This window comes from Geotrypetes seraphini, chromosome 2 (assembly GCF_902459505.1).
Source record: "Geotrypetes seraphini chromosome 2, aGeoSer1.1, whole genome shotgun sequence".
Taxonomy (NCBI): Eukaryota; Metazoa; Chordata; class Amphibia; order Gymnophiona; family Dermophiidae; genus Geotrypetes; species Geotrypetes seraphini.
This window is the reverse complement of record NC_047085.1, coordinates 62,835,845-63,080,151: the sequence shown is the minus strand read 5'-3', so window position 1 is coordinate 63,080,151 and position 244,307 is coordinate 62,835,845. Positions and strand designations below refer to the sequence as shown.

The 244,307-nt window shown below is 43.3% G+C and overlaps 2 protein-coding genes across 2 annotated transcripts; one reads left to right on the top strand and one right to left on the bottom strand.

Moving 5' to 3' along the window:
• Positions 1-11,286: 11,286 nt before the first annotated feature.
• On the bottom strand, positions 11,287-83,584 carry SLC25A32 (solute carrier family 25 member 32). The gene is made up of 7 exons (XM_033933399.1): positions 83,215-83,584; positions 71,108-71,258; positions 62,864-62,949; positions 51,738-51,898; positions 42,835-42,948; positions 32,648-32,793; positions 11,287-12,179 (listed from the first exon to the last, which is right to left on the bottom strand). Exons 1-7 carry the CDS (start codon positions 83,420-83,422, stop codon positions 12,044-12,046), a joined length of 1,002 nt encoding a protein of 333 aa, XP_033789290.1. The 5' UTR covers positions 83,423-83,584; the 3' UTR covers positions 11,287-12,043.
• A 93-nt stretch (positions 83,585-83,677) lies between these two features.
• On the top strand, positions 83,678-232,055 carry DCAF13 (DDB1 and CUL4 associated factor 13). The gene is made up of 11 exons (XM_033933398.1): positions 83,678-83,959; positions 86,763-86,962; positions 90,922-91,029; positions 92,333-92,422; positions 105,707-105,862; positions 116,134-116,211; positions 116,364-116,446; positions 139,621-139,785; positions 189,293-189,428; positions 217,947-218,110; positions 230,464-232,055. Exons 1-11 carry the CDS (start codon positions 83,890-83,892, stop codon positions 230,549-230,551), a joined length of 1,338 nt encoding a protein of 445 aa, XP_033789289.1. The 5' UTR covers positions 83,678-83,889; the 3' UTR covers positions 230,552-232,055.
• Positions 232,056-244,307: the final 12,252 nt, after the last annotated feature.

Below are 244,307 nucleotides of genomic sequence, written 5' to 3'. Positions count from 1 at the left end.
GGGCTGGAGGAGCTGCCGTACAGCGAAAGATCAGAGAAACTGGGCCTCTTCTCTCTCGAACAGAGGAGATTGAGAGGGGACATGATTGAAACATTCAAGGTACTGAAGGGGATAGACTTAGTAGATAAGGACAGGTTGTTCACCCTCTCCAAGATAGGGAGAACAAGAGGGCACTCTCTAAAGTTGAAAGGGGATAGATTCCGTACAAACGTAAGGAAGTTCTTCTTCACCCAGAGAGTGGTAGAAAGCTGGAACGCCCTTCCAGAGGATGTTATAGGGGAAAACACCCTCCAAGGATTCAAGACAAAGTTAGACAAGTTTCTGTTGAACAAGAACATGCGCTGGTAGGGCTAGTCTCAGTTAGGGTGCTGGTCTTAGACCAGAGGGCCGCCGCATGAGCGGGCTGCTGGGCATGATGGACCACTGGTCTGACTCAGCAGTGGCAATTCTTATGTTCTGACATTAGTAATTTCGTAAGAAGCTGCCCAGTTTTAGGCAGAAAGAATGCACGTAAATGGTGGTATTTTAATCACGAAAACAACAACGGAGACCAGATGGTGCTCAATTTTTTAATTATAAAACAGACTCGACACGATCGTGTTTCAGTCAAAGTCCAAAATACTGGCTGGCAGCAAATGCAGCGTAAACCGCATAAAAATGAAACTAAAGACCTTGCTACCATTTATTGTAGATATGGGCATTTACACTAGTCCTAGGCTGGTATACAATGATCACAACTTACTTCAAGGTGTGTCTGTGGCCACTTACATATGGATTTTTTAAAGAAAAATAGTTATCTACATTTTTTTATAAAACAGGTGCATTTTGTCTGCCTTAAAGTAGGTGCCCAGTATAAAATTATTCTCTAAAATAAAAGTAAGTAAAATAAAAGTAAGTGCTTGAGCACCCCAAATGTTGAACAAACTCCTTGCCTATGTCCAGGTAGGAGGTAAATTACATTGGGTGTAGCACTTCCAATAATTTGAAAAGTTGGCTCCTACGAGTCAGATTTACCATATGACACCCTAACTTGTTATAGCAATAGATTATTCTTTATACCCTTAAGGACATCCAGACTTTCTGATTGAGACAGTAGGCAGGCACAGGAAATAACCAACAGGGCTAGGCTCCAGAATGACACACCTATCTACTAGAAAAGATATTAGCAAGGTAAGAACCTAATCTCTTTTTCTAGTGCAATAGGTGTGTCATTCTAGAAGGAGAGGATGTACAAAAGCAATCCCAAAAATCTAGGGCAGGGCCACTGCACCAGCTCATAACACAAGACCCAAAGATGGAGTTCTCCTTTGCTGATACATCCACTCTGTAAAACTTGGAAAATATATGTAGAGTGGACCAAGTCGCTGCCCTACAAATCTCCTCAGAGAACAGCGCCCAAGCTTCTGCCTACAAAGAAACGCCTTTACAGAGATTGGTGACTGATTTCCACAGGCAATATATGCTGACAAAATTGTCTGGTGCGTCATGTCTAGCCTGACTAGTGAGCATAAAAAGATGGACAGAGAGTCTGAACTCGTTAGCCTCAAGATAGTGTAAAAGTACTCTTCTCACAACCAACTTTTTCAGAATCCAGTCCTCCTCCTTAGAATCTGTGAACTCAAATGCTGGCAATCTAACCTCTTGACATGGAAAGCCGAAACAACCTTCAGCAAAAAGGACAGAACAGTGCACAAAGAAACTCCAGCCTCTGTGAACTTGAGGAAAGGCTGTCTGCAAGAAAAAGTCCGTAGCTAAGAGTTTCTTCTTGTTGAGGAAATAGCCACAAGAAAAACCATCTTGAGTGTCAGATCCATCAAGGATGTTTCCTTCAGCGGTTTGTATGGAGCCTGACTGAGGTCTTGCAAAACCATGATAAGGTTACATGATGGAAAAGGATGTTTTACCAGGGGCCTGAGCCATAGCACCCCCTTTAGGAATCTGGCTAAGTCCAGATGAGATGCTATCGAAGTCTTACACTCTTGAGCCCTGAAACAAGAGAATCCTGCCACTTGGACTCTGAGGGATGCCACTGTAAGACCCTTGTTAATGTCAGCCTGCAGGAAAGCTAACACCACCGAGATCGGAGCAAAGAACAGCTCCTCGATCTTAATGCATCAAAGCTGAAAACTTTCCCATGCCTTAGCATAAGCAGAGACCGTCATAGGCGTTTTTGGCTCTGAGCAGAGTAGCAATGACTACCTCTGAGTATCCCTTGTGCACTTACACTGCACACTCAAGAGCCATGCTGTAAGAGCAAAGTGATCTGGATCTTCTATAAGCACTAGTCTCTGTGACAGGTTCACCTGAACACGCAGTCTGAGACTTTCACCCCCACTGAAGACACACTAGATCTTCATACCACGGTCTGCATGGCCAATCTCGAACCACGAGAATGACTTCTCCCTGATGGCTTGCAATCCTGTAGTGTCTGACCTATCATGGGCCGCAGAGGAAAAATGTACAAGAGCTTGTTCTTTGGCCTTGGCTGGACCAGAGTGTCCAGATCTGTGCTTCTGGGCTCAGCTTCAACTGAAGAATAGATCTGCCTTCTTGTTTCTTGCTGTCACCCATCAGATCATATATTGGGTGACCCCAGTGACAAACAATGGAATTGGTCTGGTGTAGACAGCGTTCATTCTACCATAGCCAATGTGTCTGCTGAGGAAATCGGCCTGAACATTGTCCACTCTTACTACATGCATCGTTCAAAGAGCCTGAAGATGAAACTCTGCCCACCTGAACAGTAAGCAGGTCTCCAGACTCAGCTGCGCACTCTTGGTGCCTCCTTAGCAATTGACATACGCCACCGCAGTAGCATTATCAAGAAGACTTGGACCGCTTATCCCTCCATACTCTTCTCCAACATCTGTAATGCCCATTGAATGGCTCTAAGCTCCAATCCGTTGGTTGACCACATCCTTTGGGAGGCTGACCAACACCCCTGGATTGGCTATCTGTTGCAGTAAGTCCCTCAGTCGAACAGGCTGGCATCCATTGTCAAAATTATTCATGAAGCTATTCTGCAAGGCATGCCACTTGATGCCTGTGGGCGGAGCCAGCAGCCCATATTGGCCCAGGCTTCTGGAGTCCATGATAGAGACGTCTGCAGGGAGTCAGACTGAGGTAACCACTGTGATAGCAATGCGTTCTAGAGAGAATGCATTTGAGCCTTTGCCCATGGGACCACTTCTATCATGGCTGCCAGGAGCCTAACACTTAAAGGTAGTGCCATGTGGACAGAGTTGATTAGGCCAACAAGCTCATCTGCATGCCTCTGGAAAATAGGCATGACCTATCATGTTGAAGAAGACTCCCAGGTATTGGGATGGTACCAGTTGGTTCTTTCAGAAATTCACTATCCAACCAAGGCTCTGCAGGACCCAGACCATGCGAGCCACCACTTATTCTCCTGGGAACAACAGAACACTAATCAGCCAGTCGTCCAGGTATGGATAGAAACATAGAAAGATGATGGCAGAAAAGGGCTATAGCCCATCAAGTCTGCCCACCCTACTGACCCACCCCTTTAGTCTATGCCCTAATAACCCAATTCCTTAACTTAACCTTCGTAGGGATCCGACATAGGCATCCCATTTGTTCTTAAAGTTTGATACGCTGCTTGCCTCGATCACCTGCACTGGAAGCTTGTTCCAATGATCCACCACTCTCTCCGTGAAAAAATACTTTCTGGAGTCGCCATGAAATTTCCCGCCCTTGAGTTTGAGCTGATGTCCTCTTGTGGCTGAGGGTCCTTTGAGAAAGAAAATGTCATCTTCTACCTCGACACGTCCTGTGATGTTCTTAAATGTCTCAATCATGTCTCCCCTCTCCCTACGTTCTTTGAGAGTGTAGAGTTGTAATTTGTTCAGCCTCTCTTCGTACGAGAGACCCTTGAGGCCTGTAATCATCCTGGTGGCCATCCGCTGAACCAATTCAATTCTGCGCACATCCTTACGGTAATGTGGCCTCCAGAATTGTACACTGTATTCCAGATGAGGTCTCACCATGGCCCTGTACAATGGCATTATGACTTCAGGCTTCCGGCTGATGAATCTTCTATTAATACAACCCATTATCCGCCTTGCCTTGGATGAAGCCTTCTCCACTTGATTGGCAGTTTTCATGTCTGCACTGATGATTACTCCTAAATCTCGTTCTGCTAAAGTCCTAGTTAAAGTTTCTCCATTCAAGGAGTACGTACTGCATGGATTACCGCTTCCGAGGTGCATGACCTTGCACTTCTTAGTGTTGAAGCCTAGTTTCCAGGTTGAGGACCAACTTTCCAAAGTAAGCAGGTCCTGCTCCATATTATTTTTTAAATTGCAATCACCCACTATATTACCTAGTTTGGCGTCGTCAGCGAATAATGTTATTTTACCTCGAAGCCCAAGTGATCTGCACGAGTCCTGGCGCTTTCCTCTGCCTCTGCCTCCCCGCTTGCCTCTCTCTCCTGCTGCCTGATCAGCTTCCTCCTCTTTCCTGCAGCCGAACAGCGCTGCGCCCGTTGGCTTGCCTCCTTTAATGGAGGAGCCCGGTCGTGAGTCGCTGACGTGGTGGGGTGGGCGAAGCTTCTCTCTCGCCGCTGCCCCGAAGTGATCCGCACGAGTCCTGGCACTCCTAGCGCTTTCCTCTGCCTCTGCCTCCCCGCTTGCCTCTCTCTCCTGCTGCCTGATCAGCTTCCTCCTCTCTCCTGCAGCCGAACAGCAACCTGCAAACCCGTCTTACACAGATAGGCAGCTACCACCATATGGTAAATGTGCAAGGTACTATTGCCAGCCCAAAGAGAAGAGATGAGAACTGGGAATGGTTTTCCAGGACATGAAATCTCAGGACTTTTCTGTGTTCTGGAAAGATGGGAATGTGTAGGTAAGCCTCCGTCAAATCCAGAGGGGCCAGAAATTCCCCCGGTGCCACAGTTGCTATGACTGATCATAGTCTCCATGCAAAAACAAGGAACTTTCAGTGCTGCACTGATGTACGTAAGATCCAGAATGGGTATCGAAGTATATGGAGTATCTGTCCAAGCCTTCGGGCTACACAGACTCTATGGCTTGAATATCTAACAGCCTCTGAACTGTAGCCATGACCTTGCTTGCTTTCTGTGGTCACCCAGCTGGGGAGTCCACAAGCCAGTTCATTAAGGGCTGGGTCAATGTGAGCTTGTAACCACTCTGAACAATCTCCAGCACCCATACTCCCCTATCTTGAGGGGAACTGCTCCAGACCTGGCATCATTGTACTTTCTTGGAGGTTGTAGCAGAACAAAAAATGGAGGCCTGGCTCCACCTGGGACCTGAGAATCTCTATCTAATTCCTGGAAGGATATCTGAGAGGTGGCTCCTCCTCCTGAGTACTGCTGAAAGTACCTGGAGCCATGAAAATAGGACCACCCAGAGCCTCTAGAGGTTCGCAGTCTATTGTGAGGTAGAGATTTCGGCTGACAATCTGCCACACTGGTCATGAGATTGTCCAGTCCCTTTCTGAACATTTGCCCCTTGAAAGGAAGCCTTTGAGTTGGAATTTCCCTCCCACTGCCTGATCCAGAACATTCTGAGGCGGAGATTGAATAAGCCAAAATTTTGCTCATGACTCTGATGTCATTGAGAACATTGGCTACATAATCCACTCCAACTAATAATTGCTGGGGCAAAGGCTCGCCCTCCACCAGCTCAAGCCCTCATAACCTGGTATGACAGGCATGGGTCACAAAGGAAACTGCTGCAGCTGCTTTGATTCTCAAGGCCAGTGCTTTGAATTGTCTTAAGAATCACATCCAGTCTGTGATCCTGTATTTAATACCACGCCTCTCTTACTTAGTAGGGACGTACGTTTGGTTACCTGCACTACCAAGGAATTTACCTTGGGCTAAGTGAACAGCTGCTGATACTCCTGTGCCATCAGATACAGCCAAGTCATTGCCTTGGCTACTTTAAGCGACTTTTCATGAGCATATAATTTTCTGTGATTAATACACTGATATCAGGATGCCAGGGAAACAAGACTGGGCTCTCACTCTGCTCATTTTAAAGCAGGGAGCAGAGGGGAACTGATGGAAATCCATGGAAATCCAAGTTTAATCCCCACAGAGTCAGTAATAAGCTGAGGATCTGAACAGCCAGTAGAAAGGGAGGTCATCCCCTTGATTGAGGGCCACAATGTATCTTGCACACTCGCATGTGACTGTTGCTCTGTGACAGCAAAGGCATACAAATAGACCCCTCATCCCCTGAATCTCCCTCAGAATGGCCCACTGGATCCTGGCCAGCCTCTGACACTTAGGCAGATGTGCCCTGGGATCCCAAGCCCCCTTGCATAGCTCCTGGTGCACTGCTAGAATTCCCCTGGGGATCTCATCCATCCAGATTAAGCTCTCCACTTCAGATTGACAAATTCCCGAAAAAATGCTATATTAGGCAATGCACAGTCTCCTTTAGATGACTCCAGCTTGTGCCACTTGGGCTCTGTGGCATCCACGCTTATGTACTTAGGATGACTGCCATTCTGGGACTCTGGAAGGGATTTATTCACAACCAATAGACCCCTCTCGACTATTCTTCAGCCCTAGAGAGCAAAAGGAAGGCTAAGCTGAGCGCTCCCGCCTCCCCTTCATGCGCCTATCCAGCACAAACCTGGCATGAATTAAGGATAAAGAAGCTTGAGGACTCTATCCCTGCCAGTTTTGAGGCAAAACAAAGTGATTTGAAGGTTCTGGAGAACTTAAAAAAAAAATTAGGAAATCCAAAATGGCTGCAGCAGCATTTAGGTACCAAAAATGGCTCTAAAACACCTTAACTATAATTAAAAGAGCAAAAAGGGGATTTGTAAGGTGGGGGAAACATAAGAGCAGGTTTTAAATACTATCCCCCTAATTTTCCTCATAGGCTGTAACAGCCTTACTCATTGTGACCTGTGCTGGATATGTGCTGCAGTCTGACTCAGCTCCTAAAGTAGTTAGTTTTGGGAGAAGACTGCCTCAGATGGACCACTCCTCCAATGCTGAATCTTTGGGCTGCCAGTCGGATTGGAGTCTGATTGAGCCTTGAACCCCCGTGGACCCACACATGTGAAAAGGGGGGGGGGGCAAATGCAGCCGGCACCCTGTAGAGCCCCACTGAGCCCCCTACAGATGCCTGACAGCCTGTGCTCAACCCTCTGTGACCCAGTAGATGGCAATGCTACAAGGGAAACAGACCCCAAGCTCCAGAAAAGTTTCTGCAGGCTGGCCAACAGGTACCAAAGAGAGATTGGCCTGTCAGTTGTAGACCTTAGTCTGCTTCTCCTCGATGCAGGCAGAGCTGGACCCTTAATGAGAGGCACTCTTAGCATTGCAAGCCATCAAAAAGACTGAAAAAATAAAGAAATATATAGAGCAGATCAGAAAGACTCCTGGCTCACATACAAAAGGAAAAACTGAAGTGGGCAGCAAAACTCTCTAGTGAAGGAGGAGGGATTCAAAAGCTGGAGTAGATTCCTTCTGCATGGCTTATGTGCATGGGGATATTACCCATCTGTCCAGAATGACACACCTACTGCACTAGAAAATATACTGTATTTTTCACACTATAAGACACACCTAGGTTTAGAGGAGGAAAACCAAGAAAAAAACCTAGTCTGAACCAAATTGTGTACTAATATATTTAATAAAATATACCAGGCTCTGCACCCAGCCCCCCTCACTCCCTGCCAGGCTCTGCACCCAACCCCATACTCCTTGCCAGGCTCTGCATCCTGTCCCCCCTTCCTGGCAGGCTCTTCACCTTGTCTCCCCCTTCCCTATCAAGCTCTGCACCCAGCCCCCTTTCCTCCATGCCCTACCAGGCTATGCAGCCAGCCCCTCTCCCTGCCAGGCTCTGAACCTGTCCCTCCCTCCATGCCATGCTCTGTACCCTGTCCCCCCTCTGGTGGTCTAGTGGTAGGCTGGGACAGGAGGGATCTGTCCCAGCCAACTATTAATTGTTTACCCCGGTACTATAGTTTTTGCTCCATAAGACACACTTTTTTCCCCATAAAAGTGAGTGGAAATATATTTGCTCTATAAGACGCACAGACAACAATTTTTTATCTCCCCCGGTACCTTTTTAAATGATGTTGGCCCAGCGGTGTATCGGCAGGAGCGAGCTTTGTGTGCTCCTGCCCCTCCTTCGCTGGATAGCTGCCTCATCATATCTTGTGGCCATCTTTTGAGTTCTTTTAATACCCTGGGAAAAACTGAAAGGAGCGATTGTAAGGCGACAAACCTTTTTGTGAGGCAAGTAAGTAAAAGTAAGAGGAAAAGAAGGCCACTTTGGTTCTCAAAAGTAGTAGCTGAGAAGGTAAGGAATAAGAGGTTAGCTTTCATAAACTACAAAAGATCGCAGAAAGAGAAAGACAGGCAAAAATATCTGGAAAAGTTAAGAGTGGCTGGTCGTGTAGTCAGGAAAGCAAAGATGCAAATGGATGAAAAAATAGCTGACACAGTAAAACAGGGAGACATGACATTTTTTAGATATATTAGTGATAGGAAGAAGTGCAAAAGTGGCATTGTGAGACTCAAAGGTGAAGGGGAGGAATATGTATTAGCTGATAAAAAAAGGCCGAATTGCTTAACAAATATTTCTGTTCTGTGTTCACAGCTGAAGCACCAGGAGCAGGACCGCAGAAGACAAACGTGAATAGGGATGGATCAATTTTCAGAGGGCTGTATTCCTGAGGAGCTAGCTAGAATAAAGGTAGACAAAGCAATGGGGCCGGATGGTGTACATCTGAGGGTGCTGAAGGAACTTAGGGAAGTTCTAGCAGCTCCGCTGACTGACCTTTTCAATGAGTCTCTAGAGTCGGGAGTGGTACCGGAGGACTGGAGAAGGGCAGATGTAGTCCCTCTCAAAAGTGGAAGTACGGAAGAAGTAGGGAATTACAGGCTGGTAAGTCTGACTTTTGTGGTAAGCAAATTAATGGAAACACTTTTAAAACAGAGAATGGTCAAGTTTCTGGAATCCTGTGGATTACAGGACTGGAGGCAACATGGATTCACTAGAGGTAGGTCTTGTCAGACAAATCTGATCAATTTCTTTGACTGGGTAACCAGAGAAATTGATAGAGGATGCGCGCTAGATGTGGTGTATTTAGATTTTAGTAAAGCCATTGATAGTGTTCCATACAGATGTCTGATAAATAAACTGAATGCCCTTGGGATGGGTCCCAAAGTGACGGGCTGGGTCAGGAACTGGTTAAGTAGAAGGCACAGAGGGTAGTAATCAATAGAGATCGCTCTGAAGAAAGGGATGTTACCAGTGGTGTGCCTCAAGGTTCTGTTCTTTGGCCTGTTCTTTTTAACATTTTTATAAATGATATTGCTGAAGGGTTGTCGGGTAAAATTTGCCTCTTTACGGATGATACCAAAATCTGCAATAGAGTAGACATGCTGGATGGTATGAATAACATGAAGAAAGACCTGGCGAAGCTTGAATGGTCTGAAATTTGGCAGCTAAATGCAAGGTCATGCATTTGGGTTGTAAAAACCAGTTTAGGGGGTGAAGAACTTATGTGCACAATGGAAGAGCGAAAGCTAGAAGGATGCTAGGTTGTATAGGGAGAGGAATGGCTAGTAGGAAAAAGGAGGTATTGATGCCTCTGTATAAGACTCTGGTGAGACCTCATTTAGAATATTGTGTACAATTCTGGAGGCTGCACCTTCAAAAAGATATAAAAAGGATGCAGCCGGTCCAGAGGAAGGCTACTAAAATGGTGTGTGGTCTTCATGATAAGGCATATGGGAACAGACTTAAAGATCTCAATCTGTATACTTTGGAGGAAAGGCGGGAGAGGTGAGATACGAGAGAGACATTTAAATACCTACGTAATAACAATGTGCATGAGTCAAGTCTATTTCATTTGAAAGGAAACTACAATGAGGGAATAGGATGAAGTTAAGAGGTGATATGCTCCGGAGTAATCCGAGGAAATGCTTTTTTACGGAAAGGGTGGTAGATTTGTGGAACAGTCTCCCGGAAGAGGTGATGAAGACAGAGACTATGTCTGAATTCAAGAGGGCCTGGAATAGGCACGTGGGATCTCTCAGAGAGAGAAAGAGATAATGGTTACTGTGGAAGGGCAGACTAGATGGGCCATTTGGCCTTTATCTGTTGTCATGTTTCTATGATAGGCAATCTGTCTCTTGGCGAAAATGGCAAGTCCTGTGATTATGGGACCTATCGGTTTTTATTGATGCAAATAGAAGATGATGGAAAACCTTTACTGACTTGAGCCAGGAATATCATTTACAGTACTCTCAATTCTTTGCTTGGTTACAATTGAGGTCTGCCATTCGTAAAAGTAAAAACATAGGGCTCCTTTTACTAAGGTGTGTTAAGGCCTTAACACGCGCTAAATTGCTGCGCATGCTAGACCTTAATGCCAGCATTGAGCTGGCGTTATTCTAGAAGCGTACCGCGTGGTATAGCAAGCAGTAATTTAGTGCGTGCGCTTAAAACGCTAGCACACCTTAGTAAAAGGAGCCCATAGTCCCCTGTGCAACTCTACATACTGAACCTGACATTCTTTCACTTAGTAACAAATTCATAGCTTCAGGTCATGTTGCGTCCCAGGTATATAAAATTTTTTTAAAGTAACAATCAATCTGTATTAAGGGGTTTGTGTAGTTCTTAGGAGGATCTGAATTTGTCTTTGTGGATGACTGGAAATGCCTCTAGTCGTCCCTTCATAAATCTTCCTGATCGTCTTCCATGGTGTAGTCTTTGTATTTCCTAATGTACAGGGCTTACTGGATGCTACTTAAATCCCATAGAATTGACTGTAAACTCCCAAGAGTGTTAGTCATGTAAAACATCTATTGGAAATATTAAACATCTTCTTTTTGATTGTACTTATTCACAGAAATTTTGGTTAGGAATTTGGGTAACTATTAGTGATATTCTGCAGTTAACATCTCTCTCACATATAAAATTATTTTAATGAAAAGTATATGTTTTCAGGATAGTTCATCTACACAAGATTGTCAATTACTCGATTTGTTGTTGGCTGTTGCCTTGAAAGTTATTTGTTCCTCATGGAAAGACTTATCTCAATTAACCTATAAGTGGTGGGACTTAGTTTGTTTAACTTATAGATATGTATGTTATTTACCTAAAAAAGAAAACAAGATTCGACCATATGTTAACAAATGGTCTGCTTTGAAAGAAAACTTATCTTAATGTTTTTGCCTTTTCATAGTACTGTATATAGTATTTTTGTTTTTTTGTTATTGTTACATTTTATTATAATAAACGAAGACAAACATTTTTTAAACAAATTTATTTAACATTTGCCATTATATATAAACCATTAGCTAAAACAGAGAAATTATTATTATTATTTTTTTTTTTTAACATTTCCCACAATACCAGTGCTTTTATTAAAGCCAAACTGTAACATCCAGTTGCTTCTGGCACAATGCTATTCCCATACCAAACAAAAATATAAAATTGAAAGAAATGCTTGGGACACCCAGCATATGTGCACAGAAATTCAAGTAAACAACATAAAATGGAAGGAATTTGTTTTATACTTATAATTTTATCACTTATTATAGATTCCTCATATTTCCTTGTCGACAGTAAAATTTGTGCTCAATTCCTGCACCACAAAATCTTGGCTGTGTTTCTGGATCAGTGAGCCCTCCCTTGATTTGCATTAATAAATACAAGCCAGTAGTCTATAGTAGTGAAGTAACTGTTCAAATACCCACAGCCACATCACAATTTTATTAACAAAAAAAAAAGGGTAAAGAAAGAGAGAAAGATTAATGTACATGGATATGCACCTTGATACAAAATAGTTCTGTTTCAGCTGTCACCTAGCTTTTCTGTAGGATCATGGCAAAATGGTATCCATTTTCCAGTAGGTATAAAATCTAGTAGTAGTCTAATGTTTTTCCCCTTAAAGCAGAGATGTCCATACACCATCAACATTCTTGATTGCTGACATATCTATGTGCAAAGCAGATGACTACAGCAGCACAGAATCTTTCCTGACAATTTCTCCGTGCAGTCCTATATAAAACTTTGGCTCAGTTCCCTTCTTTCCCAAAACCAAGCAGGAAGTGTGATACATTCTCATACACCACAAAGGTAATGCAGCAAGCAGGAGTCACTTTCAGTACGTTAGGGATTATTCCTTTGAAAAATCCAGAAAGACCTTCTTTCCTTTTAAGAACAAACAAAATGCAGCTAATTAATAACACAAAATTTAAATTATATTAGAATTATATGTGTGTTAAAAATTAACTAAATAAGTTGAATAATGTGAATATTATCTTGAAAATCCTGTGGATAAAGTCAGTTTTATCCAGTCACAGTTCACATTCTCCAAAATCTTCACTTTACCAATAATCTTCACTCAAAAAATCTTCACTTCACCCATAATACTTATGTTTGAGTATACATTTATGTATATCAATACAGGCAAATTATAAAATGATTAACTGTAGGAACCTTCCGATTAGTTGACTCCACAGTTTCTAAGTGTGTTAATCTACAGAACAGGTAAGTTGCACAGGGCTCCATTTACTAAACTGCGGTAAAAAGGGGTCTTAGTGCACCCTTGTGTGGGGTTTTCCCATGCACTAAGGCCATTTTTACTGCAACAGTAAAATGGCAGATTTTCTAATTTTTGTATTAATGGCCATGTGTTATTGCCATTAGGATGCAGCTATTAAAAATATTAGTCTGTTACATATTGTATAAGTATTGATTTTATGATAGATAAGGGTGGAGAGGGTGGGAGATAAGAGAATATTATATGTATCATTGTTGATTATTAAGTGATATTTATGGTTATTTGTATGGATATGTTATCACACTTATAAGTTTAAAAATGAATAAAGATTAAAAAATATATATATATTAGTCTGTGGGCACTTAGGGCCAGATTCTCAAAATGGCACCGTTCACAATGGCTGCCTAAAGTAGCGCCAATCACTTATCATGTAACAGTGCTGATTCAAGAATCGCGGCAAATCAAAGATAGGCGCTGGAAATGTAGGCCAGGGTTTCAAAGGCTTACATTTCTGGCGCCTATCTTTGCTGTGAATCGCCTAAGGTCACTTCTGGCGTTAACCACACCTTCTGTGATCTTAAGCGTCTTTAGGAACCTCTGTAGTCGGAAGAAAGGCGCTCTTGCTGGAGGAACTTTCATTTTTTAAAAATGAGAAAACAATTGATTTTAAACAACAAGGTCAATCATCATACTGATTACAATCAAGCCAATTATCCCCCCTTTTTTATAAAACCATAGCGTGATTTTTAGTGCCGGCCGCGATGGTAACAGCTCTGACGCTCATAGGAATTATATGAGTATCGGAACTGTTACTGCCACGGGTGGTGCTCAAAGCCACGCTACATTTTGTAGAAGGGGGGATAGGTTAGGCAGTGGTAGGGCACCTACCAGCGCCTTAGTGTACCATTTGTAGAATCCAGGCCTTACTGCCATCTATTCCCTGGTCTGGTATCTCTCCCTTCCTTTAGTCATGTCCCCCCACTCCCCAGTATAACATTTCTTTCTCCTTTCTGCCCCTGCAGTCCATCTCCCTTCATGTGCTAATCCTGCACTAACCTGTTAGCATGTATGGCAATGTAGTGCATTCTGCACCTCCTGTATTGTGTCGAAACCCTGTTTTTATATTTGTAAATCGCATTGGATCACAATATTGTGATCAAATCAAATTTTAAAGAAACTTGATACATCCCTCCATCAAAAATGAAAAAAATTTTTTTTAGTGCATGCCGATTTGGAACTTACAGTAAGGTGCCTAAGCATGTCTCACAGTAAGTTATTTTATGCTGCAATAAGCACGCATTTGCAGTTTAGTAAAAAAAAGGTCCCTAACTTACTACATGAGTCAATATCCATCGGTTTATAATCTGAAAACCATTGCCACCAATCAAAATTACCAGAACCTGCTCACAGAATTTTCAGTCTTCATTCAGTAGTCAGTTTGGTAAGTTAGGGCAAGGAAGACTCACTTAATGTTTTCATTAGGTATTTCACAGATCACCTCTATCAGATTTGGAAAATTGGAATAGCAGCTGGAATTTCCATTTTATTCCAGTTCCAGAGTATTTTCATCATGCAACACCACACTGTCTTTAAGCAATGAACTTAGTCAGTACTGGTCACACATGCAAATAATTTATATCACTGAAAATGCAATGTCCTAAGACATATTTATGTAAATAATGAGTCCAGATGCATAGTCCCTTAAAAACAGTTTCAGTGTTGGAAATCCTAAGTTCTATAAAGTACACATTAAATTCATTTTTCTTGTAAAGCATTAGCTCCTGAAACATCCGTTCATCCTCCTCTGAAGGGAGCTGATAATGAGGCTTAAAGCTTCCTTGGATAATAGCTTTATTGAAATGTATCTAAATTTTAATGCATCTATATAATAAAACCGTAGGCGGCGCATGCGCAGTCTTATCGGCGTGCTTCCATGATCCGTATGTCCGTGGCCGCCAAGACTGCAGCATGCCCCGCGCTTACTACGGCCCCATGCGCAGCTCAGTTCGGCACGGCGGTTTCCCCAGATAGGGGAAGTCGAAAAACTCACTCCCGACGCGCAGCTGAGTTCGGAACGGCGATTTCCCCGGTTTCCCCAGATAGGGGAAGCCGAACTGCTCACTCCCGTCTCAGCGGCCTGCACATCGACGATTCAACCCCCTCCCCCCCCCCCCGGGGCTGCCTAAAGAAACAAAGTTTCACGGTGCTTGACCCGCCAAACAATTCCTGCTGTTGCCGAAATTTGCCCCACCGTTCCTTCCCTTCCTCCATCAGGTCAGTTCAACTCCGCCTATGTTAAAATTTTCTTTATTTAAAAGGAGCCACGTCGAAATTGGAGCCCTGCCGCCACCGTAACACGTTCCTCTCTGCCAAGGCAGAGGGGAAAGTGCTACGGCAGTGGCAGGCCTCCGATTTCGACGTGGCTCCTTTTAACATTGGTGGATTCACTGCACCTGATGGAGGGAGGGAAGGAAAGGTGGTTGTGCGGCGCGGGAAGGGGGCGGCAAGGGACTAAGTTGGCCGGTAGTGCTGTTTTTCCATGAAGGAGGAACACGTGAAAAGAAAACAAAATAAAGAAAACGTTGGCCCCCGCCGAAGAAGTGGAATGTGGAGGAGGGGCGCGAGGAGCCGGAGAGCTGTATGTAAGTGTGTGCGCGCGCGTATGTATAGCCAAGGAGGAAGTGCAGCAGGAGCAAGGAGGTGGGGAGAGTGGATTTCCCCTACTTGGATGTCAGTAAAAGCTTTGGTCCTGTGATCCTCACTCTTTTCCTGGGGCTACTGCTGGACAGAGGGGGAGCAGGACATAAAGGAGAAGAGCTACTGCTGGACAGGGGGAGGAGGGAATGGGAGGGGTGCTGCTGGACAGGGGGAGATAAAAGGAGAAGGGCTACTGCTATATGGGGGGAGCAGGGAAAGGGGGAGAGGTGTTGCTGGACAGGGAGGAGGTAAAAATAAGGGAGAAGGGCTGCTAGCACCCGTTAATGTAACGGGCTAAACAACTAGTATCTAATAACATCTTCATTCTATGCTTGAAAATATTTTTCATCCTACTCTTAATGCTATTTGTAAAATTACCCAATTATTCTTGAATGCCAGAGCAACATGTTTAGTACAATTTTTTAAAGATATTTAAATTAAATAAGCAAGTATACAATACCATCAAAGAAAATAACCCCAAAATAGTGCAAATTAATGAGCTATATAAATTACTCATTAACTCCTGTGTTTAGATAAGGTAATCTTTTATTAAATTTATCAAGTCAAATTGATGAATCAAATATAACCCTTGAGGCAATATGTCCCGATTGAAATAAATGGTATCTGGGTAGCATTTCAAAACCTTTTACAATTACGATTCACTTTTTTTTTTTTTAAGAATATAAATAAAACATTTTTATCTGTAAAGTTTTATAACTGTCTCTACAAATTAAGGAGTCTAGACACTGAAACCCAATTTCATAGGTTTCACCATCTTCGGACTGGGAAGGGGGCCAGAAAGGAGAAAGATATGATATACTGGGGGGGGGGGGACATGACTAAAGGAAGGGAGAGTTACTAGACCAGGGAATTGAAGAGAAGGAGGGGAGTCTGGTAGCGCTTTAGAAATGACAATAGTAGTAGTAGAGAGATGCCAGATTATGGGAAGGAGAGGAGAGAGATGCCAGACTGGAAGGGGGGAAAGAAGAAGAGAGATGTTGGACTACTGGGGGGGGGGGGAAGGAAGGAATGAGAAAGAGATAGGAAGGGAAGGTAAGATATGGAAAAGTAGATTTTGAGAAGAAAGCAGAAAAACTGAATGTTAAGTTAATGTGAAAGATCGGTGCAAGGCAGAAAGTGAAGACAGAGAGAAAAATAGTCAGTGGACAAGAAGGCACTGGAAATATAGTTAAAAGCACTGAAAAATAAAGTCACCAGACAACAAAGCTAGGGAAAATGATTTTATTTTCAATTTAGTGATTGAAATGTGTCAGTTTTGAGAATTTATATCTGCTGTGTATATTGTGTGTATATGTGAAAAATGAATGGAAAAAATTGCATTACAATTAGTAAAGGAGGCCAGATCTGGGGAAGAGCTAGGGTGGGTCTAGGGTGGAGCCTGGGGAGGTCTGTGGTTGGGGGTACTTAGTTGATATTTGTTAGACTTCCCTGATGGTATGCCCTACTGGCATTTCAGTATCTGTCTGGAGGGCCTCTACACATGCGTAATGTCGATTTGATGTCATGCATGCACGTGATGTCATCACGGCAACATCTGCGCACTTCCGGGTACCTCAAGCCGTGGCCACTATCTTTAGTGTGTCCCGGCTCGAGAAAGTTTAAGAGACACTGCATTATGGTATAGTAAGCTACTTACAGATGTCAATAAAATACTCATTAAAACACCTTAACAGATATCATAGGATGTAAGTGGAACATATAGACACAAGATAGAGTACTAAATGTTAGAGAGAAAATAACTGAAGGAAAAAATGCAGTGTCAGAAAATGTACGTGAAAATAATATCAACTAGAATGAGTGTGGAGAAGATAACTACGGCAAGTCTATGTGCAGCTAGTGTTAGTCTTTGTGTGTGACTAGCTTGTTAGTTACTTCGATTAAAGGTTTGGAAGAGAGCCAAGCTTTCACTTGCTTCTTGAAATAGAGATACCTGTAGATTTCTCTCAATGCAGAACTTTCTAGAAGTGGTTTCCAGAATGTGGGAGCTATTCCTGAGAAGGCTCAATGGTGGGTGTCACATACAATTTCCTTCCCATGAGATAGGGTTTCAGCTACTACTACTACCAGACATTTCATGAACACTCTTGGTGCTGACACTAGTCCGAAGGGCAAAACTCTGTACTGGAAGTATTGAGAACCTATTTGGAAGCGAAAGTATTTCCTATGGGCAGGTAAGACTGAAATTTGAGTATACACTCCTCCCCCTGTATTCGCAGTTTCAGTATCTGCAGATTCGGTTATTCGTGGTTTTGGCCCGGGACTCCCTCCCCCTAGTGAATTGCACCGTCCCCGACCTCCCTAGACCTTACCTAGTGGTCTAGCGTTGACGTGGGGTGGGAGCGATCTTCCTACACACCTGCCTCGTGCAGAGCTGTCATCAAAAATGGCTGCTGTGAGTTCCCGTGGTCTCACGAGACCACAACGGGAACTCACAACAGCCATTTTTTATGATGGCTCTGCACGGGGCAGGAGTGTAGGAAGATCGCTCCTGCCCCACGTCACCGCTAGACCACCAGGTAAGGTCTGGGATGCAGGAGGGAGACGGGGGTGGGTCAGAGTCAGCACAAAAGTTATTCACAAATTTTTCATATTTGCGGGCTGGCTCTGCCCCTAACCCTCGCGAATACGGAGGAAGGAGTGTAAGCTTCTTTGAGGTCTAGAGAAAGCAAAGTTGCTTACCTGTAACAAGTGTTCTCTGTAGACAGCAAGGGAATGCAGCCACACTTGCTGGTGAAGTCCTCTGACTGAGACTGCGTGCTGGTGCTCTCCCCTAGTAGTTTGTTTTTTTTAAACTACTGAGCATGTGCGGACCACTTGCCTCCTGAGCTCCACCCCAAGGCTATTCAGTTATGTTATTAGCTTAGGTAACCAATGTTCTTGAGGGGATGGAAGTTGGGCAAGTGTGGCTGCATTACCCTGCTGTCTACAGAGAACACCTGTTACAGGTAAGCAACTTAGCTTTTTCCGGAAACAAGCAGGGGAAACGCAGGCACACTTGCTGGTGAGTCCCTAGCTTGAATTAGAAAAGGGAGAAGGAAATAATTTATAGTGCAAATAAACTGTGGAGGACTGATTGTCCAAATTGAACATCTTGCGCTGAACTCTGGTCTTAACAATAATGCTTAGTGAATGTATGAACTGAGGACCCAAGTCACTGCTTTGTAGATATCCTGAAGTGGAACTGATCTCAAGTTGCAACTGATGAAGCTGTTGCTAATACTTGATGTGCTCCAATTTGTCCAAGAGGAGATAGGGAAGCTCTGTTATAACAAAAAGAGATGCCCCGAGCAATCCACGAGGAGACAGTACATTTAGAAATTGTGTTTCCTTGAGTAGATGAATTGAAGGAAACAGTGTTGATTAGTAGTGCGGTTAGCCACAGTCCTGTACAGGTAGAAAAAGTAATATCCTTCTGAAGTCTAATATGTGTAGAGTTTGCTCCACTGAAGAAATCATGTGGGGGAGGAAAAACTGATGGTAATGTTATGGCCTGATTAATGTAAAAATTCATAATGACTTTTGGAAGAAACTTTGGATGAGTATGAAGAAGTACTTTATTGGAAAAAAATTGAAGATATGGAACATAGATGACTAGCGCTCGCAATTCACTAACTCTTCTTGCTGAAGTAAGGGCTAATTAAAAGGCTATCTTCTAATTAAGAACTGCAATGTAGCAGATCCCAAAGGTTCAAAAGGATCTTTCATCAACTCGTCCAAAACAATGTTGATGTCCCAGGCTAAAGGTGGAGTATAAAGTGGAGTTCTGAGATTGTTGAGGCATCGTAAAAATTGAGAAACCAGAGGATTTTGTGAAATTGACTTCCCATCTAGTAAGTGATGGTAGGTAGAAATGGCTGAAAGATGAAAACATAGAGAATTGTCTTAAGACCTGAATCTGATAAGTGCAGCAAATAGGCTAAAATGTGACTAATTGGGCAGCGGAATGGATCTTGAACTTGAGAGCATGCCGATATGGAAAAGCGTTTCCATTTCAATTGATAAGATTTTCTTATAGATGGTTTCCTTGCTGCTAGCAGTATCGTTTCTACTAATGAAAAGACTGGGATATCAGTGACGATTGACCGCTCACTTTCCATGCTGTGAGATTGAGGCTGCGCAGGTTGGGATGTAACAGGTGACTGTTGCATTGGAATAGAAGAGATTGATGATCCCCTAATGGGATTGGGGGAGCAACTAGAAGATCCATGAGAATGGGATACCAGATCTGTCTGGGCCAGTTAGGCGCTATGAGAATCAGTTGAGCTCTGTCTCTAATGGTCTTTTATACAGATTTGTATGCGGAAGCAAAGGGATGAGAGATAAAGAGAGAGAGAAAAAGAAAGAGATAAAAAGAATCCATAGACTATGAGCTTCTCTGCGAAGGGGTAAGGATCCTGAGCCCCCTTGTTTGTTTAGGTAGAATATCACTACTTGGCTGTCTATTTGTGTTGCAAATCCAAGGGCTGAATGCTCGAAGCACAATTGCTTGAAGTTCTAGCAGATTGAACTTTGTATTGGTAATGTTTCTTGAGGCGCATGAATCTGAGGAATTTCCAGAGGGTATGAAGAATAGGGATGCGAGTATATGTGTCTTTGAGGTCCAAGACTGTTAAACAATCATTTTGCCTGGGAGAATTGTTTAAGGGATGGAGATCGAGGAATGACCGAAGACCTTGTGTCTTCTTGGGGATGAGAAAGAACCTGGAATAGAATCCGTGGAATTGTTGTTTAGGAACTTCCTCGATCACATTGTTCTGAAGTAACAGGGAGATTTCTTTTATCAGTTGAGGAATATGATGATGAAGTTGGACGGTGGGGGAAGAGAAGAGTGGCGATGATGATGAAGAAGTAGCCCTGAGAAATAATGGCTAGAACCCAGTTGCCTGTGGTGATTGCTTGCCATACTGAGAAAAAATGGGTTAGCCACCACACTACTGGCAATGGGTCAAAATCTAGGAGTAGGTTTAAGTTAAGAGGTGATAGAAAGGGTGGTAGATGCATGGAACTGTCTCCCAGAAGAGGTGGTGAAGACAGAGACTGTGTCTGAATTCAAAAAAGCCTGGGATAGGCACGCAGGATCTCTCAGAGAGAGAAAGAAAGAGATAATGGTTATTGCAGATGGGCAGACTAGATGGGCCATTTGGCTTTTATCTGTAGATATCCAAAAGTTTGGAAAGGAAGAGGAAGTGCTGCTGTTGGGTGATTTCAATCTGCCGGATGTGGACAGGAATGTTCCATCTGCGGAATCAGATAGAAGCAGGGAGATTTTGGATGCTTTTCAAATGTTGATGGAACCCACGAGGGAAAAAGTGATACTAGATCCTATCCTCACAAATGGGGAGAGTTTCTCTAATGTTCGAGTGGGTGCCCACCTGGGAAATAGCTGTCATCAAATGGTTTGGTTTGTTATAACAGCTAAAGTGGAGGGCGGCCATACAAAACTTAAAGTCCTAGATTTCAAACATATGGACTTTAGTAAAATGGGAGCTTACGTGAAGAAAGAGCCGTTAGGATGGGACGACATAAGGGAAGTGGAAAAACAGCGATCAAAGCTGAAAGGAGCAATAAAAATTGCTACTGACCTTAATGTGAGGAAAATAAATAAAAACAAGAGAAAAAGGAAACCGAAATGGTTCTCTAAACTTGTTGTAGAGAAAATAAAGGCAAAAGAGTGGCGTTTGTGAAATATAAAAATACCGGTGTCAGGTCAAAAGCGCGCCAGGACAAAGGCGCGTCCAGACAATTGAGCGCAGCACGTACCGCCGTGCCGCTCTAAATTACAGTTTTTAGGGGCTCCGACGGGGGGTTTTGTTGGGGAACCCCACCAGTTTACTTAATAGACATCGCGCTGCGTTGTGGGGGCGTTGTGGGGGGTGTGGGGGGTTCTAACCCCCCACATTTTATTGAAAACTTCACTTTTTCCCTGTTTTTAGGGAAAAAGTTCAGTTTACAGTAAAATGTGGAGGGTTACAACCCCCCAAACCCCCCATAACGCCGGCGCGATGTCTATTAAGTAAACTGGTGGGGTTCCCCAACAAAACCCCCTGTCGGAGCCCCTAAAAACTGTAATTTAGAGCGGTGCGGCGGTACGTGCTGCGCTTTTGTCTTTCGCGCCGTTGTCTATGAACCAAAATACCCAAGAAGAGGAGTACAGAAAGGACCACCAGGTAAAACTGAAAGAAGTCAAGAGAGATACGTCTGGCGAAAGCGCAAGAGGAAGAGCAAATGTAAAAAAGGGAGACAAAAATCTTTTCAGACATATTAGTGAAATTTATTAAGAATCCTTAGGTAAAAATGTAAATAAAATTACATGGAGCACTAAACCTCCCCCTCTCCACTCCCAAATTCAACCCTACTTATTGACAAAGGAATTATTTCACCACTTTGAATTTTTTGGATTACATTTTCTACATTTCCAAGAATATTTTTTCTATTGTTTGAGAGTGTTTTGGGCCTAGTAAATTCACTTTTACAGCTGTTTACTCATAAAATGTACATATCAGTAAACCACAGAAATATCAGTTTTCTCCCTAGAGCCTTTTAGCCGGGCGCTCCGCCCAGCTAATTTAGGTGACCGCCCAGCTGTCATCTAAGTCGCAAATCCTGCTACTCCCGCTCAAACATTTAAAAAAAAAAACAACAAAAAAAACCCCTTCTCACCGGTTTGGGGATTTCCCGGGCTGACTTGGCACAGCCTGAAGAGTCGTCAGAAGTTCAATGTTTGACTCCTGCCTCAGCCTGACTTTTTTAATATTGCAGAGCAGTGCACAGTGGCTTCGATCCCACAGCTGACTCCTTACACATGGGCACTTTCAGCGCGCAGGCCACCACACCATTGCACTCATCGGCGGGACCACTGCATGCATCGGAGACCCCAGAGGACAGATAGGCTTACGTGAGCCACTTTCACTTCAGCAACTGGTGAACGTGTGCGGGCGGCGTGAGATTTTGCAGCGTGTATGCGCCAACGGGGAGCTTTTGTGTGGGGGAAAGTCTGAGTATCCTGAACAACTCCGCCTGGTATGAGGAACGTAGAGCCATGGAGTTTCTGGTCTCGGTGGGTTGCCATTTTTGCATGGGCACGCTGCTAAGCCGGCATAGTGTGCAGTCTCGCCTATACAGAGCTCCGAGGGCAGGAGCCTAAGGCGGGAGATAGGGATGTGAGGAGGGAAGCTTACAACTTGCTGCTTTTACTTGCTTCGGGCCTTCCTCGCTGCCGGGTCCTGCCTACTTTCTGTTTCCGCGAAGGCAGGACCCGGCAGCGAGGAAGGCCCGAAGCAAGCAAGAGCAACTAGTTGTAAGCTTCCCTCCTCACTTCTCTATCTCCCGCCTTATGCTGCGCTGCGGGGGAGGGGGGGGAGGAGGAGAAATGCTGCACTCAGTGCACTGTGGCCAATTGGAGGGGGGAGAGAAAGAGAAATGATGCTGCTGGCTCTGCAGGGGGGAAAGAAATGCTGGCACTATGGGGGAGGGGGGAAGAAATGCTGGAGTGTGGCCAAGTGGAGGGGGGAGAGAAATGCTGCAGCAGCACCCAATGGAGGGAAGAGAGGGAAAGAGGGAGGGATGGAGAAGGAAGACCAGGGAAGGGAGAGGAGAGGAAAGAGAGATTCCAAGACCATGGGAGGGAAAGGAAAGGAGATACCAGACCATGGAGGGAAGGGAGAGATGTCAGGGCATATAAGGGGGAGGGGGGAAGAAACAGATGCCAGACCAGGGGGAAGGATGGAAGGAGAGGAGAGAGATGTCAGGGCATGGAGGGAGGGAAGGGAAACTAAGGAGACAAATGCCAGACCACAGGGAAAGGAAGGAAAGGAGGTGTCAGAGAAAAGAGAGAGATGCCAGGGCTTGGGGGGAGGGAAAGGAATGAGATAGAGATGCCAGACCATGGGGTGGAGTGGGAAGTAAGGAAAGGAGAAGAGATATGCCAGAGCATAGTGGAGGGGGTGGAGACAGAAAAATGGAGATGGGGTGAAGCTGAATCATGTACAAAGGAGAAAGGGCACAGGATATAGTTTATTGAAGGACATAAAAAGAGGGAACATGCCGTATGGAAGAGAGAGAGGGTGGACAGTAGATGGAAGGGGTGGGTAGAGAGAGGGCAGAGGCTGGGTGGAAGGGGCAAAGAGAGAGGGCAGATAGATGTTGCATGGAAGGGATAAAGGACAAACGCTGTATAGAAAGAAGAGAGTGAAGAAGATGAAGCAGAAACGACAAAAGGTAAAAATATTTTTTGTTGCTTTACGTATTGATAAAAGTTTATAAGTAGGAAATGGAAATAAAGCAATTTTTATGGGGACTAAACCCCCTTTCCTCAGGTCAGGACAGGATACCATAATAACAGTATACTGTACTGTCTTGAAGAAAGATTTGGCCTCTGAAAGCTAATTAAAAAATGGATTAGTCCAATAAAATGGTATTTTCTTATTTCTCATTATTTGTTTTACTTCTATTTGTTAATTTGTAAAGTGGTGATTATGTATCAGGTTTTTTTTTTTTCAAATTTACATCTACTGTCTATATTTTACATAGTATTAGGGGACATGTGTCACTGTTTCTGTGGTGTTGCATTGTATGCAGAGTCTGATTTCTTGGCGTTTTCAGTTTAACTTTTGTCTACATATTTCTATTTTTAGTTTGTGATTATTCCATATTGGGCGAGTGTGTTTCTGTGTTCTTTGTGTATGAAAAGGACATGGTTTTCTGTTAGCATTGACTGTACAAAATCAATTGCCTGTGCATGATTAGGCTTATTTAGATTTACAATTCGTGTGGTGTTCTAGTGCTCACTGCAGTGTTTAAGATGCTGCCATTTCCTAGGTGCACCCTTGGATTATTACAAAAAATAACTTTTTTTTAATATAAAGGAGGGGGTTGTTAAAAAATAATCAGCACTGGCTGTCATATATACTAGGTACGCCACTGGATTTAATGATCCTATTCTAACCACCAAATTTCCCTGTCCCGCCCCACCCCACCCTGCTACTTTATCATGCCACCCATGGAGAGAGATGTGGTGGGGGCAATTGGGAAGAGAAAGGGAGAGAAGTTGGATCTGGGGATGGAAGGGAGGTAGGGAGAAATTTTAGGCCTGTGGATGGAAGGCAGAGAGATGCAGCATCTCTCTTTTTTTTCTCTCCATCTCATTGTTCAGCATCAAAGGGGGAGGGAAGAAGAAAAACAGAAAAGAGAGGGAGCAAAATGTTGGACCATGGGGATAGAGGAGAAGAGATGGACCCATGGGAGGGCAGGAGGGATGAGATCTGGGATAAGAAAGGGGATGGAAAGAAAGGGACAGGAAGTTATAGCCTGACCAGTGGGGAGAGGGATGGGATTCTGAAAGTGGTGAGCCATGTGGATGAGGTCAAAACGGAGATGACAAGATGAGAGAGAGCAGTGAGTGGTAGAAATGTGATAATGGGGAGTAGAAAGAAAGAAATAGGAGGCTGGGAAAGGAGTGAGATGGGAAATGGGAGAGCTAGGGACTGAGAGAAGATGGAGAATTGAGAGGTAGCTGATCATTTAAAATCAAGAAAGGCGAGAAAGAAGGCAAGATTTGCGTGGACAGAGGCAGAAAAGAAAAAGTTAAGAAAGCTGAAAAGAAAAAATCAATACGTTGGAGACAGGCATAAGAAGGAAAGCGAAGTTACTTACCTGTAACGGGAGTTCTCCGTGGACAGCAGGATAAGTCAGCCACACTTTTGGTGACGTCATCTACGTCCCCAATTCGGATTTGCTCTCCTAGAGCTCAGGTGAGGCTTTGGGAGCCTCATCTGAGCATGTGCGGGTAGCCCTATATATACCTGTGCTGTCCCTCATTTAATCCAGTGATTTCCATAGCTTGAGTCTTATCGCAGTGTCACCCCTTAGGGGAGGAGGGAGGGTCAGTGTGGCTGACTTATCCTGCTGTCCACGGAGAACTCCCGTTACAGGTAAGTAACTTCGCTTTCTCCATGGACAAGCAGTATAAGTCAGCCCCACTTTTGGTGACTCTCCAGCTGCGGGGGGCAGAGGGTGTAAGAGGACGGGGTCCCCATCAGGGGATGGTCCCCTCTGCATCTCCGCTACCTTGCTGCGGTAGGGTGAGGCTGCATAACAGTCAGGTGAGGGACAGAGATAAAACCCCAATTACTGAGACCAGTCAGAGGTTATGTGTTGTAAACAATAGGAACTTTATTTTGGTCCTCAGAACTGGACCAACACTTTCTTTCTTACCAACATGGTAGAGTATGTATCACAATAACAGATGCGATTATAACAAGTAACTGTGCAAATTTGTGCTAACATGTGCAAACAGTGCGACTTGTGCTAACATGTGCCAATAGTGCAAGTTGTGCTAACCTGTGCAAACAGTGCAAATTGTGCCAACATGGCAGAAAGTAATCTGCTGACAGTTTGTTCTATCTGATTTGGCTAATAGTCCTGATCGGCTAGTTCAGGTGTTGGTGCCCTTTGCTGTGTCTGTTTTGGTCACCAATCGTAATATGTTCAGGCCAAAGTCATTGGAGGTCTGCATTGGGCGATCCAGACAATAGTGTCTGGTGAAGGTGTGTGGGGTAGACCATGTGGCTGCTCTGCAAATGTCCTGGAGTGGCGTGTTGCTGAGGTTTGCCAATGTGGCGGCCATGGCTCTTAGTTGGTGTGCTGTGGCCTTTTCTTCAAGGGATGCTCCCTCCTGCTCGTAGCAGAAGGCGATGCAGTTTGAGATCCAGTTGGAAATAGTGCGTTTTCCCACTGGTGATCCCGGTTTGTTGGGATCAAAGGAGACGAATAGTTGTGCTGCTTTCCGCCAGGGTAGTGTTTGTTGAATGTATAGGCGGAGTGCACGGGTACAGTCCAAAGTGTGTAGGAGTTGTTCTGTGCTGTTGTTATGTGGTCCCGGGTAGAAGGAGGGAAGTACTATTGCTTGGTTTATGTGGAAAGGTGAGACTACCTTTGGTAGGAACTTTGGGTGAGTTCTCAGTACTGCATGATCATGAAGGATCTGTGTGTATGGTGGGTATGTCACCAGTGCCTGTAGCTCGCTAATGCGTCTTGCTGATGTGATGGCGATGAGGAAAACTACTTTCCAGGTGAGGAATTTGATTGGCGCCTCCTCCAAAGGCTCGAAGGGGTGCCCTGTTAGTCTGTGTAGGATGATGCCCAGGTCCCACGCGGGTGGCGGGCAGCGGACCGGGGGGTGCAGGTTTGTAAGCCCTTTCATGAACTTGGACACTAGCGGGTGTGTGGCTAGGGTCCTGTCCTCAATGCGGCTGTGGAACGCTGATATAGCGCTCAGGTGGACCCGTATGGAGGATGTTCTGAGGCCCTTCTTGGATAGGTTAAGTAGGTGTTGGAGTACAGTTGGGACCTGGCAGTTCAGTGGGTCTTCTCCTTTCGAAATACACCATATGTGGAATCTTTTCCACTTGAGCCTGTATGATTTTCTAGTGGACGGGCGTCTGGCTGCTAGTAGTACCTCAGTCACCCCTGTTGACATGTGGAAAGGGTCCAGGATTAGCCTTTCAACATCCATGCTGTAAGTGCTAGAGTTTTCAGACTGGGATGCAGTGTTTGTCCCTGGTCCTGGGTGATCAGGTCCGGTCGCAGTGGTAGGCTGATCGGCGGCTGTGTCGACAGCCGATGTAGGAAGGGGAACCACACTTGTCTCGGCCAGTAGGGCGCGATGAAGATCACTGAGGCTTCCTCTTGTCTGATCTTCTGGAGCGCTCTGTGGATAAGTGGTATGGGGGGAAAAGCGTAGAGTAGGTGTTTTCCCCAATGTATGGCAAAAGCGTCCCTGGTTTGGCTGTATTGTGCTGGTCTTTTGGAGCAGAATTGTGGGCACTTTTTGTTGTCCTCCGTTGCAAAGAGGTCTCTTGTTGGGAGGCCCCACTTGTGGAAGAGTTCCTGGATTACTTCCGGGTGGAGGGACCATTCGTGGGGGTCCAGCTTTCTGCTGAGGCTGTCCGCCAGGGCGTTGTTCTGGCCCGGGAGGTAGGTGGCCTGGATGAGGGTGTTGATTGCTAAAGCGAATGTCCAGATTTTGTGGGCCTCTCTGCAGAGGGTGAGTGAGCCCGTGCCTCCCTGCTTGTTGATATAGAACATTGCCACCTGGTTGTCTGTCTGAATCAGTAAGGTCTTGTTGGAGATCCAGGGGGCAAAGGCTTGTAGGGCATTCCCAATTGCCCTGAGTTCTAGCAGGTTGATGTGTTGTTTTTTCTCGGATGGGGACCAGGGGCCCTTGGTTCTCAGGTGGAGGAGATGGGCTCCCCACCCCTGCTTTGAGGCATCTGTGGTGAGTGTCAATTGGTGTTGTGGCTGCTGGAAGAGTCTGCCCTTGAACAAATTCTGCTGCTGTGTCCACCACTCGAGGCCGTTGCAGATTTTCTGGTCCATTATGACTCTGTGTGACAGAGGTTGTGTGTGTTGGTTCCAATTTTTTCTGAGGAACCATTGCAGGGGTCGCATGTGGAGCTTGGCAAGAGGGACGACGTGTATGGTGGCAGCTTGATGGCCCAGGAGACGTAGTATCGTTCTGGCTGTGACTGTACGTGTCTCCGACATATTCTGAGTTAGTTTTCGTATTGCTGTTCCCCTTGAGTGGGGTAGGAAGGCTGCGTTCTGGGGTGTGCAAATTCTTGCCCCTATAAACTCTATTGATTGTGTTGGTTGTATTATGGATTTTTTGATGTTTACGAGGAAGCCCAGGGATTGCAGGAGTGACATCGTTGTTTTTACCGCTGTTGCTGTTGCCTGGGCCGATGGACCCGCCAGTAGCCAGTCGTCCAGGTAGGGGAACATGCATATGGCGCTCTTGCGGAGGTGGGCCGCTGCTACGGCGACACATTTTGTAAAGACTCTCGGTGCAGATGAGAGTCCGAAGGGCAGGACCCGGTATTGGAAGTGTTGGTTTAGGGTTCTGAATCGTAGAAATTTTCTTTGGGAGTGATGCATGGGGATGTGGGAATATGCATCTTGAAGGTCCAGAGAGGCCAGCCAGTCGTCTTTTTGAATTAGTGGTAGGATTGTCCCTAGGGAGTGCATCCGAAATTTTTCTCTGACTACGTGCTCGTTCAGGCCTCGTAGGTCTAGGATGGGTCTGAACCCTCCCGTCTTCTTGGGGATGAGAAAATAACGGGAATAGAATCCCTGGTTGTGCTGTGACCTGGGTACTGGCTCTATTGCTCTCGCTTGGAGGAGAGCTTTTATTTCTCTGGAGATGAGTTCTGGCTGCGGTTCCCTGTAGTTTCTTTTTGGTGGGTTGGGTGGTGGGTGGGTGCGGAATCTGATGCGGTATCCCTTTTTTATGATTCGTAGCACCCATTTGTCTGTGGTTATTCTCTCCCAGGCCTTGTGGAAAAGGGAGAGGCGGCCCCCTACTGGGGTGGGGGGCGATGTTGATGAGTCAAAAACTGGGCCCCGCTTTCGTGCCGGTGGAAGTGGCTGGCTTGTGTTGTTTTCGTTCCCTCTGGCGCTGCCTTTGCTGGTAAGGGGCGCTGGGTTGATGTGCTTTCTGTCTGTGTGGTGGCCATCTGGTCTGGCTGTCATACCGCCTTCCATTGGTGTTCTGTCGGCGATACTGGTTGATGTGCCGTCTTATTGTTGCGGCTTTTACCAGGCCATCTGAGGAGAGGGTTTGGAGAGTAGTGCAATGTTCCTTCATTTTGTCCACTGCTTCCGTCACTTTGTCTCCGAATAAGTTCTCCCCTGAGCATGGCGCGTCTGCAATACGCTCATGGGTGTCCTCTCTGAGTCCCGAGGCTCGTAGCCATGCCAGGCGTCTGGCTGCTATGGCTACCCCAGCTGTGCGGGTCGAGGTTTCGAATGCGTCGAAGGTCGCTCTTATCATATGTTTACCGCATTCTTCCATGTCCTGCAGTATGGGAGCTATGCAGGCTTTTTCCTCCGGGTGTAGAGTGTCCAGGGTTTCCTCTACTCTCCTCCGGAGGGCATTGTTATACAGGGTCAGGTGGAATAAGTGGGTATCAATTTTTGCATTGAGCATGGAGCCATGGTAGACCTTTTTAGCAGTGGAATCCAGGGTCCTGTGTTCCTTGCCCGGGGGATCGTTGGCATGAGGGCGGTTGCTTTTCGCTTTTTTGAGTGCAGATTCTACTATGATCGAATGATGAGGGAGCTGTGGTTTGTCAAAGCCTGGTGCCTCACTGATCTGGTATTTTTGGTCCAGTTTCTTGGACACAGCGGTGCCTGACATTGGGGTCTTCCAGATCTCGTCCCGGCGATCTAGTAGCAACTTGTGGGCTGGTAGTATCGCTGTGGTCTTTTGCACTTGCAGGTATTTTAGCAGTCCCGGCACTTCGTTTGTCGCCTCTCGCTCCGGTGTTGGAGCAAGTGCTAGGCGCGTGGCCACCTTCTGGAGGAACTTGGGGTAGGTGAGGTCTTCTGCGGGAGTGTCTGATTGTGCTGTCCCATTTGCAGGCTCAGTGTCTGGAGTCTCCCCCAATGCTGATGCATGTGGGCTGCTTTTTGTTGAGGCGTAGCTTGGCTGGTAGCGCTCACTCTGGTCCGAGGCGTAGCCGCCTGTGGTCGGTGAGTGAGATGCCGCTGTCTGTGCTCCATGCCTCCCTGCCGGTGATGGTTGCCGCACCTGGTCTGCATTTTGTGAGATGAATCTGCTGAGTAGATTAAGTAGTTGTTGGTGGTCCATGGTGGCGGCTGGTTGGTCGGGGGCACTGGCGCTGTATTGGCGGGACCTGCCCCTGCTCCTGGCTCCGTGGTGGTGTCTGTGCCGCCTCGGCGGGACTGAAGAGGCAGAGGAGGGGGAGGTGGAGGAAGAAGATGAAGTTGTCCTGTGTCGCTTCCTTCTTTTTCACTGTTTGCAGCTGGTTTGCTGGGCAGAGTCAGTGTTCATGCTTGAAAAAGCACTGTCTTTAGGCTGTGCAGCTTTTAGGAGTAGCTGTGCCTTTAAGGGGGCGGATCCCGACGTGCTGACATCATCGGGATCTGGAATCGGAGCAGAGAGTGATTCTGGGCTGGAGGCAACATGGCGCCGTGCTGTATCGAAGCATGGCACTGTCGGCGCACTGGGGCAAGCAGGCGGAGGGGATAGGAGACCCTCGGCCGTTTTTGCCATTGTTTGTGCCTCTGCATTCGACCCGGGCCCTGGAGCAGCCGACGGGGAATGTCTCATGAGGCCAGAGAGTTTCAAAAGCAGCCTGCTCTGCTGTCCCTGTGTTTCTTTAGTTAGCAGGTAAGCAGGGTTTTCTGTAGCTGCCGATTGGGCTCCCCGGGGGGCTTTTTCAGCGTCGGGTGTGCCGATGGTGTCTTCCCTGCTGCTGGTGGGGATTTTTTTCCCTTTCTGCTTGTCTTCCCCCGGGTTCTGAAGCGTGTGCAGGCGATTTTTGCGGGCTCTCGGGGACATCTTGAGGCACTGAGGGCAGGCGGCCATGAGGTGAGCCTCTCCTAGGCATCGGACACACACCTCGTGGGGGTCTGTGGAGCTCATTTTCCTCTTGCAGGTCGGGCACTTCTTGAATCCCGGTTTTGCATTTTTTCCTGATTCCATTCCGTTTCTTCTGGTTTCTTTGTTCTGTTTTTCGTGTTTTTTTTTTTTTTTTTTTTTGGAGAGCTGTGATCCGGCCGTTGGAGGGCGGATGAACTAAACTGGATTAAATGAGGGACAGCACAGGTATATATAGGGCTACCCGCACATGCTCAGATGAGGCTCCCAAAGCCTCACCTGAGCTCTAGGAGAGCAAATCCGAATTGGGGACGTAGATGACGTCACCAAAAGTGGGGCTGACTTATACTGCTTGTCCATGGAGAAATGGAACGAGAGGAGAAAATAATAGACAGCAGACACTGGAAAGAGAATTAGTTGAAGATAGACAAAAAGCAGAAAGAAAAACTGGGACCAAGAGGATGGAAAAACAAAATATCCAGACAACAAGGTAGAAAAAATTGTTTTATTTTGAATTTATTAACTGGTATATGTTAGCTATGGGATATGTGCATCACAATTATTTTTATATTCAGTGGCGTAGTCATATACTGTACAGCTGATTTGGGGGAAGGACTGGAGCCCAAAATTAGTAAATTTGCACCAAAGTTTCTCCCTGCCTGAGTGCAATTTACAAATACTAGAGCTATTGGGGATCCCCAAGCCCTGCCACCTGAAGACATCTTCCTCCAGTCTGACAACCCAAAATCTCCAAGCTTTGCAGCCAATGGCAATATCCTAAAAGCTGTCACTGCTTTCAAGCATGCATGAAAGCCAAGGTGTGTGTGGGGGGGGGAAGGGAGGAGGGAAGGCAGCAGCTCTGCAATATTGCTGCCACCTGCAGAACTTGGGAAGTTGGAGGGGGAGGAGGTGGCCGTCAGTTGGTGAGGTTTGAGGATCCCTACTAGCTACAGCAGGGGAGATGTTCATTTTGAGGGAGCCTAAGCTCAAAGTGGGAGGCCCAAAAAGCAATAATATTTACCCTGATTGAACGATCTTCCACGTGCATCGATGACAGATGATGCAGCATCCCCACTCTGATGAGGCTCACCTCTGAAGAGGCTCACAGTAGCTGTAATAGAAGTGAATGGGAAAACCAGAAGTGCGCATCCCTGCTCATCAGAGTGGAGATGCGGAAGCCTGTGGCTGCTTCCACTGTCAGCGGTGTACGTGGAGGATCACTCAGTCAGGGTAAGTATTACTGCTTTTTGGGGTTCCTCTCCACAGTGTTCCTTTAATGAAGGTTTATTATTAGATACGTACATCTTCTATATTAGCGATTGCAAATTTGGGACTTGCTCGGCCTTTTTTTTTTTTTTTGCTCATCAGCTAGTGTTAGTATTTGTGTGGCCCCAGAAAATTTTTTTTCGTCCAATGTGGCCCAGGGAAGCCAAAAGGTTGGACACCCCTGCCCTACTCCTTCACTGTGAGCAGGGAGGGGTAATTTGCATAGCACCATATTTGCACCACCAAATTTCCCCATCCTGCCCCACCCGGCTACTTTTTCATGCCACCCGGCTGGAAAAAATTTCTAGGGAGAATACTGAATATGACAAATTAAAAGGTTGATCTGATGGCCCAGTCGCAACAAGTGAGATTGTTATACGAGTGGACATGTGGATCACAGTTACATTCATTCTCTTAATTAGTGTGGATGAAGGAGTGCTGCTGTCTAGACAGAGTTTATAAATATTACTTCAGATCAAATGTTAGTCTATTTGTTCTCATTAGCAAACCTCTTCTGCATGTCTAGGACATTCATTTGATATAAGACCACTACTGAAACAGTACACAGGTGCACTGTCCAGGAACTACCTGTATTTGCACTGTCTGGCCACCATTCTGAGTAAACAATTCAATTAAACAATAATATATGGGTTTACTTCTTTCTTTTTTTGTTTTGAGGGTTATGGTTTAACTTTACAATTTATGTCAGCATTATAAGTACTATAAGCCTACCTCCATGTCCGGGCAATGACATCGAATACTCCTGAGTATTTGTTGTGCTGATCTTGGAGACGTGCTCGTACTACTTGATAAGGATATGTTAATGTTGCGGCAAATATCTTGGACAGTGCAGCCATAGTTATATACTCCATTGTATTCTAGAGAGAAAAACCTGGACATTACCAGCAATATTCACAATATCCAGAGCAAACATTCACGCAGAAAAAAATGCAGTGGATTAAAAAATTAAGTTTAGTTTCTTTTTGGTTTTTCCAGGAGAAGAACTGAAAAGTATCTTCCAAACAGTCTGTATATTTCTGAACTTATATTGATTATGAAGTATGGTAATGAAGGCAAGGCAGAAAAGAGCCTGATTCATAAATGTATTTTTCCATACAAAGAGACCCCCCAGATTGTACATATGGCAACTAAATCTGTGTACATTGATAACATTGGGGATTTGAGCGCATAACTTAATTGGTTAACAAGCCAATAGGTGCTGGTAATTGTCACTTAACAAGCAATTGTCAGAACCAATTGGCACTAATTAGCATTTATGCACATAACTTACTAAGTGTATTCTATAATGTTATGTGTATAAACTTATCATGCCTATCCGAAAAGGGAGCATAGGCAGATTGTAGGCATTTCTATAAGTTATGAATACTATAACTATTACAGAATATGCCTGATCCTTGCCTAAGTTAAGCAGGGGCATTTACACCAAGTTTTATTTGGTATACATGGCAAAGCCTAAATTTTAGAAACATAGTACAGAGAAATATGAAGGCAGATAAAGAATATATGGCCTATCTAGTTTCTGGTGTCAACAAGGGAGAAGAAATCCAACAAGCCTGTGGGCAGGAGGGTGGGTTTTAAAGATGCAGGGGTGGTGGGGGGTTAAAAATATGCGGTGGCTTAAAAATATGTGGCAGCGGCAGGAGTTAAAAATATATGGCGGAAGCAGCGGGCTTAACAAATTTGTATCTTTGCTTCATAAGACGACACTTACATGGGGTGGAAAAAGTGCGTCTTATGAAGCAAAAAATACGGTACTTCCTTTCACCTTCATCATATGCCCCCTCATTCCAGAGAGTTTCCTTTCAGTTGAAAGAAACTCACCTCATGCACATTTATGCCACATAGGTTATCTCTCACCTCTCCTGCCTTTCTTCTAAAGTATACATATTGAGATTTTAAGTCTATCCCTGTGCGCCTTATGATGAACACCACCAACCATTTTAGTAGGCTTCCTCTGGACCGACTCCATCCTATTTATATCTTTTTGAAGGTGAAATTTCCCGACTAGTACACAATATTCTAAATGAGGTCTCACTTCACTACTGGCCATTCCTTTCCCTATCTACCCAAGCATCCTTCTTGCTTTCACTGTCACCTTTACTACTTGTTTGGACACCTTAAGATCATCTTGGTTAACATTCTTTTGAAGCTGTAATAAGAGAGGTCCTGATGTAAGTATAGAGGTAGTCTATTCTAGATTCTGAGGCCCAGGGATTCGAAGGTGGACTCCAATAGGTTTTTCTTCGTTGAACTACACCACCATGGAATGTGTTACTTCCTGATTCAGCAACATGCCAGAAAAAAAAAAAAATCTATATGTACAGTACTTGGTATTTAGCAGCCTTTAGCCTTCATGTGGTCTCCCTCAACATACTGGCATACACATTTTCATAGCTTTTAAAAAAGTTTTTCATACAGGATTCTCATATTTAAAGTTAGATGTATATTGGTCATGGGCCTGTATGTAAAACTTTAAGGAGACAAATGTACACAGATGAAAAAAAAAGGAAAAAGCTTTTGTATACATGAGAGAGGGAGGATAAATTTTCTAACAGGACACCTATGTAAAGTCCCAAAAAGAAGCCCATATAAAAAATTAAACACATAGGGCTTATATCCAGTTTCATATCACTCCCTATGCTTGGATACATAGGAAGAAGATTGGCAAGCAGGAAAAGGAGGTACTGATGCCCCTATATAAGACTCTGATGAGACATCATTTAGACCAGGGGTGCCCAACGCATCGATCGCGATCGACCAGTAGCTCAGGAAGGCAACTCGAGTCGATCGCACTCGTGTTGCCGTCCTGATCTACGGGCCGATCAGCCTTCCTCTCCAGTGTTCTCCCTAGGGCCTTTTAGCTGGGCGGTCCGCCCAGCTGTCATCTGCCGCTGCTGAACATTAAAAAAAAAAACCCCAAAAAACGGCTTGGAGATTTCAGCCCCTAGCGAACTTATGCTCCGGGCTCTAACGTGTACGTGCAGGCTTCTCTTCTCTTCCCTCCGAAACCGGAAGTTATGTCCGGGGAGGGGGGGGGGGGAGAAGGGAAGCCTGCACGCACATGTTGAGAGCCCTGAAGCAAGCGTTCGCTACGGGCTAATGCGGGAGACAGGTTAGTGAAGCATTTGTTCTTGTTCCTGTCGGGTCCTGCCTACTTTCTGTTTCCGCGAAGGCAGGACCCGGCAGCATTTCCCCCAATAGGTTGATCACGATCTTGGGCTGATCAGCCTTCCTCTTCCCGACGGCAGAATTGACGTCGGGGAGAGGAATGCTGGTTGGCCGAAGCAGGGAGAGCTTGGGGCCTGTTATTGGTGGCGTTTGGGTCCTGGTCCCCGATGGTAATGGCAGTGGCAGTGGCTTGGGGAAGGGCAGGGAGAAAGAAAGAAAAAGGGCAGGCAGGGATACAGAAGGAAAGAAGAGAAACAGAAAAAAATGAAAGGGAGGCAGAGAGAAAGAAAGGGCAGGGAAGAGGAAGGAAAAGTTGGGGGGAAGGAATGAGGTCTGGAGGAGAAGAAGCATACAGGCTAAAAGAAGGGAAGAAAGATTGTATGCACAGTCAGAAGAAGAAAGTGCAGCCAGAGACTCATGAAATCACCAGACAAGGTAGGGAAAATAATTTTATTTTAAATTTAGTGATCAAAATGTGTCTGAATTTATATCTGCTGTCTATATTTTACACTAAGGTCCCCTTTTACTAAACCGCAATAGAGGTTTTTAGTGCAGGGAGCCTATGAGTGTCGAGAGCAGCGCTGGGCATTCAGCGCAGCTCCATGCGCTTAAAAACTGCTATCGTGGTTTAATAAAAAGGGAGGGGGTATATTTGTCTATTTTTGTATGGTTGTTACTGAGGTGATAGTGCTTAGAGTCATCTGCTTTGACCTCTTTGAAAAACCCTGGAATAGGAATGATGATTAACATTTTCTATGCATACAGTGTGCTTTGTGGTTTTTTTTTTATTTTATTGTTGGTAGATCATTTTGACTTGGTCATTTAAAAAGTAGCTCGCAAGCCCAAAAAGTGTGGGCACCCCTGATTTAGACTATTGTGTACAATTCTGGAGACTGCACCTTCAAAAAGATATAAACAGGATGGAGTTGGTCCAGAGGAAGGCTACTAAAATGGTTGGTGGTCTTCGTCATGTAGAAACCAGTGTAATGACTTTTTGTTGTGCAGGGGTAAAATAGTGAAACTCACTTGTAGGGTAAATACGGAAATGTGGTAATAGAGGTACATTCAGGAAACTATTTAAAAACACAATTGTTTGTAAATGCCTTTTTTTAGGCATTGATTTTTCCCGATTGCTGATTTTCTAAGGATCTGATTATTAACATTTGTCTGTCTTATTTTTAAAATAAATATATAAATATTGTGTACAATTCTGGAGGCCCCACCTTCAAAAAGAACTAAAAAGGGTGGAGCCGGTCCAGAGGAAGGCTACTAAAATGGTGTGTGGTCTTCGTCATAAGGCATATGGGAACAGACTTAAAGATCTCAATAGGTATACTTTGGAGGAAAGGCGGGAGAGGGGAGATATAATAGAGGAGGGCGATGAAAATGATAGGAGGTTTGCGCCAAAAGACGTAAGAGGAGAGACCAGAAGCCCTGAAAATGTATACCATAGAGCAAACATGTCAAACTCTGGCCCGCGGGTGTAGTAAAATTTGGCCCGCCAGACAATTAAATAGTTTAACTTAAGTTGGCCCACCGGCAGACAAAGTGCAATTCGGGAAGTGCTGCAGTGCCTCTCGCTCTTACCTCCCACTAATTTCGGCAGCCTGCAGAAAGGATCGCCGTAGCTATCCTTGCAGGTTGCCGTTGTCCTGAGAACCACGTTCCCTCTGCCGCGATCCTGCCCCTGACATCAGAGGAGGGGTGGGATTGTGGCAGAGGGAACGTGGTGCACAGGATGATGGCCGACTGCAAGGATCGCTACAGCTACGGCGATCCTCTCTGCAGGCTGCTGAAATTATCTGAAGGTAAGACCTTGCTTTAAGGAATCAACGGTAGTATATTTTCCCTGCAAATTAGTTGTACAGGAAAAATTTTCATATACTTGACTATCCACCAGCGAGCTTTCATTCCCCTTTTCTACCTCTTGAACTGCGTTTCTTTCCTCTGTTAACTGAAAAAAACACACCAAAATGTTTTTTGTTATATCTTCCACAGAACTCAGCTGATACTTATGAAATTTAATGTGTCGAGTCCTGAATGAAATTGATGTAAAATGTAAATATTTCTCTCCGCACCACAACACTACCTTGTGAAAATGAATTGTGAACTGAATAAAAACACATCAAAAAGTTTTATGGTGCATTTTGCACCATGTTTCAATTAAGCAGCTATTCGAAGTGTACTCCCTTTGCAAGAAGGCATGCCCTTGGCCTTGGCCACCACTTATCTATGGACTTGTCGATGACGCTCTACTTCAGTTCAGCCCAAACAGCCACGATCATCCTGTGTTTTAAATCGGCGGAATTACTATAAATATCTCCATCAGATGAAGCCGATGCTTTGCTCCGGGTACTTGGTCAAAAGTTGCTTGCACCATTTCAGACATGTGTCTTTGTTGTGTAAAGTTAAAAAGTGTCATGCCCAACAGTTAAGATAATTTAATTTCAGATTGTCATGAATTATCCTAATTAAAGTTGTCTGGTTTATTCCTGTTTCTCTTGCTATTCGGTGAGTTGTTTGATGTGTTTGCAGTGCATCTTCCTGATTCAGTACAAGATCACATACAACGTTAATGTGCTCTTGTGCGCAAATCGAGCATGGTCATCTACTGCCAGGCTTACGATCCACAATGCCTATTGCTCGGATCATGTGTAACAATACATCAAGGCTGTTTTTGTTCCAAACCAACAACCAGGTTTCTATGCCACAACTTAAAAGTTGTGTCGATGTTGAGAGGAAAGGTCTCAGATATCCTGCTTCTTTCAATGAATGAACATTGGATTAACACCTGCAGGGTGGATTATCGTTCATCGACCAAAACCTCTCACTCATTCATTTAAAGCTTATATGAATCTATCGTACTCAATAAATATCATGCTCAGTAAGAATCAGCAAAAAGTGCACTTATCTCAAAATGTCTTCAAAAGTGCTTTAGTGCAAAGTGCGTTATGTGATAAAATATTCACCCGACGGGGCCAGTTTCACCAATCAGTAATGGCTTCCTCGTGGGATTTTTTCAGGAAAATGTTGACAGCTAAGTCATTCACTTCCAGAAAATGGCGCCGGTCTTATGTTGACTTCAGAAAACCATTGAAGACTTGTCTGTTTGACAAGTTTTAAATCTTAAATCATGTCTCTGTCTTAACGTTTATGAATTCCTACAGCTGTCCATACTCTTAATTATGCCACTGTTTTAACTTTATTAAATTTTAACTGATCTATTTTATTGATTTTATTGTATTTCAGACTGATTGTTTTATTGTGTATCTTAAAACATTGACTGTATGCATTTTATGTTGTGAACCGCTTTGAACTTCTGGTATATCGGTATATAAGAAATAAATTATTATTATTATTATTAATCCAAATTACTCTTAACGCAATTGCTCACAAAACAATGAAAACAAACTTACAGTGCGATATGCTGGCAATAGGAATTCTGTCCCTTACAGTTCTGAGCTTAGCCCCTCTCACAGAGAGAAAGGACTAGCACTGGCTAGTAATGTACAAATACTTATGGATAAAACACACCTTGGATTACTGAGGGCCTGAGAGTAGAAGCAGCAAGCTTGCTACCTCAGCATAGAGCTTACAAACTTCTTAACATGCTGGCTCTCTGACCACACCGTCTTTTCTCTATAATTCGTTCAAAACCTAATTTTAGCCATGCAGGCCAGAGGTGTAGCAATACCTCAAATTTTGGGTGGGATACTGGACAAACTTGTGGTGGGATACTGGACAAACATGTGGTCTTCACATTCCTTCCACCCCCACCCCAGACCAATTTAAAGCATTAAATACCTGAGCTGGTAGATATGCCCAAGCCCCACTAGCTGCAAGGGTCCTCTGGTGACAAGAGCTGCCCCCTCTCCTGCTTTCTCCAGTCCAAGGTTCTGTCCATGTGCTACTGCTGTCCTGCTCTCCCTGTGCATGTTCAGTTTTTGCATATGCGCAAAACTGAGAATATGCAGCAGAAGGAGGCCAGTGCAATGTCAGTGCCTGGACATTGCTGCGGGGAAGTGGGAGAAGGAACAGTTCAATTTCTTTGACTGGGTGACTAGAGAATTGGATAGAGGTTGTGCGCTAGATGTAGTGTATTTAGATTTTAGCAAAGCCTTTTACAGTGTTCCACACAGATGTCTAATAAATAAACTGAGTGCCCTCAGGATGGGTCCCAAAGTGATGGGCTGGGTCAAGAACTGGTTGAGTGGAAGGCGATGGAGGCAATAGAGGATAGTGATCAATGGAGATTGCTCTGAGGAAAGGGATGTTACTAGTGGTGTGCCTCAAGGTTCTTTGCTTGGGCCTATTCTTTTTAACACTTTAAAAAATGATATTGCTGAAGGGTTGTCGGGTAAAATTTGCCTCTTTGCAGATGATACCAAAATCTGCAATAGAGTAGACACGCTGGATGGTGTGAATAACATGAAGAAAGACCCGGTGAAGCTTGAAGAATGGGCTGAAATTTGGCAGCTAAAATTTAATGCTAAGAAATGCAAGGTCATGCATTTGGGCTGCAAAAACCCGAGGGAACGGTACAGTTTAGGGGGTGAAGAATTTATGTGCATGACAGAAAAGCGGGACTTGGTATGATTGTATGTGATGATCTTAAGGTGGCCAAACAGGTTGAAAAGGTGACAGCAAAAGCTACAAGGATGCTAGGTTGCATAGGGAGAGGTATGCCCCAGTATAAGACTTTGGTGAGGCCTCATTTAGAATATTGTGTACAATTCTGGAGGCTGCATCTTCAAAAAGATAAAAAAAGGATGCAGCCGGTCCAGAGGAAGGCTACTAAAATGGTGGTCTTTGTCATAAGGCATATGGGGACAGACAAAGATTCCAATCTGTACACTTTGGAGGAAAGGCAGGAGGGGAGATATGATAGGAGACATTTAAATACCTACGTAATGTAAATACGCATGAGTCAAGTCTCTCTCATTTGAAAGAAAACTCTGCAATGAGACGGCATAGGATAAAGTTAAGAGGTGATAGGTTCCAGAGTAATCTAAGGAAATACTTTTTTATTGAAAGGGTGGTAGATGCTTAGAACAGCCTCCCAGAAGAGTTGGTGGAGACAGAGACTGTGTCTGAATTCAAAAGGGCCTGAGATAAGCATGTGGGATCTCGTGGAGAAAGAAAGAGATAATAGTTACTGTGGATTGGCAGACTAGCTGGGCCATTTGGCTTTTATCTGCCATCATGTTTTTATGTTTCTATGGTGGGGCTTGGGAATCCCCGCCATCCATAACAAGGGCATGAGAATTTGGTGGGCCTAGGCCCACCTATTACCGTATTTTCGCGGATATAACGCGCGCGTTATACGTGATTTTACGTACCGCGCATAACCCTCGCGCGTTATATGCCTGAGCGCGGTATACAAAAGTTTTTAAACATAGTTCCCACCCCGCCCGATTCACCCCCCCAGCAGGACCGCTCGCACCCCCACCCCGAACGACCGCTCGCACGCGCTCCCACCCGCACCCGCATCCACGATCGGAGCAAGAGGGAGCCCAAGCCCTCTTGCCCGGCCGACTCCCCGACGTCCGATACATCCCCCCCCCGGCAGGACCACTCGCACCCTCACCCCGAAGGACCGCCGACTCCCCAACAATATCGGGCCAGGAGGGAGCCCAAACCCTCCTGGCCACGGCGACCCCCTAACCCCACCCCGCACTACATTACGGGCAGGAGGGATCCCAGGCCCTCCTGCCCTCGACGCAAACCCCCCCCCCCCAACGACCGCCCCCCCCCCCAAGAACCTCCGCCCGTCCCCCAGCCGACCCGCGACCCCCCTGGCCGACCCCCACGACACCCCCACCCGCCTTCCCCGTACTTTGTGTAGTTGGGCCAGAAGGGAGCCCAGACCCTCCTGGCCACGGCGACCCCCTAACCCCACCCCGCACTACATTACGGGCAGGAGGGATCCCAGGCCCTCCTGCCCTCGACGCAAACCCCCCTCCCTCCAACGCCCGCCCCCCCCCAAGAACCTCCGACCGCCCCCCCAGCCGACCCGCGACCCCCCTGGCTGACCCCCACGACCCCCCCACCCCCCTTCCCCGTACCTTTGGAAGTTGGCCGGACAGACGGGAGCCAAACCCGCCTGTCCGGCAGGCAGCCAACGAAGGAATGAGGCCGGATTGGCCCATCCGTCCTAAAGCTCCGCCTACTGGTGGGGCCTAAGGCGCGTGGGCCAATCAGAATAGGCCCTGGAGCCTTAGGTCCCACCTGAGGGCGCGGCCTGAGGCACATGGGCCAAACCCGACCATGTGTCTCAGGCCGCGCCCCCAGGTGGGACCTAAGGCTCCAGGGCCTATTCTGATTGGCCCACGCGCCTTAGGCCCCACCAGTAGGCGGAGCTTTAGGACGGATGGGCCAATCCGGCCTCATTCCTTCGTTGGCTGCCTGCCGGACAGGCGGGTTTGGCTCCCGTCTGTCCGGCCAACTTCCAAAGGTACGGGGAAGGGGGGTGGGGGGGTCGTGGGGGTCGGCCAGGGGGGAGGGGGGTTTGCGTCGAGGGCAGGAGGGCCTGGGATCCCTCCTGCCCGTAATGTAGTGCGGGGTGGGGTTAGGGGGTCGCCGTGGCCAGGAGGATTTGGGCTCCCTCCTGGCCCAATATTGTCGGGGAGTCGGCGGTCCTTCGGGTGGGGGTGCGAGTGGTCCTGCCGAGGGGGGAGAAGAATCGGACGTCGAGGGGGGGCATCAGGCTTTCAGGATGGGGACAGGACTTCAAGGGGGGACAGGCAGATCTTCAAGGGGGACAGGCAGACCTTCAAGGGGGGACAGGCAGACCTTCAAGGGGGGACAGGACTTCAAGGGGGACAGGCACGGAGAGGCGGGGCAGTGCACCGAAAGTCAGGGCGGGTGAACGGTGAGTCGGGGCAACCAGAGGAGAGTCAGGGCAGTGCACCGAAAGTCAGGGTGAGTCGGGGCAACCAGATGAGAGTCGGGGAGGGCGAAAGGAGAGTCGGGGTGGCCAGAGGAGAGTCGGGGAGAGCGAAAGGAGAGTCGGGGTGGCCAGAGGAGAGTCGGGCAGCATGCGCGTTATATGCCTGAGCGCGGTATAGAAAAGTTTTTGTACATATCATCGTGATTTCTGCGCGCTATACCCCTGTGCGCGTTTTACAATGGTGCGCGTTATATCCGCGAAAATACGGTAATAAGCCACTGATGAAGGCATTTGGTTAGAGAGAAGAACCTGTTCTTCCCAGCATGCATAGGGCAGCCAAGCTAACAAAAAGGATCCCACAAGGTGCTAACAAGAGCTCAGGTGCTTAGAAAGGGCCAGTCACCTGAAGACTACCAAACTACAAGGACATGCAGTTCATTATGCACAGCTTAATACATGTACACATAATGCAATCTGTTACCCACAGACAGCAAAATCAGTTCTGATACTGAATGAAACACAAATACTGAATGAAAGTTATAGGCAGAGGCTGGATTATGTGATCTGCCTCTATGAAATCCATCCAATGTTCTAAAATGAAAAGTTAAGACATCCCTAGCCAAAGTCAGGGCTGGTTACCAAATCCTGTTAAGGATTCTACTGTTATGAGAAAATGAATTTAGTTTTTAACACACATTATGGCTTTTACTTCTTTTAATCTAATTTTAAAGTGCTAACTCAGTAGCAAGATTCAGCAGACCTCTCTGCCAGTGCCCTTGAATCTAGCTGAAATACGTTTTTGCAAAAATTAGAAATAAGTGGAAAATATTTGTAGACCTACCAATTTTGTATCATATGATTTGTTTCTGTACTTGTTATATTCCACTTTCAGCTCCTCATATGCCATAAATTGGAGAGCTCCATGGGAAGTGCCAAATAGACCAGGAAGAAAGCCCTAAAAATGACACACAAAACCAACATTTCCTGAAAGTTCTACTTCAAAATAATAGTATTGTAAAGTAAAGTCTACTTATCCTCAAATACTGCACAAGAATAATAAACATGATTTAAATTATTTTATTTCTTTTCTAGAGACAGCACCTAGTCTACCTTAGACTTTAAACTGTACTTTAACAATAAGTAATTTTCTCGTGATCAAGTTTAGACCATAACCTTTTCTTGAGCAAAGACCCTGTAAACCTTAAAAAAGTATCTTCTATAGCAGTGTATCGCAAACTGTGTGCCTCCTGAGATTTCAGATGTGCCGCGATACACTGGGAAAGAGGAGATACAGGCGCCAGCTGACTGTCTACATGACATGCCTCTCACAAAGAGAAGCACGTTCTATAAGCAATCTCCTGACCCTTCTCTCCAGCTCTTCTCGCAGGCTCTTCTTGCCTTCTCTCTGCAGGCCCTTCTCTCCTCTTGGCGCAAGGCCCATTTGAAGGGCCTTTGCTTGACATCATCACGTCAACACCAGCACACTTCCGGGTGTCTCGAGCCGGGGACACTAGGTTTAGTGTGCCCCGGCTCAAAAAAGTTTGTGAGACACTGTTCTATAGGTATACTATGAACAAAATTATCTTTCTACGATATACCTATTAATTGGTTGGGGGGCGGCTTCCTTTCCTTCCTCTGTGTCTCCCTGGGGTAGTTTCTTTCAGCGCATGCATTCCTTTTGTGGGGGAGGGCCCCATTGGGGGGGGGGGGTGATCCCTCTGCCACCCGCCCTGCCCAATGACTCCTTGCTGGCTCTTCCCCTGGTGCCTGTGGATGCCCGGTTGCAGGAGTTTTACCAGGGGTGGGCCGAGATCACAATGGATCAGGGGCCTGAAGATGATTCGGGATGGATATGCTCTGGAGTTTTCCTGACCCTTGCCAGATCACTTTCTCGCTTCTCCTTGTCAGGCTGCATGGAAGAAGCGGGCCTTTTGGCAGACGCTTCAAAGGTTGCTAGATCTCAAAGCAGTAATTCCAGTGCCTCCTCAGAAGTTTTGCACTGGCCAGCATTCCATTTACTTCGTGGTGCCCAAGAAAGAGGGACTTTTCGGCCCATCTTGGATCTTGCATTTCCTAGCATAAATCTTAGCTGTGAAATTTCAGACCATTCTTCAAACTTCGCTAAGTCCGTCTTCATGTTATTCACACTAACAGGGATGACTACTTTATTGCAGATATCATCTGCAAAGTGGTTCTGCTCCTGGCGCTTCAGTTGTGAACACAGAACAGAACTATTTGTTAAGCAATTCAGCCTTGTCTTTATCAGCTTCTACATATTTCTCTCCTTCATCTTTGAGTCTCACAATGTCACTTTTGCACTTCTTTCTATTACTAATAGACCTAAAAAAATGTCTTGTTCCCCCATTTTAACGTGTTGGCTATTTCTTTCTTCCATTTGATCTTTGCTTTCCTGACTACTTCACCAGCCTCTCTTAACTTTTCCAGATATTTTAGCCTGTCTTCCTTTCTGTGATCTTCTGTAGTTTATGAAAGCTAACCTCTTTTCTTTACTTTTTCAGCTACTACTTTTGAGAATCAAAGCAGCTTTCTCCTGTTAGTTTTACTTACTTTCCTTACAAAATGGTTTGTTGCCCTTACAATATTTCCTTTCGGTTTTATCCACTGCTTTCCTTCTTCCAGATGTTCCCATCCAGACAATTCCTTGATGTAATCCCCTATCCGAAAAAGGTTAGGTTTTTAAAAGTCTAGAGTCTTTACTTCTGAATGACCCCTCTCTATACCTATTTTATTATTAAACCACACCATGCTGTGATCACCCACTGCAACATCGGAAACACTCTCCCTGTTTGTAAGTACTAAGGGCTAGATTCACTAAGCGAACCGATCATGTACCGATCAGTTTACGAGCCCTTTGCGAGCCGATTTCCCTCCGATCCAATTTATTAACCCGTGTAGCAATCCAATCCCGATCCTCCATGCAAATTAGTAAAACCCCTTGCAAAATAGCCAAGTCATTGATTCACTAACAATTGCTTGGCTATTTTGAATCAGATTTTACTATTATCAAACCCGACTGCTACAGACCTAACTGAGTTACTGACAGGTCTGCAGGTTTTTTGACAGGCCTGTCTTTTTTATTAATTTTTTTTCCAAGGCACAGATATTTTGCGTGTGTTACACAGGCAAAATATCTACCCCATTAAAAAAAAATAAAAAAAATAGACAGGCAGGCCTGTCAAAAAATGGCTGAAATGAAAAAAGAAAGGTCTACCCTAGAAAGAGCACACGACACCCTAGCCGCTCCACCTGAAGCTGCCTGCATGAATATGACTGGAGGAATGCCAACTCCCTCCTGCCACCAAACGAATGCAACCAGCCCGGCCCGACACCTCCCCTGTACCTAAATGTTGGGAGCGGGAGGGGGTGCTCAGTCCCTTCTGCTCCTTAATTTTCCAGTGCTGTCTTCGGGAGCAGGAGGAATCACAAAGTCCTCCTGCTCTTCCTCCTCCATGACGCACTGCTAATGTGGGTCTTAGGCCCTGCCCCGTTACATGTGATGCACGGGGAGGAGCGTAAGGCCCTGATTGGCTCAGGCAGCTCAGGCTCCTCCCCTGGGAGGGGTCTGGGGCACCTGAGCCAATCAGGGACTTCCTTAGGGCTGAGCCTAAGGAAGTCCCTGATTGGCTACTGCTTTGACCAATTAAGGGACTTTCTTAGGCTCAGCCCTAAGGAACTCCCTGACTGGCTCAGGCACCCCAGGTCCCTCCCAAGGGAGGATCCTGAGCCAATCAGGGCTTTAGACTCCTCCCCATGCATCACATGATGCACCAGGGTGGGGCCTAAGGTCCACATTTGCGGTACGTCATGGAGGAGGATTTTGCAGTTTCTCCTGCTCCCGAAGTCAGCGCTAGAGGCCTAACAAGCAGGAGGGACTAAACACCCCTCCTGCTCCCAACTTTTAGGTACAGGGGAGGTATCGGGCCGTGTCGGGCCAGGCCCGCCCAGGGGTGGGCCTGGCTGGTTGGGGTGAGGTGGACCGGGCGGTTGCATTCATTTGATGGTAGGAGGAAGTTGGAATCCCTCCTGTCATATTCACGTGGGCAGCATCGGGTGGAGCGGCTGGGGTGTTGGGGGCACTTTGTAGGGGAGGTTTTTTTAAAAATAAACCTGATGTTTTGCGGCCCATTAAAAAAATGGAAAAAAAAAAAGCCGGCAGAAGTCTTGACAGAAGTGACAGGAGGCAGCTTCTCCTGTCACTACTATCAGGGGCTGCACATGCTCAAGGATCACTCTCTTAACGTTCTGTGCAGTGTGTGTGGGGCGTGTCAACGATTTGCATGCAGGTCTTTTGTGAATTTTCCAGCCTGTATGCAATCGGGACCGGATTGGAAACGAAATCAGGGGTTAGTGAATCTAGCCCTTAATCCAGTATGGCTCCATCCTGTGTGGGTTCCATTACCAACTGCTGGAACAGTTCTTCTTGTAGAGAACCCAAGATCTCTGTACATCTAAAAGACCCTGCAACAGGGATACCCCAACCAACATCTGGCATGATAAAATCATCTATTAGTAATACTTCCCCTTTTACAGCTATATTCTGGGTGTCAGGTCAAAAGCGCGCTGGGACAAAGGTGCGAGCAGACAATTGAACGCAGCGCGGAGGCATGCACTGAAGAAAATTACTGTTTTTAGGGCTCCGATGGGGGGGCGTGGGGGGGAACCCCCCCACTTTACTTAATACAGATCGCGCCGCGTTGTGGGGGGTTTGGGGGGTTGTAACCCCCCACATTTTACTGAAAACTTTACTTTTTCCCTGTTTTTAGGGAAAAAGTTAAGTTTACAGTAAAATGTGGGGGGTTACAACCCCCCAAACCCCCCACAACACCGGCGCGATTTGTATTAAGTAAACTGGGGGTGCTCCCCAACAAAACCCCTCATCGGAGCCCCTAAAAACAGTAATTTTCTTCGGCGCACGCCTCCGTCTTGCGCTCAGTTGCCGGTGCGCGCCTTTGTCTTCCGCGTTGTTGTCTATGAACCATATTCTGAATGTCTACTATTTCAATCTCTGTCTACTTCTTCTATCTGTGAAGGAGGTCTCTTTCCAGATTGACCCACAGTGCCTCTTCCTTTTGCTGTTGATCCTGCAATTGTGTGGCCTTAACATGATCTTAACGTATAATGCTTCTCACCTCCCTTTTCTTCCTACCTTGTCTTTCCTGAACAGAATGGAAAAATTATGTTCTTACCTGTTAATTTTCTTTCCTTTAAACGCAGCAGATGAATCCCTAGACCAATGGGATAGCACACATCTACCAGCAGGTGGAGATAGAGAAACAGGTGGTCCTATTGGCTGGCACTCCTCCTGTATCTTCAGTATAGCTCCTTGCCCAAGCATCTGTAACCATCAATAGACCTAGCATGTAAAAAACTTCTTTCCCATAACAAATCTCAAAAGGTAATAATACCGGATACAACCATCAATAATAACAAACTTTGAAAGTTGCAAAAGATAAAAACGACAGACAATATCCAGAAAGGGTGGGGCTCTGGATTCATCTGCTGCGTCTAAAGTAAAGAAAATTAACAGGTAAGAAGTTGGAACATAATTTTCCTTCCTTAGCAACAGCAGCAGATGAATCCAGAGACCAATGGGATGTAGCAAAGCAATCCTCAATCTGGGTGGGAAGCAAATGCCGCCTCCGCAACAACCGAAGCACTAAACGCATCCACCACATGCGCCCCCACATCCAACCGGTAATGCTGAGATAAAGCACTCTCGGAAGACCAAGTAGCCGCGAGACAAAAACTCCTCCAAGGAAAAAACCTCTGGACCGAATCCAAGAAGTAGCCATCGCTCTGGCGGAATGGTCATGAAGTTCTTTTGCTAACAGCTTCCCTGCCATCAAGCAAGCGTAAAGAATGTCCTCCGGGACCCATTGAGCGATGGAGGCTTTGGACGCCGCAATAAGTTTGAGGCATCCCATGAAGAATACAAAAAGGTGATCTAAACAACTAAAAGTCGTTAGAAACCTAGCTCGCACTGAATAAAAAGCACGTCTCCCCATTTCTCCTCCTAGGAAGAAGGAAGGAAAAGTGAGCATGTCATAAAAGAAAGGATGACACCTCCTTAGAAAGAAATTGTGGTACTGTCCGAACTGATACTCCAGATTTTGTAAATCAGAAATAGGAATCCCCGCCGAACAAGGCTTGCAACTCAGAAAACTGCCAAGCTGAAGCCATGGCCACAAGAAACCCCGTGTTCAATGGCACAGCCCTTTAGAGTCTCAAAAGACAAGGATGAAATGAAGCCTTCGGTAAACTGCGAAGAAGTACCTTAAGACTGTACTCCGGACAGGGCTTTCTAAGAGGTGTACGAATATACCGTACTCCGTTTAGGAACTGAACTACATGAAACTGAGAAGTAAGTGAAGAGCAATATACCTAGCCCTTGTAACAAGCTAAGAATGGCACTTGAAGCTGAAGGGAATTGAACGCTAAGCCCTTGGCAATACACTTGTGCCAAAAAAGAACTTTGGAAGGGTGCAAATGTTGAGAAGTACCCAAGAAAGGAAAAACCTCCAAAAGGAAGCAGAAGCCACAGGTGAAGACGTCTTTATCGCTTCGATAAGAGAAGAAACAACCTGCTTCGCATAACCCTTACACGTCAGCCATGCTTTTCAAAAGATAGGTCGTAATACCAAAGTAGTACGAATATCCATGTTGATCTGACCCTAGGTGAGCAAATCCGGAGATACCAGGAAACTTAACAGTCCGGCTGTCGAAAGACTCATCAGATCCGCATAGCGTCTTCTCCCTCATGAGAAAGCCTGAAGAGTCATTGGAAGAAGTCAAGATCCCTCAGAATGAAGTGCAGAAGGTCAGGGAATGGCAGGATGAGAACTGTAGGATCTGTAAGAAGAAAGAAATTCTCCTAGGAAAAATCAAGTTTCGCAACGTAAAGAGGAGTATACTGGAACCATGAAAACAGTATTAACTCCATGGAACATGAGCAAAATATGTATGTCCTTTAAAGTGAATATGTACTAGACGCAATCAAGATGCTGCATCTACCGCCCTGTGGAAAACAACAGCATCCTAACAGGTATCAGACAAAGCTCAAATCGCTAAAGAGAGCTTCAGGGATGAGGCTAACAGCCACATAGTGCGTACTCCTCCACGGGTTTGATAGAATAGATAACTGACTCCTGGTTAAAAGGAACTGTACAGCCCTTCCTGTCTAGTCGGGGGATCCATTTAGCATGTGCCATGAGAAAATGCCGACAGAAGAAACCAGCGTGATAAGCATGGAAATCTGAAGTCCAGGCTTCCTCAGAAATAGAGAAAGAGAGTCCTGGCCGCAGGAAGATGCGAAGTGTCATTATGCCCTTAGAGACAGCCCGAACTTGGAAACTGTTTGTACTACCTTTAGGCATGTGTATCCTATACCACTACTAGATACATGCAGCGCAGCACAGAGGCCCAAATAAGAAGGACAGTTATCAACAGACTAAGGCTCAATCTGCAGGGACCTCAAGAGAGACAATGAGATAACCATGTGAAATACAGGGCACTATCCTTCTGCTGATCTCACTGTGCCGTGACCCAGTCCGGAGACAAACCAAGACTGGGGACCTAGCACAAACCAGAGTCTCTCTGGTAATCCCCTTGAGTACTAACCCCAGAGTCCGATTAAACTAGCAGCTTCCTTCAAGTGAATATAGCAGGAACATAGACATAGACATATAAATCTACCCAAGCTTGTCCCAAAGCTGGTGAAACACGTACAACTTGTCTGAACCGGAAAGGAGAGAAGCCGCAGCACACCCTAACCAAAGTCAGCTGGAAATAAACTACCAGAACGCTGCAGCTCTCTCGCCATCGCTGGAGACCCAAGAGTGCGCCTGATTCTCGCCGACACGTGGCCGTTGCATCAACGCTCCTAGAAACATAGTCGGATTCAAGCCCCGCAAAATTTACCCTGCTGCGGCCTGCATAGAAAGAAAATCAGACTTGGGAATACCTAGAACGATGCGGTGCTTTCCACAGCGCCGGAAAAAACATGTCCCATCTCATGCGCGCTGCTATAAACCGGCACCTGCACAATCAGCTACACATGGCCGCGACAAACACCGAGAAAGAGAGCCTCGGAAAAAACAGGACTTCTGCTGCACTGAAACCCCTAGAAGGAGAACAAGTGCGAGCATGAAATCGCACCGCTACTGCCGCGCTGTAACCAACAAGGAAACCAAGCACGTGCATGCAAAGGGCGTGGAAAGTCCCAGCTCCCTCAATGGATTTCTAGTCATAAAACCTAGCCTCAATAAAATATCCATTCCTTAAATGTACATTGACCGAACCCACAGTACTAAGACTCCCAAACAGAACCTGAAGAGTGGTAGAAAGCTGAAACGTTCTTCCAGAGGCTGATATAGGGGAAAACACCCTCCAAGGATCCAAGACAAAGTTAGACAAGTTTCTGCTGAACAGGAACGTGCGCTGGTGGGGCTAGTCTCAGTTAGGGTGCTGGTCTTGGACCAGAGGGCCGCCGCGTGAGCGGACCGCTGGGCATGATGGACCACTGGTCTGACTCAGCAGTGGCAATTCTTATGTTCTTACAGTAAAAAACACATGCATACTCACAAGCTTGTTGTTAGGGCCGGTTGAAGCCAGTAAGAGCTGGTTGTGCAGCACTAACAGGGCAGAATGTAGCAACTGTGGACTCCCTTTTTTTTCTGTTTAAACAGAGAAGGGAAAGAAGAAAAAAATGGAGACCCAGTCAGACCCTCTAGCAATGGAGGGAGGATGAGGCTGGGACCTGGGGGGGCCCAGGTGTAACCCCTAAAGCTAGCACCGTTCAGCCGGACACCCCTGTCTTATTGAAGAGAAACCTCAACAGGAGAAATAAAATTGCCATCTCACTGAAGAGAAACCTCAACAGGAGAAATAGAATGGCAGTCTCACTGAAGACAAACCTCAACAGGAGAAAATAATTTTCCAGTCACAGCCAGAATTCAGGAGCTAGTTGAATAGCAACCATTTCCTGCTGGGAGATAAGAGAATACTGAAGATACAAGAGGAATGCCAGCCAATAGGTCCAACTGTTAATCAGTTTCTCTATCTCCGCCTGCTAGTAGATGTGTGCTATCCCATTGGTCTCTGGATTCTTCTGCTGCTGTTGCTAAGGAAATAGCACAGTATAACTAAATCCCAGTCATGATTCTCCGTGAACCAAATCTCTGTGATCGCCACTAAATCCAACTCAGCCTCTTCCATCACAGCCTCTCGATGCAGAACCTTGTTTTCTATACTTCGAGCATTAGTAAGATCTTTATAAAATAAAAAAAAGTGTGGAAACTTTTTGAGCACTATTTATTAAAATAGCATACATCACTACCTGCAAGGTGAGCTGGCTTGCCTGACTAGTTACAGGACATTCTATGGCACGCCCTCTTACCACTTCTCCCGCTTCAACCATTTCCTGTGACAATATGAAAGTGCAGAAACTTTTTTAAGAAGCCTCATATATACTCCTTTTCAGACATTGCCCCTCTTTGCCCATTTGTTTAGAGGTATTTAATGGTATTTAGTGATTCACTTTTCTGAGGGCTTATACTCGGGAGCTTTGATCACCCAGCCCTGATGATTCTAGTTTATAGCCCTCTTCAATCAGTCTGCTGCTGAAGATACTTATTCCCTTTTTTGATAGATAAACACCATCCCTGCTCAGCAGCCCTTGTCAACAATAATCATCACTATAACCGATAGCCTGAAAAGAGCACTTACCTTGTACAATCCAGGAATACCCTCATACTTGTATATCTTTATAAGTGCATCAAACATGCCTTTGTATTGTCGTTTTGATGCGTCAACACCAGCATCATACTGTAGAACAAGCCGAGTCTTTGTTACCCAGATAGGGTTTGTGATGCAAAGGGTCAAGGCACCTAAAAAAAAGTCAATAAGAAAACCAAAAATAAACTTCAACTAAACACTGGTTTCTATAAGACTAACTATAAAATTTGTCATATACTGTAAAACAAAATGCATACTGAACAGAAACCAAAACTAGAACCAGTATATCAGCGATATCTGAATTAAATTTTTCATTGTGTGATAAACTCTAATTATACCCATCCAAAACTAAACAGCTATGAATGAATTCATAATTTTCACTTTGAAGTATATCATAAAAACTGCTCAGTATAACTGGAGTTGCCGGGGTAGAATATAGAGAGAGACAAGAGTGGAGGGATACTGAGGTGCTGCAGAATGAATATACTTGCAGGCAGTACAAGGAGTTTGAACTGTATGTAGAAATGAACAGCAAGCCAGTGAAATGACTTGAGGAAAGAGAGATAAATGTGAGCATAATGGCACTGGCAGAATACAAGGCATACAGCAGAATTGGCTGGAGCGTAGGAAACAAGAGAGTGGAGGTAAATGGACAATACTCGGATTGGAAGAGCGTCACCAGTGGGGTGCCGCAGGGCTTGGTGCTTGGACCTGTGCTCTTCAACATCTTTATAAACGATCTGGACATTGGTACGACAAGTGAGATGATTAAATTTGTGGACGATATGAAGTTATTCAGAGTAGTGAAGACACAGGGGGATTGCGAAGATCTGCAATGTGACATAATCAGGCTCGAGGAATGGGCATCAACATGGCAGATGAGGTTCAACGTGGATAAGTGTAAAGTGATGCATGTAGGTAACAAAAATCTCATGCACGAATACAGGATGTCCGGGGCGGTACTTGGAGAGACCTCCCAGGAGAAAGACTTGGGAGTTATGATCAACAAGTCGATGAAGCTGTCCACGTAGTGTGCGGCGGCGGCAGCGAAAAGGGCAAACAGAATGCTAGGAATGATTAAGAAGGAGATCATGAACAGATCAGAGAAGGTTATCTTGCCGCTGTACTGGGCCATGGTGCGCCCTCACCTGGAGTACTGTGTCCAGCACCGGTCGCCATACATGAAGAAGGACACGGTACTACTCGAAAGGTTCCAGAGAAGAGCGACTAAGAAGGTTAAGGGGCTGGAGGAGTTGCCGTACAGCGAAAGATTAGAGAAACTGGGCCTATTCTCCCTCGAACAGAGGAAATTGAGAGGGGGCATGATCGAAACATTCAAAATATAGACTTAGCAGATAAAGAAAGATTGTTCACCCTTTCCAAAGTAAGGAGAATGAGAGGGCACTCTCTAAAGTTGAAAGGGGATAGATTCCATAAAAAACGTAAGGAAGATTCATCGAGGAGGCCTATAGGAAGGTGGAGGAACGGGACCAGCAGCTGCACAGACGGATGTCGGCAGATGAGACCCAGGATCCACAAGGCGACACCGGGGAAGGACCTAGCGGAAGAACCACGAAAGAGGAGGAGACCGCGACTCACCAGGACCCCGAGGGAGAGACACCGCACTACACCAAGGACACGGACCTGAGGCAGAGGAGGTTGCTGAGGAAAGGGAAGTCTGCTATTGTGGTGGGAGACTCGATCTTGAGAGAGGTAGACAGTCACGTAGTTGGAGGAAGGGAGGACCGGCTAGTGACTTGTCTCCCAGGGGCCAAGACACGAGACATCACTGATAGGATCGAGAGGATCCTGGACGGAGCAGAGACAGAGGAGACTGCAGTAATAATCCACGTCGGAACGAATGATGTGAGCCGGAGGAAATTCAGCATGGCCACACTGACTGACCAGTTCAGGGTCCTGGGACGAAAGCTGAAGCGGAGCACACGGAGGATAGCATTCTCGGAGATCCTGCCTGTACCGAGAGCAGATGCAAAGAGGCAGGCAGACCTCCAGGCTGTGAATGCATGGTTGAGGAGATAGTGCCAGGAGGAGGGCTTCCACTTTGTGAGGAACTGGACATCCTTCTGGGGAAAGAGCAAGCTCTACCGGCGGGATGGCCTGCACCTGAGCACAGCGGGAACTAGACTACTGGCAGCCAATGTGAGGAAGGAGATCGAGAGGGCTTTAAACTGAGGAGAGGGGGAAAGCCGACAGCTGATCTGATGTTGACGCTTCGGACAACAGTATCCAGAACAGATGCTGAACGGGCTGACTGCAGGGAGGAAGCAGAGGGACCGGAGGATCTTATGATCAGACAGCGAGGGAAACATCAGGTAAAGGGAGCTTGCTGGAGAAGACTAAGGGGCATGGAGACACAGGGGGACTGGGTGGCATGAGGGCGAAAGCTGAGGGCAATATAGAGGTACCACAAGGCGAGGGGGATCAAACAGAGGCTCAAGGGATGATAGCCCAGGAGGGGGCCGGTAGGGCTAGAAAACCCAGAGGAAAAGCGGGGAAGTGGGGTGGCGGGAATGTGGGGAAGCTGAAAGCTAAGAGGGTAAAGGCTGAGGGCAAAGCAGAAGCACAGGGAACGGGAGAACTGCCGAAATCCAAGAGCAGGCGGCCCAGGTAAATGCAGAGGTGGAGGAAAAATGCAAGAAGCAAATGCAAGAAGCCTCATGGCCAAGATGGGTGAACTAGAAGTCGTGGCCAAGGGGGAGGACCTAGATATAATTGGAATAGCAGAAACCTGGTGGACAGAGGAAAATCAATGGGATGTGGCGCTGCCGGGGTACAAGCTCTACAGTAGGGACAGGACCCACAAGAAGGGGGGAGGCATAGCACTATATATAAAGGACTCTATCCACTCGGTCGGGATGGATATGGCAACGAAGGCAGAGGGGCTGGAATCGCTATGGGTCAAATTGCCGGGAAACAAGGGTGCAGGCCAGTGTTCCCTCTAAGCGGGCGGGTGTTGTGAGCAAACTTTTTTCACCGTGAGCCAAAAATATCGGGCGCCAGCAAGTTATGAGCCAACTCGCCCGATTCTCCTCTCGCCGCCCTGCCATCTGCCGTACGCCTCTTCCGATCGTGCGCTGTGACGAGAAACGTGTGCGCTGCGATGTAATATTTTGTGCGCCAGCGCACGCCAGCGCAGCTTAGCGGGAACACTGGTTCAAATGGTTTTATTTATTTCCCCAAATTTATTTTTGTTATACGCATTGAAAATATTTGATATTGCGTTTAAATCAAAATCTCAATAAACTTGAAACGAGTGCCCGTGAGATTGTGGGAGGGTTAAATACTCAAAACTTAGAAGTTTTTGCTACGCCAGCTTTCTGGTATCTTTACATACAGTGGCGTACCTAGCATATGTAACATCCGGGGCCCATCATTTTTTGGCACCCCCCCCCCATCTGTAAGAAAAACATGATTTTTAGTAACAAACCACACGTCACACACGAGTACCTAGGAAAAGGCAGCATCTTACATATTGCAGTGAGCAGTACATCAATACACCCATTGTAAAACTAAACAAGCCAGACCAGCACAGATCAATCCTACACCGTCAATCCTAACAGAAAACCATGTCTTTCGAACACACAGAACACAGAAAACACCTTCGCCTAGTAAGGAATATGTAATCACAAACTAACCCCTCCCTCTTTTACAAAACTGTAGTGTGGATTTTAGCTACGGAGGTAACAGCTCTGATGCTCATAAAATTCTGAGCATCAGAGCTGCTACCACCAAGGCTGGTGCTAAAAACGCTTCACAGTTTTGTAAAAGGGGGGATAAAATAAAAATACATAGACAAAGGTTAAATTGAACCAGCAAGAAGCTGGACTCTGCATACAATGCTTCACAGAAACAGTGACACATGTCTCCTAAAGCAATAAATAAATAGAAATTTTTTTCTACCTTTGTCTTCTGTGGTTTCTCCTTTCCTCATCTTCTTGTAACTCTCTTCCTTCCATCCACTGTCTGCCGTCTCTCTTCCCCTATATGGCATCTTCTCTCCTTCTATGCCCCTTCCAGAAACTGTATGCCTCCCCCTTCCATCTCTCCTTTCACCCCATTGGTCTGGCATCTCTCTCCTCGCCTTCCCTCTCCCACACCTCTCCTCATAGTCTGGTATCTCCCCTTCCCTGATTCTCTGGCATCTCTCTCCTTTCCTTTTCTTCCATCTTTCGCTCCCCCTCCATGCTCTCACATCTCCCCCTTCCTTTTCCCTTAGACTGGCATACCTTCCTCCTACGCTCCAAGCCCTGGCATCTCCTTTAATTCCCTCCCTCATCTTCCTTCTCCCTCCAGCTGGGTACCGCAACACTCTTCCCTGCAGCTCTGCACTTCCCCACAATTGCCATGCTTCGGTTCCTCTTCTTCCTTCCTTCCTCCCCCCCCCCCCCCGCGGGACCCTGCGGCACCATCAACTCTTACTCCCTCTAATGTCGGCCCTGCAGCTCCAGACTTCCTCGCACCTTCTCCCCTCCCCCTTTGGATCGCTATTATTTTAAATGTTATAGCCGCGGAGCTGTATCCATCAGTGGAGATGTCTAACCTCGGCCTGCCCCGGAACTCTTACTGCAGCAGACGCCCGTCTAGGCAGGAACAGGAAGTCACTGTTGCAGTAAGAGTTCCGGGGCAGGCCGAGGTTAGACATCTCCACTGATGGATACAGCTCCGCGGCTATAACATTTAAAATAATAGCGATCCAAAGGGGGAGGGGAGAAGGTGCGAGGAAGTCTGGAGCTGCAGGGCCGACATTAGAGGGAGGAAGAGTTGATGGTGCCGCAGGGTCCCGCGGGGGGGGGGGGGGGGAGGAAGGAAGGAAGAAGAGGAACCGAAGCATGGCAATTGTGGGGAAGTGCAATCCCCCCAATGCGTCCCCTTACCTTACCGACGCGTGTGTGCGCTGTGAAGAGAAACTTTGCGCTGCAATGTAATATTTTGTGCGCGAGCGCAGGCCAGCGCAGCTTAGCGGGAACACTGGTGCAGGCATAAAACTGGGGCTGTACTATCGCCCACCTGGTACGCCAGAAGGAGTCGGACACGACTTGGAAGCGGAATTGAGACAGGAATGCAGGACTGGAAGTGTAACAGTGATGGGGGACTTCAACTACCCGGGAATAGACTGGAGTACTGGTCACTCCAACTGCACTAGGGAAACAGGATTTGTAGAAGCTGTGAGGGACTGCTTCATGGAGCAACTAGTCAAAGAACCGACGCGAGGGGGTGCTACTCTTGACCTCATCCTAAACGGATTAGGGGGGCCTGCAAGAGGGGTAGAAGTGGGAGGACCACTAGGCAACAGTGATCACAACGCGATCAGATTCACATTAGAAAGGGGGACACCCATAGTAAGGAGGACCGCAACAACTGCGCTCAACTTCAAGAAAGGGAACTATGTTGCTATGAGGGAAATGGTGGGGAGGAAGCTCAGAAACATCTTTAGGATGGAGACTGTGGGAAGCGCCTGGACCCTATTCAGGGACACCCTGCAGGAAGCACAAAGAATGTACGTCCCCAGTTTCAGGAAAGGCTGCAAGAACAAGCGATCAAAGGACCCGGTTTGGATGTCAACTGAAGTAAAGAGGGCAATAAATGACAAAAAAGTATCCTTCCGGAGATGGAAAAAGGACCCAACGGAGGAAAATCACCAGGCGCACAGGAAATGCCAAAAGGAATGCCACCAAGAGGTTAGAAAAGCGAAAGGGGAATACGAAGAGGGGCTGGCCAGGGAGGCGAAAAACTTCAAGGCATTCTTCAGTTACGTAAAGGGGAAGCGACCAGCGAGAGAGGAGGTGGGGCCGTTGGACGATGGGGATAGGAAGGGAGTGATTAAGGAGGATAAAGAGGTAGCTGAGAGGTTGAACACGTTCTTCTCGTCGGTTTTCACGAGCGAAGACACATCTAATATACCGGACTCAGAGGAGCTCATGAGTGGGGAACAGGCCGAAAAATTGGAGCACATAGAGGTAAGTAAGGAGGATGTCCTCAAACAGATAGACAGGTTAAAATGCGGTAAATCACCGGGCCCGGACGGGATCCACCCAAGGGTTCTGAAGGAACTAAGACAAGAAATAGCGGGCACAATCCAGCATGTTTGCAACCTATCCTTGAAAACTGGTGAGGTACCAGAGGACTGGAAATTGGCGAATGTCACACCTATCTTCAAGAAGGGATCGAGGGGTGACCCCGGGAACTACAGGCCAGTGAGCCTGACTTCAATTATAGGGAAGATGGTGGAAGCTATGATCAAGGACAGCATTTGCGAGCACATCGAGAGGAATGGCCTACTGAGAACAAGCCAGCACGGATTCTGTAAGGGAAGGTTGTGCCTAACGAACCTTCTGTACTTCTTTGAGGGAATAAGCAATCGGGTGGACAATGGGGAACCCATAGACATCATTTACCTCGATTTTCAAAAGGCTTTCGACAAGGTGCCACATGAAAGGCTGCTTAGGAAGCTGTGGAACCATGGGGTGGGAGGGGATGTGCACAGATGGATCAAGCACTGGTTGTCGGGTAGACTGCAGAGGGTCGGAGTGAAGGGCCAATATTCTGACTGGCGGGGAGTCACGAGCGGTGTGCCACAGGGATCGGTGCTGGGGCCGTTACTCTTCAACATATTTATCAATGACCTGGAAAAGGAGGCAAAGTGCGAGGTTATAAAATTTGCAGACGATACCAAACTGTGCGATAGAGTTAGGTCCAGGGAGGAGTGTGAGGACCTGCAAAGGGACCTGGACAAGCTGGAAGACTGGGCAAACAAATGGTAAATGCGCTTTAACGTGGAAAAATGCAAGGTCATGCATATAGGGAAAAAGAACCCGTTGTTCAACTACAAATTGGGGGGGGCATTGTTGGGAGACAGCAGACTTGAGAGAGACTTGGGTGTGCTGGTGGATGCATCACTGAAGCCATCTGCACAGTGCGCAGCAGCCTCGAAAAAAGCCAACAGGATGCTGGGCATCATAAAGAGGGGCATAACAACCAGGACGCGGGAAGTCATCATGCCATTGTATCGAGCGATGGTGCGTCCACATCTGGAATACTGCGTTCAGTATTGGTCGCCACACCTCAAGAAGGACATGGCGGTACTTGAGAGAGTCCAAAGGAGAGCAACGAAACTGGTAAAAGGGCTGGAACACTGCCCATATGCCGAGAGGTTGGATAGGCTGGGGCTCTTCTCTCTGGAAAAAAGGAGGCTCAGGGGAGATATGATAGAGACCTTCAAGATCATGAGGGGCATAGAGAGGGTGGATAGGGACAGATTCTTCAGACTGAAGGGGACAACAAGTACGAGGGGGCATTCGGAGAAACTGAAGGGAGATAGGTTCAAAACAAATGCAAGGAAGTTTTTTTTCACCCAAAGGGTCGTGGACACTTGGAATGCGCTACCGGAGGAAGTGATCAGGCAGAGTACGGTACAGGGATTCAAACAGGGATTGGACGGATTCCTGAGGGATAAAGGGATCGTGGGATACTGAGAGAGGTGCTGGGATGTAACACAGGTATAGAAAGCTAACCAGGTAATAAGTATAGAAACCCAACAGGTCGTGCATGTGCAAGACCGGAGGGTTAGGTACGATGGGAAGATAGGATTTCAATGAGAAACCAAGGTGGCAAGGGAGCCCCTTCTGGTGATTCAGACAGGTCGTGACCTGTTTGGGCCGCCGCGGGAGCGGACTGCCGGGCAGGATGGACCTATGGTCTGACCCGGTGGAGGCACTGCTTATGTTCTTAAGTTCTTCTTCACCCAGAGAATGGTAGAAAACTGGAACGCTCTTCCGGAGTCTGTTATAGGGGAAAACACTCTCCAGGGATTCAAGACAAAGTTGGACAAGTTCCTGCTAAACTGGAACGTATACAGATGAGGCTGGACTCATTTAGAGCACTAGTCTTTGACCTGGGGGCCACTACGTGAGCGGATTGCTGGGCATGATGGACCACTGGTCTGACCCAGCAGCGGCAATTCTTTTTTTTTTATATTTATTTTTTATTGATTTCAATATAATATCAAGTATAACTTGTACAGAAAGCAAATTTAACCAAAGCAAATTACAGTCATTAAACAATAAATCCATACTTAACAAAAGTTAATCAAAATTACAAGAAAAATTATTATGGTGAAATTAGCTCAAGTCCTCTTTAGATCCAAGAAATTATACTGGTGAGCTAAGAATAAATAATGTAAATTAATACAACAAAGTAATGTTCGTATATATCGGGAACGGAGCTGCTATTAAAACAACAAGGAAATCCAACGATGTCTGCAATTCAAGAACAGCAAGCAAAAAAACAAGAGAGAAAACTGCAGACAGTATGTACAAGATGCAGGCTGTGTTTATTAAACCAAATATTAAACGCGGTAACTATTGTCACCTTTTTTTTTTACAAACCTTGGGACCCAAAATAAAACACGAGCGGAAAAAGAGAGTAGCTCTTTACTGCCACACTTGTAGGAAAGCAACTGGAGTCCCAAGGACAGTCCTGATATAAGAGAGGAGGGTCTGAAAAAAATTATGTAAGCGAGGCTTCCTACAAGCAGTCTTGTGACATGGGATGCATAACCCCCTTGTCCAGGATTAGAGAGTGGATTGTACAAGAAAGGTGCTTTTAATGAAAAAGCCCTTTCTGCCTTTTTGGTGGCCAGGCTCACATGATTAAAGTGATTTCCAGGTAAAGAATGCAAGCCAGAGTATTTGAATTTGTCTATCAAATATCTGTTAAAAATTATGGCTTGGGGTTGCATGACAGGAAGTGGTAGTGGGATGTCTATAAATCGTCAGTGGAATAGTAAAAGCAAAGGAACACATTAAGACACAACAGAAGTGCATGATTTCAACAAACATTTTACAGGTGATGCATATTCCAAGGAGTACAGTGTCCCTTGTCATTGAGCAAAAGCAGTTGTTGACTGGAAGAAATCCAAAATCTCTACCCAATTGAGAACTTCTGGCATTAAACATAACCAGAACAGAGGTCACCAAATTTCAGAGTTCAGCTTAAATGCAAAACTCACCCCCACCCCCTTGGGCTTATCTTAAAAAGGCCTGGTGGACTACTAGTCTTTGGAAGCAGTAAAGAACTCCAATCATTTCTGCCTTATGTCGCCTCTCCATTTGCAATGGCTAATGAGACTTTCCTGCAGGAGGTCCTAGCAGTCATTTTTTAACTGGAAACAGAATGGGCAGGAGACTCACTCCTGTCCATGCTGGTTCAGATCACAAGATGACTGCTGGGATCTCCTGCAGCAATCCAAGGTCATTTTCTTGCTATATTTTTTTTAAAACTACCTTTATTTTAATTACATCATATCACAACATCTGACAAATAGCTGAGCCACACCAAAATTGTAATGTATCGATCTCGTATGTTTTACACTTTCACTTATCTAACATGCATTTATGACTGAAACAGCATTACAGAGCCATTGTGCAAGAAGCCACAAAGAACACTAAATACCATATATACTCAAATATAACCAAGACCCCCATTTTTGGCTTTTTTTAAACCAGAAATATATTCAGATCTCTCTCTAGTCACCTGATGAATGGCATTTCTTCTTCAATCTCACTTTGCCCTTCTACAGTAACCTTCATTTCTCGCCGTTGCCTTCACCCCCACCCCACTATGATTGGCTTTTCTTTCTTAACACCTCACTCCCACAGCAACTCCAAATTTTCTGCCTCTGCTTCCACTCCTCCCATGACCAGCATTTCTTCCTTATACCCAAGCCCCCTCCCCCATCGCAGCAACCAACATTTCCTGCTTCCCCCACCTAATAACAGGATTTTGCTCTTACTTGCTTCTCTGGCAGATGCTGACAAAGTTATGCACTGACTTGGCCAGTGCAGGGCCTTGAGCATCTGTGCATGCTCAAATGCTCAAGGCCTGCTGGCTCAAAAACCTATGAACCCCCATGTTTAACAATGCCTACTGAAATAACAATCAATTACAGGAGAAAGGGGGGGGGGTTCATACCATTAAAAAAAAATCCATTAGCTTCCATTAAGAGGTTAGATATGATAAGAGACATTAAAATACATCTGTGGCATAAATGCATAGGAGAGGAGTCTCTTTCATTTGAAAGGGAGCTCTAGAATGAGGGGTCATGGGATGAAGGTGAAAGAGGACAGAAAATACTTCATGGAAATACTTCATGGAAAGTGTGGTGAATTCATGAACCGGCCTTCTGGTGGAGGTGAAGACTGTATCTGAATTCAAGAAAGCTTGGGACACATACATTGGAACTCCAAGAGAGAGGAAAGGATAGTACATGGCATAGATAGGCGAGCGGGAAGATCGAAAAATTTTCTTCAACGGCCGTTGAGGAAACGCGTCTTCTTAGCTCCGCGGAAACTAAGAAACTGGGGACCGCGCGCCTCTGTCGGGCGGGAAGGCACTCGCGCGTGCGCGGTGCGGCCTACTAGAACTTTCCAAGTTCTTAGAGTGCAATCACTCTAAAATTGTCCGTACCGGGGCTCCGTCGGTGCCGTCACCCATCAGTCAAGAATATGCTGCCTGCTTGTCCTGGGATAAAGGCCATATGGTCTCTTTTTGTCTTTAATTTTTCTACATATGTATATATGTTCAGATACTCTAGGAAAGACAGCAAGTGTCCCCATGCTAACCCCCCCCCCCCGACTTAGCATACACTTCTCCCTCCGAATCCGCAGTTTCAGTATCCGCGGATGGTTCTTCGAGAATTTTTTGGGAGGGGGAAAAGAAACGCTGCATCCCAGACCTCCCCGGAACTTACCTGGTGGTCTAGCGGGCTTTCAGAGCAAGAGAGATCTTCGTACACTCCTGCCCCGTGCAGATCACTTATACAAAATGGCTGCGGGGAGTTCCCGTCGCAGTCTCGAGAGACTACAGGAACTCACGGCAGCCATTTTGTATGAATGATCTGCACGAGGCAGGAGCTTAGGAAGATCGTTCCTGCCCCAAAAGTCCGCTAGACCACCAGGTAAGGTCCGGGATGCCGGGGAGAAGGCGGTGGTGGGTCAGAGCTGGCCCAAAAGTTACTTGCAAATTTTCAATATTCACGACCCAGCTCTGTCCCTAACCCCCACGAATATTGAGGGAGAAGTGTAATTCATTTTACTTACCAGCCTCAGCAGCAGACAACAGGTGCTCTGTTGCACAAAGACTTTCTGCTCTTCCTTCCTTCTTATAGCCTTTGATAGCATTATAACTGAAAGATAAAAAGCACAGATATTGAGACTATTGTACAGAAATATCCAAAATATATTTTCGCAATAATCCACATTAGTTATATATCTGGTAATATTCATAGTCAACACAAACAGCATATTGTCTTATATGAATACCTTTTCTTACTCATTCTGTGTTTTTCTTATAAAACAGCATAAAAATATCAACACATTAAAAGTATTCCAAAAAGGGATATGGTAAAAAAAGCAAAAGTTCAAAACCAAAACATATTTAAAACCAATTTTTTTTTTATTAATAAGAATAAATTAAAGACGATCTCAAAAAATTGACTACTGGATAAATATTTCCAAAAGGAAATGGTTCATAAATCTATCCTGCTGGAGTACTGCGAGCGATATATGGAAAATTTTTAAATTTGGCCACAAAACAAAGACTTAGGGGATCTTTTACTTGCACTGAAGCCCATTCAATTCCTATGGGCTTTGGTACATCTCGTAGTACGGCAGCATTGCTACTGTGGATTTGTAAAAGGGGCACTTAAAAAAAGGAAAAATAATATTCTTGCCCGATAATTTTCTTTCCTTTAGTCACAGCAGATGAATCCAGAGATGAGTGGGCTAAGATCATCCACCAGCAAGCAGAGATAAACACCAAACTGAGCTCTGTCATATACAGGATGGTAAGCTCACTGGTAGCCAGTATTCCTTGTAACAAAGTAGCAGGATCAATGTGAAAGACAATCGGCATAAAACTCCCTCTTCAAAGTGCCATGACATTGCCAACAACCAATCCAAACTCAGTCAGCAGGGCAAATTTCTAGAGAACAAAGAAGAAATATAAAGGACCCTAGATTCATCTGCTGTGACTAAAGGAAAGAAAATTATCAGGTAAGAACATAACTTTTATTTCCCTGTCATCACCAACAGATTAATCCAAGGACAAGTGGGATGTAGCAAAGCAGTCCTCAGAAGGGAGGGATAGAGAGCAAAACATGGAAAGAAAAAGACCCCAAGTGGTCTGCGGCCCCCTAAGACACTGAGAAAAGGGCTACAAAACAATTGTATTTTTCAAAAAACAATCAACCAAAGAACTGCCTCAAAACAGGGGCTGTACACTACTGGAACAAACCATTTCCTCCGAAGGGAAATTGGAAAATCATGTCAGGTTTTCCAGGAGTGAGACCTGCTCCACCCATTGCAAAAAATGAAACAGTCAGGCTGAGACCGTCAAAAAAGTGGAGCCTACACTCCAAACCCTTGCAGCCAGAAAACCTGGGAAGACAGAGGCACAAGGATCCACATTCAACAGCCAGGGAAGTGTCTTCACTGGCAGATGAAAAGACATATGCATCTGAGAAAAGGGCTGTATACAACCATCAGCAAAAGGAAGGCGCCCCATGCTGGAATGGAGCACTGCAGGGGCCACATCATGACTATGCTTAATAATCAGGGAAGGAGCAATAAGGAAACTAGAGAATGATACGAGACCTCAATTTTCCCATCCTTGTCCCATTCCTGTAAGCTCTGCCTTAACCACATAAGCCTTAAACAATTATGATTTTAAAGTGTTTGAGGTTTGTGCAGATGATGCAGCTTGCAGGAATGGGCAGGGACAGGAAAAGAACTCGCCAGGACGGGACGGGAAAATGAGTTCCCAAAGGGAAGGGGAAAAATTTGTCCCCATGTCATTCTCTAAAGGAAAAACATACTCAACACACAGACATGGACCGCCAGAGAAGAGGCTGTGCTGTCCAGCCAGAAGACAGGCAGCTGGAGCCATGCTCCACACGAGATGGAACAAACACGAACCAGCAGCTGAAGCTGCTTTGTACAGCTAAAAACAGAGTCCCACCGCACCGGGAGGTGGAATGTGCTTCACAACCAGAGATGGAACCATGCCAAACCAGCAGAAACAGCACCAAGCTGAACAGGCAGGTGAATCCACACTCAACATCCAGAAAAATAATTCCCTCCCACTATTTATAAGATCAGAACAAAGTTTGGATAAGTTTCAAGATCAGTTTAAAATGTTTTTTTGTTTTAAAGATGCCTATGAATGAATTTTCCAATCCTTCAGTTTTTTTTTAATTTTGAAGCCAACTCCCACTTCTTCTTATCCCACTGTGTTAGCCTTTTATGTTTACTTTACTTAAAAATTGTATTTCTTCCTTCTTTTCCTCTTGTTTACAATCGCCCTTCCCTAATCAAGTATGTCTAAATGTATGAAGATTTTGTCTACTACTTGTAGTTTGTTCCCCCTTTTTATATTTTAACTTTTTTTAATGTACAATGATTGGAATGTTATGTTAAGCGTTTAATCAAATTTTTAATAAACAATGAAACATGTTGAAAGATAAGGAATTCAATGCTTAATGTCTAGAGAAGGAGGCATGCGGAGTGAAGTTGAGGCCATATGAAATAGCCAGGTGAAGCCACTCAATCATTCACAACAGCTATGCGGATCAGCAGGGGAAAGCTGCATTGTACATCCAGGGACACAGCATGCACCACCACTAGAGGAAGAGGTGCTCCACATCCAGGGATGGAACCATGATGCACTGCCATGAATCACCATGCTCAACAGCCAGAGATGGAGCCATGTCGGACTGCCATGCAGTTTCTATGTGCCCCTTAACAACACTCAGTGTTTTATGTGAGGTTGCTCCTAGATATACGAGTGCTGGATAAGACATGGCTAGAGAAATTTATGTTTTATATGCTGGTCTGTTTTGCAGAAGCACTGTGATTAGAAAAAACAAACAAACCTGGGTTGAGGATGTAAGGTTTTTTTTGCTTATACCAGGAGGTTTTTTTTGTGTATGGCAACTGAAGAACAATTAAATAAACAGGGAATGCTAGGGGACGTGTCCAGGGTTAAACTTACATTGTAATGACAATATTTTTGAGTACTATCTTAAAATTGTTATTTTTTTCTCTTATCACTGCTGAAAGTTAGACAAATGAAGTTTCCCAGCTGAAAGGGGGTGTGTCATGAATGTATGGTTTGCTTGCTTTGCTAAACTGCTTTGCTCCTTTGAAAGAATATGACCTATTTTAAAAGTCGCTACACCAATTTTAGGTTTTTATGAACTGATATCCGACAGGATTGTATGTCAGAATTTAGAATTGTACCAGTGTATGTGTATGAGGTATTTTTAGTTTTAAGCAGTATGTGTTTCTTGAATCTACTCGAGAGGAAGTGAGCGTCTGAGTGTATTGTGCTTAAGAATTCTGGGAGATGTAGCGCCATTTTTCTTTAACAGTAACGCATGTGAAGGTGCATTCTTTTTCTCTCATTATCTAAGTCTTAATAATTAAATAATCTGCAAACTACTGCAACTAATTTGAAGGTTCAAAAGTGTTCCCTTATTAACCTTTACTGGTACTTTGGGACACACTGCTTGGAGTTGGGCACCACCTTTTTGAAGTTGAAAGTATCTTTTTGAAGATGAGGGTGCAAGAGGCAGGAGCAATTAGGCATTGGTTCTGCTTTCTGACCACAAGGTCATGGCGGTAGTAGTGGTAGTTAAGAGAGGGCATGGGACTACTTGGACCACCAAGGAGATCTTCCAAAAAGGGCCATCTGAGGTAAAAGTGCCCCACTTAAACTCAAAATGACCCTTTGCTCCTATGCTGCATCTCTACCTCAAGCCCTGAGCTGGAGTACCATATATACTCGCATATAAATCAATCCAAATATAAACAGAGGTAACTGTTTCCCCCCCAAAAAGAGGAGTAAAAAATGTTGACTCAAATATAAACTGAGGTTAGAAATTTGGGTATGTGAGTGTCATTTGTCAGGGATCTTGCCATAAGTAATTACTAATTTTTCTGTTGGGGCCGTTTTGAGTCCAAAAAAGGTGAAGAAGATGTCCCCTTATCTTCAGGGGACTCAATCCGGACACGGTGTCATTGTGCTTTTGTGAAGGTTGGACGAAACTGGAAGTTTGGCTCCACCTGAGAATCTCTGCCTGGATCCATGGCTCTAAGAGATGGTTGCTGCGCAGCACTGCCGAAAAGTGCCTAGAACCATGAAAATTACACCGCCCAGAGCCACGAGAGGTTTGCAGTCTGCCAACAATCTGCCAAGCTGGTCATGTGATCATTCAGTCCCATTCAGAGCAACATTTGACCCTTGAAAAGAAGTCTGTGGAGGGTAGCCTTGGAGGACGAATCTCCAACCCATTGCCTGACCTAGCATTTTGCAGGGTGAGATCAAAGAAACCGAAACTAGGCTCATGACTCAGATGATGTCATAGAGAGCATCGGATACATAATTCACTCCATCTATTCAGAGCTGGGACAAAGACTGGCCCTTCACTGGATCAAGACTCCGCAACCTAGTATGACGGGCGTGCGACACAAAAGAAGCTGCTGCTGCAGCAGCTGCACTGATTCTTGTCCAATAAGAATCGCATCCACTTTGCAGTCTACATAACCTGTAAAACCCTGTCTCATGCACTTGTTAGGGATATGCATCTGTACCTATGGGTGAGAATCTGGCCACTGATAATGATTTAAAAAATCTTACTGCAGTATTAGAGAATTCATCTTCAGATATTATTAAAAGAGCTACTTTAATTGTTAATTTTATATTTGAGCAAGATCTAAATTCTATCATGAGACTGTTCATTAAAAAGCCAGGAATATTCTTTTGTGGTCAACATATAAGGTTGTACCATGATGTAACCAAAGCAACTCAGGAAAGACGGAAGTTATTCTTCGGAATGAGAGAGGAGACAAGGAGGCTGGGAGCTACATTTATGTTAAGTTTCAAGGCCTCAAATAAGTCTTCTTTATCCCAGACCATCTACGAGCCTTTTTAGACCTTAAGGGGTTAACCAGTAGTAGGGAAGTAGCTCAAAAATGAAAAAAGCCAGGCAATGACGTTTAAGTCTGTTCTCTTTAAGATATAATGTTAAAAAAAAAAAAAAAAAAGTTTTCTCCCTTTAATTTTCCTTTTTTCTCTCTCCAAAGCAATTAGTGGTCTAAGGAACAGTTAAGTTCCATTTATTGCTTGTCTTTTTGTTTTGCAATGTTGTATATTGATGGCATTTTGTTGGAATATACTCTATTTCTTGTGCAGTTTGTAAAGTTTGCTAAATCAATAAAAATAAAATAAAAAAAGGGATGTGCATCTGATAACCTTCACTACCAAGGAATCCACCTGGTCCACGGTGTGAATCGATGCGGCGTTGTCTTCAGGCCGGCTTCCATTCCTCAGTGCTGCAATGCACAAAGCTGTGGGCAGAGGCTCCTACGCGCATCCTGTGCCTGAACCGGAAACCTTCTCTCTGACGTCGCAACATCAGAGGGAAGGCTTTCAGATGAGGAGCGGGACACGCAAGGAGCTGCTGCCCACGGCTTTGTGTACTGCAGCACTGAGGAAGAAGGAGCTAGCCCAAAGATAACACCGGGGATGAGGGGGGTGAGGAGGCAGGCCAGAAGGCAAGGCACAGCATGGAGGGAGGGAGACAACAACGGTAGGGGGGAATGATTTTATTTTTTAATTTAGTGACTGATTTACATCTGCTGTCTGTTCAGGAACACAAGAATTGCCGCAGCTGGGTCAGACCAGTGGTCCATCATGCCCAGCAGTCCACTCATGCGGCAGCCCTCTGGTCAAAGACCAGTACCATAACTGAGACTAGCCCTACCTGCGTAGGTTCTAGTTCAGCAGGAACTTGTCTAACTTTGTCTTAAATCCCTGGAGGGTGTTTTCTCCTATGACAGACTCCGGAAGAAAGTTCCAGTTTTCTACCACTCTCTGGATGAAGAAGAACTTCTTTATGTTCGTACGGAATCTATCTCCTTTCAACTTTAGAGAGTGCCCTCTCGTTCTCCCTGCCTTTGAGAGGGTGAACAACCTGTCCTTATCTACTAAGTCTATTCCCTTCAGCATCTTAAATGTTTCGATCAAGTCCCCTCTCAATCTCCTTTGTTCGAGGGAGAAGAGGCCCAGTTTCTCTAATCTTTTGCTGTACAGCAACTCCTCCAGCCCCTTAACTATCTTAGTTGCTCTTCTCTGGACCCTTTCGAGTAGTACTGTGTCCTTCTTCATGTATGGCGACCAGTGCTAGACGCAGTACTCCAGGTGAGGGCGCATCATGGCCTGGTATAGCGGCATGATAACCTTCTCTGATCTGTTCATGATCCCCTTCTTAATCATTCCTAGAATTCTGTTTGCCCTTTTCGCTGCCGCCGCCGCCGCACATTGTGTGGATGGCTTCATCGACTTGTTGATCATAACTCCCAAGTCTTTTTCCTGGGAGGTCTCTCCAAGTACCGCCCCGGACATCCTGTATTCGTGCATGAGATTTTTGTTACCTACATGCATCACTTTACACTTATCCACGTTGAACCTCATCTGCCATGATGATGCCCATTCTTCGAGCATGATTATGTCACAGTGCAGATCTTCGCAATCCCCCTGGGTCTTCACTACTCTGAATAACTTTGTATCGCCCGCAAATTTAATTACCTCACTCATCGTACCAATGTTCAGATCATTTATAAAGATGTTGAAGAGCACGGGTCCAAGCACTGAAGAGCACTGTCAGGGGCCTAATGCACGTGCCGGCCCTATGGGCCGTCAGAAAATTTCTGCGGACCGGCATCAGTCCACGGACCAGCTGTTGAAGAACACTGCTTTAGATGACTCCAGCTAGCATCTCTTGGGCTCCACGGTCTCTGCGTTTTATGATGACCACCATTTCAGGCCTTTTGAAGGAATTTAACCCCAGCCAACGGACTGCCCAACCACTTCTCGGCCCCATAGAGCAAAGGGGAGGCTAAACTGACTGCTCCTGTCTCCCTTCATGTGCTGCATGGCATGTGGCACAAGGGCATATTTTGGGCATCCATCCAGTGCAAATCTGGTATGAATTAGGATTAAAAACCCAAGGACTCCATCTCTGCCAGTTTTGAGGCAAAATGAGGTGATTTGAAACTTACAGAGAATGTTAAAAAAAAAACCCACCCCAAAAACAGAAAACACAACGAGTAATCCAAGATGGACACAGTGGCAGTGTTTTAAATACTTAAACAAAAAGAAAAAAAACCTAACAATTTTAGGTTTAGAGTGGGGGGAAAGGAACAAGCAGAACCTTTAAAAATAAGATTTACAGACCTCCCCCCCCATTTCCTTCATAGTCTATAACAGCCTTACTCATTGTGATCAGCTAGCAATGTGCTGCAGCCTGCCTCAGCTCCAAAGGTAGCTGGATCTGGGAGAAGAAATTATTGCCTCAAAATGGAATGCATTTCCAGCGCTGAATCTTCGGGTTGCCAGTCTGACTGGTGTCTGAGCCTCTAACCCAGGGCTGCCCAAGTCCGATCCTCGAGATCTACTAGTAGGCCAGGTTTTCTGGATATCCACAATGAACATGCATGAGAGAGATTTGCATACCAAGAAGGCAGTGCAGGCAAATCTCTCTCATGCATTTTCATTGCGGATATCCAGAAAACCTGGCCTGCCAGCAGATCTCTAGGATCGGACTTGGGCAGCCATGCTCTAACTCCTGTGGACTTGTGGACACACAAAAGTGGGGAGGTGAAACACAGCAGGCATCCTGTGAGACTGTGCTGAGCCCCCTACAGACGCTAACCAGCCCGCACGCAAGCCCCTGCAATACAGCAGGCATACAATGCTACAAGGGGAATGGACCCTGTGCTTCAAAAAGGCTTCTCCTCCATGCAGGTAGAGCTTGGGGAGCTCCTAGGACCGACATCAAGCAAACCCATCCCCAAAACATGAAAAAGACCAAACAGACCAACAAAAATAAAAATTAGAAAGACTCTTTCTGGCTCGCTTGAAAAAAAAACTGAGGGGGGTACCAAAGCTCTCTAGTAAAGGAGGAGAGATTCAAAAACTGAGCTCATGAGATTCAAAAACAGGGCTCATGAGCACTAGAATATTACCCATCATCCAGAATGACATACCTATTGCACTAGAAAAGTAAATAGGATGTATGATACTCAAGTGGGAGGGAAACAGATGAATTAAAAATGGGCCAATTTTCTTATTCACACTTTTTCATGTATTTCTGTACATGAAGTAATTCAGAATCCCTGCATTCGATTTAGAAGATGAATTAAAATCGTTGCTTATTCTGTCCTTTTTGGATTATTACAAACCAGCACTATCTGGACAGTTCTGAATAAGAAGTTGATACTTACAAGAAAAAATAGAGCCCCCAGGATGCACCTGCACCCCACATGTTTGGAGTTACTCCCTGGTAAAGTCCCCGCAAGCCTTCACGCTTCCAGATAGTGCTGAAACAGTGTACAATCCCATTGTACTTCGGCCTTAACTCCAGTCCATCACTCACTGCAAACGTCACAAATGTTAAGAAATTAATTCACAAAAAGCCAACACCATATAACAGAGTATCCCGTTGACTAAAATAAGGGGCTCTTTACTAAGCTGAGATAATTCCTAATGCTTATTTATTACAGGGTGTATTCAGGCATCCTGTTGCACAATGAGATTAGCATGTGTTTAGTTCAGGAGCCCTTACTGCCTACAAAATAGGTGTCGGTAAGGACTTCCGCACTAATGGCCATATGCTAATTGGGAAATTAGTGCACGGCCATTAATAGGGGAAATAGGAAATGAGCCATTTTACAGCTGTGCTAAAAGTGGCCTCAGTACGGGTCACTTTTTAGCACAGTTTTGTATTTTATTTAGGAGCTCTTTTACTAAGTCTAACATAATCTGAAGAACGATTTACTATATTTTGTGGTAATTTCTATGTGAAGTCTTGCTTAATAGAAATAATTACCTAAATAAATTACCTAATAAAAATTATTCAGAAGACCAATATTCCTCAATGTGTACACAACCTTCTTACTTGGTCCAGGAAGATTAAAAGACTCTGGTCAGTTTTTCTGGCCTTTGGAGAGTAAAATATCTAGGGATATTTGAATTCTGCCAAATAGCAGCGGTTGGAAAACAATAGGCTACATGAGATATGCAAAGCATTCAGAAAACATTTGGCATGTATCAAAGATAGTAAGCACATGCAGGAAGCAACTATACATAGACCAGTGGTCTCAAACTCAAACCCTGTGCAGGGCCACATTTTGGATTTGTAGGTACTTGGAGGGCCTCAGAAAAAAAAAAAAAGTTAATGTCTTATTAAAGAAATGACAATTTTGCATGAGGTAAAACTCTTTATTTTATTTAATTCAATTTCTATCCCATCCTCCCAGTAGCTCAGAATGGGTTACAAGGTTTATAGTTTATAAATCTTTCCTTTTGGCTAAGTCCTAATAATAATATTGTAATTTATAGCTAGAGACGTAGGATCAAGAAACTTTTATTTTGCTTTTGTGATTATGATAAAGATACTGAGGGCCTCAAAATAGTACCTGGCGGGCCGTATGTGGTGCCCGGGCCGCGAGTTTGAGACCACTGATATAGACCATTAATAACCCCCACACTCACATTAAACTATTTACTCATACATACTTACTTATACCCTATCAGTCTGGCACATCTATGTGCTGTTAGTGTTAATTAATAGATTTCTAGTTTTAAAGCTGGGGAGATGTTGGTCTCTTTTTCTATGGAGGGGTTGGAGGCTGGAACCTCTGTTTCGATGAGCTTGTATTTAAAAATAACCCTTTCAGTCAGCTCTGTTTCTCTCCAGCTCCCACTGAAAGAGCATGAGTCCATTTTCACCTACTGGAGTTGTTAATCTCTATTTTAGCTTTGAAAATAATACTATGTTTCCCCCAAAATAAGACCTACCCTGAAAATAATCTCTAGCATGATTTTTGGGGTAGGTCTTAATATAAGCCCTACCGCCGAAAATAAGCCTTAGTCGGTGGCAGCAGCGCTTCCCCTGCCCCTCCCCTCCGCTGACCCTTCCATCTCTCCCCCGTCAACCGCGAGACTGAAATACCTTGTAACAAACGGCAACGTCAGCAGCAATTTAGACAGGCATGCTGCCTTCTCTCGCCGGGGCATTCCATATGCCGTGTTACTGATGACATCATCAGTGATGTGGCAGAACGACGCCCGGGCAGAAGGCAGCGAAGCAGCCTGTCTAGATTGCTGCTGACGTTGCCGTTTGTTACAAGGTATTTTGGTCTCGTGGTTGGCAGGGGAGAGATGGAAGGGTCAGCGGAGGGGTGTGCGGCAGGGAGATGGGAGGGAGGGCTAGAAGCTGCAAGGGTTCTGCTGCACAAGGGATGAGAGGGAGGGAGGGCTAGAAGCTGCAAGGGTTCTTCTGCACAAGGGATGGGAGGGATAGAAAGATACTGCACAAGGGAATGGGTGAGAGGGGAGGAAAGATGCTGCACATACGGGGGAGAGAAAGGAAATAGGAAGAATTGGGGTGGAGGAGAGGAAGGGAGAGATGATCATTGTACATGAAAAAATAAGACCTACCCTGAAAATAAGACCTAGTGCAGGGGTGCCCAAATGATCGATCGTGATCGACCAGTAGATCGCAAAGGCAACACGAGTCGATCGTGTTGCCTTTGTGATCTTGTTCTTCCTGACTCCCTGAGTCAGGCCTGGCGTGTACAAGTGCTGAACCCACAAGCCTTCACCTCCGACATCAATTCTGATGTTGGAGAGGAAGTTCTGGGCCAGCCAATCCCTGCCTGGGTGGCCTGGAACTTCCTCTCCGATGTTAGAATTGACGTCGGAGGTGAAGGCTTGTGGGCCCAGCGCTTGTATGCGCCAGGCCTGGCTCAGGGAAGCAGGGAGAAATTGGCATGGTGGCTTGGTGAGGGGCAAGGAGAGACAAAGAATTGGGGAAATGGAGAAATCCACTAGCTTGCTTGGGGGGGGGAGGCAGGAGCGGAGAAAAAGAAAGAGAGACAGAAAGAAAAGGGGAGGGGGCAGAAAGAAAGAAATATTGGATTTCCAGAAGAAGGAAGTGCAACCAGAGATTCATGAAATCACCAGACAAAACGTTTTTGAGAATTTATATCTGCTGTCTATATTTTGCACTATGGCCCCCTTTTACTAAACCGGGATAGTGTTTTTTAGTGTAGGGAGCCTATGAGCGTTGGGAGCTGCGAGGGGCATTCAGTGCAGCTCCCTTTGCTAAAAACGCTGTCGCAGTTTAGTAAAAGGGGAGGGGTATATTTGTCTATTTTTGTATAGTTGTTACTGAGGTGACATTGCATATTTTAAAGTCATCTGCCTTGACCTCTGAAAAAATCCCCGAATACAAATAATAATAATTTATTTCTTATATACCGCTATACCGTGAAGTTTGAAGCGGTTTAATGATAATTAACATTTTCTCTGTGTACAGTGTGCTTTTTAAAATTTTCTTGTTGGTAGATCATTTTGACTTGGTCATTTTAAAAGTAGCTTGCAAGCCAAAAAAGTGTGGGCACCCCTGACCTAGTGCCTTTTTTGGGCCCAAAATTAATATAAGACAATGAATTATGACAGTAGTGTACAGTCCAACCTGGAATTTAAACATAAAACAATATCCTATGTTTTTGTAATTAATTACTTTTCTCTTAGGGCTCCTTTTACTAGCTGCGATAGCGGTTTTAGCGCGCGTGTTAGACCTTAACACCGGCATTGAGCTGGTGTTAGTTCTAGCCACATAGCACAGGTTTAGCATGCGCTAAAATCCTGCGTGCGCTAAAAATGCTATCGCAGCTTACTAAAAGGAGCCCTTAGATTTACTATATATGATAGGAGTCAAAGTTAGACAGTAGAAAAATAGAGGAGTTGGAGTTGAAGGTTTGATGTACTGACTCCATAACCCAGTCCTACTATATCTCCTGTTTTTCTGATGGAATATAGGCTTTGACTCCCCTGCTCACTACTGAAATTTAATCAAATTATATATGTCTTAACATGTAAGAATGATATAGAGTAACATAAAATCGAGTTTCTAGACTGCATAACCTTAAAGTTCAATGCGGTTTACAAAAAGTTAAATAATAAAGCAAGGAAACCATGAAGATTTAATCAACCAAATATTTTGAAAAAAAGATAAGCTTTCAACTGTTTTCTAAAATGTACATAAGAATGAGATGTAAATAATAAGTGCCAGAAATCCTTATCATAGAAAGCTGCCTGAAATGAGAGTAGGATCATGATATTTCTTACTTTTGAAGGAGAAGGGGAAAGCCGACAGTCGACGATTCGGAAGAAGGTATCCCGAGAGGATACTGAGTGGGAAAAATATTGGGAAGACACAACGGACAAAAAACAAGAGTTGACAGATCAAGAAGAGGATGATAGGAAGATCGTAGGCACAGGAAAATAAAATGTAGGCAAAAAAATACCAGGACTTAAATTGCATGTATACTAATGCAAGGAGCCTAAGGAACAAAATGGGAGAACTAGAAGTCATGGCCAAAAAAGAGAACCTAGACATCATTGGGGTCTCTGAAACATGGTGGAATGAAGAAAACAAATGGGACATAGCACTACCAGGGGTACAAACTCTATCACTAAAACATATCAGGTCAGAAAGGAGGAGGAATAGCTCTATACATAAAGGATAACATACACTCGACCAGAGTGGACACAACAGCAACGACCAACAAATTGGAATCACTGTGGGTTAAAATACCGGGAAGGAATGGGCCTGAGATAAAGATGGGCCTGTACTATTGTCCACCTGGGACAATCAAAGTTGAGATGAAGCGAGAATGCAAAAGCGGTAACACGATTGTTATGGGAGACTTCAACTATCCCGGGATAGACTGGAGTCTTGGAAACTGAAAATGCGCTAGAGAGACCGGATTCCTGGAGGCTATACAGGACTGCTTCATGGAGCAGCTTGTCAGAGAACCGACGAGAGGGAATGCCACTTTGGATCTAATCCTCAATGGGCTAAGAGGACCTGCAAAAGAAGTGGAAGTAGTGGGGCCGTTGGGAAACAGCGATCACAATATGATCAAGTTCAAAGTTGAAGTAGGAATATCAAAGGGGAAGAGAACCACAGCGACAACTTTTAACTTCAAGAAAGGAAACTACCAAGTGATGAGAGTAATGGTAAGGAAGAAACTTAGGAACAGCTCAAAGAAATTGCAGACTGTAGAGCAAGCCTGGTCTTTATTCAAGGACACGGTGAGCGAGGTGCAAAATCTGTATATCCCCAGATTTAGAAAAGGATGCAAAAAGAGCCGAACAAAAGACCCGGCGTGGATAACTAAAGAAGTAAAGAAAGCAATAGGAGATAATAAGAATTGATTCCGGAAATGGAAAAAGGACAAAACCGAAGAAAACTGGAAAGAGCACAGGAAGCATCAAAAAGAATGTCACCTCGTGGTTAGAAGAGCAAAATGAGAATATGAAGAGAGGCTAGCCAGGGAAGCACGAAATTTCAAACCATTCTTCAGATATGTTAAAGGGAAGCAGCCGGCTAGGGAGGAGGTGGGACCGCTGGATGACGGAGATAGGAAAGGAGTGGTGAAGGAGGAAAATGAAGTGGCGGATAGACTAAACATGTTCTTTTTGTCAGTATTTACAAAAGAGGACACATCCAACATGCCGGAACCTGAAAAAAATCTTCAAAGGAGATCAAGCAAAAAAATTAACATCCATGAAGGTAAGCCTTGAAGACATACGCAAGCAGATAGATAGATTAAAAACTGACAAATCTCCGGGCCTGGACGGAATCCACCCTAGGGTATTGAAAGAACTAAAGGAAGAAATAGCGGAACTACTACAGCAGGTTTGTAATCTATCCCTGAAAACAGGCATGATCCCGGAGGATTGGAAGATAGCTAATGTTATGCCCATCTTTAAAAAAGGATCAAGAGGTGACCCGGGGAACTACAGACCGGTGAGTTTGACTTCGGTTCCGGGGAAGATGGCGGAAGCGCTGATAAAAGACAGCATCAACGAGCATCTAGAAAGGAATAAACTGATGAAAACAAGCCAACATAGCTTCTGCAAGGGAAGATCGTGCCTAACAAACTTATTGTACTTCTTCGAAGGAATTAACAAAGGGATGGACAAAGGGGACCCCATAGACATCGTATACTTAGATTTCCAAAAAGCCTTTGACAAGGTACCCCATGAACGCCTACTACGGAAACTGAAGAACCATGGGGTGGAAGGAGATATACATAGATAGATCAAAAATTGGTTGGCGGGTAGAAAGAAAAGGGTAGGAGTGAAGGGCCACTACTCGGACTGGAGGAGGGTCACGAGTGGTGTTCCGCAGGGGTCGGTACTCGGACCGCTGCTGTTCAATGTATTTATAAATAATCTAGAAACAGGGACGAAGTGCGAAGTAATAAAATATGCAGACAAACACCAAATTATTTAGTGGAGTTGGGACTAAAGAGGACTGTGAAGATTTACAAAGGGACCTGAACAAATTAGAAGAGTGGGCGATGAGATGACAGATGAAGTTTAATGTAGAGAAAAGTAAAGTCTTGCATGTAGGAAACAGAAACCCGAAGTACTGCTATATGATGGAAGGGCTGGCAATTGGGGGGTAATAGTGGACAACACAATGAAGCCGTTGGCACAGTGCGCAGTGGCCTCTAAGAAGGCAAATAGAATGCTGGGTACTATCAAAAAGGTATTACAACCAGAACGAAAGAAGATATGCTGCCGTTGTATTGGGCGATGGTGCGCCCGCATCTGGAGTACTGTGTCCAATATTGGTCACCGTACCTTAAGAAGGATATGGCGATACTCGAGAGGGTTCAGAAAAGAGCGACATGATTGATAAAAGGTATGGAAAACCTTTCATATGCTGAAAGATTAGAGAAACTGGAGCTCTTTTCTCTGGAGAAGCGGAGATTTAGAGGGAACATGATAGAGACTTACAAGATCATGAAGGGCATGGAGAAAGTGGAGAGGGACAGAATCTTCAAACGTTTGAAAACTACAAGAACGAGAGGGCATTCGGAAAAATTAAGAGGGGACAGATTCATAACCAATGCTAGGAAGTTCTTCTTCACCCAAAGGGTGGTGGACACCTGGAATGCGCTTCCAGAGGGTGTGATAGGACAGAGTACAGTTTTGGGTTTCAAGAAGGGATTAGATAATTTCCTGAAGGAAAAGGGGATAGAAGAGTATAGATAGAGGATTACTATACAGATCCTGGACCTGATGGGCCGCCGCATGAGCGGACTGCTGGGCGTGATGGACCCCTGGTCTGACTTAGCAGAGGTACTGGTTATGTTCTTATGAAATATGAAAAGGGCATGAGATCTTCTATTGTTCCTTTGAGAAACTAATGAAAATCTATCAACTCATCCAAACCACCTCTACCAGGCATAGAAAAACACACACCCCCCAATCAAAGAAGTAAAACGGAAAAAAATATACAACGGACTACTGGCCACTCAGGCAGCGAAGATAGACAACCAAGTCTCCAACCTATTGACAACAACCCCAGACTACAAGATGTTCAGAAAGGAAATAAAAACTATACTCTTCAAGAAATCCCTTAATAAAGCTTAATACCATGATAAAGCTTAACCCCCCTCTTACCATCCCCTCCCTAACTCTAGATCCTACTTTTCCCTCTCTTGGAAACCTTCTCTGATCTAACATTGTAACCCTTCTTCCATAACTCTTTTTGTAATCCGCTTTGAACCGAAAGGTAATGGCGGAATAGAAATCTGTAATGTAATGTAATGTAACTAAGTAAAGTGGGGCATGACCAAATGCAATCTTATAATAAATATAGCCCAATTTAAAGATTATATGAGCTTAAACAGAATGGACAATAAATAAAGAAAAGCTTTCTAAAGTTTCAAGTTAAAAGCAAAAAAAAAAAAAAAAAATCTGTCATAAATAAAAGAATAAATACCCTGGGAAGGATCAGAGAAATAGCTATGAAACACTAGTCAGATCAGATTCCCCTACTGCAATCTCCTACTGCATCCAGCGCTCTAGACTGAAGAGGTAATTCAGTTTAGAGTACAATTATGTAGGCTTAAGGGACATATCTTTCCTCACACTCGGATCTGAAAGAGTACACACATCACCGAGAGTTAAAGATTTGTAAGTCAGAAACATATCCCAAAAATGATGCCTAAGGATTTGATTCAAGAAGACTATCTACTGATTTCATTTTGACACTGATAGAAATTGTGTTGGGAAAGAGTTTGAGGAGCAGTTTTATTTTACAAACCGATGGTATAGTGATAGTAGAAACCATAAGCACCTTCTGTGCCTACTCAATGTGTGGGGGTGTTTGATGAGACACATTTCTACCCCTTCTGGCTGGTTTCAAAACATTACAGCTGGGTAACAGTTCATGGATGAGGCAGAATCCAGAGCATAACTGGATTTATTCATATTATGGCTGCTAAATTCTAGATCATTTGATAAGTATCTTTAGATCCATACTCGGATTGTCTATTCCTTACAGGATATTTTATTCTATTTCAGATTTTGATATCATCTGCAAATGACATCTAAAATAAAGATAGGCACCTATCATATGTCAATCATGCACAAGCACCTTTTACAGAATCGCGTCTACTGGCACCCAACTTAAAACTTAGGCACCTGTAATATAGGCTAGGGTTTAAAGGCCTACATTATAGGTACCTCAGTCCTATAGAGCAGTGTTTCTCAGTTCAGTCCTGGAATACTCCCTTGCCAGTCAGGTTTTCAGGATATCCACAATGAATTTGCATAAACTTGATTTGAATGCACTGCCTCCTTTATATGCAAATTTCTTTCATGCTTATTCATTGTGGATATCCTGAAAACCTGACTGGCAAGGGAGTACTCCAGGACCAAGTTGAGAAACACTGTTATAGAGAATCGCACCTAGCGGTGCCTAATTTCTTCTCCACCCCTAAACATGCCTACTTTGGCATTAGACAGCTATCTTTTCTAGAATTGTGCCTAAAAAGGATAATCTATTGCTGTAGTACATTGGGGTATACTTGAGCATCGTAAATGTTTCTGTTTGGCACAATTGTTTCACTGTTTTAATTGTTCAATGACAATGTTTAACATGTTTATTATGATTTCAGAATAGAGTTGTGGTTCGGGGAGTCTCCCTGCATCCCTCCTTCAGAAGTGTTTCTATATGGGGCTGGTACAAACTGAAGAGGGTAGCAGAGCCGTCTAGTGAAGGAGGAAGTTTTCAAAGCTGGAGTGGATTTGCATGGCTTGTGAGCATGTGGATATTCCTTATCTGTCAAAAATGACACACCTATCTACTAGAAAAGGTAAGAACCTAACCTACCTTTTTTGTGCACTAATCAGTTAGCAGGTCTGCATTATTGTATTAGGCCCTACGTCGTTAATTGTATTCCTATTCCTGGAAATGTCCAGTTATCTTTTTGTTGTAATCCGCTTAGAACTGCAAGGTACAGGCGGAATAGAAGTCATTAATGTAATGTAATGTAATGTATTGCCCACTAATTAGCACAGGATTAATGTAAGAAGCCTTCCTGCCTACAAATTTGGTATCACTAAGGGCTCCTTTTACAAAGGTGCGCTAAGTGTTTTAGCACTTGCTAAATGCTAACACTTGCATGCTAGTCTATGGACGCGTTAGCGGTTAGTGCGCACATATATTTAGCGAGTGCTACAACGCATAACGCACCTTAGTAAAACAGGGGGTAAGTGTTCATAAGCTAATTATTGCATGGTAATGGCAACATTAGTGCAGGACCATTAATTTGGATAATGGAAAATTGGTCATTTTCTAGCTGTGTTAAAAATGGCCTTGGTGCATGAGAAAGACCAGTGTAAGCTAAGGCCACTTTTTATTACAGTAAAAGGATTCCTTATATTGTTAACTCTCCAAGGACAAGGAAATACCTCCTGTATCTGAATAGAACTCATCTTGAGCCCAAGTACTTATGTGAAGTAGATTTAGTACACTTCTCCCTCTGTATTCGCTGTGATAGGAGATTAACAGACCCGCAAATACAGAAAAAAGGTGAATAACTTTTTCATATTCGCTGTTTTCTATTAAAAACCATTGTGAATATGGTGAAACCGCAAATAACATGGTGGGAGACTGGCCTGTTCCTGAAGGAGAGGCAAAACACAGTAAAGAAAGTGCTGGGAATCAGCGATTTCTCTATGCAAGCTGATGTAATTGGGGCGAGGAGCCAGCAAGCTAAAAACCGCAAATAATCAAAACCGCAAATGCTGCAACAGTGAATATGGAGGGAGAAGTGCTAAAAAAAAAAAAAAACCCACCCCAAATACAACTGAGGAGGTGAAAGAGACACAGCCACAAAGACTGAATACTGGCCAAGAGTGAGAGAGGTTACCAAGCCTGTCTAAAGGGTTGGAATAAAGTTAAATGAAACTGACTCTTAATTTCTGAACAGCATTAATTGAAAAACCTAGGGCTAGGCTCGGGAAATGCTGACGATGTTGATAATACATGCTTTCTGGATACGTAAAGGGTATGGGAGAGATACTGTAGAGCAGTGGTTCCCAACCCTGTCCTGGAGGAACACCAGGCCAATTGGGTTTTCAGGCTAGCCCTAATGAATATGCATGAAGCAAATTTGCATGCCTATCACTTCCATCATATGCAAATCTCTCTCATGCATATTCATTAGGGCTAGCCTGAAAACCCGATTGGCCTGGTGTTCCTCCAGGACAGGGTTGGGAATCACTGCTGTAGAGCACTGTTCTTCAACCGCTGGTCCGGGCAGGGCCGGCAAGATTAAAATGACCATAGGTCCGTTTTCAGACCTCCTGTCCCATTGTCCCCACACACAGCTTCGGGATAGCGTCCCGAAGCTGTGCTCGGGGACAACAGGATAGGCGATCATTTCCTGTTCCTCCCTCCTTCCTTTCCCTGGGTCCCCTTCTCTTACCGCCCTGCCGCTACTGCTAAAGTCAACAGGAAGTCTTCTTTCCGACGTCAATTCTGACGTCGGAGAGAACGTTCTGGGCCAGCCAATCGCTGCCTGTCTGAAAGAAGACTTCCTGTCGGCTTTAGCAGCAGCGGCAGGGCAGTAAGAGCAGGGGAAAGGAAGGAGGGAGGCTTTTTTTTTTTTGCGGGGCAGGGAGGGAAGGTGGTAGGCAGGCAAGCAGGCTGGCTTTGGCCAGGGAGGGAGGGAGAGAGGTAGACAGGCAGGCAGGCTGGCTTCGGGGGTGGGACAAAGTGTGGAAGGCAGTGAGAGGGACATGGGAAGGATGCACTGGGGGCACTAAAGACAGGAAGGGGCACTAAGGACATAGGAAGGAGGCAGCGGGGGGCACTAAGGACATGGGAAGGAGGCACGGGGGGCACTAAAGACATGGGAAGGAGGCACCGGGGGGGCACTAAAGACATGGGAAGGAGGCACCGGGGGGGCACTAAAGACATGGGAAGGAGGCACCGGGGGGGCACTAAAGACATGGGAAGGAGGCACCGGGAGGCACTAAAGACATGGGAAGGAGGCACCGGGGGGCACTAAAGACATAGGAAGGAAAGAGGGAGGGAATAGAAAGGGACAATTCTTGGGCCTGAGTGCAGAAAGAAAGAAATGAAAGAAAGGATACACAGACAGAAGGAAACGCAACCAGAGACGGTGTCAGGTCAAAAGCGCGCCGGGACAAAGGCGCGCCCAGACAACTGAGCGCAGCGCGCGCCGCCGCACCGCTCAAATTACTGTTTTTAGCGCTCCGACGGGGGGGGGGCGTGGGGGGGGACATCGCGCTGCATTGTGGGGGCATTGTGGGGGGTGTGGGGGTTGTAACCCCCCACATTTTACTGAAAACTTCACTTTTTCCCTGTTTTTAGGGAAAAAGTTCAGTTTACAGTAAAATATGGATGGTTACAACCCCCCAAACCCCCTATAACGCCGGCGCGATGTCTATTAAGTAAACTGGGGGGTTCCCCAACAAAAACCCCCGTCAGAGCCCCTAAAAACTGTAATTTAGAGCGGCGCGGCGGCGTGCGCTGCGCTCAATTGTCGGCGCGCACTTTTGTCTTTCGCGCCATTGTCTATGAACCACCAGAGACTCATGAAATCACCAGACAGAAAAGGTAGGAAAAATGATTTTATTTTCAATTTAGTGATCAAAACGTGTCAGTTTTGAGAATTTATTTCTGCTGTTTATATTTTGCACTATATTTGTCTATTTTTCTATAGTTACTTAGGTGACCGAGCTCGCGGAGATGGGGCGGAAACGGGGTTTTAAAATTTTAGTCCTAGTAGTTTGCCGGTCCACAAAATAATTCTTTTATTTCTGCCGATCCACGGGTGTAAAAAGGTTGAAAAACACTGCTGTAGAGGACAGGTAAACGAAAGAGAGACAAGGAAATAATGCGGTTTATGGGGAGAGAAAAATTGGATATACGGCTAGAGAACGTCTAAGGTTAATAGAACGGAAACCTACAGAAGGTGCTTACCTGCGAAGCGGATTTTTACCAGGTCCAGGGGATGCAGGACCAGAGTAGACACCAGTCCCCCACTTAAACCAGCCAGCAAGTTCTCATAACGGAAGAGCTGTACGACAGCTGGCAGGACGGATTCAGACGGGGTCGTCGCGGGCCCCGGTCCTGGACCGAGGAGGGGGGCGCACGGAGGAGAAGGTGCTTCAACGACAGCGCGAGACATCGAGCACGCAAGAGCCTCACTAGAAAATCAATAGCAGCACGCGAAAGACAACCAGAAGTCCCGCGCTCCCCATACAGCAGAGCTTGCAACCGGGCAACCCACGTTGCGTCAGAAAACCCCCCACCCACCTGCCCTTCAAACTTTGACCCCTTACGCTTTCACTTCCTCTTTCTTGCCTGCCCATGTGCCCCCATATGTATATTATATGAAACGGAGAAAAATCGTGCTCTACCAGAGTCGGAAGTGTTGTATTTATGAAAGGAGAAGAACGCTATATGTTAGACATATTAACTATGAGATTATTTGCAATAGTTACTATTCAGCACGCTTTGCCCGTAACCATCATGGCGACTGTGGCGACAGGGCGGAGCGTCATGGTTGCCCTCTGACCCTTGGCTCTTGGACGAAGAAAGCTGAACGCGTGCTAGCATAACGTAGGATGTGGTTATAGTGAGCGCTTGTTGAACATGAAGGTGAAGGTTCTGTGCAGGAATCCTGACGATTACGTTAGAGAAACTAAGAAGGACATTCAGAGAGGTGAGGCGTGGTCCTTAAGAGCCCGGTAGTAGTTTCCTTCTCTTTCGCATCTTGGACTTTTGGTTTCTATAGGGTTACCTGTTATCATATGGCTCCAGAAAAAGGAGGACGGATTGCTACATTCGGGTTTTACTTCCATTGCTTTCAATGGAAGTAAAACCAAGATACAGTATCTCAATCTGTCCTCTCTTTTTCTGGAGCCATATGGTAACCCTAGCACTTCTGTCTTGCTGGTTCGGATTAAAGATGCATTGTTAACTCTTTGAGCAGGGAGTGTTTTCTTTGTGGCTCTGTACTGCACTGTGTAGGTCTGGTAGCGCTATACAAATAATTAATAGTAGTATCCTACGTATTGATCCACAAGATCCGGTTTTTTTAACCTTTTTCTACAAAGCCTCTTCAAAATTCTCCATTGTCAGACTTAAGATAAAAATGTCGTCTGCATAGGATAATACAAATATTCCTAAATTAGTCAACCGTTCATCCAAAGGCCTCATATACAAATTGAAAAGTAAAGGCAAAACAGGTGAACCTTGTGGAACCCCACAGTTTGCCTTCCAAAAAGAAGAATTTAAATTAACACCTTTTACACAATATCTTCTTTTAGTCAAAAAATCAGTAAACCAACTTGGCACCTTCTCCTCCACTCCCACAGTAGTCTATTCAATATTAGCTATTGAATCAAAAGCCACAAATATATCAAATTGAAGCAGCAATGTACATTTTCCAGAACTAATAATCTTTCTAATTTCAAAAACCAAAATTAATAAAAAGACTTTCTGTACTGTGGAGTGGGCAGAAATCATGCTGAGTGGTATGTAAACAGCCCTTGCAAAATATATAATCAGAAAATTGTTGGTATACTACAAATTTCAATAATTTAGCTTGCCATGGAATGCTTGCTACTGGACGATAATATTCAACTTTACTTAGCTAAGATCCACATTAGATGCATTTGGTATTGGTGTAAATATAATATCAAGAAGCTGACTGGGCTAAAAGCCTTCTAATACAACCAAATTAATGAACATACGCTCCCATTTACTAAGCCATGATAGAGGTTTCTACTGCGATCTGGAGTGCTAAATGCTCCGATGCTGATAGGATAGTGGTAAATGGAGTTTGCTCAGAGGAAAAGGATGTTGTTAGTGATGTGCCACAGGGATATGTCCTTGGGCAAGCTCTATTTAGTATCTGTGGATGATACCAAGCTCTGTAATAGGGTAGACACTGGATAATAATAATAACTTTATTCTTCTATACCGCCACAATCTTGCGACTTCTAGGCGGTTTACAATCAAGATAGCTGGACATTCAGCGAAATACAATAAGCAGATATTCAGAGGAAATACAATACAATAATCATGAGAGCTGGACATTCAGCGAAATACAATAAGCAGATATTCAAAGGAAATACAATAATCATGAGAACATGAAGCGGGATCTGGTAAACCTTGAAGAATAGTCAGGCAATTGGCAATTAAGATTTAATGCTTAAAAAATGCAGCGTCATACACTTGGGCTTCAAAAATCCAGGAGAATGGTATAGTATAGGAGGTGAAGAACTTCTGTGCATGGAAAAAAGTGGGACTTGGAGGTGATTTGTGTGTGATGATCTCAGGGTGGTAAAACAGGTAGAAACCTTAGATGATGGTCAAAGCTAGGAAGATGCTTGGGTGCATAAGGAGAGAAATGGCCAGAAGGAAAAAGGAGGTGATAATGCCGTTGTATATGTCTTTGACACCCTATTTGGAATATTATGTGCAGTTTTGGAGACCACACCTTCAAAAAGATATAAATAAATAAGATGGAGTCTGTCCAGTGGGCTGCTACAAAATTGGTTAGGGGCCTTTGTCATAAATTATATGGGGACAGACTTGGAGAAATTAATATGTATACTTTGGAAGAAAGATGGGAGAGAGGGGATATGATAAGAGATGTTTAAATATCTCCATGGCATTAATTAATTAATGTACAGGAGGTGGATCTTTTTTAAATGAAGGAAAACTCTGGGACATGGGAAGAAGTTAAGAGATGCTAGGCTCAGGAGTAATGTAAGATAATACTTCTTTACAGAAAGGGTGGTAGATATAGAAACATGATGGCAGATAAAGGCCAAATGGCCCATCTAGTCTGCCCTTCAATACTATCCACTATCTCCTCTTTTCCCTAAGATCCCACATGCCTGTCCCACGCTATCTTGAATTCAAATACAGTCTTCCATCTCCACCACCTCCCCTGGAAGACTATTCCATGTATGAAGCCTACCCTTGTCACCTCCTTTGAACACCTGAGCTTTTTCTATATTATGTGGTCTTACACTAAATTTTAATTTTTTTGTTGTTTTAATGTTAGAGTGGGGCTAATCCATGCAAATACCAGATTCTGTGACAAGTAATAATTTTTTCATCTTTAGGAAACTAGATTATTGGTAAAATTTATCTCATATTGTGAAGAACTGTCAAACCACAAAAGGTATTTGTTACTTTTGTTGTACAGACCTTTGTTAGTATCTTGATAGTTTTCCTTTAGGGGGCCAACAGCTGTCGGTTTTATTTTCAGAATTAAAATATGTCCATATATAGCCAACTTAACAGAGGGAGTGCTGAATCCAAGTAGGAGAAAGCAAGACCTACTGTGCCAAAAAAATAATTCATATAAACATATATGGGGGCGGGGGGAAGTGAATAGATCCTTATTTTAGAAAATCTAAGGGTAGTATTTGTTTTCTTGTAATATTATTTGTTAAGAGGATTGCCTATTATGCCAATGGATCTTAATCATATGCTCTGTTTTATTACAGTTCCAAGAAATTATGACCCAACATTGCATCCTTTTGAAGTACCAAGAGAATATACAAGAGCCCTAAATGCAATAAAGCTAGAACGCGTCTTTGCTAAGCCATTTCTGGCATCATTAGATGGTCACAGAGATGGAGTTAACTGTATGGCCAAGCATCCCAAAAGCTTAGCTACAATACTGTCTGGGGCCTGTGATGGGGAGGTAAGCAGGGTGGATTTGATTTAAATCACTAGTCAGAAAGATTTGATTTAAAATAAATCATGGTTTTCTTCAGACTCAACATTCTTTCTGGTATAATCTTAATATTTACAACCCGATGTCATCAGAATAGGCCAGTTCTTTTGCAGAAGGTGTCATCTTCTGCACTTAAAGATTCTCATTTAATTCATTCTAAACTTGAAGTCATGGAAAATTTGTCTCCTTCAAAGAATGCATTTTGTAAATTTCCCAATAACCCATTTATTATCTCCTGAGATATTGCTTCGGAAATATTTTAAGGAGATATTAGGTTTACCAAACACGGATTCATTATCTATTTCTAATCTTTACTATATTCCACAAAAGAAAAAAATTTCTACAGAACAAGGAGTGGATCAAATGGCTCCAATTGAATTTGACATAACTGGGTTTCTTGAAGATTCTCAAGATGTGGTGCCAGCAAGATTCACTCTTTTGATGACTTGTTTTACATATGGAAATTGATAAAAAATTAATTATGAAGGCTTACTTTAAGAACAAGCAAACAAAATTTTGTGGTGATTTAGTACAGATTTTTCCAGATGTAGCTAAAGCCACTCAAGTTAGAAGGAAGACTTCTCATCAATTGAAACCTCGAGTATTGGCTTTAGAAGCTACTTTCTCTTGTAAGTGTATTATAAAACTTCAAGAGAGAAAGAGTTTATTTTTTGGGACCCTATACAATTAGAGCAATTTTTGGATTTACAGGAGAAACAAAAGAAGTAACTACTGACTTCGATTAGGAGTTGAACAGATTGATACCACACTTAGGGGTTCTTTTACTAAGGCGCGTTAGTGCGTCTTAGCATGCGCTAAATGCTAACGCATACTAACGCGTCCATAGGATATAATGGACGCGTTGGCATTTAGCGTGCACTAAGACGCACTAGCACGCCTTGGTAAAAGGATCTCTTAGTGGTTCTGTTTGGTTAAATTTATTTCTTTATTCTTTATTATAATGAAGATAAAAACAAATAGATCTTAAACTTTTCTTTAGTAAATAATTATATATGATTTAGGTATATCCTCTCGTTACATGGACTAGATGAAACGTATTGTTTTTTTCTGATGTAATGTTAAGGTACTTATTGTATGGTGATTCCATTCCTTATTTTCTTTGTGAAAATTATTGGAAAATCTTATTTATATATATATATATATATATATATATATATATAAATAAAAGAATAGGCCAGTTCTTGATATACTTGTCAAAACAGTCCACTACAGAGTTCTATCTAACATCTTGTGGGAGCATTAGCTTGGTTCCACCCATTCTTTTCAGAGCTGTAGCAGCAAAATGATTGTTACAGAAGCATTTAGCAGTTTCAACGACATTTGTCTTTATTTCTGGGACACTGAAACCTTTGGCTAGGAGATGCAGCAAATGAGCACTGCAGCCATATGTTATTAGCTTGGTATTCTCTTCATGCTCTTCTAAATTTCTTCTCATCTTAGTTACATTTGCACAGGGTGGATTTGATTTAAATCAGTAGTCAGCCTTGATTTGAATCATGGTTTTCTACAGAGAGAGACTCATTCTTGCTGTTATTAATATTTAGAACCAAATTATGCTTTCATTTTTTTGAAATATAACTTTTCAGATTAATTATTGAATTGGTTATATTATTAGAACTACTACCACTATCCATTCAGTCATATCTGACCCTTGGATACTCAGTAGGCCAGAGAAATAATGAAATAAGGTAAACTATGCTATGAATGAATTTTTTGGCATATTTTCTAGCTTTGAACCTGTTGAACATTACTTGACTTTTATCACATCAAAATCATTTTCAGTAGTGTAGATAATCGGACTTGTGCTTATCCTGTTCCATCCCCTCCCTAGTTTGTACCTAATCGGTTGTGTTCTCTAGAAAACTTATCTATCGTGCTTCCAGACAGATCAGCATATAGAATCGCTGTTATGGTGCTTTCAATTCTGGTTGAAAAATATTAAAAAGAAAACATATAGGGCTGGACAGTGAGGGTGTGGAAGGGGGCAGCTAAAAAATTGTTGGGGAGAGAGTGGGGGCTTTATTTTCACCCTATACTATATGCCTCAGATTTTGTACCAGGCAGGGAGGGGGAGAATTTTAAGAGACAGGAAAGTAGGAGTCTGTGGTACTTTGGACAATTTATGGATTGGGAGGGAGTAATAGCTATCTGGGATCTTTAAGCACAGTACCAGCTTGACGCAGGATGATCTCTTCCTTTATTTATAGGTGAAAAATTATATCTTGACAACTAGGGCTGCGGAGCCAGTGATATTGAGTAGGTCGGGGTTTGAGAGGGGTTGGGCAGCTCAGTGACCAGAGGGTGTATTTCCTGGCTTTATACCATGCTGCATTCGGAGAGGGGGGAAGACTTCTTATATGAGGGCCTGGGAGCAGGATCTTGGGAAGGAGTTGACTGTGGAAGAATGGGGGGTTCTAGTGCTGCGTCTTTATCACATAGCGAGAGCTCCTATTTTAGTGGAAAATGCTCTTAAGCTATTGGTGCGCTGGTATGCTACACCTGTCCTAATAAGTAAGATGGACCTCGGGGATTGGGTATGACTGTTGGAGGGGATACACTGATAGAGGTACCTTTTACCATATGTTGGGAGTGCCTGGTCCTTCGGGGGTATTGGGAACAAGTATTTCACTATATGAGTAGAATCATCCAGATCCCTGTGGCTATGCCAGCAGAAAGGGCGCTACTGGGAGGGGGACTAGAGCGAATGACATCCTTTCAGGATAGGTTTATGAGCTTGGCATTTATCGCTGCTAGGCTGGTAGTGGCTCAACAGTGACGTAGGCCTAGTGCTCCTACTCTGGGGGATATGTGGGAAAGATTGGGGGTGGTGTGTGATAAATATAGGCCTTCGGCCTTACTGACACGCCAATGGTCACAAATCGGGGAGCTTTTGCTTGACTTGTCATGCTAAATTTTAACTTCACTTATCTTATTATGCGTGACCTGGGACGGAATGACCCGACATGTTTCGCCCCTATAAATTCCCTCCCGGGTTATTAAATGATATTTATGGAATCTATTACAAATTATTAAATTTATTTAAATTAGAGTACAAGCAATAAGTGCTGGGGCCAGTGATGAAGAGCCACGTAATTCTTCCGGCTTGAAGTTTTTGCTAGGCGGTGGAGTGGTGGGTCTGAGGCCTGTGTGCTAAATAAGTATTGATATCCAGCATGGGGTTTGGCATTGGCATATATGTGCTGGATATATTCTGGCTTTAACATCAAGTTTTTTAGGGCTGTAGAAAGGCATCCAGTCTTGATGCTTATTTGGCACCTACAGAATTTTCCTTTAACTAGATTTCCGCCACTTTGTGAACTCAAATTGTCTTGGTATTTTGAACCATATGGGAATATGATATCTTGTATAACCTCCTGCTTATTAATGGATTATAACTAATTTCATGTTTTGATAGAATTACATAGCTGTTAGTCCAGTTTTTTAATCCAACTTTGAATTTAGCATACTTTCTATAAGACTAAGGGCTCCTTTTACGAAGGCGCGTTAGGGCCTTAACGCGCGGAATAGCGTGTGCTAAATTGACTGCGTGCGCTAGCCGCTACTGCTTCCTTTTGAGCAGGCATTTGATTTTTGGCTAGCGCGTGCGCTAAAACGCTTAGCGCACCTTCGTAAAAGGAGCCCTAAGACATATGACAAGAGTAGCAAATAAAAGACTGCAATCTATGGGCTCCTTTTACTAAGCTGCGATAGCGTTTTTAGCGCACGCTAAACCCACGCTATGCGGCTAGAACTAATGCCAGCTCAATGCTGGCGTTAGCATCTAGCGCGCACGGCAATTTAGCGCACGCTAAAACCACTATGGCAGCTTAGTAAAAGGAGCCTTATGTCTTATGTCTATAACGATAAAATCTGTAAAGATTCAATTGTTTCTGCTTCTTCAACAGGTAAAGATTTGGAACCTCACTAAACGGCAATGCACACGCACTTTACAAGCACATGAAGGATTTGTGCGAGGGCTCTGTGTTCGTTTCTGTGGAACGTCATTTTATACTGTAAGTACTTGTGGAAAGAACTCTTCCCTCCCCTCCAACCCCCCTGCAAAATTCCACTAGAATGTTTTGAGTTTCAGCAATGTGCAGTAATTTGGGGGCCCTTTTTCAAAGCTGCGGTAGAAAGTGGCCTTAGTATACTCTTATTTGAGTTTTCCTGTGCACCAAGGCCATTTCTACCACAGCCTGAAAATGACCGATTGTTCTGTTTTCTGACTTAAAGGCCATGTACTAATGTTGACGTTATCACTTGTCAATTAACAAAAATTATTGTGTGAGCCCTTACCAATATCTATTTTGGAGGTGGAAAGGACTTGCGTGCTAATCAGCGCACAGCAGTGTCGACCCACTCTCTGCCCCCAGATATGCCTCCCTGGGCCCCCAAACTGCCTTGGTTGTACTAGAGAAAATCAGTATATCGAATCCATGATCCTTTATCCCTTTACATATTTAAAATGCAGCTATAGACAACATTTATAAAAATGAAGTTAAAGATAAATGAGCTTAAAACCTGATAAGTGTTCAGTTTTGGAGACCGTATTTGGCGAAAGACGTAAGAAGACTTGAGGCGGTCCAGAGGAGGGCGACGAAAATGATAGGAGGCTTGCGCCAGAAGACGTATGAGGAGAGACTGGAAGCCCTGAATATGTATACCCTATAGGAAAGGAGAGACAGGGGAGATATGATTCAGACGTTCAAATACTTGAAGGATATTAACGTAGAACAAAATCTTTTTCAGAGAAAGGAAAATGGTAAAACCAGAGGACATAATTTGAAGTTGAGGGGTGTTAGATTTAAAGGCAATGTTAGGAAATTCTACTTTACGGAGAGGGTGGTGGATGCCTGGAATGTGCTCCCGAGAGAGGTGGTGGAGAGTAAAACTGTGACTGAGTTCAAAGAAGCGTGGGATGAACACAGAAGATTTAGAATCAGAAAATAATATTAAATATTGAACTAGGCCAGTACTGGGCAGACTTGCACGGTCTGTGTCTGTATATGGCCGTTTGGTGGAGGATGGGCTGGGGAGGGCTTCAATGGCTGGGAGGGTGTAGATGGGCTGGAGTAAGTCTTAACAGAGATTTCGGCAGTTGGAACCCAAGCACAGTACCAGGTAAAGCTTTGGATTCTTGCCCAGAAATAGCTAAGAAGAAGAAAAAAAAAAAAAAAAAAATTTAAATTGAATCAGGTTGGGCAGACTGGATGGACCATTCGGGTCTTTATCTGCCGTCATCTACTATGTTACTATGTATGATAAGGTTGACTGTCCTGAATGATCATAGCAGGAATTTCTAATTATTTTTTTTAGGTTGGGGATGATAAAACAGTGAAGCACTGGAGCATGGAAAGTCCTGGATCTGAAGAACAGGAAGAGCCTTTGCATACAATACTTGGAAAGGTACCATGAAGTAGCAAAGCCTAAGTGTTTTTACATTTAGAGATTACCTAAATAAGTTTCAGAAGATATGTTGAAAAAGAGAAATTTTGATATTTGAGGGCTCATAGGTTCTGTAGTCGTATCACTTTTGTGTTGATTTTAGTTTAATAGTGAGATTGTCAGATAAATGGGGAGATATTTATTCTGTGACCTCAAACTTGGGTTGCAGTAACTACTACTACTTACCATTTCTATAGCACTATGCAGTGCTGTACATTAAACATGTGGCAATCCCTGCTCGATAGAACTTACAATCTAATCAAAACAAATTTGTGTTTTACTTTATTTTAATGTCTTTGGTATTTGTAATGTTGTAATTTGTGATCTGTATGTCTTTACTTATTTTTGATGTTTTATTGGAATCCGCATAGAATTGCAGGATATGCAGAATATAAAATTTGAAAATAGATAAATAAAGGGGACAAATAGGGGTTAGGGAATTTCTCACAGGGGGAATGATAAAACAGACATTAGTAAGAGTTAGGAGTTAAAAGCAGTCTCAAAAGTAGACCGTTAGCCTAGATTTGAACACTGCCTGAGAAGGAGCTTGACGTACTGGCTCAGGTAATCTGTTCCAGGCATATAGTGCAGCAGGATAGAAGGAACAGAGTCGAGAGTTGACAGTCGAGAAGAAGGATACAGATAAGAGACACTTGCCCGATGAACGGAGTTCTGGGGAAGAGTATAGGGAAAGATACTGAAGAGCTGCAGAGCAAATGTAAGTCAATAAGAGGAGTTTGAACTGTATGCGGAAATGGATAGGGAGACAATGAAGTAACTTGAGGAGAGGAGTAATGTTAGCATAGCAACACTGGCAGAATGTCGTGCAACAGCAGGAAAGATTGATGAAAAAGTTTTAGCAATATACTGTCAGGCAAAGTTGTATGGATAGAAACTCGGACTTTGAACAATGCATTTCCCATATTGGGCAGTTTGTACAACATTTGATTATGCTGCATCCTTCAAACAACATTAAAATTTCTCCATATTCTCCATAAGGACTCTGCTATGTGTGTTGAAAGCTATGTGTTAAAGTGAAAATTTAAAAAATTAGACAGTAAAGGCAGTTCCCGGTTTAAGAATTCCCAACTTACTTCGGACTTGTACTTATGAACCAATTCTTGCTTCTCCCTTCATATGCCAACGCGACCCTCTTCCTCCCTTTCATGTCCCAATGTGCCCCATGTCCTCCTTCTCTCTTGCCTCCCTCCCTTGGGTGTTACCTCCTCTGGCTGGCTCCCTCCTCCCCGCCATACTTCTCTTCTCAAACCTGTGGCTGCGGTTCTTACACATGGCCCGCAGCTGACTCAGAAGCCTTCCCTTCCTGTCCCAATGTGCCCCTCGTCCTCCTCACTTGTCTCCCTCCCATTGGTGTTGCCATACTTCTCTTCTTAAAGCCGCAGCTGCAGGTCCTACACACGGCCTAAAGCTAACCCGGAAGCCTTCTCTCTCTACTGGGAAGGCTTCTGGACCAGCTGCGGGCCACGTGCAGCATCTGCAGTTGCAGCTTTTTTTTTTTTGCTTTTTAATTCTTTATTCATTTTCAAATCAAAACAACAAGTGCACAAAAATACATCATACAAGTACTTCCAATATAGCACTATAATATCTAACACATAAAATCTAATAGCGTAATAACCCCACCCACCCATCCACCCTTCATCACATTTTCAACTAAAATAGAATATACACATGTTATATACCATATTATAACATATCTTTTTTTTTTTATAATTCTTTATTCACTTTCATATTTTACATGAAGTGTACAAAATATTGAGTTACAACTAATGAATACACAATATCACTTTTATATCTATTACATAATATTCTGAACAAATTTTTTTTATCTCCTCTCCCACCCCCCACCCTTCAAGTACTTTCCAATCACCTTATACATATTGTATACCATATTATAACATGTTATGTAAAATTATTTTCACTACCCCCCTCCATGTGTGCCATAAAGAAGACAAGAAAAAGAAGAAGATAAATCCTATTATTCATTCAGTACAATACTTTGTCAATGGCCCCCATATTTTTATAAATTTAGGATATGTCCCTCTTTGTATTGCTATTACTCTTTCCATTTTGAATATATGACAAATTGTATTCCACCAAAATGTATAATTAAGGTTACTATGATTCTTCCAGTTATTGGTTATATTATCTGAATGGCAACCCCTGTCATGACTAGTAAAAGCTTGTTATTTTCTGGTGAAATTTGACTTTTTTTTCTCATCATCATTCCAAATAACACTGTATCATATGATATTACTACATGATTTTCCATCAATTTATTAATTTGTGGCCAAATTGCATTCCAAAAACTTTTAATGTAGGGACAATGATATAGTAAATGATCCAACGTTCCAGATTACAGTGCCAGCATTTATTGGACTTAAAACTATCTAATTTTTGCAAACGTGTAGGGGTCCAAAAAGCTCTATGTAATAAAAAGAACCAAGTTTGTCTCATAGATGCTGACACTGTACATCTCATTCTCCAAGACCAAATTAGTGGCCATTGAGATGCAGTAATTTGATGCTTAATCTTAATGCTCCAAATGTCTCTTAGACCATTTTTTGGTTTTTTATTCAAATATCCAGATATTAATTTATACCACAATGCGGCTTGATGCCCTAGGACAGGGGTCTGCAACCTTTAAGACATAAAGAGCCACTTGGACCCGTTTTCGAAAAGAAAAAAAAACTTGGAGCCGCAAAACCATTATAAAACAAATCTAACACTGCATATATTGTTTCTTATCTTAATGCTATATACAGGATCACTAAATTGAAAATAAAATCATTTTTCCTACCTTTGCTATTTGGTGATTTCATGAGTCTCTGGTTGCACTTTCTTCTTCTGACTGTGCATCCAATCTTTCTTCCTTTCTTTCAGCCTCCTGTATGTTTCCTCTCCTCCAGACCTCATTCTCTCCCCCAACTTTTTCTTTCTGTCTCCCTGTTCCCCCTTCTTTCTGTCTCCGTGCCATCCCCCAAGCCACTCGGTTTGCTGCCACCGCAATCGGGGAACAGCCCCCAAGCCACCGCCGTCCCAAGCTTTCCCTGCAGAAGTGTTGCGCTGACCAGCATTCCGCTCCCTGATGTCCATTCTGACGTAGGAGAGGAAGTTCCGGGCCAACAAGGCATTTCTCCTCATTCCATCCAGCCTGAGCCCCATCTCTCCTTGATCCAGCATTTCCCTTCTGTGTCTGTCAGAATTACCATTCCACCTATTTTCCAGCATCACCCTTCTTTGTGTCCATCTCACCTATATCCCTATCTCACCACTTTTTCAGAATCTTCATTTTTTTCTGTCCTTGTCTTTACCCCATGTTCACCATTTGCCCTTTCAATGTCTTTATCTCCCCTCCCACACTTTTTCAGCATTACTTCTATGTCTCTATTTCACCTCCTCTTCATGTCCCCTCTGTATCTCTATCCTTATTCAGTAGGTCCTGCTTACCCTTTCTCTTCTTTGTGTCACTATCTCCATTTTCAGCTTTCCCCCCTTTTCCTTTGTTACTGCACCCGGTAGCCAGAATCTTTCCACCCTCCCTCCACTCCGGCCCAGCCCAGTATGAAATATTTCCTTTTGTTTCCCTCCCCTCTCTCTTTCTCTCTCTCTTCTCCTCCCTCACCCACGAGTCCTGCATCTGGCCCTCTCCCTTCTACCTGCACCTGGCAAAACCCCCCTGCTCCGCGGCTCTCTTCAGCAACTCGTCAGCAGCAGTGATCAAGACAAGCTGCCGACATCGAGGCCTTCCCTCTACGAGTCCCGCCTTTGTGGAAAAAGGAAGTTGAAACAAGCGGGACTCGCAGAGGGTAGGCCCCGACGTCAGAAGCTTGTGTCGATCGCTGCTGCTGAGTTGCCGAAGAGAGCCGCGGAGCAGGGGATGTGGCCGGAAGCAGGTAGAAGGGAGAGGGAGATAGGAAGGCTGTAGATCTCCGGAGCATGACACCGACCTCGGCCAGGATGATTTCTTTTTCAGGCACCTTACAAGTCCAGCGTCGCGGCGGGAAATAGCCATGCTGAGCAGTGAGCTCAGCACTACACAGATGAAAGCCTTGCTTGCTGATTGGTCCGGCGGCACGGCGGGGCAGGGCCGCCGGACCAATCAGCAAGCAAGGCTTTCATCTGTGTATGTGCTGAGCTCACTGCTCAGCATGGCTATTTCCCGCCGCGACGCCGGACTTGTAAGCTGCATTCCTGCGTGACACACTACCGGAGCCGCAGCAAAGGTGGAAAAGAGCCGCATGCGGCTCTGGAGCCGCAGGTTGCCGACCCCCGCCCTAGGAAGTCTGCTTGGAAGCATAAGAACTCTAAACTGTATTGATTATTTAATGTTTTCCATTCAGGGAACCCAACCTGAATGGCCTGCTTCAATTGCAACCATTTAAAACTTTGTTTTTTACTAAGACCAAATCTATGTTGCAATTGTGAAAATTCCAGCAGTTTACCTTCCGAAATAACATCATTCAGAGATCTAATGCCTGCAATAATCCATTCCGTCCAAAGGATTTGAGCTCCGCCAATTTTAATCTTGGAGTTTATCCATAAAGACTGATTAGTTGACTTGTTTATTGGGACAGGTGTTAATTTACTAATAAACCTCAATGTTTTCCAAGTATCCATTAATATCTTATTTTCTCTGTATCTTCTAGGCATGTTGATACTTGGAAGATGAACTAAATTTAGGGGAAACATAAGGCGCCATTCCAAATATAACCAATCCGGTGCATTATCTATCAGTTCTGGGAGGATCCAATACATACCCTGACGTAAAATATAGGCTTGATGGTACCTATAAAAATTTGGAAAATTTACCCCTCCCTCCTTAATTGATTTTTGCAAAGATACCAAAGCTATTCTATGCATTTTACCAAGCCAAAGAAATTTCGTTAAAATGCTATTAAGCTTTTTATAAAAGGACCCCTGAAAATAAATAGGTATCATACTCATTTGGTAGCAAACTACAGGCAAGATCATCATTTTAATAGTTTGAACTCTCCCCCACCAAGAAAGATGTAACGGATTCCATTGCTCACATAACTCTGTAACTCTTTTCAATACAAATTTTTCATTTTCTTTTACTGTATCTTCAATTGTATTTTTAACTTGAATGCCAAGATATTTAAATCCTTCTTCTTCCCATATGAACGGAAAAGCGTCAAATAATCCTTTTACACAATGAACATTTAAAGGTATAAGTTCAGACTTACTCCAATTAATTTTATAACCTGAAAATTTGCCAAACATATCAATTAATTCCAATAGACAAGATAAGGTAGACTCTGGATTCCTCAAATAAAGTAAAATATCATCCGCATAAGCCGAAATTTTATATTCCATATCAGAATATGGAATACCATGTATCCCCCTTGCTTGCTGTATTGCTAACAATAAGGGTTCTAATACAACATCAAATAACAAAGGAGATAAAGGACAACCTTGTCTAACTCCCCTCTGCAATTGAAAACCATCAGATATCATATTATTAATATTTAATCTTGCAATCGGGAAGCTATACAATGTTTTTACCATTTGTATAAATCCAGAACCTATACCAAACCATTCTAAAGCCTGATACATAAAATTCCATTCTACCCTATCAAACGCTTTTTCTGCATCCAAGGAAACTGTAAAAGCCGGTTCATCCATTTTTTTTGATAAATTTAACATATGAAACAATAATCTAGAGTTATTAGAGGAATGTCTTTTAGCAACGAAACCCGTCTGATGCGTGTCTATAATATGTGGGAGAGCTTTGGCTAATCTCAAAGCCAAATTTTTCACCAAAAGTTTATTATCCACATTTATTAAAGATATAGGCCTGTAGTCTGAAACCAAAGTAGGATCTTTATTTGGCTTAGGCAAAACAATTACTATTGATTCAGCCATAGTACCTTTAATATCACCTTTTATAAGTTGTGTCTGATATAAATTTAGTATATAATATTGAAATCACAGCTATAATCTCTTGTTAATGATATTACTTTCTTTAATTTATTTTAAATATTATTGTGAAGTGTTCAGACCAGGTAACCCAAAATATAGTGAAGTCACTACAATGAGGTTAACAAGGGGACCATCATCGCCTTCACCTGTCCCCTGCCCTCCCTACATGACCATGAACTAATACAGATCAACTTGATGTACTTATCTGAATAGGGGGGTAGTTGTTTTTGTTAATTGTCATTGATGACTGTGTGCTAGTAAAATATATGTGCTCCGTTAAAATCCTAGAACTGTTCGTTCGTTCTTCCAATCCCGTCCCCCCGACTCGAGTTTCACCTCTTCATCAGGGAGGGACACTGGTGTAGGCTCACTGAGATCAGGCTCACTCAAAGCAAACGGGCCAAAGTTAAAAATGATATAAATTTAGTAAATATGGGGAAAGGACATTTTGAAATGTTTTATAAAATTCTACTGTATAACCATCACCACCTGGAGCGGATCCAACTCTAAGAGATCTCAACGCTGTTTCTAATTCTTTTAATGATATAGGTTCATCTAAACTCCGTTTTATATGATCAGGAACCTTAGGTCCAATAATTAAATCTAAAAAATTTTTACCATCTTTTTGCCTCTCCAAATAAGGCTCGGAAGAATACAGGTCCTTATGAAATTTTAGAAATTGCTTTAAAATTATATCCGTTTGATTGGTTATTATAGCATTATCATCTTTTATCCCATTAATGTTAGTTCTTCTTTTTTTTGCTTTAAGATAATTTGCCAATAATCTTCCCGCCTTATTAGAATTTCCATAATACATTGTCTGTTTGGAAAACAAGTCTCTTCTTATCATTTTTGAAGCTAATTCGTTATATTTACCTTTTGCTTTCAAAAGAGCTTGTAATACATCATGTTCCCATTTGCTTACCAATTTAGTTTCTAGTATTTTAATTTCTTTTTCTAACTCTATATACTGTTTTTTAATCTGTTTCCTAACAAAAGCCGAATATGATATAATATGACCTCTCATAGTCGCTTTAAAAGCGTCCCATACATTTTCAATAGATGTATCTTCCACTAAATTAATTTGAAAGAAATCACTAATTTGTGTTTTAAAATTTTCCAAAAATTTTTCATCCACAAGCAATGCATTATCAAATCTCCAAAGAGGTCTTCTATTTTCTAATTGATCTAATTGTAAATCTATCCATACTCCCGCATGATCCGAAATGATAATGGGATCAATGGAAGCCTTAATCACTTACTGCACCTTATGTGATGAAATAAAAATATAATCTATTCTTGAAAATGATTTATGAACCTGTGAACAAAATGAAAATTCCTGATCATTAAAATGAAGAATACGCCATATATCCTTCAAATCACATGATTGAACCAAATTATCTAAACCTAAAGATTTTATACTTTTACCTGGTTTTTTATCCATTAATGGATCCATTACAGCATTAAAATCTCCAGCCACCACTAAATTAGAAGCAGCCAGTGGTAACAACATACTCTGCAATTTTTTAAAGAATTCTGATTGATTCGAATTAGGGGCATATATATTGAACAACGTCAGGGCATTATTTCCCATACTTATATCAACATGTAGCCATCTTCCATGTGGGTCCGAATTTACTATCTTAAAATTTGCCATACACTTTTTATTTATAAGAACTGCTACTCCTGCTTTTTTACCCTCTGCTGGAGCAAAAAAACATTCTTTCACCCACCCACCCGTTAGTTTCTGTGATTCCTTTATATTAAGATGGGTCTCCTGCAGACAATAAACATCCGCGTTTTGCTTCTTTAAAAATGATAATACCTTTTTCCTTTTGATTACATGATTCAGGCCATTGACATTAATAGAAAATATCTTAAAAGACATAATATATTTTATACTCTTTATCATAATCTTCCTCTTCCCTTCTTCCATAACTAAGATCTAAAAAACTTCTCCCCATGGCACACATTCTTACCTCCAAATTACCCAATCCCTTATTAATCTTTTCCTTAATCATCCTAGTAATATCTTTTATACCCACCTTCTTCCCACCCCTCCCTCCCCAATATAATGACTGCTTAAGGACACACATTGGACAGTAATCCCAACTTCCCCCCTCCCCCCCAGGCAACCAATATTTATTAATAACCCCTTTATCCTTTATTGAGACAAACTCACTACCTCTCCACAATATATCTAATTATATCTGTCTTCTAATCATAAAACCTTTTTTCTTTTTCTTTTTTTTTCCATTTTAAAGTAATTAATTTCTTTATCTATTATTTAACATTTAGTCACATAATCATATTTATTTCCTAACATTCCATTAATGCATTTTTATCATTTCACCAATCTCTAATTCATTCCCCCAACATTTTATTTCATTCAAGAAAATTCTATCATAGTCATATATTTAATAAAAAGTATCATTTTCCTATATCTTATATTATCTAATCCATCTTCTCCTATCCTCCTTTAAATATCCAACAACAAATATCCATCTCTTCATATATTTCTGTAAAAAAAAAAAAAAAACTTCAATTTTATAAGTTTTTATCCTCTATTTGTATTTAAACATTTGTATTTCATTTTCAAAATAAATTTTTTTCCCCCCCTTTTTATATTTCCTCTTCTCCAAATTAAATCCAATCTTTTAAAAACTATATTATCACAACATCAATCTTTACATTCCTTCAGCTACCAATAAATTCTTATGTATCTTTCTTTTATATTATTCATTTTCCTTTCCTTTACTTGCATTTAAATATCATATAACTTGTCCTTTCTATCATTAGTCCATTCTGCAATCTTTTCCTTATTGTCCTTTCATTCTTTACTTTCTCCTTTTCTGACTTATTAAATAAACTGAACTTTCATATTTATTTCTTATCTCCATCCATCCACTCTTAAAGACTTTTGACTGCCAATTGTCATTCATTTTTTTTTTTTTATAATATCCTTTTAGTCTATCAGTTCTGCTTTCTCCTTCTTCACATCTATTTATTTTCCTATTCAGTCTTCACTTTTCCTTTTGTGTTAATTTGTCCAGTCCTTTAATCCTTCTTGTTCATTCTTTACTCCAACCATCCATCTTTCAGTCTCCTACAAGTTCAGTCTAATAACTTCACTTTAATGTCTTTCCAGTCTATCCTTCTTTCTTCTTTACATTCTTTTATTTTCTTTTTCACTTGTCCATTTTTATTTCCTGTTCTTTGTTGCATATTCTTCTTTTTCCAACAAACTAAAGTCCCATAGTTCTTTATATTTAATTTTTTGTTCAATATCCACCAATCCAGTCTTGGTATTTATCCCTTCATTTCAACACCCATTGTGCTAAAATGACATAGGTTCTGATTTTGAAAGAAAGGTCTTTAGTTTTTCCGGATCAACAAAATACAAAGATTTATCCCCACAAGATACCCTCATTTTTGCTGGGTAATATAACCCATACTTATATCCTTTTTCCTTTAATTGAGATCTCAGATCAAGGAATTTCTTCCTAATATTTGCTATATTTTTAGCAAAGTCTGGTAAAAACCATATTTTGGATCCTTTATAGTTTAAGTTTTTATCTTTTTTGGCAGCATTTAAAATTTCTATTGCTTGCTGGTATCTTAACATCTTGAATATTAATGGTCTTGGTCTCCCTTGATTTTCCAGACTCTTTATTGGAATCCTGTGTGCCCGTTCTATTTCCAAAGGCTGTTTGAAATCCAACTGCAATAATCTAGGAATTAAATTTTCTAAAAACTGTATTGCATTTTTCCCTTCCAAATTTTCCTGTATTCCAAAAAGTTTTATATTCTTTCTTCTTCCACGGTTTTCGTAATCTTCCAGCTGACTTTTCAATTGAATTATTTCCAAACTGTCATTTTTTGCATCTTTTTCCTTCACATTCTAAGCTCTCCATTTTAACTTCTAATTCTGTTGTTCTTTTATTAGCTACTTCCATTTGTCTGTGTATATTCAGGATTTCTTCCTTCAGTTCTGCCATATTACTCACAGTCTCTGTCAGCATTTGTTTGATTTGCCTCAGTTCCCCCATAACTTCAGCTTTGCTTAACTCCTCTGATACATCAGCAGGAAGCGGAACCTTACTCATGGTAATTTGATCCTGTTTCTGCCTTTTCACTATCTCTATCACTATCTCTATCTCTATCTTTTCACTATCTCTATCATATCTCCCCTCTCCTGCCTTTCCTCCAAAGGCCCCTCCGGTTTCATTCTTACTCTGTCGGGTGCTCGCCATGCTCCCGCTGTCCTCTCCGATGTTTTCAGCCGAAAACAGTTTAAAAGGAAATCTTTATTTATTCAACGGTTGCCCAGGTAAGAGGAGCGCTGCGATCACACGACCATTTTGTGTGCACGCTAAGCCACGCCCCCTGCAGTTGCAGCTTTGAAAAGTACAGCAGGGAGGAGGGAGCCAGCCAGAGGAGGTAACACCTGCGGGAGGGTGGCAAGTGAGAGGGAGGACGAGTGGTGCATTGGGACAAAAGTAAATATAAACCTATCTTTTTTTCTATTTAAACTACAGTACTTTATTTGAGGACTGTTTCTTTAATGTTTAATGTTTTTATAGACTGTGTACTGTACAGGATCCGAGTTACATACAAATTCAACTTAAGAACGGTTTAAAAAAACAAAACCCGTTCTTAACTCGGGGATTGCCTGTATATGGGTAAAAGTCTTTCCAAGTTTAAAAGAATTCATTGTGGAAGTATTCCTGAGCCACACTGAAGTAGTGAAGGCCAAGAAATAACATTTTGTTTTGTTTTAAAATGATCTATTACAGCTGTCCCCAAATGTAAATAATCTTTGGAATAACAGGAAGCCTCAATTTCATGTAAATGCCTTGGATTGCAAGACATTTATGGGAAATAAAAGAAGAGCAGACTGGTTGTATATCACAGTAGACTTAATTCACTCCATATACTTTAGGGCAGGGGTGTCCAAGCTTTTGGCTTCCCTGGGCCGCATTGGCCGAAAAAAATGTTTCTGGGGCTGCACAAACGTGCAAACGCTGCAGCAAGACAGAGGAGGGAGCCGGCAAGACGGTAAACACCTAGGGGCAGCAGAGTAAAACACTGCATCGCCCTCGACTAGGGCCGCACAAAATACTTCACTGGGCCGCAGGTTGGACACCCCTGCTTTAGGATATTTACACATGCATACCTAACATAGCCATGTTTTGCCCAAGGGGCTTCTTCAGTGGCAGTTGATTTACTGTGTACAGTTCACCCTCCAAATTTGCAGGGGCTAGGAACAGAGCTGGGCTGTGAATATGGAAAAATCGCAAATAACTTTAGGGTCGACTCTGATCCACCCCCACCTCCTGGACCTCTCCACACCTTACCTGGTGGTTTAGTGGTGAAGTGGGGGCAGGAGCGATATTCCTGTGCTCTTGCCCCATGCAGAACCATGAACAAAAATGGCTGTTGGGAGTTCCTGCTGTAGTCTTGTGAGACCACGAGAACTCGTGGCAGCCATTTTTGTTCATGACATACACGGGGCAGGAGCATAGGAAGATCACTCTTGTCCCGCTTCATCGCTAGACCACCAGGTCAAAGGTGTGGAGAGGTCTGGGAGGTGGGAGTGAGTGAAGGTTTAGAGACTCGCAAATAACTGAAGTCGTGAGTCTTAAACCCGCAAAGTTGGAAGGAGAGGTGTATATACATATGCAATATTAAATATAAATCATAAAATTTATAATTTAGAAATAGATTAAAAATATGGTATACATAATGCAGTTAAAAACAACATCTAAATTTGAAAGTAATTAAAAGGAAGGTCATTGCCTAAGACAATACATATACTGGAATATGTTGCCTGGAATTTTGCGATACTGTGCTGGGAGGATGAATTTAAAGAAAATGTTAAAAACTCAATTGTTAGTGCTTTCCTGTGTTAGGTTTTTTTTTTCCTTTTTTATGAGAGCTGTTTGTAATCATGTCTGTATGTGGGGTTTAACTTGTTACGATTGTAAGCTTTGTAAACCATATAGTTAATATACAGTATATACATTTTTAAATAAATAAATACTGTAAGTATTGTGACAGAAACTTATAATAACTGAAATCAGGCATGGACATTAGTAAAACCAGTAGACACAAATATAATTGAGCTTATCCAATTGGTGTGAAATTCAGGCTTAACAAACTGGAACATGCTAGTATCAGAATAAATAAAAAAAACCCAGTTATCTACCACAAACCTAGGTTTTAAAGAAGTGGTTTTTATGGTGTTGCAATCATTTTAAGATGTTCCCTGTTCATATTTATACGGATTACAGGTTTTTTTTAAATATATGATTCAAACTTCCTACTGGAAGATAAGATGTAGATTTTTTTTTTCTATTAGATTATGCAATATGGATATTTATTTTGCTTTCTGATGACAAACTTAAGTTTTTAAGGGCTCTATTTACTAAACTGTGGTAAAAACTTTATACTTTGGAGGAAAGGCAGGAGAGGGGAGATATGATAGAGATGTTTAAATACTTATGTAATATAAATGTGCATGTGTTGAGTCTCTTTCATTTGAAAGGAAACTCTGCAATGAGAGGACATAGGATGAAGTTAAGAGGTGATAGGCTCCAGAGTAATCTGAGGAAATACTTTTTTACAGAAAGGGTGGTAGATGCATGGAATAGTCTCCTGGAAAAGGTAGTGGAGACAGAGACTGTGTCTGAATTCAAAAGGGCCTGGATAGGCACGTGGGATCTCTCGGAGAGAGAAAGAGATAATGGTTACTGCGGATGGGCCATTGGGTCTTTATCTGCCATCATGTTTCTATGTAAAATGGCTTACCATGGAATGTGTTTAGGCATCCTGTGGTAAGTTTGAGATCTAAATGCAGAAATCACATGCTAAAAAATTTATTTTCACTGCAGAAGGGACATGTTGGAGAGTGGATGCTTCTGTGCTGATCAGTTAGCATTGGCTACATTATCATGCAGTAACTGATTTGTACAGTTTTAGTGCTTGAGTCCTTAGGTATGGTTTGTTATGCTCTTTATATTTTACTGGATTTCAGTGGCTTCTAATATAATTTTACTTTATTCCGTGATGAAGTGTTATTTAAGAATAAAATAACTTCAACTTTGGCAATATTGTTTACTTACAGGTATGTGGGGGTGGGGTGATAAAGTGTCAATAACTATACACACTCGCAAACAGATATTTTGGTTCTTTAATTCCAGTAAGCTAAAGATATGTAGATACATTTTAAAATATTAGCTGATTGTAGTTTTTAATTTCCTTTTTTTTTTGCATGGAAAGACTGTGTATACTGGCATTGATCACCACTGGAAAGATGCTGTGTTTGCGACCTGTGGGCAGCAGGTGGACATTTGGGATGAACAGAGATCTAGTCCCATGCGTTCCTTCACATGGGGCGTTGACAGCATTTGTAGTGTTAAATTTAACCCCATTGAGGTAACTTTTTTTTAAATTTTTTGTGTTTGTGCATCAAAACTGCTTATTGTTCCACTTGTTCCCAAATATTGTTGTTTAAAGACAAGCCTATTAGGAGAAATGTTGAAGTGTATTTACACAGAACTATGTTTCCATAATTCAAGCAGAAGTTTTTGAAAGGCCTACACCATAAAGCAGTTATAAAAATTTTACAATTCTTTTTAAGCTTTTATTTTTTTATTTCACCTGGCTATTTCTTTCTGCTCTTTTGGGCTTCTAACTCAAATTGGTATTAGGGTTGGGATAAGTCACTATGGGGTCCTGTTTTACTAAAGCTTAACATGCACCAATGGACATTAATGTACACAAAACCGTGCTAGCAGTTTCTAGCGCGGGGAGCCACGTTGAATGGCCCGCGCTGCTCCTGACGCTCATAGGAACTCAATGAGTGTCGGGAGCAGCGCGAGCCATTCAGTGCAGTTCTCTGCACTAAAAACCGCTAGCGGTTTCGTAGAAGAGGGGGTAAGTATTATGTGGCCCATAGTATAAAATAGGACATGCAGCATTTAGTAAAAGGACCCATATAAGCCTTCATTCCCAACATGGGGATTTTCCCTTTATTTGATATTCCCTTACAACTTGGTTTAGTCCACTCATTGCAGCATTGGTTACAAGTTTGTTTAATGTTGGATAAAATCGCTTTTTTCATAGATTACAAAGCAATGAACAATAAATAATAAAATGGGGGAGACAAACAATGGGGAATCACAGAGTACATTCAATGAAGGAGAAATGTAGGGAGGAACTACAATTTGGTATGGGAAGGAGAACAGAGAAGGGATAAAACAAAAGGGGATTTATTAGATCAGTGCTTACCTGCTTCGAGTGGGGAAAATTGACTGAGCTCCAAAGGCAAATTAATTAAAGGCGTCCCTATATAGGTAGCTTTTTAATTTTGATTTAAACTTGTCAAGGGTTCTTTCTTCTCTTACCGGAGCAGGTAGTAGGTTCCAAGTTTGAGGAGCAGTGACAGAGAAAAGTGTGTTACGCCTAGTATTTATAATTTGTAAGGATGGAATAGTGAGTAGGTTTTTGTCCTCTGATCTATTCTTAACAGGGCTGTGCACCTGAGCTCCTTCTGTTATATTGCTGCAGGTCCTAAATCTGGCCACTAAATATTACAATTGCAAATAACTTGGATTCCTTCTCATAGAAACATAGAAACATAGAAGATGACGGCAGAAAAGGGCTACAGCCCATCAAGTCTGCCCACTCTGCTTACCCACCCCCTGTCTATGCCCTAATGACCCAATTTTCTTATCTTGACCCTCGTAGGGATCCCACATGGGTATCCCATTTATTCTTAAAGTCTGGCACGCTGTTTGCCTCGATCACCTGCACTGGAAGCTTGTTCCAATGATCAACCACTCTCTCTGTGAAGAAATACTTTCTGGTGTCGACATGAAATTTTCCGCTCCTGAGTTTGAGCGGGTGCACTCTTGTGGCCGAGGGTCCCTTGAGAAAGAAAATATCATCTTCCACTTCGACACGTCCTGTGAGGTACTTAAATGTTTCGATCATGTCTCTCCTCTCCCTACGTTCCTCGAGAGTGTAGAGCTGCAATTTGTTCAGTCTCTCTTCATACGAGAGACCCTTGAGCCCCGAGATCATCCTGGTGGCCGTCCGCTGAACCGATTCAATTCTACGCACATCTTTACTGTAATGTGGCCTCCAGAATTGCACACAGTACTCCAGATGAGGTCTCACCATGGCCCTGTACAACGGCATTATGACTTCAGGCTTTCGGCTCCTACAGCATCCATGAGTTGGTACTTCTTACTCCCTCTCTAGCCTAATAGAAATCCATTTGGAGGGACTGATTGTAGAAAGCATTTTCCACATGTAAAATAGAATTTACACATAGAGAAGACCTTTATATAAAACAGTCCAAAGCAAACCAGCTATCTTGCCATGTATAACTCCAAATGCAAAGAACTGAACTTTGATATATAGACACTGGGGATATCTCAGAACGCTACTCTGAAAGATATCAGCATAGCAGCACTCCTCACTGAGTTCACCCTGTGTATATCAAACCTAATATTTTTTTATTTTTATATTTTATAGTTCAACTCGTAACTTGTCATGAAAATTTTCTTTAAACATATTAATTTTATAAATATTTCTTCATCTTTTTTGCTTATAAAAACTTCATCTTATTATTAAAGCATTCCATTTTCAAAAATTCACTAATGGATAATGCACTTATCTTATATATATCAACTGTGTGGCCGCACTATTCCCCACCAACGCGTTTCGCCTTCTTCAGGACGGGCTAGTGCTGCAACTGTTGGCTTACACCATTCCATTCTGCGGCCGCAGAATGGAATGGTGTAAGCCAACAGTTGCAGCACTCAGGCCTGCATTTTTCCCTGCTTTGACCATTGTAATAGCCTTTTAGTGGGAATCTCAAAGAATCATCTGAGAGCTCCACAAGTTGTTCAAAATGACACAACTAGAATCGCCACTAGTACTGAGAAATTTGACCATGCAACTCCAAGTTTAATCTCGCTTCACTGGCTTCCAGTTGAACAGAGAATCATCTTTAAGCTTCCCTGCCTAAGGTACAAAGATCTTTATAACTTAGCCCCTCCTCTTGCTAATTTCCGCATTGTTACAGCATTAACAGCCTACCGGCATGCTATGTTCCTCTGGTGATCTTCTGGTAGTTCCCTCCATATGATTAGTCCGGCTAGAAACTCATAGAAGATCTCTCTTCAGTGTCACAGAACCTAAACTTTGGAATGCTATGAGGCTCATTTTCAAAGCACCTTGACACACACAGTTTCTATGGTACTTTGTGTGTCTAAGTTCTTTAAAAATGGGCTAGTATGCTTTCAACTCTCCATACATTGTCCAGCTTTGCATCTTTCAAGAAAAAGCTCAATACCATTCTTTTCCTTCATGCCTATGGGGTCTTCATGAGTGTACCCACTGTCTAATCATCTTAGTCTAGTGTTTTTGTTAATTATCACTAATTGTTCATCTTCTGTTGTTTCATTTAAGGCTGTGTATGTCTGTTGTAATCCGCCTGGAACTTTGAATAGTGCGGAATAGAAATGTAGAAAATTAATAAAATATTGGAAGAGACCGATTTTAATAAGCCTTATTGGGGCTTGCATGAATGGAGGTGGGACTGAAGGAATCTGGAATGTTAATCAGGCAGCATGGATGAACAGTCAGGTATTGGAGTGGAAAACGATGTCAGCCTCACAATTCTGGGGTGGATGTTATGGGAGAATTCTGCACTAAAGGAGGAAAAAGGAGGAAAGTAGGATCCAATGAAATTGGGATAACAAGGCGAATAATAGAGGGGCCCTGAAGTGCCCATGGAGGCACCTTAATGAGTACACAAAAAGCACAACCTGCTTCTTGGTCATGCTCTTATATTTTTATTGAAAAAAGTATTTCTTTGCTTTTGCAAAAGATACTGCTATGTCATGTTATTACTTTAATAATGCAAATGGAATTATCATAGATTCATGGTTTCTAATTGGTTTAAAAGAGTTTATATAAATTTTAAAATAAATATATTAACTAAATTACATGCGACTCTTGTCCCAGTGATTGTTTATCTGTGTACTTTTTTGAGAATTATGATCAATTTTACTAGGCCATTGAGAATTCATTGGGCTTTTTAAGTTCAGTATTTTTTTATTTCAATAATGATTGACATCAAGGCTTTCCTTTACTTGAGAGATATGTGAAAAAGAATAAGGCATAATTGTTTATGTTTACCAGATGAGCATTAGATATTCTCTCCTAAATCTGATTTTGTGTCTAGGCCAGTCAGATTCTGTGACATATTTTATTGTACTGTGAGGAAGATTGTTTAAATATGTTAAAGAAACTTAGTGCAAAATAAACAAATACATCATAAATATGTCAAGTCTGTCATCAAGCTGTGACGAAGCTAACACAAATTTTCTTTATTCTTAATATGGTTCCCAAAATCAGACCCCCAACACCCCCAAAATTAGCCTGTAACAGACAACCTGGTGTGGCAGGCTGCCTTGGCTTTCCAGGAGAGGTCAGCAGACAAAAGAACACACTGGCATATGAGTAAATGCTTTTTATTTCTTTTAAGTTTGCCTCACACATTACAAATAAGGTTTGGCTTACCTCAGCCAAATGCTGCGTCTGTTTAGGATCTCTCTCTTTGGGTCCTACCCCAACTGACTGAAGCCTGGGCAGAAATACTCTTCCCTGAGTCCCGCCCCTCTGACCCAACACCGAGCCATGGAGAACAGGCCCCTCTGGGACCTGTAGTCTTTCCCAAATGTGCAATGCCCTCTGCTGCCCAGTGGCATAATAGCAGTTCTAGAGTGGGAAAATCTCTCAATCTGTCACAAAGCCATAATATCCGATATGGAGTGTACCACCATCTCACTTGCAGCAGCTGTCAATGAATTCAGAAAAGGCTCCCATGTCAAGCAAAACTGTTCTCCCTGCACAGATATAATATCCCTGGTACCACAGCATTCCATTCTTAGTAAATGAATCATCTGGACTTGCCAAGGTTGTAGTGTTGGAGCCTCAGAACTAAGCCATTGTAGCAGAATAGGTGGGTTTGTTTTGTGTTTTTGCCATCAGTACCATCTTGTGCAGAAACCCAATAAATCTTTTTGGGACAGGATGTGAAGTTTATAATTACCAAACAAACGAGAAGGATGAACATCCACTTTTATTTTCCAAACAGTAAAAACAAAACTAAATAACTGTCAAGAATAGCATCACTTTTGTACAGAACCAAAACATGTTTCCCAGTGTAGCTGCTGCTTTTGCACGAAGAGAGACTGAACAAATTGCAGCTCTACACTCTCGAGGAACGTAGGGAGAGGGGAGACATGATCGAAACATTTAAGTACCTCACGGGACGTGTCGAAGTTGAAGATGATATTTTCTTTCTCAAGGGTCCCTCGGCCACAAGAGGGCACCCGCTCAAACTCAGGGGCGGAAAATTTCATGGCGACACCAGAAAGTATTTCTTCACAGAGAGAGTGGTTGATCATTGGAACAAGCTTCCAGTGCAGGTGATCGAGGCAGACAGTGTGCCAGACTTTAAGAATAAATGGGATACCCATGTGGGATCCCTACGAGGGTCAAAATAAGGAAATTGGGTCATTAGGGCATAGACAGAGGGTGGGTAAGCAGAGTGGGCAGACTTGATGGGCTGTAGCCCTTTTCTGCCGTCATCTTCTATGTTTCTATGTTATTTCAGACCAACAGCATGAGTTTGTAGAGATATCATCTTTGCTTGATACAAGGAAATATAAAGATGTAGAAGAATTTATAATTCAGTTTTCCAAAGCATTACATTGTCAAATAAACCTTTCATATTCTTATAAGCCTCCCTTAAGCAATATACAAGTCCTTTGACCACTGAACTACCAGTTTGGTAAATGAAATGACCTGGGTGGCTTTCTTGAGGTACTTTTGAATTGAGAGCCAAAAGTATAGACTATTGTAAGCACTTCTGACCTCTTCATTCAAATGAGGCCTATCTAAATTCAACATAATGTTTTAATTGTAAAAATTCAAAAGCATCCTTATTGTGCAGAATATACTCTTTCTGAAAATCAAAAGTTTCTTATTATTCTCTTCAGTCAAAATGTGATACATATATCTTATCATCCTAATTTTGAAAAATTCTATTATCACTCCCTGGAGGGAAATCTGGATTACCACAAATAGGTAAGTATGGTGACTCTGTTGAGGAAAGGTTAAGATGTCTACAAATCCTTCTCCATGTTCCTGTCAAGGGTGGCAATAAGATATGATCTTTAAGAAGTACTGGTAATTTGCCAGGAGAAGCCGACAATATACATTTAACACACCTGATCAATCTCACTAACATTGAAGACATTCTTACTATCAACAAAAAATTGGAAAAAATAAGCGACTGGCTCTACTCTAATATGCTCTCTCTCAATGTAAACAAGTCCAAATCCATGATCTTCCCATTCAGGCAAGGTCAATCGCTACTCTCGCCCATGGAATTTAAGTCTATGCCAGTTCAGTCAGTAAAAACCATAAAGCTCTTGGGAATTATTCTAGACAAGAAACTCACATTTCATGATCACATCAGTTCAGTCGTAAGGAAATGTTTTCACCGTCTCTGTATGATTCGCTCTCTAGCAAAATTCTTAGATCAAGCTTCTCTTAACATTCTCATTCATTCTTTAGTAATCTCTTGCTTAGACTATGGCAACGCCCTATTTAAGGGAATTAGAAAAAAGGAAATTTGACACCTTCAGATTATTCAGAACACCGTTGTCAAAATTATCTTTAACACAAAATAATTCGACCATGTAACTCCTCTGATGGTCAAAGCACACTGGTTGCCCATCTCCCATCGTATCACCAATAAAATACTGCTATTAACCTTCAAAACTAGACAAACAGGGCAGCCTGAATTCATTAATAGACTTCTAGTACCCCTCACCTCTCAACGTACTCTTCGGTCATCTAATCAAAATCTGCTAACAATTCCATCACTGAAAATTATCAATATTATGTGTAATAATATTTTCTCTGTTACTTACCCTACGCTCTGGAATTCAACACCGGCTCACCTGCGAGAGATTCACATGTTAGATAATTTCAAGATCAGCCTAAAAACAATCCTTTTTAAAGATGCTTTTGCAGTATGATCGTCCTTTTAAGGACAACCTGACTGATTACTAGCCCATTCTCTGTGGCAATTATAGCAGCTCAGGGGGGAAAAAATTTTACCCTTTGTTTTTTCCTTAATTGTTCTTTTCTCTCAAATTATTGTAGTTCTATCCTTTTCCTTTCGTGTCAGTTTGATTTGTGAGATTTTGTACTTGTCTTTGTTGGATATTAATTAGCTTCTAATTTTAATGTGTCTATCACTCTGTTTTTTCTTTTTATTGTAAAGCTGCTTTGTAATTTTGAAAAGGTGGGATAACAAATTTTTAATAAACTTGAAACTTATGTCTAAACAAGTTATTGAAAATTCTTCAGTGTCCCTAAATCAATCATTGTGTCTCCTATGATTGACAGTCATTAGATATTTAATGTTCAATACACCTAAACTAGCTCTCTCTTTTGGCTTAAGAGCTTGATAGATTGATATTCTTGAGTGTTTCCCATTCCAAATATATTGCTGAAGTACTTTAATATGATTTTTCTCATCTTTTACCTTCCAATGGATAAGTAACATCTAAGACAGGGGTCTCAAAGTCCCTCCTTGAGGGCCGCAATCCAGTCGGATTTTCAGGATTTCCCCAATGAATATGCATGAGATCTATGTGCATGCACTGCTTTCAATGCATATTCATTGGGGAAATCCTGAAAACCCGACTGGATTGCGGCCCTCAAATGGTATCTCTGCAGTGGAGTCAAATTAAGCTTATACACCTGAGTAAGATCAGTTGCTATGAACACACCTAAATATTTTACATAATCCATTCTCCAACTTAGAGGAAAGATTCCCTTCCAGGAATCACTCACTAAAGTTGCAACTTGCAGTGCTTAAGAGGAAGATTATACAGAAATAATGTAATACAAAAGTTTTCAATGCTATACAGGTCCAGCTTTCATGTGTGTGAACATAAGAACTGCCGCTGCTGGGTCAGACCAGTGGTCCATCGTGCCCAGCAGTCAGCTCATGCGGCGGCCCTTAGGTGAGACTAGCCTTACCTGCATACGTTCTGTTTCAGCAGGAACTTGTCTAACTTTGTCTTGAATCCCTGAAGGGTGTTTTCCCCTATAATAGCCTCCGGAAGAGCGTTCCAGTTTTCTACCACTCTCTGGGTGAAGAAGAACTTCCTTACATTTGTGCGGAATCTATCCCCTTTTAACTTTAGAGAGTGCCTTCTCGTTCTCCCTACCTTGGAGAGGGTGAGCAATCTGTCTTTATCTACTAAGTCTATTCCCTTCATTATCTTGAATGTTTCGATCATGTCCCCTCTCAGTTTCCTCTTTTCAAGGGAGAAGAGGCCCAGTTTCTCTAATCTCTCACTGTACGACAACTCCTCCAGCCCCTTAACCATTTTAGTCGCTCTTCTCTGGACCCTTTCGAGTAGTACTGTGTTCTTTTTCATGTATGGCAACAAGTGCTAGACGCAGTATTTCAGGTGAGGGTGTACCATGGCCTGATACAGTGGCATGATAACCTTCTCTGATCTGTTTGTTATCCCCTTCTTAATCATTCTTAGCATTCTGTTGCCCTTTTCGCCGCCGCCACACATTACCCGGACAGCTTCATTAACTTGTCAACCAGTACTCCCAAGTCTCTTTCCTGGGGGGGTCTCTCCAAGTACTGCATTGGATATCTTGTATTTGTGTAAAAGATTTTTGTTACCGACATGCATCACCTTATACTTATCCACGTTAAACCTCATTTGCCATCTCGAGGCCCATTTCTCGAAAGTGTTTATGTCCCATTGCAGTCTTCGCAATCCTCCTGTGTCTTCACTACTCTGAATAACTTCGTATCGTCTGAAAATTTAAGCACCTTGCTCGTCGTACCAATTTCCAGGTCCTTTATAAATATGTTTAAGAGCACGGGTCCAAGCACTGAACTCTGCGGCACTCCACTCGTGACGCTTTTCCAGTCCGAGTATTGTCCAAATACCCCCACTCTCTGTTTCTTATCCGCCGGCCAGTTTTTAATCCACGTGGGTATTTCACCCTTGATTCCATGGCTCGCAATTTTTCGAAGTAGTCGTTCATGCGGAACCTTGTTGAATGCCTTCTGAAAATCCAGATATACAATGTTGACCGAGTCAGCCTTGTCTATCTGCCTGTTTACTCCCTTGAAGAAATGCAGCAAATTTGTCAAGCAAGATCTTCCTTTGCTGAAGCCGTGCTGGCTGGTCCTCATCAGATTGTATCCGTCAAGGTGATCAATGATGCGGTCCTTTATCAGCGTCTCTACCATCTTTCCCGGTACCAAGGTCAGACTCGCCAGTCTGTAGTTTCCCGGATCTCCCCTCGAATCTTTCTTGAAGATCAGCGTAACATTTGCTACTTTCCAGTCTTCCGGAATCCTTCCTTATTTGATCAACAGATTGGCTATTAGTTGAAGCAGTTCAGCTATAGCCCCTTTCACTTCATTGATTACCCTCGGATGGATGCCATCTGGTCTCAGGGATTTATCGTTTTTAAGCTTATCAATCTGCCTGCATACCTCTTCTAGACTGACTGTCAACCCTATCAGTTTCCCGTCTTCATTTCCTGTGTATAGCCTGTCGGCTTCCGGTATGTTGTGTATATCCTCTTCGGTAAATACAGACGCAAAATATGTGTTTAGTTTGTCGGCGATGGCTTTGTTCTCCTTTAGCATTCCCTTTATTCCATGGTCATCCAACGGCCCCACCGCTTCCTTCGCGTGTCATTTCCCCTTAATATATCGAAAGTACGGCTTGAAGTTTTTTTGCCTCCTTGGCTATTTTTTCCTTGTAGTCTCTTTTGGCCCCTCTTACCGCCTTATGGCTCCTGCTTTGATGTTTATGCTTTTTCCAGATTTTGTCCGTTTTTGACCTTTTTCATTCCTTAAATGAAGTTTGAAATACTACCCAAAATCCTGTTTTCTTTAACACCAATATGCTCCAACACTGACCTCCTAAGCCAGTCGGTCATAAAGGTGAAAGTAGTAGAGGTCTTAATCAGAGTTCCCAAAAGCAGTCTTCTGGTACAAAAAGGGAAGTTTTTATCTTGAGCCTTTAAGCCAGTAGATTACTAAATGTGATATGCTTAATTTTCAGGCTAATCGTGCCAATTCTGTTCAAACCAATGTAAGAAAATAATACTGATTGGACCACTTGGGTTTTTTTCTGCCATTCACTATGTACAATCTGCGCACTAAAATGATTAGGATTTATAACTATCACTCTGTACAGGTTACTTCCTGTGCCTTAGAAGCACAAAAAATGCTTGTTATCCATTCTCTTGCTGTTAAAGGATTCTCTGTGTTTATCCCATTCCAGGCATTTTCCACCCTTCTATGGCTTCCTTTTCCTTTTGGCTTTCTTGTGCATTAAAACCTTTTAAAATTCAACAAACCTGATTTGATAGTTGTGACAATGCTGATGTTTTAAATGGTCTGTGTGTTAGGCCATAATTCAGTATGTTTTTAGTCTATTATAACACATAGGTAACAAACAAACATGATCTGCATCTGGCATGCTACTATTGAATATTCCTGGATGAATAAAAATAAAGTAGATACAACTTACCTGAAATCTTATAACATCTCTTTTCAGACATATCTCTTGGGAAGTTGCTCATCGGATCGAAACATTGTACTATACGACATGAGACAAGCCACTCCATTGAAAAAGGTATGGTTTATTCTCCTTCCAATTCTTCATAATTCTTGCAGTTTCACAAATTTCAGACTGAGGAATGTGGAAATGCTGGGTCTTGGTATGCACCAGACCAACTTTACTGTAAGCTCTCTAGTTACCTCTTTTTACCTGTTTTTTGTTCCTAGGTTATTCTAGCAATGAGGTCAAACACGCTGTGCTGGAATCCAATGGAAGCATTCATTTTCACAGCAGCTAATGAAGACTATAAGTAAGATTTTTAGCATATCATGTAGATAATGTAAACTAGTGGTTATGTCTCATAATCCTTCAAGCTTATCTTTTTTTCCTTGAGTGCAGATAGGTCGATTTTAATTTAATTTTTTTTTTTTTAGCCTAAGCTGAAATAAATATAGATAGATATAGATATTAAATCCACTTTCTTCACCAGCAGAAAATAGGGAGTTGCTAGAGTCACCCACAAGTGGAGGCTTTGTTTTGGTAGAGGTAGCTGATTCTCGGGAATCTACTCCTGATCTATTAGGATCTAAAGGCTTGGTACCAGTGCCTGTCCCTATTAAAGTACAATCATTTACATCCGTTACTAATTTATCAGCTCTTCTCAGGTAGTTTTATTGCTACTGACTTTTCTTTAAAAGATATTGGCAACACAGTTTTTCAGATTTGAGAAGGTATTATAAGAAAATTTACTGAAACTTTTTCAGTTTATGAAAGGAATCTCTCAGAAATTTTTGGAATGTGATAAGAGAGTAAATACTGTGGAACAGCAAGTTATGAAAGCAGCTAAAATCTGCACAGACTGCTTTAGCTGCTGTAACTAAAGATAGAGCGCATAATCTCAGAATCTTAAATTTCCCAGTTACTCATTATCTAGCACCAAAAGAACTACTAAAGATGTATCTGAAGGATATAGTACAATTCTCTGACTATGAATCTTATTATATAACACATATACGTATACTGTTTATCTAAGGGAGTTAGGGAAATAAGAGAGGAAACTGGGAATAATGTTAGTCATCTGATAGTCTGGATATGTCTCATTTTTTGGAATTTTCTCAAGATAAAATTAACAAAAGGACTCCTTTCATGCTCCTATAAATTAGTGATTTAATTTAAATTGTCCTTTTTCTTAGATATTTCTGGGCTAGAAATCTAGAGCTTTGCCCTATACTGTGCATAGGTTTCATCTACTGGAGTCTCTGTCAAAGCTTACTCGATCTCATCTAAACCATCCCAGCTGTTGTAGCCCTCCCCAGCCCATCCTCAACTGAATTGCCATATACGGGACACAGACTATGCAAGTTTGCCCAGTACTGGCCTTAGTTCTTCGATATACCATATTTTTCGCTCCATAAGACACACCTGACCATAATATGCACCTACCTATAGACGAGGAAAAACCAAGAAAAAAAAATTCTGAACCAAATGGTGTTCTGTACCCTGTCCCCCCCCCCCCCCTCTGGTGGTCTAGTGGTAGGCCGGGATAGGGTACAGGGCATGTCTGGTGGTGGGCATGTCTAGTGGTAGGCACGTGTAGTGGCAGCCAGCCAGCCAGCTCTCAGCCCCCCGCCAGACCCAAGCCAGCCAGCCATCCCCAAGTCAGCCAGCCCGACAGTGATTTAAATTTGAATATGAATAATCTGGGGGCTCCACTGTGCTAAACCCTAAATAAAAACTTGATCTCCAATTTTACTTTGCTTCTTTTATTATTATTTGTTATGTTAAAGCTCAATGCTCATTATTCATATTCAGCCGAATAATATTTTTCATTATTCATATTTGGTTGAATAGTAAAAATATGCTATTTGATACAGCTCACTTTCTCATTAAGTAAATCAATGTTTCATTTATGATAAAGTGCAAAATCTGTTTCATATTTGGTTAACTTCACAAACCTGAAAGCCAACTATCAAATCAGAAGGGAGGGTCTTCTCAGCATCTAAGAGGGTGCTTGGCCTATTTACAAATACCACATATTATAAACCAGTAAAACAGATTTTAGGACCTGGAACACCAGAAGGAGAGTAGTCTGCACTTCATATCAGTAGGCTAATTAACATTAAGAAATGTTGGGAAAACTACCCAACGTCTATCATAAAGTCTTTAAGTTCCTATTAGATTAAGATAATCCTTTCTAATAAATTTGGGCTGCTGCAAGGATTACCCAGAGTTTTTAAAGGAAGAAGTACATAGTAACAAAGCAAAGCAGGGAAATGAGTTAGTCTAAATGCGTTGGGGTGGAGGGAAAAAGGGTAAATACCCCCTCTTCCTCCCACTTGCTATTTACCTGATTGGCCCCAAAAGGCATGATGTTGGCTTTGACAGTGCCCACTCCCTAGGCTGATTACGACCAACACAAAGTAGACTGCTCCGTAACAATACTGGTGGTTGCTGGTGGTACAGACTTTGGTTTCGGTGCTGTTAAGGGAAGAGCATTTCTCTATGCTAGTGAGGGAGATGTTTCCACAGAAGGCCATCTGGGTCTATGGGTTGGCCAGCAAGGGAAGCTTGAGCATACTGGCCATGCAGAGCATCATGCTGAGCCAAATGGTACATAAGCGGCCCAGCCATACGTCAGCCAGCCAGTCCCCCAAGGGCAACGCCCGGTGACGCTCATGAAGAGCAGTGATTGGCTGGCCTGGACGCCCTCCCAGCTCTGTGGGGGCCCGTTTAGGAAAAGAACCAGACGGCAGTGACATGGTAGAAGGCAACCCTCTCCAGGAGCTCACTGAGAAGCACGGTGGCGCAGGGTATCTGCTGGTCCTCGAACACCGAGGCAGGGGCCCCAGGCCGGGGGGAGCTCAGCAGCAGGGTCTGCTCACTGTTTGCTATGGCGGGACCGGATCTAGTCCTCCCGAGGAGGGGGGTTACCGGGAAGACTGGCTGCAAGGTCCTCAGTCACCGCGCTGCCAGAGACCTGCTCTCTTGCTCAGATGCGCCAGCTTCTTGGTCACGCACTCCACGACGCTGGTCTCCCGGCTCTTTGGTCACGCACCGCCTCCAGCCCTCTTTCCAAGCTTCCTGCTCTCTCTTTCAAGTAATGACGATGGCGGCAGCAGGCGGGTTCCAAGCTTCCTGCTCTTTCTTTTAAGGGATGACAACGGCAGCAGCAGGCAGGTGGGTGGGGCATTTTTAAAAGGTGCGATGATGGGGGAGGGGGTTAAAATGGTACGAGGGGCTAAAAATTTGTACCTTCGCTGCATAAGGTGCACTGAGATTTCCACCCACTTTTGAATGGAAAAACAGTGAGTTTTATGGAGCAAAAAATATGGTACCCGTTATTTTCTCATTAAAAATCCTGTGTTCATCTCATGATTTTTTTGAACTCTCACCGTTTTCCTCTCCACCATCCCCTCAGGAGCCCATTTCAGGCATCAGCCACCCTCTTTAAAGAAGAATTTCCTAACATTACTGTTGAGTCTACCACCCCTCAGCCTCAAAGTATGCCCTCTGGTTTTACCATTTTCCTTTCTCTGGAATATTTGTTCTATGTTAATATCTTTCAAGTATTTTTAATTTCTGTGTTGTATGTAAAAAATTTTCTTTCTTTCATTTATTGGTTATTTTGTATAGAAGAGTCCATTGTAAGCTCACAACTAGCTATTCTTTCTATGGAGATTGATAGAAATTTAGTTTAAATATCTTTCTAGATGTCTGTTCTTCAGAATCTCCATTCTTTACTGGTACCCATGTCTAAGGATTCTCACTTGTGAGGAGTACTGTCCTGTTCTTGGAGAAAGCAAAATTGATTATCTGAACCTGATGTTCTCCCAGGACAGCAGGGTGCCAGTCATTACAAAATCCACCTCCTCTAACCAGCAGCTTATCCTGATAATAGCTTAATATGAACTTGATATGTCCCCCACATGATCATGCTGACATGAACACTCACACATTTGCTTGGTGAAGTGTTCTCAAAGACTCTTAAGTATTGCAAAAATATTTGAGCCATATTTGTACAGTAAACTTGCTTACCTGTAAACAGGTGTAAGAATAACAGGATACTAGCCCTCACGAGCAAGTGGTATCATTTGATAGAGCTATCAGATGATACCACTTGCTCGTGAGGGCTAGTATCCTGTTATTCTTACACCTGTGTACAGGTAAGCAAGTTTACTGTACAAATCCACTCCAAAATAAAATGAACATACCTGTACCTTAACCTTTCCTTTATTCACAAATATTCCTCCTTCCAATATAGCTGTTAAGCTGGTGATTCAAATGACATCAGACCTTTAAACACTTCAGAAGTCATTTCCTTCAATACTGAGCACAGAGGTTTAAACACAGAGGTTTAAAAAAGTGGGTGCAGTGTGAAATGGAGTCATTTACATGAAGAAGATATTTGTTTTATCTGTATCTCACCTGCCCAGCAGAACATTGACGGGATACTCATACCGCATTGGAAGGCTCTCTTCTTCATTTGTGCTATCTGCAACAAGACACACATACCTTGAGAGCTATATCTCCACTTTAGAGAAAAGAACTATATAATGGAACACCCTCCTCACCTTTTTGATGATTGCACTTTTTAACATGTTGATGCAAGGAGGTCACGTGGTGTCATGCACGGAAGAGGTTGCTAACTTGTGGAGCTCTGTGCCCTTCTCCTAAATCAACACTGATAATTGGAGATCTGACCTTCCCTGCTCGGCGGCTTTCCCCCACCCAGTTTCCCTGTTATTAGGAAATTGTGAGAAGCCACTTTTTACTTGCTGGAGAGAGAGGATGGTGGCGAAAGTCCAGAGGAAGGAGCGGGAGAAGCTCAAGGGGCCTGATACAAAGATGGGCGGAGCAGCTGGCCACTCCGCCTTTGAAGTCAGTGCTTTATGGATAGCAGATTTAACCGTAGAAATAACAGTGGCAGTGGAGGCCGCACTGGATAAAAAACTGCAAAAACTCTACGATCGTTCCGAGGAAGCCCACGAACGTTGGATAGCGTGAACTTAGAAATAGATGAGATGCAACAACGCATCGGTGCCCTGGAAGATCAAAACGCAGCAGGGGTGAACCGTTGGAGACGGTGCAAAAAAGACTCCTGGAGCTGGAATCAAAAATTGATGATCTGGAAAATCGTTCCAAGTGGAACAACCTTCGCTATATAGGGATTCCGGAGTTGTCGAGAGAGGGTAAGCTCCCTCGCATCATGGATACCTAGCTTACTGGCCAAATTTCATTTGAAGCGCACATGGGCCCGCTCCGGATTGAGCTGGCTCATAGGGTAGGTCCGGTGTGCCCAACAGGAACTAAACTCAGGACGGTGATCCGCATACTGCATTTTGCCCACAAACAGGCGCTTCCCTAGGTGATCCGTTCAGGCACCATGCCCACCTTTGAGGGCTCCAAAGTCCTTTGTTTCCAGGATTATTCAGTGCCGATGGCCGCAACAAGGAAAAAGTTTGTCCCGATTTGTTCTGCATTGGCCGCCAAGAAGATCCGGTTTGCCTTGCTCTTCCCGGCGAGACTCTGGGTACATCATGTGGGGCAGGACAGATTATTTATGGACCCTGTTCAGGCATTTGAGTTTGTGAATACCATTCCTGCTCCACAGGAGCCACACTGAAGGAGCTGGCTGAATGACATTGGCTAAGTTGCACCCTTAGGTGCTACAGTTAATGGGGCCAGGGTTGCAGTTAATAGCCTGGGTTCTTTCTAGGGTTGTGTTATGCTCTTGCTTGGCTTTTCAGCAAGAGCAGCATTCTACATTCTTTTGATTTGGAACTTTGGTGGTTCATTTTTTGGTATGGGGGGTCGGTTTGGGAGGTTGGAGGTTCTTGTCTATGGGGGAAGGGGGTACACCAAAGTGCTCTGCACGAGCTGTTAGGGCCCATGTATGGTACAGAGAGGTTAGGTGGGTTCGGAAGCCTTTGGGGCTTCGGAGGAAGGGGGCGGGGTCTTCATGGGGAGGGGGTGGGGGAGGGAGGAAGGGGGGGTTTACACTTGTTGGAATGGCTCTAGGGTCTTGGGTAGGAAAGATTCTTGGTATTTTCCTATGTTTCCTTTTGGTATGGGGGTGGCTATAGGCTGGGGCGCCTACCTCCAGAAGCTTTATTTCCTGCTGCTGGTCTTGGGGGTGTCCTGATTGAATGGCTCACAAATTTATCTCTTGGAATGTAGGGGGGATTCATTCCCCCATTAAGCGCAGTAAGATCTTGCGCACTTTGCATAGCTATAGCCTTTCCCCAAGAAACTCACTTGTCTGCCTTGGAGCATCAAAAGTTGTGCAAATGGTGGATGGGTGATTATATTGATAATCCAGCTGTTCAGAAGAAGGCAGGGGTGATTTATTTTATTTCGCAAGGGTCTCATTGTGGAAAACATTCAATCAAGGCAGATGACAAAGGCAGATATATTGTGGCACACATCTCTGTAGATAATCAGGAGTTGTTACTGGTTAATATGTATGCACCTAACACCTCTGATAAACAATTCTTTAGGCACCTTCTTAGACATACCCAGACTGCTTCTACTGTTCCCATCATAATGGGGGAGGGAGGAGGGTTTTCAACTCTGTGTTTGATCCTTTAGTGGATAAATCTGTCCATAAAGGTATTGCGCCTATTGATTTTACTAAAGGGGTTCCCTTGTTATGCTCTACTTTGGAACTGCAGGATGTGTGGAGATTTTTTCACCCTGATGGTAGGGATTATAGACATGTTTCCAGAGCCCATGGAACAATGTTTCGTATTGACTATTTATTGGTATCTGACTATCTCCTCCCACCACCTTGGGGCAGGGATTGGACCCTCTTGTATCTCGGACCATGCTTTTGTATGGATGGAGCTCCAGGGGGCGGGTGGACCTCGAGCCTCTGCACTTTAGAAATTCTCAAAATTGCTCTATTATGATACTAAGTTCCATGAGTTTCTTAGTCAGAAATGGCGGGAGTACTGAGAGTTTAATCAGGAGCATTCTTCTCAGCCAGTTCTTTTTTGGGAGGCGGCCAAGGCTGTGCTGCGTGGGGAAATCATTTCTTATGCAGCGCATTAAAAAAAGGGCGGTGGCTGCTGAAGTGAAGAGGTGGGAACATCAAATTCAGCTTGATCGGCAACGGTATGGGGCCTCTGGTTCCTCTCTTCAGAAATCTGCTTGGTTGGCCTCCCAAGCTACACTTAATCACCTCATTCAGGATAAAGCACAGAGGCCTGCCCACTATTACAAATTTCAGCTTTTATAAGCATGCTAATAAACCGGGGCTCTGCTGGCTAAGATGATTGCTCAGGAGCAGGACCCTAGTAAGGTGTTGTGAGTGCGAAATAGCTGAGGTGAGTTGGTGCATGCTGATGAGGCAATCACGCAGGCATTTCACTCCTTTTTTGCAGATTTGTATGGGCCTGGACAGTTCTTATAGTACCAATGTGGACCATCCTACCTTAACGGCAGCCCAACAGAAAGCTTTGAATTTACCAATACAGGATGACGAGGTATCCTATAACATTGGGCTTAGTTCTTTGGGAAAGGTGTTGGGTGGGGATGATTTTGTGGCAGAATTCTATAAAATTCTTCAGCAGCAGATCTCCAGTTGCTTGGCAGCCGTATTTAGTTCTTATATAGCAGAGGTAGATTTGCCGCCTTCCTTACGAGATGCTTTAATCATAGTATTCTTAAAACCAGGCAGGGACTCACAGTCTTTAGACTCTTATAGGCCCATTTCCTTGCTTTCCTATGAGGCTAAATAATTTGTGAAGATTCTGGCAAATAGAATAGTGAAAGTGCTGCCAGATCTATTGTTGACCTCTCAAGTTGGCTTTGTTCGCGGGCACTCGGTATCGAAAAAGCTGCGACAAATGTTGCTCTCCTTGGAGATGGTACGGGCTGTTTCTCAACCTTCGCTGTTAATTAGTTTTGATGCCAGCATTCGATAGGGTCTGTTGGGACTTTTTGTTTGCAGCACTTTGGGAGTACGGCTTGGGGGAGTTTGTTTTTGGCTGGAATTCGGGCTTTATATCAGTCTCCATTGGCGCAGATATTGGTTAACGGGGGTGTTTCTGGGCAATTTGCTGTGTGGAGGGGTACGAGGCAGGGGTGCCCTGTGTCCCCTCTTCTCTTTGTGCTGGTTCTAGATTCATTACTTAGGGATATCCAGGCGAATCCAGAGATAGAGGGCATAGATATTGGTTCTGAAACTTTCAAACTCTCAGCCTTTGCAGACAACATCTTAGTTCACATTACTAATCCAGAGAGGTCCCTATGGTCCTTGTTAGAAACATTTGAGGAGTTTGGCGATCATTCGGGCTTTTAGCTCAATCTTGCAAAATCTGAATATTTGGAAACTTTGCCAGGTTGGAAGCCAAGTTCTCGATTTCACTGTCCCCTAAGGAAAGCACATGGCTCGTTTTAAATACCTGGGCATTGTTTTGGGTCCTGATCCTTTGCAGCTGTATTATCTTAATATACCACCTTTATTGCAACTCACAGAAGCCCGGCATGGCCAGTGGTCTATGCTTCCTCTATCTCTTATGGATCGCATTAGTCTGTATGCAATGGTCATTTTTCCCAAGTGGCTGTATCGTTTACAAACTCTTCCGCTACGGGTGACATTGAAGGATCTTAAATAGTTACATCGGATGGTGGCCCATTTTTGTTGGGTTGGGAAAAGAGCTAGGATGAGATTCTCTCGGTTAATTGGAAACTGGAGACGGGGAGGATTGGGGATTCCAGATCTCCAATTATATAACTTGGCATGCCTTCTCCGTCATGTGGGAGATTGGTATAATAATACAGCCCACTTTTCTTCTTTGGAGATGGAACGTGCCTATTATGCTCCTTTGCATCTTTTCTATGTGCTTCAGTCCAGTTCGCGAGCGCTTCCTGGTCATATTCGCTCTTCTGGAATTTTTCACATGGCTAGGGACTGTTGGAAGGATCTTGTCCATGGGGGGGGGGGGATTTGACCCCCAATGTAGAAGTCTTTTGCCACTCCAGGGTAATGGATTCCATTCCAGGACAAAAGTCCTGGAAAGGAATCTGCAGTTTCTCAACATTTGGCTTGGCACGGTTTCACACTGCTTCATCATGTTCTCACGGAGGAGGGAATGTTGCATCCGTTGGGTTTCTTAGGTGGAGAGGGGGTTTCTTGGCTGGTGATGTTTTCCTATTGACAGCTAGATCATTATATTAGGTCCTTACCCCGGGATTCTCTATCAGGCACTGCAGTTCCCTGTTTGAAAGGGTTATTTTCTCTTGAGGAAGTGGATCAGTTGTCCATTTCCCTGCTTTATCGAAAACTGGTTCAGGGGTTGCCCCCGAGGCGGTTTCTAGGGCTGCTGTATAGATAGTCTACGGATTTGGGAGCAGTCTTGCCAGAAGGTGAATTTCTCCGTCTTATTTGTGCAATGCCCCATTGAGTGGTATTAGCGGAACTGAAGGAATGTCAGTTCCTTATAATGTATCGAGCTTATGTTTCTCAACATCAACTTTATTTAATGGGTGGGATTTCATTGGCTCTTTGCGTATGCTGTAAGGAGGCCTCCAATACCTTTATACACGCCTTGTGGTATTGTCCTAAAATAACAGGCTTTTGGAAGGAGATTCTTAACTATTTGGGAGACGTTTTGCAGCAATCACTTACTCTTCATCTCGGTGGGATGGACGGTAGGGGGTAGGGGGGCCTGAGAGGTTTCGTGGGGGGGGGGAGGTGGTTGTTCATGAACTCAAACCCTTGTTACGGGGGGGGGTTGGAACGGTTACAAAGGGTGGGGGATCGGAGTTAATTTTGATACTTTAAAATGTGATGATACTACTGTGTTTTTACGTTCTGCTGACCTCTTGTTTAGTGTACTTATGGTATGATCTTGCTGTATATTTTTGATTGTTTTGGTTTATCATCGATAAAAATTGATTGAACATAACATGTTGATGCACATTAGTAAATCAGGCCCAAACATTGTAAGTCCTCTGGAACAGGGAACTATCATACCTGAATATAACTGGCCTGGTAATGGAAAGGCAAGAACTGAATCAAAATATGTATCTAAATGGGAGAAGCAAAGAGGTTTATTTAGTTTGGTACTACTATACCGCCTTTTTAAGCAAGTGCAGTAAGGTGGTTTATAGACTAATTTTAAAGAAAAGAATACTCTATAGGACAAGGAGACAATAAACATTAGAAAAGTTTATAACAGCAGAGTCAAAGTTAAGGGAAAGTCAGAGATAAGCAGGGGGTATATGGTATTTTCCATTAAATTAATGAGCCTTACAATCCTTAGTGGCCATTATATTGTGTGGATATGTGCCAAGTGTGAAACAGACAGAGATCTTTTAAAATAGCTCTGCTGTGTTATTTTAGTGATTTTACAGGATAAAATTGCAGGATATTGGCTATATCAGGTCTCAGCTCAGCTATAAACAGTACGTAATCCTGAGCAACTACTAAGATGACACATCAGAGCTATTTTAAAGGTTCACATCTGTGCTGGGTCATCCTGGTAGATACACAGGATTACATACCATTTATTGCCTCAGACTTGCAATAGCCAGTGCCCTGAATTTATACTGTAAACCATGAAAATAACACAGCAAAACTATTTAAAATGCCTCTCTGCTCTGACTGGTACAGCTATCTTTGATATTCCTTAGGTTACCAATACTGATCTAATATTTTTCACCAGTGGATTACCGTAAGCAGGAATAGCCTGGTAGTTAGAGCAGGGATATCAAACGCCAGTGCTCAAGGGCCAAAAATCAGTTGTTTTCAGATATGCCTAATGAAGATTTCCAGTGCAATAGGGATGGTCTTCCTCCTGCGAGTCCGTTGCAGGAGATACTGATCACTGTTTTCAGCACCTCTTTCTTCCCACTCTCCGTTACCCCCAGTGATATTTCTTATGTAAGCGAACCTGCAGGAGCAACTTTTACCTGCTCTGTCTTCTTTTTTGTTTTTCAGGTATTTTATGCGGGTTTTTGCAGGATTTGTGTTCCTGTTCAGCTCCAGGGACTGTGTAGCCTGCGTGAGAGCAGCAGACTTAGGTCTGCAGCTGAGAGGTGGATCCTGCGGGGACCTGTTTAGCCAGCCTGCCTGAACTGGAGCTCAGGGATTTCCCCTTCTGCTTGCTCACTCTTTGACTTGATCAGGAGTGCTAGCGCAAGCTGTACGGGCACCAGTTGCATTTCTTCTGAGCACGTATGGTGTCTGCTACACTTTCCTCCCCCTTCTTTGTGGCATTTGGATTCTTGTTTCGGGGGGTTAAGGCTCAGTATGTCTGTGGCCCGACTGGCAGCTGAAGAGTCAGAAGAAGCAGCTTTCCTGGTGGCAGAGGTCCTCTCCTAAATTCCAGCTACCCTGAGAGGAACTGTGACAGGCTGCAGCACATCTTCCCAGCATCTGGTCTATGTGAAGGGCTGTCACAGCCCACAAGGCAGTTTGGGAGGGAGGGTCTGAATTTGCTGTTTTTCTGGTGATAACTTGTAGCCATGTTCTCCCACCCTCAAAATCCTAAAATCTCTGGGTTTTATGGTCCTCTGGAATAAGCGATTAATCAAATTTTATAATAAACTTGAAACTTGTCTAGCCATTTTTTCAGCGGGAAATTCTGGTGGCGGCCATCTTGGATTTTTCCTGATTGAAATTTTAAGTTCTTGGACTTCTTCAAAAAGACTCATTTTTTTTATTCTAACCACCACGAATGGAGTCCTCATGCTCCAATAACATGAATTCATATGAAGTTTGTGTCATATGGGCACCAGAAGAGTGCCTTTATGCTACGTGTTCTGCCACACAGGCTGGGGAGGTGAGGATCTCGGGTTCAGCCTCTGACCATATTATTAATGCTGCAAAATTACTGGTGGAATGGTTGGGAGATGATTTTGCTCTGTCTGAGTCCCGTAGTGCAGTGCCAGTGCTTAGTAAGGACGCCGATGGCCCCAAAGCGAGAAGAGAGCCCTCTAACCCTCCTCTTGAAGGGGGTTCTTGGTCCTCTATGCCTGACTTTGTGAACTTGCTCTGACAAGCCTATGTGAATGGCGCTGGTGTATCTTCTGGAGAGCGAACATCTGTGCAGCCTCCCTGTAATTCTGCATTTGTGTCTCTAAGGATACCTGTGATTCCTCCATACTTTGGCTGTTGGTCGGACGGGATCACCTGGAGTGAAGCTTCAGTCAGAGATGATGCGACCCTGGGTGTAGTGGATCAGGGTCCGAGTGCTGCTGCAGACCAGGATGAGGACCTCTCAGTTCGCAGGCTGTTCAAGTTTGCTGCTCTGATAGATCTTCTCATTGAATCTCTGAAGGAGATCAAAATTGATCCCCCCTGCCTACTACCCAATATTCTTTACTCAGCGGGATATGTTCTGTCTACTGCCTTCCCATGGCATTCTGACATGAAGGTCCTTATTTATGAGCACTGGGAGAACCCTAAGACCATATCCAAATAACTTGTATAGACCAGGAGTTCCAGCAGATGTTTTACTCTCTGGTGGCTCAGGTAACCAAGCGCATGTCCCTATCCAGAGAGGGTGGTGTGGTGCTCAAGGATATTAGTAGGACCGCAGACTAGACATGTTGCTGAAAAGGCAATTTGAGGCCTTGACTTCATGGCTCGTGCATGCCAGTCTAAATTGCGTAGCCCAAGAGGAGCACCTTCAGACCCACCTTCCCAGCAGTTGCTCTGTATGATCTGCTAAAGGTAATGGACAAGGTCTCAGCTTATTCTGTATCTGCACGCAGAATTTTGTGGATCAGACATTGGGCTAGGGATTCCACGTCTAAAGCCACACTCAGCAGGTTTCCTTTCAGAAGCAATATGTTGTTTGGCCAGGGGTTGGATGACCTTGTGGCTAGCGTCCAGGACTGCTGTCCGAAGTCACTCCCGGATAGCAGGCCCAGAACTTCTATAGGACAGGCCCAGGGGTCCTTTTGAGGCTCACACCATTCACGTCTTTTCTCCCCTGGATCCTCTTCCCAGAGATCATTTCAGAGCCACGACAGAGATTCTCTGGGAATAGAAAATCCCAGGGCTCTGCCCCCCAGTCCTGGGTGGGCAACCCAAAAAGTAGCAATGACACCAGCTCTCCAGCCTCTCCATGCAAAATCAGAGGCAGGCTACAGGACTTCTGGAAGCGTAGGAAGCTATCACAACCAACAAATGGGTTCTGGAAGTTATCAGGGATGGCTACAAGCTGGAGTTTGCCCATCTCCTCTCTGCCTGGTTCATAGACTTTCTGACGGGCCAGCCAGAGAGGACTACCCAGATCCATGCGACCCTTCAGAGGTTGCTAGACATTCAGACAATCGAACGGGTATTAGACGGAGTCTCGGAAGCCAGCAGATATTCCATATACTTTGTTGTGCCCATGAAGGGTTCAGAAGATTAGAGGCCGATCCTGGACCTCAATATGTCGATGCAGCTCTCAAAGTACTTCATTTTCGAATGGAGACCCTTCAGTTAGTCATTGCTTCAGTGCAGCCAGGGGATTTCCTGGTGGCTCTCGATGAAGGCTTGCCTACACATTCTAGTATTTCTGGATCACAGGCACTTTTACGTTTTCATGTCCTGAAATAGCATTTTTATTTCATTGTTTTCCCTTTTGGGCTAGCTAGAGTCTTACCCCTCCCCCCCCGGAATCTTTACCATACTGATGGTTGTGGTGGTGGCCTATCTTCACAAATTGGGTTGGCTTGTCCACCCTTACTTGGACGACTGGCTCATCAGAGCTCCCTCGAGAGAGAGGAAGCTGAGCAAGTGGTTCAGACCATCCTGATGACCCTATAAGGTCTGGGCTGGATTGTCAACCTGAAGAAGAGCCACCTTCAACCATGTTTGAATTCTTTCGGCACTCTGGGGTATATACCATCCAGGTTTTGGCCAGGTACTAGTGACCTGGATTGGCCACCATGAGAATGGGCTACTGGGCTTGATGGACCTTTGGTCTGACTCAGTAAGGCTATTCTTATGTTATTATGTCCAGGTGATTTACTGCTCCTTTACAATATGTAGGTTTGGCTCAGTACATCTTCCAGATTCTTTGAGATTTCTTTCAGTTCCTCAAAATCATCACCCTTGAAAACCATTTCTGGTACAACTGGATCTCTTATATTGTCTTCAATAAAGACTGAAGCAAAGAATTAATTCAGTCTCTCCACTATGGCCTAGCCCTTTCTCAGAGCCCTTTTTATTCCTTGATGAACTAATAGTCCCACAGATTCTCTCACAGGCTTTCTACTTCTAATATACCTGAAAAAGTTTTTACGATGCTGGAAAGGGGGATAGAAGGGTATAAATAGAGGATCACTGCACAGGTCCTGGACCTGTTGGGCCACCGCGTGAGCGGGCTGCTGGGTACGATGGACCTCAGGTCTGACCCAGCAGAGGCATTGCTTATGTTCTTATGTTATGCCTTTGTGTCGAGTTTCTTTTCATATTCTCTTTTAGCTGCTTTTATCAGTGATTTAGATCTAACTTGCCAGTATTTATGTTGCTTCTTGTTTTTTTTTTTTAAGGATCCTTTGTCCATTGTTTGAAGAATGTTCTTTAGGCTTTAATAACCTTTTTAATTTCTCCCTTTAACCATACAAGCTGTTGTTTGTTTCTCTTTCCACCTTTATTAATATGTGGAATACATTTGGTCTGTGCTTCCAAGATGACATTTTTAAGCAGTACTCATGCGTGATTTTAAGTCCTAAATTGGCTTATCTCTTTAACTATTTTATTAAAATAATTTTCCTCATTTTATTGTAGTCTCCCTTTTGAAGATTAAATGTTGCTACCCTCTGTTTTCTTAATGAATTCACTCTAGTTATTAAGTCAAATTTGATCATGTTATGATCACTGTTTTCCAGCAGACATAGAAACGGAGAAAAAGAAAGGCAGATAAAGACCATATGGTCTGCCCATTCATGCCATCTACTATCCCTTCCTTTCCCTTAGATCAGTGTTCTTCAACCTTTTTACACCTATGGACCGACAGAAATAAAAGAATTATTTTGTGGACTGGCACCTGTCCACGGATCAGCGGTTGAAGACTACTGGGTTAAGTCGTGGGCCAGACCCCGCCCATCTCCACCCCAGACCCTGCCCCCATAATAGTACTAATTGTAACACTATTTTTTCTATTAATTTTTCATATATACACACAATATATTCTTATTAACAACACATAATGGTTAACCACAAAATTAAACTACACAAAGCACACTGTATGATTCTCAACCTTCATTCCTACCAGAGCACAGATAACCCCTATGTAAATACGGGACCAAAAAATAGAAGTACTAATATACAAACCCTAAGATGCAAGACTCTGCATGCAGTACAACATGAGAGAAAAAGAAACAAATGCATTTCTTCCTGAACAGTGCAAAATGCAGACAGCAGATGTAAATTCTCAAAATTGACACAATTTAATCACTAAATTCAAAAATAAAATTATTCCCTCTACCTTTGTTGTCTCCCTCCCTCCATGCTATGCCTTACCTTCTGGCCTGCTCTCACCTGACCATTTTATGCAGCCCTCAGTGTTATCTTCAGGCCGGCCCCCTCTTCCTCATTGATGCAATGCACAAAGCCATGGGCAGCAGCTCCTCATGCGTCCTGTGCCTCATCTGGAAGCCTTCCCTCTGACATTATGACATCAGAGAGAAGGCTTCCGGTTCAGGCGCAGGACGCGTGTAGTAGCTGCTGCCCGTGGCTTTGAGCATTGTGGCAGTGAGAAAGAGGGAGCCAGCCCAAAGATAACACTGCATCGATCCCACCATGCACCGACGGTTGAAGAACACTGCCTTAGATAATCCAATGTACTTGTCCCAAGCTTTCTTGAATTCAAATATAGCTTTCAGTCGCATCATCTCCACCAGAAGATGTACGTATTCATCATTCTTTCTGAGAAAAAGTATTTTCTGAGGTTACTTCTGAGCCTATCCTCTTTCAACTTTCTCTTATGCCCATTATTCCTGAGTTTTCTTTCATAAGAACATAAGAATTGCTGCTGCTGGGTCAGACCAATGGTCCATCATGCCCAGCAGTCTGGTCAAGCAGTGGCCCTTAAGTCAAAGACCAGTGCCCTATTAGAGTCTAGCCTTTCTTGTGAAGCCTGCGATGGCAACTTTAGAGAGCATTTGGAAAGCTCTCTTGAAGCTCGTCATCAGTGACTAAATTTTCACAAGATGTTGCGGCCCTTATAAGTTCTGTGGATAATCTGGTCAAAAAAGTTGATGGGACTAAAGAAGAATTTATCTCTGAACTGAACTCAGTTAAAAGTAATATAAAGGGACTTCAAGATCTAACAATGGGTATTGTTAAATGTAGAATGTTATTAAATAGGAAAATTGGACAGGTAGAGAATTAAAATCATAGACTGAAATTACGTCTTTAAAATTTTCCAGAGTCCCTGGTAATAACTCCTATGGATGCCTTTAAAAGGTATCTGATAGGGGAAAATTTCAACACATCTGAGAATATTCCTCCAATTAATCGTATATATTATATTCCTGCAAGAAAAACTACAAGAAAGAATCCGAAGACCAATGGCTTAGCCCATAATGGCTTTTAATATCTCAGAATTACTTGAAACATATTTCAGTTGCTACACCTCATAGGTCCTTGTCCGATCAGATCAAAGGAGCTTCAAAGCCAGAGTTCAGTGGTTAAGCAAAATCTAACCTTCCTCTCTGCATACAATAAAAGGATACGGAAGAGGAAAATCACTTTGGAAAATACTTGGCAGAGTCCAAGTCCCCTACCTCTTGCTTCCCCATTTCCCCTTCTGGGTTGTTTTTTTGTTTTGTTTCTTTTATTCTTTATTTTGATGATTCGTTAAAATAATAACAAATATTCATGAATATCCACAAAATCTCTGTATAAAAAATACGTTGAAACATATATAAGGTAATTAATCAACCATGATCTAGTCCACGTTATAATGGTCATCAGCTTTTTAAAGGAAATCAAATCTATCTATAATCTACCATTATGGACAGGCATAGTTGTGGCTTAGTTTATATATCATACAACATCCTCCTAAACGGAAAATAACAATGTTGGAAATTAACCTTCTGGGGTTTTCTTGGGCTAGAGATATGTATAGTAATGTTTTGGTTCATTAGAAAAAGTAATCTTTTGCCATTTAAAATACTGATGAGCTCATGCTGCATAGTGGCATTTCAGGGCAAAGCAAACAGAATCGGTTTTTTTTTTTTTTTCCATCTTAATCTCTATCCACTTGTCGATGGACATAACCCACAGGTCCTAAATTGATCTGGTGGGACTAAAGGAAAAAAAAATAGCAGGTAAGATATACTTTCTCCTTCAAGGTGAAGCCTTTATTTTTCCTTAGAATGGCTTTTTGGACATTTCCCATGGAGACATTGTCCTTTTAGTAGAGAAGAGTATGCAGTTTTTGATTTGATGTGGTTCGAATGCTATCACTTGCTAAGTAGATTTTCAGAGTTTAAAAAAAAAATGTATTAATGACTAGGAATGATAATGTATCTGTAGAGAAAAACAAGTTAATTTCCTGCAGATAATGGACATTTCTTGTAAAAATGTAATCTAATAGAATTTTCCAGGAAGTGACAATGAATGAGTCTGGAGAAAACCTGAACTTGAAGCAGTGACTGATGTCTAATTTAGAGGGAGCCTTAGTAGCTGTACTAAAAGAATGAAAATTATACCAGGCGCGTGGGGTTGGGGCTTTTGAATGGTATGGGATAAGCGCAAAGGAATTTTATGTGGAAAGAGAAAAGAATCAAAACAAACTTAGGGGTCCTTTTCAGGCGCGCCACCCAATTTAACGCATGTTAGCATTTAGCGTGTGCTAAATCGGTTAGCGCGCCTTAGTAAAAGAGGGGTTTAGTGTTGCTTAGACAGCAACTCTGGTAATTGGGGAATAAGACCAGTGCCAGGCATACTGCTATGGTCTGTACCCTGATTATGGCTAGACAGATCTGGATGGGCTGAAGTGGGGCTTGGACTCCATTAGCTCCATTAGTTGGGGGATAAGACCACTGCCAGGCATGTTTCTAGGGTCTGTGTGCCTTGCATATAGCAAGGCCAGATGCATATGTTACATTGCATCATACCAAATGCTCCGAGTTTATCTTGGGCAGACTCAATGGATTGTGCAGGTCTTTTATCTGCTGTCATATACGATATTACTATGAGATCTAGAGTCCAAACAGTTTAGAGGCCCATTTCCTGTTGAAGTTTCCTTGCAAATGTTTGGGTTGGTATTATAAGGTTAAACATGTTGGAGAGGGTGGCTAACCTCAGCTTACTTTTTTTTGTGTGTAACAAAATTTTTGCTTAACCCACAAATAATGGACTTCACCAACCTGATCTGTATAGCTTAGTCCATTTGTTTGTTTCAGTATTAATTATGTACCTTTAATCAGTATAATAGCCCATCGATTGCTTCTTGTTTATTTCCTTTATTTATTATTCTCTGTTCCTTCGTTGTGCAGTTTAGATTTCAAAATGGACAGTGTACAGATAATTCTCTTTTTTTTGTGTGTTTATTTTTCCTTCCTGTATTTTTTCTATTTGCCATGACGATTGCCATTCAAGTGTAGTACTTGTGTATATTTTTTGAAAGTAGAAATAAAATAAGAGGGTTTAAACTTTTGTTGCAGTGATACATTACATTATAAAAACAGTAAGCAAATAGCGGAGAAACAATAAACCTCAGTGGTTCACTGCGGAGATCTCGGACCTCGTTAAAAAGAAGAAAAAAGCATTTATCTCCTGCAAACAGTCAGGAAAAAGGGAGACAAAAGAAGACTATCTGGCCAAGTCTAAAGCTGTCAAAACAGCAGTCAGAGAGGCCAAACTCCAAATAGAAGAGAATCTAGCAAAGAACATTAAGAAGGGGGATAAATCCATCTTCAGGTATATTAGTGACAGAAAAAGAAACACAGATGGGATAGTATGCCTTAGGAAACCAGACGGGAATTATGTAGAATCGGATTCCGATAAAGCCGAACTACTAAATGAATACTTCTGCTCAGTCTTTACCTGCGAGGCGCCAGGGTCTGGTCCACAGTTGCAGACAAGGGAAAGCTCGGAAGACCCGTTTTGGAATTTTGAGTTTACGCCCAGCAGAGTCTACTGTGAACTATAAAGACTCAAAGTGAACAAAGCCATGGGACCAGACAATCTACACCCCAGGGTGCTTAGAGAGTTGAGTGATGTCCTGACAGAACCGTTATCCGCGTTCTTCAATCTTTCCCTAAGTACAGGAAGAGTCCCGTTGGATTGGAAAACAGCTAACGTCATTCCACTCCACAAAAAGGGATGCAGGACGGAGGCTGCGAATTACAGGCCGGTGAGTCTTGCATCAATAGTGAGTAAACTTATGGAAACACTAATTAAACATAAATTAGATACGATCCTGAAGGAGAATCTACGTGATCCCCATCAACATGGATTTTAAGAAAAAATGGGATAGGCATGTGGGATCTCTTAGGGGAAGAAGTTAGGTGGGTGGGTCATTGGAGTGGGCAGACTTGATGGGCCGTGGCCCTTTTCTGCCGGATTACAAAAGAATTACAAAAAACATTTTACAGGAAGATATCTGGTAATTTCTAGAGGAGATAAAGAGTAGATGAGGTTGCTTTGGGGATACCTGATGTAACTTTTACAAATTATCCTCCTTTGGCTCTGGCTCCTATTTTTTATGTTTAAATCTTTTTTTATTAAACAGGTAGAACCATAATACAGACCAAAATACAATAAAGATTTTACAATAGAAACTATGTACCATGGAGGACTGAACTCTGATATCACTGCACAACAATTTTTTGGTTAAGTCTTGATTCCTGAAAAGTTTTTGGTGATTATGACAGGTACCAACTTGGTATGCTCAAATATGGTTTTGGTTTTACTGCATCACGTAAGAACTATGAGAAATAGACATTTTTATGTTTACTGACAATAAAATATATAGTCAAGTTTACGTTTCGCACAAGCGACTAAATGAAACAGAATTAAAAGTGTTTTGCTCCCGAGTTTCTTTTATATTCAGTGTCTGGTGCATCACGTTGTAGCATCCAACAATAGTCGGCAAGCATTGACGGATTCCAATTGCCCTGGTATCGTTTCTCCATCGTAGCTATGTCTTGATGAAACCTTTCACCGTGCTCGTCACTCACAGCACTGAGATTTGCGGGGAAGAAGTCCAAGTGTGAATGGAGGAAATGAATCTTGAGTGACATATTGCACTTCATTCTCTTGTATGCTTTGAGAAGTTTGTCTACCAGCTGAATGTAGTTTGGGGCTCTGTAATTGCCCAGAAAATTGTCAACAACGTCTTTCAAGGCTTTCCAGCCAATTTTTTCCGGCCCAACTAACAGATCTTCAAATCGCTTGTCACTCATAACATGTCTGATCTGGGGGCCAACAAAAATACCCTCTTTGATCTTGGCATCAGTTATTCTTGGGAACATCTGTCTTAAATAACGAAAACCTTCCCCTTCCTTGTTCATTGCTTTCACAAAATTCTTCATGAGTCCCAGTTTAATGTGAAGAGGAGGCAAAAATATCTTTGTCGGGTCAACAAGCGATTCATGTGCTACATTTTTCTGTCCTGGAACTAACTTTTTACGGAGTGGCCAGTTCTTTCTAGAATAGTGCGACTCTCTGTCTCGGCTGTCCCATTCGCAGATGAAACAGCAGTACTTTGTATAGCCAAGCTGCAATCCTAGTAACAGAGCAACGACTTTGAGGTCTCCACAGATATTCCAGTTATACCTGGTATACTGGACATACTTTAGTAACATTTCCATATTCTCATATGTTTCTTTCATATGTGCTGCATAGCCAACAGGTACTGAAGGATAAACGTTGCCATTGTGCAACAGAACAGCTTTCAGGCTTAACATTGACGAATCAATGAAAAGACGCCACTCTTCCGGGTTGTGATCACAACCAAAGACCGAGAACAATCCTTCAATGTCACAACAGAAACAGAGACTGTCGACTTGTGCAAAAAATTTGGTTATATCATGATGCCGGTCTCGAAACACAGAAATTTTCGTACCTGGTGATAGCAAACACCATTCCTGCAGTCTCGAACCTAGCAGCTCAGCTTTTGCTTTTGACAGACCCAAATCTCTGACCAAATCGTTCAATTCGGACTGTGTTATCAGATGTGGATCGCCTGATGAGGATGGTTCAAAATCCGGGTCAATGTCACTGTTAGAACCCTGCACTGCAGTTTCTTCATCTGGTTCGTCTAAGGTCCAATCCTCTGGTGGTTTCGGAACTGGAAGACTGTCATCATGTGGCATGGGTCTCATTGCTGAAGGCAGATTAGGATATTCAATTGACTTCTTGTTTTTGGCAGAGAAACCAGACACATTAGTCAAACAGAAATAACAGTCCGTCACATGGTCTTTCTGTTCTCGCCATATCATCGGAACAGCAAATGGCATCGTCTTTCGAGTACCTCTGAGCCAGGCTCTCAGACTAACAGCACATGTCGCACAGCAAATGTGAGGCGCCCATTGCTTGTCTTGATCACCTATTTTGCAGCCAAAATACAGATGATAGGCTTTCTTTACAAGGGCAGTCATCGAACGTCTCTGAGGCGTAAGTGTATATTCCCCACAGATATAGCAGAATGTGTCGCGGCTGTTACGACACCGACGAGACATATTGCCCGACACCAAAACGTCTATAGCATCAAGCTTACTTACTGTTATATTGCTACAGCTACTATACTACTATACTTTACTATACTGATACTATATACACACACGGACTATCTATATTAACCAAATGAGCAGGATCGGTGTATGGAAGCCACCATTATAGCATGGTGAGACAGCGCAAGCTCGTTCAGACCTGCCCAGACATGCCCAGGATGTCATCTTCCATAAAACAGCTTCCAACCTGGCTAGATTTTATGCATGGACATACCCAGGCGGCACAAACCGTTGTTGATAAGACACTTATGGGAGAAAAAATTGTTTGCATCCAAATATAAGAAAAAATCACGACAAAATTGAAGATTTCTCTGAAATGGTACGTGATGGGTAATTTTTGATGTAATATTCATGATCAGCACCCAAAATTCTATAAGAAACACCCAGCAGTGTTCAGGAAGCAAAAACTTTGTTGTGCAGTGTATCCTTCACAGCAACTACCAGACACCATAATTCCCCGTTCCCTGTTCCCCCAAGGCGTCATCCCCTAATTCCCCACCCCCCCCCCCCGAAACAGAAACAAGGTTGGGTATTTATAACAAATATGTATAACAAATGTTTTTAAAACATTATATAATGGGAGCCCAAGGCTGCAAAACCAGTCCTGCTCATACTTTGATCAGCCTTGAGTAAGAGTAAATATATTTGAGCCTGGAGCTGTCAGAGGCAGACAAAATATGCACAAGGATAAATGGATGCCTCTGAGCACTGTATTAGGCACTACTGGGACATGGTTGATCCTTCTGAAAATCATTTTTTCAAGGCTTAGGGAATATTTTAATAATTTATACTAATAAACATGGACACTGGTTCTTGGTGCTTAAGAACCATTGCATTTTGTTGTTGTCTCTCAGTGCCTCTTTTCCCTACTAATGTGTTCTATTTCTTCATATCTGAAGATAAATGATAATGCATGTTGACAGAAAACAAAGTATGAGTTAAATATCTCCCAAATATCCTACTTTATGACTGTTGGTATTTGTGTATTTTTCCACTAATTGCTCTTCAGAGGCCACAGTGGATTTGGGTGACTTGAGCCCTCTATGAAATGCTGGACACTATTGCACATAAGGCAAATTTTACAGAACATTTTCCATGTGTAAATCATGTTTAAAAGGAAAATTTATCTTAAAAAATTGTACATGGGGTATACATGAATAAAAAAAGTGCATGGAAAGGTTGCATCTACTTTTAAACAGTCTGTGTGAAGTTAATCCCAGGGGTGTAGTTTGGGCTATGCTGGGGTAAAGATGAAATGCACATGTGTACACATTTATACCTAGAAAGCAGATGCAAACCTGGAAAAAAAAAAAGAATTTGGGTGCTACTATGGGTTCCTTTTATGAAGCCGCAGTAGTGGCTTTAAAGCGCGCGACTTTTAATCACGTGCTAACCCCCGCGCTAGCCGAAAAGCAACCGCCTGCTCAAGAGGAGGCAGTAGCGGCTAGCGCAGCTGGCAGTTTAGCACACGCTAAAACGCTACTGCGCCTTCGTAAAAAGAGCCCTGGGGGGGGGTTGTTTTATGCAGGCACATAGGTATCTATGTTGCCTTTATAAAACTGATGCTTTTTAAAAATGTTTTAGCCTCTCTGTTAAGAAATTATCCCCAGTAAACTAGTAGAACTTTATTCTTTTAAACAAATTGTTGAAAATACTTTTGAATTTGTATATAATGGCTTGTAAACTTGTTTCTTATGAAAGACTTGCAAGTTGTTTGTTAAATAACTCTAGTTTCATTTTCTTCACTAACAGAAAAATGTCTCTCTTTTTTTTTTTTTTTTTCTTTTGTAGCTTGTATACCTTTGACATGCGTTTCCTTGACACGCCTGTAATGGTGCATATGGATCATGTGTCTGCAGTCCTGGATGTGGATTATTCCCCCACAGGGAAAGAATTTGTGTCTGCTAGTTTTGATAAATCTATTCGCATCTTTCCTGCAGACAAGGGCCATAGCAGGTCAGTGCTTTAGCAATAATTTCTTATGCTAAGAATGTCTAATATCTATTACCATATTTAATCAATATTGTACTGATAAAGTGCCTTTCACACTCAATTTCTAGAGTGTGATTATTAACTTAGTTTCGCAGTTGTAGAAATAAGTTTGTTTTAGAACTATCTTTGTTCAAACTACATGTCATGTTCATTTCTAGCCAAAATATTTTAATTTGTAACCCAATTATTAATGAGGCAAGAAACAAAATGCCTTTCTCCCTCCGTATTTGCGATTTCTACACTCGCGGTTTTTGTTCTGATGGCTTCCCCCGCCCCGGTCCTGTGTCCACAGCAATAAACTTACTTTTCCCTGGCCTGGCTATCGGACGGCATGCTGTTACTCATTCCTTTGACATATAGAAAGCTCAGATTGTCAAGTATCTCTTCTGATTGACCAGCAGCCATCCCTGGCACCACCCTGTTCATCGTGGTAACCCACTTGATGGACAGGTTTCTCAAGGAACAGGGCTGAGGCGCACACGACAAACAGCGAAGCTTTCTCCCCCCTGCTTCCCTTTCTCCCCTTCTGCGGCACAAGGGGGAATTAGAAACACTTGGATTTTTAAACAACTGCTGAGATGAGAAAAAGAGAGAGCACGGCACAGATCACAGAGGCGGGTTGCGAAGAGTGCAAAGCTGAGGAGAGTCTGGGCAAGTACATAGAAATAGTTATTTGCTTTTTCTCCATATTCGCGGGCCGGCTCTAACCCTAACCCCCACGAATACAGAGGGAGAAGTGCAACACACATAATAAAATACATACACAAAACCTAACATTGAAAACCAGGATAACATACCCTTTTACAGATTTCATATAATAGAGCCAGTCCCAAGCCCTCTTAATCCATAAAGGCTTGGACAAACAAGTTTTCAACCTTCTCTTAAAGTCAATAGCAAATAATTAGCCTGTTTTCTCATTCCTATGCTTCTTACATACACAAAAAGCTATTTACTACAATAATATTAATTCAAAATATATATATATTTTTATTATACTTTTTTATCATACTTATAATAACTTATTAATACCACACAATAATATATAAATCACATTCATACAACACCACCTATCATATTTAGAGACCCTCCCCAACAATTCATTCACCCCAAACTCCACAATTTCACCAGTTCAATATTCTTGCCAGTTGTTGCCTTGTATTGTGTCTGCCAGAAATTGTCCAGCTGCAGATATATTTCAAAATCTCACTCCAAGATGGTTTCTTGTTACTGCATTATACAGTGGTACCTCGGTTTACGAGTGCACCAGTTTGCGAGTGTTTTGCAAGACGAGCAAAACATTCGCAAACTTGGTGCCTCGTAAACCGAGCTTGCCTCGCTGTACGAGCGCCCCCCGGCAATCCGGCATCCCCCCCAGCGATCCGGCATCCCCCCCCCCCGCTCACATTGCCCCCCTCCACCGTGATCCTCCTTCCCCCCCCCCCCCCTCCGAGCAGTCAATGACACCTTTTACCCGACTTGGCACCAGTGCCGGTGCCCGAAGATCCTCCCTCTTCTGAAGCGTCCTGGGCTGGGCGGTGCGTTGAAGATCCTCCTTCTTCTGGTCTGGGCTGGGCTGGACTGGCTTTGAGCATTTGCGCATGCTCAAAGCCTTCTGGTCTCGCTCTCAATCTCGGAGAGAGCGAGACCAGAAGGCTTTGAGCATACACAAATGCTCAAAGCCAGTCCAGCCCAGCCCAGAAGAAGGAGGATCTCCGACGCACCGCCCAGCCGCGCCATCATGTCTCTGTTTCTGTCAGCTGGAATATTTATATTTTATTTTTACATTAGAGGCTCTGGCAGAGACCCATTTACAAAATATTCTTCCCAATTAATATTTCCCAATTGCTTATTTGTAAATGGGTTTCTACTGGACCCTCTAATTAATCAGCTTAATTAAATGAAATAACTACTTCTGAAATTTATGGGGATGGACGGGAACGGATTCGATTCCAGCTTGGACGGGTTTAATTTCTGTCCCTGTGCAACTCTCTAGTCTCAATAGCAGATTATGGACTTTTCCTCCAGGAACTTGTCCAAACACTTTTTTAAAACCAGCCATGGCAACCGCTCTTACCATATCCTCTGGCAATGCGTTCCAGAGCTCAACTATTCTCTGAGTGAAAAAATATTTCCTCCTATTTATTTTAAAAGTATTTCCCTGTAACTTCAAGTGTCCCTAGTCTTTGTAATTTTTGATGGAGTAAAAAAATCGATCCACTTGTACCCCTTCTACACCACTTAGAATTTTGTAGACTTCAATCATATCTTCCCTCAGCCATCTCTTTTCCAAACTGAAGAGTTTGGAACCTCTTTAGTTCTTCCTCATATGAGAAGAGCTCCATCCGCTTTATCATCTTGGTCATTGCTCTCTGAACCTTTTCCAATTCTGCTATATCTTCCTTCAGGTATGGGGACCAGAAATGAACGTAATGCTCAATGTGAGGTCACCCCATGGAGCAATACAGTGGCATTATAACATTCTTTAGTTTTGTTTACCATCCCTTTTCTAATAATTCCTAGCATCTTGTTTGCCACTGCTCATTAGGTGGAAAGTTTCAGTGTAATATTTACAATGAAACCCAGATCTTTTTCTTGGGTGCCGACCCCTAAGGTGGACCCTATCATCTGCTAACTACGATTTGGGTTATTCTTCCCAATGAGCATCACTTTGCATTTGTCCACATTACATTTCTTCATCCAATTTCCTAAGGTCTGCCTGCAACTTGTCGCAATACATATGAGTTTTAACAACTTTGAACAGTTATTTATTTAGTTTGATATATATCTTGTCCTCACTGAGGAGCCCAGAAAGGGTTACATGGTAACATACAAAAGAGTCAGCAAACAAGACATATAACAGTTAACAACAAGGAGCAAAAGACTAAGGCGATAGGGTACAGAGATGAGATGAGTCTAGTTCAGTGTCATCTGCAAATTTTCACCCCCACCCCCCCTTTTTATGAAGCCGCGTTAGCATTTTTTTATCACTGGCCATAGCGGTAAAAGTTCCAGCGCTCATAGTAATTCATAAAAGGGAGGGTTAATCACCTCACTCGTTCCAATTTCCAAATCATTTATAAATAAATTCAACAGCACCGATCCCAGTACAGATCCCTGCAGCACTCCACTGTTATGATTTATTACTTGTCTGTAGCATCACTGAGAGCAAAAACAGCAGCCACTGCACTTCTTAATGAGTAAAGCAACCAGGTTGGCTACAATAGTTTAAGATTAACTTGGGGTTAGTCTGTCTAATGACGCTACTTAGATAGAAAAGTATGAAACACATCCTAGCAGAGCAAAGGTTTTTGGAATAATCTATGCTAAAGAGTACCGTATTTTCACGCATATAACGCGCGCGTTATATGCAATTTTACAAACCGTGCATAACCTTGCGCGTTATACGCATGAGCGCGTTGTACAAATTTTTTTTTACATAGTTCCCCCCCCGATGTCCGATGCACCCCCACCCTGAAGGACCGCTCGCACCCCGACAGCCTCCCGACCCCCCCCTCCATCATGTAGACGCTCCTATCGGTGTCCTGCTGCTTCCTCTTGGCGGTCCCGGCCCTTCTGTGAGCCCTGCGCCTGCGTTGCTTCCTCTTCCAGCGGTCCCGCCCTTTTCTGACGTTAGAGAAAGGGCGGGACCACCAGAAGAGGAAGCAGCGCAGGCGCAGGGCTCACAGAAGGGCCGGGACCGCCAAGAGGAAGCAGCAGGACACCGGTAGGAGCATCTACATGATGGGGGGGGGGTCGGGAGGCTGTCGGGGTGTGAGCGGTCCTTCAGGGTGGGGGTGCGGGTGGGAGTACGTGCAAGCGGTTCTTTGGGGTGGGGGTGCGGGTGCATACGAGCTGTCCTTCGGGGTGGGGGTGCGAGCGGTCCTGCGGGGGGGTGAATCGGACGTCGGGGGGGGCATCAGGCTTTCAGGGTGGGGACAGGACTTCAAGGGGGAGAGGAGAGTCGGGGTGGCCAGAGGAGAGTCGGAGCGGGCGAAAGGAGAGTTGGGCGGCGACGGGAGAGTCGGGGCAGCATGCGCGGTATACGGGTGTGCGCGGTATACAAATTTTTTTTAATATATATGTCAGTTTTCTGCGCGCTATACCGGTGTGCGCATTTTACACGGGTGCGCGTTATCTACGTGAAAATACGGTAGTGCTGCCCGATTCAGGAAAACAAAATTTCAATTCGATTCAGTCTATTGAATTGATTTTTTGATTCGATTTTCCTGCCCAATTGGGTGTTTTTTTCCAAATATCCTGGTGGGTTTATTTTATAGCCTCTTCACCCCCCTTGCCCTCTCCTACCCACACTGGTCCTGTGGTGTAAACAAAAAATACTTTTCCTCTCTCTGTTAAATCTTAGCTCACGTTCGCAGTCTAACACCAGCTCTGGAAAGAAACACATTTCAAATTTGACATATTGTAATCACAAAAGAGAAAATTAAATTATTTTTCTTACTTTTTGTTGTCTGGTCATTATTCAAATCATGTTGGTCCCAAGTTGGCCTGGTTGTCTTCTGATAAGGCTCTCCTTCTTTCTTCTTTCTCCGTGCTAACCATCCATCTTCCATCTCTGTCCTCCCCTTCTGTTTCCCTTTCCTCCCCCGGAGGTCTGGCATCTTTCCTTTTGTTCATCTCCATCCCCCCACAGCTGCAGCAATGGACCCCACCATCCACAGATCCACCATCTCTCCTTTTCTCAACTACCCTTTCATCCAGCATATCTCTTCTGTGTCCCTGTCCTTATTCTCCTCTCCAGTACTGTTCCCCTTGTGTCCCTGTTCCTGTGCTCCCTCCATGCCCAGCAGCTTATCTCTCCTCGTATCCAGCTTCTTCTTTCTCTCTTCCTTACCTCTCTATCCCCTTCCCCAGGTACAGGCTTTCTCCTATTATCTCTCCTGCCATCCTACCCACCTACTTTGGAGCAGTATCTGTCACTATTGTACCCTTCCCCTTGTGGTCTTGCATTTCTTTCTCCCTCTCTTCATTAGTCCAGCACCTCTCCTGCTTTCCTCCCCATCTTTATGGTTTGGTCTCTCTCTTCCCTTCACCTCAGGTCTGGCATCTCCCCTCCCCTCTCTTACTTTTTCCTCCTCCTCCCTCTGCACAGGCCTGCCTCCTTACGTGAAGGCACTCTTTCTCTTCTTCTTCCTCCTCCTTCTGCACAGGCCTGCCTCCTTCCGCGAAGGCACTCTTCCTCTTCTTCCTCCTCCTCCCTCTGCACAGGCCTGCCTCCTGCCGCGAAGGCACTCTTCCTCTTCCTCACTCTGCACAGGTCTGCCTCCTGCCGCAAAGGCACTCTTCCTCCTCCTCACTCTGCACAGGCCTGCCTCCTGCCGCGAAGGCACTCTTTCTCCTCCTCCCTCTGCATAGGCCTGCCTCCTGCCGCGCAGGCACTCTTCCTCCTCCTCCTCCCTCTGCACAGGCCTGCCTCCTGCCGCAAAGGCACTCTTCCTCCTCCTCCTCCCTCTGCACAGGCCTGCCTCCTGCCGCGAAGGCACTCTTCTTCCTCCTCCTCCTCCCTTTGCACTCTTCTTCCTCCTCCTCCTCCCTTTGCACAGGCCTGCCTCCCCACCACAAAGGCCTGCTTCCCCGTGTTTACTTTAAGATAATATGGCAGCCTGTAGGATCGCTGGTGCTATAGCGATCCCTGCAGCAGCTGCTGTCATCTTCAGTGGCATGTTTGCATTGCTGCGATCCTGACTCTGACGTCAGATGAGGGGCGGGACTGTAGCAGAAAGAACGTGCCGCTGAGGATAATGGGCAGCTGCCGGGATCGCTATAGCACTAGCGTTCCTGCAGGCTGCCGTATTAGCTTAAGTCGGTAAGAGCGAGGAAGCTGGGGAAACTTTCAGGCTTTTCTCATTGACCCTCCCCGCCCCCAAGCAGGAGCGGCAGTGGATGGCCAGCAAGAGGCAGCGCTGCCGCTCCTGCTTTAGGAAGGCAGGGGGGGGAGAGGTCGGCCATCAAATCGGGAGGATGATTTTTCTTAAAATTGAATCGATTCGAATTGGGTAGCACTACTACAGAGGTCAATTTTAGGTATTTATTGCCTAGTTGTTTTTTGTTTATTTGTTTGTTTTTTGGTTTGTTTGTTTTTTAAGTCCATTTTAATTACAACATATAGATAATACTGTTGACATCTGCTCCCTTGTGCTGAGGCAGAAGCACATTATGGGGTCCTTTTACTAAGGTGCGCTAGCTGTTTTAGCTGTAATTTTTGTTGCTTTAGAGATTACATACATAGATTTTGTTGCCTTTTATAGAAATTACTTAGTGCTTCTGTCATTAATCTATTGCTGAAAGGGAAAGAATTGCCCAGATTTCAGCCTTGATTAAATTGTACCTTTGGCCTGTGCTTGGCAGTTGCAGAGGTGAGATTCAGATAGTTCCAGTTGGCCAGCATGAGTCCCTGGCTGAATAGTAAGTACTTCAAGCCTACAGCTTTGCCAAAATTTGGGAGGGTATATAAACAGATTTTGTTGTCACTTTAAAATCCTGACACCCTATCCCCAACCCATCCACACCATTGCTTGCATTTCTTATGTAGTCTTCCCAATAATCATATTCAATTATCATTTAATTGAAGATGATTTATTATATTTTTTAAAAAGTATTTTATCCCACATTATCATGAAATCTAAGTGGCTCATGTCACACATACGCATTCAATGTAAAAGAAAACAACAAAAACTGCAACAAAAATAAAAGCCAATAAAAATAATGCATGATTATTCTGTTTCTGGCTCATCCCTTTAATTAAGTTTTTCTACATCTACCTTTATCAGGTAATATCAAAAGGAAGGAAAGCTAATCTAAACTTGTTTTTTAATTTCGAAACATCAGAAGATGACCAATAAACCTGAGTTTAACAGCTAAAGCATTCCACAATAAATGTCCTGCGACCGAAAAACTGTGTGACTGAGGGGTCCTTTTACTAAGGCGTGCTAAATGCTAATGCGTGCTAACGCATCCATAGGATATAATGGATGCGTTGCCACACATTAGCATTTAGCGTGCTAAGACGCACTAGCACGCCTTAGTAAAAGGACCCCTAAGTTTCAGCTAGCCATACATGACAAACTGAAGGCACGTTTAAAAAAAAAATTGCGTTCTTCTAATCTAAGTGATAAATTGGGCTGGTAATTATTCAGCACAGCTGAAATAATTCAAGGAACTTGCAAATTAACAGAAGAACTTTAAACTCGCCAAACGGTTCAGAGCTAGTATAAAATATACAACTGTTAGGACACATAATTGAACCTACTTGCCCCATATATCATACTATATATGCTCTGGGGGGGCCTTAGGCCCCGCCCATGTGCATCCCAGAATACATTGGGAAAGCGAAGGCTTACCATTTTGAAAAGGTGAGCCTGCTGGTTAGAGGGGGTAGGCATCCCTCCTGCCATTCTTTAGTGTTAAGGGAGGCAGTTGTCGGGGGACCTTGGCTGCAGGAGGGTATGATCATCCTTCCTGCTGACCCTGGGGAGGATTGGAGGAAGGGAGGAATTGGGGTCCTTTTTGGTTTGTTTGTTGTTGTTTTTGGTTTTGGTTTTTTTTGTTAATTGGGGATATTTTATGGTGGGGTCTGAGCAGTCGAGCCCCAGTACCTAAGCAAATCGAAGGTAAGGCTACGACAGCTCAAACCCTGCCAGAAATTTTTGCATGCAAATGTAGTGCAACAGTTAGAGAATCATCCAGAATGTTTGTTTTAATATTAATGACCTCGTACTACTATTTTAATATTACTATTAATATTTTAATACTACATTTGCATAGTACAATCAGAGGCTGCTAGGAAATATGGAAAAGAGCACGGTGAGTGATTCTGAGAATCTGCTGGTAAAATACTTGGACGCTAAACTGGCTAGGACTGGTTTAGCATCCATCATCAAATGCACGATGAGTTTTGAGAATCTGGCCCTTGGTGCTTACAAATGAGGAAAGTGTTTCTGATGTTACAGTGAGTGATCATCTGGCATCCAGTGACCACCGGATGGTGTGGCTTAATATTAATAACTAAACACACTTTTACTTGTCATCAAAAACAAAACAGGTACATACGTGTATCACAAACACTAATTCAAGGGCACTATAACAAGTACCCAGATGAAAAATGAGGAGGAAAATGCCTCAGATACCAACCTCCACCCTACAGAGACAGGTGACATGTACAGCAGGGTAAAAATCCTCATAGGCATAAAAATCCTCCTCAAATACAAATTAAATCAGTGCTCTGTGCAATTCAAGTAAAACCACTGAAATTTCAAAAAGTAACAAATAAAAGAATTTTCCATTGCAAAGACATAGGATTCTATACTGAAGCTGTTCCTTCCCTTTAGTCGCAAACTTTGCAGAAGAATATCATTCAAACGTCCAACTCCTTCCCTTTAGCACTGGAGAACAGATCTCTCTTCAGTTTTTCCTTCTACTAATGAACTCATAAGGTGTATTTTGATATGCTCTGCTTTCTTTTTTTTTCCCCATCCATCCCATGTCCATAGTGCCCCCAGTGTCTCCTTCCCGTGTCCATAGTGCCCTCAGTGCCCCTTCCTATGTCCCCCTTGCTGCCTTCCAAACTTTGTCTCATCCCCACCCTCCGAAGCCAGCCTGTCTGCCTGCCTCCCTCTCATCCCCCTTTGCAGTATAACCCTTGAGAAGCATGTTTCCATCTCCCCTCCCCCCTCCACTACCGCCGCTGTGCAGCTGACCCCACTGACCTTCCCATTGCGAGTTGACCGACGGGCCTCCCGGATCCGGCAGCATCCGCAGTGCTCTAGGTGCACTGCTTTGCGGCCTTCTTCTGCCCTGATTTCCTCTGCCATGTCTCTGATGATGTCATCAGGGACGCAGCAGAGGAAATCGGGGCGGTGGAGGGCCGCAAGGCAGCGTGTTTGGAGTGCTGCTGGAGGTTTGTGGTCGTCTAGTGGTGGGACGGTCGGGTTGGAGGATCAAAGGGGGTTCGGGTGCGGTGGGGGGAGTGGGCGACAATGACGAACTGCGTTACGGGAAAACAGAACCCTAGGCGCGCATGCGCACTCCTACCTGCCACGGACATACCAATCACAGAACACGCAGGTAGGAGTGCGCATGCGTGCTTAGCGTTCTATTATAGTAGATGAGCTTCTCAGCTGAGGATAGGGTTAACTCTTAAGTGAGGTATTGAGTTGTGATCATCATACCATAGCACTTTCATCTTCTGCTTGTTTAATTTAAGGAAGTTCTGCTGTGACCGAAGGTGGTTTCTGCAGAGGCTGGATGTTCGTAGAGTCCTCCTTCACTGCTTGGAGAAGACTAATTATTCCCAGCTATCTGACCACCTTTTTGTGCTGATCAGCCACTCAAGGCGAGGCAAGCCTGTTTCCAAGGCTTTGATTGCCACATGGATTTGCATGGTAATTCTTCTTCCCACATTGCCCTCAGTAAACAGCCCCCTATCTTATTCGCAGTACATTCGACTAGAAGTGTAGCTGCTTCCTGAGCGGAGACCCAGGCTGTCCTGCCAGATGCAATCTGTAGAGCAGCTACCTGGTCTACTTGCCACACTTTCATGAGGTTCTACAGCACAGCGCAGCCGCTAGCACGGCTTTGTAAAAGAGGCCGTAAGCTTATTTAACTATTTAAAGTATTTCTGATAAGAATTAATATAAAATGAAAATTTATGGAAGTTGTGCCTTACGGGAAGAATGAGGAATTGAACCCTAATGAGCTATGATGCTGAGGGAGTGGTCTGACATCCCATTGGCACTTATATTGGACTAATCTACAACTGGACTGAATGTTATGAATATGTGAGTATACCCTTTAAGAATTTATATCAAACCAGAATATAGAATAATAATCAGGGGGGGAGCAGTTACCGGACTGGAGGAGAGCTGTGGGGTGATCCGTTGCTGGTCCTGGATTCCATCAACAGCGGCGGCTTCCATTCCTGTTCAGCGGCGCAGTCAGGCATTCACAGAGACGGACCCCTGACGTCATTGGGTCCGTCTCCAACAGCGTTAAAGGCAGCCACAGCTGTGGTTGCGGCCGCAGCCGCGCGGCCGCAGGGCGTCTTGGGAGCCTCTTAGGAGCCACGTGGAGTCCAGGAGACGGTAGTGGGCAACTTTATTTGGGACACTTAGACCCGGCTCGGATCCTGCTCCCTATTGTTGGATCTAAGATGTTTATTCCATGTCTACACTAGTGAAGACGTCGTTGAAGTTTGTTTCTTCTAATAATGCCTAAAAGACGAGGAAGGAACACCGGAGGAGCCTCCCGGCGACCCTTAACCCCAGTGGTCACTATCGATGATTTTCTCCGACGCCTACAACGGGAACAAGAAGGGTCGGGTGCTAGCTCATTGGGGATACCGCCGGAGAGTAGTGCGGTGGGTTCCCCTGAGCATGATATTACTCTTAGCCCCGACGTTAGGACGCCACCCCTCCAACCTACACCGCAAGCTCCCCACGGGACCAGAACCCACCTGAGGAGGTGGTTTTTTCTTTGTCCACAGAGGCTAGTATGGAGGGCTCGCTGAATATGACAATGCAGAGTGGGATGATATCTCTGCAAGGACTTGCGATTGGGACAACAGAGGTTGGGGGAACACAAGACGTCACTGAGGTAAAGCTAATTTCAGAACATTTAGATACTACACCATTACAACTTTTTTCACCTACAAAACCTTCTACAGTCACACTCGAAGCATTATGGGACTTGGTAGTGAATTTGGGAAATTCCTTAAATCCTCAAATAAAAAGTTTGGATAAAGAATTAAAAGAACAAAAGGAAGAAATAAAAGTTATAAAGCAGGACATGTCACAATTTAAAACAGAGACACAAAATACAAATAAGGAGCTAATGTTATTGAAACAGAATCAAGATATGTTGGTTAAAGATAATATACTACTCAGGAGGAAGTTGGAAGTGCAGGAGAATAATGGTCGAATAAATAATTTGAGATTTATAAATTTTCCAAAGATCCTGTCAACTTCTCCTAGAGAAATGGTGAAAAGATATTTTATGGAAATTTTGGAAATTCCTGAAAACTCCTTACCTCCTCTTACAAGAGTGTATTACCTACCTGCCAAGCCCCATCTTAAAGAAGAAGGAAAGATTGAGGAACCCCCGGAGAAGTCATTGGACATTTCGGCAATGCTGGAACAATCAGACAGAGATTTGGCTGTTCCAGCTACTCTATTGTTGTCTGTTGCTCTGGCTCCAGACAAAGATTGGATATTAAAACTTTTCTTTAAAAATAGGTCCAAAGACTTCCTGGGGCAGCATATTCAGATTTTCCCTGATGTCTCTAGAGAGACTCAAAAAAGAAGGAAAGAATTTTTAATTTTAAAACCTGGAGTGATGCAAATAGGGGGTATTTTCTTTTTGAGATATCCATGTAAATGTGTAGTTAGATACTCGTCATTGAAGTATATATTTACAGAGCCATCTCAATTGATTAGTTTTCTCTCAATGAAACGTCTTGAAAAAGGAATAACAACGTCCATGGAAAGTTAGTTCTCTGCACTTAAGTTAGATAAGGATTTTTCTTATTTAAATAATATGAATTATATATGTTCTATTCTTAATTGTGGATCCAATAATATTGAGGACTAGTGTGAGATCAACTAGGTCAGTATTTCCTTATAGTACATATTAATTTCGGATTTTTAGTTTAATATGTTGTTTGATCTCACTTTACTGTACAAGATGTATATGCTTGGAAATATTGTAAAATTTTATAAACAAATAAAAAAAAAAAATAATAATAATAATCAGGGAATTATCAATTGGTGGAAAGATCCTTTATCAAATATTTGTTTCAAGTTTATTTAAAATTTTATATACCTTGTATCTAGTATCTAAGCGGTTTACATTAAAAATATAAATACAAATTAAAATTTAGAATACTAAACAAACAAAAACAAACAATTTAAAAAAATGCAGAATTTAAAACTAAGTAATATTTGATTAAGAGAGAAAAATCTTAAATCTTATAGTGATAGAAATATTGTAAAATGAACCATGCAGGCAAAGCATTCCATAGTGTAGATACTGTGACTGAGAAGATAATTTTCGGGCTAAAGAAATTTGATCACGTGATACCCTACTACCGGCAGTTGCATTGGCTACCGATGGAAGCACGCGTAAAGTTTAAATTCGCCTGCCTCTGCTTTAAAGTACTATACGGACTAGCCCCTAAATACATAACTGACCTTTTCTCCTTCTCAGCTAACAGACACAAGAGAAGCTCACATTCGAGCCTCATTTCCTCCCCAGTTAGAGATTGTAAACTGAAAAAACACCATGAACACCTTTTCTCACATCAAGCAGCATTATGGGGTAAAGATCTAGAACAATTGCTTTCGCCCACTATTTATGAGGAATTCAGGAAGCGTCTAAAAACATACCTGTTCCTGAAGTATCTAGACAACTGACTCTTACATCTCTCTCTCCTCAATAATGGTTTTCTTGATCTATTAATCACTTTCTTCTACCTCTCTTAAGTTCAATCAATTTGTACCTTCATTTAATCTTTTGTAAACCGCATAGAACTTCATGGTACTGCAGTATATAAACTGTTATTATTATTATTATTATTATAAGATAGATTTATGGGTAGTGTCAAAACCCCCTGCCAAGAGGTTTTGATGGCTAGAGTACAGTGATCTAGAAACATAGACAGATGATGGCAGATAATGGCCAAATGGCCCATCTAGTATTCCCATCTGCAATCTTTTTCTCTCTCCAAGAAGGTGTATATGGGAAAAGTATTCTATCAATAATTGCTTTAGAGTATCAAAACTCCATATGACTAATAAAGAAATTTGCTCAGAAAAAGACAATTATTTTTAACAACTCTTAGGGCTCCTTTTACAAAGGTGCACTAAGCGTTTTAGCGCACGCACCGGATTAGCGCGCGCTAGCCGAAAATCTACCGCCTGCTCAAAAGGAGGCGGTAGTGGCTAGCGCGTGGGGCAATTTAGCGTGTGCTATTCTACACATTAAGGCTTTATAAAAGGAGCCCTTAGATATCGAAAACTCTCAACCATTGGGTTTGGGTTTCCCTCAAAAGATGGAAATATATGTGGCTGTTCATCTCGATCTGTATAATCCAGCAAGTTTTAGTTTTATCTAAGTTCAGACTATGATTGCCTAGCCACTCCAAAATACAGTGGTACCTCGGTTTACGAGTGTGCACCGGTTTGCGAGTGTTTTGCAAGACGAGTAAAACATTTGCAAAATTGGCGCCTCGGAAACCGAGCTTGCCTCAATTTGCGAGCAGCGCTCCCGCGATCCAGCATCCCCACCGCTCACGTCGCACCCCTCCTCCCCCCCGCCACGATCTGGCATCCCCCAGCACCCACCCAAACACACTGCTTACCCCCAACTGGCACCGGCACCAACACACAGGACATGCCGGTGCCCGAAGATCTGCGTCGAATCTCCGAGAGAGTGTGAACTCGAAGGCCTTGAGCATGCGCAGATGCTCAAGGCCCAGTAAACAAGAAGACGCAGATCTTCGGGCACCGGCATGTTCTGTGCGTTGGTGACAGATGGGGGTAAGCAGTGTATTCGGGTGGGTGCTGGGGAATGCCAGATTGTGGTGAGGGGGATGCCGGATCATGTGGGGGAGGGGCCTTTGTGAGTGGGGGGAGCAATGCCGGTTCTCGGGGGGGGTGCAGAGCAGCATTACTGGCCTCGGGAGGGTGGGTGGTAACATATCAAGCGAGTTTCCCTTAGTTCCTATGGGGAAACTCGCTTTGATATACGAGAATTTTGGTTTACGAGAATGCTTCTGGAACGAATTATGCTTGTAAACTAAGGTACCATTGTACATTACATTATCTCTCTGTTCAAGGCAAAGTAATTTTTAAGTTATGTCTTGTTTTTAAAATTTTACATGGTTGGGCCCTAGAGGATATGTCATAATTATTAAAGTTCCGTCTTATCAATAGAAATTTATGCTCCAGTGAAACTTTTAAATTTGCTTTCTTTTTTTTTTTTTAAAAAGACAACATTGAGAAGGGGCCCTTTTATTAGAGTATTATTTATGTGTTTATTTTATTTATTTATTTGATTTTATATCCCATCCTCCCAGAGAACTCAGAATGGGTTACAATATTACATTACAAAGGGCTATAGTTAATACTCAAAGGGTTACAATAACAGTACATGGGGTTATCGTTCAACAGTGCTTGGTGTCACGACTTTGCAATCAAGGCATGGAGTTTGAGGAATCTTATCTAAAGGTACCATCTAACACATGTTATTTAGGAATTGAACTGGCTTAGCATAGATAAGACAGACGTGACAGATAATTTGGCTACTATGACGTACAATCTAACACAGGGGTAGGGAACTCCGGTCCTCAAGAGCCATATTCCAGTTGGGTTTTCAGGATTTCCCCAATGAATATGCATTGAAAGCAGTGCATGCAAATAGATCTCATGCATATTCATTGAGGGAATCCTGAAAACCCGATTGGAATACGGCTCTCGAGGACTGGAGTTCCTTACCCCAGATCTAATATATATGTTCCGTAGGAATTGAGCTAGCTTAGCACTGGCATGACAGACGTGACAGATATTTTAGCTAACATGATGTCCTTCCTACAGGCATTGTCCCGCCTACAGGCATTGTCTATCGCAACAAATGTTAGTTGATTTGGCAGTAGTCTATAGAGAATTCCTTGGGGCATTTGCAGAAGAGAGGGAAAATCCTAATGTGCTTAGCACATGAGAAACATTTACTGAAAACCATGTTAAAACGTTCTCCAGTAATTTCCCATTTCCCATACACTAAGCATGCATTTAAATTTTCAAAAATATTTTTGGGAGGGATGTCATGGGCAGGGAATGGACATGGGATAATTATTCAGGCACTAAGGGCCCAATTTTTTTAGATGACTATATAGTCATCTAAAAAATCGGTGCCAGCTGGTGCAGCACTAAGCATGATTCTGTAAAAGGTGTACGGCATAGAATAATGCTTAGTACCGCCTAAGCGGCATTGGGTATCCTAACTTTAATAATAATAATAATAACAGCTTACATACCGCAATACCGTGAAGTTCTATGCGGTTTACAGAAGATTAAGCAAAGGTAACAAATTGAATTGACTTTTAAGAGGGAAGGAAGAAAGAGAATTAATAGGACAGGAAATTCATTGTTGAGGAGAGAGTGATCAAAAGGACAAGTTAATCGCTATAGAGGGGAGAGAGAAGAGAGGATCAGTTGTCTAGATGCTTTAGGAACAAGTGTGTTTTTAGACATTTCCTAAATTCCCCATAAGTAGTGGGCAAAAGCAATTGTTCTAGGTCTTTACCCCATGATGCTGCTTGGTGTGAGAGAAGGTGTTCATGGTGTTTTTTCAGTTTACAACCTCGAACTGGGGGGGGAAACGAAATTGGAATGTGAACTTCTCTTGTGTCTGTTGGCTGAGAAGGAGAAAAGGTCTGTAATGTATTTAGGGGCAAGTCCATGTAATGCTTTAAAGCAGAAGCAGGCAAATTTAAACTTTACGCGCGCCGCCATTGGCAGCCAATGCAGCTGCCGGTTTTAGGGTGTCACGTGGTCAAACTTCCTCGGCTCAAAGATCAGTCTGACTGCTGCATTTTGCATCAATTGTAAACGTTGCATATTCTTTTGGGAAATTGCTAAATAAGCGATGTTACAGTAGTCAAGTAGACTTAGTACGAGGGATTGGCCTAGGGTTCTGAATGCCGATGTATCGAAATAAGCTTTAATGGATCTGAGTTTCCAGAGAGTAAAGAATACCTTTCTGATTAAGGAGTCTACCTGGTCTTTCATGGTTAGGCATTGATCCAAAGTTACACCTAGTATCTTAATGGTGGGCTGGATAGGGTAACTAAGTTTATTGATACATAGTGGTGATTTGGTGTCAAGCAGATGTGGCAAAGCAACGAAGAAAGTTGTTTTTTCTGAACTTTAAGCATACTGTATTTATGCCAGGACTCTCTTCATCTAAATACCTGCACCTAAGTTAGGTACCTAATTCAAAAAGAGGTGCTTAACTCAAAAACATGCCCATGATCCACCCCCTAACTATACCCACATTTAGGTAAGCATTTTGGACTAGTCGCCTACTTTTATAGAATTGCATTTTTTGAGTTGGACACCTTTCAGTTAAGTTCAATTAACATCAATTATGAGTTAAGTGTCATTTATTGGTGTCGATTAATCCTATTAACCAATTAAGTGCCTACATTGGCTAGGCACACCAATGTAGGCCTTTGCAAGTAAGTGCACTTGCATTAATAATTTGTAGTTGTAAACAAAAAAAAAGGTGCGCGCGTTAATGTGTGCATGCCAAAAGTCATATGAGGAGAGACTTGAGGAATTGAATTTGTATAGCCTAAAGCAGTGTTTTTCACTCCAGTCCTCAGAGACCACCTGGCCAGTCAGGTTTTCAGGATATCCACAATGAAAATGAATGAGAGAGATTACAAATCAAGAAGGCAGTGCACGCAAATCTATCTCATGGGGGTCTCTACGTAGGGGGCTGTGGGATCAGTGAGTGTGGGGGAGGGAGAGAGGAATCGGATCTCCCTGCCAGTTCAGCTGATCCTGGCAGGGGACTCCCCGAAACAGACTCTTGTGATCGGGATTCCCCTGAAATCAGCCTGGTTTTTTTTTTCTGCTCTTTGGGTGGTGGGAGGGGGTCGTGACCACTGGGGGAGTAAGGGGGGTATGCCTTAAACCCTCAAGTGATCATGTTGTTAGTTTGGTCATCTTTGGGGCACTTAGACCTGCTTTACATTTGTCTAAGTCCCGGCGTATAAGTTCCACCTAGGACGTACTGGGAAAGCTTTGATTGTTGCTTCAGAACGTCCAGGTTTAAGCCTGCCTGATGCCCGCCCATAACACACCTCCCAACATGTCCCTTTGAGCTCTGGACGTACAGCAACTTAGAAGTGATGCTGAATACCCAGAAAGTTTGTTTTATCAGAACTTGAAGGTACTTGCTATTAGGACGTCCAAGTGCCAACTTGGCTGGGTTTTTGGACGTTTTAAAGTTTTGATTATGCCTATCTATGTTATTATATGTATTTATCCCAGGACAAGCAGGCATGATATTCTCACATGTGGGTGACGTCATCTACGGAGACCCGATGCGGAAGCATTTTCAAGCAAACTTGATTGAAGATTTAAGTTTGCTCTGCTGCTCCACGCATGCGTGCCTTCCTGCTCCACTAGGGGGTGCATCCCCTCGTGGTCTCCAGTTCAAAATTTTCCGCGAGCCTAGAAGACGTGTTTTTCAGGCTCTGCCCCAACTGCCTTCTAGCACCGCGATTTTTTCTTGTTTTTTCACGATTAAGTCGCTGTGCGCGAATTCCTTACCTTTTTACTTGATTCCTGCTTCGTTTTCAACGACCCGGAGGCTTCCGGGTCCCCGTGGCCGCGTGGCTAATCGAGCCGCGGCTACTTTCGATTTAATGTCCTGGCCTTTGACCGGCTTTAAAAAGTGCACCCGGTGCGAGCGGCTTCTTTCTCTCACAGATCCGCATCGCCGGTGCATCCTTTGTCTGGGGGCGGCTCATCCAACCGACTCCTGCCCCCAGTGCGCTATTTTCCAAAACCGGGCCCTCCGCCGAAGAAAAGCCCGCATGGCGGATCTCTTCACCCCGGACCAACCCTCCACCTCGGCCTCGAGGTCGGCCCTGGCCTCGGCCCCGGCTTTGACCTCGGCCCCGGAAACCTCGGCATCGCCTCGAGACTCGACCCCGAAGCCCTCGGGACAACAGAAAGCCTCGGCTCCGGGTAAGTCCCCTCTTCCCTCTTCAGGTTCTGTAACAGCGAAGAAGCCAGCCTCGGGGACAATGGCGACGCATGGCGGAAGCCCCATGCTTACAGCCCCGTCTAAGCCCTCCAAGCCTTCGGGCCGTGCCTCCACCACATGGGAATACTCTGATACGAGGTCGCCCCCGGTGGAGCGCACCGAGGCAGTGGACATGCCTTCGATGCTGTCCGTGCCCGTCTTCCAGGACCTACTCCGAGCGATGATCACGTCGGAGCTGTCCGCTGCAATGGCCCAGTTTCAATCGGCCTCGACCTCGAATGTGCCAGACCAGCCTGAGCCTCACACCGAACAACCTCGAGGAAAGGTGCGCAACCCTCGCCGCATCCCATCCTCCTCGGACTCCTCGCCGAGACGCCCGAGACGTTCCCCCTCTGCGGACCGCCGAGGGGCAAAACGTCGGGCTGGAACGACAGAAACCTCGAACCGCCGTACCTCCAAGAAGGCCCGAGGTTCACCAACCCTACGAGGCCGTTCTCCCACACCTCGTACGGGACCACTAAGGGTGGCTGAGTTATCACTCTCCAACCCGCGCATCCTCCGAACCCCCCCTCGGACGCATTCTCCGAGGGAGTCCGGATCGAGGTCACCAATCCGACATCGATCGGTACCCCTAACCCCGGCATCGTCTCCGAGGGGCTCCTCGAGACGCCGAAGATCGACAACCCCGGAACACTCTCACAGTGCTTCCCCAGCCTCGGAGCATGGATCAGAGCACGAACCTCGATACTCGAGGGAAGCCTCCTTATCCTTCTCCACCCGACGAAGGTCTCGTTCCCCGACCCCGCACGGGACCCCGGGGACATCTCGCCCATCCTTCACTCGCTTTGTCCAAGACATGGGCCACGCATTGGACTTAGACCTCCAGTCCGACTCCAGATACTCTAAGGAGTACCTGGCGGAGCTGGATATGCCATCACTGCCCAGAGAGTCCCTTCGCTTACCACCTAACCCGGTACTCCAACAGGCCTTCTTCAGGAACCTGGAGACCCCCTACATGGTCACGGCCGTACCCTCCAAAATGGAGGCCAAGTACCGCACAGTACCTTACCCGGGATTCGAGCAACCACAGCTCTCCCACCAATTGCTGCTAGTGGAATCCTCCTTGAAAAAGGCTCACCCGTCCCGGGTCTCAGCAGCGGTCCCCCCAGGCCGAGAAGGCCGAACCCTGGACAAGTTCGGCAGGAGACTATACCAAAACGCAATGATGGCCTCTAGGGTGCAAAGCTACACTTTCACCTTCACATCATACCTCAAACACCTCATTGGACTATTGAGAGCCTTTGAGACTGACCTACCGGCCTCCCGGCAGGGAACGTTCGGCCTACTTTTAGAGTCCCTCTCCAACCTGCGCCTTCATCTATTCCACGCGGCCTACAATGGCTTCGAACTCTCCTCCAGAGAAGCAGCCTTCGCTATCGCCATGCGCTGACTAGCTTGGCTGCGCCTGGTCGATATGGACCCCAACTTACAGGACCGGTTGGCTAACCTCCCCTGCGTGGGAAAGGAATTGTTCGATGACACTATTGAAGCGGCGACAAAACGCCTCTCCGAACATGAACGCTCATTTGCCGCCCTTGTCCGGCAAAAGCCCAAACCGCCAGCGCCCAGGCCATACAGGGCCCCTCCGCGCCGCTACCCACAAAAGTCCACCCCTGCTTTCTCGCGGCCCCCACCCAGACGTCCGCAAGCCCATCACAGGGCCATGCCCAAGTCTCAACCGCCCGCAACCACCAAACCATCCCCGTCCTTTTGACGGGACACGCGGAAGGGGGCGGGCCCCCTCCGCCATAGTCCCAGGCCGCCTTCCCATCGGAGGTCGACTCAAAGCCTTTTACCCTCGCTGGGAACAACTCACGTCGGACACATGGGTCCTTGGCGTGATCTCATCAGGGTACTCTCTCAACTTTCGGGCCATTCCCCCGGACAACCCCCCAAGGAATTGCCCTCCCAACCGGACTCAGCTACCTCTACTCCTCTCCGAAGCTCGAGACCTGCTTCGCCTGAGAGCAGTGGAGAAGGTCCCCCCCGACCAACGGGGGAAGGGCTTCTACTCCCGTTACTTCCTGGTACCGAAAAAAACGGGAGACCTACGCCCAATACTAGACTTGAGACGCCTCAACAAATTCCTGGTACGGGAAAAGTTTCGGATGCTCTCACTACCAACACTCTACCCCCTGATCGACGAGGGCGACTGGCTCTGCTCCCTCGATCTCAAGGAGGCGTACACACATGTCCCAGTGCACCCCGCTCACCGCAAGTTTTTGCGTTTCCAAGTAGGGGACTGGCACCTACAATACCGAGTCCTCCCCTTCGGACTAGCATCATCACCTCGGGTCTTCACCAAGTGCCTCGTGGTGGTAGCAGCAACCTTACACTCCCAGGGCCTCCAGGTATTCCCCTACCTGGACGACTGGCTAATCAAAGCCCCGTCCAAAGAAGGGGTTATCTCAGCAACCCAACAGACTATTACCTACCTACAAAGTCTGGGGTTCGAAATAAACTTCCCAAAATCTCAACTACGCCCCTCACAGTCCCTACAGTTCATCGGGGCCACGCTGGACACGGTTCGCCTCCGTTCCTTCCTCCCCCCTCCGCGCCTGGAGGCGTTAGTAAGTCTGAGCCGAAGGATCTCTCGGCTGACCTCAGTATCAGCCCCACAGATGATGACCCTCCTGGGCCACATGGCCTCCACCGTCCATGTCACACCCTTCGCCCGCCTCCATCTGAGAATCCCTCAATGGACCCTGGCGTCTCAATGGCGTCAAGACCGGGACCCGATCGACCACTCCGTGACAGTGACTCCTTCATTGCAACGATCGCTCCGCTGGTGGGCCGACTCTTCAAATCTTTCCAAAGGTTTGCTCTTCCTCACCCCACCCCACAGCAAGGTACTCACCACGGACTCGTCGGAGTACGCTTGGGGAGCCCATCTGGACAGCCTACGCACCCAAGGAATGTGGTCAGCACAAGACCGCCGCTGCCACATCAACGTGCTAGAACTTCGGGCCATCTACCTCGCAGCTGTAGCCTTCCAACATCTGCTCCGCGACCGAGTGGTTCTCATCCGAACCGACAATCAAGTAGCGATGTACTACGTAAACAAACAAGGGGGCACAGGGTCTTGGCCCCTTTGTCGGGAAGCCCTGCGCCTCTGGAAATGGGCAATCTCCAACAACACCTTCCTTCGGGCGGTGTACATACAGGGAGAACAAAACTGCCTGGCGGACAGACTCAGCCGCCTCCTCCAGCCGCACGAGTGGTCACTACACTCTCAGGCCCTACGAGGAGTGTTCGAACGGTGGGGGACGCCTCAAATAGACCTGTTCGCGTCCCCTCACAATCACAAGCTGCCTCTCTTCTGCTCCCGGATATACTCCCCGGACCGGCTCGAGGCCGACGCCTTCCTCCTCAATTGGGAGGGAAGGTTCCTGTACGCGTTCCCGCCGTTCCCTCTGATACTGCGGACGCTTGTCCACCTGAAAACAGTACAAGCCACCCTGATCCTGATTGCCCCTCGCTGGCCACGCCAGCCATGGTTTTCCCTTCTACTTCAACTCAGTGTCAGAGATCCACTGCCTCTGCCTCTGTTTCCCTCTCTACTGTCACAGGGTCAGGGTTCACTGTTACATCCCAATCTTCAATCTCTTCATCTGAATGCTTGGTTTCTCTCCCCGTGTCTCAATCAGTCAAGGAGATATTGGAGGCCTCTAGAAAAACCTCGACGAGAACCTGCTACTCCCAAAAGTGGACCAGATTCTCAACCTGGTGCTCCTCCCACAGCCAGGACCCGGTGTCGGTCCCCGTCCCCCTGGTCCTTGACTATCTACTTCAACTATCTCATTCCGGCCTAAAGACCAACTCCATTCGAGTACACCTCAGTGCGATTGCGGCCTTTCATCAGCCCCTGGAAGGGAAAGCCCTCTCGCTCCATCCCTTAGTCACTCGCTTCATGAAGGGCCTGCTGAACGTCCACCCCCCTCTCAAACCTCCCCCGGTGGTTTGGGACCTTAACGTGGTTCTGGCTCAACTAATGAAACCTCCATTTGAGCCCCTAGACAAATGCCATCCAAAATTCCTCACTTGGAAGGTAATTTTCCTACTCGCGCTCACGTCCGCACGGCGGGTTAGTGAGCTACAAGCTCTGGTAGCGGACCCACCCTTCACGGTATTCCATCACGACAAGGTGGTACTCCGCACCCATCCAAAGTTCCTACCTAAAGTAGTGTCTGATTTCCATCTCAATCAGTCCATTGTCTTACCTGTGTTTTTTCCCAAGCCCCACTCTCACCCCGGAGAAGTGGCGCTCCACACTCTTGACTGCAAAAGAGCGTTGGCCTTTTACCTCCAACGCACTCAGCCACACCGGAAAGTCCCACAACTGTTTTTGTCCTTCGACCCAAACCGGTTAGGTCACCCAGTTTCCAAACGCACCTTGTCCAACTGGTTGGCCGATTGCATCTCCTTTTGCTACGCTCAGGCTGGTCTCGCGCTGCATGGTCGAGTAACGGGACACAAAGTCCGAGCGATGGCAGCCTCCGTAGCCTTCCTCAGGTCAACACCTATTGAGGAAATCTACAAGGCTGCCACGTGGTCTTCGGTTCATACCTTCACCTCCCACTACTGTCTGGACTCCCTGTCCAGAAGCGATGGCCGGTTCGGCCAATCGGTGTTGCGAAATCTATTTGCTTAAATTGCCAACTTCCCTCCATCCCTCTTCAGTAAGCTTGGAGGTCACCCACATGTGAGAATATCATGCCTGCTTGTCCTGGGATAAAGCACAGTTACTTACCGTAACAGGTGTTATCCAGGGACAGCAGGCATATATTCTCACAACCCACCCACCTCCCCGAGGTTGGCTTCTTGGCTAGTTAAGTGAACTGGAGACCACGAGGGGATGCACCCCCTAGTGGAGCAGGAAGGCACGCATGCGTGGAGCAGCAGAGCAAACTTAAATCTTCAATCAAGTTTGCTTGAAAATGCTTCCGCATCGGGGCTCCGTAGATGACGTCACCCACATGTGAGAATATATGCCTGCTGTCCCTGGATAACACCTGTTACGGTAAGTAACTGTGCTTTATGGTGGGGGGAGAGATATTGGAGCTGGATAGAATGTTAGAAAGTTGATAGAATTGTTGTATGTATATTCTGGAGCCTAAAACTATTTATATGTATTTGCAAGTTTTATTTTAATGTCATTGATTAGAAAAAAAATGAAATAAAGATCTAGTATCAACAGTACAGTCGTATCATATCAGACATCTAGGGCAGAAGAAATACACTGCAGATAGAAATGAAGACAATTTTGGACTCTGACCAGTGGCCGACTGTGAAGCAGAGTGCTCTATTGGTTTTCATACTCCCATGAGGCCCAGTATACTAAGGAGTAATTAAGGCCTGTGGACCTCTGTGGTCTGTTCTGGGACATGACTCTATTTTAGCAACACATTTATAAAAAAGGTTATGTATAAGTAAACAACTTTACATAAATAATTCATACATATCTTGTCAGGATTTTGAAATACTTTTTAATTGATAGAAATTCAATCAGGTCTCATAAACTCTTACAGCCTGAAATGACAAAGGGTTGCTCAGCACTGCTGTAATCATGTGTAATATTTGAAATGACCTTCAAAATGCATTATCTTTTTATAAGCCACAACTGTAGATTTTTGCCCCTAAATTATGAGTGCATATTTCTAAACATTTATATTTAAATCAATATGCACCAGTCTACCATTTGGATCCATTCAATATATGCCAACAAACAACAGGATCAATAATATTCATATAAAGCAATTACTTTGTTTTCACTACAGAAGACCCTAGGTAGTAGTAATTATTTCTTAAAATCCTCACATTAAGAACACATCAATAAAGATTTTACAACTAGTTTTCATGCCAGTGAATCAGGCAGTTCTAATGATCAGTACAACTGTAACATGCCTTTGGCCAGTGATTCTTAATCTTTTTTGAGTCATGGACCCCTTTAAGAATCTGATGAAAGCTATGGACCCCCTTCCCCAGAAATATTCAATAAACACAGTTTTGCATGTAATGAATATAATGTACTTTATCGAGATTTGATTGTGTCATACATATATGACATACACAAAGTATTATTAAACTTTAAAGTAAACAATCTAAAAAGAAGCCACGCCTTTTATGCAAAAAGTAATGGCCTCTCATAATTATGAAATACAATCCTCTTGTGCAAATTAAAACAGATCTACTACTACTACGTTTTCTACTACCATTACTACTACTATATCTACTCTCGTTATCTGTGAGAAAAATAAAAAATTAACATTTATATTCACTGTACAGCCTGGTACTGTTATCTGACCCTCATGGACCCCCTAAAACCCATCCATAGACCCCCAGGTTAAAACCCCTGCTCTATAAATTACCTCTCACCCTTTCCAACATAATAACACAGTTGCTGATGGCAGATTAAGACCAGCATAGGCCATCCAGTTTATCTAAGAAGGTTGGAAGTATTGTTAACTGCCACATCATATATAGTATTATCCCTTCAAGCAATGTGAAAGCTATTTAAGTTTTGCTTTAAATGGAAACAGAGATCCTCTGTGCTTAATTTCATGCCTTTTTGAATTCCATCATCATTTTTGTCTTTCACCAGGAGGGTATTCCAAGCAGCCACCACCCTAACTGTGAAGAAATATTTCCTGATGTTACTTTAAATTTTCTTCTTTTCAGCAAGGAGTAGCCTAATGGTTAGTGTAGTGGGTAGGGAACCTAGGGAACTGGATTAGATTCCCACTGTAGCTCCTTGTGATTCTGGGCAAGTCACATAACCCTCCATTGTCTCACGTATAAAAAAAAAAAAAAGTTAGATTGTGAGCCCAAGAGGGACAGAGAACATACATGCATATAATAAATGTAAACCACTTTGATTGTTCCACAGAAAGGCAGTATATCAAGTTCCCTTACCCTTCATGTTAGACACTCTGGTTCTATAGTTTCTCCATCTTTGAAAAAGGTGTGTTTGTTCACCAATACATTTCAAGCATTTTAATATCTGTACCATTTCTTCTCTGATTCTCCTTTCTTCTGAATAGGACCTGATTAGATATTCAGGTCCTTCACTCTCTTCTCATATCTTTTGGAGCAGACTCTAAACAATTTTGGTTGCTCATCTCTGAACTGCTTCAAGTTTTTTATATCCTTAGTAAGATATGGCCTCCAAAACTGAACATACTCCAAGTGATATCTCACTAGTAACTTGTACATGGGAATTATCACTTTCTCCTGTTTGCTGGTTATGGCCCTCGCTATGTAGCCTAGCATCTTTTGACCACCACCTTGAGATCCTCAGACTATAACCTCAAGGTCTCTCTCCTAAGCTGCATCTTCTCATCCCCTACTGTATATCTCCTTTAAATTTCTACATTTCAAATACATCAATCTGCACTTCTTTGCATTAAATCTTAGCTGTCAAGCATTAGATCTGGATTTCCCAAACTGTTAGATGTGACACATCTGTGCTTGAGGCCATGATCTCCCCTACTGAAACAGCTTCCACTAATACATTGCATCAACTTTTAAAGTATGATTCTTAGTTTATAAAACACATATTTCCGGGGAGCCAGCATACCTGGCACAGTTTCTGACACCACACTGCATCGCACACTTAGATCTTCCCAGAAGAACCTGTTCATTGTCTCCTCTTTCCAAGAAATCAGATATAATGATGCAAGACAATCAGTCTTCTTAGGACAAGATCCCAGTTCAAATTCTACTATCTACTATACAAAGTAATACATGGAACAGCACCCAGCTACCTAAACAACAGACTACACCGTAACCTCTCACACAGATTAAGGAGAACTCAGAGCCTATTCACTCACCCCCCTCTCAAAGGAACACGACGAAAGAAACTATATGACAGCCTTTTAGCGACACAGGCAGCAAAGATCGATACTACCATCACCAATCTACTGACCAAATCAACAGACACTAAAGTATTCCGAAAAGAAATCAAAACTCATCTCTTCAAAAAACACTTCCCATCATCATAACCTCACAAAAGTATTAGAAAATGCTCTCATGACTACCCTACCACCACCACCAGCAACACCTTGAATCCGGACAGTATTATCTCTATTCGTCTAAACAACAGAATCCGGACAATATTATCTCTATTCGTCTAAACAACCTATCACTATCTACTATCTGCTATCAATTTCTCCTGGAAAAGTCCAGAATAACAATTGTAACTTAACGCATTCTTGATTACATGTACTGCAATGTTACTGGAAATGTCCAGTCTTCTAACTTGTAATCCGCTTAGAACCGCAAGGCACAAGCGGAATAGAAATCACTAATGTAATGTAATGTAATTTTCATCTTCCATACAAAAATTGAAAGGTGAACTTAAAGTATTCTTATTCACAGATGCATACATCTGACAATCCACTCCAGTCTACTCAGAGAGCACTGGCTATCAGCCTGGCCTACACAATCTCCTTTCTCATATATACCACCACTTTCTTTCCTATTAACACTGCAGTTCCTAACTTTTCCTCACACTTTGTTGGATTTACCTTCTCACTCTCCCCAGATTTTTCTTAAATGCACACCACTTAGGTATTAAGTTAATAAGCAGGATATAAGCCCCTAATAAACTTGGATAAGCAAGTCTTTATGATATGACTCTCAACAGGGTTGCAGACTTTGCTGCAGCAGTGACAATGGGCTCACAGCCCAAAGAAGATTGATAAGTGCTGCATTAGACCATTCTTCTAATATTTATAGATCACTTTCCCTGCTGGGTATCCACTTGTTTCACTGCAAAAAGGAAAGCTTTTCCTTCTAAACTTTCAGCGTTATCATTACCAAAGTTACCAAAAAGAATTTGCCCGAGGACCTATCCTTCAAGGGTAGATTGATCATTGGCACAAAAGGGCAGTGCCTGAAAGCCCACAGCAGCAGGGGGCCCACTCTCCCCTAGCTTCCATCTAGATGAATAATTTTGTATAGGTGTTTAGGGGCTCATGACCCTTAATGCTTGGGGGCACAGATCATGTTCAGTCCACCCTGCTTGAGGAACTCTTCTATTCACCTTTCTCTCTTCTGAGTGAATTCCATTTATCATCATACTAAGCTATGTGTCAGTCAGACCATTTCTACACCGGTTCACCATTCTGGGTCATAACTTTAGGCTGCTAAATTTATTCATGAGCTACTATGAGGAAAATTATAGGCTTTGTAGAATGAAATATTAGGCTCTTACCTGGATAATCTTCTTTCTGTTAATCTACTATGGATTCCATATGTGTGGTGATCAATTCATTCTTGTGAACTGGACTTGCAGAAGTGAGAATACTTATAGCTTTGAGTAGTGCTGCCCGATTCACGATTCGAATCGGTTCACCGATTCACTTTGGGTGAATCGATTTGAATTGATTTAAAACAAAAAAGATTCGGCTGACCCTCGCCCTCTAAAGCAGGAGCGGCAGCGCTGCTCTTACTGGCCGGCTGCTGCTGCACCTACTTTAGAGGGCAAGGAGGGAGGGTCAGTCAGGAAGTGCTGGCGTCCGGCTTCCCCCACTGGTGTCCAGCTTCCCCTCTGGCCTCCTGCACACTATTTACCTAATAGGAGCAGCCTGCAGAGATTATCGCGGTGCTAGCGATCTTTGCAAAGTGCTTCGGAGCTGTTTTCTCCGCCGTGATCTTGCCTCTGACGTCAGAGGAGGGGCAGAACTGTGGCAAAGGAAACGGCTCCGAAGCAGTTTGCAAAGATCGCTAGCATGCGATCTTCTCTGCCGGCTGCTCCTATTAGGTAAATGGTGCGCGGGAGGCCGGGGGGAACACGCAAGCCTTCCCGGGGGGATATGGGGGGGTGGGACAGACCTTCAGGGGGGAATAGGCCTGGGGGGGGGGAATGCCTTCAAGGGGGAAACAGGCCTTCAGGGATGGTGGCACAGGCTTTCAGGGGGGACAGGCAGGCCTTCAGGGGTGGAGTGCAGGCCTTCATGGAGGACATGCCTTTAAGGGGAGGGGAAGTACAAGCCTTCAAGGGGGAGAAAGGCCTTCAGGGGTGGGGTGCAGGTCTTCAGAGGTGGGGTGCAGGCCTTCAGGGGGGACAGACCTTAAGGGAGGGGGGCCCTGGTGTAGAAGTACATGGAGGGAAGGGGATTCAAAGATGTGCATATGCCAGACTTTGGGGGGGGGAAGAAATAATGAGTCTAAAAATAGAGGAGAGGGAGAGAGATGTTGGACAATGGGATTTAGGGAGGGAAGGACCAGAAAGGGAGAAAAGTTGGACACAAGGGATAGTGTGGAGGGGGGGATAGAGATACTGGATAGTTGGGAAAAGAAAAGGAGAGATGGTGGATCTTGGGGTGGTGGGGAAGGACAGAGAGATGCTGGATGAAAGGGTAGTTGAGAAAAGGTGGATCTGTGGATGGAGATGAAAAAAGGAAAGATGCCAGACCTCCAGGGGAGAGAAGGGAAATGAAAGGGGAGGACAGAGATGGCCGATGGATGGTTAGCATGAAGAAAGAAGGAGCTAAGCAAGTTATCGGAAGACAACCAGATTTGAATAATGACCAGACAACAAAAGGTAAAAAAAAAAATTTTATTTTCTGTTTTGTGATTACAATGTTAGATTTGAAACGTGTATCCTGCCAGAGCTAGTGTTGGACCGCAAATGTGAGCTAGGATTTAATAGAGAGAGGAAAAGTCTTTTTGTTTGTTTATTTTGTTTACACCACAGCGCCAATGTGGTTAGGAGAAGGCAAAGGGGGTGAAGAGGCTATAAAATAAACCCACCAGGATGTTTGAAAAAAAACACCCAATTGGGCAGGAAAATCGAATCGAAATTTTTTTTTTTTTTTTTCCTGAATCGGGCACCACTAGCTTTGAGCACCTCTCAAATAAAGGTGGAGCCCAGTGCACCCTCCAGTTATGTCCCAAAGCAATCGAGCTTCACTGGAACAGATGTCAAAGAATGATGGATACAGGGAATCTCCCTGCATACAATAAACAATTCTGTTCTGCAACTTAGAAAACAAAAATTAGAACAAATTATCATAGCAATCGGAAAACTAAGTAAGGGAACCAGAGGCTGAGGAATACACTTACTCATACCGGATTTCTTGGCATGTAGACGTCTGGCTTGAACTTGCCTGCAATACCAAGGACCCAAAAGTGGAGTCCTCTCGAGTTGCCACTTTTAAAATCTGGAAAACATAAGTAGAGTAGACCAAGTAGCCGCTCTACAAATCTCTGCAGAAGGAACTGCCCGAGACCCTGCCCAGGAAGAGTCGACACTCCTGGTCGAGTGTGCCCTGGTGGCTGCTTCCTGAAAGCAATGTATGCCAAAGAGATGGCCATGTGAATCCATCTAGCAATAGAGACTTTAGATGCTGGCTTGCCAAGCCAGGAGTGGCTGGTAAGCATGAACAGGTGGTTAGAAAGGCGAAAGTCATTTGTCCTTTTCAAGTATTGGAGCAAAACCCTGTGGATGTCCAGCTTCTTCAAAACTCTATCCTGTTTTGTCAGACACCATAGATTGTTTGAGCCTGTAGATTGAAAAGCAGGAAGACAAACCACCTGGTTGATGTGGAAATCTGATGCCACCTTTGGAAGAAAAGAGTGCACAGCATAAGGAATGCCTTCACCCGTGACTCTGAGGAAATATTCTCTGCAGTAAAGTGTCTATAGCTCCGAGATTCACTGTGCTGAAACAATCACCACCAAAAACAGTTTTAATTTTGAGGTCCAAAAAGGAAAGCATCCTTGAGGGGCTCAAATGTAGCTTTAGCGAGACCCTTCAGAACAACATTAAAGTTCCACATTGGAAAGGAAAGCTGCAGTGGAGGTCTTAACCGGAGAGCTCCCTGGAGGAATCTGGTCACATCAGGGTGAGCCGTCAGAGAAGACCTGCGATCTTGTGTGAGGAAACATGAAAGACCGGCCACCTGTGCCTTGAGGGAAGTCACAGCCAGACCTTTTTCCAGCCTGGCCTGAAGGAAAGCCAGAATGACCAGAATAGGAGACTGAAGCAGTTTCACCTGGTCCTTAGCACACCATTGCTGAAAAGCTCACCAGGCTTTTTGCGTATGCTGCCAGAGTAGAGGGCTTGGCCTGAAGCAGTGTGGCAATAACTATGCTGGAATAGTCCTTGTGAATTAGTACTGAGTGCTCAAGAGGGATGCCCTTAAGGCCAAAGCACTGTAGATTCTCAGTTGAGACTGGTCCCTGACTGAGAAGACCACGATGAAGAGGCACTGCTGAAGACAAATTAAATCTGCATACCAAGGGCCAGCGGGACCAGTCTGGAGCCACCAGGATCACAAGGCCAGGATGGAGTGCAATGCTGTGGATGACCCGGCCCACCATGAGCCAAGGAGGTAAGATGTAAAGGAGACTGTTGCACAGCCAAGGCAGGACCAACACGTTCAACCCTGAGCTTCCTGGTTCTGTCCTTCGACTGAAGCAACATTAGGCCTTAGTGTTCTTGGCCGAAGCCATCAAATCTATCACTGGTAGGCCTCAGCGTTGCATCATTACATCAAACACACTGTGCGAGAACAAACATTCCCCTGGGTCCAGGAACTGTTGTCTTAGAAAGTCGGCCTGAACATTTTCCACTCCAGCCACATGGGCAGTAGAAAGAGCCTGAAGATGGGCTTCAGAGCATCTGAGCCTCCAGTCATAAGGAAGCGCTCCTTGTGGCTCCCTGTCTGTTCACTTACGCCACCACTATAGCATTGTTGGAGAATGTTCTTATAGCCTTTTCCTCCAGGACATCCTCTAGAGCAGGGGTGTCAAACGCAATCATATAAGGGGCCGAAATCTAAAACGTAGGCTGAGTTGCGGGCCAAATTTTTTAAATTAAGATACATAGGTATCTTTTTATTAAGATATGCTAACCGATTTAGCACATGCTAAATGCACACCTTAATAAAAGGACCCGTTAGTCTTAGTAGAAATATAAGTTTACAATCTCTCCAACCCCCCGGCTCTGTGATGTAAAGAAAATAAATAAAGACTTTTCCTCTCTCTTTTAGGTCCTAGTTCACACTTGCTGTCTAACCCCAGCTCTAGCAGGATACACATTTCAAATCTGACATATTGTAATCACAAAACAGAAAATAAAATTATTTTTTCTACCTTTTGCTGTCTGGTCATTATTCAAGTCATGTTGGTCCCAGGCTCTGGTTGTCTTCTGAAAACTTGCTTGCCAGAGTCTCCTGCCCATTTGTCATTTTCTTCTTTCTCCATGCTAACCATCCATCTTTCATCTCTACCCGCTGTTCCTACTTACACACCCCCCCGTACCTTCTCTGTCCTCTTCAAACTCTAAGCCCCATGCAACTTTCTTGTGACACAGGGGCTGATCCAAGGCTTGACTGTGTCAGCAGCAACAGGTTTTGACTGAGCCAATGAGAGCTGTCCTAAGTTCCACAATTACCTTCCACCCTCAATACTGCCTAGCAATGGAGCATGCTCACCTAAGACTGCTCCACTTATTACATTAAAAAAGTCCACAAGAAAGAAGAAATCAACAGCATTAACAATTGAAAAGAGAACAGAAAAATTATGGGATCTGAGAGGAAGAAGGACAGGACAATTTGCTGGTGGTTGACAGAATACCAATGATCCCATTATTGGTTTAAAGGCCTTGTTAGCCTCTTGCCTGCCGTTCATACCCTCCCTCCATCCTGGCTTCATCTTCAAAGCAGCCTGCATAGGATTGCTGGTCGGCTGTAGTGAACCTAGCGGGTTGCATTGGCCTCCATAGCACGTTCCCTCTGCCGTGTTCCTGCCCCTTCTCTCACGTACAGGATCGCAGCAGAGGGAACGTGCTGCGGAGGTTGATGGCAGCCTATGAGGTTCACTACAGCTGGCCAGCGATCCGCAGCAGGCTGCTTGAAGAGGAGGCCGGGATGGAGGGAGGACCAGGCGAAGGCAGAGGAAGGTGTTTGTGAAAAGCAGCGGCAGCGGTTTGAGCCGGTGGGCCAGCTTAAGTATAAATTGGGAAATGTCTGGTGGGCCAACTTTTATCACACTGCGGACCAGAGTTTGACATGTCTACTCTAGAGACTTTAAGGCAGCAGAATGGCTCAGAGTTCCAGATGGTCTATGGACCACTTCTTCTGAAGAGGAGTCCACTGGCCCTGGACCAAGCATTCCCTGCAGTGAGCTATCCAACCAAAGAGGCTGGCATCAGTCATGAAAGTCATCCAGCCTGAGATCCAGAGAGGCGTGCCCTTTGACAAGGACGCATCCTAAAGCCACCCTGTCCAAGGGAGCTGCATCTGAAGAGGATGTCTCTGAGGAGACCACCGGGACAGAAGAAAGTCTTATACAAGTTGCATAGGAGGCTTGGCCCAGGGACCAACCTCCAGCATGGCTGCCATGGAGCCCAGTACCTGAAGGTAATGCCAAGCAGTCGGTCTACATCTCCAAAAGGGACAGAATTTGTCTCTGGAGCTCTCATTTGCATTGCTTGGGAAGTAAAATTTGGCCACAAGCAGTGTCAAAGAGAATGCCCAGGTACTCCAGCCTCTGGGTTGGGTCCAGATGGCTCATCCTAAAGATGACAATCCAGTCCAAATGTTGGAGCAGTTCCACTACTTGATGAGCTGCCAACGCGCACTCCTGTCTGAATGGGGTTCTGATTAGCCAATTTTGCAGATGGGGTAAACTTGAATTCCCATTTGCTGGTGGTGAACTGCAACTGCCACCATAACCTTGGTGAACGTGTGGGAGGTTGTTACCAGGCTGAATGGGAGAGCGACAAACTGGAAATGATGCTGAAGTATGTGGAACCTCAGCTGCGGTCTAGAAAGATGGGAATGTATAGAGAGGCTTCCATGAGGTCCAGAGAGACTAGGAATGCTCCTGGAGCCACCACCTCAAAGATCGAATGGGCTGTCTCCATGTGGAAACGAGGGGCCCTCAAAAACACATTTACTGCTTTGAGATCCAAAATGGGCATCCAGTCTTCAGTGCCTTTCTTTGGTATGATGAAGTATCTGGAGTATCTGCTTGAGCCCAAGTTATCGCCAGGAACAGGCTTTATGGCCCTAATGTCTAGAAGCCTCTGGAGAGTGGCTTGGACCTTGATCTCCTTCTCCAGACACCCGGCAGAGAGTTGAGAAACAAAATCCATAGGAGGGTGATCAAACTCGATCTTGATATCCAGCACTCATTGATCTGAGGACATTTTCTCCTACTCCCCCCTGAAATGCCAACAACTGCCCCCCAAATATGTGGGAGCAGGGCTGTCAGCCTGTTCAGAGGGTGGGTTGAGGTGAGACCCAGCAATCTGCTGGCGCCTGGAGTTTCTGAAATGCTGCCAGTAATCTTGGAGGGACCTCTGAGCAGAGGGACCTGGGTAGTATTGCTGAGAGCAGCAGGAAGGACAAAAAGTAATAATAATAATAACAACTTTATTTTTATATATCGCCATACCACAGACATTTCCAAAGCGGTTTATAGGCGAAGAGACTGTATACAGACAGCAACATTACAGAGAGCTTTCGAAATTACATTGGCATGTTAAGTTTAGTCAAGTTTATCTGGAAGTGTTTTGGAAGTACATCAAGGTTAAAGTGGGGTCGGAGAAATTTGTTAGAAATAAGTTTTAATTGACTTTCTAAACGTTTGGTATGAAAGTGCATTTAAGATGAAGTTGGTTAAACATTTGTTCTATTTGCCTGCTTGGATGGAAAAGCGAACAAATAGGTACTTTGTGCATTAGTTGTGCCTGGGAATTCGAATTGGTGGGACAGATAGGTTGGGAATGAACCTATCATGGTTTTGAAGCAAAGGCAAGCAAACTTAAAAATGACCCTTGCTTCCACAGGCAGCCAGTGTAATTTTTTGTAATACGGGCTTACATGGTCTGATTTCTTGAGGCCATAAATGAGATGGACTGCAGCGTTTTGGACAATTCTCAGTCGTTTGATGGTTTTTTTGAGAGATCCCAAGTATATAACATTGCAATAGTCTAAGGTGCTTAAGATCAGGGATTGAACCAGCAGTCGAAAGGAGAAGAAATTGAAGTAATGTTTAATGGTATGAAGCTTCCATAAAGTAAGAAAACATTTTTTGACTTGAGAGTTAGTGTAATCTTCAAAAAGTCAGGCTTCAGGATTTTGGCTGTAGGATTAATTGGGTAGTCTGACCCATTTAGTCTCAAGGAGGTGTTCATGATCTTGTTATTGGGACTTGTCAAGAAAAACTTGTTTTTTTCTGGATTCAGTTGTAATTTAGAATGCATATTCCAATGTTCTGCCTTGGTAAGGACAGATAAGATGAATTGTTCTGTCTCCTGGGTCAATGAGGTTATGGGAATAATAATAGTCATGTCATCTGTGTATATGTACAATTTCAGTTTTAAATCAGATAACATATTTCCCAGTGATGCCATGTAAATATTGAAAAGTGAGGGGGAGAGTGGGGAGCCCTGTGGCACTCTGCAGGGATTGTACCAAGCTTGAGAGTAGGTTCCTTCGCTGTAGACCTGGTAATTACGGGTTTTTAGGAAATCCATGAACCAATTTTGTACCTATCTAAATGCCGATGGAATCAAGGCACCTATGCAGTCATGATCAACAAAGTCAAAGTCACTGCTCAAGTCGAACTGCAGAACCAGTGCGCTTTTTCTCCAGGAAAACAAATGGAAAAGATGGTCAGTGCTGTAATGTGTACGGAAGCCAGATTGAGAATCATGTAGCATGCTGAACTTCTCTAAATATTTTGTGAGGTCAATGTTAACCAGACCTTACATTAGTTTAAGAAAGAATGGTATGTTGGCAATGTGTCTGTAGTTGGCTGTCAAGGAAACAGAATCCTTTGAGTTTTTGATAATAGAAGTCACGAGGATGTGACCAAGTTCCTCAGGGAATTTACCGGTGCACATGCACGAAGAAACCAGTTAAAAAGTTCAGCTTTGAAGAAGATAGGAGCTATTTTCATAATAGTCGGTGGGCAGTGTCCAATAGGCAATCGGATTTTACATATTTTGAGTAAAGCTTGAGGAAGTGGCTCCAGTCCGGGTTTTCAAAGTGATTCCAGATCATGTCAACAGCTGTATCTTCTTTGTCTAAGGCTGTAAGTGTGATAGGTAAATCTGTGCTTGAACCTGCAAGAGACGATATCAATTTGTGGATTTTTGTAGCGAAAAAGTCAGCTAAGATCACTGCAGGGGGTGGGGAGTCTGCTTGGAGCGTTTGTGGAAATCAATATCAAAGAATTGACTTCTGAAAAGTTTGTGACTATTTAAAGTAGGAGAATTAATTTTTTGAGAGTAATATTTGCAACGCTTTTCTTTGATCATTATTTTGTGTTCTTTAACCTTTAGTTGCCAAGTAAGTCTATCCTCATCTTTCCTTGATTTGCACCATATTCTTATCAGTCTGCTTAATTCTTGCTTTAAGACCGTTAAGTCGATATCATACCAGCTATCTGATAAACTTTTTTTTTTAACGTTTTTTCAGAGGGGCTGTGTCGTTTAAGACCTGATCACTAAAGTTTTTCCATCCTAAAATGAAGTTTGGGTCAAAAGCTGAGTTGGAAATTAAGCTATAGTGCATCCAAAATTCTTTGGGTTCAGCTGTCCTCTTGTGCAAATAGTTATCTCTTTGAAGTTGTTCCTTGGTTTCGTTTTAAGTTGTCTTTTAAACCAGCATAATTCAAAATTGCATAAGAGAAGGTCCGACCAAGTTTCACCTTTGAGACCCATACTGGGGGTCATTGGGGCATTAGAAAGGAATTAGAGAATGACACGGTGACAAAATTCATCACCGTTCCCATCCCCGCGGATAACCGTGGGAAATAATCCCATGTAATTTTTTAGTGTCTATTTCAGCCTCAGTCCTTCTACACCAGCATTCTTCAAAGCAAAGCTTGAGGGTCAGTGGTTGTGGCCATTCATACTCTGATTCTTCCCTCTCTCCTTAAAGAATGACATGAAGATGGTTTACCGCGGTTATCCGCGGGGACGGGAACGGTGATGAATTTTGTCACCATGTCATTCTCTAAAAGGAATGTAATCCGATCTAAGTGTTGACCTTTCTGATGGGTTTTAGCTGAGGATAGTTTGGAAAAACCCAATGATGTAAGGAAGGAAAGTAGGTCAGTTATGTTGGAATTGTCTGCCTGTTCGAGGTGTAAATTAACATCCCTGGCTATAAGGTTGTAGGCACCACCTACCGAGTTTGCAAGGAGGAATTCATAGAATTCCTCTTTTGCTAGATGCCATTTTGGGGGGGGAATGTAAAATATTGTGACAATCAAGTTGTCTTTGCAATCCTCTTTAGATATTTTACAGGTGAGAATTTCCAGGTCAGTAGTCAAGTTTAGAGTCTAACACTTGGAACTCAAAGTTGTCTCGAAGAATTATTGCTAAACCACCTCCTCTTTTTGAGTTTCTTGATAAAGGGATAATTTTTGTAGTCTGAAGGTAGTATATCACCTATGATGATATCCTGATCAGAGATTAGCCATGTTTCAGTTAGAAGTAGTATATCCAGGTGGGTTTCTTCCAGCCAGTCTTTGACCAATTGTGCCTTACTCCTGATTGAATGAATGTTCAGGTATGCTCCAGATAGCTTGTAAGGATCTAGAGCAGGGGTCTATGTGCATGCACTGCTTTCAATGCATATTCATTGGGGGAAATCCTGAAAATCCGACTGGATTGTGGCCCTCAAGGAAGGACTTTGAGATCCCTGATCTAGAGGAACCAAAGGTTCTGAGTCGTAGGTTTTTTATGAGGAGTTGTCTTTTATGCATTGGTCTTAAGGGACAGCGGGAAGAATTGACCACAGGGATTGGAAAGTAGCATGTTTCCGTGCAGTCATGAAGGTGGCGAGAGGGGCAAAAAGATTTTTCAGACCTGGTGATTCTGTCCCATGTAAAGTGAGTTTGAATTGATTCAAATGCTAAAGCTCTTGATATCAGACTTCTCGTATCTAGTAAGTAGAGGACCGGTAAGGCTAAGATCTTTCCTGTGACATCGGCCATGATAGCCCTTAGATTAAGGGGGACATCAAGAGAGTATAAGTAGTGGATAAGTATGATTGGCAGCAGATTATATTCCTGCAGGAGGTCAGTGAGTCCTATTCTCTGGCAGGGACTTAGGGCGGTGAGCTGCCACATTGGCCAAAAGGTCATCAAAAATGTTACCAAAGAGCACCTACCCCTTAAAGGGCAGTCTGCTTAAGGTAGCCTTGGACACTGGATCCAAAGCATTCTGTGAGCCAAGACTGCATAAGCTGACACCTTGCATTACAGGCGTTAGAAACATAGAAGATGACGGCAGAAAAGGGCTACAGCCCATCAAGTCTGCCCACTCTGCTTACCCACCCCCTGTCTATGCCCTAATGACCCAATTTCCTTATCTTGACCCTCGTAGGGATCCCACATGGGTATCCCATTTATTCTTAAAGTCTGGCACGCTGTCTGCCTCGATCACCTGCACTGGAAGCAGCTATGGCGAAACACTTCAAACCCAGAACTTTATCAAAGTGATTTGACAACAGTATAAGTGATTTTTCTTGAATTTTTTATGTGCAATTTATAAATTAAAAACATGTGCGATGATTAAAGAGTGAAGTTACAATCTGTTTAAATGTCTGGTCTGAAAAATTTCAAATTTAGCTCTGAGCATTGTTTTTTGGAAATAGCTGGTGAATGCTTGAATGATTTCTGTAAATCTTTATTGGTCACTTCTTCGTATATGTTCTAAGAGAATAGAGTATCCTGGCACAATACATACTACACCTTATATACACCATTGACTGTGATATCCTCACAGGGTTCAATACAAGCTCTGACTTTATATTTATGGCTCCTCTTCTGATTATAATTCAGTCTTTAGAACTAACTGCTTATGTTTACGCAGATGTCATCTGGATCACTTAAGAGTGAGTGACAGCTACTCTAATATTGGTTGTCACATAAAAAGCTTCTTCACATTTTTGGCCATCTCTAACCCTTCTAAAAAGGATTATAGCCCAGGACACATTGAACCATAGCAGCAACAATATTTAAGTCTGCCTCTATTTTTAGGGCTCACAGACCCATAACACTGTTACTTAGGCTGCAAGTGTTTGTGCTCATAGCTTTCCAGCTGCTTTGTTACCTTTTTCATCTCTTGTTTGCTTTTTTTTTTTTTTAACTATTTCCTGAATCTCAACATAAATCCTTGTTTCGCCAGCTAAATTGGCTGCTTTTATTAAATTTATATCAGTGCCCACTCTATCCAAAGTGGTGCTTGGAATAACAAGATACCAACTCTTTCACTTAAGGGGACCCAGTATTGGCATTTCTAGTTGCTAACATCAAATTAAAAATCGGAAATCACTTTAATTTGTGAGAGTGTTAAGCATTGATCCAACACAGACCATCAGAGAGGGGAGGAATCTGATTTGTCATTGTACTGACAAACATCCTTATAGTGCTGAGATTCAATGTGCAGTTATAGATGGTACCCTATCTAGCTTCATCACCTTTCACCTTAGAGGAAGTATGGGGAGGGGGGCATCTGAGAGCTCACCATGGGTAAGGTCCTGGGACCTAATGGGTTCAGGAAGAAACACAGAAACATGATGGTAGATAAAGGCCAAATGGATCATCCAGTCTGTCCATCCATGGCATCCACTATCTCCTCCTCTCCCTAAGAGATCCCACATGCCTGTTCCATGCTTTCTTGAATTAGACACAGTCCTTGCTTCCAGCACCTCTACTGGGAGACTATTCCATGCATCTACCATCCCTTCTGTAAAAAAGTATTTCCTTACATTACTCCTGAGCCCATCACCTCTTAACTTCATCCCATGCCCTCTCACTCTGGAGTTTCCTTTCAATTGAAAGAACTTCGCCTCATTTGTATTTATGCCACATATTAAAAGTATCTATCATATCTCCCCTTTCTTGCCTTTCCTCCAAAGAACACATATTACTAGCCTTCCTCTTGGCTGACACCATCCTGTTTATATCTTTTTGAAGGTGAGTTCTCATCAGAGTCTTATAGAGGGACACCAATTCCTCCTTTTCTACCGTCCATTCCTCTCCCTATACATCCAAGAATCTTTCTAGCTTTCGCTGTTGCCTTTTCAACCTGTTTTGCCACCTTAAGATTATCACATACTGTCACACCCAAGTCCCACTCCTCTTTTGTGCACAAAAGATCTTCACTCCCTAAACTGTACCATTCCCTCGGGTTTTTGCTGCCCAAATACATGACCTTGCATTTCTAAGCATTAAATATTAGCTGCCAAATTTCAGACCATTCCTCTAGCTTCACTAGGTCCTTCCTCATGTTATCCACATCATTAGGGGTGTCTACTCTATTGCAGATTTTGGTGTTATCCGTAAAGAGGCAAATGTTACCAGAGAGCCCTTCAGCAATATCGCTTACAAAAATGTAAAAAAAAAAATAGACCCAAGAATCGAACATTGAGGCACACCACTGGTAATATCTTTTCCCTCAGAGTAATCTCCATTGACCAATACCCTCTGTCGCATTTCATTCAACCAGTTGCTGACCCAGTCGGTTCCCTTAGGGGCCCATGCTGAGGGCACTCAGTTTATTTATTAGATGCCTGTGTGAAAAAGTGTCAAAGGCTTTGCTAAAATCTAAATACACCATATCTAGAGCAATCCTTGTATCCAATTCTCTGATCACCCAGTGAAAGAAACTGATCAGATTTGTCCGACAAGACCTACCTCTAGTTGAATCCATGTTGTCTTGGATCTTGTAATCCACTGGATTTCAGAAACTTCACTATTCTCTGTTTTAAAAACCATTTCTATTAATTTACTTACCACAGAAATCAGACTTACAAGCCTGAAGTCCCTACTCTTCCTTGGGTCAGCTAGCGGAGCTGCCAGAACTTCCCCAAGTTCCTTCAGTACCCTCAGATGTACACCATCCAGCCACCAATGCGTTGTCCACCTTTCGTTTAGCTAGCTCATCACGAACATAATCCTCTGAAAATTGATCAGGTCTCAACACCTCCATCCCTATTTGCTTTGGTTTTCTGTGGTCTCACACCTGGTGCTTCAGCTGTGAACACAGAACAGAAATGTTTGTTGAGCAATTCAGCATTATCTTGATCAGCTTCTACTTATTCCTCCCCTTCACCTTTGAGTATTGCAGTGCCACTTTTGCACTTCCTGCTATCACTAATATATCTTTAAAAAATGCCTTGTCCCCCTTTTTTTACCATGTCCGGCTATTCTTCTTCTATTTGCATCTTTACTTTCCTGTGTACTCGACCAGCCTCTCTTAACTTTTCCAGATATTTTTGCCCTCTTTCTACGATCTTTTGTAATTTATGAAAACTAATCTATTTCCTTACCTTCTCAGCTACTACTTTTGAGAACCAAAGCAGTCTTCTTTTCCTCTTACTTTTAATTACTTTCCTTATTTTTTGTCCTTCCAATAGCTAATTTACATTTTGCCCACTGCTTTCTTACTTCTTCCAGATGTTCCCATCCAGACAATTCCTTGACGTAACCCCCATCTGAACAAAGTTAGTTTTTTAAAAAAGTCTAGAACCTTTGCTTTTAAATGAACCCTCAATATACCCGTCTTAATATTGAACCACTATAGAAACCAACACAAAATTTTCATCAAAAACAAAACAAGTACATATGTGAAATTGTGAATCATAAACATTAATATAGAGATACTACAACAAGTGCCCAGAGAAGTAGAGCAACCAATAAAATGAAAAATGAAGAGGAAAAAGTCTTAGATCCCAACCTCCACCCTACAGAGACCTACAAAAACCTCATAGGCATAAAACCTACAAAAACTTCATAGGCATAAAAAAAACTCCTCATATACAAATTAAATCGGTACTATGTGCAATGCAAGTAAATCCACTGAAATTTTAAAAAGTAAAAAAATAAAAGGCCTATCTGCATTGAAAAAAGCCTGTCACATCGATGATAGCCAGTGTTTCACATTCATGGCTGCTTCACAGTGTGAGCACACTGTACAAACCTAGCAACAAAAACCATAATAACTTCAGAAAACAGATACGTGCATGCATATAAGTGCTGAAAAATACATTAGTCGTACTGTGTAAAGAGGAAAACAATGACATGTGTTGTCAGAAGTCACTGCAGTGGTGTCTTGCTGCTTCACAAAAGTGGCTACAAGTCACCATCCAGGCCTAAAAAAGAGGGAAGGGAATGGGGGAATTGATGTCATATCCTCATAATCCAAAATGCACTTGCTTAAAGGCAAGGGATAAATAGAAATGTAACTGGAAGCTGCCTCAATTCCCTAAACTGAATGCTGATCCCAGCAAAGAACTCCATGGATGCCAGCTTTTAATTTAATCCTTCAAATATCTTTCAGGCAAGGGAAAAAAAATTCAGCTGAGAATATATTACTCGGAGGCATTTGCAATTACATGGATAAAACAAAAATCTCAGTAGAGAAGCTCAATTCAAATCAATTCAAGCTTTTAAATTCTATCCCTTCAGTTCTTCACAATTCCATCCAGGGTACCACAGTGATTCACTAAGGAACTGCCAGATGTCATCCACAATTCTTAAGAAGATATCTCAATCTCAATAAAATCCTTCAGAATTTTTATTTCTAGATATAGACCGTCCAGTGCTTTATATTTTGCCAAAGATTCATAAGATCTTGGTAGAAATCCCTGGACACCCCATTGTTTCAACAGAGGTTCGGTCTTGGAGTCCTTTCCTGTTTCATTGACATTTTTTTATGCCCAATTGTGCTTACTTGTTTGACTCCTCATTTTTTAGGTAAACTGTCAAAAATTAAAAATGCTACAGAGATCTCTTTTCTCGTTACCTTGGATGGCAAGACTCTATACACAGTGATACACAGAATGAGGCTATTTGCATTATCAAGGAGTTTTTTGATTTGACTTCTGAAAATAGGATTCCTACTGATTTTTTGATAAAATTTGCAATACAAAAAATTATTTTTGTTATAGGGATTGATTTTTTTACAACAGATATCTGGAATGGTCATGGGAGCAACTATGGACCCCTCCATTGCCAATCTTTTTATGCAGAAATTAGTGGATTAAACATAATCCTTTTTCTATTTTTATTGGCATCTGGCTATGCTATATAGACGACATCTTTATGGTGTGGCTGGGTTCGGAAGATCAGTTGATTTTTGTTTTTTTTCCCCCCATCATTGGCTTAATTCTTGACATTCTATATCATCCAGTTTAATATTTCTTACCATTCAGATAAGATTTCTTTTTTTGGATGTTTTGGTGATTAGGGATGGAGATAGATTTGCCATTACGATCTTTTGAAAATCCACCGACAGGAATACTTTTCTGGAGTTCTCCAGTAATCAACCCATGACCCTTAAGTGGAGTTTTCCTATCTCTCAATTTTTTCAATAACAGGCGTTTTTGCACGGACATAACATAATATCACTGTCAGAGCAGTCATTTGTTTCACTGCCTTGTTCAAAGGGGTTATCCCTCAGAAGTTATTCATCAAGCCTATAAACGAGCCAAATTTTTTAAATAGAGATTTGTTTTTTCTTGAGCATGATCGTTCTGCAAAAAGATGAAGCAGTCACCTATGTATTACAATATTCTCCAAGGATTAAAGATGTGGTTCGTATTTTGAAATGTTATTGGTTCATTTTGAAACTTCAACCTGCATTTAAGGGTTCTTTCCTAAGGATTGCATTTACATGACAACATAACTTGAACAAACTTTTAAGTCCTTCTGATGTTAAGAAGACATTGACATACACCACATCAAATGCTGCTGGTAATCATGATAGATTTTACAACTGTCAAATTTGCAATATCATATGGGAATGTGAAGGATGGTTTATGGACCCCTGCACTGGGAAGTTTTTCTTGTTATACAACACTTCATGTTCTTCCACCTTTGTTGTATAAGCCGTGAAAAGCTCCTATGGTGTTACATTGCTTGGAATTCAATCACAGGTTTTCTGATTTATGCTGTTATATTTTAGATGTTGTTCCTGACTGCTTGAGAGATGTAAGGCATTTTTTTGTTACAATGTGAATAATGGTGGTTTCACAGATTGAACAGTGAAGAATCTGAAGGATTAAATCAAAAGCTGGCATGAAGTCTACTTTATTGAGATTGATGTATCATCTTAAGAATTGTGGATGACATCTGACAATTCCTCAGTGAATCACTGTGGTACCCTGGATGAAATTGTAAAGAACTGGTGGGACAGAATTTACAAGCTTGAATTGAGCTTCTCTATTGAGATTTTTGTTTTATCCAGGTAATTGCAGATGCCTCTGAGTTATTCCTAGATGAATTTTCTTCCCTAAATTAAAAGCTGGCATGGAGTTCTTATTTGCAGGGTCAGCATTCAATCTAGGAAATTGAAGTAGCTTCCAGCTACATTTCTGCTTATCCTTTGCCTTTAAGCAGGTGTATTTTGAGATTTGAAGATATGACATCAAAATTCTCCCCTTTCCCTTCTTTTTAGTTCTGGATGGCATAGTTTGTGAAGCAACTGAGATGGTTTCTGACCACACAGGTATTTTTCATTGTTTTCCTCTTTAGATAATACAGCTAATGCATTTTTTTCAGCACTTATGTGTATGCATGCATGTTTCTGTTTTCTGACGTTATGGTTTTTCTTGCTAGATCTGTGGAGTGTTCACACTCTGAAACAGCTATGAATGTGAAATGCTGGCCATTGTCATTGTGACAGACCTTTTCCTGTGCAGATTGGAAGATTAGGTTTTTCATTAATCTTCTTTCTGCTATAAGACATAGGATTCTGTAGTGAAGTTGTTCCTTCCCTTTAGTCACGAACTTTACAGAAGGGTCCCACTTAAAACTTCCAACTCCTCCCCTTTAGCACTGAAGAACAGCTCTTTCTTCAGTTAGTACCAAAACAATCAAACTCCACTGAAATAGAAGAAATGGAGAAGGAGGGGAATTTCTCTGGCTGATGTGATAAAACAGTGGGACAAGACATTTTTTATATATATTGGTGATAGGAAGAAGTGCAAAAGTGGCATTGTGAGACTCAAAGGTGGTGGGGAGGAATATGTAGAAGCTGATAAAGAAAAGACCAAATTGCTTAACAAATATTTCTGTTCTGTGTGCCAGGAGCAGGACTGCAGAAGACAAACATGAATAGGGATGGAGGTAATAGACCTTGATCGATTTTCACAGGGTTATGTTCGTGAGGAGCTAGCTAAAATAAAGGTAGACAAAGCGATGGGGCTAGATGGTATACATCCAAGGATGCTGAAGGAACTTAGGGAAGTTCTGTTAGCTCCACTGACTGACCTTTTCAACGAGTCTCTAGAGTCGGCAGTAGTACCGGAGGACTAGAGAAGGGCGGATGTGGTCCCTCTCCACAAAAGTGGAAGTAAGGAAGAAGTAGGGAATTACAGGCCGGTAAGTCTGACTTCCGTGGTAAGCAAATTAATGGAAACACTTTTAAAACAGAGCATGATCAAATTTCTGGAATCCTGTGGATTATAGGACCAGAGGCAACATGGATTCACTACAGGTAGGTCTTGTCAGACAAATCTGATCAATTTCTTTGGGTGACCAGAGAATTGGATAGAGGATGTGCGCTAGATGTGGTGTATTTAGATTTTAGCAAAGCCTTTGACAGTGTTCCACACAGACATCTAATAAATAAACTGAGTGCCCTTGGGATGGGCCCTAAAGTGACGAGCTGGGTCAAGAACTGGGACAGGAGCCTAGGAAGATCGTTCCTGCCCTGCTTCACCGTTAAACCACCAGGCTTTAAAAAGTAAGTTGTGGAGAGGTCCAGGAGGCGGGGGGTGGATCAGAGTCAGCCCTAAGCAAGTTGTGGCAAAGTCCAGGGGGGATAAAAATGACGAATAATCAAAAGTTGAGTACCGAATCCATAAATATGGAGAGGGGAGTATACTGCATCTTTGCCTGCACATTAATCTCTTGCATTTTCGTTATGAATATCCTCTGCTCGAGAGGAAAGGAGAGGAGAGAAAGGAACAAATGATTAAGACATTTATGTAAATTCCTTAAAGGCAATAAAATAATACACAGAAAGCAATTCTTTTTTTTCACAAATCAAAAAGGTGGAAGGGAGGCCTGCTGGCATGGTTCAAAGGTGAAGTGAAAGAGACTGTTAGGGTGAAAAGAGCATGCTTCAAACAGTGCATAATGGATTCAAATGAAGAAAAATCATAAACACTGGCAAGTTAGATACAAAGAACTGATAAGGAAGCTGAAAGAATTTGAAAAGAAGCTTGGTGTAGCTGCAAAAACTCAGAGAAACAGCTTTTTCAGGTACATTTGAAGCAGAAAGCTTGTGATGGAGTCGGTTGCATCATTAGATCATCATGGAGATCAAGTACATAGTGGATGATTAAGGGGCTTTTTACTAAAGATTAGCACACATTAATGGACATTGGCACACGCTAAATGCTGCTTTACCTGCTTTATACCTATGAGCCACATCAGTGTATGAGTGATACTAGTTGTGAAAACTGAGGGCCCCTTCCCCACTATATATTTGATTACATATTTTCTTCATATTTAGTGTTTCACTGTTGCTCTAGTCTGATACAAGGGAGAGATACTAGTGGTCTCATTAATGTCTATTGGCATGAACAGCTTTAATAAATCTAATCTAATCTTCTATTTGTGCGTCGCTCATACCTATACAGACTCACGGCGACTGTAAAGAGAGACAAGAGGGGAGAGAGAGGAGGTGGATAGGCAGGGAAAGGAGGGGACAGAAAAAGAGGGGAGAGTGGAGAAAGGGGAGAGGAGAGGGTAAAGGAGATTAAGTAGCGAACAGATGGGTTTTCAGTTTTTTTCGGAAGATGATGTGGCTGGTTCAGTTCTGGTCCTTTCTGTAAGGCCATGCCAAGTTTTTACTCCTAGAAAGGTAAGCATGGAGTGGAAAACTTGTTTATAGTGAAAGGGCCTCTAAGTGAATTCTTTGCTTCGGTCTTTGAGGAGTACATGACAGAATTACCTGTGCCATAAATAGTATGTAAGGGTGATGATAATGGAGGAATTGAAACAAGTCTTGGTGACCTTGAAGATGTAATAAGCCGAATGAACAAGTTAAAAAGAAATAAATCACCTGGACCAGAAGGTATACATCCAAGAGTAGTGAAAGAACTCAAAAATGAAATTGCATATTTGTGCTCTTAGTAATTTGTAACCTGTTATTAAAATTGTTCACAGTACCTGAAAATTAAAAGGTGGCCAATCTAACACCAATTTTTATAAAAAGGATCCAGAAAACTATAGAGTCAGAAACCTGATAACAGTGCCAGACAAAATCATAAACTATTATTAACAACAAAATTACTGGACACATAAAACAAACATGGCTTAATGGGACTGAGTCAACATGGATTGTCTCACCAACTTGCTACAATTTTTTAAAAGGCATGAATACAGGTTTATTTATTTAAACAATTTCTATTCTGTACTATCTGAAATTCTAGGTGGATTAAAAGCACACTTACATAATGACACACATACCAAACGATAAAATAAATTAAAACTTAACATAAAACATTAAAAGACAAATTAAACAATACAATTAAGATACACCAATCTCACTACCAGGTTACATTTTAATGTCATGCATAAAGTACTAGTTAACATAAATAACACCTATGTTTAACTTAATTGACGGTAAATGCTTTCTTGAACAGGTATGCTTTTAGTTGCTTTTGTAAAAATAACATAGCCAGTTCATGTTGTATATGTAGATTAAGCGGTTTTTACAATCAGGTACTCAAGCATTTTCCCTCTCTGTCCCGGTGGGCTTACAATCTATCTAACGTACCTGGGGTTATGGAGGATTAAGTGACTTGCCCAGGGTCACAAGGAGCAGCGCGGGGTTTGAACCCACAACCCCAGGGTGCTGAGGCTGTAGATCCAACCACTGCGCCACACTCCTCCTCCTATAGGATAGAAAGCAGTGTTCTTGTGGATTGGGATCTGGTTAATAGAAGAATACTGAGAGTAGGGTTACATGACTTACTGTCTAAATAGGGGAAGGTAGCTTGTGGAGTGCCACTGGGATCTGTAATGGGACCAATTTATTTTTTTTTTAAACACTTTTATATATGATCTGGAAAAGGGAACAATGAATAATGTGATTGGATTTGCAGATGACACAGAACTATTCAAACTTGTTAAATCACATGCGGGCTATGAGAAATTACAGGAAGACTTTTCAAAGCTGAAAGATTGGACATTCAAATGGCAGATGAAATTTAAAGTGGGCAAGTACAAAGTGAAGCGCAAGGGGATGAATAATCCAAATTATAACTACCTAATGCTAGGTTCCACATTAGGTGTCACCACCCAGGTAAAAGATCTAGGTGATGGCAGCCAATCCCCGCCCCCCAAAAAAAACCCAAAAGGCACAAGGGATTATTAGGAAAGGAATAGAAAATAAAACAATATTTTAATGCACATCTATCACTATGGTGTGACTTCACTTTGAGTATTTTTGCAATTCTGCCCTAAAACTGTTGAGAATGTACTTATGAGAAAATTGTTTTGTAAAAAAAATGGTTTCTTTAAATAAATCCCTATGATATAAGTCTTGACCAAAAACTAATACAGTACTGTGTTCTGGCTAACATTTCTCCCATTTATCAAGAGATAACTGTATTTTGGACTTTTGCTACAGGCTTCAAAATAGAAACAAAGAAACATGATGGCAGATAAAGGCGAAATGGCCCATCCAGTCAGCCCATCTGTGGCATCCTCTATCTCCTCCCGTCTCTGAGACCCCACCTGCCTGTCTCACGCTTTCTTGAATTCAGGCACTGTCTTTGTCTCTACCACCTTTACTAGGAGACTATTCCATGCATCTACCACCCTTTCTGCAAAAAGTATTTCCTTAGATTACTCCTGAGCCTAGCACACCTTCATCCCATGCCCTCTCACTCTGGAGTTTCCTTTTACAAGTTTATTAAAAATTTGATTGAACGTCTATCTTGGATTCTAGGCATTTTACATGAATAAAAAGGGGTTACAAAATTTACAGACAAGGACAAACAAGAAAAGCGGACTTGACACACTGTTAAACAAAATGGATGAGGGGAGAACTACAATTTAGCAAAGAAAAGACATTCAAGGGATAAAGAATAGGGGAGGGAGACCTTCTTTGTCGCTGGGCTCCTTAGAGAAGTAAACAAGGAAAAATCATTGTTCGAAAGCATCTTTATAAAGGAAGCACTTTAATGCTGCTTTAAATTTTGCTCCACTCTGATACGAATAGGCAGTTACAGAGAAGGTAGTTGCACGGCGGGTACCTATGATCTTTAGTGAGGGCACCACGAAAAGATGCTGAGTAGCAGATCTTAACGCTCTTAGAGGGTCATGTGGTATGAGGAGTTTATCTATGAAGGCCGGTTCTTTAACTTTATGGGATTTGAATACTAAGAGGGCAATTTTATATGATGTGTATTTATGCCATGTAGATATTTAACCTCCACATTAGGCTTTTTTATTGCCGGCCACAGCTCTGACGCTCATAGAATTCCTATTTTGAACGATAAACCTGGTTATTGAGATCCCTGTTTCCACAGTTCTTTTGCTTTTGGTTATCTCCTTGTCACTGTGGAATCATTTGGTGACTTTTTCTTGGTTTGCTTTGGACACTGTCAAAGAAGACAGGCAAAACTATGGATTGGTTAATGTGGAATTCTGAGAATACTTTAGGGAGGAATTTTGGATGCGTCTGGGGAATTACCCTGTCATGATAGAATCTTGTGTAGGAGGACCTGAGACAAGGACTTGCAGCTAACTCTCACAGCAAGGGCTATATGGAAAACAACTTTTAAAGGGAGAAATTTCAGAGAGCAAGATGAAAGTGGCTCATGATGGAGACCTCTAATTATCAAGTAACTATAGGCCTAATAAGTCCTGCATCTAAATGTTAAATGGCTTTCATATTAAGAAATACAAAGTAATGACAGAATATCCAGCGAGTCAGCTTAGTTTTGACAAAAATTTGAGTTACTGTATTCTGGCTTTTCAGGGCAGAATTCTGGTCACTGCATCTCAAGATATAGAGAAATTAGAAAAAGGTACAAAGAAGAGTTAACAAAATGATTAATCCTCCAAAATTAACTAAAAGCACATGTGATGTTTGCACAGACACTTTCATCAAGATCTATTTGAGATGGATAAGAATTATAAAGCTCTTTTGGCCCATTCACTTTTTATTTCCAGGTTACTAGAGAAATACACAGGGGACAGAGCTAGGATGGGGGAAAAGCCTATGGGGTGGGGACAAACTTTGTCCTCATGTCATTCTCTACAGGTTACCCTTTAAAAAAATAAATATTTATTTAAAAAAAAACCTTATTGTTTCCCTGTTGGCATTACTGTTCTATAAACTTCCTGCACCTTTTTTTATAAAGGTAACTTGTAGCTAGGGAATCCTTTCTGAGAAGTCATTTGACTCTCAATTTGCTTCAAGGATAACTTAGGTTATAAGTCAACCTGGACAAGGCTTGTAACTCACCTTGAGCTTATATTTTAAAAGGGTAAGTAAATGAATCTCAAATCCATTGTGGTGGTGTTTTGTGGTTTTTTTTCTTTCTCTCTCTCCCTCTCTCCATTTATAAAAATGTTTTCTTTCCTGGATCCAGAAAGAACATGCGTTATTTATTTTTGTGTGCAGGGAAGTATATCATACTAAACGAATGCAGCATGTCATCTCAGTAAAGTGGTCCTCCGACAACAGGTACATCCTTTGTGGGTCTGATGAGATGAACATCCGAATATGGAAGGCAAATGCTTCAGAAAAACTTGGAGTGGTAAGGAATCCTTTTATGTTTTTCTGAGCTGAAATAATGCAGATTACAATTAATTCTTTATAGGTGCCTTTTTATCAAAATGTTATAGAAAGGATTTGTATTGCTTGGAAAATTTTATTTGTTAAACACTGACATTCATATTTCTCTGCACTTATTGCATTTACTTATTATTTTTTTTAGTTCAAATGTTTATTGATTTTATAGAAAAGGTACACAAATGGTAACTAAGACATGATACAATCCAGTTGCATGAACAGTAATAATACACATGTAAAGGTCAATAATCTTGCAACAATACAACCGATTGATCAGTGTTAAACTTGTATGACAAAACCAGCACAAAATCTATCAGCAGTACATATGCATGCAAAACATGAAGGGGAGTTCCCAATGAGCACTACGAAAAGGCTATGCCTTATCTATTGAGAAATATATCAGTATATGGTTAGACAGGATGACATGAAATACCAAATGTCAACGATCCAGTTCACAGTAAGATTTGACAGGACTCCATACTTTAAGAAATGTACTAGTAGAATGTTTCTCAGCTAAAACACTTTCAAATTTGGTAGTCGTACATACTATATTCCACCAGACAATGAATTCCACCTTAGACAAATCTTTCCGACAGTGTAGAATATTTTTGAGTGCCAAAAATAATAATATATTAAGCAAATGAGCATTATGTTCTGATAAAGTATGTGAAAGACCACGATGACCAAGAATAATAATCTTAAGGTGTAGGGGCTCTTGTATATTTAGTATGGAGGAAATGGTGTTCCAGACTTTATCCCAGTATATGTTGAAAAATCATGTGGGACAGCGAGCCTTCATATTCCCCACAGGACCAGCATAAGCTAGATATATCCTTAGAAAATTTGGTGAGTTTCTTCGGATCATCTGGCGAATTGCAGCTGATCGTTTGGATTTAAATACCTTAATCCAAACACCTTGCCATATAGCATCATCTGCTGACATATCTAAATCAGGGAGCCAAGCACTCATCAATTGTGATACAGAAACTAAAGAGGCCTGTCGTAGCAATGCATACCATTTGGAGGCTGCCCCTTTGTGTGAAGTGAGTGATATGGTTTGTGGAATAAGGTCAGGTGTAAGCCTTACCCCCTCTTTTACAAAGGTATGTTAGCCGTTTTAGCGTGCGCAAAATGGTAACGCGTCCATAGACTTATACTAGGCGCATTAGCGTTTAGTGCACGCGTAGATTTAGCGCGCACTAAAACACATAGCGCACCTTAGTAAAACTAGCCCTTAGCTTCTTTAAATCGGGATATATTGCGTGAATGCAATGCCTTAGTTGGAGCCACCTAAAATATTGGTTTGCTGGAAGACCATATTTATCCTGCAGTTCTTCAAAAGTCATCCATTGCTCGTGCTTGATGAAGTCCTGCAGTGACCATATTTCACAATTTTGCCAAATTGTCCAGTTCAAAGCAGTGTCTTGAATTTTGATGTTGCCATTTTTCCATAAAGAAATCATGGTTGTATCTTTCCATTTAGTTTTCATAACACTGTCAAACTGCTTAAGTACAGTATTTGTGAAACAGTGAAGAGTTGGGCTATTTCAAGGGAATGGATGTTGATAGATTAAGGGCTAGAGCAGTGTATCTTAAACTGTGTGCCTCCTGAGATTCCAAGTGTGCTGAGGCACATTGAGGAGGAAGAGAAGCGCCTCCCAGTCTCACCTTTAAAGGTAATTCTGTAAACGTTATCAAGGTTGCACATGTCAAAAGCTGACATAAGAATATAAGGTTTGGACAAGTTCCTGGAGGAAGGTCCATAGCTATTGAGAAAGACATGGGGGAAGCCTCTGCTTGCCCTGTACCGGTAGCATGGAATATTGCTACTCCTTGGGTTTTGGTCAGGTACTAGTGACCTGGATTGGCCACACTAAGAACGGGCTACTGGGCTTGATGGACCTTTAGTCTGACTCAGTAAGGCTATTCTTATGTTCTTAATTACAGCAGCCTACAGAGGATCGCCGGTAGGTAAAATGATTTTATTTTCAATATAGTGATTGAAATGTGTCAGTTTTGAGAATATATATCTGCTATGTATATTGTGTGTATATGAAAAATGAGTGGAAAAAATTGTATTACAATTAGTAAAGGGGATTGGATCTGGGGCAAAGCTTGGGTGGGCCTAGAGAGGTCTATGGTTGGGGTACTCAGTTTATATTTGTTAGACTTAGGGGGTACTTAGCTTGAAGTGGTTGAGAAACACTGCTGTAGGCAATCAGCTGACGCCAGTGCCTCTCCTTCTCTCCGGCTCTCTTCCCTGCTGGCACCCCCTACTGGCGTCTCAGGGCCCATCTGGAGGGCCTCTGCACATATGCATGATGTCATCACGGTAACATCTGCACACTTGTGTGTGCCTCAAGCTGTGGCCACTACCTTTAGTGTGCCCCGGCTCGAGAAAATTTGAGAGACACTGGGTTAGAGTAACAGAGCCAAACATACTTTTCTCTAAATTTAGCCACGCTGGTGAATTGGACATATTTTGGTTGCATTATAAAGGCTTGATGATAGTTGAAGTCTGGAAAGCTGACTCCTCTGGATGATTTATCATTCTTGAGTTTATGCAAAGCAATGAGGTTAACTATTTTCCATAAAAATTTGCTAAGAGCTTCTCTTTTGTCACCCATTTTTTATTCAAGTAACTTAATTTAAAATTTATTTAAAACATTTTTGCCGTACAATAATCCTAGGTGGCTTACAGTATACCCAACCCCAAATTCGAAAGGAGGAGAGGGGTGAAAAATCAATACTATTAATCCGTAAAACTCCCCAAGACTGTTCAAAAAGAACACTAAACACTTAAGCAGTGCAGGTCAAGGCAAATGAAAGAAAAGCCTCAAACAGTGGGGGAAACCCATTCCACCAACCTCACATCACAGGCGTAAAAATCTTTTGCTGCTGAAACTATAGCAAAGCTTAATTACACAATACAGTGATGAAAAATACAAAGCTACATAGCAGTTCAAAAACACTCTTAGGAACTATGTACAGCCAGCCAATGATCATTTCAGTCACACTGCCATTTCATCAGGGCTGCAATTGCTCACATAGAGCAGGAAACAGAGTCTGTTGAGACACACTGCTAGTCCTCATTAATCAGAGTGACTGATTAATGAGAACTAGCAGTCACCAGGGACTAGTCCTCACCCTGCACCAGGTGCAAACAAGGACCACAGAGCTGGACCAGGGTATCCAGTCTGAATGGGAGAATGGAAGTTGCCTGATCAAAGAAAACTTTAGGATGGTTTCCCTGGGCTCTGTTCTCCCCATGATTCAGAAACAAGGTCACAGGAAGTATCTCGGATTTCAAGTCGGGATACCACTTTTAGTACCACTTTCTGCCGTTTGGCCTTGTATCAACTCTGAGGGTTTTTACCAAATGTCTAGCAGTAGTCACAAATTATTCAGAATATGGCAATTAAATTAATACATAAGGTAAAAAAATTTGACCATGTTACACCTCTAATGATTGATTCACATTGGCTACCAATTAGCCATCGAATCACATTCAAAATACTTCTTTTAGTTTTCAAAGCCCTAACTTATAAGGAACCGCAGTTTATTACACGGATGCTTATTCCATACAATGCAGCTAGAACTCTTCGATCATCCTCCAATAATTTATTAACAGTTCCATCTTTGAAAATAATCGGAACCAGAAGACAGGATATGTTCTCGGTCACAGCACCTCTTCTATGGAACTCCATTCCTCAATATATTAGAAATGATAAAGATCTTGTCTCTTTTAAAAAATCCCTAAAAACTTATCTCTTCAGAGATGCTTTTAATCTATGATTTTCTTAACCAAAACTTCCTTTTAACTTGCTATTTTAAAGTCCTATTTTCCTTATGTTATTTTCCTTTATATGTTCCTTAACTTTTGAAAAGAAATTGTAACTTCTCCCTTCTTTTCTCCCTATTCGTGTATTGTCTTTTTTGTAGTTTGTTATTTATTTATTATTGTATTACTTGTTATTTTTTAAATTTGTATTGTACATCGCTTAGGAAATTAAATAGGCGATTCATCAAGAATTAATAAAACTTGAAACTTGAACAGTGTTACGCAGACTGGGAGTGCGTGTGTTTCTCTTACTGAAAGATTAGTTGGTGGTGAGAACATCGAAAGAGGGTGCTCAGGAGTCTATGGGCTAGATTCACAAAGCAAACCGATTGTGAACCGATCGGTTTGCGAGCCCTTTGTGACCTGATTTCCTTCCTACCCAATTCACTAACTTGTGTAGCGATCCCATCCCGATCCGTGCACGCAAATGAGGGGAATTGGCATGCAAAGAAGGAAGGACGCGATTCACTAAACTTTTCTCCTGACACACCGACTGGCTGGCTGATCAAGAACAAGCGACTGATAAGGACTCCACTTGGACTTGTAAAAAACTCCACTTAGAGTACTGCCTGCCCCAACTCTTCTGTCTCTGTCTCTCCTGCTCTCTGCCTGCCCTGATTCTCTCAGGCTCCCCCGACTCTCCTGCTCTCTGCCTAGACCTGCTCTTTGCCTGCCCTGACTCTTTCTGCCTCCCACTCTTTCTGCCTCCCATGACTCTCCTGCTCTCTACCTGCCCCGACTCTCCTGCTCTCTGCCACCCTTCCCCGCAGTGTGAGCCTGTAGCTTTAAAGCAGGGCTGCACTGCGGGGAAGGGCAGCAGAGAGCAGGAGAGTGAAAGATTGCCCACGGCCGACCCGGCCCAACCCCCCCCCCCCCCAGCCCACATCTGGCTGCTTCTCCTGTCACTACTGTCGGGGCTCTCCCCGTGCCTCCAATCACCTCCATTTGCATGAAGAAAGTTGGTGAATCGGTCAGCCTGCCTCCAATCACACACGGCTCAGAAAGTTAGTGAATCTAGTCCTATGTAGAGAACTATTTGGATGTTGGAGCTATTAGGGTTCATTATCAACTACTCCACAATAACAAAAAGATCTCACTGTTCAAAAAAGGGGAGGAAAAAGATCTCAGAAACCTGCTTGGTGATGGGGATTAAATCTCAGCCAAGTCTGACAAGATTCCACGTTTCATTCATCGATCCTGAAAAACCTCCCCCTTCCTTTTTTATTCTATTTCTTTTATATTTATTATAATTCTTTCTTCCTTTTAATATTAATTTTTATAAAATCTTCTCCATTGAGTCATCTCTTAAAACTATATTTGTTTCAATTACTGTTCAATGTATCTTCAAATTTACTTATCTCAAATGTTGCAGGCAGCCACAATCCAACGGGACCCATTTCACCTGAATTGCTGGCTTTCTCAAGGGTTCACGTAGGCTGCTGCATGTTTATTCAGCAGCTTTCAATCTTATGTTTTCATGTTGAACCTTGTCAGACTTGGCTGAAGTTTATTCCCTGTCACCAAGCAGGTTTCTGAGATCCTTTTCCTCCTTTTTTTTTACACCTTATGCTTTGAATAGTGGGATCTTTTTGTTATTTTGGAGTTGTTCCAGTGGGTGTCACTTGCCATCTTTATTGTGTATATCTGTTTGTTATCAACTACCCCAAGTCTCATCTACCACCAGTTCAGCAATTGGAGTTCATAGGACACCTGCTAGACATGATGCAAATGAGAACTTTCTCCCTCCAGCACGGGCAAACTCCCTTGTTGCCATTGGCACATAAGTTTGCAGCAGCTAGCAGGTCACAGCTTGGCAAATGTTGAGGCTGCTGGGCTGACCTCCACTGTGCATGTCACTCCTTTGGCATGTGTTGATATAAGATATGCCCAGTGGACTCTAGCTTTCCAGTGGTTTCAGGCCTTGGGAAACCTAGTGGATGTCATCCGAGTAACCCCAGAGTTGGCTCAATCCCTCTTCTGGTGGAGAATTCAGCACAAGTTGACCTTGGGATTACCATTCCAAATTTCTTGGTTCCAGAAGGTGCTGAAGACAGATGTATCCAACCAGGGGTGGTGAACTCATTTAGATGGGTTGCACGCTCCATGGTTGGTCCAGGAAACGGATATACAGATCAGTGTCCTGGAGCTCAGGGCAATCTGGAACACTCTAAAGGCTTTCAGAGATAAATGACTCAACCAAATTGTGCTCATTCAAATAAATAATCAGATTGTGATGTATTACATCAGTGGTTCCCAACCCTGTCCTGGAGGACCAACAGCCAGTCAGTTTTTAGGATAGCCTTAATGAATATGCATATGAGAGATTTGCATATAATGGAGGTGACAGGCATGCAGATCTGCCCCATGTATATTCATTAGGGCTATCCTGAAAACCTGACTGGCTGGTGGTCCTCCAGGGCAGAGTTGGGAACCATTGTATTACATTGACAATGGCGGGGGGAGAGGGGAATAGGTACAGGATCCTACCCTCTGTCAGGCGGCTGTTGGGATATGGAACGGGATTGTCCAGCACCAGGAGTGGGATCCCTAGGATAGTAGACTTGGGGGTGGGTCAGTAGAGTGGGAAGACCTGATGGGCTATGGCCCTTATCTGCCGTCATCTTCTATGTTTCTATGGATAGTTCTCAGAGCCACATACCTGGTGGAAAAACTCAGCAGCCTGGCTGACAGACTGAGCAGGGTAACACAACCTCACAAGCGGTCTTTTCAGCATTGGTTTTGCCTGGGAGATTTTCTGAGAGTGGATCTCTTTGCCACTCATTATAATCACAGTTTCTCAGTACTGCTCCAGGTTCAGGTCACATGACAGACTAGTATTGGATGCCTTTCTCCTGCATTGGAAGGACAGGTCTTGTGTGTATCCTCATATCCTCTCATAGGGAAGAATTTACTAAAACTCAAGCAAGACTGTTCCTGATTTCTTTCTTCCTTTGCTGCAGTTACAACACAATTGTTAATGAAAAACATTGGCCTGTCACGTATAGGCTTTTATACTTGATGCAGTTTGCACTTCTCACCTGAAAGGTGGTATTTTTAACTGGAATGTCACATCATTTGTCACACTTTAATATAGACAAATGGAATGCCTGAACAGCACATTCTTTAGCATATTTAAGGGTCATATATTTGATTTGTTGCCTTTCTGTGGTACACCGAAAGCAGTTTACATGTTATATGTAAGTACTTTCTCCTTTCCTAGTGGATTCGCAATCTAAGTTTTTGCACATGGAGCAATGGAAGGTTATGAAATCTCTATATCTGTTGAATAAGGAAAAGGTTCCAGTAGGTTTCAAGCTCGCTCCATGAAAACAAGCAGAATCCTGGGTGAATTTCTGAGAGCAGTCATGCTAGAGCAGGGGTCTTAAAGTCCCTCCTTGAGGGCTGCAATCCAGTCAGGTTTTCAGGATTTCCTCAATGAATATGCATGAGATCTATGTATATGCAGTGCTTTCAATGCATATTCATTGGGGAAATCCTGAAAACCCGACTGGATTGAAGCCCTCAAGGAGGGACTTTGAGATCCCTGTGCTAGAGGATATTGATAAGTCAGCTTTGTGGCAGTGTTGGCACTCCTTTGTTAAATGCTACCACGAGGATGTGTTTTTGCCAGTGAAGGATGTGGCTTTTGGAAGAACTGTTCTAGATGGTATCTGATCTTCCTCTTGCCCAAGATCCTAAGAGTTTCGTATGTCCCACTGGTCTAGTAGGATAATAAGGAAGGTGGAATTTATCTGACCTGATAATTTCCTTTCCCTGAATCCTGCTGGACCAGTCCAGTTCCTACCCCATCCTGCTTTTATGTAAGTTAGTTTACTGCTGGGGGCTCTGTTAAGGTACAATTTTATACTTGCACAGAGATGGCCATAGGAATCTCTGGGATGTTTTTGGCTGTTTTGGTACTGTATTTTCCTTTTGTTTCATTGATTGTGCTTTATCAGCGTTGTCAGAGCTAAATCCTTTTGCTGCTGCTGATGTCACTGGAAAGTTCTATGTTCTCTGCCTCTGTAGCATTCATTTCCTTGAGTCCATCTAGACCAGTCTAGACTAAAAGAAAAATCCCAAAGTGTAGACTGGTATAGCTGGATTTGAAGGAAAGAACAAATTCCACAATGTTATGTGTGTATAGAACATGTATCTGGGTAAAAAAAAACCTATAACTTTTTCTTACACATCCTAGATGATTTAATAAATTAATATTTAAGACTTTTTCTTGTCCACAGAAAACCATGAGTTGATACTAAATCAGCAGCAGTATGCTCATCTTAAATGAAAGAAAATCATTGCTTTCAATTAAAATAAAAGCCTTCAAACTTGTACTGTATTATGTTGACAGTTTGCTGCACAGTGAGAAAGCATGGGATTTATTGAGACAGAATCAGCTTTTTAAGCTGGCTGAGTAGAACAAGCCTGACTATAAGAAAAATAATGCATTTTGTTTGTGGTAATTTGCACTGTAATGGAAGTGTATTTATTAAGACAGTGATTTAAGCAGGGTCTAATGATTTGTCTCATGACTTCAAAATGTTATAAATGTTTTCTTTCAAAATCATTGATACAGCAGTATATTTCTGAATTTCTAAGATGAAGTTTAAAACGTGATTTGTAAATTTATTTTATTGTGGTTTGATATAGGACTGGCATTTATATTGCTTGTTAGTAATGCTGTTGATTGCTTTAATTTTGTTGGCAATTAAATTTTTTAACAATATTAACACTATCTGCCACCGTCCAAGCTTACAGCCCATCCCCCCTTTCCAGGTCCACCTCAAGGATGCTAAGGTGATCTAGAGTTGGTTGACCAGGAACAATCTCCATTTGCTTCTGCCTTGCTGTCTCCAGGTTCAAAATGGTAGCTCTTTCCTCTAGCAGTAGTCTCATGGTACTGTGGCAAGGGTTCTGACCCTGAGCAGTAGTACTGTGAAACTATTACTACAGACTGTGGCCACCATTTGAACCCAGATCTGGCATAGCAAGAGGGAATTCTTAAGCCCCTGTGGGAACCTACAGGAGGGGAAAGGTTTCTTCTGGGGGGGAGGGGGTTAAGTAGATTAGATGCTTAAGGAGGTGCTTGAAGAGAGGTAAATACTCTTAGGGGGAAGGATTTCTGGGGGCCGGGGCAAAACTAACCCCCTCTCCTCAGTATTCATATTCCCCAGTTAGGTAATTGGATGAAATTAGTACAACAGAATATGAAAATTGTACTAGGACAGAATATAAAGTTAATGCACGTAATTTATAGAGTATTATAGGTTATGTATTTATCTCCAGCAGTTAAGCACACACATTTACTATAGTTCCATGGTAAGTGTAGTTATGCTAGTATTTTGTAAAGGAAAGTAGGCACCTACTTCCTTTTATAGAATATGCTCTAATCAGCCACCCTCTAGTTGCTTATATATACAGTACATATGAATGCATTTATAGAATTACGTCCATTCTGTCTGAACAAGCTATATCCTCTTTTGTTAGGAGACTGTCCAGTTATAGGATTTTCATCTATTATGGAATGACCCTAAAAGTTATATACATAGTAGAAAAAAGTAAATAACCTGCTAGATATTTTGTCATCACCTAGCACCATTTGTATGGTATTTTATTTTAAAATAAATATGTATTACAATTACTAAAATTATGGCAAAAAAAGATTTTTCGTGATAGGGGCACATGTAAGGTAGATCTGTTTACAACAGCTAAAAGAAGAAAAGCAGAATAATCTGCTCCAGGAAGAGTTTGGAAGACAACTCACTGACAGACAACATTGGGAAAGATTCTTGGTCTTAAAAAAAAACCTCAGGGCTAGATTCTCAAAACTTTGCATTAAAAACGGATGTTCCTCTGTCTCAGTAGTTATTGTAGGGATTTCAAAAATGTGAGTCGTTCTTCAAAAAATGCGCATGCAAAAGAGGTTGGTGGAGAGTTGCGAAGGTTCGCTAAATTTGCATGTACCCATTGCTGGTGATAGCGATCAGCACATGTGCAAAATAAACGCACAAAAATAAAATATCAAAGATTGGCAGAAGGTATGCCCACTTCTTCCCACCACTGAAGTCAAGCTTCCTTGGGAGGGGCCTGAACCAATCAGGAACTTCCTTAGGCTCAACCTTAAGGAAGTCCCTGATTGGCTCAGGCACTTCAGGCCCCTCCCAAGGGAGGAGTCCAAGGCGCCTGAGCCAATCAGGGCCTTAGGCCCCTCCCCGTGCATCACAGGAACTGGTTTTGCGACCATCCTTATAGGATCGGTAAGTTTAGTAAATCTAGGCCTTAGAGTTCTGTTATCAGAACTGAGTGGACTGCATGCAAGGTTAGAGCCTTTAGGCCATTCTAGAAAAGTTCAAGTTCAATTTATTTGATATACTTACTGCTAATAAAACCAAGGTAAATCTAAGTAGTCTACAATAAAATATAATAAAAATTAATAAAATAAAAAGAGTGGAAAACAAAATTTGACAAAGCACAAACAGACAATCAACTGGTTGTAGAAACATAAGGAAAAAGGGATTAGTAGGTTACAATAAAGCAAAAAAGTTGGGAGAGGGGAGGAAAGAACAAGGTAGGGAAAGAAAACATTTTCTATCTGCCCATAAAACTCTAGAACAGAATGTCTGACTGATGCCAAACATGGTTACATCAGCCACTTTTATAACAAATGAACTACAGTATCTTAAGAAAACATCTGTTATCTGGTAAGCAAGACTAGAAAAAAGTGAATTATTTCAGGCTTTCCACATACATAGAAACATAGCATCTGTCCATGTGCTACACACAATTCTTGAGTAATAGACTACTATATTTCCTATTCATCATACAACTATTCTAGACTCTGGCATTGAGGTCTAGCGACTGTATGGGGTTCTATTCAGTTATAGTTTATTTTCTCCTCCATTGGATCATGCAGTAAATGCAATTACTTTTAAACTTTTTATCCTTTTAGCAAAATCCACAGCAAACGCTCCCTAAAGTACTGTCCCATTTTGCTCAGTTTAGCCTGTCTGCAGGTAATAAGGATAAATTCTCCATGTTACGTTTACTTGCTGCTAAGGAAGGCAAATGGTAGAGGATTTTTTCATGAACTTGAGCTAAGGGACATTTGAAATATCTAGGGTTGCTTATACCTACAAATGTAAATAAACTTTATGCTCTGAATATTAGGGCTGTGGAATCGGTACACAAAACCTTCCGACTCCTTTATTTATGGTATCTCCACTTCGACTCCTCTGAATCCTTTATTTATAAATCTATTTAAGAGTTCACAGGGGTGGGCTCGCAGGGATGAGATGGGGACAAACTTTGTTCCTGTTTTATTCTCTAGACTCCACTTTCACTAATATAAACATCATAAAATATATTACATTTTGTCATCATCAAAATATATTCTAAAAGTAAAACATATCCTGAAACAAATGGGTTATTCGGTTATTCAAACTATTATCTGTGAAATAAGAAATTTAAGCATTATAATATTTGCATGGCATACAATTTAACTTTATTAGGAGTTGGAGTTGGCACTTTTCACCAACTGACTGTACAGCCCAAAAATTGCTTCTGACTCTTAATTACACAGCCTTGCTTCTGACTCCAACGACACGACTCTGACTTCACAGCCCTGGTGAATTTCCACTCCCTATTGGAGGACATGAAAAAGCTAATGTGCATTTGGAAAGATCTTCTCTTACCATTGGGAGGACATACTGTATACATTTGCTTAAAAAAATACTCTTGGCCAAAGGGCTATATATTCTCCAGACAGTTCCTGTCAGGCTAATATAAACTTTTGGTCAAGTATTTGTGGAAGGGTAAGAAATCAAGAATGAGACTTCACATTATTACAGGTATGGTGGGTGAGGAGGGGAGATATGGACCTTTCCTAATTTATGAGTTTATAATATAGCATATTTAATGTGTCAAGTCCAAGACTGGGTGTTTAGAACACCTAATTATTGTAATCTCACTTAAGAACAAATGGGTAAACCCTTCAATTTAGCATATTTGGTATATTCTGAACTTGGGGAGTTTCCCAATCATTTGAAACACAGGCTGTTATTGAGTTCTTCACGATGGCCATAGAAAATGAGTAGGAAGTGGTTTGGGATGCCAACACATCTCCTGTGGATGCACTGGAATGAAAGAAATGGGTTTCCAGGACTGTAATAGAAAGGTTGTCCATGAATGAAGTAATTTGCATAAAGAAGGTACCCTACAGATGATGTCTTTTGAAGGCCAAGTATGGGTTACAGGAGAGGGATAAGTATCAATATATACAACCACAATATTCTATTCAAACCCTATTGATACAAAACCCTCATCTGTAGAATATATAAATTTTAATACATATTAGCCACAGCAGGAAGATATCAAAGGGCTTATAAAGAAATATTATAAAGCATATTTGATAAAATTACAAAAATGGGTAAAAGACCTGGCTGATGATTATATACAGGAAGATTTCTTAGAGGGGTGCAGGGAGGAGTGGATTTGTCCGAATGTTCCCTAGTTCAAGAATTACATTATTGTATAATCCACTGGGCCAATCGGAGCCTTGGGCCCCTTTCCTGTGCATCCTAGGAAAGGGCCTAAGGCCCTAATTGGTTCAAGTGCCTAAGGCCATTCCTAAGGGAGTGGCCATTGGCACCTGGGCAATCAGAGTCTTGGGCCTCTCCCAGTGCATCCCAGGATGCACTGGGAAGGAGAAGACCTGCCATTTTGAAGAGGCAGGCCTACCAGCAGGAAGAAGTGGTCATCTGAAAGGTAAGGGGTTGTGGGAGGTGTTGGAGGTTTGTAGGGGTGCCAGCGACAGTATGGAGTGAGTATCCCTGCTGCCACTCTTTAAAGGTGGGGAGGTGAGGGTATGGGGGGTCCAGGTGGCAGGAGGGAGTGGGCTTCCTGCCGACTTTTTTTTTTTAATAAGTTTGGGTGGTGTTGGCCATCGTGGGGTGGGATCTGGTATGAGGTTTTTGTTTTGTTTTGTTTTATTTTAAAGATGACAGATATTGTGCATGACATGCACATCATCTATGCCCATTTAAAAGAAAGAAAACCCCTGCTGTTCAGCATTTTTTTTTTAACGTTACCGGCACCTCCAGACCTGTCGGAATTTTTGGAGCATTCTTCATTTTGTGCATCATGTGGACATCGATCAGAGTGCTCATTTTAATATTGATGAGCTTGTTGTAATGTATTTACATGCAATTATCAGAGGCTGCTACAAACAACAGAAAAGACTGTGATTTGCCTGAGTTTGAAAACATTTGGAATGCCTCTGGGATGTTCACTTCCTAAGTTGTGCTTACTGTATTTGGAAAGATGACGACTTGGAACTGGAAACTACTGGTTATCCCAGGACAAGCAGGCAGGTATTCTCACTAGTGGGTGATGTCATCAGACAGAGCCCCGGTACGGACGTCTCACAAGCACGTGTTGCTTGTAGAAACTTAAAAGTTTCTAGATGCCCGCACCGCGCATGCGCCGGTGCCTTCCCGCCCGGAGATCCGGGCGTGTCTCCTCAGTTCTTTTCTTTCCGCGGAGCTGAGAAGTTCAACTTCATCATGCGCTAGCTGAATTCAGTTAAATTTGCCTTCCTTGTCCGCGTTTTCGCTTTCTTTTAATTACAGTTAACAGTACATTTCTTTTTCAATTTAAAAAAAAAAAAAAGATTATTTCCTCCGGCGGGTCGAACGGGCCGGCCACGTGGCTCAGGCCCACAGGTTTCGACCTCGCGGTGGAGATTTTCCGGCCTATGTCCCGGCCAATCACCGGGTTTAAAAAGTGCAGCAAGTGCCAACGCGCGATTTCACTCACGGACCCTCACCGGCGCTGTTTGCAGTGTTTGGGTCCTGACCACATTCCGAAATCGTGCAGGCCTTGCTCTACCCTTACGGCACGCTCATTCAAACGGCGTTGCCTACTGTGGGAATCGATGTTCAAGATGGACTCAGCTAAGGATCCTTCAGCCTCCACTTCATCTGATACCTCCCCGGTTCGGGCGAAACCGGTATCGACCCCTCCTGCATCGAGTGTGGTGAAACCGGCATCGTTCATCCCGACAACATCCACGAGCTCGACGTCGGTGCCTGCCCCGGTCTCCTCGGTTCAGGTACCTCTTCCTTCCACAGTACCACCAGTGGTCATCAAAGTGCCGAAAGCTACTAAGCAGAAGCACTCGACCTCGAAGGAGCGCGATGACCGTGCAGGAGGACCCCCTTTCGGTGCGGATCCCTCCTTATCGGCTTCGCTACGGTCCGTGCTGGAAGCTCAATTCGTTGAGCTCAAGCAGACCATCGGACCCGGGCTCATCGCTGCCATACAGGGTGACCTCCCGGTACCGGTCCAAAGGGGCGGTCCGCCCCCTCCCCCTCCTCCACGCCGCTCGACCTCGAAAACCGACGAGGACGAACGAGGGAGGGCGGCGATGCCCATGCGGCAAGCCTCGCTTACCGATATGCCGCCATTAGAGCCCATTACGCCTCCGCGCCAACATGGGACCAGACCTCCGATCGATACTCAAAGCCCTGGGCATAGTCAGGAAGAGTTCTTCCGTACTCCTTACCAGACTTGGGTAGCATCGCAAGAATCCGCATCGCAACCCCTGTTGCGATCCACCGCTTCCAGCCCTATCCACCTCTTGGGGGCCTCGGGAGACCATGCGATGCACAGACGATCCCGATCCCCGTCCCGCCACCGAGACGGGCACCGATCAAGACACTCATCCTGGCACTCTTCACGCCACTCGGAGGTGTCACCGCAGAAAAAACTGCAACGTATGGGATACTCCTCATCTGAGGTGTCCCCTCCGGAGGGACCGGAGTACGAGGAGACACCCGTACCCGATTCTCCTTGCCGCTCCCCGATGTCCATGGATCCGGAGGCCTCTTCCTCCTCCAGCCCGTCCCACAGACCGACGCTGGCGGATCAATTGTCTTTCTCATCATTCCTCCGACAAATGGCGGATGATCTAGATGTGACCCTTGACACGGGCTCCCGATACTCCAAAGAGTATCTGGACACCATGCATTTACCTAACCCTCCAACGGAGTCGCTTCGGCTCCCCCTGCATAAATTGCTGGATCAGACCTTCATGCAGTGTTTCGAAACACCGTACTCCATACCGGCGATTCCCAGCAAACTCGATGCTCGATACCGCATCGTGCACCATAAAGGGTTTGAGGGCCCTCAACTCTCCCACCAATCTCTACTGGTTGAGTCCTCTCTTAAACGCTCTCATCCCTCTCAGATCTACGCCTCTGTACCGCCGGGCCGAGAGGGGAGAACGATGGACAAATTTGGTAGAAAATTCTATCAAAACTCCATGATGGCGTCACGGGTGCTGAACTACAATTTCTTTTTCTCTTCCTATCTGGAGTTCTTCTTGCCGGTGCTCCGCAAGTTCACTCCGTTCATAGACACCCAAGCTCGATTCGAGTTCGAGGAAGTGGTAGCCTCCCTCTCCCAATTACGCCTCCAGCTGATGCAATCCTCCTTCGATGCATTCGAACTCTCGGCACGTGCTGCCGCAAGCGCGGTAGCCATGTGTCGCCTGGCATGGCTCCGTACAATCGATATGGATCCCAACCTCCAGGACAGACTCGCCAACGTACCATGTGCGGGAGCTGACCTGTTCGATGAGTCTATCGAAACTGTTACCAAGAAGCTGTCGGATCACGAAAAATCTTTTCAATCCATCCTGCGGCCCAAACCCAAACCTCAACAGTCTCGACCTTCCAGGCCACCCCTGATTTACCAGCGTCGTTACATGCCCAGACAAACGCCTGCTGCGAGACAACCTGCAAAGAGACAACCTCCCCAGAAGTCTCAGCAAAAACCTCAGCCACCGGCTGCACCTAAGGCTCCCCAGCCCTTTTGACTCCCCTCCGGGGAGCATAACCGACACCGTTCTGCACCCCTCAGCCTCTCCCATAGGGGGCCGCCTCCATCTTTTTTACCATCGATGGGAGGCCATAACCACGGACCTATGGGTCCTTACCATCATAAGAGAAGGATACTCTCTTCACTTCCATCGGGTCCCCCCGGACCACCCTCCAAGAGAGTATCCTTCAAGCTCGACACAGACCGCACTTCTTCTTCAGGAAGTCCAAACCTTACTTCAGCTTCGGGCTGTCGAGCCGGTCCCGTCAGACCAGTTGAACCGAGGGTTTTACTCCCGGTACTTCCTCGTCCCGAAGAAAACGGGCGACCTGTGACCCATTTTAGACCTTCGGGCCCTCAACAAGTTTCTGGTCAAAGAGAAGTTTCGCATGTTGACTTTGGCTTCTCTATACCCCCTCCTCGAGCAGAACGACTGGTTATGCTCCCTGGATCTCAAGGAGGCCTACACTCACATCCCCATTCACCCGGCCTCCCGAAAGTTCCTCAGATTTCGGGTGGGAAATCTGCACCTACAGTATCGAGTGCTACCATTCGGCCTCTCTTCGTCCCCCAGAGTCTTCACAAAGTGCCTGGTGGTAGTGGCCGCGGCACTCCGAGACAGGGGTCTACAGGTGTTCCCATACCTCGACGACTGGCTCATCAAGGCCCCGTCAGCCCCAGAGGTCACTTCGGCGGTCTTGGCTACAACCTACTTCCTCCAGAATTTGGGCTTCGAGATCAACTTTTCCAAGTCTCATCTACAACCCACCCAGTCCCTCCCCTTCATCGGAGCGGTCCTGGACACCACTCGACTCCGAGCATTCCTGCCTCTGCAACGCATGGAGTCCCTTCTCCACCTCTGCCAGTCGGTGTCTACTCGCCAAACCCTACCGGCGAGACAACTGATGGTGCTCCTGGGCCATATGGCCTCCACAGTACATGTGACACCCTTTGCCAGACTCCATCTCAGGATCCCCCAGTGGACCCTGGCATCACAGTGGAATCAGACGTCCGATCCACTAACCAAACACATCTTAGTCACACCTGCTCTTCGGCAGTCTCTACTTTGGTGGATGACCTCTTCGAATCTATCCAGAGGTTTGCTGTTGCACTCTCCCCCCCATCAGAAAGTTCTCACAACCGATTCGTCGAACTATGCATGGGGGGCCCACCTGGATGGTCTCCGCACCCAAGGATTCTGGACCAGTGCGGAAAGACTACATCAAATCAATCTACTGGAGCTCAGAGCCATCTTCAATGCGCTCCAAGCTTTCCAACACCTACTTCACAACATGGTGATCCTCATTCGCACAGACAATCAGGCCGCCATGTATTATATCAACAAGCAAGGAGGCACGGGCTCGGCCCTCCTTTGCCAGGAAGCTCTACGAGTCTGGGATTGGGCGGTGCGCCACAACGCCTTCCTCAGAGCTGTCTACATTCAGGGGGAGAACAACGTCTTAGCAGACAAACTAAGTCGTCTGCTACAACCGCACGAATGGACTCTCCATTCCAGCCCCCTTCACCAAATCTTCACGCAGTGGGGGACGCCTCAGATAGACCTCTTTGCGGCTCCCCACAACTCCAAACTGCCTCAGTTTTGCTCCAGGATCTACACTCCTCATCGCCTCGAGGCAGATGCTTTTCTACTGAACTGGGGGAAACGATTTCTATATGCGTTCCCACCATTCCCGCTGATCCAGAAGACTCTGGTCAAGCTGAAACTCGAACGGGCTACCATGATTCTAATAGCTCCTCGGTGGCCCAGACAACCTTGGTTCTCCCTCCTACTTCAACTCAGCAGCAGGGAACCAGTACCACTTCCAGTGTTTCCTTCACTACTTACTCAACATCAAGGATCACTGCTTCATCCCAACCTGCAATCTCTCCACCTGACAGCTTGGTTCCTCTCAACGTAACCCCTCACCAATTCTCACAAGAAGTGAGGGAGGTCTTGGAAGCTTCCAGGAAGCCCGCCACTCGACAATGCTACTCCCAGAAATGGACTAGATTCTCCTCATGGTGCGTTTCTAAATCAAAGGAACCTCAGCGAGCTTCCTTATCCTCCGTGCTGGACTATCTCCTACACCTATCTCAATCTGGGCTCAAGTCTACATCCATACGAGTCCACCTGAGCGCTATTGCGGCGTTCCACCAGCCCCTACAAGGGAAACCCCTCTCGGCCCATCCGGTGGTCGCCAGATTTATGAAAGGACTCTTCCATGTTAACCCTCCTCTCAAACCACCCCCAGTAGTTTGGGACCTCAATGTAGTCCTTTCCCGTCTCATGAAGCCCCCGTTTGAACCACTCAACAGGGCCCCTCTTAAGTATCTCACCTGGAAAGTGCTTTTTCTTGTAGCCCTTACGTCCGCTCGCAGAGTCAGCGAACTCCAGGCATTGATGGCGGATCCACCATTCACAGTATTCCATCATGACAAGGTGGTCCTCCGCACTCACCCGAAATTCCTGCCTAAGGTGGTCTCCGAATTTCATCTCAACCAATCCATCGTACTTCCAGTATTCTTCCCTAAGCCCCATTCTCACCACGGAGAATCGGCCCTTCACACTCTAGACTGTAAACGTGCTTTGGCTTTCTACCTGGATCGCACCAAGCCACACAGAACCACTCCTCAACTTTTTGTCTCCTTCGACCCTAATAAGTTGGGAAGACCCGTATCAAAGCGCACCATCTCTAATTGGATGGCGGCTTGTATCTCTTTCTGCTATGCTGTATTATCACTTCCTTGTAAGGTCACAGCCCATAAGGTCAGAGCAATGGCAGCCTCAGTAGCATTCCTCAGATCAACACCAATCGAGGAAATTTGTAAGGCTGCCACCTGGTCCTCGGTTCACACATTCACCTCACATTATTGTCTGGATACTCTCTCCAGACGGGATGGACAGTTTGGCCAAACAGTATTGAAAAATTTATTCTCTTAAGTCGCCAACTCCCCCTCCATCCCGCTGAGGTTAGCTTGGAGGTCACCCACTAGTGAGAATACCTGCCTGCTTGTCCTGGGATAAAGCAATGTTACTTACCGTAACAGTTGTTATCCAGGGACAGCAGGCAGCTATTCTCACGTCCCACCCACCTCCCCTGGGTTGGCTTCTCAGGCTAGCTACCTGAACTGAGGAGACACGCCCGGATCTCCGGGCGGGAAGGCACCGGCGCATGCGCGGTGCGGGCATCTAGAAACTTTTAAGTTTCTACAAGCAACACGTGCTTGTGAGACGTCCGTACCGGGGCTCTGTCTGATGACATCACCCACTAGTGAGAATAGCTGCCTGCTGTCCCTGGATAACAACTGTTACGGTAAGTAACATTGCTAACTAGTATGTTTGTGGTTAAATCAGATTCATTATTTATTATGAATGGTATGACTATCTGTTAAGGGGAGTAGATTAAAATAATAATAATAAACTTTCTTATTCAGTTATGAACACTCTTTTTGAACTCTTTACAACCCAAGCTGAGAAGTATATTGCTTAATAACTTGAGAGCTTAGAACAAATAGAATTAGTTCAGTAGTGCATGGTATGAATCCTGTGATTATTCTACTTGTCATTCATTTTACTGGTTACAGGTTTGTTGGGTTAGAGAGGAGGGGGTTGGGGAGCGAGCACCGTATTTTTCGCTCAATAAGACGCACCTGACCATAAGACGCACCCAGATTTAGAGGAGGAAAAGAAAAAAAAAATATTCAGAACCAAATTCTCCGTGCTAGGCTATGTACCCAACCCCATTCTCCTTGTCAGGCTCTGCACCCTGTCCCCCCTCTCTGCCAGGCTCTGTACCTTGTCCCCCCTCTGGTGGTCTAGTGGTAGGCTGGAACAGAGCACAGGGCAGGCAGGCTGACCTAGAAACAGGCAGGCTGTCCTATACCTTCCACGTATCCTAAATCATTCCCCCACATACCCCCAGTACCTTAAATCATCCCCCATCCCCCCTATGTACCCCCAGTACTTTTTAAAATCATACCCCCCCCCCGTACCTTTAAAAATCCCTCCCTCCCTAGATGGCTGTCTTGATATTTTAAACATCCTTCCCCCACCCCTGGTACCTTTTAAAATCCCTCCCTAGACAGCTTTTTTTGTATTTTAAACATCCCCCCACCAGTACCTTTTAAAATTCCTCCATCAACGGCTGTCTTGCTATTTTAAACATCCCCCCCACCCCCTGGTACTTTTTTAAATCCCTTCCACGCTTACTAGCTGTCTCCTCTTCTTATTTCCCAGCCAGCAGCACGGAGGTCAGAAGAGTGCAGCGGACAGAAGCAAAGCTTTCTACGCTCCCACTTGGGCCTGCGCTGCTTTCTGAATGGCTGCGATCAGTTCTCGCGGGTCGGGCAGACAGCGGCAGGCGGGATTTTAAAACATAATAAGAATAGCTACAGCTAGGGAGAAAAATCTAGGGAGAAAAAGTTAAGACCATAAGACTTGCTGCTGCTGGGTCAGACCAGTGGTCAATCGTGCCCAGCAGTCCGCTCATGCGGCAGCCCTCTGGTCAAAGACCTAAGCCCTAACTAATACTAGCCCTACCTGCGTACATTCTGGTTCAGCAGAAAATTGTCTAACTTTGTCTTGAATCCCTGGAGGGTGTTTTCCCATATAACGACTCTGGAAGAGAGTTCCAGTTTTCTACCACTCTCTGGGTGAAGAAGAACTTCCTTATGTTCATACGGAATCTATCCTCTTTCAATTTTAGTGAGTGCCCTCTTGTTCTCCCTACCTTGAAGAGGGTGAACAACCTGTCCTTATCTACTAAGTCTAGTCCCTTCAGTACCTTGAATGTTTCGATCATGTCCCCTCTCAATCTCCTCTATTCAAGGGAGAAGAGGCCCAGTTTCTCTAATCTTTTGCTGTACGGCAACTCCTCCAGCCCCTTAACCATCTTAATCGCTCTTCTCTGGACCCTTTCGAGTAGTACTGTGTTCTTCTCATGTACGGTGACCAGTGCTGGACGCAGTACTCCAGATGAGGGTGCACCATGGTCCAGTACAGCGGCATGATAACCTTCTCCGATTTGTTCATGATCCCCTTCTTTATCATTCCTAGCATTCTGTTCGCCCTTTTTTGCCACCACTGCACATTGCGTGGACGGCTTCATCGACTTGTCGATCATAACTCCCAAGTACCGCCCCGGACATGATTCTCTATATCATAACATCAGCATTTCATTGAAAACGAGCTTAGACTTATCTTCAGAGTCTGTCTTGGGTAATTCATTCTTTACTCTGCTTTTTCTCAAGAACCCACGACAGCTTATCCCAACAGTCAGTCCTACTGTTTCTCCTCCTCCATGAGGCTACATCAAGGGAATCCTAGTTAAAGTGTCATTTTATGAAGTTTCAGATGCTCTCGAAATACTGCAAATACTGCATGGGTTCTTGTGAAAAAGCAGAGTAAAGAATGAATTACCCAAGACAGACTCTGTGAAGATAAGTCTATGCTCGTTTTCAATGAAATGCTGATGTTATGATGTAGAGAACTTTTTTTCCCTTGCTATAGCCATTCTTGTTATGTTTTATGCAGTTGAAATCTAATTATTATCCTATTCTAAAAAGAAAACAAAACTTGAAAAAGAAGTCTTTTTAATAGTGGCGAGATTGATGTTATATTAATGTATGGAGTTTTTTCAGACCAGTAATGTTACAAGTGGCTTACGGTATAGTGCAGTCCCTCGTGTATAAGGTCTTCTTTACTCCTCTTTTTGTATTTATTATTTTTTGTCAGTTTTATTTGATTTTGGATGAATGTGCTAAACACAACAACCTGTTTTTTTTCTTTCATAGAATTAAAAATATATTCTAGATGTACAAGAAATACTGTATGTATTTAAATAAAAATAAATTAATTAATCCAGAATATAAGATACGAGTCTGACATTTTTGGCTAATTTTCAGAGATTAATTTTTATTAATTTTTTTTTTTTTTTATAGTAACCTTTAAAGTGGAATTGCACAGCAGCCATGCTTCTTTATCCAGGATATATGTATGCAATTTATATAAGTAAACCTTGTAAATTATTTATTTCAGTTGTGCATTGTAGCAGGAAATACATGATGGTGGGCGTAAGACTATAAACTGCAAATTGCTTGTAATTAGCATTTCAGTTGATGGTACATGGGAATAACTGTAGGCAGTCTTATTATGTATAATTAGTGCTGTTAATTGGGCACTTGAAAGAAAGCTAGAAAGTTCATTTTGCTCTGATGAAATAGTTCCATCTGTAGCACTGTCGGGATTGGTACCTGTATGGGGTATCAACTGTCAGTGCAGGATACAGAAAGTTTAGGTCAGTATTTTTCAAGTTTTCTCTGTATCTGAAATATCTCCATGCTCCTGAGAGAGTTCATAAAATTATTATGACACCAAGTAGGTCTGACTGTACTGTGCTTCAGAACTGGCAATGAAAGCAGTCAAGGGGAAAAAGAATTTCAGGGATTTTTCTTTTTTTGTTTGCTTGTTTTTTTCTAGATTACCGTACAGAGGATTTTTAGGCAATTGGAATTGATGGACCTCCGCTAACTGTTCACCAGTGTTGCTTTGTCTTGCAACTTACTTGTAATATATTCTACCGTGTAGTTTGGACACCTGTTTACGACAGGCTTGGCACATAGAGGCTATATGCTAAACTGTATTAAGATCCTGGAAATCATTTGCATTGCCTGCAAAAGTTAAACCTTGGTAGCTGCAGTGCAAACCCTCTGTGGCATTCTTTACTCCTTGAAGAAGGCGGTCATGTTGCTTACATAGAACAGTTGTTGGTACTGTGTGTTAATGGCACGGATGCTGATGTGGAATGCATTTAACTACTAAAACTAGGCTAAAATCCCGCAGCCAGTGTATAAAATTACCCTCACCTAGGTCATTACTATCTCTCCCCCTTCCACCTCCGTTGGAAAGCTATTCCATTTCCTCCTGTCCCCGCCAGCCCTGGAATCTCCACAACTGGTACCTGCAAAAAGTAGCTTGAGCCATGCAGCAGCAGTCCTCAGAGGCTGTTTGTGGGGTCCCTAGGGCACTTTCTGTGACTCCCTCCGCCAAACAGGAAGTGAGTCGACTTTCTGTTTGAGGGGAGGAATCATAGAATATGCTTCAGGGCAGGCTACAAACAGCCTCTGAGGATGACTGCTATGGCTCAAGCTATTTTTTTTGCAGGTACCGGTGGTGGGGACAGGAAGAGAAGGAACAGCTTTCTACTAAGTGGAAAGGAGGAAAAGAGAGGTGCTGGCCCAGGTAGGGTCCCATAGACATATCAATCCTGTTTATTCCAGGGCTTTTCTTGTGGTTGGGGTTGTTGTTTTTTTCAAAAAATTTCTCAACATATAGTTGAGTTTATGCGTTAGTTAACTGTTCCATATTATGTAGTATGTAAGCAGTTAAGGTGTGTCTCTCCTCTCCAGCGCCCTGATCTTACAATTTGATCTAAGCAGTGCGTTTGACCTAGTTGACCACACTATTCTCCTGGAATGCCTGGCCCACATTGGAATCTCCGACCGGGTACTCAGCTGGTTCCAAGGGTTCCTACGAAACAGATCCTACAGGGTACACAAAAATGACAACTTCTCCTACAGCTGGGTGAACTCCTGCGGTGTACCACAAGGCTCCCCCTTATCCCCCACCCTATTCAATATCTACCTCGCCTCCCTCAGTAACCTCCTTCACAAACTTAAGCTCAAATTCTTCATCTATGCAGATGACATCACAATTGTCATCCCTCTAACCAGTCTATCCCAGGATCTTCTCAACTACATAACTAGCATACTCAGCCAGATAGAACTCTGGATGCTCTCCTTCAAACTAAAGCTCAACCCAGACAAAACAAAATTCTTTCTAGCCACCCCCAAAGACAAAATCAAAGACACCACAATCCAGGTGAAAGGATTGGTTTTCCCACTCGAACAAACATTAAAAATACTAGGAGTCACGCTTGACAAACATCTATCCCTAGAAAATCACACAGACCTCACTGTCAAGAAAGGCCTTTCAGCACTCTGGAAACTCCGTACCATAAAGAAATACTTCGATGACACTGCATTTCGACTATTAGTTCAATCCTCTATCCTCAGCATACTGGATTATTGCAATATCATCTACCTAAGCTCCACAAAGAAAATCACCAGAAGACTAAAACTGATTCAAAACACAGCTGTCCGCCTAATTTTCGGCCTGAACAAATGGGAACACATCACCCCCTTCTACCACCAACTGCACTGGCTACCCTTCGAATCCCGAGTCCTCTTCAAGTTCGCCTGCATCTGTTACAAGACAGTATTTGGTCTCTCACCAAAATACCTCTCCCCACATTTCAACATGTATTGCACCAACAAGAAATCCCGCAGAATCCAGTTGTTTACCTTCCCCTCCATAAAATCATGCCAGCTCAAAAGATTCATCGACAAAACCTTCGCCTTCCAGGCGGCCAAGCTGAACCCTTGGCTAGCCCAAATGATGCTAGAGGCCCCGACCTACCTAGACTTCAGAAAACTTCTCAAAACACACCTCTTCCGCGAACAAGACCCTTAATCCTCACCCCCCGCATACACTCCAACCCCCCCACCCCCACATCCCTCTCCCCCCCCTCCTCTGGTTTCCCACACCCTCCATTTTATCTTCTCACCCAACTACGATAAACCTGTGCTAAAACTACTTTGCTTCCTTCCACGCTACCTGCAATTCCGACAAAATTTTTGTAAATCCGGGTTCAGACCGGATCCTAATGTAATGGATGTAAACCGCCTAGAACTCTTTGGGTATGGCGGGATATAAGAACATAATAATAATAATAATAATAATAATAATACAAAATTTTCATGTTAGCTTGCATTAATTGCCATATTAAATAGGTAATTGTTAAACACCTAATGCACTTCAATAAATAATCCACTGTACTTTATTTCCTGACTTAAATCTTGTCATCAAGCACTAAAGAACCCTATTACTAAACTGTTTTGACATTGTTTCAGATCATTGATTGAAACCTATCTACGCCTTTAGCGCCTGCTAAATAGAGACAGAAAGCGCTCCTGAGGAAATATTTTTAAATAGTCATGCAATAATGCTAATATTTTTACATAGCCAGAAAATTTTTTTTAATAGAAAATAGCCTCTTTTACAGCCACTCTAGAAATGGGCTTAGCAGATAAGATCCATGTAAGAATACGCTAAGCCCATTTACTAGCACAACTGAATAAAAGAGCCTCTAAGTTTAGCCACCTCGTACGTATCTTTTCTGTCCATTTCATTTTTATTGTTTGTTTTGCTGGTTGATCATGACATGTTTTTCTCTTGGCAGCTAGAGATTTAGCTTGCCTGCTATTTTTCATGTATCCTAGCATTTCTTCTAGACATTATTGCTTTCTTACTTGTCAAGCAGGAGGAGCTGGTCTTTGTAGACTGTAAAGAGATTTGACTGGAGCTGGATTAGGGGGGGAGGGACAGGACAAAGGGGAGATGTTGAATTATTGGGGGGAGGGGAAGATGGGGTGATGGGTAAAATGTAGGGGTACAGAAGAGAGAGCATATAGGATTGGGGAATATATTGACAGGAAGAAAGTGGAAAGTGTAGATAGGTGTAGGTAAAAAGAGGTAGTTTGGAACTGGTTGGTTAGAAGAAGTGAAATTTGGATAGAGAACAGAAAAATGAATGAAAGAAGGTATAAGATCAATGTTAGAGATGGATGTGAGGAGGAGGTGAAGACGGGAAGAGAGAGAAATGGCCAATGGAAAAGAGACCTAACCAACAAAAGATCTCCAGTTGAGTGTCTGTTAACGTCGGTGTTACTTTAACCTTAAATTCTCATACACTCAGAATTGTGTAATTCAGCTAAGGATCAAAGCCCCTATAGCCAAACCCACCACCCAATCACTGTGTATGGATTATTTTATAATAATTTATATCAAACTGTGAATTTTTAAATTTATAAATATCATAACTTGTAAAAACTAAAAAAAAAATCACTTTAAAACTTAGCTTATAGGGTCTCGAGGGTCCCGACGTGGACCACATTTTGTGGAACTTTTTCAAGGAACCCACAAGGGAGTTAAAGGATTGTGCTTAACTGGAAAAGAGACCCTTGAAAGAGTTAAGAGAAGACAGAAGGAAGTGGAAATCAGAGCCTGAGACCATAACAATTAGAAAAATAAAATGGCCAAAGGGCAAAGGTTGAATAACAAGAATGTTATTTTCTATTTGGTATCTGCCAGGATCAATGTTAGATATGATTGGGGGGTAGCGTAGAGATTTGGGAGAGGACTCCAAAGCCTCTTAGCCAGCAGTGTTGTCTTCAGTGTCAGGCAGGCTTGGGCTGTCTGCAGTATTCACAGTATTGTCTTTTCTTGGTAGGGTCCTTATGCTGTAATGGTAGATTTGTTCTGGGTCCTGAGTGATTTATTTTATTTTTTTTTTTTTTAAGAGGTTTCTATTATTTTACAATATACCTGGGACTGAGCAGGTTTTTGTTGCTAGTAATGAGATGACACTAGAATTGGATATTTTTTGTATGGTAAGTTTTATGGGGAAATGAAAGCATGCAGACACTTTAACGGTTTCTTACATTGACTTCGAACCTTGTAAAATGTTCCATCCTATCATATATAAGGCAATTCTCATAGGTGTCACAGACCAAGTAGTCGTAACGCATGCGCTAGTCAGAGGGCTGAGCAGCGAAACCCTGCAGCACAATGAAGGTGAGGGCTGGTGCACGCTGGCAGAGGTGGGATCCTACCGCCTGTCAGTTTTAGCGGTGGGCTTACCACCAGCCCATTTCACCCGCCCCATCAGGGAGGTGGAGCGTGAGCGCACGTGATAAGACCCGAAAGATAGAAACATAGAATATGACGGCAGAAAAGGGCCGATGGCCCAACAAGTCTGCCCAATCATGATCCCTTCCACCCTAGAGAAACTATCCTCCATCATACCTCTGTAGCGACCCCAAATGTTTGTCCCATCGTCTCTTGAAGTCGAGCGTGCTACTAGCCTCGACTACCTGACATGGAAGACCATTCCATCTATCAATCACCCTCTCGGTAAAGAAGTATTTCCTGGTGTCCCCTTGAAATCTTCCTCCCCTAAGTTTTAGCGGATGTCCTCTTGTCACTATGGGACCCGTAAAAGTTAAGATTTCCTCCTCCTCCTCGATGCGGCCCGTTATGTACTTGAAAGTTTCTATCATGTCCCCCCTTTCTCTGCGCTCCTCGAGCGAGTATAAGCGCAGACTGCTCAGACGATCTTCATATGAAAGATCTTTAAGTCCTGAGACCATCCTTGTGGCCATTCTTTGAACTGACTCAATTCTCTTCACATCCTTTTGGTAATGTGGCCTCCAAAACTGGACGCAGTACTCCAGGTGCAGTCTCACCATGGATCTGTATAATAGCATTATAACTTCGGCCTTTCAGCTGATAAAGCTTCTTCTGATGCAGCCAAGCATTTGTCTAGCCTTTGCTGAGGCTTTCTCCACCTGATTTGCATCCTTCATGTCTTCACGGATGATTACTCCCAAGTCCCTTTCTACTTCAGTTTTTGTTAAGTTCTCTCCATTTAGGGGGTAATGTAGTGTAAGGATTCCCACTGCCAAGATGCATCACCTTACATTTTTTGGCATTAAAGTTTAGTTGCCAAGTACTGGACCATTGGTGAATTATGCCTGGGCAGGGCGAAGCCAGAGGAAACTCTGGAGGTCCATAACCGTCCTGACGTGCAAGTTAGCCCCTACAATCTGGAACTCGTTACATTTACATATAAGGGCTGAACAAAATTTAGATAAATTTAAGGGAAACCTCAAATGTTTCCTTTTTAAAGATGCATATGAATGCTAAATGATCTCTGGGTCTAACCTAGCCAATATCTTTATTGATCCCATTCAACTTTTAATATGATTTCCTTCACTGTCCTTTTGTCTTTAACCTTAATTGTACTCTTTTCTTTTTAAATTGTATGTCCCCCACTCTTCTCTTGTTTTTATGTTACTTCTTGTCATTAACAAGTATGTTAATAGTTCCCCTTTTTAATTGTTAAAATGCTTAGAATTTATGATTAGCATTTCAAATTTTAATAAACTCGAAACTTGAAATACTAATGGAACCGTCTAGTAGCTGGTTCCCTCCGAAGTTTCCCTCAGGATAGCTGGTACGCTTTCTCTCTTGTCTTCTTCTTACTACCTGCTCCATAGCAAGAAGCTCTGCTAGGTAAAATTACTTTGCCTCTCCCTTCTCCCAAGAAATTCCTCTATGCACACGATTATTTAAAAAAACTAAAAACTGCTTCAGGTCCTTTTTTTGTGGAGGATGGCAGACTAAAATCCTGAAATAGAAATAGATAGAAGTTTTTCAAGATAGGCCGGTTTCATAATTCTTCAGGTAATGAATCTTCCTTGGGTTTGGCTAAAACTTTTAGCATAGATTTCTTACTGATATATTAATTGTAAGTTCTTTGGGATAGTTGTGCTGCTGTTGAATATCACTGAATATAGTGCTTGGCATAAAAATGTTGTACTGTTCCATTGTTGTACTTAGAATTGGTTTAATTGCATTGTAACTATTCACTCTAATCTACATTTTGCTACAGTCTGTGAATGTTTAGCAGTTTATACGAAACATCTATGTTTCAGCTATTCTTTGATCTAGTTATTTTTTACAGGCTTTTATGTCATATACTTATATGGAATATACTGTATAGAAAGACTGATTTCATTTTTTCAATAGTTTCATATGTCCATGAAATGAAGCAATTGTAACATAGCTTGTCTCTTTTGCAGCTTGCACCTCGAGAGAAAGCAGCACTAAACTATAGCCAAAAGCTAAAGGAGAAGTTTCAGCACCACCCACAGATCAAACGCATAGCCCGCCACCGTCACCTACCCAGAGCCATCTATAGCCAGGCCAAGGAACAACGCATCATGAGAGAAGCTCGGCGCAGAAAGTATGTTTTAATTTGTATCTTGGTAACAATGACTTATTCCAGGCTATCTTTTTAAAATAAATTTAATCCTCTTCATTTGGTCTCAGCCAAAACAGATTTATAGTAATAGAAACATGATGGCAGATAAAGGCCAAATGGCCCATCCAGTCTGCCCATCCACAGTCACCATTATCTCTTCCTCTCTCTCTTCCAAGAGCTGTAATCAGATGATACAAATGTGGTATAAGATATGCATTCTTGCTCCTGATCCTTCTTTTCACATATGGGTACAGAGTATATAAGAACATAAGAATGCCTCTGCTGGGTCTGCTCTTTACTGTGACGAACTTTTATCGCATTTGGCGATTCCCCGGTGTACTATTAAACGCTATTTTTCCAGGCTTTTTTGTTATATTTTTCTTTTTTTCTTTATCACCATGGACCCCTGATGAAGGTTGTCCGAAACTCTCGCCTGGTAAAAGGTTTTTAGTTAAGATTTATTTGTCAAAATAAAATTTGCCTGCACCGTGTACAAGTCTGCAGTTTTGGTTTGTTTGCTCTGCTGGGTCAGACCAGAGGTCCATCATGCCCAGCAGTCCGCTCACGCGGCAGCCTCTTCAGGTCCAGGACTTGTATAGTAATCCGATCTATACCCTTCTATCCCCTTTTCCTTCAGGAAATTGTCTAATCCTTTCTTGAACCCCAATACCGTACTCTGTCCTATTACACCCTCTGGAAGCGCATTCCAGGTGTCCACCACCCTCTGGGTAAAGAAGACCTTCCTAGCATTGGTGTAGAAGTCTGTCCAGCATCAGCTACACTGCCCTACCACTGGAGTCACTATCAAAGATAACTCCAGCCTGTCCCAATCTGCCTTACCATATACTGGACACTGTCCATATAAGTCCATCCAGCATCGCCTTTGCTTCCCCACTGCTGGGGCTTTGATTTAGGCCCTGCTTATGCGCATCATCAATGAAGTTATGGTTGTTGATCTGTTGAGTTCTGTTTCTATACTATCCTCTTTCTAATTAAGGGTCCTATGTATTTATCCCACACATTTTTGAACCCTGATACTGTTTTTGCCTCTACCTCCCCTACATTGAAGGAATTCCAGGCATCCATCACCCTCTCCATGAAAAAGTATTTCCTGACATCACTCCTCAGTCTACCACTCTGCAACCTCATATTATATCCTCTAGTTTTATCACTTCTTTATCTATGGAAAAGATTTGTTTGTAGATTAATACCATTCAAATATTTAAATGTCTGTAACATAGAAACATGATGGCAGATAAAGGCCAAATGGCCCATCCAGTCTGCCCATCCGCAATAACCATTATCTCTTTCTCTCTCCGAAGAGGGAGTGGAAAATATGAAAAAGGATCTGCAAAAGTTAGAGGAATGGTCTAATGCCTGGCAACTAAAATTCAATGCAAAGAAATGCATAGTAATGCATTTGGGGATTAATAATCGGAAGGAACCGTATATGCTGGGAGGTGAGAAGCTGATATGCACGGATGGTGTCCGAAGATCTAAAGGTGAAAAAACAGTGTGACAAGGCAATGGCTGCTGCCAGAAGGATGCTGGGCTGTATAAAGAGAGCCATAGCCAGTAGAAGGAAGAAGGTATTGATGCCCCTGTACAGGTCATTGGTAAGGCCCCACTTGGAGTATTGTGTTCAGTTTTGGAGACCGTATCTGGCGAAGGACATAAGAAGACTTGAAGCGGTCCAGAGGAGGGCAACGAAAATGATAGGAGGCTTGTGCAAGAAGACTTATGAGAGACTGGAAGCCCTGAATATGTATAACCTAGAGCAGCGATGGCGAACCTATGGCACGCGTGCCAACTGTGGCACACGAAGGCCTTGCAGCTGGCACGCGCAGGGCCGCCATCAGGGCAGTACTACCAGGGGGTGCACAGGAGAGAGAGCTGAACGAGGACGATGGGGGACCCGCGGGATTAAATATAACTCAAGCCGCGAGGCTCGTCTTCTACTCAGACTGCCCTGCCGCTCACACAGCCGATCGGAAATCTTCCCCGAAGTCAGCGCTGACGTCGGAGGGAGGGCTTAAGCAAAGCAGGCAGGCAGGAAATAGAAGACAAGCCTATGCGGCTCGAGCTACATTTTGCTGAGAAAGTTGCTAAGATGGGCTGGGAGGCAAACGGGGAACACAAAAGGGGGAGGGAGTGCGTTTTGGACACAAGGCATGAACTTGGGAGAGAGGAAGGGAGGGAAAGAAATGCTGAGGTGGGGGAGGGAATGGGTGTTTGGACACAGAAGGCATGGACTTGGGAGAGAGGAAGGGAGGGAAAGAGATGCTGAGGTGGGGGAGGGAATGTGTTTTTGGACACAGAAGGCAAGGACTTGGGAGAGAGGAAGGGAGGGAAAGAGATGCTGAGTTGGTGGAGGGAATGGGTTTTTGGACACAGAAGGCATGGACTTGGGAGAGAGGAAGGGAGGGAAAGAGATGCTGAGGTGGGGGAGGGAATGTGTTTTTGGACACAGAAGGCAAGGACTTGGGAGAGAGGAAGGGAGGGAAATAGATGGTTGTGTACACGGGGAATAGAAGAAAGGAGAATTTTTGGTCATAGGGAGGGAGTGAGGTACAGACAGTGGCATACCAAGGTGGAGGTGGGGGGCGGTCTGCCCCGGTTTTTGCCCCAAGGGGTGCACAGCTGGCCACCCTCCAGTGTTCTCCCTAGGCTGGCAAACTGCGTCTCTTTAGCCACTTGAGTGCCACCGCCGCCATTGGGAACAGGCCGGTGCCAAGTTCTCCCTGCTTTTCCCTGTGGGGCCGACCAACTCTCGCCACCCGCGTCAATTCTGATGTCGGAAAGGACGTTCTGGGCCAGCCAATCGCTGCCTGGTTGGCCCAGAACGTCCTCTCTGACGTTAGAATTGACGTCGAGTGGCGAGAGTTGGTCGGCCCCGTGGGGAAGAGAAGCAGGGCGAACTCGGCGCCGGCCTGTTCCCGATAGCGGCAGTGGCAGCCTATTCCCCAGTGGCGGTGGCAGCATTTTCCCAATGGTGGTGGCATAGGGGAGGGCAAGGAGAAAGAAAGAAAGGGGGGGACAGGGAGCCAAAAAAAGAAAGAGGGCTGGGTGAAACAAAGAAAAATGGGGCAAGGAGAGAGAGAGAAAGACAGACATACAGAATGAAAGGGGGTATGGAGAGAGAGAAAAAGAAAGAAGGGGGCAGGGTGAAACAAAGAAAAAGTTTGGGGAGGGAATGAGGTCTGGAGGAGAGAAAGCATACAGGAGGCTGAAAAAAGGGAAGAAATATTGGATGCACAGTCGGAAGAATAAAGTGCAACCAGAGACTGATGAAATTACCAAAGGTAGGAAAATTATTTTATTTTCAATTTAGTGATCAAAATGTGTCCGTTTTGAGAATTTATATATGCTGTCTATATTTTGCACTATGGCCCCCTTTTACTAAACCGCAATAGCGTTTTTTAGCGCAGGGAGCCTATGAGCTTCAAGAGCAGCGTGGGGCATTCAGCACAGGTCCCTGCGCTAAAAACCGCTATCGCGGTTTAGTAAAAAGGGAGGGGGAATATTTGTCTATTTTTGTATAGTTGTTACTGAGGTGACATTGCATAAAGTCATCTGCCTTGACCTCTTTGAAAACCCGCGGAATATAAATGATAATTAACATTTTCTCTGCGTACAGCGTGCTTTGTGTTTTTAAAATTTTATTGTTGGTAGATCATTTTGACTTGGCCACAAAGGTAAGAGGGAGGGAGGGGAGCTGCTGAAAGAGTCTACCTTGACCTGGTTGCAGGCTTACAAATCTTTTGGTCAAAGAGTGCGGCGACAGAGAAAAGTATGTGGAAGGGGTGTACAGATGGATCAAAAATTGGCTGGCGGACGGGAAACAGAGGGTAGGAGTAAAGGGGCACTACTCTGACTGGATAGGGGTCACAAGTGGTGTTCCGCAAGGGTCAGTGCTGGGACCATTGCTGTTCAATATATTTATTAATGATCTAGAAACGGGGACAAAGTGCGAAGTTATCAAGTTCGCGGATGACACAAAACTCTCCAGCAGGGCCAGAACTGTTGAGGAATGCAAAGAACTGCAGAGCGACCTGAACAAACTGAGTGAGTGGGCAAAAAAATGGCAGATGAGCTTCAATGTGGAGAAATGTAAGGTATTGCACATAGGGAAGGGGAACTCCATGTACAGCTATACGATGGGAGGGAGGGTACTCGGGGAAAGCAGCCAGGAAAAAGATCTGGGGGTATTGGTGGATAACACAATGAAGCAGGCGGCACAATGTGCAGCGGCCTCAAAAAAAGCGAACAGAATGTTGGGCATTATCAAAAATGGTATCACTACCAGAACAAAAGAAGTTATCCTGCCACTGTATCGAGCAATGGTGCGCCCACATCTGGAATACTGCGTCCAATACTGGTCGCCATACCTCAAGAAGGACATGGCAATACTCGAGAGGGTCCAGAGGAGGGCAACGAGGATGATAAAGGGTATGGAGAACCTTTCATATGCCGAACGGTTGGACAGGCTGGGGCTCTTTACCCTGGAGAAGCGGAGACTGAGAGGAGACATGATAGAAACTTATAAAATCATGAAAGGCATGGAGAAGGTGGAGAGGGACAGATTCTTTAGACTAGCGGGGACAACTAAAACAAGAGGTCATTCAGAAAAACTGAGAGGAGACAGATTCATAACGAATGCAAGGAGGTTCTTCTTCACTCAGAGGGTGGTGGACACCTGGAACGCGCTTCCCGGAGAGGTGATAGGACAGAGTACAATTCTGGGGTTCAAAAAGGGACTGGATGATTTCCTGGAAGCAAAGGGAATAACAGGGTACAGATAGAGGTTTACCTTACAGGACATTGAGCGAATAGGGTATGGATATTTTAGGTTAGGTAGGGAACACTTTCAGGTCATGGACCTGGGGGGCCGCCGCGGGAGCGGACTGCCGGGCACGATGGACCCCTGGTCTGACCCGGCAGAGGCAATGCTTATGTTCTTATGTGTGTATTCTGCCCATGAATGAATTGCCAATAAATTGAAATGAAAACCAAAGGATTGTGAATCAAATTGATTCTCTGACAATACAAAGATTCCAACCTTTAAAAATGATGTTACATAGTTCAGGCAACTTTATAAAGAGTTTTTAGATACTAAAATCTTGTTATTAAGGTTTAATTGACATGCTGGCACTTTGAGGAAATTCTTTGGTTTTGTGCGGCAATTTGGGCACTCGGGCTCAAAAAGGTTAGCCATCACTGCCCTAGAGGAAAGGAGGGGCAGGGGAGATATGATTCACCCCCCTGCTGCTGCTGTTTCGGCAACGTGTTCTCACAGCAGCAGCAGCGGGAGGTAATTAAATCCAGCAGGTAGGCAGGCTTGCGGGGGGGGGGGGGGGGGGGCTGAAGCGGACAGAGGCTGGAAGGCAGTGAGGGGAACAGGAGGGAGGGAGGAAGGGACAATTGTTGGGCCTGAGGAAGGAAAGAATGAAATAAATCACAGACAACGGGGGTTGGGGGAGGGGGGAGAGGAAGAGGACAAAGGCTGGAAGGCATTGAGGGCCTGAGTTTGGGGGGGATTGGAAGAGGACAAAGGCTGGAAGGCAGTGAGAGGAACAGGAGGGAGGGAAGAAGGGACAATTGTTGGCCTTGAGGATGAAAAGAACGAAAGAAATCACCAGACAATTGGGGGAGGGGGAGAGGAAGAGGACATAGGGCTGGAAGGCATTGAGGGGGGAAGAAGGAAGGAAGGAGGGAGGGAGGGAGGAAGGGACAATTGTTGGACCTGAGGAAGGAAAAAAAGAAAGAAATCACCAGACAATAAAGGTGGGAAAAATGATTTTATTTTCAATTTAGTGATCAAAATGTGTCAGTTTTGAGAATTTATATCTGCTGTCTATATTTTATACTATATTTGTCTATTTTTCTATAGTTGTTACTGAGGTGACATTGCATATTTTAAAAAGTCATCTGCCTTGATATCTGTGCTCTGTCCCCTTGCCCTATGCCCTGTCCCTGCCCGCCCTGTCCCAGCCTACCACCAGAGGGGGGACAGGGTACAGAGCCTGGCAGGGAAGGACAGAGTGCAGAGCCTGGCAAGGAGTGTGGGGTTGGGTGCATAGCCTGGCGGAGAATTTGGTTCAGAATGTTTTTTTCTTGTTTTCCTCCTCTAAATCTAGGGTGCGTCTTATGGTCAGGTGCGTCTTTTGGAGCAAAAAAAAAAAATTACTGTACCACCCTTTCTGTATAAAAGTATTTCCTTAGATTACTCTGGAGCCTATTACCTCTTAACTTCATCCTTTGCCCTCTCATTCTGGAGTTTCCTTTCAAATGAAAGAGACTCGACTCATGCGCATTTACATTACGTAGGTATTTAAACGTCTCTATCATATATCCCTTCTCCTGCCTATCCTCCAAAATATACAGATTGAGATCTTTAAGTCTGTCCCCATATGCCTTATGATTAAGACCACATACCATTTTAGTAGCCTTCCTCTGGACCGACTCCAACCTTTTTATATCTCTTTGAAGGTGTGGCCTCCAGAATTGTACACAATATTCTAAATGACCAAAGTCTTATACAGGAGCAACAATACCTCCTTTTTCCTACTAGCCATACCTCTCTCTAGATACCCTAGCATCTTTCTACCTTTCACCGTCACCTTTTCAACCTGTTTGGCCACCTTAAGATCATCACATACAATCACACCCAAGTCTCTGCTCTTCTGTCATGCACATAAGTTCTTCACCTCCTAAACTGTACTGTTCCTTGGGTTTTTGCAGCCCAAATGCATGACCTTGCATTTCTTAGCATTAAATTTTAGCTGCCAAATTTCAGACCATTCTTTTTGGAAAAGTAAAATGTTCTTAATGAAGTATCTTTCCATAACTGGAAGGTATGATCACATTCATTTTATTAATTTATTTATTTTAAAAATTTATATTCCACATATCCTGCAATTCTGTGCGGAGTACAATAGACCATCCAAATAAAATACACAAATGACAACCTTCTCATACAACACATATAATACAATAGACAAATTACAATACGACAAATATAAACAATGCAACTGACAATGAACAGCCATATATCGTATATGATATTGTGCGTTGTAATTTTTTTCATAACACAAGTTACAGGTCATAAGACAATCTATAAACATTTTTTTGCAGTGTCCTGAGTATATATACATGTACTGTATGGTTAGGCTCAAGCAATTATAGCAGCTATAGAACTGGTGTAAATGCTCACACTTAAATGCCAGACATACATGTGTAACTTGTAGCAATTTGTTGCATGCCTTAGTTTGAGTCCTGCCCAGACTCTACCCATACAGTGTATACATTCACCTGAAAATTATGCTGACCCGCTGTTAGTGATCTGTAACCTGTCGCTAAAATCGTCTGTAGTACCTGAAGATTGGAGGGGTGGCGAATGTTATGCTGATTTTTAAAAAGTGTTCCAAGGGAGATCAGGGAAATAACAGACCGGTAAGCCTGACTTCAGTGCTGGACAAAATGGTGGAAACAATTATAAAAAATAAAATTGTGGAACATGTAGACAAACATGATTTAATGAGACGGAGTTAGCATGGGTTCAGCTGAGGCAGATCTTGCCTCACTAATTTGCTTGACTTCTTTGAAGGCGTGAATAAACATGTGGATAAAGGTGAGCCAGTTGATGTAGTGTATTTAGATTTTCAGAAAGCTTTGACAAAGTTCCTCATGAGAGGATCCTGAGAAAATTATGTCATGGAATAGGTTTCAAAGTTCAGTTGTGGATTAGGAATTGGTTATCGGATAGAAAACAGAGGGTAGGGTTAAATGGTCATTTTTCTTAATGGAGGAGAGTAAACAGTGAAGTGCCACAGGGGTCTGTACTAGGACCGGTGCTATTTAACTTATTTGTAAATGACCTGAAAATTGGAACAACGAGTGAGGTGATTAAATTTGAAGATGACACGAAACTGTTCAAAGTTGTTAAAACGCATGTGGATTGTGAAAACTTGCAGGCAGAACTTAGTAAATTGGAAGACTGGGTGTTCAAGTGGCAGATGAAATGTAATGTAGATAATGCAAAGTGATGCACGTGGGGAAAAATAACACAAATCAAAGTTACCGGATGCTAGGGTTCACCTTGGGGGTTAGCGGCCAAGAAAAGGATCTGGGTGTCATCGTGGATAATACGATGAAACCTTCCGCCCAATGTGTGGCGGCAGCCAAAAAAGCAAACAGGATGCTAGGAATTATTAAAAAAGGGATGGTTAACAAGACTAAGAATGTTATAATGCCCCTGTATCACTCCATGGTGTGACCTCATCTGGAGTATTGTGCTCAATTCTGGTCTTCTTATCTCAAGAAAGATATAGCGACATTAGAAAAGATTCAAAGAAGAGCGACCAAGATGATAAAGGGGATGGAACTCTTCAAATGAGGAACAACTAAAAAGGTTACGGCTCTTCAGCTTGGAAAAGACAGCTGAGGGGAGATATGATTGACGTTTACAAAATCCTGAGTGGAGTAGAACAGGTACAAGTGGATCAATTTTTCACTCCGTCAAAAATTACAAAGACTAGGGGACACTCACTGAAGTTACAGGGAAATACTTTTAAAACCAATAGGAGGAAATTTTTTTCCACTCAGAATAGTTAAGCTCTGGAGCGCATTGCCAGTGGTTGTGGTAAGAGCGGATAGCATAGCTGGTTTTAAGAAGGGTTTGGACAATTTCATGGAGGAAAAGTCCATAGTATGTTGAGAAAGACATGGGGGAAGCTACTGCTTGCCCGGTATCAGTAGCATAGAATGTTGCTACTCTTTGAGTATTGGCCAGGAACTAGTGACCTGGATTGGCCACCGTGAAAATGGACTGCTGGGCTTGATGGACCTTTGGTCTGACCCAGTAAGGCTATTTTTCTGTTCTTATAGAATAACATATACATGGATTTTTGGCATTTATTTGACTATATATTAAAGCCATGCATGTACTTGGTATGTAAATGTTTGCACCTTATTTATAGAATTCCCCAGAGTATGAAAGAAATCTCAAAATCATTACAGAAGATTATAAAGTAACAAAAAAAGAAAATATTTCAGGAGACACTGCCAACTAATATGTCAGCAGCCAACCTCAAAAAGGAAACACAAGAAAATACAAAACAGACAAGATGTAATTCTACTCTACTTTTGTTTCTCCAAGTGAGCCTTCATCTGAGGTCCAAGAATGGAATTGTCTAGAAAAGATTTTCAAAGTGAATCAAAGTCTTGCTCTAAAAGCAGTAATAATCAAAGCCCAGGCTGAGATTGGTTTTATGTCTCTGTCTCTAGGCAAACCATAAGAACATAAGAAAAGCCATCACCGGATCAGACCGAGGTCCATCCAGTCCGGTGATCCGCACACGCGGCGGCCCTTTTAGGTACTCCTGATTGGAGACCCAGATATACCATAGCCCTCAATACAATTTGCAAGAAGGTGTGCATCCAACTTGCGCTTGAATCCCAGAACAGTAATCTCCGTCACAACATCCTCCAGGAGAGCATTCCAAATTCCCAGCAAGCGCTGTGTAAAAAAGAACTTCCTAACATTCTTCCTGAACCTGCTGCCACTCAGTTTCAGTCTGTGACCTCTTGTCCGTGTCACATCCGAAAAAGTTAGTAATGCTTCTTCTTGGTCGATTTTATAAAATCCCTTTACTATTTTAAAAGTCTCTATTAAATCCCCTCTCAGTCTTCTCTGCTCGAGGGTAAACAATCCCAATTTCCTAAGGCGCTCTTTGTAGCTCAAATTCTCTAATCCCTTGACAAGTTTCGTAGCTCTTCTCTGTACCCTTTCCAGTAGAATTATATCCTTCTTGAGGTATGGAGACCAGTGTTGGACACAGTATTCCAACTGTGGTCTGACCATTGCTCTATAAACTGGCATTATTACATCTTCCGATCTGCTCGTGATCCCTTTCTTAATCATGCCCAACATCCTGTTTGCTTTCTTCGCCGCCACCACACATTGTGCCGAAGGCTTCAGGGTTCTGTCAATCAGTACCCCCAAATCCCTTTCTTGTTTGCATTTTGCTAATGTCACCCCCAACATCTTATACTCATGTTCTTTGGTTTTTTTTCCGAGATGCATCACCTTGCATTTGTTTATGTTAAAATTCATCTGCCACTTTATTGCCCATGCTTCTAGCTTGTTCAGATCCTTCTGGAGTTCCTCGCAGTCCCTTTGAGAGTCAACAGCCCGATATAGTTTTGTATCGTCTGCAAACTTTATTATATTGCAAGTTGTTTCCTCTTCCAGGTCGTTTATAAAAATATTGAACAAGATAGGCCCAAGAACCGAGCCCTGGGGCACTCCGCTAGTCACCCTCTCCCAGTCCGAGAATTTCCCATTTATGCTAACCCTCTGTTTTCTGTTCTCCAATCCATCTGTGCACTTCTCCTCCTACTCCATGGCTTAGTAGTTTCTTCATAAGCCTTGCATGTGGAACCTTGTCAAACGCTTTCTGGAAGTCCAAGTAAACTATGTCCACTGAATCTCCACTATCCACTTGTTTGTTCACTTTCTCAAAGAATTGTAGTAAATTCGTCAAACATGACTTCCGTTTCCTGAATCCGTGTTGACTAGCCCTTATTAGGTTGTGATCCTCCAAATGTTGTACAATGATTGTCTTTAATCAGTGTTTCAATTATTTTCCCAGGAACCGAAGTGAGGCTCACAGGTCGATAGTTCCCTGGATCACCTCTTGATCCTTTTTTGAATATTGGGATAACATTTGCTATCCTCCAGTCTTCTGGTATTTGCCCGGTTCTAATTGACATATTAGCCACAGATTGTAGCAATTCACCAATTTCGACCTTGAGTTCCTTTAATACTCTCGGATGAATTCCATCCGGTCCAGGGGATTTGTCGCTTTTCAGTTTGTCAATCTGAAAGTATATCATGTCCAACGTCACATTTACTGTTGAGAGGCTTTCTTCTATGGCTCCGGTGAATATCTTTCCTGTGTCTGGCACTGTTGAAATGTCCTCATTTGTGAAGACAGAGGCAAAGAATGAATTTAACCTATCGGCAACCTGCTTATCCTCCTTAATTGATCCTTTCTTTCCTTGATTGTCGAGAGGGCCAACTGCCTCTCTTGCTGGTTTCTTACCTTTTATATATCTAAAAAAGGGCTTGAAGTTTTTGGTTTCCTGTGCTATCTTTTCTTCATAGACTTTCTTGGCATCTCTTACCACTGTATGACACTTTTTCTGATCACTTTTGTGACAGTTCCAGGCCTCTGATGTTTTTTCTCGTTTCCATTTTTTAAACGAATTCCTCTTCTCCCTCACTGCATCTTTCACCTCTTTTGATAACCACGCTGGTTCTCCTTTGTTCTTCTTTCGCCTACCTTTAGATATCTTTGGTATCTGAAGATTCTGTGCTTCTGTGATAGTGTTTTTCAGCAGAGACCATGCTTGATCAACTGTCTGGATTTCTGCTTTGTTCTTCTTGAGCCGTTTTCTAACCATGGATCTCATGCTGTCATAATTGCCTTTCTTGTAGAAGGCTTTCTTTAAAAACATTCATTTACATCAGAGTATTTCCTAACCCCTCTGTCCTGTTGCTTAGACAGGTCAGCGAGACACACAGAAATGGGACATCAAAGATTGATGTCACTGTCTATACCTTACAACTTTTGTGGCGATGTTCCCCCATTGAGAAGCTCTTAGAAATTTTTGAGGTGTTCCAGGTTCCTGCGGTTCTGAGATTTTTCTTAGTCCCCTTCCTGACAACGCTGTTGGCGAAACTCGAGTCGAGGGGAGGCCATTTATAACAGAACATGGGGGTGTTTTTAGAGCACTAAAAAATAGCATAAGATATATGATACAGCGCTGAATGATCGCCATTTAAGCACTTTTAAGGCACTTTTTCAAGCATTTTAAAGTAGTAATTATATTTCTCTCACATTTTTCATAATAATCTTTTTATGAGCTTTTAATGATAATAAACTTGTGGAGATATTTTTAGGATTATATATGTAACACAAGTAATTTCAGCTAATACTCCAAAAAATTAATTTAGTAGTAAATACTGTGCAGGTCAGGGTATGCTGGTGAGATGGCCCAACTATATTATGCTTGAATAAACTGAGAAGGTTTGGAATAAAAATTATGAGAAGAAGTAAAAACTTCTTGACTTGAAAACTTGACTTGAGAAACTTAGATTCTGTTGTAACTGCCTCAGCTGTCTCTGCCTTGGTTTTACTAACATAAACATCTCTAGTTTTATAAAAATAAAATATTTGCACATTTACCATATTCATATACTGTTATTAACATATTTATGTTTGAAATTTTCAAAATCTAATTTAACTGACTGTGTGTGTGTCTTCTCTTAGGGAAATGAATCGTCGCAAACACAGCAAACCAGGATCAGTACCATTGGTGCCTGAGAAGAAGAAGCACATTGTTGCAGTAGTGAAATAGCACTCCAGGGGTATCCGGCGTCAGCAAAGATTTATCTAACGAGTTTGATGGCAAAAAAATAGTAGCTGTGAAACATACAGTTGAAATATAATTAAATCCTGCCTCCTAAAGGTTCAACAAATCCAGAAACCGGCATTTTCATCAGAGTGGTACTAATAATAATAGCATAATATTTATGTACCACTCCAACCAAGTGCTCAGGGTGGCTTACAATAAGAAGATCAAAATGTCAATAATTAAAACACAGTACAGTAACAAAGGATGTAAACATAACATAAAAACATTATAGAACATGTGATCTTTGATATACCTATTAAGGTGACATTAACACTGTGCCATTAAACTAATGCCTAGTAACTACCTTTGCATTAACTAAGACATGTCTGTCCTTGCCCATTCTGCAGCCATATTTTGCATAGCTTAGCAAATAGACCCCTTTTTAAAAGCATTGGCGGTAATAACCGCATTGGCTGACCTAACCCCAAATATTCAATGCCAGGAAATGTGGAGCACACATACACACACACCTGGTTATGTGTGTTGACCTGGAAGTTGACTGAGCACTGGCTGAAATTTAGACTGGTGCCTGATTAACTCAGTGCATAAAGTTAGGACTAAACTAAAGCTTAACTTTGTATACAGAGTCATCATTCTGAGAAAGTGACTCGGTTTACAGCAATTAAGTAAACAGGGAATGATTTACAAATGATAATAAAAGATAATAGCAAAATTTCAAAATAATTAATTTTCAAAATGTTTGGCAAATAGAGTAGTTTTAAAGATTTACGGAAAAATTGAAATGAACTGGAACTCCTAAAAAAAAAAGGGAGATCATTCCAGAGGAGAGAGTTTAAAGACCAAAGATTAACTGAAGATCTTGACTCCTTTAAGCCCTTTTTTCTGTCCCAGCTTTATGTACTCAGCTGGATAGCAGATTAAATATCACCTCTAACCATCTGTTGTTCCACCCCTGATCTGCCTCTAAACTAATCAGTAAAGAAGGCTAGTTAGAGGGGATATTCAGCAGCACTATCCACTCAGTGGGGTTTAACTCTCCCATCCGGTTAAACCCTTTTGAATATTGACTCACTCATTTTGTAATCATTAGATGTACTGTCAATAGTGATGGATCTGCTTGTGCTTTTTTTTTTTTTTTTTTTTACATCTTGATACTTCTATGGAAGTATAAGAAATCGTAGTGTAGGACTATGTTCAAAATTATAATAAAAGTAGCCATTTTGAGAAATGTACAGCCCACAGCCCACAGCCAATTATGCCACTAATAAATGTTTTAAAACAAAAATAGATACAATGGAATTCTTTTTGAAGGGGCCAGTGTATATAGAATTGGATTGTGCCTGTTCAGAGTTTGTTTTTGCTAAAGGTCTGTTTTTGATGCTATGTAATCTAATGGAATGAAATCATATACTGTTTCTTACTGACTGGACTTTTGTACTTAATGATTTTGCTTATTTGGTTGAATAAAGGATACAGTTGTGATTTACTTGTCTAAATACAGTGGTACCTCAGTTTACGAGTGCACAGGTTTGCGAGTGTTTTGCAAGACGAGCAAAACATTCGCAAAATCGGTGCCTCGGAAACTGAGCTTGCCTCAATTTGTGAGTGGCGCCCCCCCCCCCGCGATCCGGCACCCTCCCCCCACAATCCTGCATCCCCCGCCACGATCTGAAATTCCCCAGCACCCACCCGAACTCGCTGCTTATCCCCATCTGGCCGCCGGCACCAACGCACAGGACATGCCAGTGCCTGAAGATCTGCGTCTTCTTCTTTGCTGTCGAGTTCACGCTGTCTCTGAGATTCTCTCCGAGATTGAGGTTGAGGGGTGGTAGATTCAAAGGCAATGTTAGGAAATTCTACTTTACGGAGAGGGTGTTAGATGATTGGAATGTGTTCCCGAGAGAGATGGTGGAGAGTAAAACTGTGAATGAGTTCAAAGAAGCGTGGGATGAACACAGAGGATCTAGAATCAGAAAATAAGATTGAACTAAGGCCAGTACTGGGCAGACTTGCACGGTCTGTGTCTGTGTCCATAGACTTCAGCTAATTCAGAACGCCGCAGCTAAGCTTATTTTCGCAAAAGGCAAGTTCGATCACGTCTCCCCACTCCTCTCCAAGCTTCACTGGCTCCCAGTATACTCCAGAGTCCTCTTTAAATGTGCCTGCTTAGCCTTCAAGATCCTACATGGCGTCCTTCCTTCTGTTATCCCACTCTTTTGGAATTCCTCAAACCCACACTCCTCCAGACCCTCCCAAAAACTGAAACTATCATTCCCCTCTATAAAAGGTATATCCCGCGCAGGAAAACTTGGAACATCCCTCCCCTTTAGAACCACAGAACTCTGGAACAACCTCTCATCCCCGCTTAGAAATTCAAGCTCCTTCCAATCCTTCCGCAGTCACTTGAAAACTTGGCTCTTTTAAAAAATCTAATCGCCTCCCATTCTCTAGTATCCTGTCCCTCTCTATCTTCTTAGTCCCTCTCCTATATTCTTTCATTGTAGTTCCTTTCCTCTTAACTCTGTAAACCGTGCCGAGCTCTGCGCTTGCGGAGATGGCGCGGTATACAAACCTAAGGTTTAGTTTAGTTTATATGGCCGTTTGATGGAGGATGGGCTGGGGAGGGCTTCAATGGCTGGGAGGGTGTAGATGGGCAGGAATAGGTTTTAATGGAGATTTCGGCAGTAGGAACCCAAGTACAGTACCGGGTAGAACTTTGGATTCTTGCCCAGAAATAGCTAAGAAGGAAAAATAAAAAAAATTTAAATTGAATCAGGTTGGTCAGACTGGATGGACCATTCGGGTCTTTATCTGTAAAAGGAACCAATAAATGAACTAGACATTATGACAAATTTAAAATCAGCTAACTCGTAATTACATCTTCTTCCAGTGTTCTTTTAAAGGCGCCCTTTCATTCATTGTCCAGATTAAGTAAAAATGTTCAATATCTGTGACTCGACTAAGGGCTCCTTTTACGAAGCCGCATTAGTGGTTTTAGCACACGCAGCTTTTTAGTGTGCGCTAAACCTGCGCTACGCAGTTAGAACTAACGCCAGCTCAATGCTGGCATTGGCGTCTAGCGCGGCCGGCAGTTTAGTGTGCGCTATTACCCACGTTAAACCGCCAATACGGCTTCATAAAAGAAGCCCTAAGTTTTATGAGTATAAAGATACTTAACATGGACAAATGTTCCCATCTCTGGGTAAAGGTGCCAAAAATCACCAGAAACAAAAAGTGAGGTTTTGATTAATTCTGTTGGAGAGAACAATTTATAATACACCAATGCAAACCCCATCCTTTGATGTGGAAAAATGAAAAAGTTACAGAAGTTCAAACAAGTAACTTTTTCAGACTGCTTATATAGTAGGTCCATGACATGAAAAATCAGACATTCTCAACATTTTAGATCCATTACTTTAGTCACCTTTCCCAGAAACAGCTACAAATTATAACACATTTCATATGTATAATTCATGTTGAAATAAAGCCTGGCAGTTTGTATCTAAATCCCAAACTGTTCTGTAAAAATCTCCATGAGCAGTACAACACAGGACAAATAAAGATAGAAATGAATATTCTCCTATTCTCAGCAAAAATATAGAAGATTCTCCAGTCACTGAAAATGGAAAGGAAAATTTTTATTGTGTAAATGGGCAATTTATTTATCTTATTTAAATATCTTTATTAGATTTAAAGCAATACAGAGGTCACCCTATATTACCCCCATAAAAATTATATCAATGTTTAACAAGTTAGGAAACCAACATGAAAATTATACAGCCGGCAATAAACAATTATCCAGAGGAGCTCAAATCCTCTTAAAATGCAGAACCCAACAACACTTAATAGCAGCTACTTCTTCATGTTTACTTGTGAGGCAAACCCTAGTCTACCGTGCACGAAAAGACAAAGCAGCACTATCCTTCCATTCTGATAGTCTATGCTGTATCACCAGACCCATAATATCAAATACATTACCATTACTTCTTTGTAGTAAATGAGGAAAAGCGGCTGACTAAAATAGCTTTATAAGTAAGCTCAATATGAAATGTAAAAACATCCTGAACTCTGTGCCAGAATACCTTCACATTAGCACACCCAAACAACATATGATAGAAGGTACCTATATCTGGTTTACAATTCTAACATAAATTAGAACAATATGCAAACAATTTAGAAACCTTATAAGGAGTCCAAAAAAGCCCGATGTGCAACATACAGTACATAAGAAGTTGCCTCTGCTGGGTCAGACCAGAAGTCCATCGCGCCCAGCAGTCCGCACCCGCGGTGGCCCATCAGGTCCATGACCTGTCAGTGGTCCCTGAACTCATCCTATAACCTATCACTACTTCTATCTGTACCCCTTAATCCCCCAAATGAAGCTGACAAAGTAGGCCTACAAACTTCTACCCCAAATATTTTCCATGCCTAAACATCAATATCTCCCCTCAAATATTCTGCAACACAACACACACATTCTTTCTCTTAAATTTAACTTTGTCATAAACCGTCAATGCCTTCTTTGATTGCCCTATAAGACCCACACAAAAATCATGCAACCCCGAATCACCCACCTGCACCCATTCCACATAACTTGTCCTACTCAAACAAAGCCTCAACTGCAACCACTGAAAATAATGCTTAAATGGAATTCATTATATAAATCTTCAAATGTCTTAAAGCTGCTGCCCTGAAACAACTGACTGTCATACCAAATACCCTTAACCTGCCTCTCTGGCCAACTAATGACTTTTGCCTAAATCTTAATTTCCGGATTATACCATATGGAAATACAATTAAAAACAGGCCATAATAATTCCAATAAACACACTATATAAAGATCCCCAATGGGAAAACGTATAAATAGTATTCTGTATCCAATAATTCCCACTAATCACCACCTATGAATAAGGTAATATCAATCCTAATCTAAGAGAGTTAGCCTCAGTAATGGAGCCTACGCGTAGCCATTCAATGACTGGGAAATTCAGCGTAGTTATACTTGCTCCTTTAATCTCCAATCATTGGCCTCACTCTCATTCTCATTGAGTAATGAGAATGAGAGTGAGGCCAATGATTGGAGATTAAAGGAGCAAGTATAACTACGCTGAATTTCCCAGTCATTGAATGGCTACGCGTAGGCTCCATTACTGAGGCTAACTCTCTTAGATTAGGATTGATATTACCTTATTCATAGGTGGTGATTAGTGGGAATTATTGGATACAGCATAATAATTCCAAGCCACGAGTTACAAACCTCGGCACTTGAGACACTTCCTGTAATACCAAGGACTTCAGCACAACCTGTTTAACACATCTCATGAACATACCACATAAAGGAAATAAAGCTGCAGTCTCCCTCTCCAATAGTAACCATTTGGGCACTTCTGTGCTCTCCGCAGGGGACAACCAAAACACTGCCACAGCTACAAGAAACTGTTACACTTTAAAAATTGATGTAATTTTAAATCAATTATTCGCTTAGAGCCAATATTATCACAGTCTTATAACCAACTCTCCAAGCAGACATCCAATTTTAAAGTTTTCTTTACTGAACCTCAGCCCCACCACTCCACCGCATCAAATAACTTTCATAGCGGTGAGCTTTATGTGGAAATATCGTCACTGGCTCACTACTAATTTTACATTCTATTTAACCAACTTTTTAAAAGTGCACCGTGCTTCGTGCTGCAACGTTTCAGAAACTCCTTTAAGGTGCTTAGTGCTTATTCACACTATAATAAATTTCATATTTAGATAAATAATTTTATAAATAAATAAACTTAGCTTTAGTAGAAATCTTCCTTTTAGAATAAATTCATAAGTAATTCATTATTTTTAAACTCGGTTTGGGAGGGTTGGACCTGGTATGTTTCGCATATCGCTTTTTCAAGAGTCCTCCCGCAACCGCTGGTATCATCCACCCCAGTTAATTCTTCAGAGTAAAATTAGTAGTGAGCCAGTGATGATATTTCCACATCAAGTGCACCGCTATGAAAGTTATTTGATGCGGTGGAGTTGTGGGGCTGAGGCTCAGTAAAGAAGACTTTAAAATTGGATGTCCACTTGGAGAGTTCATTGGATGAAGGCCTTCAAACTCAAACTGAACACAGAAAAAACCAAAAATTTTTCCTAGCCTCTCCCAACGAGCAGATTAAAGACAACATGATCCACGTGAACGGCAAAAATTACGAAATTGCCCAATCTATTAAAATACTAGGGATTACCCTTGACAGACATCTAACACTAGAAAAACACACTGATCTAATGTTCAAAAAATGCATCTCTACTCTTTGGAAACTTCGCACTATCAAAAATTTCTTCGACGAGTCATCCTTTCGTCTACTAGTACAAGCCTCCATCCTGAGTACTCTGGACTACTGCAACATCATATTTTTGGGAGCTTACAAAAAGTCACTCCACAAGCTAAGACTAATCCAGAACACAGCAGTCCGCCTCATCTTCGGGCTAAAAAAATGGGAACATATCTCCCCATATCTCCAAATTCTTCACTGGCTGCCAGTAGAATCCAGAATACTTTTCAAGTTCGCCTGCATCAGTTTCAAAGCGATCTTCGGAATGCTTCCAACTTACCTAGCTTCCCAAATCCTCACCAACTACCCACAAAAGATCTGCCGCAGAGCTAACCTCTTTACCTACCCATCCTTGAAATCATGTCACTACAAGAAGTACCTAGACAGAATGCTTTCATTCCAAGCAGCCAAACTGAACACATGGCTAGCAAAACCAATACTTGAGGCCACATCATACACTGACTTCAGAAAGTCTCTGAAGACCCGTCTCTTCAACACCACCTAAGTTTCTCCCCCTCTTCCAGCTATATTCCCTCCGAATGTCCACCCCTACCCTTCCTTCCCCCTCCAACGCTTATGGCTGGGTTCCTCTCTTACTCACATTGTATATTTCCTCCCGTAAATCAGCGTTTAACTCTTGTATCCTGTTCAAATTGTAATATCCTGTATCTTACTGTAAACATCCTGTACCGGTCCACTCTGTAATAAACCTCCCCGGTACCTGCTCACTTTGTATTAACCTGGATCATACTGTAAACTTCTCCTGTTCCTGTTCACTTTGTAATATCCTGTTCACTTTGTATTATCCTGTATCGCACTGTATTCATCTCCTGTTCCTGTTCCCCTTTGTAATATCCTGTTCTCTTTGTATTATCATGTATCGCATTGTAATCATCTCCTGTTCCTGCTCACTTTGTAATATCCTCTTCTCACTGTAAACTTTCCCCATTATCTCATGCACATTGTAATTTCCCTGTATATTATTCATTGTAATTCCGACTTATCATGCACACTCTTCCACAAAGCTTATGTTTCTCAAATCCCTGGTTCCAATACCTAGCTTATTTCCTGTTCCAAACATATGTATCTTGTTGTAAACATATGTCCTCTGCTGTAAACACTGCACCCTCTCCCGGCACGACCCTCTTTGTAAACCACTTTGAACTTATGGTATAGCGGTATATAAGAAATAAAATTATTATTATTATTATTATTATTATAAGACACAGCTACAAGAAAGGCATAATGATATAATTTAAAATCCAGGAAATTTTTGTTCACCCTGCCCAACTCTCTAAGCATTGTAAGTTTCTGCAAAGCAATATATAACAGCTTACCTTTCCCAAAAAAATTGACAACCTTATTCTCCAAAGTCTTATAAAAAGCATCAGAGAAGGGGTTGGGTGCCATACTTAATATATAATTTAGGTATCGACACCATTTTTATCACCTCCAATCTTCTCCACCATGTCAAATATAATGGAGACCACTGCAGAAAAAGCTCAGCCATCTTTGTAAGCATCAAATACAGCGAACCTTCAATGGAAGATCCAAACCCTGAAATATTTCAATTGCATAATGCACTTTAATAGAATATCTCCCAAATGATGTCTTTGAACATGTACAGATAAAGACATAACCATAAACTTATTCCAGTTCACTTTATAACCTGAAATCCATGAAAATTTCTTGATCTACACAAACAAGGTTGATAAAGACTGCACATTCAATATAACAACAAATCATCAGCTTAAGCTGATAACTTATACTGAACTGTCCCATAGAGAATCCCTGAAGTGCCCTCATTCTGCTGGACCACAATAGCCAAAAGGTTCCAAAGCCAAATAAAACAATAAGAGGGAAAGCAAACACTCCTGTTTGTACCCCAAAACAACTAAAAGGCATCTGACAAGACCCCATTCACTAACACTCAAACACATGGTGAACAATATAACAAACCTGCCATCATAATAAATTGCACACCTAACCCAAACCATTCCAGAATTTGAAACATATATGGCCACCTTATCCTATCAAAAGCCTTTTCAGCTCAGACATCCCAGGAGTAACTGTAAGAATATAAAAAAAAATAAAAATACAAGAATTAACCAACGTATATCTCCCCTGAGCAAAGCCGCTTTGATCCACATGTATCGGAGATGGCAAATATCTAGAGTAGACAATCTTTGCATAAACCTTACAATCCAAATTAATCAAATAGGCCTATAGTTTTCTACCTTTGAAGGATCATTTTCTGGCTCAGGGATCCAAGATTCTCCAAAGGTCACCAATCCCCGAGCATCATCCAACAAAGCCTGAAAATACTATACCAAATTAAGAAACCAATAAGCTCTGGAATGCTAAATAAAATTCAACTGGTAGACCATCCAGACCTGGTGCTTTCCCACTCAGGAAAGCTTGAAGAGTCTCAGCTCACTATCCTCAGCTTCTCTAAGTGGAGCACCAAGCCTCTCACGTTGTTATTCACTAAGAACCAGGTGTGGCAACTGCAGCAAAATATATCCATATCCACCGAGGAGTAATCGATATACAAAGCATATAGTGCCTTATACAAACTGTGAAACTGATGCAATTGCGTCATCACACAAATGTACACCCCCAACGTATACACCACCTGAGACACCCACCCCCCTATTTCTATATCCCTTGAAATACTGTGCTAATTATTCTCTGAATAACATAATGACCTACATATAAAAATATCATTTCCTCCCTCCTTACTTCTGGCAAATGTTTCCAGTGGTTCAGGTCCTAGACATTTTTATGTGGATTATTTATTTGTTTAAATAAAGCCTTCATCTTGGCCATCAACTCTCCACAAGTTTTTCTTTCTACATCCTTACTTAACGTTATAATTGTATCTGAGCCTCTGTAGTTTAACATAGACATCTGTCTGAAAAGCCACAAGACTGTTCATGACATATTTATTTTTCTAATAGGAGTAATCCTGGACTCTTTCCACTCTTCTTTTGTTCTTCCAAATCCTTTTCCAAAGTCTGCTTTACATTTTCTATTATTTCTATCTACAATCAAGAAGCAACAGTGTGAACAAGGTAAGGAGATACTGAATGGTTCAAGATTAAAAAGGGTACAAGACAAGGATGCATCCTCTTTCCTTTTCAACCTCTATGCAGAAGTAATCATGAGGAGGCTGGACTTAGATGATTAGAGTGTTGGAGTGGAAATATGTGGAAGAACCATCAACAATCTTAGATACACTGATGATGATACCCGGCTGGCAGAAAGTGAGAAAGACCTCAAGAAGTTGATCCTGAAGCTGAAGGAAGTGAGAACCCCAGTCCTGGTTGACCACCCCCCCAAAAAATATTTGTTATCTGTGCTCCTGTACCTGAGCTGCTGAACGTCTTTGGCTTAAATCCTGCACGCTTGCTGACTTCCTTCCAATCTACCCTCTCGCTTGCCAAACACGACTACTACAACCGTTTAACTTTTAGTACCAACCCTCGCCGTCTCTTTGCCATGCTCAACTCTTTACTCAAAGTGCCCCCATTTCCCATCCCCTCTTCGCTCTCCCCCAGACAATGGCAGAGTTCTTCCATGACAAGATTCACAAAATCCACCTTATATTCTCAACAATGTTGCCTCCCCTGCTGCTCCTTCCGACTCTATTCTGTCGACCTCCCCTCAAGAACCCTTACGACCCTTTCTTCCTTTTTTGAAGTTACAGAAGAGGAAACTGTTCACCTTCTCTGTTCCTCCAAACCCACCACCTGTTCCTCTGATCCGATTCCTACCTGCCTACTCACGTCCATCGCTCCCGCTGTAATCTCTCCCTTCTGTCACATCCTCAACCTTTTGCTCTCCACTGCTACAGTTCCTGCTGTCTTCAAACATGCTGTAGTTACGCCCCTTCTTAAAAAGCCCTCGCTAGATCCTACGTCCCCCCGCCCATTAACTATTTTTTCTGAGGCCCTCCAAATACCTACAAATCCAAAATGTGGCCCTGCAAAGGATTTGAGTTTGAGACCACTGTTCTCGATCATATAAATCCAGACTTGTCCCTGGAAGGCAAGATTACCAGACAGAAACTGACCTTTCTTGTACAATTCCATTTTATTCTGGGACCATTTACCCGCTAGGACTTTGTAGGAAGTCTCAAACTTCAGAGGCTTAAACCCCTCCCCTTCTTATCTCATCACTGTCCCTATGAACATCAGTCTTTCTTTCTACAAGCCAGACTGTAGGAGTTTGTCTTTTCTACTCGTGTTTTATTTGTGTAATTTCAGTCTTTGCATTCGCGGTTTTCACCCTCATGCTGTGGAGGCTCCCTGCGGGGACATCTCCAACTGCGGGAGATCGCAGACCTTTGGGAAAAGTCTGCTTCTGGAGGGTTCCCTACTTGTCAGTAAGCCCTCTGGAAATACTGCACATCATATCAGGGCTCAGGGACTGTTCACCAAGGAGCTAGCTCACCCCATGTTCATCTGTTAGTGGGTCGAGTTCAGGCTGCATGGTTCTATGGAGGCGCACCCAGGATCGGGACTAGACTGCATTCCTCTGCCAGGCATGCTATTTGGTGTGTCCAATTATGGCGGAGCTGACTGGCCGTGGATGTCAGGCTGGTGGGGCAGTCAGAAGATTCAAAGTTCAGCTTCCCAACAAGTTGAGGTAGAGGATCTCCCTGTGTGCTGTTTCAGCTCTGTCTGTAGTGTTTTCTGTCAGCACATTTCTGTGAGTACTAGCTGACAGCTTGAATCAGAGATTTGGAGGGGGTCTTTATAAAGGGGGTTTTAGGTGGTTTCCCTGCATGCCCTATCCCCCCCCCCCCTAAAATCACAGTTTTTGAGGGCTCTGTGGTGTCCCCAGGCTATCTTTAGTCAAAATAGGCCCTCGGTGGCCATGTTGGATTTTTCCAGATTTGACGTTAAAGTTATTTTTTATACTTGCCAGCTTCATTTTTGAAAGAAAACCACATAGATGATCTCCCCCGGGCAGGATGTCATGGATTCATGCCTCATTTGTGGTGGATGGCTGTCGGATGCGCAGCTGTGTTTCACATGCGCTGAGGGGTGCGAGGCTTGCCTGGATTTGGTGCCTTTGATCTCCAAAGAGGGTCTTCTAGTGCTTTCTGTCCTAACTCCCACAAAAATGATGTTGGGGGTTCCTGGGGAGTATGCAGGCAATGTTTTGGCTAAATACAAGCGCATCACAGGAGTTAAACCTAGTACACAGGTGTCGGCTCCTGCCTTGGAGGATGGGTTTTCCCTGGATTTTGTTAATATGCTTTATCAGGCATACTTGGTTAGAAAGTCTCTGCCTGTTTCCCTTCCACTGGACTCCATGCCAGTAATGGAGACCCCTACTCTGGTAGACCAGGGTCTTCTCTCCTGCCTCCCCTTGGGAGTGCTGGCAAGCAAACTGGAAGTGCCCGCAGTTGCGTCTGATACATTTCCCATGCCTCTGCTTTCGCAAGGGACCACCATGGCAGCAGCAGATCTGGCGGATCTCCAGGATCCGGATAGCTGTGGAGCCCCTGATTGTGCATCTTGTGGATTTGATCTCTGAATCTCTCCAGGAATTAAAGCTGCAGTCTGAGCAGCCTGTTACTGCAGAATATTCCCTCATGAATGACCAGAGACCACAATCTGCCACTTTCCCTGATCATTCTGAACTCGTTCGCACTCTTACAGATATCTGGGAGATTCCTGAGGGTCCCTTGAAATGTGCTCGTGCCATGGCGTGGCTTTATCCCATGGTGGATGCCTTTAACCAAGCTCTTTGCTTCCCCGAAGATAGATTGCTTGGTGGCACAGGTCACTAGGCACACCTCTCTGCCCAGTGGCAGGGTTGAAGAACTGAAGGATGTTCAGGACCGACAGGTGGATTTTGTCCTCAATCGCTGAGTCAGCATGGGTTCAGCTAAGGAAGATCTTGCCTTACCAATTTGCTTGACTTCTGTGAAAGTGTAAATAAACATGTGAATAAAGGTGAGCTGGTTGATGTAGTGTATCTAGATCTTCAGAAAACTTTTGATAAAGTTTCTCATGAGAGGCACTAGAGCTGATAGGAGAAAACTGGTGCCATTTTTGGAAATGGAAGGTCAAATATCCCCAGAAACAGGTCTAACATTTGAAACACCAAAATGAGTATTGGTCAGTGTAATTGTTGCAGAGCAGAACAGAAGTGATTTTTTGGGGAGATTTCCCAGACCCCTCCTCATTTCTCCTCTTATAATTGCTTTGAGACAAACTGAGGAGCTTCAGCACTGCCCAGTGAGAAAGGAGGTGGAGTTGAAAAAAGTAGATGATGTCTTCTACACAATTTGCAGTTAGAGAGGAAAATAACCCTACTGGTCAAGACTGATGTACCTTTCTACCAGAAAGATTATCAAGGTAATAACCTAATCTTCCCTTCCGTTCAGGACTACATAGCTAAAAAAATCTTCTATTTGGAATTGGGTAACTTGGTTACCCTGAATAAGCCAAATTTTGGGGTCCTTTTACTAAGCTGCTCTAAAACGTGGCCTGTGCTGCTATTAGAAACCAATACAAAAGAAAGCAGAAAATACTATAATAACCAAACACAACTTCTACTTGTCATCAAAAACAAAACAGGTACATACTGTCACCCACTGACTCTGCCAGGCACTCCTGGGCACCTAGACCCTGAGACTGAGTCAGCCCGAGATGGGGATGTAAAGCACATCACTTCTAAGCCAGCCTACTATCCCTACAAACGCAATAATCTCCACGTATTGAGTTGCAAAAATACATGCGGGGGAGGAGAAAACACAAACCACAGCAAAAGAAAAGCCCAGTGTACATGGTGTAACCAGACAGACATCGTGCCTGGCCTGGTTCCAGCTAAAGTTCCTGCTAAGACACAAAAGAAAACCCGGAAGGGAATGGACAAGGATTGTGCTAGGGGTGATTTTCAGGTTAACCACCAGGGGGGAGCCTGAAATCTCCCAGGATCTCCTGGAAGAACAGTTTCTAGGTCACCACAGGAGGAGCCCAAGAGCCACAGGCAGGTCTGCTGACTCAGGTAGATTAGGGCGTGCCCCTGCAGTACAAAAGCCAGCAGCTGAGAGCAAGCAGAGAGGCAGGCTAGGGAGAAGGTTCAGACCTTTTTTCCCTGAGAGTCTCCTCGGGCCAAGCAAGGGTGATACAGCCTCACCTATGGAGGTGCAGGAAGCCGGAGAAATGTTGGAGTAAGTCTTTTCAGATTCTGATCTCCCTATGGAATTGGACAACCTGCCTAAGGGAATAAGTTTTGATGAAGAAGCCATGGAGTTTGGTCTTTCCATCAGCTGCAAGTCCTAATTGGAAGGAACAGTGAGTGTGTTTTCAGCTCCTTTTTGTTTGGAAGTGACTGTGTGCTGGAACTGAACCTTTTGGGATTTTTGCTTTACTTTTCTTTTGTTTTTGTGAAGCTGATAGTGT

Excerpts from the sequence above, each read along its gene's own strand:
- SLC25A32 (XM_033933399.1), bottom strand. The coding sequence starts at position 83,422 with ATGTCTCGCGCTGTCGTTGAAGCACCTTCTCCTCCGTGCGCCCCCCTC. Across the intron at positions 71,259-83,214 it reads GGTAAAAATCCGCTTCGCAG|TGAGTGATGGACTGGAGTTA; the intron begins GTAAGCACCTTC and ends TGACGTTTGCAG. Across the intron at positions 42,949-51,737 it reads GTATTCCTGGATTGTACAAG|GGCTTTCTTCCTGGTCTATT; the intron begins GTAAGTGCTCTT and ends TGTCATTTTTAG.
- DCAF13 (XM_033933398.1), top strand. The coding sequence starts at position 83,890 with ATGAAGGTGAAGGTTCTGTGCAGGAATCCTGACGATTACGTTAGAGAA. Across the intron at positions 116,212-116,363 it reads AAGCCACTCCATTGAAAAAG|GTTATTCTAGCAATGAGGTC; the intron begins GTATGGTTTATT and ends TTTTGTTCCTAG. Across the intron at positions 116,447-139,620 it reads GCAGCTAATGAAGACTATAA|CTTGTATACCTTTGACATGC; the intron begins GTAAGATTTTTA and ends TTTCTTTTGTAG.